Below are 255171 nucleotides of genomic sequence, written 5' to 3'. Positions count from 1 at the left end.
TAATATGGTGACGGTGTGTCAGTGAGAGAAGTGATCACTATAGTGATCCCCCACCCCCGGCAATCCCCCCCCCCAACCTCCCCCTCCCTTCCCAACACAGACACAGCTCTCACAAACTGTATACCATCGTGTGTCAGTGAGCGAAGTAGGCACTATAGTGAAAAAAACACCCCACCCCACCCCACCCCCACCCCAAAATAATGTGTCTGTGAGGGAAGTGAGCATTATAGTGACAGCCTACCCCAACACCCCCCCCCCTCCCCATCCCCCTTCCCAACACAGACACAGCTCTCACAAACTGTATACTATGGTGTGTCTGTGAGAGAAGTGAGCACTATACTCACAAACGTCATAATACGACCTGTCAGTGAGAGATGTTCCACTGTGGTGAAACCCTCCAACACAGATACAGCACTCACCAAAAGAGACAAGTATGGATCATACTAGTCTGTCATACATGCCCTGAGGCAAACTGTCCATATCCAAGAGAGCCCACGCACATTTAGAAACTGTGTCAAGTCTAGATTTCCAGAGCTTCAAGAACAGTCTAAGAGCTCCTTTTCATTATATTGTATTTGTTTTACTTTTTCCCGTAAAATATGTTCAATTCAGAGAATAGTTGAAGGACACCCTCCACACAGCACATGAACAACTTGGACACCGTTCATGCTGTGACAATTATCAGCCATACAAATTAGATCTACAACACGCCAAAATAACGGAAGACCTCGTTCAGACTCCTATATATGTATAGCGACATTAATTTATGTTAAATGCCTGGGTCTCTAACAAATTAGGCCATATAACGTTAATACAGACAGACACAGGTAACAACCCTACCTCAGCCCCGTACACCACAACTCCAAACGCAGCTGTGTATGTAATAAAATATACACCGAGAGGATTAATGAATAGAGGAACATTAGTTTATAATATATCTATCATATTTATTGAATAGATCTTCGATAATATCCTCTTGGTTGGAACAATGCTTTATGCATAAATACAACAATGGTAACAGAACAATGACAATGTAGGGATATAATACAAACAATTCAGCGTCCACACATTTTTACATCATGCACTATTATACAGCCTCGTAAATACATCAGCTCGTCACGGCCACTGTGTTTATTGCACACACAAACAGATTCGACATGCCAGTATTTTATTGTAAGTGATGTTTTACTGATATGATCAGACCATCTCTCCTAGGGAAGCCTATACCAAGGATACGTAAATTCATTTTGTATATTTTACTTCCATAGATGTACTTCAATTCTAAAAATCCACCTGTCGCCATATTCTATCCTGTTTTTCCTGCGTCAAAATTATGTTGTTTTGTTTTTGTTTTGGGGTTTTGTTTTGTTTTGTTTTAAAAGTATATACTGAATCAATAAAACATGCCATATTTGAGTGAGCAAGTGAATTCAACACCAATTCAAACATACATCAACAAGCATCCCAATACCAACACCAACATATATTGATTGTTTGTCGTTTAACGCCCTTCTCAGCAATATTTATATTTCAACTCTAGGACGGCAGTTGGCAAATAATCCAGTCTGATCAGACAACGCAGTGATTGCCATTCGGAGCATCAGTCTTGGAGTCTGATCACCCAGTATCGTCTGTCGCCTTGTCTGTATGACAAGCGACCGTTGCTGAAGACTCACAAGAATATAGTAACTCTGATCTTCTCGGGATAACATCAGGCTCGAAATTAACGTTCGAAATAAACGTCGGTCCTTAGACCTGAAGCCGACTGAAAACCACTTGGACCCACAGCTTTGTTTTCTGCAGGTCCCTATGGCCGACAGCTGTTTCATACCCAATAACTAAGAGTATTTTTTCCATATTAAAATATAGGGCCTACTCATTCTAATCAGGACTACACCTTTTGTGGTCATAGGTCCTTAGGACTTGCAGCTTAAGGAAAAACACTGTCTTAGACGAGGATAATAGGTGAGCATCCACACATTTCATGTGAGCTCGATTATTTTCGGTTGGAATATTTTCTGCTTTTATTGCATATCTTGTGAATCAAGAACACAAGCGAAAGGGAACTGGTTCCCATTTTCGGGGAACAGGGGAAATTATACAGTGAATATCTGACTTATCACATACCAGGCTTATCTTACAGGGAGATGACAAAGGCACAGATGACAGAACCATGTTGTTTCACAATGAATGGTGAGTGATTGAATGAGTGAATTTTACACCACACTAAGCAATATTCCAGCTATATGGCGGCGGTCTGTTAATAATCGAGTCTGAACAAGACAATCCAGTGATCAACAGCATGAGCATCGATCTGCGCAATTGGGAACCGATGACGTGTCAACCAAGTCAGCGAGGCTGACCACCCGATCCTGTTAGTCGCCTCTTACGTCAAGCAGAGTCGCCTTTTATAGCAAGCATGAGTTGCTGAAGGCCCATTCTACCCTGGACCCTTCCGAGACTGCTCTGCTTGTTATGTCCCCAATCCTTGCCAGCTCTGAACACTGGTGCAGAAAACATGACGTGCATGTGCCATATATTCAATATTATTTCACTCCTGTGAGTTATATATGGACCACAAACTTAACAAGTCTTCACAAAACAGACATTCCACGCGTCCACACGGTGTGGAATCAAACATCTTGACTTTTTCACCGAAGTGTGCTGATAGTACATGACTTCATTTGAAACGTGTATATATTTAAATATCCGAGATAAACGTGGTCCTAGAAGATATTTCAGACTGCACGTCAAGACTCCGTAGTAGCTCCCCTGTAGCAACACGCCATCTCAACCAGCAGTCTGTGGAAGTAAGTAAAACATAAATAGAGAGAAGTCCTGAATAATCCAAGTTCTGGCGTTTGTCTGTCAGAAATGTAGTAGATGCACCATGACGCCAAATCTGTTCATGTTCTTTCAAATTCTAAATGTTCAAACATGTTAATTAAATATTAAAGAGATACCGGCACATACCCAGCATCACACTCCCCTTCCCTCCCCCTCCCAACCCCTTTCTCCTACATGAAGATGTCACCATAGTTGTTTTCTTACTTGATTCCCCACGCCAACAAGAAAGCTCCGCACAGCACTCCCACCACAGGATCCAAGTACCAGTATTTGTCGGTGTTCTCCATAGCCAACAGGCTACATATGGTGCCGAAACTCACAGCAGAGCCAGTGAACGTTATCACACCTGTAAACAATTTTCACTGTCACTATTCAGCTCAAAGGTGTACAGTACGGAATGAAATGGACCAATCGCAATAGCGCGTGTATGCGTGCGCACAAAGTGCTGGTCCTGAGGGTAAAAGGTACCTCAATATAATATTGTTACCATAGTTACCCAACTCCGGACTCCGAGCTAACCAGTTCATGGTTTGGTCTCTCAGTGCCAGCCAGGATATCAACAAGTACCATCTGTTCGGGTCGTTTGGTGTGACACGGCCGAGGATCAAACCAGACACCGTTCTCCTGGACCGTCAGTCCAGTATACCGGCATGTGATACAGGAATTACAGTTCCACTGGTCAAATACCATACACGCGCTGGCGATATTGGCAAATGCGGTTTAACGTCGTACTTAAGAATATTTCGCTAATTTGAAGACGTGCATGCGCATTTATGTGTGTGGTACAAACTGCTTGTACTAGCCCATCCTCAATTATGAAAGCGCAGTCAGACACAGTATACGTACTCCGAGCCAGTCAGTCCTTGTTGTACCCATTAATGCATGACCCATAAAGAGCATGCATGTGTGATTGGTCTGGACCAGACGAACCAATGACTGATATAACGAGCATGTATGTGTGATCGGTCTGGACCAGACGAACCAATGACTGATATAAATAGCATGTATGTATAATCGATCTAAATTCTGGACCAGACGAACCAATGACTGATATAAAGAGCATGTATGTATAATCGGTCTAAATTCTGGACCAGACGAACCAATGACTGATATAAAGAGTATGTATGTGTGGTCGGTCCTAATCCCAGTCAGTACGTGTTACTTACTGTCGGTAATTAAAGTCTTGCTTTCCAGCTTGTACCCCAGGATGACCTTGATCATGGCGAGAGCGAAGGAGACAAGGGCGTTACAGATCGCCAGGCCGTACAAGATGTCGCTACTGGTTTCCTTCACCTCCATGGCAAGGGCATTGGCAGATTTGCCGATCAAACATGTGGCTGCTACCAGAAACAGGACTGATATGACGATACAAGCACTGGAAGAGAAACACGTGAGTGCTATATAAATGGTGGATATTCTACTCAGGAAAGACGAGAACACACTCGAATGTGCCACAGATGATTAGTGGTACTTGATTCAGCGTCACTGCTAAAAGTGTCATTGGTCCTTAACGTCAAAGGAAACCCCAAGTGACGGTCAGGCTCGTCGTAAAGGAGTTCAGTAAGACGCTCTAGTAAAAAAAACTCCTGTAGAGGAATTCAGTAAAACACTCCAGTAAAGGAATTTCGATAAAACACTCTTATAAAGGAATTGAGTAAAACAGTTTAGTGAAGGAATCCAGTAAAACACCCCATAAAGAAGTTCAGGAAGGTAAAACGCTTCAGTAAAGGAGTTCAGTAAAACACTCTGGTAATGTAAATTTTCGTAATTAAAACAGTGTGGTAAAGTACTTAATGAGAACACATAGTTCAGTAAAACACTTCAGGGATGGGCTTCAGTGAAACGAGCGAGTAAAATATTTCAGTAAAACACCCCAGTAAAGGAGTGAGTATGGTTTTACGCCGCTTTCAGCAATATTCCAGCAATGTCACGGCGGGGGACACCAGCGATGGGCTTCACACATTGTACCCGTATGGGGAATTGCACTCGGGCCTTCAGTGTGACGAGCGAACGCTTAACCACGAGGCTACCCACCGTCCCCTCCTGTAAAGTGGTTCAGAAAAACACTCGTAAAGGACTCGTGTGAAACCCTTTAGCAAAACACTTCAGTAAACACGTCAGTAAATCTCTCTAGTAACACTCCACAGGATAAAGCTTCAGTAAAACACTTCGACGTAATTTCGATGACATCTACGTGGTTGATGTATCAAGAACTGATTCGACATCTATACGGAGTCCTGGTTTCTCTGACGACTTGAGACCCTGGTACATGTGTCGGATATACTTACACCCGTTCTCGTTTCGCTGAATATACGGATCGGTCACTACCGTAAAACCTCCATAGGACGACCATGGAGGAAATCCCGTCCAAAAGAGCATCCAACTGGAAAACACAAATCACAAGGATATCAAATCAGTATTAGCATATAATGACAAGAATGGCTCCACGTGACAGGATGAAATCACAGAAGCAACAAACCAGCTCTTAACTATAAAACTGAGTAAGTGTTTTCCAAATTCCCCGAGAGACACAAGACAGTATTTCATTTAACAACATTATCATTGAGGACAGAGAAATTATTTGATTCATTTTTCTTCTCAGGTTGTGAATGACTAAATCAACGATTTGCTTTCAATAATTAGTAGTTGTTTCGGCTTATACAGCATTATTATATACAGATGAGTCTAATTGTTGTCTCCTGTCAAGCCGCAGCATGCGGACTTCGAAGACAATTGGTAAACCCAGTTAGCAGGAAGTTTAATCACATTATCTGAAGAACGTTTCTTTCAAAGTTGGCGGCAAATCAGTAATATCTATTTCTGCAAATTAGTACTGAGAACTGTGTTCTAGATTCAGCGTCTGGGGCAAAGCTGGTAATAGAATATAGAGAACACTACACCTACCCCATATCCAAACAGAGACTGACTCCCTTCAAGAGTACTGAACACTGAAGCAGAAGGTCATTGACATTACAGAGAACAAAGAATATTACTTTACAGGGAACATTACTTTACAGCGAATAAAGAACATCACTCTGCAGTGAGCAAGGAACATTACAGTGAACAAAGAACATTACTTTACAGTGAAGAAAGAACATTACAGTGAATAACGAACATTGCTGTACAGTGAACAAAGAACAATACAGTGGACGCTGTCTAAACCGGCACTCATTGGGACTGGATAAACAATCCGGTTAAGACAATGTGCCATGGATGGGACTGAGATTTTATGCCGGTGTTAATGGGATGTCTAAGTGATAGTGTGTCCTCAAATCAGAACCATCTTCCAGAATACACACAGTGGTGAGCACACACACACACTCACTCACTCACCTATAGCAATGATTCCCGTGGACAGAGCGAAGATAACGGAAGCCCAGGAGACAACAATAGCAGCAACACGGAGTCTGGTGGCAGTGTTGTAGGACACCCGGTGTTGGCGGTCTTTGGTCAGGTAATCTGTGGGGACATGGAGGCAGACAATACAACTCTACTACTACCACTGCTTCTGATCCTGCTACCACTCATCACAAGTCTTAGGAAGTAGCGTGTTTAGCAGAGATGATGCATTAAAAGTCTACTCACTGGTTTAAGCAGACACAACTGACTCCATTAGGTGAAGTAAAAACATATTCAATATCGAAAGAAATGCCCTCAGTAGTGTTATACGTTATTATCTGTATGCCAAGTTGGTTCCCATCCATTAAGCTACAGACTGTTAGTCAGGAACGACTTCAACTTGCAGGTATACATCCTCATGTATCATCCTCATGTATCATCCTCATGTATCATCCTCATGTATCATCCTCGTGTATCAACCCGTGAAGGTCACGGGGTAGAATAGGCCTACAGCAACCCATTATTGCCATGCTTGCCATGAAAGGCGACTATGCTTGTGGTAAGAGGCGACTAACGGGATCGGGTGGTCAGGCTCGCTGACTTGGTTGACATGTCGTCAGTTCCCAATTACGCAGATCGATGTTCATGCTGTTGATCACTGGTCCAGACTCGATTATTTATAGACCACCGCCATATAGCTGAAAGATTGCTGAGTGTGGCGTAAAACTAAACTCACTCACTCACTCCTCGTGTATCATTCTCATGTGTCATCCTCCTGCTCCTCATGCATATTCATCTGTCTCTTCATCAACTTACCTTCCTCACTGTACGTTGCGTGTGATGCAGCCGAGTTGGAGGATGATGCCAGCTGCATCGGATGGAGTTCAACAACGTCAGCCTGAAAACAAGTGAGTGAGTTTAGTTTTATGCCTCTTTAGCTATATTAGCAATATCATGGCGAGGGACACCAAAATAGGCTTCACATTGTACCCATGTGGGGAATCGAACACGGGTCGCCGGCGTGACGGGCGAATGCTACTCTACCGCCCTGAAAGTAAAGAGAGAGCCATGACATCACAGTCCCGTACAGCGGGTTGTGTGTTTCACCACAATCATTTCTGAAAAAAATACAGAGAATCAGCTGGCAGAGTTTAGTCAGTACGTATACATGCACTCAGACAGGTGGGAACGTACACCAGACAACCCATTTACATACAGGTGACAGGAGATGAGATATAATGTTGTTTACGATTTGTAGCATGTGTCGTAGAGGTACCTCGCAGAATCATTTACAAACAGTTTCATTAACACACTGTCGCTGCAGGTGTACACTTCTGTATCCATCAAAACACTTCTCTATTCTCACTAATATGACTACCAACGATTTAACGTGTTTTTACATCGTCTTCATGTTATAATGTTCAGTGGATAATACCATATTTCAAAACATAACTTCAAATTCTGAAGAAATATTCATTTTCATTTAAACACTTACCTCCTTTGTTGTTTGTTTATTTGTTTTAAACATATTTTATACATAATAAAAGAATTAGGTACAACGTATACAACTTAGAACACCTTCTCCGTAGTATTTACATTAAATTATTTACATTCATTATACAAGATGGACAGAGAGGAACAGGAAATTGGGAGAGAGTGGAACAATTGCAATAATTAAGAAAATCTTTTTGATTGACAAAACAATGTCTTGTGTTCTAGACTATAGATTCTCGCTACCTGTACACGGCCCTCTGTACATGACTGTGTTCTAGATACAGAGTTCAAAAACTACATAAATATGCCCTATATGAGATGCACAATACAACTTTAATACCTTCCATATATGGTATGCAGATTCGATATGTACAATATATGGCTTTGTCATGAATTATTCATGAGTACAGTTCACATCACTGACCCTTTGAAAAGCATACAGGGTTCAGGTTTAAGCATCGGCAATTAAATTACCAGATTTTCAGCACCGCCGGCCTCTCCACATTATGTTATTTATGCCATGTTTAAGCTTCGTATGAACGACATCTTCAGACAGTAACTGTACACACGTGTCTTGAACTGTGTCTTAAAACCACCAGTATACAATCCGTTTGGGTTCAAATGAGAACTATGAATTATTAAATATCTCGAAATACGGATAAGTGCACAAAACATAAAATAAATGGTCCTGAAACCTCCACCCAAAAGTATCTGAAATCTGACGTTTACTGATCCAACACGGAAAACGTTGTTTAAGAAACCATCATGTTATATTGTGTATATTTTACGCTTCATACCCAGGATGACAAACGACCGGTGAGGCAGTACCAGCACACATTCAGGTGCAACTCAACACTGCCAGGGGCCACAATTATACTAGAATTATTAACAAAACCAAACACAACGATTACTTCAGGAATCACAAAAATAACCAAAAGCTCCAAAATCAAGTACAATATATATAGTTGAACTCTACTTAGTGTTACCTCAGTTTATCTGAGGAAGAACAAATATTGGGGGACAGTTTGAAATCTTTCCAAATGTTGAGCCACCATTAGTACACAACTGGGTAAGAGGTCTGCCCGTACCCGTGCCCGCCCCCCTCAAACCCTATCAAAAGCCAAAATTACAAAATGACACGCATACCTTACCCTAAATATACATTCAGTAAACAAGGACAGGTATAAAAAAAACAATCAATGAACTTATTTAGTGTTGGAATACTACACCGAGGTAGGTGGAAATATTCTATGTCAAGAGAGGTGGGTACGGGCGGAACTCTTTCCCATTCCTGAGAAGGTATTCGTGCCAACGTGTCAGGTTAAGCAACGTAACAGATATCTCACCTTTTTAGCATATTGCAAAGTTTCATTGATGTAAAACTGTATGACTTCGGGCCCAAGAACAACCTCCATGTTTATACTGTCTGTTTTGCCTGTGTTGGACAAACGACAAGGATCGGACGTTCCCAGGTGCACGCGATGTCCGTGCTTTTGTTCATGATCGTCAAACATTGCACAGATTGCTCGTGCTCAGTTGCACAAATATTGGAACTTTTGTTTATGTCATCTGTAATACACTGCATGCATCTTTGTGGCGCTATTTACGAGCCTGAAATCGGGTCATGACAGCGTGAGAGAAGGAGTATGGATTTACAACCAAATATATTACAACAATATCACAGCCGGAAACACAAGAAATAGGATTCACACATTATAGCGATGTGGCGGATTCAACCCGGGTCTTCAGCGTGACGAGCGACCGCTTTAAGCACTGGGCTACCCCACCGCCCATGATGACACATACCCCATAACGGTACATAGTCTGTGCTGCTGACAACAGGTTGGTTTTCAAAACCTTCTCTAAGATCGTCACTGTCAATCAAGTCGACATAATGCAGTATGACTTTTTGGCAAGAATATGTTGTTACACTTCAAGAAGGAATTACATATTATTATCTTGGAGAAGAAATCAGATTCTGAAATACATCTAAGATTAATGAATTCGAAAGTAATGGGCAATGTATGTAAAACTTGCAATTTCAATTTCACACTTGGAACTCCTGGCTGTTCTACCAGCAAATGACAACAAAATAATGATCAAGCAACATTTTTATTAGGGGGTCCAAAATTGGATTTTGTTGCAATTATTAGATTTGACATTAATGAGCAAATAATCGTTCTCAAATGAAATCAGCTGTAGTGAATGTCATGGTTTAAATTAGAATGCGATGGTGTGAATGAGAGAGCAAGTGATGAGCAAGTCTTCTATTAAAGGTCACATGCAAAAGAAAAAAACATATTTTTAATTAAAACACAATTATCACTAATCTTATTCATGACATATAATGCGCATTGCTTATAGTGATAAAAAGACAAATATAAAAAATTCTAAGCGGGCAATGGCGAATCAAAAGCGCAATATTATGTACTTGGGCTTACTTCCCTCGAAAGCAAGCACCCGTGAGACCGAACCCGGACTGAGCGGGTGGGTGTGCACTCACGTGTAACGAAGACATTTCATTGATTCATTGGCCGATATGCAGAGGGCTCATATAGTGTATATATAGATGATGTGTTTGACTGGCATTTTTATTGTATATGACGCGATGTTTCGGTATGGAGTCATATACGGCTGTCAAACAAGAGTGATGGCGGTATTTTATGGGCTCACTTACCGCTGTCACGGAAGAGTGATGACGGCTTATTAAGAATCCATACAGAAACGTCGTATCACATACAACAGAAGAAGTTGTTGTCCGTAAAGAATGTATACAGAGATCTTGGGTTTTGTTAATGCATGCTCTTGCGTGGCTGGAAACTGTCGTTCGTCCAAGTACAAAGCAGAACTTGAAAGTGACAATCTGAGTTTGCAACGGTTTCCGTCCGATCCAGTCATCTGGGAAAAATGGATGCAGTTTGTTTGTAACCCACAGACATAATAACATGTCGTGTGTCCAAGTATCACACCTGCATGTCTGTGCATAATGTGACACAGACAGAGCCAATGTGCACGAGCCAAAAATCAATGTATTATGTTTATGGTGATCGATATGAAGTCAAAATTGCATGTGGTCAATGACTGAGGTTGTATATAGCATATTGTTATTAGCAGACAGTTAGGAAGACACACGGGTATCAATAGAAAACAGACATCGAGTTTTGTCACTGACAGAGACAGATTGTCAGAATCAACATATTCCATAGTACTTCTAAAGGTACATTTTCTTGAAATCTGCAATTATGGAAACCGTGTATTTTTGTTACCGTAGACCAAATATCATTGTAATCACAAGAAACATATCTTTTTCTCCAATTTCTACCGTAGCGATAATCCTTACACGTTTCACTTGCTGTGTTTTGACGAGTCGCCTTCCCGATTCAGCCACGCGAAACTAACCACTGCGCATTCGCCATGGGCGCAGCACAGCACAGCTGGTGAAACCACTTTTTCCCTCGCGCTGGGATGAAATTAGTGAATCGTTTAAACTCCGATTTCGCTATCTTTTTTGTCATCGCGTTATTTTTCAACTTTATACAACTTTTTCATTTTTGATAATTTCTTTCATATGTGCATGCCGAAAGGTATCAGAATCTGCAAAGTTGTGTTTTTCGTAGCATATGACCTTTAATGATTTTTTCAAGTTTTCATGTTACAGTTTTCTTGTAATTTTTTTTCATTCCTCTCTACTAATAGATTTAATTCTACACCCCTCTCCCCACCCCCCAACCTTTAAGTGGTCTAGTCACAGATTTCCGGTGTCTTCTGGATACTAGAGGTCACATAAGGGCGAGAGCACAGACTTCTTCCTTTATTAAATAGAGTGTGAACCAGATTTATCAATACTCTTTGATATGCAAATATATAATGCAATAAATAGGAAAAGGAAAATAATGCAGACTCTTTCAGTTTTGACTGTGACAACTGATACGCATATATTTAAGCTGTGAAACGTCAGATTGTATTATTTACCTGCATTGATGTACACGAGTAAGGTCAAACGTTTGAAAATGAAAGGAAATGAACAAGCTGTCAGTCGCCCTCTGCACGTGAAATAATTCTTTCTTAAAAATATTTAACGAAATACGTTGTATTATACTTTCAAATTTCATAAAGCTGGCAGGTACCACAACCTGTATCCCGCTGATGGATATTGAGAGCGTTGGGTAAACATTCATAAAGCCTAAAAGCTGCAATACCGGGATGACAGCTGAGATCAACATCAGATCTCTGACTTAACGTCACAGACGAGAAACCTGACAATTTCTACGCGTCTCCATATGCCCCTGTATCTCAATGTGATAAAAAAAACAGTAATTCACGACTTATATTTTTTTAGCTAACAGTGCAAGTGACCAAATCAATCAATCAATCAATCAGTCAAATTATACAAATCTCTGGTTTGAGCACTAATAGCCCCGCGAAGTGACATATCCGAAAGAAGCGCTTTCAAACTGTTATTCCCATTTGGTAGAGAATTACTCGCAAATCAAGGGAGGACACATGATATTCGCATAAAGGATTTGTGGCGGATTTATTGACATGCGGATTCTCAAAAACTCAAAGGATTTGCCTACATTTTCTTCTATCTCAGAAAGGGAACGAGTTTTGTTCTTTGAAAACATTTGATTTTTCAACATTGTCGGTATCAAACGTGAAAAAACGCATTCCTTGACCCATGGTGAACACAGATATACCTACATACATCAATCTGCAGAGGTTCAGGACAATTTGTCAAAAATGAAAGCAAATGTCATTTGAAGTTTTCCTATACGTGAAATGCTGGACTTTCTCGTTGATAACATCTTTGTAAAATGTTCGAGTAAAACACTTCGACACGAAGTAGACATCTCATTGCGCACCAATCCTAGCAGATCGATTGCATGGATTAAATCAAAACAAGCTTGAAGGTAATTAGGCCAAGAAGCCTACCTGAAGCTTTCGGTGCATCAGTTACTTAATGTCGTAATATCAAAAACCGCCATAACCATCATTGTTGGAAACAAGTGTGACCGCCTCAACTGTTTCCTATTTAGATCTCTGCATAAATATTTCAGAGTCTCTGAAAGGATCTCTACAAAGCTTTATGACTAACGGGATGATGTCAACTTTCAACTTTCAGCTTCCCTTTCATGTTGATCAATATTCCAACAGCTCCATCCATTGGTGTGTACATTTCACAACTTCTGAGATACAACAGAGCGTTCTGTTTTTACCAAAATTTCAAAGAGCACCATACCATTCTTGCTCAGAAACTGTAGGTCAAGGATACATTCAAGGCCTCAGTACAATAAATCTTTCAAAATATTTGTGGTAGGCATGTCTAGGCCGAAGTTTGAATTCCGATGGAATTCCCCATTTTGACTTGTACCCTACATTGGCTAACATAAGACCGCTGGTACACGTCGAGTGCTAACGGCGGGGCAGGATACGCTCCTCTTCTCGTGTATACCCAGGACACCTGGTATTTGATAGTGATTCATTGACACATACTAATGATATCGTAGGAAGTGCACAGTAGACACGGGGACATGTTTGAACGTATTTCTTGAACGACTTGCACAAATATATCTACGAATGTGCGTGTCTACACAGATATGCTTCAACATTAGCAGCTGAATTTTCTTATTTATCGATCACTTGATTGTCAGGTTTGTTTACCTGCCTCCGCCTACCAGGTGTACTGTGCTGTAGCTGTGTGACGTCAGCCTGTAAATAATTACTTTCAGGTAACCTCTTACACTAGTATTTTAGAAGTTGGGAAGTTCAACACGTATTTATGGCGAACAACTTATTGTATTTCGCGAGTTCGATTTTTCGATGCGAATTTTTATATGCTTGCCAAACAGGAATGAGGAGTGGCTGTATGTAGGTAAAGAAATATGCATAGTATTTTCTACATGGCACATCCAGACATGTCCTATAAGAGCAGAGATAGAGAGACGTGTACACATTACTAAAGGGGAACGTGGATAAACATTACTTATTGCATACAGGTGAGGTAACAGTTGACATGTATATTGGATAAAAGTTCAGGCGACCAGAAATTGCAGAAGTGCAAAAGCTACATACCACCTTGCAGGCGTGTCCGATCTTCCAGCCCTCTATCGTGATTGTGTCTTCAATAATAACTCATATCTTCACATGAAATCTATGCAATTGTGCAAAATTGCTTGCGATCGATATATCCACGTCCAGTGAACAAGGGACAGTACATCCTTAAGTGAAGCCTGGCGTCCCTCAATCACACGCGGGTTTTCATTACGGGCATTCCTCAGGTTTGTTACGATGAGGCCTTGCACCTGTGTTGTCTCAGCTGGTTCCACTACAAGGCATTGATCTAGAGTTGCGTGTGTGCGTGCGTGCGTGCGTGTGTCTACTTAAGTGTGCGTGTGTTTTTAGTTTCGAATTTGGTTGTTTTTAAAGGTGTGTGAGGAGGTTTTGCTTTATTTGTTTGGGGTTTGTGGTTTTTTAGTTTGTTCGGGGTTTTTTTAGTTGCCATTTGTTTTGTATTTTGTTTTGTTTAGTCATTTTCGGGGCGGGGATGGGATGTGTTGTTTGTGTGTATCTGTATGTGTATTTATGCGGTATGTCGTATTGTAAACGTGTGAATTAGTGTACGTTATTGCATGTGATTAAGTGCTTTAATGTATGTTTGTGTGTGAGTGTATCTTGGTGCATGTGTCCCTTCAGTTAGATGGCGGGGTGAATATACACACAAATATGGTATGTATATACTTACCGTTTTTGGGGTGGAGTGTGTATATATACATATGTCTGTGTGTTGTAATATAAGAGGGGGTTACTGTCATAAAGCTGTACAGCCAAGGACCTTTTCATCCCTATTTAGTTAAGAAAAGCAGATGTGACAGTTATGAAAGTCAAAAGTAAAGAAATTCTAAGTTTTCTAATTCTCACAAGCATGTGTTTGGACATACAGAGCAGAACAAGCAATAACATGCACGAAGCATTACAATTAATAGCTTCAAGTTCAAATGAAACAAGGCATGTTCGTGAGCAAGGACCATTTTACTTTTTCATCTGTTACCCGTATTATCCTTATCTCGGAGGGAAATCAAATCGGGACAGACTCACACATGTAAATATTTTGTTTGTGTAATGAACAAAGCTACGACATCATGCGACACCTGCACGCATTGGTCATCACACTTGGAGTTTCGGGCTGACAGGTTAAAACATAGTACACCTTCTCCACCGGTTGCCTCACCTCCATGGCAACGGTCTGTATGACTGCGAACACATAAATGTCGTGTGAATTTGATTCAAGACCCTGTAAACCACTTAAAATATTATCCATCTCGATTATGTGCTCTGACATACGCATCTCGAGATAATACCCATTAATTTGTGAATCTTCTGTCTGTAACAGTCGCTGTTCATATAACATAGCTATCGTGAACCTGGATGGACGAAGAGGATGGGGCAAGGTGGAGTGGGGTATGTTTTGGAAGGGCAGTAACTGTGACTGAACAGTTCACCCTTCTCGTAGCGCGTTACTTGTTCTGTGGCTGGATGTCTCCAGGTCAACAACCTCTCCTCGAGCAGGGCAGCAGTGCTGTCTCAAATGAACCCCGACGTTCATGTGTAGCTATTAGTCATTGTGACACTACGCGCAGATGCAATGGATTATTTCGCACGTGGCGGTATCTGAACATCTCTGATACAAAGACTTAAACTGATAGCCTCGGTATGGAGATAAATCTACCGTCATATTCGAGTATGACGATATACCGAGCCAGTCAGGCCTCCTATTCAGTGAGTTAAACCTTAACTTACAGACTCGGAACACAAACCCATCCATGAAAACTCCCGCAGGTCTAGATTATGCAGCAAGTCTAGATTATGTAGCAAGTCTAGGTTTGATAGTCTTAGGGCACCTTTTCATTATCTTTTCATTTAATTATGGACTGTTTTTTGGCTGCAAAATATGTTCATTTCAGATACTAGTTGTTAGTCTAAACTTTAAGGTACACTGGTGCATTTAAGTATGAGGCCCGTGTGTTTAGAAATGACACCTGTGGTATTAAAATCTTGGCTATTCTATACAAATGCCCAATAAAACGAGGGAAGGAGATATTACATGTGACAACTATTGACAAAACGCCCACAAGACAATGTGAATATAGTTTACGCATTTCAACGTTATGCAATGCATCGTCATCATGCAGTGTTAGTTTCAAGTGAAAACCTTCACATTATGAGCCTACATTAACAGCTTGGGATGAATCTGCAACATTCCTATAACTGTATGTAGTACCATTGTTCATCATGAGGTCCAGTGTAATGATACCGCCGACACAAACATGGAAACCGTTGAAATGATACTGAAGGTGTTATGACTATGGATTACGTAAAATTAATTTCAGGCGTGTAGATCAATATCTGGTGTGTCCACCGTGTCGGTCGATACATACACGGGGCTCTTTTAGCACACTGTCGCTCAATTGTTTTGTTCTGTCTCACTCAGGTCTGATTACAACACCTGCTTTCTGCCATGGTCGAGAAATTACACTAACTAATTTGCCAAACATTAGGACCACTTGATGTATGACACCCGTTTATCAGAATTGGTTAAACTGAACGCCGTCGTCCTTACCCGTAATAATCTGGACATATCCGTTTGAACACGGGTAATTTGAATCAAAACATTGCATTAACGATTTGTCAGCTATTTCAAATGTTTGTCATGTAACATACATGCACATGCACATGCACATGCAGACGCGGGGTTTTCATGCATGGGGACTCAATGGGGAATCCCCATTTGAAGCACATGCAGTGCTATGTACAACAGCGCCCTCGGTGTATATATCTCCCTGTTCACAGACATGTTAATATTTACATGTATGTGTACTCTCTGGTTTTATAAACAACAGCAGAATGAAAATAAATAAACTAACATTTACAGCAATATGAAGATTTTCACTGAACGCATATTCCAAGTGCACTTATCTACCCTGTACGTGTCAGCATATCTACATCATAACTTAATCATAATCTAACACCACATATTATAACTTTGATTGTCCAGTTACAGTTTGACTATGCTTGTCGCAAGAGGCGACTAAGGGGATCGGGTGGTCAGGCTCGCTGACTTGGTTGACACATGTCATCGGTTCCCAATGGAGCAGATTGACGCTCATGCTGTTGATCACTGGATGGGCTCGTCCAGACGTAAAATTAACTCACTCACTCACTCCAGTTGCAGTTACTGTTGCGTCAATATTTAGTGAGACGATTCACATATATAATAGATACAATAAGAACACATCTCCTACCTGGAGGCGTTATGTCAAAATTCTCTGCCACTGTCGTATTAAAGTGAAGTTCTTCATTGAACCTGACGTTCACGACTAATTAAAGCCGCTTTTTCCGTGAGTACCCGTTCACACGGATCCTAGTTAACCTGAAGATCAGTTCCATACATTGACTTTAACTTAAGACTATCTTAACGCAAAGAGAGATTCGACAATGTAGGCCCTCCAAACCCTCTATTCTAGAGACTGAAGAGGTAAATTAACTCCGAGACGGTGAAAACTTATCTCTACCTATTCCGATACAATAAAACCTCCTTAATGAACCATTCCCTTGGAATCCGTACGGTATAGTTACGATCGCCCCGGAATCGTCGTAACAGAGTGACGTCATTGGTACTACGTATACATGAACACGCTGTTCAGCTATACCTAATATTGTCCTAAAAGTGAGGTTTCCCTATTAACTTGAGCATGGCCGAGGAGTTTCAAAGAAGTTAAGAGGAACTGTTCTATAACTGAAACCAACTAAGGAAGTCCACACGACGTGTAAACATATTCGAAAAAAAGGATTGCAAACATGGATCATTTATTTCATTGTATAGTTAAAAAACGAAATGTTTTAAAGTTAGATGTACTCCATTGCAGTCTCCAGACAAGTTAGGAGACAAGTTTTCATTCGAATATTTTGCAAATGACAGTAACCGTTTCGCATTTATAATAACAAAACGCATGCAAATGATAGTCAAAAACATACCTTATACCTTTCAAACAAGTCAGCGCAAAATTCCAATCATTCTCTCTTGAAGAAGAAATACTTGGTATATACTGGTTTCCGGCCCTACGTGTTTTCAGCTGGATATATTACCATGAATTGCCCAAACGCATGTTCAGGGCCAGTGAACTTAGCCGCAAGGCCTCAATCCAGCCGAATTAATAACAGGCGTCATGCACGTGACTGCCTCGCGGTAGACGTTCTACAAAATGAACTTTTCCCGTTCCTATTCCTGCTCTGAATTTGTTCCTTCGGGACATATATATTTCTATATGTGGGAATTATAATATCTTGTTTTGAATATTCGTATTTGATGTTCTAATATAACCATGACGACATGGAGGTTACTGGGGACAGTTTTCCTGCTACACAAGTATTGTGTTGTGTACTCGCCATTACTGTCCACCAGCAACATAATACGGTCTCCAGGACTGGGGGTTATGCTTTCATGTTTATATCCATTTCTGAAATGGTATGATGTATTGCTGCACGAAAAGAACATGGTTTCAAAAAACCCTAAATCTAGTATAACTGTTTGTTATTGTTCCATGGCAACATATATTTGACTACCATTGGCATAAAACAGTGAAACCTCGCTTTTCCGGACCCGCGATGTTTGGAAACCTTCCATACCGGACCATAATTACAAAATACGGAATAATAAGTATGTAACGATTCATTCATACGGAAATTCGGTTTCTGGGTCCGGATTGTGTATTTCAGGTATAAATGTACCGGATACACAGTGATACATTATTATATGAATTTTGGGACAGTGGCTACGTTTTTCGTTCAGTGACAGTGAGTAAGGTTTTACGCCATTTTTAACAATATTCCAGCAATATCCTGACGGTGGACACCTTTATACATTGTACCCATGTGAGGAATCGAACCCTGGTCTTCGGCGTGACGAGCAAACGCTTTAACCACTACACCACCGTACAATTAGAACCTAGTATCCACCATCACAAGGACGGAGGATCCCAGTGGTGACGTAGTCTTGGGATTATATAACCGAGTGTAATTGGTTATAAAGGGTAAATTCAGGATTTGCGTCTTCCGCTTCCTCCGTACCAACTTTGATTCTTTACGAAATATGATCAAGTTCTAATGTAGATATTTCCAAGTGATGAATAATAACTCGATGTTTAACTTTTGTCTCCAGGTTTGATTGTATATCGTTTAACGCCGCACTCAGCAATATTCTAGCTATAATCAACCCCGGACCAGAAAATCCAGTGATTGACGCCATAAGCATAGGTCCACACAGTTGGGATAGGCTGACCTGTATCAATTCAGACGGGAGACTGTTATGACACAGCTTACGTGAGGTACGTTTAACCGTATCCTCATCCAACAGCGATATTCAGTTAATCAATCGATTTTCATGGACAATGCGGAGTCACTGCTCCCGCCATTCTGGCCCTTCTGTTAATTAAGGAATGAGGAAAAGCTTCATTATTTTGCGATGCAGCACGCATACAATTGCTGTTCCTGTCGTATCGATACGCGTGAGATGGGTTTGAGACTACGCACGAAATATTAGTTTCACTTACATATGCCAGATACGAATGGTTGATGAAGCTGGCAACAGCCGTTTCGCAGCTTTGCTAATATGCACATTAGTAAGTGTTTAAAACTAAACTCCTGCAGAATATGTTATCTGTTGAAATCGATCTCATTAACGAAACACTCTCCAACGTTTTATGTTTTTTCTTTTTGTTTTTTTTTTCAATAAACTGAAAGTAATGAGAGTCATGGTACGTGGGACAGTCTGATATATCTGATCACGTGAACAAACAACCTTACGTACATGAATAACGCCGATGTTTTATTTATTTATTTTTTATTTATTTATTTATTATTGGTACAAGTCATATATAGATGATATTAGTAATCCCGTCGATTTGACTGTAAACATAATATAACTGTGTGTAGTAAGTAACCTCATTAAACTCAATGTGAAATATAACGATATAGGTTGTCAATGAGATAAGTAATTTTGATAAACTCACTGTAAAACATACAGTTGAGAGAAGTAATTCTGATAAACTCATAGAAATACAAATAGTTGATATAAGTGATTCCGATGAACTCATTGCAGAACATATAATTGAGATAAGTAATTCTGACAGACTCACTGTAAAACATATAACTGAGATAAGTAATTCTTATAAACTCACTGTAAAACATATAGTTGAGATAAGTAATTCAGATAAACTCATTGTAGAACATAGTTGAGATAAGTAAATTTGACAACCTCAATGTAAAACATATAGTTGAGATAAGTAATTCCGTTAAACTGACACTCAAACATGCTGTCGAGATACGTTATTCAGTTTAACTTACTGTTTAGTCTCCTTGCACATTCAGTTTGACAACTTGAGGCTAACTTGAGGCAGCGTTCAAGTAACGATTCCACGTTGCAAGATTCACTGTTCTTCCAGCTAACAATACAAATGTTCACCTGTTACGTGTCTCCTGCACTATGGCCGGCTGAACACAGCCACGACGCAGTCTGACACACGTCTGGAGATACGTTAACGAGACTTGTACAGAGGAGAGAACGACCGACGACGGCCTGGTGAGAGGTCACTGACAACACTCATCCCCATAAACGTCAAGCGCGATATCCCCTGGAACAGGCCCTATATGTGTAGGCAGGACTTGAGTCTTGATGATCTCCGTTTTCTTCAAAACGTACATGATCAAAAACATGGTCGACGTCGAAGCCAGATTTCCTGGAACCTGACAAACACCAAGCCGGATCCCACAACGGTCTGAACCGTCTCCTGCCATTTCAACATCCAAACATCTACAGATGCATCATAAAGATGATCGAGACTGCAAACTAAGCCAGTGTCGAACAACTCTAGTAGTAAGCTGCTTGTAGAGAACTGGGAGATAGCGCCAGACGTCTGGGTGACAATCTGATACTGGGAACAAAGACACCAGTCCAGTTCCTGTATCTCATTGATCAGATGCTACACTTAGTGAGATCATGTAGAGTACCTCTGTATGTCAGTGTTTAAAGATAATATAATCTGCTGCTCAATGATCTTCCAACTGTTCCTACTACAGCAAGCCCGACATCCAAAGCGCCGCAATTATTTGTGAAGTGTTTGGCTCCTTTGGACGAGTCTGCCCTGAGGATTCAGGAGTGAGTGGGTCTTCAGCAACCCATGCTTGCCACAAAAGCTGACTATGCTTTTCTTAAGTTGCGACTTACGGGGTCGGGTGGTCAGGCTGGATGACTTGGTTGACACATGTCATCGGTTCCCACTTGCATAGATCGATGTCTGGTGTAGACTCGATTATTACCACCGCTGAAGACCTATTCATCCCGGAACTGACAATATTTGATGTTTGTCCACATTTGGCATGTTGACAACCCGCCCTGAAACACCTTGAATACACCAGACTGTGAACCCCGTTTCTACTCCCCCGCCCTTCTGTGTTATATAGGATAAAATTATCTCCCTATTTGGGGTGATATTACTTGAGAACTAAGACGTTGTTTAGAAAATGGTTATGCCATCCACTACGTGTGATCAATTGAGCGCAAAAACGTCATTATCGTGTAACCGTTTCCATGGTGTGAACGTGATCATTGCTGTACACAGCATTGTTGTATGGGTTCACAACGTTCAGTCGGTAAATAGCAAATTTCAATCTCGATATCGACAGACAAATATTAACCTTTGATGCCAGACGTCGTCTTTGGTCGATCAAAGGCGACAACTGGTGGTCAAGGCCGTTTCATCAGAAATACCGTGTTACAAAATCCTGGTCAAAGTGCCCTCAAAAGTGGACACGTCCTTCACAGAGCTACATCTGTTGATATCCCACAACTAACGCATCATCAATTTACTGCAAGACGGTGTTTGTGTGAAGAGCGGCAGCGCTCGACCAATCGTCGCTGAGCAAACGTTATGTTTTCGAATGGATTAACGTTTACTTTGGACTTTCTGGGCAGGCGATGCAGCACTGGCTGTAGTAATGGCAGTAATATATCACGTTCATGATCAGAACATAACAAAAGAGATAGACTGTTTGAATGTCACAGCTGAGTGACTGGTCGATACATGCAAGATGAGTGATGGAGGTCTTCTCACACCGTGCCACTTGTCTTGCAGCTGTCTGTACTCATACACCGGAGCTGTTTGCTTCTGCTTCTCAAGGTCTATACAAGATCTTCCTGCTTCAACTATTGCTACTACAAAAGACCCATCCTGTACAGTTATTGCTACTACAGCAGATCCTTCTGCTATAACTATTGCTACAACAACATATCCTTCTGCTACAACTATTTCTACTACACTAGACCCATCTGCTACAATTATTGCTACTACAATAGACCCATCTTGTACAACTATTGCTACTACAACAGATCCTTCTGCTACAACTATTGCTACTACAATAGACCCATCTTGTACAACTATTGCTACTACAACAGATCCTTCTGCTACAACTATTGCTACTACAACAGATCATTCTGCCACCACTATTGCTGCCACTGCAGATCATTCTGTTACAACTATTGCTACTACAACAGATCATTCTGCCACCACTATTGCTGCCACTGCAGATCATTCTGTTACAACTATTGCTACTACAACAGATCATTCTGCCACCACTATTGCTGCCACTGCAGATCATTCTGTTACAACTATTGCTACTACAACAGATCATTCTGCCACCACTATTGCTGCCACTGCAGATCATTCTGCTACAACTATTGTTACTATTGCAGATCGCCAGCTACAAGCGTCCAAGCTGACTCAGCTCCAGCTACTTCTGCAACTGCTACTTCAACTACGATAGCTCCAGGAAACACACATCCTTCAGCACATTGCAGAAATTATGAAGAAAAGTAATAACTTAGACTGACCATTTCGACTCCTCAGTTTGGACGGCCGATGGCACTGGCTGACAGGGACCCGTATGATGACAGCAACTTAGTGACTTCTGAAATGATTCCCGTGTCCACAGGTGCCGGGCAGTTACTGTTAAATTGTGCTAAAATATGTTTCATTAAGTTGCATTTATTCCGCGTCAAGCCTATTTGTACGTTATATTCTGTCATCGTGTGCTTAGAGAATGTATATATGCGGACAAATAAGCATTATGTTGATAGATAGTTTTTACTTACTCTATGCACATTGAATATTGGCACATATCTACGTTAACAGCGGGTTTGGTGCCGTATTTAGTACAATATTTCTGTCCTTGTTTCCAAATATTATAGTGGACTGCAATATTTCTGCTGAGTCAAGCGTGGTCGAGGGTATTACTCATGATATCACCCATTAGTGAGTTGTTGATCTGCTTTTGAATAAACGTTCGTCTTTCTGTGAAAATTAAGAAGTAGGTGATAGTTAGAAACCTCAGATGTTTCCTTGCAATGCTGCTTATTGTCGCACTTAACAACATTCCACGACAGAATATAAAGAGCAAAATCAAAACCCTATTAGAGCCTCGAATGTTGTGACCAAGATTACTCGAGGCTTTACTATAGTCTGTCTCACAGTCCCTGAACCACTACATTTGTCACACTATTATTTTCCCTACAGCCTAGCCCTCTCTGCAGTGCTAAGACTCTACACAAAACAAGTCTATATTGCCCCAGGATCTGAATCTGTGGTCAGCCTCAGGGTCCTTTTCAATTTAAATAGCTTTGATTGGTACAATCAAAATGACAGATTCAGAGACTATTAGTTTAACTTTATTACTAAATAGTTTTACTTGGGTTTTACAATTACGCAGCTTTACAGAGGCCTTCAAACTAGTAGCCAAGACTAGTAACTCCACTCGTTAAACCATTTCACCGGTCTGTTTAGTCTTCTCTTACCACCATGCAGGTCACCAGTCTATTTGGTCTCCCCTTACAACCATGCAGGTCACAGTCTATTTAGTCTTTTCTTACCACCATGCAGGTCACCAGTCTATTTAGTCTTCTCTTACCACCATGCAGGTCACCAGTCTATTTAGTCTCCTCTTACAACCATGCAAGTCACCAGTCTATTTAGTCTCCTCTTACAACCATGTAGGTCACCAGTCTATTTAGTCTCCCCTTACAACCATGCAAGTCACTAGTCTCTTTAGTCTTGTTTTACAACCATGCAGGTCACCAGTCTCTTTAGTCTTCTCTTACAACCATGCACATCACCAGTCTCTTTAGTCTTCTCTTACAACCATGGAAGTCTCCAGTCTACTTATTCTCCTCTTACAACATGCAAGTCTCCAGTCTATTTATTCTCCTGTCACAACCATGCACGTCACCAGTCTATTTTATCTCTTCTTGTCACTGAGGGTACAAAGTAGTACAAAGCAGAAGGGAAGGGATGTAACGAAGTGAACTCACTATTTCCAGGATGAATTCCAGAAAGTTTTGCCCCTGTAAAACTAGACACGTATTACTTGTCAGTATATTTACTCACAAAGATATACACCTCGAAAATAGAAGCCATGTTTTGCGAGCTAGAGTCTGAATTTGTACCGCTAGCTTACTGAATTTCCTGATTTTCATATCATGTATGCAACCAACAGACACTAATACCATGAATCGGTGACACCTGTTTGCGTACTAATCGCCATTCTTTCCGAGACACGGTCATAATGGGTTTACTTGCATTTATGCATCACAAACAGCCATAGCTATGACTTACCCCGCACGGAATATAGCTAGATTCTGTAGACTTTGGTTGATGTATGTGTAGAATATAATGTTCAGTGTTTAAATGGCATTACAAGTTATTATATATAATTTTGAAATTATTTCTTTACATTATGGTTAACGACATTAAACTTTACATATCTTAACTCAAATTAAAATGTCTCTTGCACGACCCGGGGAATAAAAAGGTAGTTTCTTCCATGCCCAATTGTTTGCATGTGATTTACCAATGGATGAGTACCTAAATAAGTGAATGACTGAGTGAGTGAGTGAGTTTAGCATTTCGCCGCACTCAGCAATATTCCAGCTATATGGAGGCCGTCTGTAAATAATCGAGTCTGGGCCAGACAATCCATTGATCAACAGCATGAGCCTCGATATGCACAATATTGGGAACCGATGACATGTATCAACCCCGTCAGCGCCTAACCACCTGATCCCGTTAGTTACCTCTTACGACAAGCCTTATATGGCAAGCATGGGTTGCTGAAGGTCTGTTCTACCCCTTACCTTAAGAATGCGTGAGTGAGTATGTTTTCCACAAGACAATGACGTAGACTTCTCAGGAAGTTTACGGACGCTGGAGTAGCCTAGTGGTTAAAGCGTTCAAGACCAAGGTTCGATTCCCCGCATTAGTACAATTAATGTGTGAAGTTCATTTCTGTAGTCCTTCGTCGTGATATTTCATGAATATCGCTAAAAGCGGCGTAAAATGAAACCTTCTCACTCATGAAGTGAACTGCCTGATGGTGACCCTTCATCAGTGATGTGGGGCCATGGTAATGCTACACACCAACTGACCTCGCCGCTGTTGTCATCACACATTGCCTATGGCCAGTCCATGAATACATCCATGACACTGAAAACCACACGTCTATGAATCTCCATATCAGTACTTCCGAAGCTGCGGCTGATGTCATATTTTACAGCAGTGCTGTACATGTATTTGCGTATCGCCATAACGTCCACAAGATTTATTTCAGAAAGTCGACAGGAAACTATACACAAATGTGAAGGTATTTTGCTTTAATTTAAATGGCTGCCTTTTGACGTTTGATGCGTGTGTCCCAGATGAACATGACAAATATCAACATGTGCATCTGTGTATTGTCAATGAAATTACTGAAATAAAATTATTGCCTCACAATTATAATAGGAAACAGTTTTAAAGTGAAACAGATGGCAGAACTTGTCACTATAATGAAGGATGGGAAGTCGGGTTAGCGTTGTGGTTAAAGCGTCTGACTGTCTATCTGATGAGCGAGTTCGATTCTACGTATGAGGAAAGTAAGGTCTATTAAGATCCCGGTCGTCACATTGATGGAGAGTTGCTAACAGCGGCGTAAAATCCAATTCAATCACAGACGAAATCCCAAGCAGCGCTGACCGTCGACGTTTTAAAGGTCAAACTGAGCAACAATGGATCATGACCCTATGAATACTGCGCTGAAACCATGGATCATCACCCTGTGAATACTGCACTGAAACCATGGATCATGACCCTGTGAATACTGCGCTGAAACCATGGATCATGACCCTATGAATACTGCGCTGAAACCATGGATCATGACCCTATGAATACTGCACTGAAACCATGGATCATGACCCTATGAATACTGCACTGAAACAATGGATCACGACCCTGTGAATACTGCGCTGAAACAATGGATCATGACATTGTGAATACTGCGCTGAAACCATGGACCACGACCCTGTGAATACTGCACTGAAACAATGGATCACGACATTGTGAATACTGCGCTGAAACCATGGATCACGACCCTGTGAATACTGCCCTGAAACCATGGATCACGACCCTGTGAATACTGCGCTGAAACCATGGATCATGACGCTGTGAATACTGCACTGAAACCATGGATCACGACCCTGTGAATACTGTGCTGAAACCATGGATCATGACCCTATGAATACTGCACTGAAACCATGGATCATGCCCCTATGAATACTGCGCTGAAACCATGGATCATGACCCTATGAATACTGCGCTGAAACCATGGATCATGACCCTGTGAATACTGCGCTGAAACCATGGATCACGACCCTGTGAATACTGCACTGAAACAATGGATCATGACATTGTGAATACTGCACTGAAACCATGGATCACGACCCTATGAATACTGCGCTGAAACCATGGATCATGGCCCTGTGAATACTGCGCTGAAACCATGGATCACGACCCTGTGAATACTGCGCTGAAACCATGGATCACGACCCTGTGAATACTGCGCTGAAACAATGGATCATGACATTGTGAATACTGCACTGAAACCATGGATCACGACCCTGTGAATACTGCGCTGAAACCATGGATCATACCCCTGTGAATACTGCACTGAAACCATGGATCATGACCCTATGAATACTGCGCTGAAACCATGGATCATGACCCTGTGAATACTACGCTGAAACCATGGATCACGACCCTGTGAATACTGCGCTGAAACAATGGATCATGACATTGTGAATACTGCGCTGAAACCATGGATCACGACCCTGTGAATACTGCACTGAAACCATGGATCACGACCCTGTGAATACTGCCCTGAAACAATGGATCATGACATTGTGAATACTGCGCTGAAACCATGGATCACGACCCTGTGAATACTGCACTGAAACCATGGATCACGACCCTGTGAATACTGCACTGAAACCATGGATCATGACCCTATGAATACTGCACTGAAACCATGGATCATGACCCTGTGAATACTGCGCTGAAACCATGGATCATGACCCTATGAATGCTGCGCTGAAACCATGGATCATGACCCTGTGAATACTGCACTGAAACCATGGATCACGACCCTGTGAATACTGCGCTGAAACAATGGATCACGACCCTGTGAATACTGCGCTGAAACAATGGATCACGACCCTTTGAATACTGCACTGAAACCATGGATCACGACCCTGTGAATACTGCGCTGAAACAATGGATCATGACATTGTGAATACTGCACTGAAACCATGGATCACGACCCTGTGAATACTGCACTGAAACCATGGATCACGACCCTGTGAATACTGCACTGAAACCATGGATCACGACCCTGTGAATACTGCCCTGAAACCATGGATCACGACCCTGTGAATACTGCACTGAAACCATGGATCACGACCCTGTGAATACTGCCCTGAAACCATGGATCACGACCCTGTGAATACTGCACTGAAACCATGGATCACGACCCTGTGAATACTGCGCTGAAACCGTGGATCATGACCCTATGAATGCTGCGCTGAAACCATGGATCGTGACCCTGTGAATACTGCACTGAAACCATGGATCACGACCCTGTGAATACTGCGCTGAAACAATGGATCACGACCCTGTGAATACTGCGCTGAAACAATGGATCACGACCCTTTGAATACTGCACTGAAACCATGGATCACGACCCTGTGAATACTGCGCTGAAACAATGGATCATGACATTGTGAATACTGCACTGAAACCATGGATCACGACCCTGTGAATACTGCACTGAAACCATGGATCACGACCCTGTGAATACTGCACTGAAACCATGGATCACGACCCTGTGAATACTGCCCTGAAACCATGGATCACGACCCTGTGAATACTGCACTGAAACCATGGATCACGACCCTGTGAATACTGCCCTGAAACCGTGGATCATGACGCTGTGAATGCTACACTGAAACCAAGGATCATAACCATCGTATTACTGGGTTAGAACCATGGATCATAATCATGTTAACACTAGTCAGTTTTCACATGACACATTGTATTGGTATCCAGAATTGGCATATCATGGTTAGCAAACCCGAGACAGGGCAACCAGGAACAGGGCAACGTCAAGATGACCACGCGTGATGACGCCATGGTAAGGCCTATACCCGCGTACTTTAGGTTTGCACAGTAGATTGCAGCAGTGACGAATACGACAGCCTTGGGGTGACGTAGCGCAGGCGTCCCTTGTAACCGTGGAATGTCCTTGGTCCATGAACATAAACGTCAAAGACAGCGCAGCAGATCCGTGGAAAGCCAGGAGTGTTGTTTACAGAAGAAAGCATTCCATATTGATGGTTATCGGGTTATGATAGGCATCAGGCCACATTCAGGAAGTGTAGCCAGGGAGACACGACGTGACAATACAATAGTGAACGCCTGGACAATTGAATCATCAGCGGAAGACATACGCTGCTGAGAATGCATGGTATCGGTCGTTCAACTCAAAACTGTTCATGACAATATCTGCTTAACGTTTCCGTGTTTATCACCGGTTATTGTGGTCCAGTGGCACTTCATCTGTTGTGCTATGATGTAGTTGATATCGTGTATTATACCAATATCAGATATACATCACATCGGAACACCATGTCCTGCATCGTTTATAGCAGTTGACTGTTGATCACACTTCCAGTTGATATTTAGCCGGCTGTGAATATTTTATGTCTGTTTCTATTACCTGTGCTTGGATACAAGAAAATGCCATTATCATGTTTGTGTCTTAGTTCGCTACCCAGAGGTCAGACGCATCGAGATAGACGCTAGACGCTAGTTTGCTACACAATAATTCAGCATGATTGTCCGTATGCTCTTGCAGTGATTAGATACACAAGTTACTGATGCTTGTATTCAATATTCTACTATCCTTAACGATGTCACAAATGATATGATTATACACATTGTTAACAGGTGGCGCCAGTGCATTCTTGATTCTTGCAAATGTGTTTTGTTCAGTTATAAGTGACCTCGGCATTACATATTTGTTATTTCTTTTTTACCTCTCTTCATTTTGAACAAAGGATCGTGTATGTAAATGAGCTTATTCATCGTATGAAAACATCGCAAACAAGCTCCAACGTTTACTTTTCCACACTGACGTAAAATATATTTCATGACGTGAAAAAGAAGCTGAAAAGTAAGAAAAAGGTAAACATCAGCACAACCTTGCCACAAAAGACGTTTTGTTTCATAAGGCAGAAATATACAGAAAGTGTTAAGTTAATAGATGAAATACGCCTATTAAACGATGATCTTAAGAATACAAGCACAAGCAAAAGTCATTGTTTAATCATAACATCTAAAGCACAATGGACAGAAAAAGGAAAATAAGTTGCATTGGTTCTTCCTAGGACTTCAGTCAAGAAACTTCCTCCATAAATAACGTAATCATCAATTGTAGAAATGCCTAGGAAACAGGTTGACAATGAGAAAGAGGCCCAGGGAAAAGGGTGCATTAACTTATGCTGAAGTTCTAACCGGTTGGAAATGTCGAACAATGAGTCCGGGCCCGGGTGGATTACTGCCGAGTTTCTGAAATCATTTGGAATGACCTAGCAATGTCCACCCTTACACCCCCATGTGAATGATAAATTGTCGGTAACTCTTCGGGTAAATACAGGATGGACATCGATCTGCGCAATTGGGAACCGATGACACGTGTCAACCAAGTCATCGCACCTGACCATTCGATCCTGTTTATTAGATGGGTATGCTTATTAAGCACGTTCACAAAGATTTTATGTTCCCTTAAGTATATTGGCTAATGTATGATATAATTGAATGCACCGACACATGATACACAATTAGACGACCTCTAATATTCGTTGATTTTAGTTTGCCACAGCTGTGTGGGTCATTATTCATAAATCATTCAGTATATTTAATTTTTGACGAGTCTAAAGGTGATTTATTAATAACTCAGTCCCTAGTTTTGATACATGGATTTGGCTTCAAAGCTTTAATATTTCAAGAGGTTGTCATCAGGGTGACCTACTCTCTCCTTATCTGTCATACTATATGCTCAGTCATTAGAAATTTAGGAATAAACATCGATAACATGGAATACGTCTGAACGCAGTTTGCAAATTATGCAACGTTACACTTTAGATGGGTTCCAAACGAAGTTTATAGACAGTTTTGCAAGTGGTAAAGGGTTTTTTTGACAAATTTTCCCCAATTTCTATTTTTGCAAAACTGTAATTATATGGAATGGCTAAAACAGCGTGGCTGTGTCTTAAATGGAAACTGAAACTGAATGGACCAGAGCTGGTTTGAACTATTTAATGTTTACTCGCCCTAGATTAGATGATAGATCTTAACTCAAAATGTGAGACCATCTGTTCTGTCCTATCCCATCAACCTTTTAGCTCTTGGCAGAAACACTATTCTATGCTACAACCAAAAAGTATGGGAACACCTTAAAATTTGATAGTTACTTAATAGACTGTATAGACTTAAACTTGGTTAGGTCATTTATGCCCTAAGGTAAATGCAACTTTTTGTGTGCTGACTGTACTGTCAGCTTTTAAAACTTCTTCAGATAAAAACCATTGAAGACTTGCACAGTGAGTGATTTAGATCCATGTAGGTGATTAAGCCAGATTAAATATACCAACTAACAGACCAACTAATGTACACTAAAAAGATGGAGACATCAATGTTGCTCAAATCTAGCAGTCCCTGAAGTTGCAGTGATAAGGGCATTTTACAGCCTTTTTCTGTGAATCTAAAGAAATTTGGTTCTGCAATGACGTTTGAATTTGACTGCTAAACTCCAGTGAATGTCATTATGCCACTTATACGAAATACCTACTGGAGGTAGTCTAAACACTTTGAAAGCATCAACATTCGTTTAAAACCCAAACATATCTGGTATAATATAAATATCCAAATTAGAAATGTAATAATCTATGACCCAAATTGGAGCGAAATATAGAAGCTATAGTATAAACAGACCAAGAAAACCGTCACGTTATTTAAACTTTCTGAATATATAAGAATTAAAAATACAGTCACTAATTCTACTCATCTCTAAAAGATGAGTTTGAACTGTTTTGGAGAGGTATTATTACCTTACAACATTACATTACCGCCTAACTTCGTGTCTTAGCCCTTTCTAAAACACGGGAACATGCTGTATAACTGACTTGAGGATATCGCAAAACGCGACGTAAAACCATACCTACGCCAATACGGCATACTCACTCACTCTCACTCTCTCACTCACTCTCACACTTACTCTCACACTCACACTCACCCTCACACTCACACTCACACTCACACTCACACTCACACTCACACTCTCACTCTCACTCTCACTATCACACTCACTCTCTCACTCACTCTCACCCACATTCACGCGTTTGTGAAGTGTTCCTACCTTTAACAATTTGTTCGATGCATTGGCCAAGTGCAATCCGTTGATATACCAACACTAGCTAGTCACAAACTGCAGTGTGTACTTAACCCGAACTATATTAACTGCTAATATGTTCTATGTATGAATGCGCATACAGATACAATTTATGTCAGTATTAGTTGTGGGGAGGCAGATGGTTGTTTTTGCTGCATGTTGTGTATACAATAGGAAACAACGACAATGCGGTTATATTAAAATCTCAGCAGGGTCTACTTTTCAATAACAATATTTTCGCTGACATGTCATTGAGGACTATATAACTTATCTGGACATATGCGTACACGTGATCTCATTGAATATATTGAAAAAAAGCCTTAACATGTCTGTTGCTTTGCAAAGACCGATTTACAAAGCAGTTTTGATTTGCATTCATCTTTATACACATGTACTCCATTGAAGGTGACAGAAATAGTAGGTGAGTTGAACTCTATAAACACTAAACCCGACAAACTAGTGGTTGATATGATGGTGCACTCCCCTCATTATTCCGACAGAGTTGACCTGGTCACCGACCATACAACCACCTCCAAGAGTCGTTACAGCAACTGCAGGGAGGCTGTGCGTATGCTCCGGTTGAATGTTCACATGGCCCAGTGGATAGAGAGTCTGCCTGGAAACGGTTCGATCCCCAAACATCATGACAAGTCACTCATTCAATGAATGAAAGTGGTGTTTCAGCTCGGAGGTTAAAACCCATGGTTACAGCGGATTAGATCACTAAGAAATGCTAGTAATTTTCAAGCTGCCAGACTTTTAACTGACAGACTGCCACGACACACAATTCCTAACAAGACTTTAACAGAGATGGCTGCAAGGCGATACAGAAAACGAAATGCAGTGTACATGTATTGGATTATGGGTTCTAGATTGGACTACACATACCTAAGCCGGTTTGGACAGAGTTTTTAGAGTTATTATTGCTTGTTGGGATCGGAAAGCCGTGCCGGAATAAGGGAGAGACAGGTACCGGATTAGACACACTATTAATGATAATACAGAGATAGCTGTCAAAACCGGCTAGTTGCCAACGCCGGCACAAGATCTCAGTCCCATTCGCGGCTTCTACATAATCAGCTCTACAATCCGGCACATTATCTAAACCTGATTATTTCCTCAGTCTCAGTGAATGGAGTTTTAGTCAGTTTCCATTGTATCGTTGTAAAATACGCGAACAAAATTTTACTCAGGTTTTCACAGTGTGTCGGTGTTGGCAGCTTTCCTTCTGTCAACCAGGAAAATGGAATGTGGACAGTTTGTACCTCCCGACCACGGCATTCATATTATTCAGGTGGGTTCATCACTGGCACCTGTTTCAAGTATGATTGTGTAACCATATTCTTCATATCATCGACCACTGGTTTCAATCCTCCATTTTCAATATCACTGGTCACATTGTTGAAGTGACACCTGTCTCATGTATGATTGTGTACCTTAGTCTTCATGCCGTCGACCACGGGTTTCAATGCCGCATTCCGAATATCACTTGTCACATTGCTGAAGTGCAAACGAAATTCAAATTATCTCCACTTCTAAAGGATATCTGCACTTTGTAATGCATCGCAAAAACTGAATTGAAACAAACTTTATGGTTGATATTGAAACCACTATTTATAACATCTGCTGCTGATCACATTGTCTCTCCACAGATCCCAGTATATAGATGGGTTTATCATAAGTATGCTACTGACATTTGACCATAGTATGTTAGAACCTTATTCATAATAAACCCAGTATACAAATATATAAGTTTGTCAGTCAGTGTCCATCGGATTACTGTACAAAAGAGAAAATTATCAACGCCATCGATCGAGTTGACTGCACGCAATCTGGAGTTCTTTGATCAACGAGTGAGGGCTTTAAACAGCATAGACCATAGCGTTCGTAACACGGCGTACAGAATGATGTGGGTGTCCAGCACAAGGTGAGGAAAATTTGACCACTTTGAGATACTGTTAGCAGACCAAGGATCATACCGGTTCCGGCAAAAGACCCGTTGTGACCAATGTAGCATCTAAGGTCCTCAGATTCGTCCATAATTTAAAACAGTGTGTCTGATTACCTCACTCATGTTTCTCATCATCAAACACGGACTATGAGTGCAATACATATTGATTGTATACGGGGTGTAGTATGGGCATTGTTCATTGACGTCATACGGGGGTGGGCATTATGTATTGACGTTAAATGCAGTGGACATTGTGTATTGACGTTACACGGGGTGGACATTGTTTATTGGCATTATGTGAGTTGGAAAATTGTGTATTGACGTTGGAAGAGATGGACACTGTATACTGGTGCTAAACTGGGTGGACATTGTGTATTGACTTTAAACTGGATGAACACTGTGTATTGACGTTATAGTGAGTGGCCATTTCGTATTGACGTTAACCGGGGTGGACACTGTTTATTGGCGTTATACGGGGTGGACACTATGTACTGACTTTAAACGGGGTGGACATTGTTTATTGGAGTTATACGGTGTTGACATTATGTATTGATGTAAAAGGGGGTGGTCATGGTGTACTGACGTTATACGGGGTGGTCGTTGTGTAACAAACGAGTTTTACCATTCAGCTAAGGCCTCAAACATACATGACATCTTCTAATGAAAAGACATATATATTGCAGAAATGTCATGTGCTGTGAACACCTTTCACGCCATACTTCATAGTACAAAGCAGATGTTGTCAGCATCCACGAGAGTTTAATCAAACTGAATGACTGTGCAGGAGTAAGGATTACAATGTTTGCACAATACCTCAGTACTTACTCAGGCAGTCGGCACCTGCAGTGTAATGAAATACACACCGACAACGTGGCCCTAACTGTGCAGATATAGCATCTATTACCTTCAGCTCTCATGCAAGTTCTGATGGGGCGCTGACGATGGTGTGGATGTTGGTGTTGATAGTGGTACTGATGGTGGTGTTGACAGGAACGTTGATGTCGGAGTTGATGGTGGGATACTGGCAGTGCTACAGATGGTGGTACTGATGATGGTACTGGTAGTGGTACTGGTGGGATACTGATAGTGGTGCAACTGGTGGTACTGGCTAGATACTAATGTTGGTACTGGTGGGTTACTGATTCTGGTATAGATAGTGGTACTGGTGGGTGACTAATAGAGGTGCAAATGGCGGTACTGGTGGGTGACTGATAGAGGTACAGATGGTGGTACAGTTAGGATACTAATAGTGGTACAGATGGTGCTGCTGGTGGGATAGTGATGGAGGCACTGGTGGTGGTACTGGTGACTGATAGTGGTACTGGTGGTAGTACTGGTGGGTTCCTGATAGGAGGGTGGGATACTAATAGTGGTACTGATGGTAGTACTGGTGGGATACTGATAGTGGTGCAGATAGTGGTACTGGTGAGTTACTGATAGTGGCACTAATGGGATACTAATAGTGGTACAGATGGTGGTGCTGGTGGGATACTGATGGTGGTACAACTGGTGGAACTGGCTAGATGCTAATGGTGGCACTGGTGAGTTACAGATACTGGTATAGATAGTGGCACTTGTGGGTGACTGATAGTGGTACTGGTGGGATACTGATAGTTGTACAGATGGTGGTACTGATGATGGTACTGGTATAGGTACTGCTGGGATACTGATGTGATACAATTGGTGGCACTGGCTAGATACTAATGTTGGTACTGGTGGGTTACTCATTCGGGTACAGATAGTGGTACTTGTGGGTGACTGATAGTGGTACTGGTGGAATACTGATAGTGGCACAAATCGTAGTACTGATGATGGTACCGGTAGGATACTGGTGGTGGTACTGATGATGGTACCGGTAGGATACTGGTGTGGTACTGATGATGGTACCGGTAGGATACTGGTGGTGGTACTGATGATGGTACCGGTAGGATACTGGTGTGGTACTGATGATGGTACCGGTAGGATACTGGTGGTGGTACTGATGATGGTACCGGTAGGATACTGGTGTGGTACTGATGATGGTACCGGTAGGATACTGGTGTGGTACTGATGATGGTACCGGTAGGATACTGGTGGTGGTACAGATGATGGTACCGGTAGGATACTGGTGTGGTACTGATGATGGTACCGGTAGGATACTGGTGGTGGTACTGATGATGGTACCGGTAGGATACTGGTGTGGTACTGATGATGGTACCGGTAGGATACTGGTGTGGTACTGATGATGGTACCGGTAGGATACTGGTGTGGTACTGATGATGGTACCGGTAGGATACTGGTGGTGGTACTGATGATGGTACCGGTAGGATACTGGTGGTGGTACTGATGATGGTACCGGTAGGATACTGGTGGTGGTACTGATGATGGTACCGGTAGGATACTGGTGTGGTACTGATGATGGTACCGGTAGGATACTGGTGTGGTACTGATGATGGTACTGGTAGGATACTGGTGTGGTACTGATGATGGTACCGGTAGGATACTGGTGTGGTACTGATGATGGTACCGGTAGGATACTGGTGTGGTACAGATGATGGTACCGGTAGGATACTGGTGGTGGTACTGATGATGGTACCGGTAGGATACTGGTGTGGTACTGATGATGGTACCGGTAGGATACTGGTGTGGTACTGATGATGGTACCGGTAGGATACTGGTGTGGTACTGATGATGGTACCGGTAGGATACTGGTGGTGGTACTGATGATGGTACCGGTAGGATACTGGTGTGGTACTGATGATGGTACCGGTAGGATACTGGTGTGGTACTGATGATGGTACCGGTAGGATACTGGTGTGGTACTGATGATGGTACCGGTAGGATACTGGTGGTGGTACTGATGATGGTACCGGTAGGATACTGGTGTGGTACTGATGATGGTACCGGTAGGATACTGGTGTGGTACTGATGATGGTACCGGTAGGATACTGGTGTGGTACTGATGATGGTACCGGTAGGATACTGGTGGTGGTACTGATGATGGTACCGGTAGGATACTGGTGGTGGTACTGATAATGTACTTATATAGGTACTGTGGGATACTGGTGGTGGTACTGATAATGGTACTGGTATAGGTACTGTGGGATACTGATGGTGGTACAATTGGTGGTACTGGCTAGATACTAATGTTGGTACTGGTGGGTTACTTATTCTGGTATAGATAGTGGTAATTGTGGGTGACTGATAGTGGTACTGATGGTGGTACTGATAGTGGCACTGGTGGGATGCTGATGGTGGTACTGGTGATGGTACTGGTAGTGGTACTGGCGTGATACTGATAGTGGTACAGATGGTAGTACTGATGATGGTACTGGTTGGATACTGATGGTAGTACTGATGATGGTACTGGTAGGATACTGGTGTGGTACTGATGATGGTACCGGTAGGATACTGGTGTGGTACTGATGATGGTACCGGTAGGATACTGGTGTGGTACTGATGATGGTACCGGTAGGATACTGGTGTGGTACTGATGATGGTACCGGTAGGATACTGGTGGTGGTACTGATGATGGTACCGGTAGGATACTGGTGTGGTACTGATGATGGTACCGGTAGGATACTGGTGTGGTACTGATGATGGTACCGGTAGGATACTGGTGTGGTACTGATGATGGTACCGGTAGGATACTGGTGGTGGTACTGATGATGGTACCGGTAGGATACTGGTGGTGGTACTGATAATGTACTGATATAGGTACTGTGGGATACTGGTGGTGGTACTGATAATGGTACTGGTATAGGTACTGTGGGATACTGATGGTGGTACAATTGGTGGTACTGGCTAGATACTAATGTTGGTACTGGTGGGTTACTTATTCTGGTATAGATAGTGGTACTTGTGGGTGACTGATGGTGGTACAGATGGTGGTACTGATGATAGTACTGGTGGGATGCTGATGGTGGTACTGGTGATGGTACTGGTAGTGGTACTGGCGTGATACTGATAGTGGTACAGATGGTAGTACTGATGATGGTACTGGTTGGATACTGATGGTGGTACTGATGATAGTACTGGTTGGATACTGATGGTGGTACTGATGATGGTACTGGTTGGATACTGATGGTGGTACTGATGATAGTACTGGTAGGATACTGATGGTAGTACTGATGATGGTACTGGTTGGATACTGATGGTAGTACTGATGATAGTACTGGTTGGATACTGATGGTGGTACTGATGATAGTACTGGTAGGATACTGATGGTAGTATTGATGATGGTACTGGTTGGATACTGATGTTGGTACTGATAGCGGTACTGGTGGGGTACTAAGGTCTGATCCGCAGCTGTTCATTAGCTTATTCATTAGTTTCCACTCACCCATCAGTGTATCATTAGGCGTGTGCTATAATATTCTGCGTAAGATGGATTCACGTGAAATGTCTGGTTTCAGTGTCTATCTTAGGACTCATTGATGAACGCGAGAGCGCTTTAACAGCGAGAATCCACATTCTTTATGCATCCTTATTTAAAGGTCACATGCAACGTAAAACACAAGTTTGCAGATTCTGGTACCTCTCTGTATGCACTTACCGAAACAAATCATAAAAAATGCCAATTCAACCTATAAAGTTGAAAAAAACGCGATGAAAAAAAAGCCCGCGAAATCGGAGTTCAAACGTTTCACTAAATTCCCCCCAGCGCTGGGGTGAAAACTGGTTTCAACAGCTGTGCTGTGCTGCGCTGCGTCCATGACGCATGCGCAGTGAATAGGTTCGCGGAGCATGAAACAGCATGCATGCCCAGCGTCTGAGGTCGTGAGCAGTAGTCTAATCTTGGATGTGTACACAAACAAGTAATTAATCTACTCGTTACGTAAAACAACTTGCTAATTGTGGTAAGCAGTCTCTGTCACAGAGAAAGCTCAATGTCGGGTTTATTCACACCTATATGTCTGTCTGCCTGTCTGCTAAAGACAACATGCAATACACAGCTTCAGTCATTGACCACGTGCAATTTGAACTTAACACCTATCAGACTATACGACTTAAAGAAAATAAGTTGATTTATGACTCGTGCACCCGAGTCCCGTGTCTGCCACATTATGTAATTAGGCACGTGTGATACACATGACGTTTTTATGTCTGTGGGTTTCAAACAAACTACATTCATTTTTTTCGGATGACTGGATCTGACGGAAACTGGTGCAAACTCTTGTCAGTTTCAAGTCCTGCTTTGTACTTGGACGAATGACAGATTCCAGCCACGCAGTAGTTTACTATCTCTACTGACATGATTTTTTATTGGATCGAGCGCAAATTCAGAGAACATGTATTTTCCAAACCCAACATCTCTATATACATTCTTCATGGATAACGGCTTCTTTTCGTGTATATGATTTTGTTTGACAACAGTAAATGAATCCATACTGAAACGACGCATCAAGTACACAAAAAGAAGTTGTTATCCATAAAGAATCTTACTTTCTTGTGACTAAAATGCCCATCAAACAGATCATCTTTCTGTACACACAATGAACCCTCAGCATATCAGCAAATGAAACAGCCAATCGGAAGCCGTCGTTACACTTGAATGCATATCCACCCGCTATGACTGGGTTCGGTCTCCCGAGGGCTTCGTTTCGGGGGAAATAAGCTAAAGTACAAAATATTGCACTTTTGAACCGCGATTATACGCTTATAATTGTGTTTATTTGTTTTTTAAAAGCAGCAATGTATATTATATGTCACGAATAAGTGATAAATGTGTTTTAATTATGTTTGATTTTTTGGTTGCATGTGACCTTTAACTTAACAGTAAAAGGTATAGAAACCCATAAACGTTTCTAGATTGGAAACCACATTAAGACACGTAGATTAGTGTGCCTCGAAACGGAACTAAAACCATTGTTACCGCCGTGTCCTTGGTAGTTTCTGAGACAGCGCTGGACAGGACGTCATAGTAACCAGATTAATCACTCACTAACTAATGAAGAACTCTTTCGTTGTTTGAAGGAAGAATTCAATGGCTACATGAACCCCTACACCTGCAATTGCATCCAAGAGATAAACATGTTTTGAATAATTCAAGGATGGACTTTGTCTGTCAGCACATTGGTAGTCTCAGGTACATAGCCTGTCATTTGGGTGTTATTTGCAGGATGATGTCAAATAACACAAAAAAACACAACCTCATTAACACAAATAGGACTGATATTGGTCACTTACCGTATGCAGACAGCAGAGGTCATTCCAAGTTAACTAAACATAAAGCTACTCTCTGAAGATGCCCGGCGCCACTCATGCATCTACAGAATCAACTGTCCACATACATTCCTGTGAGTTGTTCACACTGTCCTACAGGACACAGTATCTTTGTTCAATGTTAGATCTACTGACTTCTGTGGTGATTCTATGTTAGAACATCCTTCCGTTTCACTGACATGCCTTCAGTGGTTTATTCGATTGGATACACATTGAATTGTCAGTACTTTCAGTGGAAAATATGTTCAAAGTTTAGAAAGAAATGTTGCAAAATACAGATATCTGAGAGTTTTAAGTTATAAACTTGTTATTTAGTATATTTTTAAGTTAATGTTAGAAGCATTAAATAAAAAGTCATATATAGCTTATAACGCATTTTAAAATATTTGAGTCTCTGGTCGTGAATATGTTCGCTTTATTACATCTACATCATATAAAAGGGTAAACGTTCTGTGAGAAGCTCCTTGTGACGCTTTGAACAATAGTCCTGTTACCTTACAGAGGGTACGCTTCGTGTGGGAGTGAAGCCTGGAGTAATTCGGATCTTTCATGTTAGCCACTGTACCGAAACCTGCCACCTTTCTATGATAGTGTGTGAATGAATAAATAGATCATTCTTCGTGATTTCAAAATTTACATATATCGCTAGCTATTTTTGACCAGTATATTTTGACAGAACTGGAATTTTCAGTGTTTTATATTTATCCTCAAGGAGTCCTGAAGTTAAGTACAGGAGGGAAATGCGTAAGGCTGTAACGATACATCGAACTATCGATGCATTGCAGTGGTTGAGTCTCCGGCAGCAACTGATCAATGGTAGAAATGAAAAACTGTCGATCTGTGAAATGACTGAAAAAGAGACAATTAAAGGAGAGAAACAACACTATTGCAGTAGTACTGCAGTGGTATTGCTATAGTCGGTCAAAATAGACTATCGCTGTCGCAATAGTTGTCTCCCCATTAACAGTCACAAGTTCGTGTTGTGTGTGTACTAGATTCTATAAAAAACTATAGATCATGTACCTCAGTTTTGAATATTTCTGCAGTGTGGTGGGTTGTTGAAAATGGCCTCTCACTTCTCCAGCAATCGCGCCGTTTACCGCTACATCTAACGATCCAACCGAAAACGCCAAACATACAATCTGTCGAACCTCAATATGATTTCGCGTACAGGTCTCGCATACAAGATATTGATTTCCACAAACCAGCTGTTTAACTCGCTATCTATACCCATGTTCATTAGTATCTACCATGTTTCTCTATCCCTCGCACAACACGGTAAGTGGTTTGTTATAATTGTGGCAGTGATACCCAACATAAACGTATCTTATTCCCTTTGTTATTAACGGTTTCTATTGCGATGCTATTGTCATGCCAATTTGTTTATCTAGAGTGATTCCCTTGACATATTTAATTACGGTTGCTTGATAAACGGGAATACTTGTACGTCATACTTTTTGGCGTTATCATATCAGATTTAGAGAGTCACGTTTCCATGAACCAAAAACACTTCAAGCCACGCCCACTAGCGGTCTGATGTTCCTGATTGGTTGAATCGGCCCGTAATGAAATGGGTTGCATTATTACACTAGACGGGGTCTCTAATTTAGTGTAAATGATGAAACGAGTAGTCTGTGAAGTTATTATCGCTGAGTTATCTATTGAAAAGAATTGTTACTGACGCTTGTGGAGAATAAACTATCGGTTTTCAGGTGATGTGAAACGGAGTTTTACTTCGTACTTATGTTAAGAATATGACGTCATTTGACGACATTCATGCGTGTGTATGTGCGCCCTGCCTATACTAGCCCAGACTTAAACTGGTTTTATAGTGAAGGTCTATTGAGATACATTTTCTCAGTTAAGCATGAATACCACCGAGACACTGACTCCTAGCCGGCCAGTCCTTGTTGTACTCATTAATGCCGAGAGCCAGATAGGGACCAACCAGAATCGTTTTTGGTATGACGCGGCTGGAGATCGTACCCGCGACCTTCCGCTCACGGGCTGATGTTCTAACCACCACACCGCGGAGACGACTGGTAGAGAGAGAGAGGGGGGGGGGGGGGGGAAGAGAGAGAGAGAGAGAGAGAGAGAGAGAGAAAGAGAGAGAGAGAGAGAGCGTGTGCCCGTGCTTCCGTCCATTAGGACGCACCCATCACCTTGTCCAGCCATATGACGTGCCCCCTTATCCGTCATGCATGCGTCCCCACAGGAATTCGGCAAGAAGTAACGCAAGCGTACACACACACGAAAGGATGTCACTATGGTAACTGCAGACATTTGGCAGGTGAATGCCACCTTATCCATAGCCACACTCAATCTGATCGTTGCAACATACCTTATTTCATGTAGTAAGCGTCAGTCTCTAACTAGCGTCGGGTCTCTAATATGCGCGGGATGCTTTCTATATAAACGTATTCTCCCTTGATAGAAACAGATATTTTAAAGAATGTTCCCTAACTTTGACTTAACGCTCTCTAACAAATAATTACGGTACAGCCAGTAAACACGATAAGCGCCGCTTCTCCAATAAGCGCCATGTTTGGAACTCCGCTGCAAAATAAGCGCCCTCGCGTTTATTAGAGGAAACGTGTTATGGATGACACTTTCTCAGTAAAGTACAGATTGTAGAACTTGTGGGAAGATGAGCCCTGTCGGACAATGGAACTCACAGTCTCAGAGTCAGTCACCTAATCACTAGCGCACAAATTCGGCGATCTAACCCACTCAGCCACCGCGGCTTCAACAAGGCCTACTTCATATGGCCAAATTTCTTTAATTAAAATGAGTTGTCTCCCTTTAATGCATATGAACCGACATTTACATTACTTGCTCTGCCCCAAAACAGGTGTTTTCACACATATAAAAATATTTCTATTTAGAATTGGACCTATTACATCTAAATTATTCATCCACACAACTTTAAAATATTTGTGGAAAAATGTTTCCAGAAGTTATTTTGATATAACGTACGTAATTTTGAGTTTATAAAAATTAAGGCACAGCTATTTCAGAACAAGAAGTTGCATGAATCGCAAGATTCATCTCAGTTTTGAGCTTGCAGTCTTGAAACTAATAGGCCATGGTCCTATTCCAAAAACTTTTAAGACCTTTACATTGTTTCTCACACGAATCCGTTCTAATAAGGTATAGATTACAGAAATAACATACGTAAACTTAAATTCTAAATAGTGTTATCATCAAACGGTGTTGTGTGAATCTGTTCCCGAAGAAATTGATCACTTCACCGTGCATTGAGCACAATGTAACAAGGAACACCTATTTCTGTTTTTAATTTCCAATAGTAAATGGTGATACAACAGAACTAAGCATGTGCGGAAATGAACTTTACAAATGATAAAGTCTGAACACTCTTCTAGAGATTTATCCATACATCCAATATGATATCGTAACTCATAAGTAATCACCTCCGTTACTACTCAGGTTACTTCTGAGTACAGATGCATATACGTAAAAAGAAACCGCTAAACTACTACACTGAGGCGGCAAATCTTGGGAAGTGTAGCTTCAAAATGTTACTAAAACGTTAACCATTCGTTAACTGGTCAACCTGAAGAAATAACGTCGTGATTGTGACCGGTAGCAGTTAAAAAGCGTTCGCTACCTCCACGCGTTTCTGTATCTTGTATGGTCTTGGTCGTCGACGCTTTGATGAAAGTTCCAATAATCTGTTTTGTTTGCGCATCACTTGTTGCCAAGAGTCAAGACCCTTGTGGTTAGAGGCTGAGAAGAAGTGCTTGGTTATGCTGTCATTGAGCTTCTCGAGACCCTGCTGACTGAAACGAACAATACCGTCATGTAATCTCAAGAGCTCAGGAACATGGTATCTCAGATTGTGCATGTAGGGTGTTACATCTCTACATTGAAACGTCTTGCCGAAGTTATTGCACCACATTTCAGTCTTTGTGGCTACATCATCCGGGTCGGGAGAAGCGGTTTTCAGTAAACAGTTAATTTCACGAAATCCCTCCCAGACTAACTGAACGTCTCTAGCCCGACAACTGTCTGCTATCAGATCTTGCGCCTGGAACTTCTCGAGGAAGGTTAATTTTTCTGGTCCTTGTAGATCTCTGAACTGTAATTTCTTTGTGTCCCTATTAATCGATACTTCGAATGGTATGCCAACACTACGTAAGAGGTTCTCCAGGCCTGCCATATGCTTCAACTTGTTCCTGTCGACAGAGCTAAACGTACTCTGTTCTCTGATATTGTCCAAGGTTCGCAATTCTGCGACAAGTAAGTTGAACAGTTTGTCTGTTACACGTAAAAATAAATGGAGGTGGTCAATGACGACCATCGTTGGAGGAATCGATGAAAATAAAGGATCATTTGTGATTGAGAAATTGTTGTTGTTTCTCCTACTACGAATGCTCCGGTCACGCTCGTAAGATACTCGTGCACCACAACTGGGGTTCACCATAGACCAGCTCAAGGAAAGGTCCTTCATCTCCGTCTAACTGCATTTACAGTACACACACGCATGTGTTGCAGCAATGGAAGATATTCCCACAGCAGTTAAAAGAAACTTGTAATCACCCCCTAGGCAAATCGAAATACAAACTCTCCGTTCCTTGAAAAGTACAAACGAATTCTGAAGTTCATTGATTTCCTCAATCAAATCTGCTAGCGTTGATTTCATATCAGAGTAGGATTCCTTGATGCGTGATATACATAGAGGATACGTTGTCTGATTGGAGTATCCTGCATTCACAATGTTGAAACCAAAGTTAAATATTCGAATCTTGTTCCCGACTCTAGTACCATCCCCAGATATCTTAAGTTGAACAGTTTCACCTAAACCTTCAGAATGTGAAGATAGAACTCGCTGGAGAGAGTCACGCAGAGACTGTTGGATCCCATTACCGTCAGGTGTAGGAGTAATGTTGTAGGAGGAGTTCATTCTTGCGACAACATCGGCGACAGTGTAGCTTCTTGGTAGTGTGGGGAATAACATAGAGATCTCGTGGTAAGCCTTTTGCGAAATCCTGAATGCATCTAATATGTAAATGAGAGTTGCCAAAACATCAGTATCACTATCGGATCCATTCATATGTTCATTGGGTGTCTGAGTGGCGTTGCTATTTTTGCAACTATTCTGTTTTTTAACTTTCTCTGACAACGTGTTAGAAGAGTCCTTAAGGACGTTATTTGTTGTCTTCCGGTATCTTGTTTCCGTGTACAAAGTTTAATTTTTTGCTCAGTAAAATGTAACTTTCTTTTCAGTCTATCAATATTTTCATTTTGAGTTTGAACATACTGTGCAAACTTTTGTTCAACTTTCTGTATGTATTCCTCCTGTTCTTGGATGACAGACTGTAATTTCTCTGTGTGCTTTACTGACACGTGTCTGCTGACCTCAACACACCAGGAAAACTTGCATTGTGATAACCTCTCCTTGAATTTAGAAAACTGAAGACCCCCCTTTATTCGTGCCGTCAATCCAGCTTTTCGTAAACGAAATAGTTCAGCTCTAAGTCTTTTTAAATCTTGGCCTGAAGGCCTGAAAGAAACACACAAATTATCTTCAAGGTCACATACAAACATCCTAACTAAATCAACTGTCAATGCCTTTGACCAGTATTTCTCATTACAGAGAATCTCAAAAAGTGTTAGCTTTGACACAATAACCATTGTGACTCAAGGCTACTTATTCCTACATCCATTCACTATTCAGAAGTACGTCAAAGTGCGATCTGTTGCCTGCAACTTTGACGAAAGACAAGCACAAGACTTGGGGTCTTGGGATAAAAACCTTCTCTACGTGGTCAGGAAAAACGATATAATCTGTGAGCGGTTTCGGTGTTTTTTCGTAAAAACGGACGGTTTCAGTTTTAATGTACATGTTGTCCCCATTTTCATTCAGTATCCGATAGTCCCACCCTACCCCCATCAAACGATTGAAGTCAGATCGCCACCGGATAGTGTAAATAGTTTTGGATCTGGTCTGCTTGTATGGTCGTCCATTGGTAGCTAGGAGGTTGAAATCCTCATCTGAGATTTGAAACGTGACTCTTACTTTTGAGTCTTGTCGAACTGTAGACACAAGTGTTTCCTTTAGCTCTATCTGTAGATTCCGCAGAAAACCCGGATCTGTGAAGAAAAACGGGCACGCGCATAGATCCTTTTTCTTTTTTATCTCATCATACTTGGAATCCCAGCCGATGTAATGAACCCGGTATATGTCGGATGATATAGGTGTGACCTGTGCAGGGTACCATCCCTCCTGCCAGCTCCTCGGGGTGGAGGACTTGGGGTAACGTCGTGAGCGTGCTTGACTTGATCGATCACTGCAGTGTAAACACTTGTTTCTAACTGGATACTCAAAATAGTTTAGGCATTAATTATTTCAGTGATGGTATATGAATATATCTGTGTTTTGTTTTGGTTACATTAAGAAAGCATTTATATAGTAACGGAACGTTTAGCACAGAGAATAAATTTTAATTTCACCGGTACTTCGTCGTAGACGTTACTTTAGCCAACTTTTTAAAGCATTGTCATTTACTATATTTAGATTTAATCTACCATACATACTCACTAACGTGAACTGTCATCGTCGTCAAGACTCGACATCTTAGAAGTGCGTGTGCTTGACATATTTCACTTATAATGATGGTTGTGTTGACGTGACGTACGCGCCTTTTGTCAACCGGTGAACAGGGAAACGTGGTGTTGAAAGGGGAATAACTCTAGGCAGCTCTTGCCGTTTCAAGCGATATATTTCGCCATATGCTCCACAAGTATTGTGTATTCAGAATCGTTGTTGTTTCATAAGAATATGTGTGTATAACTATACAAAATAATCAGGGTTCGTACAATAAGTAATGTATACAGTTTTATGCAGTGGTTATATTCAACACTTTCAACAAAATCCTCACACCTGCGTAAAACCAGACATAACGAAACAACACAAGACATGCTAGCGAGCGTTTGTCGTGATTGTCATGTTACATAAGAAAATGATGAAAGCGTTGCTTTGTAATAATCATGGATATAGCATGTTACTGATCCTTTAAAGAGTTAGTCAGTTGAGTTTTACCCCGCTTTTAGCAACATTCCAACAATATCAAGGCGGGGTGAACCAGAAATTGGCTTCACACATCGTACCCATATGGGGAATCGAACATGTATCTTCGGCGTGACGAGCGAACGCTTTAACCACTGAGCTACCCCACCGCCCAGTCGGTTTAAGAAGTGGATCAAGTGCTACCTATTGAAGATATCAACGTAATATTTGGTTCATCTCATGATAAACCGTGAACATCCGGGTTTGAATTAGTCTTCAGCAACCCACGTTTGTCGTAAACAACAAACAAACAACCCGTGCACCTGCCAGTCAAGGCGATCGACACGCTCTAGCAGAGAGATGGTGATATAATAGGGCGGGGACGGGGAACCCGGATACCGTGGACGGGTGGGTAATGAGTTGCACCCGGGTACCCTTCTCAGTACCCGGACCTGTTATGATCACGTGGCTAACAAATTAAACGGTAAAATATGCTGTTCCTTCATGACTAAAAGGTTGTATCGTCCTTGAAGATGTAGATATAATTGTGTAGTCATCTGTTTGGAACATAATGGTTAAGATAAGGAAACACTCGAAATTGTAGCCGCGGAGCTCAGAAATAAACTGACGGGCAAAAGAAACTATACCAATACAAATTTGTCTCTGGGAAAATATAACAAGAAGAAACGTAAATTTCCAATTTGTTACGAGACTTATTGGAGCTTGTTGAAATGATGATATCAGATCAGAGGAGTCATTATCAGACACAATTCAATGTCAGTAACGGGTATCTCCTCCATATGCATCGATGCATGCTTGAACACGACGTCTGACAGACGTCGGGTTACGTGAACGAATTTGTCTGTCTAGGTGATCCCACAAGTGTTCAATCGGCGAGATGTCAGGGGATCGAACTGGCCATGGCAGAATATTCACGTTATTATGCTGGAGAACGTCCTGTACAATCCTGGCAGTATGGGGCCTGGCGCTATCTTGCTGTAACATGACACGCCGAGGTTGTTGTAAGAATGGCAGCACAACAGGACGCAAAACCTGATCAATGTAACGCTAGAGTGTTATGTTTGCATCGAAAACTACCAGCTGTGTCGTCAAATCTCTGCACATGCCACCCTAGACCATAACCTTCCCACCACCAAAAGGAATCGTCTCTTGAATGCAGCAGGGTGCTGTTCTCTCATCCAACGACGGTAGACTCGAACCCGACCATCTGCACGGAATAACTGAAAACGGCCTTCATCAGTAAACAAAATTCGTTCCTAAGTCCAGTTCTGCCAATGCTGCACAGTGCGGGCCCCCATTAGTCTGTCACGTCGATGACGAGGGGTTCAAGGTCATCCCACGGAATGGTCGATAAGCATGAATACCATAATGTCTCAGTCGCCTGGTAACTGCTCTTCGACTGACCACACGATTCAACGACGTTGCTGCTGATGACGTCACAATAATGAAGCGATTACGAAGATGCAATAAACGCTGGTACCGGTCGTCATAGTCGGGGAAACTTGTGTTCTGCCGTTCCTTGGCCTGTCACCAGTGCTACCTGTTTGCCTCAGTCTTGTCTACAGCCTTGTTATTGTTGTCCGAGTGCAACCAAAGAGTCTTGCCACATGAGCATGCCTGGCTCCCAGTTGGAGCATACCAATCGCCCTCTCGTGCCGTTCTGCAGTTAGTCTCGGCATCTCAGTTGATGTAATCTTTTTGTTTATGGTCTTGGAATACTGACTGCAGGATTTTTATACCCATTACTATTTCGATAATGTAATGCTTGTGCATTGTATTTTTCATCATTAAAACTGATTTTCGCAGGAACCAGTATATTTTCACATAACTCGTTCTTAGTTGTTGCGTGTTGTGTTTTTGTGATATGTTTATGTATTCTGAAAACAAAATTCAGTTAAAATATTCAAAATATTGGAATCCGAAATATAGTATAGTTTCTTTGGCCCGTCAGTTTATATTGCCATTTCGTACAAATCTGATAATTAGCATAACGAGTACGCGGGTAGGGTAGGGTAATAGGGGGTGGGGTACCTGGGTAAAAAATTTGGACCTGTCCTGCCCTGTGATACAACTCGATGAACAATGGCAGTACTGAGTTGGACTACTCTTGTTTTAAAACGGGAGACGCAGGGAGCGGCCGACGTGAAAAGGTCCCCAGTCCATCTTTCGTAACAATGTTTAGCTTCTAAATATGGTTTTCAGTGTTATTCGGTTTGTTTTCCACTTATTTATCTAATTTGTAACAGATATAAATTAATTGAAATACATTCTAGTACTTATTTCTAACGTTGCCAAGAAGTTAGCGAATACAAGGTGTTGCTTACGGTGAAATATACTATTTTAGAACAGTAGAGGATATTTCATTTTCGAGTACACCACTAGCCAAGAAACATATCCATACAGAAGAAACATTTCCAAAGGAATGGAATAAATTGTCACATTTTCCATTAACTATTCTCCATCGCCTATTTCCTCCCTGACGTCATCATTTGCATTTTATGAATCTTGTAAATGCAATATTTCCTACTTTTTAATGGTATACATGTAATCTGCACCCCCGGGTCATAAACCAACACACCGGGTCAGCTGTTATCCTCTGTGACTGATTGATTAGGTATTAACGTCATCTTTAGCAACACTCCAGCAGTAGAATCCAGGGACACCGTGATGGCGAAGGTAATTAATAGCTCTTACTGGCGGACAGAACCAATACAAGGGGTAGATGTAGACTGACTGAGTGTGTGAGTTTAGTTTTACGCCGCACTCAGCAATATTCGAACTATACGGCGGCTATCTGTAAATAATCGAGTCTGGACCAGACAATCCGTGATCAACAACATGAGCATCGATCTGCGCACTTGGGATCCGATGACATGTGCCAACCAAGTCAGCGAGCCTGACCACCCGATGCCGTTAGTCGCCTCTTACAAGCATAAACGCATTTTGTGGCAAGCATGGGTTGCTGAATGCCTATTCTACCCTGGACCTTCACGGGTAATCTACCCCGGACCTTCACGCGTCGGTAGCTGTAGAGGTGATACGACACCAAGATAGATTTCCGTAGTTTAAGGGACCACTAAACTCAGTTTTTTGGTACTCTTTTTATCACTGCATATGAAAGACTTTTGGTTAGTCGTAAACGAAACACCATTTTTAAAAAAAAACAAACAAAAAAAACAACTTATGGTTAATTAATACCAAGCGCTTAAAAGTTGCTAAAAAGCCGTCTGCTTCTCTCTCGCCCGCAAACGAAACCGCAGACAGGTTGCGTAACTCTGTCGCCAGAGCCCTACAGTGACGTCATAGAAGAAACGATTTCCATTTAAATGTATAGAAAATGTGTAGGAAGCTCGTCATTTTGCTGATTTCTCGACGTCACCAAAGACATGCCGAATTGTTGTGTTGCCGTCAATTGTTCCCTGGGGTCGGGTGATGGTGTCACTATGCACAGATTTCCACCAGATTCCGTAGTTTGTGCTTAAATTGGTTGTTAGTGTCTGCGAAGTGAGCTTTGTGGAAGCCTGTGGTATATACTAAATCGGATGGTTCGCCCCCTACCACGCTTCCAGGATAGAAAATGGAGTTCAAGTCTCATCGAGTTTATAAAATCAAGACTGCTTACTACACATTGCTGACCAAAGGATTTTGCACGGATATAACGCTTTCTTCCTCGGAAAGTGACAATATTATCGTAAGTAATATTATATTGACCCCTTATATTGACCGATTCCAAGAGTGAAATTGTTATGTTATAAGCAATGTCATATAAAATCCTAATGTCTATCAAGAAAATACTTATTTTACTACCAGTAGAAAGTAAATTTTGGTTTTGTAAGTCGGTGAAAACAAACTTAAATAGCATTCATCCTCAGACAGGGCGCGGCCATTTTTGAAAATCGTGAAGTCACGGGCTAAAGTCCGTTAGAATTATTGAGATTATGATTTGTTCTCATCAAGTTAGAAAATCAAAACTACTTTTTACTGGTAGTTAAATATGCTTTTGAATCATGGTCAAAAGGATTTTGCATGACACAACTTTTAACATAAGGACTTCTTCCAAGGAAGCAAGATGGGGGTCGAAGTGACATTTATATTGCAAGAAATGTTATGTTGACCTCCACCTCACTTCCAAGAGTGAAATCGTTATGTTATAAGCAATGTCATGCGAATCCTATTGTCCATCAATAAAATACATATGTTACTACCAGTAGAAAGTAATTGTCCTTTTGTAAGTCGGTGAAAACAAACTTAAATAGCATTCATCCCAAGACAGTCAAATCCATTTGAATTAATGAGATTATGTATGGTTTGTTCTCATCAAGTTAGAAAATCAAAACTACATAAACGTGTATTTGAATAATTACCAAAAGGAGTTAGCATGACACACCCTGAAACATAACCTACTGGTAAACACATATAAGATGATCCACGACCTGACAAATGACCCCAATTTGCATACTTGGGAACGCCCCACAGAACGATCCACTTGAAACAAGAGGGAGACAGGTTGTCTGATAAATATAGAGTTCATTTTCCCCGTGCGTTTCACACATGAATTGTTATAGCACACTCGATTTGGGAACAGGTACAATCCCAACGAATTGAATCAACACAATATACTGAGCAAATATGTTTAGGACCACCGATCCATTTCACGAAGCAAATGACATTTTCCTGGGTTTTTTTTACAAAATTGTTGGATATCTAAAATGCTTGTCAGTGCCCCAATCATCTATTTGTCTTCGTCTTAACTATTGGTTAGCGTGGAATATCAGTATCTTATGCCTGAAATTGCAGTCTTATCATTCGAAGGAATATGCAGTGTTGATTTCATGTCACGGTTAGCATGTATTGCACGTGCATAATCGTCAAGCTACCTGAAGCAGTCAAGTGTACTCGCCTAATTCATTGTACCGCCTCTCTTGTCACAAATGCGTTTAGTGCGCAGGATCATCTAATATGTGTCTAGCAGTAACCGAGGTCGGGGTCGAAGTGAAAATACTGCGCGATAAATTTCTTCACTTGCTAAATTTACTTGGTTTGTAACGTTCAATCACTAGTGTGTAGACACTTGTCAGTATACGTCTTTATACTTGGTTTCATAATCCTAATTCCTTTATAATCATACTTGTATGCATTTTGAAACTGAATAAAAAGAAGCGATCTGCGAATGTATAACTGGAATGTAATATGTAGACATTTCATAGTTTTCCTATATGAATCATAATTCGCACGCACGCCCTAGTGTATGTCGTCTGCATCTTTACACTTAACGACGAAAACAATGATTCTGTTGAAAGTTACGACAACTTATTAAAACTGAAAATATTAAATATTAAAATTAAAGTTATAGGAGCAATGTCAGGCTATTACCTTCTTCGAGGAATGTATCCATCAATATCCACAAAAACAAGTGATATATAATTCCACAACACCGCCCAGTTCCTCTCACGTCTCCTATGATAGATAGATGACTTGGACACCCACCTCACCATAGACAGCATCACCAACCTCGCCCGTAGCTGCTTTGACACCTCTTACTTCACATTTAATGGTAAGATATACAAGCAGATCTACGGTCTCCCCATGGGCTCACCTCTTTCTCCTCTCAGTACAGAAATCCTCATGACCTCCTTCGAGGAAGCAGCCCTCTACCACAGCTCCGTTCCAGCCCCTCTGTTGGTACCGCAATGTCGACGACACCTTCACCACCATCGCCAATGACAACGACCCAACTAACTCCTCAACCACCTCAACAACCAACATCCAAGAATCAAGTTCACCATGGAGACTGAGACCAACCAACACCTGCCCTTCCTTGATGTATCCCCCCACACCACAGACGATGGACTTAGAACCTCAGTATACCGCAAGCCGACGTACACCGACCAGTACATCCACCACAACTCCTGCCACCATCCTCAGATCAAGCAAGCTATCATCGCCACCCTTGTCAGACGTGCCAAAGCCGGGCCCTCTGCCATCCTGATGCCCTAAACAATGAACTGGACCACCTCAGAAAGACATTCACCACACTCAACGGTTACCCTCCCCAGCTCGTCACAGCCACCATCAACAAGACCCTCAAGGACCGAGAACCCCGCCTCAAGCCTTCTCCATCATCCATCAGAGTAACCATACCATACCTTGGCCCCATCAGTCATCAAATATCACGCCTCATCAAGAACAGAGACAGCATCGATGTCACCTTCTCCAGTGGCACGACCATCAAGACCTACCGAAAAGCCAACGGTAAAGGACCCAGCTGTGAACACCCTAATCCGAGAGGATGCATCTACCAGATCCCTTGCAACTGTGGCGACCTAAACATTGGAGAAACGCTGAGACCAATCAACACCAGAATGAAGGAACACCAGACCTCCGTCAGCAAACTCGACCAGAAATCGGCCATCTCTAAACACATTCTCAAGAACCCTGGACATTCAATTCGATGGGAGGACTCTAGGATACTATCTACCAACAACAACAACTGGCGAAAAAGGAAACTGCAAGAGGCCATCGAGATCCGGAGACAGAAACCAGCAATCAACCGTGACCAAGGAGTATACCTACCAAGTGCCTGGGACTTATTGATAAAATAATCTCATCTGTATGTGTACATTCTATCTATGTAATTCATGTACAGCCAATCTACCCGTGTACATCCTTATCTACTTGTGTTTGTACATCATCAACCCTCATGTAAACATGCTCATCAACCCTCATGTAAATCATGTAGATCATCCTTAATCCCCAATCATGTGTTATGTAAACATCATCCAATCATGCGTAATGTATCACCACTGGCTTCCGTCTTTATCCCCAATCATGTACATCGTCCTTATCCCCTATCTGTGTTATGTAAACATATCCTATCATCTGTACTGTATTACCATAGGCTTCCATCATTGTTATCATAACTGTCGGGTTCCTATCAGTGCTTGTTTATACTGGCTTCCAGCTTTCGTTACTTCATTCCACTTGTTACTTTGTTATTGTTTTACCTGTACATATAAATATAGCTCTGTACCCCATTCTCAATCACCTGATGAAGGAGTGAGCATTAACTCCGAAACGTTGTGTTCTCATATAAAGAAGTTGATATCCATAAACATCTTCAATTCTTATGTATTTCACTTCTAAATGCCCTTCAAAGACTTGGTATATAATTCATCTGCAGATTTCCCAAATAATGTGTCTTTTAACAGTCTAATATACGAAAACGTGATGTATCGTTTCAGGTTTTTCACATTGCCGTGTAGTTTCATTAGTTACCCAACATATTACACCTGGCAACTATTTGCATAATGTGCAAGACCCTCAAGGTATTTAGTTAGCCAATAATGAGCAATCAATCAATGTATTGGCGGTTAATCCTTTGAAAGAAGGGTGTTGTTTTACACAGACACAGGCACAGACACGACAGAGTGTATTCAGTATAGATTAGTAAATGTACATACATAAACACTACCTTTTGACAAATCCCCCATATAAATTCCCATAAAACAAATTATTCAATCAGTGTGTTATCGGTTAATCTTTTGATCGATCCAGACAAAAGAAATGCCAAATTGGGGCCTTTGCCGGGTAATCTAAGTGGCGTTACCCCTAATTTTACCTGTTATAAATTCATTAACTGAGCATCAAGTGAATGATGACAAATAACGTGTAGGTTTATACCACCTAACAAGGATTACAACCTAGCGACACCAAGCGATTTTGACAGAATCGTCTATGAAAACAACTCGAAAACTAGGCAAAGCAGGAGACAAATCTAAATGATAGTTGATTATGAGAACATATAGCTTTCATTTTTCTCAACAGCTTTCGTGATTTCAGGTTTGTACAAACCTGTAAACGAAATAGTTTAACCCCTGAAATGTAAGTGAATACTGCCCAGACCCTCATTTCTATACCCACTATTACGTCACGGAGACGCGCCGCTCTGATTGGTTGAAATTTCGCTTGCGGCTGAGAATTGTACACTATTGACAAAAAGGTCTATTTACGGTAATTAAGGATTGAAATGAGCAGTTTTAATGACGGAGTTTCATTTATAACGATGTCAGCAAGTGATTTTGCATTTGTACCCTATCAGAGTATATGTGACCTTTAACAAGCATGTTTTGGTGTATAGACCGTATCATCTTCAAGATCTTGGTTTGTGTTCAGCTGCTTGCACTCGGAAAAGGAACTGAGTAACCTCGTGACTTCAAGGCTATACTGTACATATGTGTAATGGTTGTTAACGCTCTGGTTGTTTTAAGGGAAAACTACATTAGTGTGGATGTTTATGGGAAACAGTTCTGTGTAATGTGTAATTAAAATAACATGAGGATGTGACGATACACAAGTTTCATGAATCACGAGACCGTTGTCACCATTTGATACTATAACGACACCTATTTTCGTGGCATTATTGCGTAAATTAGTTACATGTTGAATATTATTATTTTCCATGATTATCCATAAAAGATCAACATTTTCATTATCAGAGATTTAAAGGTTCTAATTTTCCATATTTGTGCATGTAAAATAATCGTTAATTACTGTCATAACATCAATAAACATGATATAATTGCAAAATGTAAACGATGCATAAGCATCTTTCAAAACTAAATATCGACAGAGTTTTGAATGAATCGATAAGTGTATCATCTTGGAACAGGTATCGATGCATTTATTATCGTGGTATCCCGACATAGAAATTACTCATCGGATGTAACGGCAGAACTTACATACTAACTTCTTTCAGTGGCGTCTCAGAAGTTGGAAGTAAAATATTGACTTACCGGATGCCAGCTCACGGAAGGAAACAAGTTGTTATCCATAACGTTTGTCAATATTCAACAAACACACTCTCAGCTAGTCTGTCGTACAGACCCTGAAGCATATATATCCAAGAAAGCCCATGCAAGTCTAGAAAATGTGGCACGTCTAGATTTCCTTAGCTTCTGAAAATGAAGAAAGTCTCAGGGCTCCATTTCATTATATTATTTATTTTCACTATGCATGTTTTTTTTCAGCAAAATATGTTCATTTCTGAGACTAGCTGTTAGTCTAACTCTCAGCCTATTGCTGTTTGATTTTTTTAATGTGTGAATGGTTTGTGAAACATAAACATATTTTACAGGTGCTTCAAAGGATTTTAATGTCTGGCGTCTTTACCTGACTATGCGTTAGATGCTGTTACCCGCATTGGAATCGTAATCAAATCAGCCCAGCAAATCCTGGCACTGTCAAGGACCGCCGAAGATCTATCAACCAGTGAGTAAGACCGTGAAATGACGTGGGGTAGCCTAGTGGTAAAAGCGTTCGCTCATCACGCCTAGGACCCGGGATCGATTCCCCATGTGGGTACAATGCGTTAAGCCTATTTCTGAAGTCCCTAGCCGTGATATTGCTGGAATATTGCTAAAAGCGGCGTAAAACCGAACTCACGCACTCGTTCACAGTCATCTGTTATTACATATGTTTTGAAAGTAGGTTTCTACCGTAGGTTCAAAGAAGGTGTCTATCGAGTTTTATATCATTAATGTTTGTGTAAAACAATTTCGCAGTTTCTTAAGAAGATTTCGTTGCTCAAACAACAAATTGATGATTGAGTACGATAGGCAATTAAAAAAAGGGAGGATCGCCTTCGCCCACTTTCTCTCTCTCTCTGCCTGTCTCTCAGACTCTCTCCGTCTCTCTCTCGCTCTCTCTCTGTCTCTCTTTCTCTCTCTCTGTCTCCGTCTCTCCTCTCTGTCTCTGTCTCTATCTCCGTCTCTCGCTCTCTGCCTGTCTCTGTCGCTCTCTCCGTCACTCTCTCGCTCGCTCTCCGTCTCTGTCTCTCTTTCTCTGTCTCTCTGTGTGTCTCTCTCCGCCTCTCCCTGTCTCTGTGTCTGCGTCTGTCTCTCTCTCTCTCTCTCTGTGTGTGTGTGTGTGTGTGTGTGTGTGTGTGTGTGTGTCTCCTTCACATATCAATGTAAGATAAAAAGCATGACATGTTCTACATTTGAATTCATTTCAGTTCAGTTTAATGTTCTCAATGCCATGTGACCATTATCACATACATGAATGATGTACTATAACATTGCACCCCGCCTCCTCCGTGTTATTGGATGTTGTTAAATTTCTATACTAACTTTCGAGTAAGTATGAACATGTTTGACAGCCATTAAGACTGAACTGCATTTAGGCACACACACAGCCGACTGTGTCGGATAGCCTGAAGTGTTGTTACATGGTATTACAAGCTGGCATATTATAACAGACTCGATCTCTCACAACCGTGTGTATCAAGTGTTACGTTTTACTAAACTTTGATCTAAAACGTTAGTTTGTGGTTCTTTGTACAACTAAAATTTGCTTATATTGGGGCTGAGACTGAATGAATTTGGAATTATATTTGTTCTTCAATAAACACGTTCGTGCTGAAAACACTCAGACTGTAAGTTATGGATAATCTACAACCTGTTAGAGTTTCCCTGGTTACAATGTATACACGATAGATTTATTGCTTTAACTCAGCAATAATTCCAGGCAAGTGGCGGTCTGTCACGAATCACCTGATTAGCTGAAGTCTAACCCTATAGTTGAAAATGTCTGAAGTCATGCTGTCAATCCAAATGACGAACATGCTTCCATCTACGCCTCTCAGCGGGAACAGGACAACTCGTCAGTCAAGCAGCACTGAACAACAGCTCGTATAACGCTGAATCACCATCCTGCATGCCTCTACAGTTGTGTGGATCGTAAACATGTTATAGAATATTGAGCAGTCAAGTAGCACTAGATAGCCGAGGAATACATTTCGTTCTGGAATGGAAAGGGGTAGGGATGGACACCATCGGATGTGTACATGCAAGGGCGGGGGTGTCACTTACATATATATTGAACAGTATACGGTGCCTTGAAACGGTCCCTTGTAACTGCTGCATTGTGAGCATGTATGTACATTGTTTTTTGCTCCAGGATTACCCATAATAACGAAAATGTATACCAGGCGTGGCCCGATTCTCTTAACACGGCCACCTAAATATAAGCAATTTCGTAATTGCAGGCATCTATGGCCCCCTTGAAGCGTAATTTCGAAACCCCCTTGCGAAGAAGAAGCACATGACGTTTGATCATATCCGGAAGTTCCCGAACAGGAGATCGCATCTGTTCGGGATATTCCGGAGATGAATGTATGCGGAAAGTGACGGTGTATTGGCATTCGTAACTACTCGGGTAGACGAGTAGTTACGAATGGGTGTATTGGGAATAAAATCGTCGGAATGTCACGAAGTATTGACCCTGACGTCACGAGGTCATTGGCATTCAAAATGGCGGAAAATACCAAGACAGCAACGCAGGACGCCGTCCCTGTCCAACTTGATGACGAGAAGGCTGCTCAAGAAGGACAGTTTATCGGGGCAACGCTAGAGTTAAATGGAGAGGACCCTGCACCCAAAGCGAGTGATCCCGATGCTGATGTCGACTTCGCTGGACCTGGGTTTTCGCGTAATCGCCCCGGAAGCACAATCGGTCGCCAGTCGATCAGATCAACATCCAGTCGCACTTCGCTGAAGCCAGGTGTTGTCAAGTCTGATATGTCGGCCAAGACATTCTTCAGTTATAAGGTGTGAATGTGTATTGTGTGGTTGCAAGGTTTATTAACAATCATTGATCAAGTCGAGACGCTTGTAGGTTTGTAGATGTCTACTAAAAAAGTGGAATCGCAGACGACCAATGTTGACATTTAAGATTGATATCCGACCTATAAAAAGAAATTGCGCACAGGTGTATCACCACACTATCATTATTATAAATCCAGGATATGTGTCAGGAAAGCATGAACTTCTCATTCTTGATGTTATAAGTTGAGGGTATATCTCTGTTACCATTCTTTCCCTTCCTTGGTCTTCATTGAATTTTGGCGAACATATTCTGATACTGATAGCAGCTCCGTATACTTCAAGCATGGCTTTAAATCGACTCAGCTAAGTTTACATGTTACCACATGACTGAATTTGTGAACATTTGCAGTATATACCTGCAAAACAATGACATGTTACCTAGCTGCAACGTGTACAGGGTTCCATGGGCATTCCAGTTTGTATTTAGAAGCTGCTCTCGGTGATCTATCATCCGTACTCAGTGTGTCATGAAATATTTATAAGCCTAGGAGCATTGAGAATGTTCAGTGTTTGTCCTCAGTCAATAGCTTACAGCAAGCACCTGTTTTTAAAACATCTTAATTTTCAGCCTGTATGTTTTGGTTCCAAATTTCCTTGTGTCATGGAAGTTTGATCACTTAACTGTCACTGAATTTTCAAGTAACTTGACACAAAGTATTTTCCGCTCCAAACAAAGGAAAGCAGTGTTTCCAGAGGATCAAAGCTGCAGATACCGTAAGTTATCGTTACGTATCACAAGAATTGCCATTCAAAAGTGGTGATTGATGTTTCACGTCGATCAAACTTGTGTCCCTTGATGATAATTCATGGTATCACCTAACAAATTGTTAAATGATTACACGATAAGTAGTATAGGGAATGATAGTTCTGGACCACTTTACATATAGGGTGTGCTAAAGCTAAGCAAAGCTAAGCAAAGCTAAGCAAATTGTAAAGTAAAGTGGTCCAGAACTATCATTCCCTATACTACTCGATACCATTTAGAAAGTGGTCAAATGCAACATGTGTCATATTTGGGATTTCACTTTCTTAGTAAAGTACGAATTCTAGTACTTTTTTTCGGTTGAGTCTCATCCGGGTTCGAACCCGCACCCTCAGAGTCAGACACCTAATCGCCAGCACACAAAGTCAGCCGCCTAGCCTGCTCAGTGTGGAAGTCGCGGTGGCTGAGTAGGCTAGGCGGCTGACTTTGTGTGCTGGCGATTAGGTGCCTGACTCTGAGGGTGCGGGTTCGAACCCGGATGGGACTCAACCGAAAAAAAGTACTAGAATTTGTACTTTACTAAGAAAGTGAAATCCCAAATATGACATATGTTGAAATTGTTAAATGTAGGGACTCCAACATGTCCAGTGCAGGTAATTCTACAATACTCATGAAATCAATGTTTGGTACCTGGAGCCTGTTACAATGTATTTCACTATTTGATTGCGCTAAATGGTGCTAAAGTCAGAAAATATGAAATACCTTTTCTGCTGCCTACCATGATGTGTGTTTTCATCCATTTGAGCAATTTTGGACTTATACCTTATGGCATTTTCTTGATGAGTACACTTACACTGCATCTGTATGTTGGGCAAACTATACTTGTAAATAGCTTTGAACATATAAACATCGTGTGGACGTCCAGTTCAGATAAAGACAATGTTTACTACTCTGATTATGTTTTGTTTATGTTTGAAAATAGAAAATTTGAATTTTGAGTGATGTAATTAATTTTTTTTTTTTTGAATGTGAACAAAACAAAAGGAATGATAATTAATTTATGGAAAGAAAAATTTTAAAACTCACCAGTAAATATATATGACAAGGACATTGAAGTAGTTAAGGAATACAAATATCTCAGCACTAATTTAGTCTAAAAATTATCACAGAATTCTAACACTAGCAGTATATACAAAAAATGCAAGTAGGGATTACATTTTCTATGGAGATTGAAACACTTCAACATGTTCAAGTTAGACCAAACCATTATTTTCTTTAGAAGTTATATCCAGTCTGTTCCAACTTTTAATTTTCTATGCTGGTATGGGAACCTGCCTGTTCAAAACAAAAATAAATTGCTCCAAATTCTTAATACTTCATCAAAAAAATAATTGGTAAGTATCAGCTATTTTTATGAGCATCAAATTATAAAAAAAGACAAACAAGATTCTAAGAGACCCAACTCATGTTCTACTTTCAGAATATTGCATGTAGACTGTGTGTGCCGAACAAACAGGGCACACTGTTCTTTTATACTTCAAGTACATGTGAAATAAATAGGAAAATGGATTGCATGTAATTTTCGAAATTGCTGTTCTTTTGATGCTGTTGTTGTGTAAAGATGTTTTTTATGTTTATTTTAATGTGACTGTGAGTATTATCTTATTTTATCTTATCGTATCTTATCCTTTAAGGCACTCTTTGGTCACTTTATCATGGAGCCACAGTGTCCACTGTCCATATGAAAAGAATTCAGACCTATTGGCTGCTCAAAACATACTGCTTCCATTTGTTTACAGCCTTGGATTATTCAGAAAACAAAGAGAAATGGAAGGCATACTGTTTGTGTCGGAGAGTTTCAATTAACTTGATTAATCTGAAAGGCCTTTGCCTTCACTATGAATCATTATAGAACTAACTACATTATGCGTATTTCTTGTTTCAGGGCAACTATTTTGACTCTGCGATCCAAGAACATTGTCGACAAGTAATCAAACCCGAGCTGGATGGAGAGCTTCTTGGCTGCTGGCTCCTTACAGAGTAAGAATAACTTCAAATGATGTCGAATCTTAACCAGGGCTAATTTCCACAGACAGGGATGGCAATTTCCCACTCTTCACAGATTTCTGCCAATTTTATTTCAAACTGATTAATTCAAACTCATTATTCAATGTCACAGTGTTAACTTAAGTTTTCAGCTGAAAGTGAAATAGATATTCCTGTTGCCACCCTGATATAGATCAATCTTAGGACAGAGATCATAGTATCTTCCATAGTAACATGGACTAGACAGTCATAGCATAAGATCATTTTGTTGAAATGGACGTTTAGTCAAGTTTAAGATGTGTGTCAAAAGTCAAAATGTCTTCATCCAGATTTAATCAGGGATGGCAATTTTCCCTGCTTCCACAGATTTAAATGCAACTTTGGACCCTGTCCAAGTCAATTATCTCTAGGGCCACAGAAACACTTTGAAGTTGTTCTTGTCAAAACTGACAGAAGCAGTTTTCTCTTCACATTCAATATTAATTTGTTCAGTTTGTTTAACTGTCAGTCTTCAGCATGTTGAACACAGATATAATGGTAGCATGGTAGACAGTAACAGCCTGTACGTCAAGATCCTTACAATTTTCAGCGCACAATGGAAAGAAAAAATGTGGATTATTTCCTTGTAGTTAGTTCTCTTTATTTTGTGCAGGTTTGAGATGGATGAATGTTTTGTCCTGTGGTTTTATTTAATATATATATGAGGGTGTTTTCTGTCTTCGCACTTGCTAATCTCGTTGATGCCAGTTCATACGTCTGTGAGTCAGTGTGACACAATATCACATTATGAAGATCTAACAACACAACAGTCATGCCAGGTGAAACCAGAGCATACTTTCACCTCCCAGTGAGATCTCGTACTTCATTTGGCTTCCAAGAATGTTAAATTTGATAACACCAAGATTCATATCAGTGAGTGTATGCACTGATGCTTGACACACTGCAGGTCGGGATTTCATTACTTTGGTTAAAAAAAAAAGCACTTAAAGTTCGAGGATATATTCCAGTCAACCAGATCTGCTGGTCTGATTTGAATTCAAGAACAATATTATTACTTGTGATAATGATAGTGAAAAGCTCAGTGATAAGTTGAAATAAATATTGTCACTGGAAAGAAGTCTTCATTTTGTACTATTTTGAATTAATCAATGCGGGTACGAGTCATATATGCTATTTGTTGGGCCCAAATTAAGTTAAGATAAACAAGTGACAAGTCCATGAGCAATATTTTTGAAAAAACAATTTCTTGTGATCTTCACTGTTATTGATATTGAGAGAACATGACATGACATCTTACATAGCACTTTTTTTCAACACAATAATGATATCACAACTTATCAAGTAATGGTGAAGATCATGATTAGAATTGGTTGTCAGTAACCATGGTACAGTCTGGAATAGTCCTGAGTTAAGAGTATTAAAGAACAAACAAGCAACCTGTATTGAAATAATTGTTGAGTTCCAAGTGTTCATGTGCCTAACTGGTCTTGCGTGTTTGCTCCCAAGCCAAGAAATGTCAATACTTTGAGATGTCATTAAAAATTTTATTGTATAATGAAGAAGTTCACAAATGAATGCAAATCAGTATATAGCAGTACAAAATAATGTGACTGTACAGATTCAAAGGCAGTGTAATACAAGAGCACTGATTAACACAGATTGTTGCATTAAAGACAATAATAACATTTGATTCAGTGCTCTGTAACAGTAAGCCAGCTAGAAGGAAAGGGTTAACAATATAGGGCAAGCTCCCCTACAACCCCCTTCCCACCACTACGAAATCTTTTTTCATCTCAATGAAAATATTAATCAGTATGTTTCCTTTGTTTTGATTGTGCCTCATTATTGTCCTCAAGAGTTTTGTGGTCAGACTTTTTATTACCTTTAATTATTGATCGATTACTGTGCTTCAATTATCAGTCTGCATAGTGTGAGTGATAACCAGCACTATCAGTAAGTCAGGAACATGGTGAATAGCGGGCTAGAACTAGAACGTTAAGAGGAATCAGCTGTCTTGTTTTGGGCTACACAACTTTAATCTGGTGACATGTTAAATATGAATCATGTTTTCAGGAACATTGTGCGTCTGTGGAATAAATTGTTTCAGTTTTCGCAAGTTAATGCCATATTTTCTTTCACGCTGTTCTTTGTTTTGTTATGAAGAATCAACCACTGGGATTTGGAACATGAGAAGATTATGATGCTGACTGAGAGCTCCCTACTTGTATGCAAGTACAACTTCATCACACAAAAGCTGCTGGAGTTCAAACGCATTATGCTTCACTGTGTCGACACCATCTGCATCGGCGACTTCAAGTACCCGGAGCATTCACTCATGCCGTGAGTTTCTGTCTGTAGTAGAGGTACCAGAGGTAGTGAGTGAACACAGTTTTATGCCACTGTTAGCAATATTCCAGCAATATCATGGCTTGAGACACCAGAATTTGGCTTCACACATCAAGTACGAGATGAAGCAACTTGTCTCCAAATCTATGCTTACTGTTAAACATGTATGGGCCTGGAAATGGCTAAACATTTCTATACCTTGGTTTCAAGGAGACACTTGACGATTAAGTACTGGTCAGTCATAAATGTGATGGGGTGGTGCTCATTGTATCCATCACAGGTCCAGAATTGATTATAGTTTGAATCTTGGAAACAGCTGGCTGTTCTGCTACAAGTAACTTAATATCAGATGAGACTTGGTTTAAATGTTGACTGGTTGACGACATGGATTGCCATAGCTAATATGCCTAGAATGGGGACATCATGATGATGGCTGACGACACCGGCTATCATAGATAAAATGCCTAGAATAGGGACCCATTTTCATGATGATGATGATGATGATGTTGCTTCAGTGACCGACAACATGGTGGCATCCAGCTGAGATGGAACCGGGGACAGGAATTGACTTTTGGCCAGAAGTGGAATCCATTTGCTACAGACATTCCTTGGACAACATTCTGCCACCACCCCATTCTCTACAACCGCAAGGAGAATGAAACAACAACCTACAACTGTGACGACTTCTATGAGAGTCTTGTTCAAGCGGTCAGCAAGGCGTACCAGGTCAAACGTCCAAATGAGAAGATCACCATTGTTGAAGGGCCCATTCTCATTGAGAGCTACGCAAGTGTGGCGTCAGTGATCTACAACCAGAGTGGACTTGGCTTCTTCAGAGATCGGAATGGAGTCAGTTTCTGAAAAGCACAGTTATGACTTTTAAAGTAATAAAAACTAATTGGTCTCAAAATAATTCCGAGAAACTGTCTGCACTTTAAGTGTCAACTCTCCTGCATGCATATTTAGGAAAAGCTCATTGCAGATTCAAGAACCCACTGTGATTTTATGTGCATGTATTTTTATATCTTTGATGTTTGAAATATGCATATATTGTAATATGACAAAGTTACATCTTACAGATATATTAATGTTGTGTTTTAAGATTTGGTGTCTGTTATATGTACATAATTCATATCGGTCTCCATCCCTTGTGAAAAGTAATGCATATTGAGTTCTGTCAATGAGAAATCATGTGTCTTTCTATTTGTTTAGTTAGTACTTGATTGGTTTCTAGCACAATGACTCTTTGTTATTCTCAATGTTTGAAAGATTTCTGTCACATGTAATGCTGATAGAAGAATGCTCTGTCCATGTATGAAAGTGTCGAGAGAGTTATGTTTGAAGCAAACTCATTGAGATTCAGTTTTAATCATCGATAGATTTGGATGCCATGAAAGAATTCAGTCACTGGTGTCTAGGCACTTGAAGCACAATCCTCTTCCTCAGCATATTCAGAAATACTTGCGGGAACCGGGAGTCAAGGGATGTAAGGATGAGTTATGGAGTTATGAGTTAGCAGGATGTGCAGCTGTAGTTGTGACGCTCTGGGGGGGTCTTACGACCCCAAAAAACACAATGTAAATTTATTCTATCATAATTGCAGAAAAAGGAATATAAAACCTCAGGCAGAATCTAAAGTAAATTTTTCTATTCATGTGTACTTGATACCAGTAGGTCTTTCTCAGTTGAAGATCTGGTGTTAATTTTACAAATGTTTATCATATAAAATAGTGTTCCCTGGCATTGGTCAACAGTAACTCTCCAAGTTCAGGATATATCTGGGCAGTTTGAAACGCATTCTTGAAACGCATTCTTTCACCAAGTGAGGATTAGTTTTGCTGAGATTAATGAGCACCACAGTTCAAAGGAGTCGACACCTGACTTGTAATCTGGCCTTGGTTTGAGTCTGTGTTTGCATGACTGGAAAAAAGGGGAGATAAGACTTACTTTCATGTTTTGGTCATCTTTGGACTTTCTCCATAAAGCAGTTTTTATCACAGTTCACACCGGTGGTTGTGTTTCACTCAACCTTGTGTTCAGTGTGTCACAAGAAGGTCCCAAATACTCTATAGCTTGTCAGTAAAACTGTTGGTTTCTGTACGTAACGTTTTTTGAAAATGCACAGCTGTAACAGTATCTAATGCCACTAACATCGCCAGGTTTCTCTAGTGGTGCAAGTATCTGTTTGTATCTGTGACAAAAATGATGCGACATGTAATGTGTAAACTATAAAAGAGATGGTGACTGCATGTTTTTTTTCAATACCTCGGTAATTCTAATGTCTGGCAAAGCATACTCCAAGGTCTTAATCCCACAGAAAAGTCAACAAGATATTTTGAGGAAGATTTGACCGTGTTTGAGAAGTTATGGAACTATTTTTTCCATGTTTCATGTTTTTTACAGTGTGTTTTCTTTGGAATGCAGTTGCAGATAATACAGAGGATGAGTTTTGTGTGAGTCTGGGATAATTCCGAAGTCCAAATGTTACAGTGTTATTGCTTTGAACGGCAGGGTACATTGTTACTTGTTTCTCTGTGTAGCATCAGGCAGGAAGTGCTGAAGTCTTCATCACAAAATCTGTGATAACCTATATCACCATGCTTCTTGGTTGAATACCAGGCTATAATCAACGTCTGGCTGTTTTAAGTCTGCATGTTGTCTAGTACTAACCTAACTAAGGCCAGACCATTTTTTTCTTGTTTATGGATTTTTGTCCACAGAATGTCTAAAGGCAAGAGGGAAATAAAATAAAAGCACCAGTCAAAATAATATTAAAAGTATTTTACTTTTGACTATTTATTAAGTGTATATGAGGCAAAATACAGTCTGAAGAAATTTCTTGTAAGTTTACATTTTTGGCCAAAAGAAACATTAGGGTTATATTTTTTTAGGTAGGGGGAACTTCATTATTTTTATATGTTCTTATTCTTGGAGAAATATGACCAGTGGATCCGTGAAACAAGAAATAGAATTGGTCAGCCAAAGACAGAATTTCTTTTCCTTCTGAGACTGAAGTCACAGCAATCTCACATGAGTTTAACTTAGATATTCATTGAAACTGTGAATCTGAGACATGTTTAAATAACGTGTACAAAACTTTGTTTCTGTGAGAAACGTTTTTCGTTTCCTTAGACAGTAGGCCAGTCTTAAGACTTAATTATTTAAACAAATATCCCCATTGCTTCAGTCATGAGAGAAGCATTTGCAGCTTGACATTCAAGTCACACAATGAAACTGTTGTCCTGTAAGTCCAGTGTATTTATCATGAGAGGTTTAAAGACATAAGCTGGTTGATCACAGATGGCTGCTCACTAGTTAGGACAGTAATTGTGTTATCCAGATTTTCATTTGATGATCACGGATGGCTTTTCACTAGTTAGACTTAAACTGTCTTATCCTGATTTTCATCTGATCATCACGGTGGCTTCTCACTAGTCAAGACCTTAACCACGTTATCCAGATTTTCATCAAACAAAATGTCCGCAACAGTTCAAACATGACATTCAGAAATCACCTGAGGTGATGACCACAGACTAGTAATTTAGATGCACATTTTATGCACTGTGTACTATGTATGCATTTTACTTGACAAACTCCATGACTTAGTTATTGTCATGTATGTGAACTATTTTTCAAGATATTACAAAGGATGAATTTAAGTAGACTGGCGATTCCTTGATGCCTATATTCCTGCATCTGTCCTCACCTCAATGCCTTATGCAGAATCCAAGTGCTAGAACACTGCATGTAGTAATAAATATTGTTAACCTGGGTGTCGTTCAAACTTCTCTACACTAATCTACTAGGTTGTCCCTTGTATATCATCAAGTGTTGAACACAATGGATTGGTTTTAGAACTCATGTTTCTTAGAAACGAGGAAGTACAAAATAGACAAACTTTATGGATAAGAACCTCTTTATGATTGGAGTATGACGTTTTGATACAGATTCGCTTGATAATGGTTCAAGAATCTGACTCAAAACGTTACACTCTCATAATAAAGATATTGTTATCTATAAAGTTACTGTTTAGAATTCTTGTTATCACCTAAGGCATAGCTCCGTGCATTCTGTAAAATATGAAAATATTTATATACATTTTAAAAATATTTTTTAAAACTTGGGGAAAAAAGGTTATTTTATAAGCTGACATATTTTTTTTTTACTTGTGGAAATTAGTTGATCTTTGATGCCAACTTTCATCTTCAAAATTGATACAACTGTCCCTCACTGTTAACTGTGCCAAAATGACAGGTATGTGGAAACAAGATTTTCAGATATAGATGAAAGTGGTTTGCGCTTAAAAATTAGATCTGGACCTAGCCAGCAGGATTGCTCAAATGGGTCAAACTGGTGCCATGACAGTATGGCTTGATGCCGCAGTGTTTGTATGAGTTTAATTGTTTTAGCAGCAGGTGTTTTCTGATGTGCTGTATTAAGATTTATTTATGTTTCAGTGTTAAGATTTAGTTGTGTATGTTCTAAATCCCTAGTACATGTAGTGCTTCTTGTGGTGTAACTACACTGTCATTATTGTTATTTATACTTTCTTTTTATGTATATTTATATATATGTATATTAATTGCATAATCAGATCGCACCTTATTCAAATGGCTACTACTAATTTCAGTGTTGACAGGCACAAATTGTTAAGTAGTGTGGTTTGAGTTTTGGGGAGTTATACCCATTTCATTCAAAATGTATCAGATGCACAATTTTATTTGTTTTTATTGTTTTAAGTCAGGCCAGTAGCTTCAACTGGCTTTTATATTTTTCATTCATTCAAATCGATTGGTACTGCACTTTGTTTTGGGTTGGTGATAAGACTAAATTAAAATCATATTTTGCGATCAATATAAGCCAAATTTGTCTGAAAAGAATTCATGAGCTGAAAGAAGCAGTACCTCAAATCTGGTAACTCACTATATTTACTGAACGATTGTGCATCCTTTCACAAATAGGTTTGTATTTTTTTGTTTTGACACTTAATCAAACATCGTCATATTGCTGCATCATCACCATAACCCAGCACACTGAAGTTAAAAGTTTCAGGCTATGTCCTGCTGTTAGGAGGCTTGTCACCTAAAGCTGTGTCTCGAGTTGTGTATGGATTTTCCCCCAGCAGCTGGGAAGCAGAGTTATTGAAGGTATTTGCTTTGACTGTTAGTCATTTCTGGATCAATGTAGAATTGTGTAATGTTGCAGGGGATGATTTGGCATGTACATTTGTACACTCACTGGAAACCTGCTTTCACTCAGGTACCCAGTCTTGTCTCCATGTATTTACTCTTGCTAGTTCTGACAAGTAAATTCTGTGATACAAAATTGTTTTTGTTGTTTGTATTATATGGCAAAACTTCGTCCAGGTGGCCCTGTGGGTGTCGACTGAGTGCTGGATTCAGATGAAAGTGAAGAAACTTGTACCCTTCAGTATCAAGTGGCTTACGCTTGAGGACATGACCTCCTGATAAGTGTGAATTGGCATGGCTCCCATGGCCGAAAGCTATGATTACACAATGCCATTTAGAAAGTGGTCAAATGCAACATATGTCATATTTGGGATTTCACTTTCTCAGTAAGTGCTGGCGATTAGGTGCCTGACTCTGAGGATGCGGGTTCGAATCCCAGATGAGACTCAACCAAAAAAGTACCAGAATTTGTACTTTACAGAGAAAGTGAAATCCCAAATGTGACATATGTTACCTATTTCTTCCCTTCAAAGAACAGACTTGTCAGAGAAAAAACACACGTCCACATGACGTGGTGACTAGAAAGAGAATCACATGATCATCTGAGCAGAGATGCAGCAGAGATAATTGAAAGGTGTCAATATCATGGAGGGGGAGGAGGTTAGGTGGTCAGAGGCCCATTAAGATTTAATTCAACATAGCTCATAGCACATTTCCATACATGGCCGTAGAGGAAGAAGAGAGCTGCATAACATGAGGTAGGGTTTGTTTAAAACTTGAAATTATTTCAGGTAGTTAGTGCTGGCACGCACAAGAAAAACGTGACCATGTCCTGCGGTTTGCAGAGGCATCGGTAGGATTGTTGGATGTCTGATAATGAAGAGAAGGTCTGCTGAAAATTTAATGTTTCTTTTAATGCTGATCGGTAACTATACACCTTATATACTCAGGCTGAACTTAGGGATTCAAACAGAAAAAGTCTGCTTAGCCTGATTGGCAGGACAGCATCAGATGTGTCTTCTTAAATGTGTCTTTTGTTAGTTATAACACTGAAATTATGATGTTTCAAAATGAACTCTTGCCACATAATCTGGCCTAGTCATACTAGAGCAGTGACATTGCACTTGTCTCATCCCACTCTCAAAAATTGAGAATAATTCCCCTTGAAGGTCCATCAGCGTTTTTCACTCACTCACAGCAACCTCACAAGAAAGTTGACATCTGCTCATGCAAACTTTAGTAAGAAATACTGTTTTACTTTTGAATTACTTTATGAAAGTGGCCAAAATGCAATTAACTGATTTTGAAATTTCTTAATCCTTCTTAGACCTACTGCAAAGACCTTTCCTGATCCTTCTAACGGATAACAGAGTGTTTGGGCAATTCTTTAATTTTTTTGTTTCATTGGACAAATGTATGTTAAGTTTTAAGTAGAAAGTTTTAAGAACCAAGTTGTAATGTAATTGTAATGAGTGAGACATTTCAGCATAGGTGCTGAAACCATTATCAAGCAGTGATTTGTTTCCTTTATCTTAAAACTTCTTAAAAGCTTTTCAAAGAATGTGATTATCCACCTGAAACCCTTATCAAAAGTGTATGAATACTACCCTGATATAATGAATGTTATTTGCGACGTCAGTTACATGAGACTTGACCTGATTAAATGTACTCAACATATCCAATGTGACTCAGAGTGAATGAAATTTTATGCCACATTCCAGCAATATCATGACAGAACCCAGGTCTTCAGCATGACAAGGGAACACTCTAACCACTAGGCTACCCCACTACCCCAGTGTGATTTAGAAAACTACATGTCACAAGCTATAACAAACTTGGTCTAGGGTGCATGAATAGGATGCAAGTATCTGTCAGAGCAGTTGTACAGTGGTCAAAGCATCCTTATCAACATCAGGCTGGCAACAATCCATTCATTAGTCAAGGCAAGTTTACTCCTAAAACCATCAATAATTATATGGCAAGACTTTCTGAGCAGCAGCATGAATTAAAGAACAAGTGTGGGTATGAGATACATTTATAACACAAGCATAATGAAATTCAGAACAAATAACACACAATACAAGATATACAAAACAGAACAAAGGTGATGAAGTACGAAACAAGTGCATGTATATATACTCCTTGATTTGTACAATCTGATGTACTAGACATAAAAGGGGCTATCAAAAAGTTTTGGTACTTCAGATATGTGCATGATAAAAAAAGTACCGAAGTTGAAGCCAATGATTGTGTTTAAGTGTATGACATGCCAAAGAAGAAGAGTTCCCTACAGGTGCTGTGGATATAGTTTCCCCAAAGGGATGGATGGACGAGGCACTTGTAAACAAATGGAAGATGTGTGGTCTACGAGACCCGGTGCATTGATGAACTGTAACTCATCACTTGTTTGTGACATGTGTAGAGCCCATTTGTGCCCTTCTGTGAAGAAGTTGGACAAAAAGAAAATGCACCAGGCAGTTACTCCAGGTGGTTGCATGTCACTGCTCCAACGACTGGATGTTTCGCTTAATAAACCATTCAAGATGAATGTCAGGAAAAGTGGTTCGATTGGATGATTAACAGAGAACACTTTTCCACAAAATCAAATGCAATGAGGAGGACTCTGCTAAGGGAAGTGGTGAGGTGGGTGAAGAAATCAGCCTTGAAATCCCAACTAGCATTTTCGTAAATTATTCCTTGAAATGTGAAATTTCGAATGCATTTGACAGTTCCGAGGATGATACCTTTTTCAAGGAGTTCCTGATGACTGACCACAGAAATGAAGACGAGGATGTCCTTGTGTGCGGCAATCTACAGGATTAATATGACGACTCAACCAATGAGTCAGCGTGGAACTGGAAGGAACTGGCTGGCAAGGACAGCGACAAATGAATTTGTGAACAAAACGTCATCGCTTGATATTACAGACTATGTCTTCTGTATAACAAACTGCTCCTTTATGTTATGTTATTATTATGATTGGACACAAAAGTCGATTTGTGAATTGAATGTCATCACTTGATATTACAGACTATAATTTCTGTATAATGAATTGCTTTTGTACGTTATATGTAATTGTGAATGGACACCAACGACAATAATTACAATACATATTGTTATTTATGTGTACATGCTTCATTACATATAACTGATTCTCAATGGACACAGAAATAATATGTTTTAAATAAAAAAAATGGCTTATTTCCCGTTGGTACTTTTTCTGTTGGGTTCGCATTTCTATACTCACCAATTTGACAAAAAGGCATCTTGTTGTTGATGCATGCAGTGATCGTTGAGATAATGATTTTGACACTGATTTTGAGGGTCAAGTTGGGGGGTCAGCTTATCTATGGGGTCGGCTTATACACAGCAATATACGGTAATACTGACGTGCAAAGAGGGGTACACTTACTGCTGCCAATCGCTATTCAATGAGCTTTGGCAGGTGGCTGTCGTGGACCAAAAACTTTACAACTGCTCTGTACTCAAGCTTAGCTGTTTCTGCCGTTTCAATTGGGGTACATGTGATTAGATGTCACGTGACTGGAACCTGGGGACGTGCATGTCTAGAATACATTTATGTGAATGATGTAGACCATTCTTGAATAAAATACAATTATCTTCACCATGCACATATCAGAAGGCAAAGCTTTTTGACAGCCCCTCGTACAAATGGATTTTTACAATATAATATAATACAATACAATGATATAATACATATACTGGTTAGGGTAGTATAGACAAAACAGTAGTGTTATATATACACTGGTAATATCACATTGTATGCCAATGCAAGAGGAGACAACTCCATCATCCATCTGTCTGATTTTTGTTGGCGTTGGTTATGAAGCACACACACATCTGTTCCTTGCCCATCAGCAGCAGGGCCTTGCCCTCCTTATGCCACTGTAAGGAGCTCACTTGAAACGAGGCTGAAACAACACAGAAGCATTCGTGACCACCTTGTGTTATCCCGGGACAAGCCGACTCAGAAGGATTTCATATTCAAATTAACATCAGAACTACTTCAAACAGGAACGATAACTCTATTCCTGTTTGATTCCAGTGACACTTAATATCACTGGAGTATTCATACATTGTATTTCTGGTTTTGTTTTTGCTGATTTATTTGAAAGAATTAAACCTCCTTGATACAACTAGAAAAACATCTCTGTTAAAGACACATTCTGACATAATTATTACCAGATCTTCACTTTATGTTTCCAATTATATTTCTGAAAAGGCTTTAATAATCACAAAAGGGATTTGTGTTATTAAACGTGGAACTACAATTAATAATAAATAACTACATTAAATTCAAAGCAGTACTCAATAATGGCTTCAAAATATCTGTGATACTGAACATCAATGTATCCTTGCCATCATACCTTTAAAGAAGAATTTTAAATGAATTTGCTGAGAAATATATGAATGACCACAAAAAGTAAGACTAAATAATCCCAGAGATGTGAAATATATGCCCAGTGCTAAAGATTAAAGTTGATTAGTTATGTAATGTTACAGTTTAAAAACTTGTATCGAATAATTATTACATGGCCTCAAGTCCTCAAACTGTTGGAAGCACATGCACAATCACCACAACAAGCTCACAAGATTGTCAGAAATAGGCTCAGCTGGATCAGTGAGAGCTGGTATGTCAACAAAAACATGTATTTGAATCTCTCACCGTCAAGTGCAGTGTGGCTTCATTGTCAAAAACTTCACATTAGACAGCACATTTGTGGTAGCTACTTTCTTTGTACTGTCAGTACATATTTTTCATGACTTTTATATAAACAATAACCTTATGCCATACACATTTTATGTAGTTGGGATTATTTTAATGAAAGCACAATAACAATTACACACATTCTGACTGGTTTGTCATATTTTCACACAAAGCAAGCATAGAGAGGGGGACCAGTCTTCTTGTGAGTTTATTGAAAGAGGAGAGTGGTGACGAATGAACACAGAAGCTAACATTTCAGTACACAATCCCTTATGGCTTAGGCCAGATGTGGTAAAATATTTAAGGAGAAATCTACTGGCTTACACAAATATGACACAAACAAGGTATAACACTTATTTTGAGGTCAATAATTAACTTTTTCACCTGTAATGGTTTAAAAATGTTTATAAGAAAAGTATAGGCTGAAATGAATTTAATTCCTATATAGTTATGTCCACATGTTCAACTTTATGAATGTACACAGAACAAGTCTGTCTGAAAACTTCTACAGACATGCATCTACTGGTCATATCTACCTACCTTCAGCAGGAATCTCCACAGACAAGCATCTACTGGTCGTGTATACCTAACTTACAGCAGCATTCTCCACAGACATGCATCTACTGGCCGTGTCTACCTACCTTCAGCAGGAATCTCCACAGACAGGCATCTACTGGCCGTGTCTACCTACCTTCTGCAGGAATCTCCACAGACATGCATCTACTGGTCGTGTCTACCTACCTTCTGCAGGAATCTCCACAGACAGGCAGCCACTGGCCGACCACATGTAGAGTTTGTTGGTTGACGTACACAGAGCCAGTCTTGTTTGACTGCTGTCCCACTGCACACCTGTAAGGACAATGATATCTACAATATACAGGTACACAAGAAGAGGGAGTTTGTGGCAATGCTGCCTTTAACAGTATTTCAGTTCAAAAAGTTGCTTTAGAATGATCTCCCTTGTTCATCATACCATGTTCAAACTGTCAGTTAAAGAAAAAGGTTTTTAAAAAAGACCAACAGATTTCCACAAACAAGTGTCCACCAAAACCAACAGCACTAACAAGGTTTCCATAAGACAAACAGGTTTCAGCCAACACTAACAAAGCTTCTACAATATGAACAATTTTCAGCCAACACTAACCAGGCTTCTACCATATCAACAGGTTTCAACCAACACTAACCAGGATTCTACCATATCAACAGGCTTCAACCAACACTAACCAGGCTTCTACCATATCAACAGGTTTCTACCAACACTAACTAGACTTCTACCATATCGACAGGTTTCAGCCAACACTAACCAGGCTTCTACCATAACAATTTTCAACCATCACTAACCAGACTTCTACCATAACAATTTTCAACTAACACTAACCAGACTTATACCAAATCAACAGGTTTCAACCAACACTAACCAGACTTCAACCATAACAATTTTCAACGAACACTAACCAGACTTCTACCACATCAACAGGTTTCAATCAACACTAACCAGGATTCTACCATATCAACAGGTTTCGACCAACACTAACCAGACTTCTACCATAACAATTTTCTACCAACACTAACCAGGCTTCTACCATATCAACAGGCTTCAACCAACACTAACCAGGCTTCTACCATAACAATTTTCAACCAACACTAACCAGTCTTCTACTATATGATCAGGTTTCAACCAACACGTTTCAACCAACAGGTTGTCCGGATATCAGCATGCTCTTACATTTAATGGGTGCTGCTTGAACCAAGACTGCTGACAATGAGAGTTTCTGCACATCCCAGATCCACAATGCATTGGGCATGTTGTCTGGAAACAGAACAGGGTACATGTCAAAGTTGCTTGGTGGTGTAAGAGGAGCTTGACTTGTCAGTCTTTCAGTCTGAGCTTACATGTGTACATAATATTTGTTTGTTTGTGTGCTGTTTATCATAACACTCAATATTCCAGGGATGGCAATAGGAATATCAGTTTTCAGTTGAAATTTAATATTGTGTCACGGAATGGCGGATTTGAATTGATCAGTTTCAGATAAAACTGGTGGAAAATTGTCATCCCTGATATTCGAGCTATATGATATCCTCCTTTCAAATAACAGATAATTAAATAACACATACAGTCGAACCCCATTGTCTCGAACTCGGTTGAGACGAATTCTCGGATGTGTCGAACTGACATCTCGGTCCCTGCCGATTTCCTTATATTTATCATTATTTTTACCCTGATGTGTCGAACAAGATTTGTCGAATTCCCGGTTGTGTCGAACTCATTCTAGGGTCCCCAAAGGCTCTAACAAGTACAAATTTACCCTTTTGTCTCGAACTGTCAAAGCTGGTTGTTGCAACTGACAGTAACGATTAACACTTACCAACTGAACTTTACTCAAACAATTAACCATAATTACGTTGCTACCAGTGACACGTTGATCACGGACCGACAGGATATATCTAAACAAACAATGGCGCATGTTGTTGTCATGTGACAGTCTATGTTAGCGGTCATGTGATTTCCTTGAAAATACAAAAGGAGAAGAGAGGAAAACGGAGTTGGATTACCTAAATTGATGTTTTGGTTTTGGTTTAGTATTTAAGGTGTAGGATCAATGTTTTTAACCAGTACGGTTAGTAACATGGCAGTGCAATTCAGTGAAGGACCCGATCAGCCCAGGGGGATAACTGGATCGCATGTTACACCTAAAAAGCGAAAATTATCTGTGAAGACAATAGAGACAAAATACGAGGCTGTCATAGCTGTGGAGTCGGGTGGAAAATCCAAACCAGAAATTGCAATTGAATTTGGCATACCCAGAAATACACTTTCTACATGGATTAAAAATGCTGATAAAATCAAAGAGGCATTGGTACATTAAGAAATGTTTTGAGCAATTCTGCTGTGATGCCATGCCCGAACGCCAAACAGACTGTAATTTCGGATTTTTTTAAGAGATAAATTCCCCACATGTACACATATGTACATTATTATTTCGTTTGTATGAACTATACAACTTTTATACTGACTGAAAATGAATTAGTGCTGTCAACTAAATGGGATCGCTTGTCAGTTTGTTAAATTATTCTTGTTCTTATCTTTTTGTATGCATATATATTTGCCATGACGAATAAAGTGATTGAATTGATTTACATTTGTATATGTTGTAATTTAAAGATCAATACTACCGTGAACGTTTATTGCAAAGATATATTGTTCGTATGTGTATCCTACTGCAAAATAACAATGTGTTAAGCACCGTGGTCGTGTTGGTTCTTGGTCTTTTCAATGGTGACAGATGTGTCAAACACTCGGATAAGTCAAACTTTCCCCTTGGACCCGACGAGTTCGACACAACAGGGTTTGACTGTAATTCAGTGAACTACACTGTTCGGTAGAGTCTCATGAAATAAACCAGGCCGGTGAGTCTGGACCACCCAATCCAGTGATTCGTATATTCCTCGGTGAACCACTCTGTCAGGTTCAGTCTCATGAAATAGAGAAGGTCAGTGAGTCTGGATCAAACAATACAGTGCTTCATACATTGCTCAGTGAACCACAGTGTCAAGTACTGTGTCATGAAATACACCAAGTTGGGGACTCTGGCCACTCCTTTCAACCTGCATTGATGGCTGGGGTCTAGATGTGACTAGGAATCCTCACACAGGTTACATGGAAACTTACCATTTTTAGTATACATGTATTTACAATCGTGGCTGAATGCTACACTTCCCACACCCAGTTTTGGATTGGCCTTGTTTGTGGCTGGTTTTACAACAGGTATTTTGGCTGGTGTTACCTCGACCTCATCTGAAAACAAAACCACAAAATACATGCAACTGACATTAATAGATAACAGGCATGGCTAGCATATTTTGCAAGTCCATGAAATGTTATACAGGATTGGTCCTCAGTGTGTGATGAGGGCACTAGCACCTGTACTCTTCCAGAGCATGAATACAGAAATCTGTGACAACAATGTGGTGATTCCTACAAGATCACATCAAGATGGACGAAGATGGACCATATTACCTGAACCAGAGACCATATACTGACCATACGGTCTGTGCCTAAACACATTTGGAGTAAGTGAGTTTAGTTTTACGCCGTACTCAGCAATACTCCAGCTATATGGCAGCAGTCTGTAAACAATTGAGTCTGGACCAGACAATCCAGTGATTAACAACATAACCATCGATCTGCGCAATTTGGAACCGATGACATGAGTCAGCAAGCCTGACCACCCGATCCCATTTGTCGCCTATAAGCATAGTCACCTTTCATGGCAAGCATGGGTTGCTGAAGGCCTATTCTACCCCAGGCCTTCATGGGTCTCAAGATGATGGATTAACAGGGAGTCAGACAACACTCACATTTACTCTGTGCAGTGAACAGTGTTGTAGTAGGAGCAGGTAGTTCTGTGGAGGGAATGGGGGCACGTGTCTCCACCTCTTTATACACAACCTGTAAATACAACAGTGAAAATACCAGGGGTGACTATTGAGGAAGAAACAAATACAGTACACACTGTCCAGCTTGGACTCTGTCTTTCTTGGATTGCTGTATAAATCAGACTAAACATAGAGTCCAGACGTAATCCTTCTTTGTCATAATGACAAAAGTTCTGTATCTTGGATTCTCATTATTTCAGATTTTGGACCAAAGTGTCAGCCCAAAAAAGTAGTTACATGTAAAACCATTGCTTTATAATCTGGACTGACTGTTTGGCCAAATCTACGTAGCCAATAAACCTTGAAGAGAAAAAAACGTTGATTGGTTTATAATATTGGCCGATTCTCAATTTTCACACACCCAATAATTAATGTATGTATCACTTTAACTGTGGGAATACTGATCTAAATTCATATTTAAATCATCAGCAATGTTACATTAAAATATCTTCCGATCATCACAACATCCGTTCTCCAAGCAGTTAACCGTGAAATAATGCCTTCAGGCATCGATATAGGAAATTTCTGTGTAACTCGGACTGCTGCCTAATTTGGACTTTTTAGTCGGTCCCAAACCAGTATGAATTAGACAGCGTGCACTAGACAGTCAAATCCCAAGGAGTCGAAACGCTGGGGACCAAGTAATAAATTCAATTTATCAAAGTATTTGAGACATAGGTATGTCTATGATGGTAGAAAAATGGTCGGGACTCACAAGTACTTTGAGTTATGCATAATATTCGAGATGTCAGCATTTCGACTCGTCGGGATTTGACTGTACTGCAACAGCAATTGTTAATACTACTGCAATAGTCTCACAATGGTACAGGGTACATTAGTCTGATTTTAGTACAGGATACATTAGTCTGATCATAGTACAGGATACATTAGTCTGATCATAGTACAGATACATTAGTCTGATCATAGTACAGATACATTAGTCTGATCATAGTACAGGATACATTAGTCTGATTATAGTACAGGATACATTAGTCTGATCATAGTACAGATACATTAGTCTGATCATAGTACAGGATACATTAGTCTGATCATAGTACAGGATATAGTACAGGATACATTAGCCTGATCATAGTACAGGATACATTAGTCTGATCATAGTACAGGATACATTAGTCTGATTATAGTACAGGATACATTAGTCTGATTATAGTACAGGATATAGTACAGGATACATTAGTCTGATCATAGTACAGGATACATTAGTCTGATCATAGTACAGGATACATTAGTCTGATCATAGTACAGGATACATTAGTCTGATTATAGTACAGGATACATTAGTCTGATTATAGTACAGGATATAGTACAGGATACATTAGTCTGATCATAGTACAGGATATAGTACAGGATACATTAGTCTGATCATAGTACAGGATATAGTACAGGATATAGTACAGGATACATTAGTCTGATTATAGTACAGGATATAGTACAGGATACATTAGTCTGATCATAGTACAGGGTACATTAGTCTGATCATAGTACAGGATACATTAGTCTGATCATAGTACAGGATATAGTACAGGATATAGTACAGGATACATTAGTCTGATCATAGTACAGGATACATTAGTCTGATCATAGTACAGGATACATTAGTCTGATCATAGTACAGGATACATTAGTCTGATTATAGTACAGGATACATTAGTCTGATTATAGTACAGGATATAGTACAGGATACATTAGTCTGATCATAGTACAGGATATAGTACAGGATACATTAGTCTGATCATAGTACAGGATATAGTACAGGATATAGTACAGGATACATTAGTCTGATTATAGTACAGGATATAGTACAGGATACTTTAGTCTGATCATAGTACAGGGTACATTAGTCTGATCATAGTACAGGATACATTAGTCTGATCATAGTACAGGATACATTAGTCTGATCATAGTACAGGATACATTAGTCTGATTATAGTACAGGATACATTAGTCTGATTATAGTACAGGATATAGTACAGGATACATTAGTCTGATCATAGTACAGGATACATTAGTCTGATCATAGTACAGGATACATTAGTCTGATCATAGTACAGGATACATTAGTCTCATCATAGTACAGGATACATTAGTCTGATCATAGTACAGGATACATTAGTCTGATTATAGTACAGGATACATTAGTCTGATCATAGTACAGGATACATTAGTCTGATTATAGTACAGGATACATTAGTCTGATTATAGTACAGGATATAGTACAGGATACATTAGTCTGATCATAGTACAGGATACATTAGTCTGATCATAGTTCAGGATACATTAGTCTGATCATAGTACAGGATACATTAGTCTGATCATAGTACAGGATACATTAGTCTGATCATAGTACAGGATACATTAGTCTGATCATAGTTCAGCATATATTAGTCTGATCATAGTACAGGATACATTAGTCTGATCATAGTACAGGATACATTAGTCTGATTATAGTACAGGATACATTAGTCTGATCATAGTACAGGATACATTAGTCTGATTATAGTACAGGATACATTAGTCTGATTATAGTACAGGATATAGTACAGGATACATTAGTCTGATCATAGTACAGGATACATTAGTCTGATCATAGTACAGGATACATTAGTCTGATCATAGTTCAGGATACATTAGTCTGATCATAGTACAGGATACATTAGTCTGATTATAGTACAGGATACATTAGTCTGATCATAGTACAGGATACATTAGTCTGATTATAGTACAGGATACATTAGTCTGATCATAGTACAGGATACATTAGTCTGATCATAGTACAGGATACATTAGTCTGATTATAGTACAGGATACATTAGTCTGATCATAGTACAGGATACATTAGTCTGATTATAGTACAGGATACATTAGTCTGATCATAGTACAGGATACATTAGTCTGATCATAGTTCAGCATATATTAGTCTAATTATAGTACAAGGTACATTTGTCTCATGAGGTTCAAGATACACATTCTGCATCTACTTTCAGTAACACTAAGACTTACAACATTGTTGTTCTCCACTGTGGAGGGATGAGTGAACTCTGCCACCTTCTTCCAGGTGATGTGATTAAGAATTCGCACCTGCAAACACAAGCACATCCTTCTCTCAAGCAAAACTAAAAAGAAGTCATGTTTCTAAAACCATCCCAGGCCACATCCCGGCCTCTCCAGAGATCAACAGATCAGTAAACACAAACAAGTTTTCTTACAACTTTGGAAAGCATGAAATTCTCCTGCAATGGACATTTTCAACAAAACTGCTCTTCTGTGGAAATGGGAGAAAATTATCAGTCTTCACAGTTACCTCCCTTGAGTCAAAAAGAGATCTTTTGATGCTACATTGTGTATGAAAGAGTGAGTTTGGTTTTACTCCACTTTTAGCAATATTCCAGCAACATCATGGCAGGGAACACTAAAAATGGGGCTCACACACTGCACCAATCAGTGGTTTAAAAATTCCATTGCCCGATGCCTGGGACAAGTCAGTTTTCATTTCGGGCAATCAGATAATGGTGTCTTACTTGTCCGTGGACTACTAGATAATTTCCACTTAAGGTTTCAAACTGCAAGCAGTCTTGGATTTCATTTCATATCTGCTCAATATGAAGCGATTAAAGTTAGCAATAATAATAAAGTAGAGCTAGTTAAGCGAGAGAAATTAAAACTCTTTGATCAATAGTGAATGAGTGAGTTTAGTTTTACGCCGTACTCAGAAATATTCCAGCTATATGGCAGCAGTCTGTAAATAATTGAGTCTGGACCAGACAATCCAGTGATTAACAACATAACCATCGATCTGCGCAATTTGGAACCGATGACATGTGTCAACCAAATCAGCAAGTCTGACCACCTGATCTCGTTAGTCGCCTCTTACGACAAGCATAGTCGCCTTTTATGGCAAGCATGGGTTGCTGAAGGTCTATTCTACCCCAAGATCTTCATGGGTCTCTTTGATCAATAGTCTAGTAAACATTAACATCATGCATGGTGTCATAAAATCAGGGAAAGTGGAAACTTAGTCAAGACAAGTTACTTTTTTGAAGTCATTTGCCCTGTGGAAAGTGGCTGTTCAAAATATTTTTGAACCCCTGCCATTGTAGATAATCAAACCCAGGCCTTTGGGGTGAGGACCCAATCTTTTAACCAGTAGGCTACCCCACTTCATTCCAAGAACAGTGAATTGCAGCAATGAAGAGACTCATTTTCTGCATTGCTTCCAGCTTGTGCCCTGAAAGGAATGGCCAACAATTTATTTGTTTGCACCATTATATATACCTAGTATAATTTTAGGAACTGAAATTTAGAGGAAATTGGTGATACTTGATGAGCAAACATTACATTTCTTTAAATCCCAGATGCAAACCAACCCCCTCACCATGGTCATACATATGTGAACATATACTCCATATTTGAATACCATCTATAACAAGAAAATGTTTTTACACGTAAAGACAGATGTTTCCCCTTCCCCCAATTCAGTGTTGAAACCCAAACAATTCATTTGATTCTTGAGTATGAAAATACATATTATTGAGAGTATGTTATTATGTTTGTAAAGTTTTCATTTAATATTTTTATATCTAACTGACAATAATTCCTTATGAACAACTTCACAGTTATATGAAACAAAACATTCAGAAATCTAAATGATCCTATTTCGAAATGCATGTAAGGATCTGTAGCTCGTAAACAAGCTTTACGCTTCAAAATGACAAAGTCCAAATTGTTGCCATGAAAACTGAAAAAAATTCATTTGAAAAAAAACCACCTCAAATCGCCAAAGGCACATCTACATGATATGGATAGGCAGAGTACCAAAGTTGGATAAGATAGTTCGAGTACAGTGAGAGTTATGTTCTGGAACCAATGGGAACACTGATGCCAACAGTGACAGAAACTCAACCAAAATCAATATGTCATCCGACCCTACAGTATCATCATGAAACATGTCGTATTTGGGATTACAGTTTCTTAGTAAAGTACTAATTCTGGAACATTTTTGGTTGAGCCCCATAAGGGATAAGAACCCGCACCCTCAAAGTCAGGCACCTAATCGCCAGTACACAAAGTCAGCCGCCATGACTTGTGTAATCAGGTCATTGTGAATGTCAGATTTGGTCAAATGATCCAGAGTTATCACATATATGTTTTGCATGTATACCTCAAGTTACGTGTCCCCCAAAAATCTATTTTTCGTGACAACATTTGAGATAACTGTCTGCATGTGTTATCAATATTCAAGACGTAATGCCTTCCTAGATGCCACTCGACCAGTGATCAGCGTATTAAGTAAAACTACATGTCATTATCACAATCAGATCCCCCGAAATGCACTCAGAGAACTCATTAACATCTATCACTGGTTATCACCACACACTTTGACATGCCAGGAAGCTGGTTCTAATCCACGTTGGTCAGGTATTATGTTTCTGTGTTTGTCAGCACCATACCAATGCTGTTGGGTGCTATCAAACCTGTTCATGTCAGCATTCATCCCACACTATACAAACATGTTGTGGTAAAAATGGAATATTGTTCATACAGGAATTAAACAGAATTCAATAAAGAAATAGCTTGTACATACAAAATAACCAGCCATTCAATGAGCATGTTCAAGGATGGACTTTAGCATTACACAAGGAGCTTAATCTTTTCTTTGGAAGTTGGAATGGTTTAAATTCTCAAAACATGCTTGAGATGATATGGTGAGATTGTGTAAAGTTGATGATGGGTAGGTGAGATAGTGGTGAGAAATAACATCTTACATTTGGAATTACACATTCTTGGTAAAGTACAGATTCTAGTATATTTTGGGTTGAGTCCCATCCAAGGTTTGACCACCCCACAGTCGTGCAGGCACCAGATCACAACCTTGCAAAGTCAGACATCTGACCCACCTTCCACTTGTTACTACAAGAACAGAGATGCCAAAATCAAGGATCAAACTTAGTACTTTGACCGTAAAATTGGTAGTCAAGTAGATACTTAAAATCATCATGGACTCAGAAAAAGATATGACATTAATCAAGTGAAGCTTTAATATCGCATACCTTCAAAAGCACATTTCCAAATTATCAGTGTTACGTTTCTTCTTGTCGTCTCTTTTTGAAAAAAATATGCATTTAATCAACAATAATGTATGTTTATGTCTATCCAAATTCAAATTCATTTTCTTCAAAGTTTGCTAAATTTCTAGTGCAATTGTCTTGATGCAGTTTAAGGCTAAAATTGACAGTCACTATGATAAAATTGTTGACGTTGGCATCTCTGCAAGAATCTGTACTTTACTGAAAGCTCTGCCATATATTGTTGGAGTACTGCTAAAAGCTGCAAAAACTAAACTCACTAAATAGTCACAGTATCCTAAATATACGCTGACCACTTTCTAAATGGCATTGTGTATTCATGTTGGTGAGGGTTTCGGTGAAGTTTCGGTGAGGTTTCAGTGAGATGTTGGTGAGGTTTCGGTGAGATGTGCCTGATGAGTTGATGCCAAGCAGTAGTGATAGTGGTATCAACCAGTGATCCAAATGGCAGCAGAAAATGACTTGTCGAATATGCCAGTTTTAGCAAAACTCCACCAAAACTACAGAGAAGAACACCAAGAATGTCCTTTACATACTGCATTTCTGTCTAGAATCAAGCTTACACAGGATAACATTTATCAACTAGGTCAGCCTTCTGCACCATTTACAATAAATACAAAGAGATGCTTGATTGTGAAAAACCCTAAACATTTCATGAACATTTCTTGTCACATGTTTAAGAAAACAATCTTTTCTTTAGAAGCAGATAAATACTTAAGCATTATGGGTACAGAAACACATATAAGTAGCAATTAAACAAGACTAATTGTCAACAACATCAATTGACCATAGACCACACAAGGACTTGATGCAGACAAATATCTGATGAGCTGACATCTCTTGCTACACACTTCTATCCAAGCTCGCATACACATCAACTACTTAATGTCTGTGAAGCTATTCAAGCCTGTTCCTTCAAACAGATTCTGTCATAATGCCAGGTGTTCTATATTCAACAATGGACACACTTGAACACATCATCACATTCTATCACAGCCTTACTCATTGCATAAGTCATGATTTTTTTTTTTCACAAATTCAAGCATGGACTAACATTTGCCATTTGTTTACTACAGTATCCAAGAGACCTGACTATTCATGGATGTGACAAAAACAACCCCAAATCACTAGTGTCAAACATTTATTCTCAAATTCATGTTTAGCTGTTCAAATGCTTCCAAATACCGGGTATGATTATAATCGCTAAAAGTGCCGCACTTATCTTCATCAAAGAAACTTTACACAGCTTATTCAGACTGGCCTATTCACAAAGTCATCCAAATGCAACTAACGGTATTTCTCAATAAATCTGCCCACAATACAACTTAAAGTGATTCTGTCTAAATGTGCAGGGTTTCCCTCTATTAAACACGCCTGACCCGCCGGCCAACAAGCCTTTTCAAATTACACAAAACCCCCAACTGATCCTTCAAATGTTTGGATGGTTGGAGGCATTGCCTTGGCAACCTGGCTGAAAGTAGTCCCGGCACAACTAGGCCTAAGGCTCCACACAAAAGGCTCCCAGCATCCATCACAAGCGTTTCAGTTCAATCAAGCCCAGCTACCAATACAGGCACTTGTCAATATTTATAGCCCTGATGGGGTCCTAAAAGGGATATTGTTTACATGTTCCCTGAGGCACTGTAAGGGTAATCAGTGTGAGAAATACCTGTCTGCCCTTTAGCCTTACCCAGTTACACCTCAGTCAGGCTGGTTCAGCTTGCCATCTGATGCTAAATGTTTATTTTTTTCAAGTTCTACTTTTGTAAACACCTGCAGGACTAAGCACTTTTGGTCATATCAGACAAGTCTGTAGGCACATTTTAAATGACTAATTTGGGTCAAGAAGGGAGTTAAATAACGATTATCACTGGTTTCAAAATTATTTCCTGGTTAACAAGTGTGCAGGTTTTACCAATATGAGAATTACTTTACATGTTTCAGGGGTCATATACCCCAGGTGAAAACATAACAAGAATAATCGCTGCAATCAGCACATGACCTGCAGAACTATGGACGATTATGGAAGAAAAGGGAAAATGTGTCATTTCAAAAGCTTTCCTCATGTGTTCGAAAGTTTGCGTATTTTTTGGTTGTTTGGTTTGCAGCAATGTCTCAGCCATACAACGGCAATCTGTAAATAGCCGGGGCTGCAATGAATGCACTGGAGGCTATAACGATATGTTTCACAAATACAGGGAATACCTATACAAATATCCATTCACAAATACTTTATTTAATATCAATGAATTAAAATAACAAATACGTCATTTAACTGTCTATGTTGAATTTAGATCTCCACTATGCTATTTGTAGTCCAAAAAAGCAATACAGTGCAACAATGTTGCTTATGGTCTATTGACAATACCATAAGGAAATTGACCCAATTTATGCTATGCATGACATGTATACATTCCCTGTTTCTTATTTCACTTTGATAAACAAGAGTCATCAGAAGATGACATATCCCCCGGCCCCCATTTGTTTGAAAGGACAAATAATCTGAGAGTTACTCATTGTTTTTGAGACTAAGCTTGAATTGTTTCCATGAAATTCATGAAAACTATAAATGTCATACATCTGTAACCAGCAAAGTCACTATTTCAAGATCTGTCTCATATATCTGCCAAGATCAGTTGAAAGATATGAAATGGTTTTCGAGTTGTGCTCTGGGAATGAAGTCCACACCTTCATTTTGAGACTAAGTCCGAAACGTTTCCATGGAAACCAAGAAAATAATAAATCACAACAACCTTTAAAACCCAAAAGGCAACACTTTGGGGGTTGCCAAACATATCTAGAAAGTTTTACTAACAGATATTAAGAAGTTTTTGAGTTCTGCTCTGGAAATGAAACACACCTCTCACTTTTCAGACTAGGTCCAAAACATTTGAAGGGGAAGAAAATAATAAATCACAAGATGCTGTACATAGCAAAAGGCACCACTATAGGTTCTGACTGATATTTCTACCAAGTTATGCAGAAAAATATTGAATGGTTTTTTAGTTCTGCTACGGAAATGAAGCCCATCCCTCCATTTTGAGACTAAGTCTGAAACGTTTTCATGGAAACCGAGAAAATAATAAATCACAAAAACCTGTAGAGAGCAGAGGCACCACTTTGGGGTCTGTAAAACATATCTGCCTAGTTTTACGGACTGATATTAAGAAGTTTTTGAGTTCTGCTCCGGATACGAAACACACCTCTCACTTTTCAGACTAGGTCCGAAACGTTTCCATGGAAACCAAGAAAATAATACATCACAAGATCCTGTACATAACAAAAGGTATCACTTCAGGTTCTGAGGTTCACGTTCATTACATGCCAAGGGGATAACAAAAGATATGTCCAAAACACAAAATACACACTTACAAAATAATCACAAATGTTCAAATCTGGTAAACATGTCCAACCACAGCATTCATGAAGGAATACAGTCTGAAGTAATGGGTAAATTGTAGCAGGACCATAGAGAGCCAAGTCTGCACCAGACATTCCAACGATTTATATAACCAGTAAAATTACAGCCAAGCAACAAAGATGTCTGATTTACATCACAGTGTTCATGAATAGCAGCGTCTGACCCTCTGACAAATCTGGCAGATTCGCCAGTGGTCAGAGAGAAATCACCAACACGCTGACCCCAGTGTCTGACAGAATATTTCACAATGTCTCTGTTTGAAGTTGTTATCTGTGGCATGTGAAACTTGTTTGCTGTTTAGAAATCTTACGTTTGTTATCATATAATTTCAATGCCAATTATAAGAAATGTCAAATCTGAAATGTTTGTTTAACTTTATTCTGAGGGTCCTGTGAGTTACATGAATGAAGAAGCTAAAATAAATATAACTGCAATATAGTACCAATACATTTTACTTAAAGCAGTCCCAAAAGCCAGGTGTAGACTGGTAGAGATACACTGAATGTGTGTCCTTTTCCTAGTTCACTTAATGAAGTATACTGTTTGTCGCCACACGAGTGAGCGAGTGAGTGAGTGAGTGAGTGAGTGAGTAAGTGAGTGAGTGAGTGAGTGAGTTAGTGAGTGAGTGAGTGGGTGAGTGGGTGAGTTTAGTTTCACGCCGCACTCAGCAATATTCCAGCCATATGGTGGCAGTCTATAAATAATCGAGTATGGACCAGACAATCCAGTGATCAACAACATGAGCATCAATTTGCGCAACTGGGAACCATTGACATGTGTCAACCAAGTCAGAGAGCCTGACCACCCGATCCCGTTAGTCGCCTCTTACAACAAACATAGTCAAAACTTATGGCTGAAGTTGGTTCTTATGGCTGTGTTGCTGAAGGCCTATTCTACCCTGGGACCTTCATGGGTCTTGTTGCCGCATGAATAATAGCCACCTTGAGAATAATTACAGGGATATAGATCTCCACATACACATGTAGAGATATACAAACTTACAGATGTACATGTACTTACATAAACGCATTTACAGATATACTTACATATACAGATTTACATATATACCGGCACTCATATATACAAATTTACAGATATACCCACTTACATTTACACATTTACAAATATACCCACTTATACATACACATTTACAGATATACCACTATACAAACATTTACACACACAGATACAAACATTTACACACATACAAAGATTTACAAAGAAGCACATATTTACACAGCCACAGAGATATGTGCGGACACCTCCACAAGATGTCTGAACAAGTTTCTTCTTTAGCGCACAGCCATTTATCACAAAAGATATCATCAGCCCTCTTTGAATGCAGGCCTTAACAAGTCTCACAATCGCAATAAAAGTCCTGAACATAAGCTATTTTAAATTAGTTTTTTAAAGTTTTCTACTTTTGACAGGTGTTTACAAAAACACTGAATACAGTGATTACAGTGTTTCAATGCAAATGTCGTGAAGCATGACGGGAGCGGGTTACACCACAGTCGGCCTTTCACAGATGAATTCTTCTCCATCACTGCCTAATACCACCAGAACAGATTCATTCTAATACACAGATCATAAATTCAATACCATGAGCTTAAACAGACTCTTGTACATACTGATCTATCTCTATCAATATCGCTATTCAACCAAGTTTTATTTAGTGGATGAAACTTATTACTGTTCTTCCAAATCTTATTCTTGATTGTATCTAAGAATTGTTTCCTGAGTAAATTTCAGTATAAACAGGCATGGAATCAGATCAAACTATATTTACTTGTAAACTATATTTATTTGTAAGCATAATGTCATATTTTTCAATATATACGACTCAAAGCCACAGAAATATTTTGTGTGATGCAAGTTGAAAAGTGCACTATGCCACTAAAAATAAGCTTATAACATTCAACATATGTTAGAAATATATACTCATGGAAACAAATAAGGCTACACATGAAAGTATTAGTGATCCTTTATGATTTTCCAGGTTTCATCGCATGGTATTTATTGCACTGTGAGGGAAAATCTGGAAAAAAATAAAGGAACACTTGTGGCAATAGTCATTTCTAAAATGTCCTCACAAACCACATAAACATAACCTATACATAACGATCTGCGCCATGTGTATGCATCACAATTTTAATCATATGTGTGTATTACAACCTGTGCCGTATGTATCACAATCTGTGTCATATGTATGTACAGTCTGTGCCATATGTATGTATCACAATCTGGATCATATGTGTGTATTACAACCTGTGCTGTATGTATGTACAGTCTGTGCCATATGTATGTATTACAATCTGTCATATGTATGTATTACAGCCTGCGTCGTATGTGTGTATCACAATCTGTGTGATATGTATGTACACCAACCTGTGCCATATGTATGTAATACAGTCTGTGTCATATGTATGTATGTATAAACACCTGTGTCGTATGCACCCTGAGTCATATATATCCGTATAACCATCTGTGCCATTTTTACACGTAACCACCTGCACCCGAGTCATATATATACGTATAACCGTCTGTGCCATATGTACGCATAACCACCTGCACCCGAGTCATATATATACATATAACCATCTGTGCCATATGTACGCATAACCACCTGCACCCGAGTCATATATATACGTATAACCGTCTGTGCCATATGTACGCATAACCACCTGCACCCGAGTCATATATATACGTATAACCATCTGTGCCATATGTACGCATAACCACCTGCCCCTTATGTAAGCATCACAGTCTGTGTCATAAGTATGTATAACAACCTGTCCCATATGTAAGCATCACAGTGTGTGCTATGTGTATGTATAACATATACATGTGGCACAGAGTCCAGTATTTATGTCCCCACTCTGGGTCCCAGCCTGCAATAAGACACGCCAGCCACAGCAGGTGATACTGTATTGATAAAGGACCTGTCATTAAATAACGCCTGATAGAAATCGGACACGAGAACACATCTCACAAAAGCTCATATTCACTCCCTGATGACATCTTTTATCAAGCCTGTATATTTTTGCATGAATTTCCCGTTATTTCAAAGCTCCTGTCTAATGGTACCGTCTCATGTTGTGTACAGCGAGCTTGTAATTCTATCAGCCATGCAATTCTTGTCCTGGATTAACGTATATTCCTTAAGTATGAAAAGCTTCTGAAAATGAGAAGCACAATTTCCAGTACAAGCCCTGTATAATACAATACCACCAACCTCTAATCTGCCCACTGAATACCATCAACAGGGTACTGAACAAAAGCAGATAGAGACCACAGTTTTACAAAAGAAAAAAACATTTCCCGTTTTCACAGACTGGAATAAAAAACTTGAACAATAAAGAGTATGGATTGAGACATCAGCGGTGGACTGAACAGTTTGAGCTAGGCACACGGTCTAAGTGACTTCTCACCAGTTTAACGTGGGCACATGGAAAATAATGGCTTTCTGAAGCACACACCCAAAATATATGCTGAACTCAAGCAGAGGTAGTCACAGAGTGGAACTACATGGGCGACACTGCATTCAGCAATATACCATGTAGGCAACGATTGTCTGGACCAGACAATCCAGTGGTAGATATTATGACCATCAATCTGTGCAGGTGGGACGTGATGACACATATGATGTCAGTGACAAAAATTATGTCTGGTGCGATTCTGTATTTCGACTTATACCACACAATCACCAAATGTTTCAGAGAAAAATTGACTAGACACTGCACATGTTTATAGTGGGTGCCACTGGTGAGGTAGGATACGCTAAGCATTTCCTGAACACCTGGTATCATCAATATTTAGTAGAGATTTTGAACACATGCTCTGTCACTGTATCGCATGGTGACAATCACTGGATTGTCTGGTCCACAATCAATTTGTTAGCAAACAACATCAAACAGATGCAATATTTCAGAAACAAACAGATACTTATGAACTTATGACAGTCACAATTGTACAATTGACTCCATTTTTTCTCATGACTGAGTCAGTCAGTTTAGTTTTACCCAGCACTCAGCAATATTCCAGCTATATGACAGCAGTCTGTATTTAATCGAGTCTGAGCCACACAATCCAGAGAGCATCGATCTGGGGAAGTGGGAACCGATGACATGTGTCAACCAGGTCAGCAGGCCTGACCACCCGATCTCATCAGTTGCCTCTTACAAGCATAGTTGCCTTTTATGACAAGTGTGGGTTGCTGGAGGCCTATTCTACCTGGGACCCTCACAGGTCCTTTTTCTCATGGATGTAGATAGGGTTTTGTCACATTTACATATCAGCAAAGTCATGGCAGCTGGCCACTCAATCCAGGATTTTAAACTAAGAAACCTCTGGAGAAACATAAATTATTAATTTACAGTAAGGATTGTTCATGAATTAATTATTTTTATTTATTAAATATAGTAATTAAACATTATGCAGGTAGTTTCTATGTACAACAAAGTATTGTAGATCATCCACTCGATTTAACCTGCATAAAGAAATACTACTCGCCTTGACCAAGTCAAAACATCAGTAATATCTGCATCAACATGTTTCTTTGTATATGTCACAGAAATTGGCTGCACTCCACAACATAACCTTAGCACTGAGAATCTCAGGTGGAACAGGTTTTGATGAAGAGTTAAGTCATCAGAAGTTCATCCATTTACAGGTCAATCCCAACCAAATCCCCAATAAGATATTCTCACAACACCTTGCACAACTCAGATTCATAAACACCTTGCACAACTCAGATTCATAAACACCTTGCACAACTCAGATTCATAAACACCTTGCCCAATTCATGTTAATAAACACCTAGCACAATTCATCTTCACAAACACCTTGCCCAATTCATGTTAATAAACACCTTGCCCAATTCATGTTAATAAACACCTAGCACAATTCATGTTAATAAACACCTAGCACAATTCATCTTCACAAACACCTTGCCCAATTCATGTTAATAAACACCTTGCCCAATTCATGTTAATAAACACCTTGCCCAATTCATGTTAATAAACACCTAGCACAATTCATGTTCACAAACACCTTGCCCAATTCATGTTCACAAACACCTTGCCCAATTCATGTTAATAAACACCTAGCACAATTCATGTTCACAAACACCTTGCCCAATTCATGTTCACAAACACCTTGCCCAATTCATGTTAATAAACACCTAGCACAATTCATGTTAATAAACACCTAGCACAATTCATCTTCACAAACACCTTGCCCAATTCATGTTAATAAACACCTTGCCCAATTCATGTTCACAAACACCTAGCACAATTCATCTTCACAAACACCTTGCCCAATTCATGTTAATAAACACCTTGCCCAATTCATGTTCACAAACACCTAGCACAATTCATCTTCACAAACACCTTGCCCAATTCATGTTAATAAACACCTTGCCCAATTCATGTTAATAAACACCTAGCACAATTCATGTTCACAAACACCTTGCCCAATTCATGTTAATAAACACCTAGCACAATTCATGTTCACAAACACCTAGCACAATTCATCTTCACAAACACCTTGCCCAATTCATGTTCACAAACACCTTGCCCAATTCATGTTAATAAACACCTTGCCCAATTCATGTTAATAAACACCTAGCACAATTCATGTTCACAAACACCTTGCCCAATTCATGTTCACAAACACCTTGCCCAATTCATGTTAATAAACACCTAGCACAATTCATGTTAATAAACACCTAGCACAATTCATCTTCACAAACACCTTGCCCAATTCATGTTAATAAACACCTTGCCCAATTCATGTTCACAAACACCTAGCACAATTCATCTTCACAAACACCTTGCCCAATTCATGTTAATAAACACCTTGCCCAATTCATGTTCACAAACACCTAGCACAATTCATCTTCACAAACACCTTGCCCAATTCATGTTCACAAACACCTAGCACAATTCATCTTCACAAACACCTTGCCCAATTCATGTTAATAAACACCTAGCACAATTCATGTTCACAAACACCTTGCCCAATTCATGTTAATAAACACCTAGCACAATTCATGTTAATAAACACCTAGCACAATTCATGTTAATAAACACCTTGCCCAATTCATGTTAATAAACACCTAGCACAATTCATGTTCACAAACACCTAGCACAATTCATCTTCACAAACACCTTGCCCAATTCATGTTAATAAACACCTTGCCCAATTCATGTTCACAAACACCTAGCACAATTCATCTTCACAAACACCTTGCCCAATTCATGTTAATAAACACCTTGCCCAATTCATGTTAATAAACACCTAGCACAATTCATGTTAATAAACACCTTGCCCAATTCATGTTAATAAACACCTAGCACAATTCATCTTCACAAACACCTTGCCCAATTCATGTTAATAAACACCTAGCACAATTCATGTTCACAAACACCTAGCACAATTCATGTTCACAAACACCTTGCCCAATTCATGTTAATAAACACCTAGCACAATTCATGTTCACAAACACCTTGCCCAATTCATGTTCACAAACACCTTGCCCAATTCATGTTAATAAACACCTAGCACAATTCATGTTAATAAACACCTAGCACAATTCATCTTCACAAACACCTTGCCCAATTCATGTTAATAAACACCTTGCCCAATTCATGTTCACAAACACCTAGCACAATTCATCTTCACAAACACCTTGCCCAATTCATGTTAATAAACACCTTGCCCAATTCATGTTCACAAACACCTAGCACAATTCATCTTCACAAACACCTTGCCCAATTCATGTTAATAAACACCTTGCCCAATTCATGTTAATAAACACCTAGCACAATTCATGTTAATAAACACCTTGCCCAATTCATGTTAATAAACACCTAGCACAATTCATGTTCACAAACACCTTGCCCAATTCATGTTAATAAACACCTAGCACAATTCATGTTCACAAACACCTAGCACAATTCATCTTCACAAACACCTTGCCCAATTCATGTTCACAAACACCTTGCCCAATTCATGTTAATAAACACCTTGCCCAATTCATGTTAATAAACACCTAGCACAATTCATGTTCACAAACACCTTGCCCAATTCATGTTCACAAACACCTTGCCCAATTCATGTTAATAAACACCTAGCACAATTCATGTTAATAAACACCTAGCACAATTCATCTTCACAAACACCTTGCCCAATTCATGTTAATAAACACCTTGCCCAATTCATGTTCACAAACACCTAGCACAATTCATCTTCACAAACACCTTGCCCAATTCATGTTAATAAACACCTTGCCCAATTCATGTTAATAAACACCTAGCACAATTCATGTTCACAAACACCTAGCACAATTCATGTTCACAAACACCTTGCCCAATTCATGTTAATAAACACCTAGCACAATTCATGTTAATAAACACCTAGCACAATTCATGTTAATAAACACCTTGCCCAATTCATGTTAATAAACACCTAGCACAATTCATGTTCACAAACACCTAGCACAATTCATGTTCACAAACACCTTGCCCAATTCATGTTAATAAACACCTTGCCCAATTCATGTTCACAAACACCTAGCACAATTCATCTTCACAAACACCTTGCCCAATTCATGTTAATAAACACCTTGCCCAATTCATGTTAATAAACACCTAGCACAATTCATGTTAATAAACACCTTGCCCAATTCATGTTAATAAACACCTAGCACAATTCATCTTCACAAACACCTTGCCCAATTCATGTTCACAAACACCTAGCACAATTCATCTTCACAAACACCTTGCCCAATTCATGTTAATAAACACCTAGCACAATTCATGTTCACAAACACCTTGCCCAATTCATGTTAATAAACACCTAGCACAATTCATGTTAATAAACACCTAGCACAATTCATGTTAATAAACACCTTGCCCAATTCATGTTAATAAACACCTAGCACAATTCATGTTCACAAACACCTAGCACAATTCATCTTCACAAACACCTTGCCCAATTCATGTTAATAAACACCTTGCCCAATTCATGTTCACAAACACCTAGCACAATTCATCTTCACAAACACCTTGCCCAATTCATGTTAATAAACACCTTGCCCAATTCATGTTAATAAACACCTAGCACAATTCATGTTAATAAACACCTTGCCCAATTCATGTTAATAAACACCTAGCACAATTCATCTTCACAAACACCTTGCCCAATTCATGTTAATAAACACCTAGCACAATTCATGTTCACAAACACCTAGCACAATTCATCTTCACAAACACCTAGCACAATTCATGTTCACAAACACATCCTGTAAGTATACACTCATCAAATAAAGGAGTGACGTATTCGCCGACGACGCAATACCTGTTGTTTACCCAAAGAATGACAGAACCATTGATCATGCGGCCCCCTGTACAATAACTTCCTTGATTCCAATCACTCAAGCTTGCTGTTAACCCTGTTGATCACAATGGCCTGCATTTCCAGGAGAATGCACACGGTCTATAGGGTCAGCCATGGTCAACTGGCCAACTGAGGGGTTAAGTAGCTGTGCGCGGCGAGACACCACAGCAGTCAATCTAAATGGAGCTTCTCCAGGACAACAAAGGGTTTGTTAGGGAGTGCTTATGCTCAGTTAGGAAAGAGTTCCAGGTGATCGAAACATTGATGAACCAGTGGCAAGAATACCCTTCATGAAGAACATACGTTACTTCCAGGTGTTCACTACATCAAGTGAGATTGACATTGATAGAGTGAGTGAGTGAAGGAGTGAAGGAGTGAGTGAGTGAGTGAGTGAGTGAGTGAGTGAAGGAGTGAGTGAGTGAAGGAGTGAGTGAGTTTGACATTGCCAGAATGAGTGAGTGAGACTGATGGCTAGAGTGAGATTGACATTGAGTGAGTGAGTGAGTCAGTCAGTCAGTGAGATTGACAGTGCTAGTGAGACACTGACAGTGCTCGTGTGAGTGCCATTGACATTGCTAGAAAGACCAAGTGAGTGAATGAGATTGACATTACTAGAGTAAGTGAGATTGACATCGCTAGAGTGAGTGAGTGAGTGAGAGAGATTGGCATTGCTTGCTAAAGTAAGATTGACATTGCCAGGGTCAATGAATGAAAGAGATTGACATTGCTATGGCGAGTGAACGAGATTGACATTGCAAAGGTGAGACATTGCAAAAGTGAAATTAGGAAAATATTTAGATAACATAGCACAGTGATGGTCTTAGAATCATTTACAGGTATATATATCTAAAACATATCAATCTAAGCATTGTCCCAACATTGAATTTATGTGATGGTGACACATTGGGGTTTGTCGTGTGGTGAGAATTCTGGTCGCTATGGTGAGATTTGATTGGTCAAAATCACCACATGCGTGTAATCATTGAAGGGTAGAAACACATTTCAAGACTTTGCCTTGACGACTTGTAAACTGTCACGTAACCCAACTGCCACATGAATAATGAAAGAACAGCTTACTTATATCACTCTTTCGTCTTGTCATAGTCACATTCCATTAATTCCATTCACTACTTCATTAAATGTACTACAATACTGAAAAAATAGAACATACTCCTGAAGTTGATAAGTTATCTGGAGCCAGGAATGTCCTCTAGGTCCAAGGGTCTGGTTACCCATCGATCTGACATACAGTCCAAGTATCTGTCTAGTGACCCATCCCCCGATGTGCTCCCCCAACCTCTCACTCTGAGTTACAAATCTTATCTGCATTAGATTACAAGAGACACTCAACGAGAGACAATTAGAACCCACATCCTTCAGTGGGGCCACGCTAACATAGCAGTCACTAGTTGAATGGATTTTACTTGGATTGTACACTGATGAAGCAGTGCATTCAAACACACAGGTAAGAAACTGTACATATATTGTTGTCAATATGTCTTTCATAGATGTAGTTGTAGTTTGTCTGCATCTCATCCTGGAGGAAGTGGACTTGTTTCTCAGGCATCCCAACAAACGTCGTCCATAACAGTTCAGTAGAGGTCAGCTTCAAGTGCCTTGCGGTCAAACTTTTCTTGTCTTGACTCTAAGTTCAATGTCAGACCCTGGTCAAGTTTCAATTTATCAGTTCAATGTTCAATTTATCAGTTCAATGTCAAGATTCTAACTCCCAGCTCTTGAGATTCCCTCACCTCACCCCAGTGTCAAGTCTCTTAAACTCCCTTAAATCCCTAACCCCCACGCAGCCTCTGAAACTCACATCAACACCCCTACCCTCTATCCAGATGCATAAACTTACACCAACACCCCTACCCTCTATCCAGATGCATAAACTTACACCAACACCCCTACCCTCTATCCAGATGCATAAACTTGCACCAACACCCCTACCCTCTATCCAGATGCATAAACTTGCACCAACACCCCTACCCACTATCCAGATGCATAAACTTACACCAACACCCCTACCCACTATCCAGATGCATAAACTTACACCAACACCCCTACCCACTATCCAGATGCATAAACTTGCACCAACACCCCTACCCACTATCCAGATGCATAAACTTGCACCAACACCCCTACCCACTATCCAGATGCATAAACTTGCACCAACACCCCTACCCACTATCCAGATGCATAAACTCGCACCAACACCCCTACCCACTATCCAGATGCATAAACTTGCACCAACACCCCTACCCACTATCCAGATGCATAAACTCACACCAACACCCCTACCCACTATCCAGATGCATAAACTCACACAAACACCCCTACCCACTATCCAGATGCATAAACTTGCACCAACACCCCTACCCACTATCCAGATGCATAAACTTGCACCAACACCCCTAACCACTATCCAGATGCATAAACTTACACCAACACCCCTACCCACTATCCAGATGCATAAACTTACACCAACACCCCTACCCACTATCCAGATGCATAAACTTGCACCAACACCCCTACCCACTATCCAGATGCATAAACTTACACCAACACCCCTACCCAGATGCACAAACTTACAACATCCCTACCCCTACCCAGTAGCAGAAACTTCCACCAATACACCAACCACCCACCCAGAAGCAGAAACTTACACCAGTACATCTACCACTACCCAGATGCACAAACTTACACCAACACCCCTAACCCAGCCTCTGATACTCCCAGCACAATCCACCTACCCCACCTCCCAGATTTCCTCTCTAACAAACGCTCCCACCAGCTTCTTAGCGAAACACTTCCACCTGGTGATAAATGGAATAGCACCATTAATCATCACCACAGATTCATTCTCTTCAATCTTTGCCAGTAAGCCAACATCTCAACATGCTTCATGTACAATACAGTCCCACTGAACATCAATCACCACCATGTACAGTGTATTACCATGATGTCACTTCACATCTCCCTTCTTCAACAATCAGACTTCAGGCTGAGCCTACAATTAACACAAGGGAACCCCTCAATATACTGACTTCCATGTGGCAATCACTAGTATCAGCAGCACCGCCCTTGTCCTTGTCCCAATACATACAGTTAACCCTTATTCCTACCTATGGTGCTGCCTCAAGTTAACCCTTATTTTCATGCAGAAACAGTCAACCCTTATCCTTATACATATCAACACAACTTAACCCTTATCTTTATGTTAATACCTCAGGTTAACCCTTATCCTCAAGTCAATACCTACAATTAACTTTTATCGATGTCAATGCTTATGGTAACTCTTGTCTTTTAATAATGTCAAAAGCAATAGTTAACACTTATCCTTTTCTCAGTGCCAACCGTTAACCCTATTCCTTGTGTCAATATCTAATTCACCTTTATCCCTTTATCCACATCCAAAAAAAACTATGCCCTCATACTGCACCACCAACACTCTGTCCCACTAAGACCAAAACCCCCAACCCACCGCACCCCAAAAAAACTACCCCCTCATACTGCACCACCAACACTCCACCCCACTAAGACTACCCCCATCACACTGCACCACCAACTCTCCACCTCGTAAGACTACCCCCATCACAATGCACCACCAACACTCTGTAACACTACGACTACCCCCTTACCTTGCTCCACCAACACTCCACTCCACTACAACTACCCCCTCACCCTGCTCCACCAACACTCCACTCAAATACAACTACCCCCTCACCCTGCTCCACCAACACTCCACTCAAATACAACTACCCCCTCACCCTGCTCCACCGACACTCCACTCCACTACAACTACCCCCTCACCCTGCTCCACCAACACTTCACCCAACTAAGACTACCCCTACACTACTTTACCAATACCTCCACCCCCTTCACAAAGACTACGCCCCTCACACTACTCCATGAACATCCCCATTCCCCTCACAAAGGCTACCCCAGTCACATTACTTCACCAACACCCCCAACCCCCCTTCACACTCTCCTCATCAGCTGTCCACATGGAGATCACTCACTCCTCCAAACAGTTACTCCTCAAGATCCTGTGATCCACCTCCTGATGACAGCTGAGGCTCGTCACCTCCAATACAGAGATACATGATCCACTTTTTGAGCATGCATGAATAGCTCGCTAGAAAGTCGTCCTATCTGCTCGAGCGACTGAGCTACCCATACCCCAAGCCTCAGCCACCAGGACAAGATGCCACGGTGAGTACTCGTACATTACCCCATGTACATTACAACAGTTATCACACCTCTCACTCTCACTACCACCTGTTGACAAGCATATTAAGGGCTATGTACATAAAGTGACACCAGTCAATATCTCCTCCTGTATGATATTGACATATATTCACGACTTGACATTCCAGTACAGCTTGCTATACCCTTTACATTAAAGGCACATGTCTATTTGTACATGCTGTTTACCAGAAATTAGTGGGTAGAGGGACCAGGTCAAAATAACCCATAACCTACTGACCAGTCCAGGCATGCCTGTGAATGAAGCCCCTATCACCATGGCAACTGATGGACAAACACTGATATGTGTGCCCTAAATGCTGAGGGTGTTGAGATTGAGTGGGGTCAGCACCATCAATGTAAGGACATCCCGTTAGGAACTTCCCTGTAAGGAGATAACTGTTTTTGTTCTTTATCACCTGAGATAAACCCTACATTGGGAAGTGTGATTTTCAGAGTATCAACAACTTTTGAAGTATTTGAAATATTTTCATACAATGTTGCCTCCAAAGTTGACTTATAGATAACCTTGACCTCACATTAAAGAAAATTAGGACGTCAAAAGTCTCATGTACATGGTGATATTCTGAGTCAAAATTAACCTTGTTTGGTGAACTTATATTTTACAATGCCAATGCCCGGATTTTCTACCACTGTTTATAAGAACTTAATGATAATACTGATACAGTAAACAGTAAACACGTGTTTGGGTCAGCTAAGTGTATAAAAATCGATTTTACTTTTCACTTTCAACGGTTTCCTTTCAACATGGCAATGGTCAGTTCTTCTATAACTTAATTACTGCATTTAAATCATGTCAAGCTATGAAAGCATGACACAATCACTCAAGAAATTATTTTGGCATGCTGAGTTAACCCTTTTCAATTGTTATCAATGTACAGTTGTTCAAATCAAAGAAATATTCCTGTTTATTAGCACCAGGCTGGCTCCATGCAGCATTAAAATTTCAGTTCATGCTTTTATATCAGTATCCTGTATGATGGACTTGTATCTAATTGTAAAGGCCAGTGAAGAGAAAAGGGGTTTTTAAGCTAAGCTCCAAATCGCTTCATAGCATTGTTACATTAAAATCTTGAAATAGCTCCAAAGTTTAGAAACAAAAGAATTTTAAAAAGTATGTTTTCAACGAGATATTATTGATAATACAATATTATTGAACTGAATGTGACACATTAAGGCAGCTCCTAAAATACCAACCTAATCATTATAAAAATAATAAAAATATAATAATCTAAAAATGATAATGAAGTTTTATTTTTCATTTATTTTTGTTGTTTCAGTGAGTATGCCTCCGCTCATTGTACACCAAATCTTACAACTGAGCACAATATTTCTCAAAATATTTTTCAAATTTCAAACAGTTATACCTGCAATATACGCCTACATACTGCGACAAATGAATAGCTGTCAAAACACATTAGTATCTTCAAAGATAAAATCATAGGCATAAGTAATTTGAATAAACTTTTCAGATACATATTTATCATATCAAATATACCTTCTGCCCTAGGGCCCTCATAGCTGATGGCCTGAACTTGGATTTTACTGCATATTTTACCATAACAAAAGTTACCGCTATCTTCCTAGGTGGTGAGATATTCTCTTCGAACAATACCTAGTTTTTGAAGTAACGGCATGCAGCATGGGTACACAAACAGACATCTGATCTCAAGCAGTGTTCTCCCGTTATAAGTTATTATCTTCCTCCGACCATGGAGTCTCCAATGTACCAGGATCGGGTTACGCCGGACAATACCGATAAAACCACTTTTAACAGTCACAATGTTCAAGCTGCATAGCCAGCCAGTGGCCGTAACACCAACATTCATTTCCAGGGAGTACGATGTGAAATCGGAAACCTCTTCTTACTTAGCCTGAGTACTCATTTTGACACAGTGTATTACCGTTAGGGTCACATGACCTCACACTAGCATCGTGTTTAAATGCAGCATACCAGTCTCCTGAACCATAGCTGAGGCTTATGTGTCAAGCTCACAGAAAATTCAAATATTTGAACATTTTTCTTTCAAGGACATACAGTCTGAGACAAACATTGCTTTGTATGTCAGTAAGAGTCACAGGAAAATTTACATGTTTTTTCTCATAAACCTGGTGTAAAACCTTCGGATGGATATAAAACTGAAGACCTGATATGTCTTCAAACTTAACACAGTATTATTATTTGTAATTTCAGTTTAATGTGTGACAACAGGCCCAATGACGCATCTTTGGATGAAAAAAATGTGAAAAACATATCTGAGAAACTTGCCAATAAGATTGAAGACATTCTCCACAGACAATGATGGGTTTTGAACAGTCATCTCCACATCCATTCATCAACAAAATGTCAAAGATGAGAAAATTCAACATGAACACCAACACCAATATCGCTGTTTTTGAGACACTATGAATTTGACACATCAGAAGGGTGGTTTTCTTCATGCAAGTCATGAAGTGTTCACAGATTGTCAGAAGATTATGTTGGGAATAAAGTGAGCATGGGTACCCGTCAGGCCTCCTCTAGGGTATTTGCACATAGGAATGTCCTAAATCTTCTAACATAACAGCTAGGACACTGTAGGCCTCTCTAAGGGTATTTGACTCATGCAGATCCGGGTCAAATAGACCTTCAACAACCCATGCTTGCCATAAAAGGCAACTCTGCTTGTTGACTTGATTGACACAGGTCATCGGTTCCCACTTGCATAGATCGATGCTCATGCCCTTGATCATTGGATTATCTGGTCCAGACTTGATTATTTACAGACTGTCACCATATAGCTGGAATATTGCTGAATGTGGGGTAAAACCTCGCTCGCTCACTCGGTCACTCCTTCACTCACTAACTTACTAAAGGATATTTTAGTCAAGGCATGTCCTAAATCTTCTAACATCAGGGTTAGAACCCTTTGGGCCTCCCCTAGGGTATTTTAATAAAACAACGTCCTAAATCTTCTAACATCAGGGTTAGAACCCTTTAGGCATTCCCTAGGATATTTCAATAAAACGACATCCTAAATCTTCTAACATCAGGATTAGAACCCTTTAGGCCTCCTGTAGGGTATTTTAATAAAACGACGTCCTAAATCTTCTAACATCAACATGAGGATGTGTCCTCACAGGGTTAGGACCTCTGGACTCTCAGACTTCAATCCAAACAGAGAGACCACAGATAGAAAGTTGTGTCAGACTGTTTGAAGTGTTCCAGAGTTCAGATAGATACCTTTGATTATTCCCTCCGATGTTCGATTCAAAATAAATTAAGTAAGTCTGCCTTTCAGCTTAAATAAGTTTCACCTGTCATGACATGGAAGAAGTTTACTTCTTGAAATCACAGTGACAATACTGACCTTTTCATCATAGCTGCCTATGGCAAGGAACTGACTGGAAGGAGACCATGCAATGTTTTTGATGCCAAGAGCAAAGTCATAGGCTGTGTAGGTTGCTAGGCAACGCCCATCCAAGGAATAGATCAGCATCTTGTACTGGAATTTACAAACATAATGTCATCTGCAGGTTTTTAGCAAATTGTTCAAATTTTTAACACTTCAACAAAGACTTGTCAGAGTTATAGCAACATAATTGCATTATCGGACAGGACATCTAAGCATGAAAAATATGTGAAAACAGCTCAGTGACCTTGACCTCTGAATCCATGACTCCAGGATGAACATTTTGGGTCTTCAGATTCTTACCAGAATGGTCAGGGATATAATTAACCTTTAACAGAGATGCCAACAGTGAATCAAATGAAAGCCGAGTCATGCCTTGCCCAAAGCAATTCTCAAGCCCTGAAGGTGTGAGTTGGGGGTGAGCATGAGATGGGGATCGGGACCCTTTTGACGGTGGGTGTCTAGGGGGGCCTCCCCTACAAAAATAGATTTAGTCTGCTAGAAATACGCAATTTCTGGGCATACTTAACCAGATAATACCTAACTCAAATGATCATGTTCAAATGGCTATTTACTAAAATTCTTTCAAACATTCTAAATTTATAAACATATTTGTATTTTCTAAAAATCAGAGTTTTTACAGACAAATCAGAGAGTAGATTTTATGCTTGAAAATCTGAGTAACTCCTCCAAAATCAGAGTGGTTGGCATCTCTGCTTTAACACTGACAACATATCAGGTGTGAGAAATGAGCTATGAAAATGAATGTGCCATAACTTAACATACTGCAAATTCATGGATAGGTTTTAATTGTAGTGCATGAGTTTCAACCATCACCATTACTAATATTCACTGGCCATGTTTCATATTAGGTCTGACTGAAGATGCAGAAAAATAAGTCTGATGACGATCAGCCACTTTCCCAAAGTCAGGCAGCAGGGTTTGCTGGGAAATTCAATAACAAGAAAAGAGCATCTCACTAGCCATATCCTTCATTATTCCTCTGAGCATTTCAAATTTCTTGTGTCTCTTTTCCAGACTATCACACAATCGCCTTTCTACCACATAATTCACGTCTACCAGTCTCTTCCTTGAATACCACACTATTCCCTTCTACCACTGCAAATGAACACAAAGTACTGTGACTAAGTCTCCCAGTCCACCCAGCTGTGAATGGGTACCTCGAAAGGATGGGAAGGCCACACTAACTTGTTGTACTAATCGCTACAAGAGTTGTATGATCCCCTGGGTTGAGATTAATAATATGATGTGCCATTTCAGTCTGACATCCAGTGATCGAGGGAAATTCAAAGTGCCTTTGAGAAGATGAGCTGGATGTTGTCACTATACAATAATATCACCCCACTACTTCACTATCGCCCCAACTACTACACTATCCACCAACCACCACATTATCACACTATCCCCTATCACACTATCCTCCAGTACCATACTATCCCCCTAATACCATACTATCCCCTCACTATCACACTATCCCCAACTACCACAGTATCCCGCACTACCACACTATCTCCATGCTAACACTATCCCCCACTACCATACTATACCCAACTACCACACTATCCCCCTAACTACCACACTGTCCACCGACAACCATACGATCCCCACACTACCACACCATGTCCATATTACCACACTATCCCCACACTACCACACTATGCCCTGAAAATACCACACTATCCCCACTATACCCCGAATACCACAATATCCCCGACTTCCACACTATCCCAACACTACCACACTAAGTCCATACTACCACACTATGCCCCACAAATACCACACTAACCCCACTATACCCCGAATACCACAGTATCCCTGACTTCCACACTAATCCCTCCACTACCACACTATCCCCCGACCACCACACTATCCCCCCCCCGACCACCACACTATCTTGCCAACTATCACACTATCCCTTCAACTACTACACTATCCATATATTGATGTTCCTATAGAATCTGTAATGACCTCCTCCCTTGTGTCTCTGACACGAGATAACACTTCTGCCCGGGGATCAGATTAAATGTACCCTGGTATATCTACAGAACAATACAGGCAGATTTCACATGACCTCTGACCCTATCTATATCTACCCGATTCTATAGTTGATAGTCATGTTCTGAGATCTTCCTTTATCAGAAACTTAAAATTCTCAACCACTCCACTGAGAGGACAAGGCAAACTTGGAAAAAAACATTTCTCTCTAAAGTTTGATAGGGAGAAATACTTTAGAGATGTGACACATGAGATAATGCCAGACAGGGTACCTCCTACCAACTGTTGCCATGGTTTGGTCTCCACAGCTTCCATGATGTAGGGATGTAAATGCTTATATCACTATGTCATATCAGACAACATTCTTATAAGAAATACTTTGCACACATCGGATACCAGTTCTTGGGAATATCAATTTGAAATGATTAAGTACAACACAGCATTAGTTCATTATTAGATCTACACTCTCACTGATGCTCTCAAATGTCTGAGAAAATTGTCAAAGGTAACTGAAAACACCAGATAAATGGACCTAAACTGAACAAATAGCAATATGCTTAATGAATACATTTTCTCCATGATCAGCCAACAGAAACAGAAAACACAGTAATCAGTGTCTGTCAACAACTTTTATGGAAGTATGAACCATTCCTAATATCCCGACATATGTGATACCAACGTCTAATTATGCTACTACAAAAATCACTGATGCAAGTTCATCTCGCGATACAGTTTTCAAAATCTGTTCAACAGTCACCAGTGCAATATGACAATACTTACTATTCATGAACTGCTTTGCAATTATATTTTTCAATTAACTTCTACTTGATATCTCAGTACAACTCACCAAATACAAGCATTCACTAATAGCAGTGTTCACTGGTTGCCATAATAGAGAAAAGTCACATCAAAATTATTGACAAGCATAATTATATTCAAACAACTATAAACAATGACTACTGATGGCAAACAATGACAACTGGTTTTGAAAGTATTTCTCTTATAGTGATGAGTGAATCAGTGCATGTAGCCTTGAACGCTACTTTCTTGAGTCACTTGCTGACATCAGGCTGCTGAGATCAAAGGAGTGTAATAGAGGAATCTGCCTTTTCATTCTAGAACGTAGATCCTCTGGCCATCATTTTTCGAGAATAGCAAAAAATTACATTACTTTGACTGCGAGTTTCTTAAGTTTTATTTTTCCTACTGCAATTAAATTCCCTGAGGATATAAATCCGTAAAAAAAACAAATAAAATTGGTACGGTCTGAAGCAAAAAACACCACAAAAGTATTACTGACACTGGTGCCAATCATTCACCACACAGAGCACCTACTTTATTTTTCTACACAGTTGAACCAGTGATATCCTGTCTCTCATTTATTCTGAGCTGCAATGTTTGGGTAGTCCAAACAAGTATGATATTTGGTATATTTGTTTGTTGCTTAACACAACTTTCTAAATGTTTTACTGCACAATGTCTCTAATCAGTGTGGATCACACAATCCAGTGATCCACAATATCCAACTACTAACTTCATCTCAGTTTCTCTTGGATCGTCATCAGCAAGTATATTTCTTATTTAGTCAGTGCAGGGACCACATTGTGTCTGTTAATTTACTTCTACTGTATCGGCTCACTGTAGACATCTTGAAACATCTATGATCAAAAAGCAATGAATTGATGGGCGTATTTCAAAAATTCACAAAATCTGTAATAAATAGTTTTTCAATCACATACCTCCATTAAGAAAACCTAAATTTCAAAAATATCAAAAGTTTGACTTGGTTCTGTTTTAACATGTTGTTACAGCATACAGCGTCTTTCCAGATGAGGACACAAATGACTTGGCTGACATAAAAGATTTTCCAGAAACACTAATTTCATCTTTTTTTCAGATAACCATCCTCTCCCCAGACACGCCACAAACTTTTCCTCATCAATTAAAGCAGACACTGCTCACCGAAAATTACCCCACACAGCTGAATGAATTATTTTGCAAAGGCAAATGTGAATAGTTGGAATTATAACACAAGACATCTTGGAGGGCTAGCGGAACCAACTTCCCCCCAAACTGACGCTGAAGAAGATTACAGAAGCAGTGAAGCACAACCAATGTGCAGCTCACTGAACCAGCACCAGTACAACAACAACCTACAGCTTTAACACTCTCCGACTTAGCCCTTGAAAGTTGGGGGAGAGACCTGGATGACCGCAGGGGCTCATCTGACCAGTGACTAACACACTTATCCTTAATTACAGGTGCTGACCCTATCCACACACAAAGCAGGATTTCTTCTCCGTCCATCTCACCTGGTTGCCATAGCAACCACAAAGTTTGACAGCTGATGTTTTGAAACCACTGGACTTATCCTTTATACCATCCGTCCTTCTATCATCACTGCCCGATGTACAAGATGGCCACATATACGTTTAACCCTGGATGCAGGTGAGTCTCAGCAGTGTGTGGTTTTGTTTACACAAGTCAACAACAGGAAGAGCAGCTACCTGTAATACTGTAAGAGCACCTGTGGAGGTGGGGGTTTGCTATGCTAGGAGGGGATATCTACGTGGTACAGTGATCGTGGGATGGTTTGAGGGGGGTGGGGGGGGTGGGTGGTGGTGTGTGTGTTGGGGAAGAGAGGTGTGTGTAGGGGGGATGGGATGTGGGGGGGGGGGGGTGAATGTGGGTAGGTTCAAAGGGTCTTATTGGGGTGTGTCATGAGGGTGGGGATCAAGGTAGCATTATTGGGTCATTTTAATGGGGTGGAGTGTGGGTTATAGAGGTGTGTCATGTGGGTGGGGTGTGTCATGTGTGGTGGTAGCATTATTGGGATGTGTCATGTGGAATGGAGGTAGCATTATCTGAGTGGGTCATGTGGGCGGTGTGGTGGTAGCATTATTGGGGTGTGTCATGTCAGGAGTAGAGGTAGCATTATTTCAGTGTTATGTGGGTGTGGTGGCAGTAGCACTATTCGGGGTGTCATGTGGGCGGTGTGGTGGCGGTGAGGCGGTGTGTCATGTCAGGAGTAGAGGTAGCATTATTTCAGTGTTATGTGGGTGTGGTGGCAGTAGCACTATTCGGGGTGTCATGTGGGCGGTGTGGTGGCGGTGTGGAGGTGTGTCATGTCAGGAGTAGAGGTAGCATTATTTCAGTGTTATGTGGGTGTGGTGGCAGTAGCACTATTCGGGGTGTCATGTGGGCGGTGTGGTGGCGGTGTGGCGGTGTGTCATGTCAGGAGTAGAGGTAGCATTATTTCGGTGTTATGTGGGTGTGGTGGCAGTAGCACTATTCGGGGTGTCATATGGGCGGTGTGGTGGCGGTGTGGCGGGGTGTCATGTCAGGAGTAGAGGTAGCATTATTTCAGTGTTATGTGGGTGTGGTGGCAGTAGCACTAATCGGGGTGTCATGTGGAATGGAAGTACCATTACTGGGATGCATCATGAGGGTGCGGTGGAGGTAGCATTATTCGGGTATGTCATGGGTGGGGTGGAGGAAGCATTATTGGGGTATGTCATGGGTGGGGTGGAGGTAGCATTATTGGGGTATGTTATGGGTGGGGTGGAGGTAGCATTATTGGGGTATGTCATGGGTGGGGTGGAGGTAGCATTATTGGGGTATGTCATGGGTGGGTTGGAGGTAGCATTATTGGGGTGTATCATGGGTGGGATGGAGGTTTCATTATTTGGGATGTCACATCAGAGGTGGAGGTAGCATTGTTCAGAGTGTCATGCGAGAGATAAAGGCAGCATTACTGGGGCATGTCATTCGGGTAAGATAGTATGTTGGAGCCTGAATGTCAGTGTGGGTTCTAATCCCGAATGGGACTACCCCTTCAGACACAGCAACAAAGAACCTGTCCCATCTCAGAAAAATGACATCCTAATTTGGTGATGACCTTGTTTAGCTGGGTCAACAAGTGTAATACTGCTCAATCTGGTGCTTGTGTGGTGCATGTAATTAAATCTTTCACAAATTTGTGAACGATTCTCTGATACTATCTAATACCCCTTAAAAGCAGTTAACAAAGTCATCGTTAACGGCATAGTACAGTAATCAACACATCTGTGCTGGATGTTGTGACACAAATGGTTGAAACCTAATCCAATCACAACCCATCAGTCATACCTACACAGACAACATAATTAACAAATCTGTGACTGACAGCTTGACACTGTCTAGTTAACTAAGGCATTAATTAGTTCAACAGTTCATTACATGATCAGGATTAGTTAGCTAGTTGTCAGGCATATATAACCTCATGTGACCTCTACCTATTCAGGGACCAACAACTGGTAATAAACTTTCACAGCTCACATAAACATACAAAATAACGGCTTTGTAGAGTTCAAAACAGAGGATTTAACACTAAAAATTAAGTATCACAGTGATCCAAATATCACTTTTAGTTTCTTCATGCACACTTTAATGATGACACAACCTATTACAGGTCCAAACACTCTCAAAGAACATGCATATCAGTTACAATGTCAGGAGCAAAAAATCTGCAGTTGACAATCTTGGTTCATCAAAGTCAAATGCATACAGCAATACACTAAGTGTTAAAGGCAAAGGTCACCAAGCGTACAATAGGTGCCACGTGAAATACCCCGACTGAGACTGCCACGGTGGAAATATCATAGAACATTTACAACCTGAAAACAGAGCACTCGTCTTTGATGTTATACTCTCGGGGAAGCATGCTCTATGTATGTGGTTCATGTCTGCTCAGGCAACCAAAGCTGTCAAGCTGAGATAGATCATCCACATCCAACTGGTGTTGTCATTGCAGATCACTCCACAAACATAAATAACTATTGAGACAGCATGTGCCAGCACTTTACCCTTGAAATCTACATAACAATATATACTAAAAAACTGTGAAAACACATAGCCGAGTTTGAAACGAATAAGAACAAAACAAGACATGAGATGAAATCAATTGTTACGATTTTGTTAAAAACCCATAGAAAACAACATTCAGTACACTGAAGAAGAAATGCAATGGTGTCAACTGGACACACACAGCATCATTCAAACTAAGGTGCCCACATATCAACAGTCAGTATCTTGTGTGGCCTCCATCAGCCCTGGCACAAGCATGGATACGCTGAGGAATATCGTCACAGAGACAAATGCCATAGGAATTTTCCTCCATTCTTCTTGCCAGGCCAAAGTCAAATCTGCAACGGTGGCTGGCGGTATTGGACAGTTGTACACTCGGTTTCCCAGTTCATCCCTGATGTGCTCAATGAGGTTTACGTCTGGTGAATATGTGGGGAGGTCCATCACATTGATGGACTGCTTGCTGAAGGAAGGCTTGTGTCACTCTTGCATCATGGGGACATGCATTGTCATGCTGGAAAATCAACTGACGTCAACATTGCTGATGACGGCGCAGAAAAGGAACAACTTTGGCCCGTAGAATTTCATCCACATAGTGCTGTGCTGTGAGATTGCCATGAAGGTCACACCTGAAACCTGCATTTATTGCTCCCTAAACCATTACAATGCAACCATCAAATCGATCTTGCTGTCTGACACATTTGCATTTGCACACAACGTTCACCACGTCGCTGATAAATCCGTTCTCTTCCATCAACAAAGGACACACAGTACCTTGATTCATCGGATAACATAATTCCACAGAAGAAAACCTGTGGTTGACCATACCAAGAGTGCTAACTGGCCGCGGACTTGGCGGTGTCAGGGTGGTAAGGGCATCGGGACCGTAACCCAGCTCGTCCCAGACGTCGTCAGACTGTAATGGGGTGGATGCATCTCCTATGTCAGCTGGAAGTTGACCTGGTCTAGGCCGGTCTGCAAGATTTCGTGTTTGCTGATGTCTGCTCACAAGGCAGCTGATGGTTGACTGGTTGACATGGAGAAACCTGGCAACAGCAGTCCCTGCTCGAGCAGTCCAGAGCACGTTCTCGTTCTTGTAATTTCAGCCGTTGCATTGTCTCATATTACTGCTCTCGACTGACTGCCTTGCATTAAAAGCAAGATACCTCATGCAATGCACATGCATTTCTTTTTCCACAATCACACTACATTTTCAACGTAACGAGTAAAAGTGTTTTAGTGACTCAGCCTGTTTCCATTAACATGGAGTCAAAAACTCGTCTTTCTACAGGGTTGGATACCTCATTTTCAGTTGGAATATTTTTTAAATTAATATCCTAAAACATCCTTTTTTGCGTTTTCAAGGTTCTTCAATATATTTGAAAATTTTTAATATAATGATAATGAGAAGTGTGTAAAAAGTTCAGTTGTCTGTTTCTACTTGGAACCAAATATATTAACTAAGGCCAAGACATAAAATCATTTAAATGGCAATAATTTCTAAATTGTCAATGCAAAAATTAACAAATGTTCAAACCACAGGATAACTTGGTGCTGTAACACAAAGAGGTGCTTCTTGACAATTTGCTAGAACATGGTCAGGGTGTTTCCCTGAAGCATCAATACATATTCAAGCTGAACAGCTTTGTGATAGTGACTCTGGAGTACTTGGCAAGTACTCAGCCTTCCCACTGGGGCTGTGATTAGGTGTCACAACCCCTACCGCTACCCCAAGGGGCATTTGACATGAGGCAGGCATTTCATGTCTATACATTGCCAAGATAATGTGATACTTCCCCCTTGTTACCTACAGGAAATAACGCCCATCTCCCACCCTACCCCCATTACACAACTTCCATGTCTCATCCTAACCCCCATACACCACCCCACCCCCCATCCCTGTTTCCCTCCACAACCAAAATAAACCACCCCCTATCTCCCATCCTCATCCCCCCATCCAACACACCACCCCTATCTCCCACCCCTGGGGCCACACAATGTAATCACTTCATGTCTGTACATTGCAAGCATAACCTGATACATCTCCCAATATGTTACCTCAACTAGGTCAGAGTCTAGATGTAGAGCAACTCGCACTCACCAGGGACAATTAACACCCCTAAACACTGTGTCTTTAGTTACACAGTCACCTGCTGTAATGACCAGTTATACAGCATACCTTTCTACAGTCAATTAGCAGCGTGAAACAAAGCACTTTTATGTAATACCAAACCTAGTGTTTGAGCAACTATTAAGTAACTCTTTTCATAATTTCTGAACTTTGATGACATTAACAGCTTTTATTTGTCCAATATAACCGAAATGGATTTAGCTGAAAACAAATGGTCTTGTCTCACTTTGAGAACATTCTCAAAATCTCTTTTGAAGATTGGCACAGTCACAACACTAAGTCTTAAGACAAAAAGCTTGCTTGCATTGAACATGCTCTGTCTAATTTTCGTTACACTCCTACACTGGGTCTACCAAAATCAAGTAGGTTGCATCAGGTAACCTTAGAGCGACCCATGACTGTCCAATCAAATGCGAGACAGCTAAATGAAATTAGCCAGTCACACAACGGATGCTGTTTAGGGTTTGGTGGGACTTACAAAATACCCTGTTCATTGACAATGATGTCTCAACAAATGAAAATCTGCATATAACACTGATATTTGCCCTGCAGCGAGCTCCATGTGCATCATCCGGAAGCGTTCATTGGGTAAAATAGCAGTCAGAATCGTTCGGGTACAAACATTTATGTGGGTTAAAGTTCCACAGGTATGTGCAAATGTCGCGATTCGGTAAGCTGTGCTCTGATTGGTCAATGTCAAAGGTCACCTGATGCGACCTCCTCCTAGGTTTTGTTAGACCCACCGTAGGAGCGTAACAAATAACAGTGGAGCTAAGTTTACTTAGACTGTGAACATGTTGTACATGTGGGGACTTGGACCAAACACACTATTCAAGGGGTTTTTACTAAAAAGCGTTAAACAGACTTAAACACTGACCTGCAGTTGGTGGCAGGCTAACACATCACCCTTAGGACTACATAATTTATGTTGTGGTAGTACAGTGAAACAAAAATTGTAATTAACTGAAACAGGTACATTCTGAAATGTTAATATTCAAATGAGATGTGACATCCCTCCATAGAGAGTTGTTTTCCGTATACCCCATGAATAATCACAGCTTTGTCTAAACCATGAAGAATGTGAAGGATGTTAACAGTCAGCTTTCCACATATGATTCAACTTCATATCATTACCACCAGAGTTTGAGTATGTTCATATCAGCCAAAGAATGCCCACACAGATAATGGCAGTACTTCAAACTGCATGTATATCAGAAATTATAAATTTTCACAAAAACATATTGCAGCATTTAACATACCAGCATGCCTGACTGCCCAGGACAGTTTATTTTCAAAGCAGTCTGACAGATTCTCAAATTCACCTGCCTGACAGTCATGTTAAAAATTTGACGGGTATACATGCATTAATAGTTTTTGTTGGCAGATAAGTTTTAATCAGGGCTGACAAGGTTTACATCTAACCGGCCCTGTGGTCTGGTTTAAATGTTTGGGAGTTTCATACCCCGCATTATGTCCCATTCTAGACTATTGACGGTCCATGTTTTACACCCTCTGACATCAGATAAACTTCTCTAAAAATCTCATCCCTGATAACCAGACGAAACCGCCCATCCATTCTCCCCACCCCATAAAAGTGCACTGTAAATGAGTAAGAGGGATTTTGTCCATGTTTATGTCAAGGACAGGGTGATTATGTCCATGTTTATGTCAAGGATAGGGTGATTATGTCCATGTTTATGTCAAGGACAGGGTGATTATGTCCATGTTTATGTCAAGGACAGGGTGATTATGTCCATGTTTATGTCAAGGACAGGGTGATTATGTCCATGTTTATGTCAAGGACAGGGTGATTATGTCCATGTTTATGTCAAGGATAGGGTGATTATGTCCATGTTTATGTCAAGGACAGGGTGATTATGTCCATGTTTATGTCAAGGACAGGGTGATTATGTCCATGATAAGGAAATTCCCTTGATACACACTTCTTATAATCTATTTATATATAACCATGTTTCAGCTAGACTATTCACACTTCTTGTTTCCCTTTATCACTGAATGTCAATCTCAACGGCACATTGTGTTATCAATCTATACTCCCTGGAGAGCATACAGCTGTAGAAACCATTAGGGGCATCAAGTTAACATGCCTTTTCCATCCTTACGAGGTACCCTTTCACAGCTGGATGGACTGGGACACTCCTTACGAGGTACCCCTTTCACAGCTGGGTGGACTGGGGTACATAGTTACAGTACTTTGTCAAAGTTAACTGCATGCTGCTGTACCCGCAACTCGGTGCAGTAAAGTGATGGTCAGATCTATACAGAGGGCTATATCTTCAAGTAAAACACTATGACTCTGAGATAAATAAGGGTGTATTAGGGGAATTCACCTGACAAAAGGGCAAAGGAGAAGTCAAGAAACATTGTGAATACAATAAAGAAGAAGTTGACATCAACAATATTAGGGCTGCACCGATTCACCCAAACTTTGATTCGATTTTTGATATTGGACCCTTGATTCAATCATTTTCAATTCACTTTATCAATACATATAAAAAACTCAGATTTCATTTATCTCTTGGTTATTTTTATAAGCATGAAATCCATCAACTTGGCGATGTCTACTAACAACAATTCATAATGGACAATTGGTCCAGTGTCAACTGATTAAGTTTTGACAAATTTCAGCACGTGAAACTGCTTGAGCTGGGAGTCAAAATTGCGTTCTCACATTGTGGAAATGACCTAAATAGGTATTCAAATTAACAATGATGATCATAAAAAATTTAACCAAGACATCAGATTGAATTTGCGATGAATCAACCAAATCGTTGCAGCCATACATAATTTTTCATCTCATACCATAAATCTGAGACAGAACTATAACTTACGCTGACAGGAGACTCCCACACCCCCAGCACACGGCCATCTGGTGACCACTTCAACCCCGCCAGATCTTCTGTGTCCGTATCAAAATGCTGCAATGTACAACATGATTCACTGATTAATGACAAAATATTTCAAAATATTCTACACTACACAAAGAGAAATATTTTACTCTGACCATATTTGTAATCACTCACTACAGATCTAATCTTATTTTGTAGATATGTTGTGTTTATAAAAGGTTGTAAGATTGGTTAAGAACTGTGATAATTTGATGTAAGGCACCTGAAGAAAAATATATGGAACTTGTGCATTTTAACAGACAACAATGTCCCTTTCTGTTCTTCTGAACACAAACAATAATATTATTTGTTTGGTTTGGGTGTAATTCATGACATTTTCATGACAAATATTGACCTTAGACCTCTTCAAGCCCTTGGAGACATAAACAGTCAAGGTGTTCTTTCCCTTCCTTTGTTGGCATATTTCAGTACAGTTCAGAACAGTTCAGTATTTTCATCACTAAAAATCTTTTGCAGGCACCCGAGGAAGAATGTTTAACATCATTCCTCATTTGTGAAATTCTACATCCTTAGAACAAGTGATAAAAACATTTCAGGGAAAACAAGTTAAAAAGCAAGTGTCAAAATGACAAATCCCTCCAGCCCCTACAAATTTGAATTAACAAATCATCTGACAGCTACATAAAATCCAACATAATTTGTTTGGACAAAGTCAAAATAATTTCCATGGAAACCAAGAAAAATAAAATGACCAAAAATCTGCCAATAACAAAAGGCATTGATATATCTACCAAGTACTGCTGAAATATATTGAATGGTTTCAAGTTGTGCTCCAGAAACAAATCCCACACTTCCTTTTTGAAGTTAAGCCTAAAATGTATGCTTGGAAATCTAAAAAAAATAAATGACAAAAATCTGAAATAGCAAAAGGTACCACTTCAGGTTCTGTTTAATATATGTACCAATTTTTGTTGAAAAATATTGAACGGTTATTGAGTTATGCTCTGGAATAAAAATCATTACAGACAAATGGACGGACGGACGGACGAGACACTGAAGATATTTCCTCCATTTATATGCATAATAGATCTTCCATATACATGTGGTGTCCAGCTCACCTTGACCAACTCCCATGTGCTGCAGGCAAAGATACTGATGTAGTCCTTGCAGTCCCGTCTCTCGGCCAGTGCCATATATTTCCCGCCATAACTGAAGTCCACACCTGAATCATACAGGAGCAGAGAGTGAGTTTAGTTTTATATTGCTCACAGCAATATTCCAGCTATATGGCGGCCGTCTGTAAATAATTGAGACTGGACCAGACAAACCAGTGATCAACAGCATGAGCAATGATCTACACAACTGGGAACCAATGACGTGTCAGCCAAGTCAGCAAGTCTGACCACCCCATCCCATCGCCTCTTATGACAAGCATGGGTCGCTGAGGGCCAATATTCTTACCCAGACCTTCATGGGTAAATCATACAGTGCACAAACACTACCTTTCTGTCAAAGCAGCCGTGGAACACAGATGCAGATGAAATATAACATAAGGATATTGAATAGCTATTACCGACTTCTCTACAATGAAAATCTGAACAAGCCTACCTTTTTCACACTGTTTGGGGTATCGGATGTATGACACGGACTTGGTAACAAGAGACCACACAGTGATCCGAAGCTACAAAACAAACACAACTTTTCTACATTCATTCACTTGACTTGCAGCTTTGAAAGAAAATAATTTATAACATTCTAAAAGGCACTTAATCAACACAAACTCATGTCTGACAGACATGAACCCCAAGTGTGTATAGTTAGGATTATGACAAGCTAACATAAACAGTTAATGTAAGCATGCTAGTCTGTCATTACTGAAACTCATACAGTACTAGTGATATTTTCTTGTGGACTGTCACCATTGGGTATACAGTAACTCTCTAGCAGATTATTTCAGCTGATTTAATTAAACAGAAATATATTAATACCATGAATAACTTCTATATCATCTGAAAACAACTCTTGCATATGTCACGACATTGTGTTCCTTCTGAACATTATATGCATATTTGGGACTACACTTTCTCATTGAGTTGAGACTCATCTGGCATTCAAACCCACAATCTCTTCTGAAATTTTTCATTATAAAACAGAAAATCTACCATGTGTATAAATCATTTATTAAATGGAAACCCTGCTACTAAACTGACTTACACTGGTTGGAATATATGCACAAATAGCAACTAAACAATCTGGTACAAGCATAGATATTGACTATGATAAAAAATTCAACTGACACTAATCTATCAAAAGATTTAGTATTTTTTATAAAATCTCAACTAAGGAAAAATTATACAATGCATCTCCTTCAAACAGCTCTATAAATCATATCAATATGACTAGTATGGCAATTCATGCCACAATGTGTTGGGGTAGCCATGTCATGTCACGCACGTGTCACATCGCACTCCATGTCAGTTAGTCATATAGCATTCCCTGGAAAGGGACTGATTTTCAAGGAAGGGGGAGGGGCACAGTTGTAAAACATGGTCCTCGTCATGGGGAGGGGCACTATTGTAATACATGGCGATCTTCATGTCACATGTCATTGGACAAATGGCATCCAAGTCATCATTTGTTACCATACAGACACTAAAATGAGATCCCTTTGGAATAAGTCGTCTTTTGAAAGGTTTTTCTGTTTTCATTTTCACTTTCCTGGAAAATTGATCAGGAAAAAGGTTTTAATCTGCCAAGCAAAAAGGTAGAACACCTCATAGAAATATCATCAGCCCTTCATTACTTCACTACTTTCAGAGTAGGAGACTATGTTAATTTGAAACAGCACTGATATTTGACTTGAAAGTATAACAATGAGCTGCAGCTTTAGAACAATAAATCTGTTGTAATTCAAACACCAAAGTGCTTATGTCACACCGAGCTGACCAGTCCTTGTTCCATCCCACACATGCAAAACATCAGGCAGGGTAACAATAAGTATCTGGGGATAGACCTACCTCAGGAATATAATATTATTTTTAACACATGTACAGTTTTACTGGAAGATTTATGGTAATAACACCTATCATAAGGAAATAGAAACACACTCATGCTTGACTGCAACAATTCCCTTCCAAAGCTATTGACACCTGAAGTTAAAGTTGGGGTAGCAGAAAAACGGAAGTAACTTAATGATTGTATATCATTAAAAATGATCATTCTGATTTCCATGGCCAATGATTATATAGAAGTACTTTCCATGGCCAGTGATTATATAGAAGTACTTTCCATGGCCAGTGATTATTTAGAAGTACTTTCCATGGCCAATGATTATACAGAAGCACTTTCCATGGCCAATGATTATTTAGAAGTACTTTCCATGGCCAATGATTACATAGAAGTACTTTCCATGGCCAATGATTATATAGAAGCACTTTCCATGGCCAATGATTATATAGAAGTACTTCCCATGGCCAATGATTATACAGAAGCACTTTCCATGGCCAATGATTACATAGAAGTACTTTCCATGGCCAATGATTATATAGAAGCACTTTCCATGGCCAATGATTATATAGAAGTACTTCCCATGGCCAATGATTATACAGAAGTACTTTCCATGGCCAATGATTATACAGAAGTACTTTCCATGGCCAATGATTATATAGAAGTACTTTCCATGGCCAATGATTATATAGAAGTACTTTCCATGGCCAATGATTATATAGAAGCACTTTCCACGGCCAATGATTACATAGAAGTACTTTCCATGGCCAATGATTATATAGAAGTACTTTCCATGGCCAATGATTATATAGAAGTACTTCCCATGGCCAATGATTATACAGAAGCACTTTCCATGGCCAATGATTATTTAGAAGTACTTTCCATGGCCAATGATTACATAGAAGTACTTTCCATGGCCAATGATTATATAGAAGCACTTTCCATGGCCAATGATTATATAGAAGTACTTCCCATGGCCAATGATTATATAGAAGTACTTTCCATGGCCAATGATTACATAGAAGTACTTCCCATGGCCAACGATTCTATGAACATATCTCCAGTGACCAGTAATTATCTGGAAGAATGAACAGAGATGTTTCTGGTTTACATCTTCCTTTGCATTCTGAAGTACTCAAGAACAAAATCTATATGTTCATCAAATAGCATCTTCTAAAATGCCAAAGAGCATTTATCTAGAAGTACTTTCCATGGCCAATGATTATATATGGAAGCCTTTTCAATGGCCTTGTTTTCCATGGTCAATCTAAAGTGTAATCTAGCATGTGGTCTATTAATTACTCACGTTAAAATCTGCTGTTGTGAGTATATGTCGACCATCAGGGCTCCATCGTACGACACTCAGCCCTGCAGAACCCTCATCAATCTTGCAGTTCCATTCTGGCTGTTCCATAGACCATACCTGAAACATTACATGATGTTTAAGATTATAGCACAATGGAACAAGCATGCATGTTTGTTTTTCTGTGGGTTGTGATGTGCAGTTTACCATGGATAACCCGATCAGCCACTGGACACAGACTCCAAAATTACCATTCCATTTTTTGCTGGTTCAGAAAATATTAGGGTACAAAACATAGCACCTGCTGACACAATGCTGACAGGCATGAAAGTCTGGGAGGAGAGTAAAGAGTGAGTGAGTGTGTTAAGTTTCATCCCCCACTAAGAAGTATTCCAGCTATATGGCGGTGGTCTGTATATAATCGAGTCTAGACCAGACAATCCAGTGATCGACAGCAGGAGCACTGACCTGCGAAATTTTGAACCAATGACATGTGTCAACCAAGTCAGAGAGCCTGACCACCCGATCCCCTTAGTCGCCTCTTACGACAAGCATAGTCGACTTTTATGGCATGCATGGGTTGGTGAAGGCCTATTCTACCCCAGGACCTTCTGAGGTCCAATTAAGAACTATACAAGAACATGTTTCATTGATCTTTCACAACAAACATTTTATAATAATCCATCAACTATTGATAATAAATTTACTATAATTAACGATTATTATTACATACATTTTCCATCAAATTCACAGAAAGAGACTATAGGGTGTTTACATATGATTGTGTATGGAGGAAAAAGAAATTGAGGAACATTTGTCACAATTTCTATTCCAAACATTTCTACATAGTATTTGATCAGTGGTCGTATATATAAACATCAGTTGTTCATAAACATATATGTATGTCTTGTGTAGTACTCATAGGAAATATAAATAATATATGAAGTAATCTCATGCTCACCTGCACAATGCCTCTTTTAAACATTCCACAGAGAATGAAATCTGAATCGGTAGACCACTGATAAAAGAAAAGCAAATGGATGTATTAGTAAATACCTTCAGAAGAATGGTTTATAACAAAATTACACACACAAAAATAAAAACATTCGCATAATGACAAACTATCATTGTTTTAATTATCAATTATCATTGTTCTACCTCGATGCACTGGATGCTGTCAAGACAGGAATAGAGATGTTGTATTTGTAATGTCTCAACATCTCGAACCACAAGCCTGTAATCTGTTGCTGATGCCTGTAATGAAACAAGAGTTATTGCCCTTTAAAGCTCCCAGGCCATTCCTCATGAATCAAGAGTTCATTCAGTAAAATTCTCTTATATAACAAACATGTGTAGAAAGTGATAAAAGCACAGGATATTCATGATATTAAACAGATGCTGACCCACTTCACTCATAATGATAACAAACATTATCATGAATAATTTGTTTGGAGTTTCAAGCTTGAGTATGATCTATATTCTGCAGGTTTTCATTAATTTGATTTATTTGATGACATCAAATCAACTTTTAACATCACACTGTGCAAAGTAATGTTGCGGTGTTTGTTCTCTTGTTTTCATCCAAAAAGAAAAAAATAAGTGTTGATGGATCGAGTCCCTGTGACTGAACCTTCATTACCGATTATACTGATCTCCAGTTTCCTTTAAAACGTGAAAATATGTTACCCGATCATGTTCTTCTTATATACTTACAGGTTTGTCTTAGACTACAAATGAAAAAACGGCCGTACAAATGTTTGTTGATATCACGAACTTACAAGAACATGACTTGAGAGCCGAGAGTTTACTAAAAATATATAGCGTATTCTTCTTACCAAGAATTTGCCATCCGGCGAAAATTTGCACAGATGATGTGATTGTCTAAACAGCTCGGAAAAGTTCATGTCTAGCGTCCTCAAGTGACCAGAAATCGCCGTATATTCTTCAATGCAATCGAACGAAGTCTTGCAAGTGACAACATGTGGGAGCCGCCATTTTGAAAAGGGCGCCAAACACCTCTCGCCGTAATCTGAATCACAAGGTGATTATCGTGTTAGTGCAAATTAATGTCACTTTATTAAAACAACATAATTAAAATGTGATAAGAGATTAACGGATTAGTTAAGTTTGTTGTAAACATATCGTCTCTTCAAACAAAAGACCAAAGCGTGCACAGTCTAAAAGACCCATTAACGGCGCGCACCTGTTTCTCCGCGAGTAATGAAAATAGTCCATTGTTTCGTTAATTAGAATATCTATTGTTGTACAAAAAGTTATTACATCAAAATGTAAGACAACAATACGTTCAGGATGCTTACAAAAGCAAAGTGATGTGCTGAAACGCTTTATTCTACGTCAGCCAATACGGAAACATTGGCGTAGTAATATTTGTTGAGACTATTAGCATTGAAAGCATTTCTCGATCAGCACGTGGGTTATGACTAGCGGTAAATTCAGGAACAACTTGTTGACCGATTATTTGGAGATCTATTGGCATTTACTGTGTGTGATGTGATTGCACTTTTACAAACAGCTTGCACAACCAAATCTACATCTTCGTAAGTATTCTTACTTATCGTTCACGTTTCATCGATTTATTTGATGGAAACCCTCAAAGATTTTTACTAAACATGGCGTCCATTTTCTCCGAGTGTTGTACGATGTCATGTTTGTGATTTCCATACAATTTGTTGTCACTTCGAACATCTGGTTTCAAGTGTGCACGATCAACTGTTAGCCGCTCTAAGGTGACATAATTACATGAAGGTTCATCCTCCGGTGTACCAGTGTAATGCTTTGACGTTAGCACGTGCATACAATGTTTACAAAACATGCACTCTGCATGAGGTATTTCATATTTTTCAAACGAAGTAGATGTGCATACCGGCCTGTCTCCAGACTTACTCATGATTTATTGTGTAGATTTTGAGTAATTAATTTAATCTCTAAATCTTTAATACTTACATAATGGTGCAAGTTATCAATGCTGAAAAATACTCTGAGGTGGGGGACTCATATCTGACAATTCTCATTTTGACGAGTGTAGGAATTCCTAACATGACTTTGGTTGCATGTAGAAGATATCAATGAGGGGTTTATGTTGTTGTCGTTGTTGAATTTGGAAGATTTTGCATTTTCTAACAAAATAGAGTAGTTGAATGTTTATGCAACATAGACAGATTAACAGGATATTTACAGAACTCATGATTAGTGACTAAATCCATATAGTTATTATATCAATTGTTTTTATTAATATTATCAGGTGATAATCAAGGATTGATCAATATTTATTCATTAATATAAAAAGAACTTACAAGTTACATTTTCATTTTCCAAGTCTCAAAATTCTCCACAGATCTGCTGTTAATTGTGTTCTTTCAAGATTATAAGATTTTTTCATGGGCTTTTTGTCACTGCTGACCAGTTAGTATTCCTATTATTTTCATACTATTACTTTTCTTCTGCAATACTGGTCCCACTGTTTGCTGTACATAGGTAATACACCTGCAAACTATTACAAAAAATGCCACTTAGCAATCCATTGCATCTATTTATTTTAATATGATGAATTTCTGATTCACACAATAAATAGTCCAACCTTTGAAACCACCACGAGCAGCTCAGATCTGACTGTTAGCAAACTCTGCATTTTTAGATACACCCACCCCTTTCCAGGTATACTACTGATCATGAATGAAGCATAAGTGGTGACCTACATTCCTGTGTGTATGTGCAGGCTTTGCCTTCTTCCTGAACAGTGTGAGCTTTGGAAGGTGTACAAGGTGTGAATGGTTTCAAGGTCCTTCAAAGTTTTGTGCATATGTCTTTACAGGATTTTGCGTATCCCAACATAACTGCATAGAGCAGTAGGGTGTATTTCACAGCCGCGAAAACCTGTTTCTCCGCTAAATTGATATGATTGTTTGAAACATTTATAGATTCCAAATGGTTGCATAATACTGAGATTATGCCTAATGGTAGTTCTGGTGTAATGTGTACACAGGTAGTTGCTATTCAACACAATTAATATGCAATTAATATGATTATGATGCAAAACACATCAAATGTTGGTTTAATGTGTCATAACAACTCAATATTAATGAATTTGACTCCTTAAACTAGATAATATTATTCTTGATTCTGAATACAAAATTACAACTGGTTATAATCCACTGTGAACAAGTGAAATATCTTTGACATATTTTAATCTTTATACCTTAGTCAGAAGGTTACAATTCTGACTGAGGCGTTTCATCCTTCTCACTTGTGCTTACATAATTGAAAACCTGTCTGGAAAGTCATCTCTACCATTTTCAATAATGTATTTTTTGCTACTTGTTTAGCAAATAATATCACAAGTCAGCCTCAAATATTGTGAACACCAAACAGTGTGATGAATAAGGATGTTGCAAAAAAATGCCCAGTTCAAACCATAAAATGTGCGACGTCCATATAGCTTTCTTCATTTTGTTTGAAGTTAGTTGGGCAAGTGTTTTTGTCTTATGGGGAAGGCCAAGTATAACTTGTGACCTTTGAAATCTTGGCCTCTGTGACAGCTGTGCACAATGACAACTGATCCTTATTAAGTGATATGTAAAACTAAAGCTGTTTCTTGAGCAAGAAATAGAGAGAAACTTGTTTGTCGTGCTTGAATTCATACGTTGAACTTGGGAAAGTTAAGCCAGACAAAGCCACTAAATGAAGCACTTTGTATCATTTGTAGCTGGCCTTAGTTGTATGTTGGCCTGTATGTATTAATGCACTGTTCTATATATACAGAAACCTGTAATGATAGGCACACGATGTGGTCAACTTGTTATTTTAAATTACTGCATATATAATAATATATATAATAATGAACGTTGATGTTAGAGCATAGCAGCAGAAATCTGAATCATTGTATGGAATAGTCACACAACTGATCAAGTTCAGATTTTTTGCCAAAACAGACAAAATGTTCATCACCTTTGCATTGTATATTACACATGTTTATTTTACAAAATAAGAATTGATGCAGATTGTTTGCATTCAGAAATGTGTTTCTGTCTAAATCATTGAGATTATTTAACTATTCCATTCATGTTTCAAACCGGCTAAGAATACAGATATTGTTCAGTATTTCACTGCTTGATTTTCTTCTCTTCTACTCATGACAGAAGATTCATAAATTTGTTGGAAATAAAGGTAACTATGATGAAAGTCATCCTCAGAATTTTATTTCTAAAGATCCTCTTGACTCATAAATAGATGCTGATAAATCTATGAAGATGTGAGGTGTTCTGTAATGATTAATACTCTTCATCTTCCTGCGACCCAACAGTTAAGATTGTGATATGATTTGGGAGCAGTGAAGCGTTGGACGTTAATCATTGCTCATTTATATTGCATATGATAACGCATTGTCTGTGTGTTTTGTCGCTGTATCTGTACATGAAGGTATTGAACTGTTCACAGGGTAGTATTCCAAATAAGTGGTGAAGGCTTGCTCTAATTAAACCATTCACAGGTGTCCGCAGAGGTGAAAGATTCTGTCATTAGATCAATAGGATGGATATGAATTGAATTTTCATGATTTTATTTTCTGACAAGTGACCATGTTGAGGTATGGTTATGTTGTTTTGATAAAAGCAAGCACCACTGTAGACTGCTTTGAACTGAAGTTTTCAGAAAATGTAGTTGTCTGAAAAGTGATCCTGTATGACAGATTTTGACATATTATAGAGCACACATACCTACATGCAAGCATGTACCGAACACAGGATGCTCTCCCATCAGTTAGTATAAATTTAAGCATAAAGGAAACTGTCCCAGACATCAGGATTGAGCTCATATCTGTTGTTTTCTTTACATAGAAACTGCTTGTTTCATTTTCACTTCTCGTGTCAGGAAGTAACTGACATTCAGACACTAAATTTCACATTTTTAATAAACATCGACAGGACAGAATAACTGAGTAAGGAAATTTGAGGAATTCAAATCCATCACCTTGTACTCAGTCATTTATTGCAGTGTTTGTGCCATGCCTACTTTTACAAGTGGTTAACAAAGGTACTATTGTGTGAAGCCAATTTCTGGTGTCCCTGGCCAAGATATTGATGGAATAGTGCTAAAAGCAGCATGAAACTAAACTCACTCACTCACTCACTCATAACTTGTTGTGTGCTCCAGTGTGAATGCCAGTAGTTCACACTGTGCCCTGTTGTTTAAGGTACCATTGAGTTACTTCCCTTATATTTGCCAGGACACTGTATGCATTCATTCAAAACCCTGTACACCCCAAATACTTTTCTAGATAAGCACCCTAATCATATTCATGAATATTGACTTTGTAGCATGATTTTGAGTGATTTTATCAATTTTATTACCAGACCACAAGTTTTAACTGATTTTATTTTCAGATATGGTAAAATAGTCGTACCCATGTCGCAGCTCTCGGCAACAAGTACTCCGCCAAATCCGCCCATGTCACAAGATACATTTGATTACTTATGGAACACATTAGGAGAATGTACAGAAAATGGGTGAGTACATCAAGGGAAGCGATCTCTTTGTGTTGGACTGACAAGTAAAGCATTCAGTGAGGTCTGCAGACCTATATTTGGAACCAATCAACATTATCTGTCCAGATCCGCGGTGGAAGTATATGCAAAGATTGTGAGATGTGATTACTTGTGTTTGTTGGAAAAGGGAAATATGAACCAAAGGGCAATCATCTATACTGTGACAGTTTCCCCGGTATTCCATGTTAGGATTGGCATCCAGTAGACTGTGAAGATTGTATGGGCTGGTTTAATGTCTGGTGGTCAGACATAATATTTTGGTTGCTGGTGCGTGCGCAACAAAACCGAAATGTCACTTGAACAGCCTCAGTGTTAGGTTGCCTTCATTCAATTTTTTTTGGGATAAACAAAATTTAGTACTTGGGCTCATTTATTTCTTATCTAGATTTGCAGTAAATGAATTAATATGAGATCTTACTTGAGGGATTACCTTTAGAAATTACATCAGTAAAGTCCCCCTCATTACTTTGAAGTTTCATTTTCAAAAGTAAAAAAAAATATTTCATAGATTCTTTTGAAATATTTTTATAAAAATTTGAAAGACTTACAAAACCAAAGTCAAATTTTCCATGACTTGAGAAATGTAAGTGTGACCTGACCTCACTTGTGAACTAAGAAAGGTATCTCACTTTTTGCATAACAGATTCATTATTATATTATGATGCAACATTTCTAATACTGTAGTCGAGCAAGTGTTGCTTCACATCAGTATAAGAATCTATTCAGAAACATCTCATCATTATATAATTAAGTTGTTATATAATAAGGTATCATACCCTTGTTATTATCCATCAACTTCTAAAATGCCGATCAACCAGATAGTCTCTTTTGAAGGTTCCTAATGTCCATTTCCTTTGTGCACACTTAACTTTAATGTAAAACCTCTGAAAGATCTTGGATGAGCTGAGGCCAAGTTCCTTGCAGTGCAGATTTGTGAATATATAGGAAAGTTGTAGTCTTGCGACCAGACATCTCTCAGGTATATTGAAGTCTTCAGACTCAGTTGCTGATCACTACCCATCCTGAACATTGCCAAAAGTCAAATAGGACATTTTGAAAGTCATGTTCCTCATCCATGTCTCAGCTGCCTGTATATAAAAGTTCATTCATATCAGATAATCCCCCATTCCCCCTATTGGAACTTGCACAAAAGTGGTGTTATGCTTTTGACCTGTTCCAGTGTTTGCTTGTCGCCCCCAGAAGATAGTCTGATTGTCCATATGATCAGAGAATAGCTCTAGCACAGATGTAATTCCAACTTGATATTTATTTGCAGGGATATGTTAGATCAAACACTTGCTATAATGTATTTATTTGTCAGCATTTTTTCCAGGGAGTACACACACATTTCATCAAAAGATCTCGACTATCAATATCATGACAATGAAGATGAAACCGCCACATTCCAAGTCGAGCGCTTCCAGATACAAAACCATGCAGCAGACGCTTCCATCAATGAACTGGTCAGTAAAGTAGGTGCCATTTTCATCTCTCTTTCTCTCACTCTCTCTCTCTCTCTCGGCACCCATACCAACACAGACAGGGCTGCAGCCCATCTTGGAACAATCAGCAGCAACTTTTGAATCTTTCTTTCCAAGTTGGCTTACAAATGAAAAACAGTAATGTAAATTTGAGTTGACAGTTTGTAATCAAGTTAACAGTGTTTTCTCCTTTGAATCTTTGTTACCTTGGTTGATAATCATGGGTTGTCATGACAAACGTTAGTAATCATGGGTTGTCATGACAAACGTTAGTAATCATGGGTTGTCATGATCTAGGTCAGTATTCATTGGTTGTCATGACATATGTCAGTAGTCATGAATTGACATGACATAGGTCAGTAATCATGGATTGACATGACATAGGTCAGTAGTCATGGGTTGTCATGTCACATGTCAGTAATCTGGGGATTGTCATGACATTGGTCAGTAATCGGGGGGGTTGTCATGTCACATGTCAGTAATCGTGGGTTGTCATGACATTGGTCAGTAATCAGGGGGGGGGTTGTCATGACATAATTCAGTAATCTGGGGATTGTCATGACATTGGTCAGTAATCAGGGGGGGTTGTCATGACATAATTCAGTAATCTGGGGATTGTCATGACATTGGTCAGTAATCAGGGTGGGGGTGGGGAAGGGGTTGTCATGATTTAGATGAGTCGTTTTGGGTTGGACTGACCATGGTTAGTAGTCGGGGGTTGACTTGACCTAAATGTTGTTGCTGGTGGTTGATATGACCTAGTTTGATGGCCATGACTTGAGCTGCTGTATGGTGTCAAATAGTGATATCTCAGGATATACTGGTGTGTCAATATTCTCAGACAATAAAGCCCATAGAGATAGAGTTAGTATTGGATTTCAGCAAGCCAAATTTGTACTTTGAGGCCACTAACGAGACTCACTGACTTGGCTGACACGCGTCATCATATCTCATTTGAGTCGATCAAAGTTCAAAATGCCAAACAGTGGATTGTTTGGTCCAGACTTGATTATTTACAGACAGCAATCATAAAACTGAAAACTGCTGTGTACGGAGTGACACCACAAGCAAATATGCAATACAATATGGAGAGCACACATACCTGATTCATAAATTAATTCTTTGTCTATTCATATGTTATCGCTGTATCTTCATAGTCATATTTTGAGGATGTATATTTTCTTAATTTTTATGATATATCTGTTCATATTTTGAGGCAGTGGGGTAGCCTTGTGGTTAAAGCGTTTACTCATAAAGGCCTGTGTCTGTTTCCCCACATGGGGACAATGTGTGAAGCCCATTACGGGTGATACAGGTGTAATATTGCTACAAAAAGCGTAAAACCATACTCACTAACTGTTTATATTTTAGTGCCTTATCTGTCCATATTTTTAATGTATCTATTTCCAATTAATAATCATTTCACTGAAGATCAGCCTGTTGAACTAAGATGATATAATCAATGATGGTGTCGTGACATTGTTCCCTTATATCCATGCCTGCAGTGGGTGGCCTGCTTCAGAAAGTATTGAAATGTTATTTATCACCGTCAGTACATTAATCAAATTAATGTAGTTGTCTAATGGACATGAATCTCTTCATAGTTAAGAAACAGCATTATACAGTATAAGGCATTTGTGAAATTAGCTGTTGAAGTAATACTAATTCCAAATCTTGCAAAACTTTAAACACCAACATATTATCAGCCATGAACGATGTAGTGGATCACTGCTCACATTCAGAATAAGCCTGACACATTCTCATCAGTTGTTAAATTTTGAGGATTTCCATTTGATAGTGTGTAGAATGACTCTGAAGCCATGTATGATTTTATTCTATCCAGTAACCTCAGTTACAGATAGTCAGTCCAGAACAAAACTAGTTCAGGTGAAAAGATGCTTGTAGAAGAGCAACATCATCAACATGATCTTGGCTGTAATAAACTTGATGTATGTACACAGGTGTGTTGTTATGTAGATCAGTGGTAGTTACAACCTAGACAAGCACCTGTACGTAACTGACACATTCCGTATTACAACACACCTGTTGACCTACTTACACCCCTGACAGGTCATCAGCAGCTTTGTGAGTAATGCTGACCTCCACAGTAGTTTGAAATATCTACCTTGGCTTATCAATGTGCAAATAAACCATTAGCCTGACTTAGCTCCATTTCGCCATTAAGTTCGCTATTTTATTAGAAGTTGAGTTAACAAGTAGGTCATGCTGAACTTGTCGGGCTGTGACATATTAATGAAAGGTTGTTCATGAAGCATGTATTCACGGTTCTATTGAACAGATAATACACCCTCCATTGTGGACCCTGACAAGAATATGTCAGTAGTCCATCTGTATATTGCTAAGAAAACAATATTCAGAGCTGTCATTGATTGGAAAGTTTAGTATCTCTGTCTTGACTGACAAAATATGTCAGTAACCAGACTGACAAAATATGTCAGTAACCAAATTGAGTATTCTCCATGTGAACACACCCAAAGTCTGTATCTATCACTAGACAATAACTGCATTTCGTTATCTTTGATGCTGTATCTTTACCTGGACAGATGCTTTGAATTTTTTTAATTGGAATTTTCTGCCTTCTTATTTGCCATCATGTCAAAAGAAATCTGAACAAATTTTAAGAATTTCTGGGACAGTGAGTTTGCTATTCTTTGATTTTGAGTAAGTGTCATTGATGAAATGGGGATAAACCATTTCCACATAGTGTTTGAAATCTGTTCCTCTTCTAGGACATTTTCCAGATAATTATGTTAAAGAATGTGGTAAATAAAACAAGCATATATATGGACATGGAATTATGCTGCACTTTTATCTGTCCCAAGTACGTGATGTATCTATCACATTTCCGTGTGTGTGCCCTGCGTTAAATTGAAGATGTGTGTGTTGTATTTTTCTTAATACGTTTAGCATGCTCTTGGATGAGCATTGTTGGCGTGAAAATATCCATGTAGGTTATACATAACACCAATCATGGTTTCAGTTTTTAAACAGAAAAGGATCGTTTGAGTATTGAGTGAAGCACACTTAATATCTTTGGTGATGGTATTTGTCTCAAGTCAACAGATTTTATTGTTATGGGTTTTTAAGCCGTTTGTCTCAGGTTATTTAGAGATCTCTCAAGGCAGACATTGGCAACAAGTAATATTTAAAACATCAGCTGTTATGCGACAAGTGTGAAACTGGCCCATTACTATATGTGTTTGGGATAATCCATCTCATCCATCTCATGTCTTGATTAACATTACAAAGTAATACACTTGCTATGATAATTGTTTACCTATTTCACTAATCAATACAATTATTACAGAGTTGACACACCTGGAGAGTGTTATAGTTGTGATCAACTAATTGTTGTAATTTCTGTCACAGCCACCCTATGCAGGTCTAAAGTCAATTAACTGGTTTGAGTACTGATAAGTATTGAAAGATCATTTTCAGAGACAAGCTACCTGTACTCCAGCAAGGTGAGGAGTGAAAGAAAGAAACTTCACGACTCATACTTGCATTGTCACTTACAGCTTGTAATTTGTATCTTGTGTTGATTTTCCACTTAAAAATTTGGATAAGTCATGGGAGTATAACCTAGCATCTAACAGGGAGCCTGGGTTATCCGGGGTAATGTCATGCATGCTATGACTGGTGGGTCGTAGCATAAGCATTCACCTTGTTAATGGAATTTGGTCAATATAAATGCACATATTATTATTATTTGAAAATGATATTGTCTTGCCAATTCTTTAAATGGAAAGAAATCCAAACACTTTTTAATAAGTTCATCAGAAGTATCAAAAGTTTTGACTTCATTGTAAGGCTAACAAACATTTTCTCAAACAAACCGTGACAGCAATGATATCTTACATTGTGGACGAAAATCTTACACTTCCTGTAGTAATATAAGTATAATTTATGTCATACAATTTTAATAGTAGAGCTGTAACATCAGATCGAAGTGGATTGAATGGCTTGAAATGGTTGAGTCTCTGATAACAATTAATGGATGGTAGAAACGAAAAACTATTGATGTGATGTGTGACTATAGTGTAGTTTGTGACTTCATTGATAAATAATCAGTGCAAAATGCAGGATGTATCATTGAGTTCATGTTTTATCTGTTTACTTGATCGAGGTTTCCAAGTTTCGTGTCAGTTATTTTTGAGACTGAAACTACCTTTACTTTGCTTTTGTTTCATATAAACTATACATTCATTTGGGAAATGACTTCAAATGAGACAATTCAGTTAGAGAAGAAATCATATTGATCTTTACTTAAATTGAAATGAAAGATTGTCTGGAGTGTCCAAGCACTTGAGTAATATAACCAAATGTTTTATGATGTTTTACGATGGTAGTTAAACTGAAAAACTGAAATCAGTAAAGTGAAGCTGACTGTATCATTTCGATTATCAACTGGTGGAGAAAAGCCGTTCAGGAATTGTAAATTTACAAGCCATGGCCCACAAAACTTCAGACATAACTGTTTTCTTAAAGGGCATCCATTACAGAGAATATAGTTTAAAATGATTATGACAAAGTTGTTTTTCATAAATGTGTACATATTCGTATTTCACCTTTTTCTTCAAATCAACTTTTGCTGAATGTAATTTATTGGTCAATATCAGTCTGCCACATTTACCAACCGATGAAGTGCAGAAGGGGATGAGTGAAAATTGATAAAGTTATCAAGTTTTTGTGTCAATCAATGGAGCCCAGTATATGGAGGAGAACAAAGGGCCTCTCGTCCCTGGTTTCCAATTATGTTATTGTTCCCCAATCAATGCAAGGACGGAAAGTATCACATTACTTCTCAGTGTCTACAAGAAGGGTGTGTTATCGTGGGAATAGGTATCTCAAAAGACCTCCAAGTTGCAAAACATGACTTTGTAGACTTTAATTATGCATCCTTAGGGTGGCTGTGTTGGTGTATTTTCTGTTTTTTTCTCTATATTATACTGAGTGTTATTTATTGTATATCTTGTGTGATTACACTGATGGTTGGGGAGTTAAGTATGATGAAGTTGTTGGTATAAGTGTGATCTAAATCTATGACCTGTTTGTGATTTTCCTGGTAGGGTGGGGAGATTGCAGTGTGCATGCGTGCGTGGCAGGGGAGGGGGAGTGTATTCTCTAATGAATAGATGCTTACTCAGTGGCGATATGTTTACAATGAAATATTAAGTTGAACAGTCCTTTGCTGCAAGGATTAATCTAAACTGGCCAAGGAGACCCTCTATTGTGTGTGTGATATAGTTTACAGCATGATGACAACTTTTGTCATGGTTTAGTAGAGGTAACCTGTGTTTCTGTGATAACTGGATGATTAAATTCTTAACCTAGTTTCTCTGAAGGCAACCCTTAAAAAATGCCAATTTTATTAAAATGAGAATTAATCACAGTTTGTCAGCCACAAGTACTTTTATCGAATCTTTGTTATATTCTGTTGTTTGTCAGTAGTTTAGCTTTATCCAGTGTTAAACAAGTGTTGTGTTTATATACCTGTTACCAGTCAGAAATATGCCAATCTTAACATGTCACCTCAATGCATGTCCCTACAGGTGAAACAAACAACATGTGGTTGGCAAGATGCTACACTGTAAACACCATGAAAAGATTACTGGGTGAGAATGAACAGGTGCATGAAGTACTTCCTGAATTCATTGAAATACTAGTGAACCAACCCAACTGTTAGGAATGAGAAAGTTGTGGTGGAGAAAACTTATCCCTTTGTTTAGATGAGTTTATTTTCTAAACCTTGTTTTGCGTGCCTGAGTAATCTCAACCAAATCACCTTAATTGATCCCAGTCATTTTACACACACTATTGTCTCCAAACTATCTGACTGGTAATTCTCTCCCTTCCCCCAACTCAATCCTGCTAAAAATAAAACCACGCATACAATGCTTCCCTGGAGTTGCCATGGCGACACTGAATACCATCACAGTCCCAGCCCTTTGATCAAGTGAACTGCGATATTATTTGCTGTCCCAGATCCAGCATTGTGTAGCAAGCCAGCCGTGAGGTCACTGATTATCATAATAAATCCTACTGCACTTACCTATGTCGGAGCATGTAGGGACATGCTAGCACTTGGTAGCTGGCTGGGCAAGATTAGGCTTGTCACTGAAATACGCGCACAGAAATTCTACCATTACTGGCCTATGACATAGTGTGATGAAGTAAATATAACAAATTCTACAACTGATTTGAGCTGCTATCCTGAGGATTTGGTCATCCTATTCCGTCCAGAATGATAAAAGTGGAGCGTACTGGGTTCACCACATATCGGGTGAGTGTTAAAACCAGAGCCAATCACACTGTCAGAGTGTATTCACGTAGTAACAAGACTGAAACTGTAACCACTCTGCTAGCTGTCCTGGCTGTTCCACTACACACCTTGTTGTAGTGAGATACCTGTAAACTACACAATCACAGCCTCGATGTTGTTAATGACTAAAGTCAATTTTCTATCGTGAACATGCCTGGAAAACTTGCTGAAATTGATTAATTCCTCACATGTATTTGTTGAATATAAATATTTCACAGTATGTGTTGTGAAGTGAGTATGCCAGGGTTGGAAGACTCACAGTGAAATGTTCTCATCAGTTCTGTTTGCCTATTGTTTTTAGACAGCCAGTATTGATTGATTGTCAGTATGTTGGTTTGAAATTCTACATGGAAAATACTTACCTTGAATTAGCTGTCACATTATCAGTCGTTTCCTGTGGATATTTATTTATGAAAGACTGAAAATCTTATACTATCACTCAGTGTAGGAACATGTTAGTCAAGCCCATCTGTTGTCGGAGTGGAACATAATGTTTTATTCTTTTCTTTAAACAAATGATTAATGTTTGAAAATCTAAACAAAATATCATGTTAAGAGATACACCCATGGTTACAGAGCTTGGTATCCGAGAATAACTGTGATATTGTAAAAATAAACTAGTTGGTGTGTTAAGCACAGCCACTTCTTGTCTTTGTAGTACTGTTGACAACAAAGTTGGCCTTGATAAATGTTTCAGTACAGTCACAAACCACTTGGTATTTTAGCACTAGTTGAAGTCATTGTCTGGCGTGATCATAACGAGGCCTGTTCCAGCAGGTAGAACTAGCTTCCGTATCTAAAGAATCAATTTTCCCAGGCCAGTCTCCAGGCATCTACCTGGAATCATTAGGAAAAGCCGATGGCTAAATATAGCTCAATACCTGCATCGCCTGCAAAGAACCACTTCATCAATTGTTGTTATCACAAGTGCTCCCTTTGGAAACATTTTGAATAATTGATTGGAGTTTCTTTTCACAGGAGTCTACTGTTTTCAGGGCTAGCCACATAATAAGGAGTCATGATATCTGTGTGGGTATGGTGCTTATAGTCTGGGTATTGTGCAGGTAACAATAGGTCCCCTGGCAATAGAACCTGCATGGAGTAAGCCCTTGATCACTTCAACAAGGGACTTTATGCAATTACTAAAGACTTATAGTATTAGTGCAGTTATGGTGTGTTATGGCCATGTGCGACAGATGAACGAATGTAGGTCTGCTTCCTGCAAGTTGTCAATACAGAGGGTGGCAGTCGTAGGGAGGGGAAAACATGTACGATTGCTGTATGTGTAACCAGCAAGTCTTTAATAGAGGGATTAATGTAATTGGGCCTGTTTGGCAAGTTTCTAATCAAAGTGGATAATGTTTCAGATTAGGTTGGAGAACTGCCTGATTGTGACACTTAAATTATATATAAACTAGAATGTGAATCCACAGTAACTTTGAAGACATTTAGGTTATAAATGAAGCATCCCTCATTATCTGCCACATTCACATTGTGAAAAGTTTAAATCACAAAAATTGTGAATTGGTTAAAATAGCCCCTTAAAAACTGTCATTGAAAATTACCCAAAAATTGCAAAGGGTTGTTTAAGAAGTCGCTGGGGTTATGTTGTCCTGGTAGATTGACTGTTGGCAAATATGCCCAGTTACTGGATGTTGATACAGTATTCGTGTAAATCGAGATATGGCAGCTGTCATAAACCTGAATGTAAAGGAGTAAACAGCATATTTCAGTACCATACTGTGTGTGTCATCAGTGTTAAACATATACATTTCATCATGAAATCAGCACTATATTTAGACCACTACCAGTGTGTCTTGTGAGGTCATACTGGGACTACACTAGTGTCCCAGTTGTTGATCGGTCTACTGCGGGACAACTCCAGGCAATCCTGAACAGGGAGAGTGTTTTTATGGGTAAATCTGTGTAATTATTGCATCTGCTCCAATGTTAGGTCTGATGATCCATGGACTGTTATTGGAGGACTATTCGAAGACCATTATTAGAAACAAGTAAAGAGATAAGGGCAGGTGGGGAGGGTTAGGGTGACACAGGTGTATTGTGGGTTGCTTGCTGTGACATGCTCAATAGATTATTATGTGAGCATCTCTGATGATAACCTAATTGAGGCACCCATTGTGTTCATTGAAGCCTACCATGTAAGTCAGATCAGTGGATGAATGCATGCATTTGTAACGATGGTGATTGATTTGTTATGTGTGATTTGTCTGTACAGATATTTCAGAATTTTTGTTATGAAAAATTAATAATTGTTCAGTCATTGAAAAATTATTTTTCCTTCTTCTGATTGACTTTAACATGAACAAGCTCAATTGGACAGCAAGCCATGTAGTGGAGTTCACCTCTGTTATGCTAGGCATGCTGTTAATACAGGTACTCAGCCTGGGCGTGTTGTCAGCTTACCATAGTACATTTCCTTACACTAAATTCTGCTGAAAAAAGGATGCAAGGGCCACCATATACGCGTTTGTTTTACCTGATCTGTTAGGTAGGGTTATTGTTATTCCAAGATAGCGCTGTAAATTTGTGTTTTTGTTTCAGTTAAACCCTGTCATTGTTCAAACAACCACTAATGTTGTTGCGTTCTTTCAGTTGAACCCTATCATCGCTCAAACAACCACTGCCTCTGGGATGAGCCCAGACTCTCAAACGCAAATCATCGGCAGCTCTGCATCAAGCCCCTATCATGATGGAGTAAGTCCCAGTCCTGTTGTTCATGTAAAGAGATAATCATTATGTTAGTGATTACGTGATGAAGCTTCAGGGAAATGTCAATAAAATGACAATAAAGAGTCGCCTCATCCTAGTCTTTCTTGGGAGTCAAGTTTTGCATGTTCACATGTTTGATCAAACTTTTTGATTGTTTTGTCACTGTGGTCACAGCAAGTACTTATTTTTGTTGTTCCTTTGTTTTGTAGGTTGTCACGTCACCACCACCATATTCACCTCACACAAACATGCAGTCCCCATCTCCCACAGTGCCATCAAAGTAAGTATGAGGAGGGGCACCTGTCTGTTTGGGCAAGCCAGGTAGTGGGTGCAAGCTGTGCCTGTATCTCCTGTCTGTCACGGCACCTGTCTGCTTGGGCAAGCCAGGTAGTGGGTGCAAGCTGTGCCTGCATCTCCTGTCTGTCACGGCACCTGTCTGCTTGGGCAAGCCAGGTAGTGGGTGCAAGCTGTGCCTGTATCTCCTGTCTGTCACGGCACCTGTCTGCTTGGGCAAGCCAGGTAGTGGGTGCAAGCTGTGCCTGCATCTCCTGTCTGTCACGGCACCTGTCTGCTTGGGCAAGCCAGGTAGTGGGTGCAAGCTGTGCCTGTTTCATGAATCTTCAGAAATCTGTCTTGCATTACAGAGAATGAAAGCATGATAATGTGTTGTAAATGTTTAAGTTTCTTCAAGTATTTACACATACCAAGGGAATGTTACCCACAACACAGTCCAGCCAGGTGAATCTGCCAATTTTTCAGTTACATCTGTAACTGTCGCGGGTCACATTGTGAGACCACCAGTCAGTGTGTATGTGTTGGGGATCACATAGTGGAGCCACTACCTGACCTGCAAGTGTCAAGTATCACATAGTGGAGCCACCACCTGACCTATAATTGTTGGGGATCACACAGTTGAGTCACTGCCCAAACTCTCACCTGATTGATACCAGAATTTCAAGGCTTGAGTTTTGTTGGCACCCTGCCAGGATGAGTGTGTGATTGTAACACAGTGTGTGCAATCTGGACAACATATACCAACACACATGCCTTGTGGTGAAGTGGCTCACCCTTTCACACAGCATGTAGGTGATATGATAAAATATAGGGTTACATTGTCGTCTGTCAAACTTGAAATACAGTTGACATACTTGTACATAGAACAATATCAGATTGTTTCAGTTGTTTTCTGCACTGACTCCTTTCCCCAACAAACTTTGTAACACTTGTCTTGTCTTTTCCAGTACCAACTATCCTGGGGACTTCAACTTTGAAATCAGTTTTGCTCAACCATCCAAAGAAACAAAATCCACAACATGGACAGTGAGTATCGACAAGGCATGAAGTTGGAGTTTGCAACTTTCTATTTATGTGCAAGCCAGAATATACCTGTGTGAATACATAGACCTCTACATAAAATACTTGCATTTTTTAACCTGTAGCGTATGCTCGGAACAAAACGTGTGCACCAGCATCAGCCATAAAAAGGTTTGACAGTGTAATTTCAGTGCTGTGTATGATGATGAGAGTCTAAACACTTTGTCCAGATGACCAACAAATTGATAATCTCTTCCCATCTAATTTTCTCTTCTTCTCTTTTTCCTCCTTTCCGTACCTTTTCTCTCAGAAGACACAAAAGGTCCAAACCCTGTTGCATGTTTTGCATATTGACCAGTTGCGTCAGAAGTCCTAGAGTACGAAACACTTTGTTTGAAGTTATGGTTGAATTTTTTCCAGTACTCTGAATCACTGAAGAAGCTATATGTGAGAATGGCCACCACGTGTCCAGTTCGATTTCGGGCGCAGAGGACACCTCCAGCAGGAAGCATAATCCGTGCAATGCCCATTTTCATGAAGCCAGAACACGTCCAAGAGGTGGTAAAACGCTGTCCCAATCACGCCACATCGAAGGAGCATAACGAAAGTCACCCTGCTCCCACCCACCTGGTGCGCTGTGAACACAAACTCGCCAGATACCATGAAGACAGTTACACAAGTCGCCAGAGCGTCATCATCCCCCACGAAATCCCACAGGCAGGTTCTGAGTGGGTGACCAACCTCTTCCAGTTCATGTGCTTGGGGTCCTGTGTAGGTGGTCCCAACAGACGACCCATACAGATTGTGTTTACTCTAGAGCATGAGGGCAAGGTTCTGGGCAGACGGGCAGTCGAGGTCAGGATCTGTGCCTGTCCAGGGAGGGATCGAAAAGCGGACGAAAAGGCAGCATTGCCACCAACCTGTAAACAGTCCCCCAAGAAGGGTGAGTCAAGTGAGGACTGTCACTCTTTAAAGGTTTATGAATCCATGGAGAATCGAGTTGCGACTCTGGAGTTGAAAACTGGAAATATGTCATGCAATATGTGTGGTTGTTTTAAATATACTCAGTATTATTCCTGGCAGCAGCATGTAGACCAGACAGTACATTGATTGATACTGAGAGCATACTCCAGGTTCCAAATACACCCAATTAACCAAATCAAGAGGACTTAAACCAGATTGGAGGAGCTGCCTTCAATGACCAGATTAGGTTGCTGGGGACATTGTAACCCTTTATCCCGCATGACCATCAGTCTGAGGTGGCATGAGTTAAATGAAAGTGTAGTAAACTGGCAGTCATATCATGTAGGATTCAAATGTTATCAGTAGCTTCTGATTATTTGCAAGTACTGAAATTTTGTTTCAGGTTCACATGTAAACTGTTACGCCATCTTCACTCTTTTAGTTTGTAATCGCATCTGTGTATTATCTGTAAGTGTGTGATGGATGTGATGTTCTCCATTTTGCAGTGCCCCAGCTGACAAAACTTACAGTTGGAACAGAAATAACCGTAGCCCAGGGGAAGAAGCGGAAGTTGCAAGAGGACGATGCGTACTCGTTAACTGTAAGCACCACTTGCATCAGACATACAAACATTGTTAGGATACTGCAAAAGCTTAAACAATCTTTAATTTTCATACTTCTGACTTTGTATTTCTGAATTGTGCTTGTTTTAATCTAGGCGTTATGTTACAGGTTCGAGGGAGGGAAAATTATGAGATTCTGTGCAAGATTCGGGACAGCTTAGAATTGTCATCAATGGTGCCACAACAACAAGTTGAGCTGTACCGGAAACAGCAGGGAGAAATCCAGAGACAGTATGTATCATTCCCTCTCTCCAAGGGCTGATGTATGGGAGGGAAACAGAATGTACTGTTCCCACCTTCCAGGGGCTGATGTAGGGAGGGAAACAGAATGTACCATTCCCTCTTTCCGGGGGCTGATGTAGGGAGGGAAACAGAATGTACCATTATCATTCCCTCTTTCCAGGTTCTGATGTAGGGAGGGAAACAGAATGTACTGTTTCATCTTTCTGAGGGCAGATGTAGGGAAGGACACAGTCTGTATCATTCAGTCTTGCCATGTTACACTGAGTAACAAATGTTGATGCAAATAAGTCTGACGCACAAACATAACACGCTTTTGGAAAGCACGCACGCACGCACACACGCATGCTCACATATGAATCCTTGTTTTGGATGAACAATGATTTTTGTATATTTGATACGGACATTGACTTGTTCCTGGTAATGTAAGATGGCGCTTCATGGTAGCTAGCATACCTTGCGGTGGTTGCACGTGAGTACATTGAGGAAAGTTTTTTCAACATTGAATCAAGTTTTGCAGGTTTTCAAATAATCTGGTCCTGGAGAATGGCGATCAAACTTTGTCCTGCTCGAAGCATTTCTCATTATTGAAGCTTTCCTCGGTGATCACCGGCAGCCACCTGTTACCATAGCGATAGTCACATGACACTAATGAGAGGTTCTAATTGGCTACAGGTGGCTGTCGATGGTCTTGCCTCAGGAAAATAAAAACAAGCACACCCTCAAGAAGAAGAAATTGCTCCATAAACCTGGGAGGATGATTAAGATCAAACGTTGATCACCATTCTCCACAGATTCTTAGCTTACCTGTCAGACTGAATGACTCTGGAATAGAGCAATAACTCTTTCGTAGGGCTGGCTGAAATTAATGGTAATCGGAAACATGGGGGTGGGGGGTTAATTTTCTCAAATAATTTTCAAATTTAGGACTTCATTCATGATCTACTTTTTAAACTATGTTCAAGATAATGATTTGTTGATAGTCCATGCTAAAACATGTCACCATGTCTGTAATATTTCTTGAAAATTGATGGATATTCAGTTAAGGATCTATGTTGATAGTCAGCTCTACTCTCATGACTTACAAAGCGTATATTACATCCAAGATACGACAATAGATGCTAAAAGAAGCCTGGTCCAGGATTCCCACGCTGTTTGATTGATGTTCAATAACATGACAGTTTTGTCTCTGTTTCATTTGTCCAAAGTACCGAAGTCGTCCAAAATTGAACAATGAAGATTGTTGTTGTATTGAAGGATCTGGGTTTCTCACACTGCGTTGTGAAGGTGATAAGTTGAAGTACAACTCTGTGTGATAACCGTGCTCGAGTAGTTGGTTCATGTTAAAAACATGTTGATGGATCGTATGTATTTATACAAAGACTAATGTTCTTCCAAACATTCATTGACTCCCAAGTCTGTTAGCCAGTATTTTCCTCTCACTAATCATACCTATGTATATTTTGTAAGGGCATCATTAATCCCCAGATGACTCATCTGTTGCTATGACGTTTGCATCTTTCTGTTGTCTACTACTGCCTAGCATTAACATGTCACATCTTAGATACAGCATCACTTCATGTCATTTGTGGGAGATTTTGGCAGAGATCATTGTTATTTTCATAATTTTTAAGTCATACCCTTGATGGTTAATTGTTGTTGCCGTCATTCATGGTCACATGAGGAAGAGTGCTATGTATAGAGTCACTATGCACAGATCATGTTAGTATTTGTGTGTATCAGTGGTTGTTTCCGTGTTTAGTCGCAGATTGACAAGTCAAAACATTCCGTCCAGTTTTGCAATGCCATATGTTTACTAGTTGTATTTTGTTGTGGATTTCAGAGATTTCTCAACTTGATATTACTCTGTAGAAATATATAGACGATGAATGTCATCTACAGACTTATTTAACAATTTATTAATCTGATAATGATGTGTTGTTACTATTTATTATTAATTATTGCCTTGATAAGTTAATTAATTATCTTCCTTATGGAATGTATGTATTTACAGTCCTCAAAAGGGATTGCTTGTATATCCTGATCAAGTGCTTCATCATGATCTGATTGATTTAACTTCTATTTATTTTCATTAGATTTTTTAGTGGGAATTATACTCATTTTAGATATCTCGATTTGTGCATAAAAGTCTTCACTTATTTATTTCCACTCTGTAGACAAGTTCAGATTTTGCATCCATGAAGTGCAAGTGTTTGTTTCGTATTTCATCTATGTGATTGTCATTGTCTAAACGGGTTCACATATCAAATCCAAACTTTATTTCTGGCGTCCGTTCCTGTAATTTAGGCAGTACTGAAATTATTATTCATTACGCCGATATTCCACGTAGTTCCACATTCTCATCAAACCACTGAGTAAGAAGTATTTACACTATAAGTGCAAGGTGGTTCAGTCAAATTTAAAAGATTTTCAATTTTTTGAAATCTTGTTCACTTTGTTTTGGATTGTAAACCTATCTAGTTTTATTGCTAGATCTCATTTTATACCATGATATCTTTGTAGTCTGTGATAAATTTCTTTTATGTATCATTTTATATATTTATTTGAGAAAAGTCTGAAGTTTTACCTTCACTCTGAAAATAGTCACTGTCATATGATAGTACATTCCGTCCTGTGACACTACAACATTCTAGCAACCTGAACAGAAGGGTTGGGGACCAAGGGGAGGTAACTGCCCTGACTTCTCTCCAGTGATTGACAGCCATGTCCGACATTGTTTTATGAAAGTTACTGAGAATGGCTGGCTCCTACTTGAGACCTGACCCACAGTAACGTGAGGGATATATCAGTAATTTCAAGAGTATATTTTTTAGGTTCTTACTGACAGCAGGTGCTTGTAGCCGAACATTTCCGTCCATGAAAATCTGTTGCTCCACAGGTCTTATCCAATAACTGCACTGTAGTTCAGTTACCATTTTTTGTCTGTTTTTTTTATTGTTTAAAACGAAGTCAGTTTCTTTCCTATTAATGTCAATATTGTCACCAAAAAGTGTCCCTAGTTGAAAACTCAGAATTCAGACTTAAGGCATTTGTTGAAAGAAATGATATTTTGAATTGTGGCTGAACTATTCTTCAGACTGACATTCACTCACTCTGTTCGCTTTCCTTTTGGGTAAAACCCTGTAATGAGTATTCCTGAGTATATCTCATAACTCAGGATCTATCAAAGCCTTCGTCCAGGCCTCCATTGTCTGCACCAGTTGTCGGTAAAAAGTACCAAAGTATAATTAAGAAGTATTGAAAGTTCAAGTTTTATCTTTGGGCCGACTTATCTCGTGATCAAAAGCCACCAAGTTGGAAGAATTTTGAAAGCCTCATTTTACATAAATAAATGAATTGTTCATAATGAACAATGAAGAAAATATGAATTTAAGTAACATCAACCATCCCTATTTGAAGAAACTTTTTTTCGGACTTAGCTGGTCAAGGGCTCATAGTTCAGAATCCTAGATAAAGGCCAGAGAATTTGATCCCTGCAAAGCCTATTTGGACATTGGATCTTGACAGATCTAAGCCACTGAGGCTGTATCATATGAAAGTCAAATAGTTGATGTACTGGCTTGAGGCTTTTCTTTACTCAGTACATGAAGTGCAGATGGTTACGTTATTCTATGCATTGGATGAGAGTTGTGAGGTACTGTGTGAGATTTAGTACTCGCGACATTTTGTCAGAGGTGCGGATCATGGGACTTTACTCCACCATCCTGCCATAATAGTTTGTTGTTATCTAATATTAATCATTGATGTAATACCTTTTGATCACGCTAGTGTGTATGTAGATTATTTATAACAAAATTCACTGCCAATAAAATTCATACCAGAACTTGCTGATTTGTCTTCTTGGACGTGTGGCCCAGTGATGTGTTTTGTCATGATTCACAGAGTGGCTGCTGTGAGATGTGCCAGAAATAGGAATGCCCTGGATACATTATGAAGGGAAAATAATATGTTTTACAAATATATAGTTACATATGCAAATATTTAGGCAAGAATACCTTGTTTGATTTCAAGAAATTAAACATTTAGGTCATATCTTAAATGAAACGAAAAACAACACTACATCTCAGATAGCATTCAGACGTTGACGAAACATTTACCAACGGCCAGTGTCAGCACTACTCTGAATGCTATGTGGGATTGTGAACAAAGCAGCATGTAAATATGAATATATATGTTATATTTGAGATTACACTTTCATGGTAAAGTGAAAAAGTACTTGAATACATACCAGTGTTTGCAACACTATAATTTGTCAGTTCACCATCCATGCCTGCTGATGTCTGCTTGGTTTATACAGGCCCATTTTGTTAAAATCAAACCAATAAAAAAAAACCCCAAAATACGCTATACTATACAGTTTTACACTGTTTCTACAAAATCAATTAGCGAAGACTATGGTGCAGAGATAAATTTGTATTTTGGTAAAGACTGGAGTTGCCATTGAATCATGGATAGTTCTCGAATGTTGATGAATAAAAGTATGGGAAGGATTCAGGTTAAAAAAAATCAACAGATAATTCACTGAAGGCCATAAGGACCTGCAAATATTTGAAACTGCCAGCTTGATAAAATAGTAACACAATAACAACTGATGCTGGGCCTCAGGGCTGGCAGTTACTTAAATGTTGATATGTACTTTACTAAAAAAAGTGTAATCCCAAACATTACATGTTACAAAGCAGCATATAACCTAATGATGACATCATAATGAACCCTAGTTAACTTGTGCTGATGCAAGGCTTGAATAGATTCCATGTGTATATCTCACTCACTTCTTAACTCAAGAGTCCAGCAACCACAAATAACGAATTGAGTTCATGAAGGAATATGAGTCCTCCCTGCCTTACCTGGACAGGGTGTAGAAGCTCTACTAAATTACTGTGTTAAACCACGTTCAGTTGCTTGGGGTAGTTGTAGCATGTACCAGTAGCTCTGCTATATACATGGGGTGTAATTCCACATTGAGTTGTTTAGGGTAGTTGTAGGACGTCATTAGCTTTGCTTTATACATGGGGTGTAATACCACATCGAGTTGTTTAGGGTAGTTGTAGGACGTCATTAGCTTTGCTTTATACATGGGGTGTAATACCACATTGAGTTGCTTGGGCTTTGTAGGATGTGTCAGTCATTCCTGCCTTGCCTAGACAGGCAGCAGTAGCTCTGATATGTACCTGGAGTGTCAAACCATGTTCAGTTCAAGGATATGTCAAAATATGCATCAGAAATTAACTGGATGTCATGTACATATGAAGTCAGCAGGTGCCCCCATTGAGAAAGCATCTCAGTTTGACATTTAATACAATTTAACATTGGATTAGGGTATGCAGTTCAATATGTTTTAGTTCTTTTTCTGTATTTTATATAAAGGCTTTAAAGGATTCAGGGAATGGATATTAACATCTTGGCGTTAATGGTGACCAGGCACTGATGATGATGTGTAAGAGGTTTCATATCGCCATGACTCAAGGTGAACCCCAAATGGTGGCTTCATGATAAGTAGATAGAACCCACAAAATGTACAATACTCAAATTACTTTCATTTCAAAACTACAGCCCATGTTAGTTCATGTCCTTCATACTTCATACTTATCAAGGAACCTCACACCACATGTACAATATCAGTTGTAGGCCTAGGGATCTGTAGGATCTGTGATGTGTAATGAAGAGGCAGCTGTGAATGACCCTTGATCTGTCATCCTATCAGTGCTAGTGGACTTTACTGAGGTTGTAGATATTGTATTTAGTGCCCTTTTGTGTCCGTCCACGACATGGACCAACGTGTCACAGCATACTCTTCCTGCCATCCTATTCATGTAAGGTTTGTTTTCAGACCCAGCCAACCACACGTCATCTCTATCCCCAGCAACGAACGCATCGCTCAGCCAGCCGAGACACCGCATCAAGCCAGCCTCCCATTCAGCCCCGACTCCAGTAACGTGAGCAGCTCTCAGACCAACCAGGTGAATGGAGACACGCTGCCAGCAGCACTGGAGGCCGTCATTAACCAGGCTGCTGTCAAGGAGGAGGTTGTGGGCAACGGACAGACCCTGGTGGACAACTCTGTGGCCTCGTTAGTATATGTTTCCTTATGATATGCTACTTGTAGCTCATGTTATGCCCAACATTTATGTGTCCTGGTTTCAAGACATTTGTGGTGACGAGTGGTCCGGTGTCTAGAGCTCAGGGGCCCCTTTCACAAAACTCTCGTGAGCCTAAGGTCTCGTAACTTCTCTCGTAGCATTCCTACTTCCTATTTTACAGTACAGGAGGTACGATGCTACGAGGAAAGTTACGAGACCTTAGGCTTACGAGAGTTTTGTGAAACGGGTCCCTGGTCACAAATCAGTTAAGGACTATCGAGCTGGGGCAGTCAGACTCACAGACTTGGTTGACACATCATCTCTTCCCATTGCACATGTCGATGCTCATGTTATTGATCACTGAATTTTTCCTGTTTTCATGGACAATTTGCTTCCTTTTCAGATGGTTGACATCTATTGGTCTCTCTGCTTACATCGACAATTTCCACGAAAAGAACTTCCTGAATATGTTCCAGCTCGATGAATTCTCTCTTGAGGTAAAATAGTTTAACACTACCTAACCTTGAAGATCACATATACTCTAGGAGGTTACAAATACATAAGTCATTCATTGACATCATTGTAAATGAAGCCCCATCATTAAAACTACTAATTTCGACATTTAATTACCTTAAATTGATCTTTTTGACAACAGTACATAATTTTCTCCCACGAACACAATTTCAACCAATCAGAAATTAGTCATGAAATATGAGGTATGTTGTAGTATTCATGTACAATTTCGGGGATAGATTATCTACTATATAGGTTTGTCTCAACCTGCAATAGTGACAATTGTTTTGAAATTTGAAACCTCTCATGCTTGCACAGTCTAATGCCATTTAATCTAGTCACCTGACTTGCATATTTTCCGAGATACAACATATTTTCATACTTGATTCTCTCAAAATCACTTGTTGTCATAATGGTTATAAATCGTTCTTGTAGTTCTGTCATGTGCAGTGTTCTGCTAAATCATTTTTGGCCATTGTTCAAAAACATATTTAACTACAAGTTGGAAGTAGCTTTGATTAATTTGATGAAAACAAACCAGATTCTATTTGATTCTCAAAGCGACTGTATACCATGATGCAACGATTTTAAAAAATGGTGGCGCCCTGTTGCAAACATCCGCTAGTCTGAAAATAAATGCTATTTAGGATGATTGTACGGGGGTACATAGTGCCTACTTGTAAATGGTACCAACTTGATGGTAAGCCTTGACTGATACCGGTGTTCATAACATCATCCTCTGGTTTATGGAGTCCAGATTTTATTGTTACGCTAGACTGCCATATGGTTGGAATAGCGTTGAATTTTACATGGAACACTACACAAATCCTGCTCATTGTTTCAGTGTTTTCATGAAACAGATCATTTAATAACAACAAAGTATCTCTAAGCGCCCAACAAATGCTTTAAGTGGTCTTTCATTAATAACCTATGGCTCAACCACTCCATTTGAGTCTGGCTATTAATAAGAACACCATTTTGCTATTTACAGGATCTATCAGCGATGAAGATTGGAACAAGCCATCGCAACAAGATCTGGAAGTCGCTGGTGGAATACAAGCAGGCAAATGCCTACACGTCTGAAGTCTCCCAGTCTCTCGCACGCAATGCCAGTAGCACATCCACGATCAGCCTCTCATCCCAACCAAGCATCTCACAGAACAGTGCATACTGTCCGGGGTACTACGAAGTCACGCGCTACACATTCAAACACACAATATCACTCACCAAGGACGATGTCAAGAAGTTGAGAACGGAAAAGCCAGAATGAAAACACATGTGGCTTTCACACAAACAGTTCTAAAGGTGCAAAAAAATTTATAAAGTGCATTTACCTTTCATTATGGCGAATCGATCATGTTATCACTGCTGATATAGACCTCTTCCAGTTTGTGTGGCAATCGTTGAACGAAGTGTGCTTATCATTAAATATCACATTTATACATTCCAGTTTATTCCTGTGTTGATGTTTTCAGTGTGTTTTTACCCAGTCATCTTATGAAGATGGACTCAACTATTCAAAGTGTGTTACGCATCGGACAAATCCTGTAGTTTACTTTCTAATAATTGTTACTATGTTTTGCATTGATACTGAAATTTGTGTTATGAAAAAATGAAATTATAGTTAATTTGACTTGCTTTCCAATAATAAAGTGGAGGGCAATGAGCTTTTGGGCCAATCCATATGTACAGTACACAATTATCTGAAACTCAGGTAGATCACTACCAGTGTGACAATTTTGTGTTCATCAGGCAGTGTCTTTTGCCTCTAATGTTTGACCTAAGTATTGTTGAAACATGCCAGACCAATGTTAACAGTACATACTATGGCTATATGTATAAGGATTATTTTGTCGAAGAGGAAGTCGATGTTATTTCTGGAGGTCAGTAGGCAGAACTCTTTGTAGCACTTGATGAATGGTTACAATGAAATGGTTGAATAAATTTAGTCATGGTAGAAACCTCAGGTTTGTCTGGCGTCTTCTAAATCCACTGTAGGATGGCATTGTTCAGGGGAGGTAACTCCAACTCAAATCCAAATGTCTAGCGCTCCGTCCATTTTGTAATGGCTGTTAATTTATGTTGGTAAGATTTTTCTGTTATGTTGTCTTGAAGACATATATTTCTTTATAGAGAACAGCATTGTATAGTAGCTCAAAAGGAGACTTTTCGTACTTTCAAACTCAATGTTGGTTTTAGGGACAAACTGCCTGTTAGCAGAGCAGGATTTGCAAAATGTTGAAACAAATAAGTGTGGAAGGTCCCTAACATCAATATTGAACTAGTTCATGCGCCTTAACATTCCATTGCCTGCACTCTCAAAGGAGGGCAGTCGGATAGCCTAGTAGTAAAGGCGTTTGCTCGTCACGCCGCAGACCGGGGTTCAATACCTCACATGGATACAATGTGTGAAGCCCATTTCTGGTGTCCCCTGCCGTGATGCTGCTGGAATATTGCTAAAAGCTGCGTAAACCACTCATTCATTCATTCATTCACACTCAAGGGGCATACCAAATCTATGATAATTTGAGGTACTGTTTATCAAGGCAATAATCCACTTTAATATGAAACCAAAACATATCTTTCCTGTTGCTTTGATTGTCTTAAAGTCTTCTATGGTTTGGAACCTAACAAAATCCAAATATGTCACATAATTTTTGTGATTCAGAGAGTAAACAAATATGGTATGTTTCTGATGTAAATACGTGGGTGTCCTGAAGTTGCACCCTGTCATACTCATTGTTTAGAGAACAAACACTTGTTAATACTATCTTCAGTAAGACTAATATGCAAGGAAAAATTCCAAAACAGGTATTTTGGAAAATAACCATGTATATTTATGCTTGTAAATGTAGTCTGGCAGGTTTCAAATGGTTTTATTTTTGTCATGAGTTTGGAGCTTATTTAATACTAGCCACCACTGAAGTATTGTTTTGTAAGCATAGATTAAATAAAATAATAGCCGAAAGGACAGGATCTATGTTGCGTTTAATGGCATACCTAGTGCATTAATGTATTCAGATATGTTTGAAATTTGTAGATAATTTGTCCTTGTGACTGGCTGTTTTAAGTTTGCTATTCAAGAGAAATGGTTTGATGTGCTGCTTAATTTGTTTTTTCTTTGTTTTTCAATTTTGATAATGGCATATTGTCACTGATAGATTTTTTTAACAATTTTGATGTATTTATCAAGTGTTGGTTCAGAAAGGTCACATTTTCATGTCATGTTCATGTGGGTTTGTGCATAATTTGAGCGGAAAGCTCGGTGTTGAAAAGTGTTCATAGAGAAGATGGTTGAAGTCAGCCTTCTCAGCTGTTCATGACAGTAGTTGAAAGGAAAACAGTATATGCATAATGACTATATTCAATGTGTGAGATGTTCATTTTTTTTGTTAATTGGATTTCATAAAGATAGATTTCCAACGGTGCGATACTTAAATTTTGTTGTTCATTATTCCTTAGTAGTTTCCAATCATGCGTGTGTTCATCACAGGTTAAATGTGTCATTTGTGAAAAGATAGTTAATAGTAAAATGTTTCATAGTAACATATGCCTGCATTGGTGCATTTTTAAAAGTGATACATTGAAATCAATTAAATCTTTTGAAGGGGTAGGGGGACATGTTTTCAAAACAATTTTAGAATGTGCAATGTCAAGAATTTCGAAGGCAAGACATGTTGCTGTGTGTGATTTGTTCTGGGGTTGTTCTGTTTACTGTGTACAGAAAATGTAGTATTTTACAGAGCCTGTTAAAGCAGTGTTTCAAGTGCTGAAAGGGAGGCAACTCCAGAATGGTGGTCACTGGTTTTCATGAGTTAGCTCCCCTTACGTGAAAGGTGATTTTCATGACCTCAGATGTTTTATAATATTCATTGAAGTCAAACTGAAAGAGAACAATTTCTTGTTCTTTAGAACTTTGTTTAAGAACTGTTTGCTGTCAGGTTTTTGTAGTAGTGGTGGATTCCCAATGATATCTGTAATCAGTGAGTGAGGCAGCATCCCCCCAATAAGATCCCCCAACTCTGCTTCTCATCTTCCCCCAAAGATCTGCTGCTGTACAATTAGAATGTTTCTAAAAGTGGTTCATTCTGCAACCTATTTGAAATGGTGGGCATTTATTGAGATATTCATTTCCCATCTCAAAATATCTTTCCACTTTCAGCATCACATGTAAGGGGAGATAACCATGGTGGTTTGTTTGATAAACTGAGTGCCATGTATATAGTGTTGGAACTGATGAAAGCTGGAGCATCCTGTACATCATTAGAATACATCTATTTAATATTTTCTACATTATTTATGAGTGATGTGTTTACTTAGTGACATCTCAACAATAATGGTTTGCTTGGCCTGCCAACACAAGGGGTATTTATTTAGAATGAACCGTTTGATAGACAAACTGGATTTTTATATTTCCAGTTTGTGTCACAATGCAGCATGAAAAAGAAAGTTTGTTTGGGTTTAATTTTTCGGGGAGGTGGGGGGATGTTTGTTGGGTTTTTTTCTTATGAAAGGGCTGCTTCAAGATCCATTTATTGATAAATTTATAATATTGTTAAAGTCAAGACTTTTGTGAGATATGGTTTTGTAGGTAGATTATGATTTTCATTTAGGGTTTGCAGTGCAACTGCAGAAATACAAGGCCTTTGTTAATGCTCACATCACCCCTTTTGTTGGCACACTGTTGTTCATCTGATGCAAGCCTGTTGGGTACTTGCATGTTGCCATTGTAATGCTGACATTTCCTAGTTGGCATAAAAGGTGTTGAGGAAGTGTAATCAAAATGTCCTTAGCATATTTAACAGTTCAGGTTCTGAGGACTTTAAGACTGATGACAGGAGACAAGGTTTTGTCCAAGGGCTTGCATCTCACATTTAACGTGAAGTAAATATGTCATCAAATATAACATTTCTCTCAGACATTGGGGAATGCTTGATCTGGATCCTCCAGGTTTCTAAAAAAAAAATATTGAATCTGAATTGCATTCTATCGATGCAAGGATGTGAGAGATCAAAATATGTTACTGCCATTTGTGAACAAATTGCTTGCATAGTATTCGTTCAATATTCTTGAAGTTGAACACTTGTCACAGGCTCATCAGTATTAACTGCCAAATTCATTGTTTCATGTAAGACATTTGTAATTGTGTACAATCATCAACAGTAGTTGCATCACACAAATTTGCATTTACTTTCCCAGTTTAGGAATCACTCCTGTTGAAACTGCCAGCAATTTTTCATTCTCTGTTTGGGAAGAAAGGTCTCGTGTTTGTTAATTTGATGACATATTTCTGTTCAAATTGTTGACTATATCTCACTGTATGTGTGGCTTATCATCTTAAGGAAATGTGTTCAAATGTGAAATCTGACACCACCATATATTTCACTATCCACCAAGCTTGTATTTAACAACTTCATACCATTATTTTAGAATAAAATTCATTTCAAAGAAAACCTGTTTTCATTTCATTTTGGTGAAATGTTTACATAGGTGAACCAGTCACATATTATTAGATGTTTGCATCCTAGAATGGCTGAACCCCACACCATTCTTGGAGTGCTGTGGGATTCATGGAAATGTTCAAGATTTAAGACCAGTATCCATTCACATTTTGATGAAAATAAAACCATGTTGAGTGTTGACCAAACCTCTCTAGGGAGGCTATGCAGTGTTGCAAACGTTAATACATGAACGCAGAGAAGTGAGTCCCCATCTGTTTTGACAATACACTGTCCAGAGTTTTATCCCTTAGGCTAAACAGGATTTGCTGGTTACAGCTGTGGATCTGGTAAGTGAAACTGCAGCAAGATCTGCATTGTCACAGAACTCAGAGGGTAGTGGTGTGCACCACCTCACCCTAAAGTGGCCAGATCAGGTTCCCAAACATGAGTTGCCAAACTCTGGCATTCCAGGAGCCTAGGATCATCTGTCCAATTTGAACAGTTGGTTTTGTTTTTAGGTTTGTCAGCATCCTACACATGTTGGTTTCACCAAAGCGGTAAACATATATGACCTACATTACTTCCTTTTGTCATCTCATAAGGCTGACAAGTCTTTCAACCGAACTCGTACCCTGAAACAAGAGTCACTCGTTGACCTGAATCATACTAGTTGCCTAAGATGGGTGCTCACTATATTCACCACTGGCTGACTTACTCCATTACAGCTATGCGGGAGAATACCAATTATACAGAGATCATTATTCACTGACAAAAAACGTTCTGAGTGAGAGTCGGGGGTATGGGCTTCATAGCCCATCATTCGACCCCAATCAGTCCTGACGTCGATCGCTAAATAGCCTTAGCGCGTTGCTACTTTGTTTTGTTAGAGGTCTGAACACCTTGTTACCAAATACGGTCGAAATGTCACTCACTTTTACCAGGCGTTTCTCAAAATAGGCATGAATAATTCTTTCTGGAGAGTAGGATGTACAACTGGCGTGACAGATGTGACACTTTTATGTCCGACCTGAAACCTCAGCAGTGACATATGTAGGTTTGAAACATCTCGGCCGAAGCCACTGAATAGTTTCAGCACCGTCAGCTGATATTCGTCTTCAGTACAAAGTGTTATGGCTTAGTTCTGCCGACAGGTAGCTTGTCTACAGGCAAGGGTTGAATGTAAAAATAACGTCTCACCAGGTACCTGGGTCTGCCCTTGCTATGAATGAGTTGGGTTTTATGCCGCCTTTAGCAATATTCCAGCAATATCACTTTGGGGAACACCATAAATGGGCTTCACGCATTGTACCCATGTCTAGATTCTTATCTGGGTTTTCCTCATGACGAGCAAGAGTGAGTGAAATTAGTTTTACGCCGCACACAGCAATATTCCAGCTATATGAGGGCGGTCTGAAAGTTGGGCCAGACAATGCAGTCACCTTTTACGACAAGCATGTGTAAGATCTTAAGAACATTTCTGATCCGGATCTTCACGAGTCACGTGACGAGCAAACGCGTCAACCACCAGGAATGTTCCTGTGAACCACAGAGGCGTGTCATGCCTATAAACAACGTTAGAAAGATATACAAGTATATAGGCTGTACCCTATGACTATATAAATGGAATATTATAAACAGCGTTAGAAAGCCATATAGGTATAGGGTTCAACCCTGTTACTATATAAAAAGGAAGGTTCCCTACAGGTAGCAATAGGGGAGAGCCTACATACCTATATCTTTCTTACGTTGTTTATAAGCGGGACACGCCCCTGTGCTGTGAACCGCTTGTACATAATATATCACGATCCCTTTCTATTAAATCAGGACTACTCTTCTAACCCCTCATAACCTATTTTTGAGATAAAGCAGTTAGTAACAAAAAACGTGCAATTTACAATGCAGAGTTCCGTCTCTTGAATACAGTCAATCCTTGAATGCTTACAAGGTTGTCAGAACCAAACGTCCAAGACTTGCCTCATGTCGCCATTTCTCCTGCATTAAGCTGACATTAGGCTGACATTACGCAGGTGTCAAACCCAGCATACTCATTCCTGACCACTCGCCCCCCTCCCTAACCCCCTAAGAACTGTTCGGCTTGTCCCCTAATAACTCTAGTTGGTCACAAAGGGAATGTGTCAAGAAGGTCACTCACTAATAACAATAACGTAACAATTTTGCAATTGTTATTATATTTCAAGGAGATCCTGTTTTTAAAATTATCATTTTATGTAAATATATAAACCATCAAAAATACCGCCAGTGATAACAGGGTACCCGTGAGGATACCATATGGGGTCCCTAGCAACTGCACCCTCTCCTTGACACCCACAGTTGCCGGGGGAAGATGCAGCAATCTAACCGCGTCGTTAGAGGGACGCAATTGATTGGATGGTCGGTGTCAAGGTAGATTGCATGTCAACGGCTGTAGGTAGTTTGTGTATTGGTATGTTATTCTACCTGGATTGTCGAGGCTGAGTCAGGAGTAAGCGAGAAGTGACGGTAAAGTCGGCTGACTCACGACCCCCGGGCGACGGTGAAACACTCACAGATCTGACATATGTACATAGATATGAAATGAATGTTCTGTGTAACGCCACGTAACTCCTGATGTCCTCACCCAAGACTGATGTGTGACAACATGAAAGTCAGGTGTTATATAATACACCTATCATGCACAATCCATATCGGGACATGTGGCGAGTTGTAGGGGACGTGTCGGTCTGAAATTAACAAGTCGCGTCGTAAAACTAGATGTATCCGTAGTTCGACTGAAACATTTTTGGAGAAAACATTTTTCAGCTTCACAAATAGTTAGTTATTAAGTGAGTGATTATTGATTTACGCCGCTTTTAGCAATATGTCAGCAATATCACGGCATGGAAGGCCAGAAATGTAAAGTGTATGCTTTACTATGATTGTTATTATAATTGTCCCAGTACTTTACGGACGCTCTTAGGGGGGTAAAGGTGATCCACTGGTAAAGCGTTCGCTCGTTACGACTAAGACGCGGTTCGATACGGGTACAATATGTGAGACCTATTTCTGGTGCCCCCCGCCGTGGTATTACTGCATGAATATTGCTAAAAGCGGCGTAAAATTAAACTCACCTACTGATGCTCGTAAGATGCAACTGGTTTATACTCTCGCTCATTGACCCACCACCAACCTTCTCTTTTCTGGCGTGTAAATCATATTTGTTGTTATATCTACCGCATTCTACGCTTGATATTGATGCATATTCATGTCGAAGTTCGAAAAACAGGCCAAGCTATTAAATCATGGCCTCCGAACACAGTATATTGCGAATGGTCCTTCTGTCGGAAAACGGATTTGTTTAGACACGTATCACTTGAAGAGTTTCCTTAATGTAGCTGGGTCATGTGACTGGGTCATGTGACGAGTTTCAGCCATTGGGACGAATAGTTTTGTGAAACGGGCCCCTGAGCCGTTATTCTCGAAACGTTCGTAGCCCTATGAATTCCTAACTTTGGTCGTTGCTAATGTGTTCAGAATGGCCTTAAGAAGTTCGAGAACGTTTCGAGAAAAGCTAGTCAGGATTAGAATTTGTATATCTCTTGTGGCATGTTATGGGATGATTGTACCACCAGAACAGGATAAGCGGTGTTTAGAGTTTAATTACATCGTATGTGCGGCTCTACAAACGTATGATGCAATCATTTCTCAAGTGTGTTATAAACTATTCCGACTCTGACAGGTAACGAGTTTATGGACTTCGACTTAAGAGGATTTCTTAATAACGCAATAAGATATCCCAAATCCACTTTGTAACTGCTGGTTTGTGTGTCGAGTCAGAAATATTTGAAACAGTCTTATATTATACTGTAGAACTAGGCTTCATCTTAATTAATGTACAAGCGTCCTTGTCTCATCATCACCTCTTACGCCTGTTTTGGAATAATTCAGATCGACTTTTGAATTAACATTCACCGCGATTGCATCCAATGACTACATGTCTGTCCGTTAAATGATGTTTCTCTTCATCATACCAGCTTCTAAATGCCACTTTGAGATGTTGCAAGTCCGACTATACAAGGTGTCATGAAGACAATACCTTTCTTTGCAAATGCTTCTGTTTTTCTTATATCGTAAAACATTTTCTGCAGCGACGACCATGTTAATTTTGTTGTTAGGTCAAGGTCACATGTATGGATGTCACCCGATGAAGGAGCAAGCATACGCTCCGAAGCGTCATGGTCATCAAAACAAGAACCTTTCATCCATATCTTGCATTTCCTATGTAATCCACTTCTAAATGCCCTTTCAAAGATTAGGTCATATTGGTATTAATTCGGAAGAGTCGAAACACAGAAAAGTCGAATCATCTATCGCCCAGGCATTCGATACAACATGGTATGAATGGAGGTCTGAAATTGGCTATTGTGAAATTCACGACTCACGAAAATATATACCTGAATAAGACAAAAAATCAAATGTGAGCAAAAACCGTCTGAAACCTGAACGCCGCGACACTTGGTTCCTGACCTATAACCGCAGGTGTTACTTTCAACTAATATTGTGTTCAGCACGACCGCTTGTTTGCCATTCAATCCCAAACCTTTGTGTTTACCGTTCATTCTTGCAGTATACAACCTACAGAAAAACGACACTGTTTTATCCACAAAGGGCAGAGCCTCTGCTCTTGTTGCTCTAGGTCAAGATTCTTGTGTAATGAATATATCAAAGTGCCTGTTGTTTAATGACCTGGGTCAACCTAGTGTGCTAATATGCACACCCACTTCAGAAATACACTCACCGAGGTCCTATCCGGGGCGTCACTTTGTATGCACGGAATAATTTTTCATTTCACTGGGAATAGATCACCTCTTATGCACGTTAAAGATGTGTTTACGGAATAATTTGCTAAAAAATATTTTTATAATTTTTATCACAAGCGCAACAACGCCCTGTGCAACATGGACGGAACCTGTGCTTGTCGTATACGGCAACTGACGGGAACTGGTTGGCGACTCGCTGACTTTGGTGATAGATGTGTATGATGTAAATCACTGGAATGTGTGACTCGATTATTTACCGACCGCTGTCATATAACTGAGCGCTCGATTATCCAGTGAAATATGTTTCTAGCCCGAAATGGTAGGCACCAAACTACATCTGTCTCCTCTAAGCAGCTTTAAACTCTCCCGTTACAGGCGATCATTTGCATCGTCAACATGTGGCTCTGCTAGACGAGGTAGATATTGCAACCCACCGTGATGAAAGATTGCAACCACGTGCGGTCAGCCTCTATGCCAGTAACCTGTCGCATGGAAAACATTCACATACCACCATCCCTGTCCCTACAGCACGAATGCACACGCACACTCACGTGTACATGAACATGCACGTAGTCTCTCTCTCTCTCTCACACACACACACCACACACACACACACACACACACACACACACACACACACACACACACACACACACACACACACACACACACACAAATACACGTCTCTGCCCCTTATTAATATCGATTTACTGTTTCACTTAAGCTCTAGATTCCTCCATGAATCCTCCAGAATCTTGTATGATGCAATTTTTTAAACGTCAATCATATCAGTGTATTTGACATAAACGATAATTTACGACCACTCATATTGAAAACATAACAGCCACAGCTGATATATGACGCCCTCAACAAACCCGGCATGGAGTGACTCCTTTAGACGTTATTGACGCCGAAATAACAGCATCCACGAGTGATATGATCATTAAACCATGTGGCATAAGTGTAGCCAAATCTGGTAACAATATTGTAACAGCAGAGCTCTTATATTTGATATATAACGTATGCGGGAGGTCTAGATGCACGTTAATGCAGATGAATGCTCAACGGCTGTTCAGAGAACTATGGTTGACGATGTATTATAAAATGTACCTTCTCAAGTTTTACTTAATCGGCATAGAAATATTTCAGTATTTCTGGCTGCATGTTGTTTTGACCAAACCCGATACGTTGTCAGGGGCAATGTTATATTATATATGTATGTGTATATGTACATTTATATAGAGAGGAGTTACGATTAGGGATACGTTGTAAGGTCAATGTAATATTACATTTATATAGAGTAAGTTAATGTTAGGATTATTTTGTTATTTATATTATATGTACACGTACATAGAGATAAAAACACGATCCAGGTAAACTGTACCAGGTAAGTTTTTCTGCAATAGTCCCATGTTTTTCATGCCTGATAGTGTGTATCTGCCCGAGGCAAGATGTCAGCCAGCGTACATCCATGTGTAGTTTGGCCTGATTATACCAGTGGACATCTTGTCAATGAAGACAGGAGGTGATTAAGACTCCACATTAGATATCTTGAGTATGCCAATAACGATAAAGTGTCAATAGGCCATTGGTGCAGAACACTAAAATACAATCCGCGAAATGAATATCTTAAAGACCAGCTATGCAGCTCGTGCATTATCGGTACACATAAGACAATGGCTACCACGCCCTTCCTCTAGACTAATGCATAGTCCCTGAATATGGTGCAATCTTGATAGAAACAAATAATTCCCTTTAAATTGAAAGGATCCACAATACGATGGGACATTGAGAATCTGAAAGTCAGGAAGCCTAGACTTGCTTCATCAACGTTTTTTTAACATTTCGGAAGGGGCTAGGAAGTTGTGTAACTTGTGCCAGAGATATACCGATATATGGTCTCTGGTTGTGCTGTTCACGAACTTAAGACATAATACTCCTTCTGCGGGTGTATGTGGTGATCGATGGCCTCTCATGGTAATGACTAAGGGAGATTAACCGATATCTGAATATGAGTGTATATGAAAGGCTGACCTTCTAAAAATATATGTCCTTTTCATGTGCTCCTCCAGAAGTTATTGTCATATTGACTTCACTCAAGGGCGAATATATTTCTCTTATTTCATGTACATTAGAATATTCTCATTAACCGCAAATCCGTGAAATTTATTTACAGTGTGGAGAAGGTTGACTTCTTTAAACTGTTGTATGCCAGTATTTAATTTACTCACCGTAAATTACTCACTCACTCACTCACTCAGAAGCGTGCAGATCCATACAGTGATGCAACAAGGTAAATAACTACGAGGAATTATTAAAATATCTCCATTAGTTCCTCAACCAAAATGTAGATTACTGGTATGTAATTATTGTTGATCCCAAATATACAGATGTATGTTTGATATGACATACATCGCGCAGGTTGTGTGACGCCACACTCGTCAGTGAAGTAATGGAGCTCTATGACCAGAGAGGCCCCAGTGGTACGTCACCAGTTTCAGCATATGTGTGTGTGTGTGTGTGTGTGTGTGTGTGTGTGTGTGTGTGACAGAGAGAGAGTGAGTGAAAAATAACCCGTTAGACAGAGGGATGCCAAATATCAAATCATGAGACACTGAAACCAGATGTTTATAAGCCAAAATACACTTTTCGTTCTCTACCAACGAATAATGGCAGCAATAATACAGGATACAACTCACTGTATCCTGCAACTCCAGGAACATGTTGTTCAGCGTTACATACGTATAACCCATTAATTCAAAAGCTATAGTTACTCTACAGCCGTGGTTACCAAAAACAACCTTGACCTCTACAGCCATGATCACCAACAACACGGGAAACTACACCCGATCTGCCTTAGTTACCAAAAACAAACCAAAAGCCCCAAGACGTAAATCTTCCAACTAAACATCTTGAGTTACCATGTTTACCTTTGATCCAGACCTGGACCGTGTTCCCTTCAATGCTTCAACACTGGCACCAAGTAAACCACGGAACCAAATGCCCGATGTTTGACCCAAACCAATGCAGCTATTGGAGAATACACCCAATATAAAATGTTCCCACAACAGAGTCGAATCTATCCCACTAGCACCCGTCTGTCAGTCACTACCGGGAGTGGTCCCCGGGGGTCTACGGAAAGATGAACGCACGTATCGGGTCTAGCGGGATAATCATCGAATGTTAATCTGTAGAAACAGACCAAGAGCCATCAGTCCGAAACTGAAGCCACATCACATGTCATCATTAAGTCATCAGATTTTGGAAAATTCCACCACACATCCACCGTAAACCTTTCGAAAGCTGTCCCGAGGTCTTGAATGTTGTACATTTGAACAAATGTCGCGTAAACCATTTGAAATCATGAAAAATGAACACGCTCCACTTTACCTAATAGATGGACCCCAAATGCTGGACACGGATGACGTGTGTCTTGTATTGTGGGAAGGTTTCAGTTACTCTGGGTATTTATGTTTGGATGTAACTATGAAAACTATCAGTTGACTTCACTGATGTCCTGTACTCTCCTATAACACACGTGTGTAAATGAGGGTAAGTGACGTGGCTTTGAACCATTGTTGTACGTCATCATGTTGTTGTACGTCATCACGTTGTTGTACGTCATCACGTTGTTGGAGATCATCATGTCATCGCATAACGAAAGCTTCAGAACCCGTTTTTGGCCAAATCTCCTTGCCTTCAATTGGAAATCCAATCAAAAAACAGAAACAGGTCGGTAAGAACGGGAACAAAACTGGTGCCCGTGGGATGCCTGCATCCTCCACGCCTGTCTTAAAGCCTCAAATTTCACACAAATGTTGAGGGTTTTTTTATAATGAAAAAGTTCAGCAATTCACAAATGTTTTCACGTCAGATGGCATTTAATTTTATTTTTGCTAAATTTCCCCGAACTTTTGAATACTGATATTAACAATATCGATAGTTTAAACGTTCTTGAACAAAAGTCTCCCGGCTCGAGGAATGAACCTTTCCTGTGAGTTTGTTGTGTGGAATAGAGTGGTGTATAATGTTCTGACGTCACTGAACTTGATTCTTTTCAGATTGCCATACACTTAAGTAATACTTTGAGTCCACAAGGTGCTGAGTAACTTCCTCTAGACTAAACTGTGTGAAAGTCGCCCTAGTCTGCCAAACTGACTCTGAAACAAAACTGTCCAACATAACCCGTGCAAGTCTACAATATGTCACTAGTCAAGAAAGTGTCTGTGCTCCTTCTTATTATAATTTGTTTTCGATTATAAGTTTACGAACCTCCTTTTCTGTAAGAAATGTTCATTTCAATGACTAGATGTTAGTCGAAGCAAGTCAGTAAGGGTTAAGCTTCCTTTGTGACCTAGAAATACCACTCTCTTGGTACGGGTTGTCATGGAGCTTTGGGTTCCAGAAGAATATACACATCTGCGGGTTACAGGGACACGTCGACAGTTCTCTCGTTGTTTCTCCAACAACACGTTTTGAATGTCCAGACCTTGAATGTTGCAACCCCGCATGGCCATAACCATATGTTCTGTGTGACGTAAGCTGTTTGATAATAGCGACAAAGCAGAAAACAACATTATAGATTAAACTATTATTATAGTACAGTACAGTGAAGTAGGTGGTATCCAGGAATTGTGCGAATATTACTAAAAACGGCGTGGAACTAAACTCACTCACTCACTCACTCACTCACTCACTCACTTTGAAACATGGCTTTGGCAGCTGTCCTCTTCAGTCAGCATATTAACATGAGACGTTATGAGATATGTCACCAACTCTTGAAGTGTTTTTTATCAACATCCAGATGAAGAAACGAAAAAAACATCCATGGTAACCTGGCAACCCAAACCGCGTTTTAACGGATAGTCCCTCACCTGATCGACTTCGAGTACGGAACATTTAGCAACAAAATTGAACACGGTTGCAGAGTCAACATCCAGGTGAAGAAACGAAAAAAAAACATCCATGGTAACCTGGCAACCCAAACCACGTTTTAACGGATAGTCCCTCACCTGATCGACTTCGAGTACGGAACATTTAGCAACAAAATTGAACACGGTTGCAGAGTCAACATCCAGGTGAAGAAACGGTTGCAGATGACATCATTTTGGAAAACAGAACCACAAATTCTATATCAGGAGCGCATTAGAGACGTGTCAGTATATATGCACACAGTTAAAGACAATATTCAGTAAAACTGCCCAATACTTACCTTAATCTAGTAAAAACAACCAAACAGTTAAACGAATACAAAAATCTCCCCAAACATTCAATGTAATTTAGAGAGAGTCACCATGAACTCTTGTCTTATAAAGACAGTGTAACTCTATCACATTATGCTGAAATTCTAAATCTGCTATACAAATACTACGAATAGTTACAGCACATATTTTTAAAACCTTATAAATAACACTTGTGTAAGACAACAGCTCTTGAAATGTATGTACCTACATTCAATGTATGTATACCGAAGGGAGGTAACTTGTGTGGTAGGTACATAAGCGAAACTCACCTTGAGGCAAAATGCCTGAAGCATTTACCATCCGTTAAGACAATGCTTGATGTATGCGTGTATGACATCTCTAATGTAGGTAGATAGAATATCAGATGGGAAAGCTCATATACATATTGGCGACAACTGTGATCGAGGCGGAGATACCACCGACGGAGACACTGAGTCCCACGCAAAGAAACTGTGTCGGAACGATCCGAATTGTGTCACGATATTCTGCTGCAGGATAACACATTGTGTCACTTGTTTCGCTGAGCGTGGTAAGTACTTTCACATTTATATATTTATTGTTGCACATATTTTACCTTAAAATGTTTCAATATTGTTTTGAAGGTGTTAATTGTAAATAAGTAAATAGTCGTTGTCCCGCTATGGTAAGACAAAAGCTATAGCACAACCGGTTTAAGTAAAGTATAGGTATATATATCACAGATCCTGCATACGTTTGCTGGGATGGAACTCGTTCTGAGAATACGTGTAGAGGCATTGGAAATCGAGTGTATTCCGTTCCTCTTTAGTTCATCAGGTCAGTCATGTCCCCTTGTGTCTATTTTCTTTTTAATCATCGATTTACTATGAAAAGAATTATATGATGATAATGGACGTGCGTGTGTAACTTTTGCCGCCTGACTTTTCAGACATTCTTGAGCCATATAACAAGTATAATGTTCTAGTTCAGCGTGTAGATACCGCAGACATGTTGCTGGTTAACATTACTGTCGATCTGCGGTCAATATTCCTATTTTATAGGGAGTTAAGGTACAGGCCATGAAGTGTCAACTATCTCCAGTCAGTTGGCGTCAGTTTTACCAGCCCGACCCAAAGAAGAATCATGTAACAATCCTGTTTCGTGCCTGCATACATTCTGGAGCGTATAAATGATTGCGATAATTAGAAATTAACATGGTCTTCACATAACAAGCAAACTTCGGCAAACAAGTCAAAATTTGGATGCTTAACGCAATACACTCCTTCAAACGATTGAAAATGAAAAAATACGGATGATGAAATGACGGCCACTGTTCTATGCCACAAGCTGGTGTATGTAGTTATCTAAATATCATGGGCAGTTGACCTTCTGGAAGACTTGATGGCTCAGGTTGATGTGGGATGGAGAGGATGGTGTAGGATGGAGAGGCTGGTGTAGTATGATGGAGTGGTTGGCGTGGGATGGAGAGGATGGCGTGGGATGGAGAGGTTGGTGTGGGATGGAGAGGATGGTGTGGGATGGAGAGGTTGATGTGGGATGGAGAGGATGGTGTTGGATGGAGAGGTTGGTATGGGGTGGAGAGGATGGTTTGGGATGGAGAGGCTTGTGTGGGATGGAGAGGATGGTGTGAGATGGAGAGGATGGTTTGGGATGGAGAGGCTGGTGTAGTAGGATGGAGTGGTTGGCGTGGGATGGAGAGGCTGAGGCTTATGTGTGATGGAGAGGATGGTTTGGGATGGAGAGGCTGGTGTAGTAGGATGGAGTGGTTGGCGTGGGATGGAGAGGATGGCGTGGGATGGAGAGGGTGGTGTGGGATGGAGAGGTTGATGTGGGATGGAGAGGATGGTGTTGGATGGAGAGGTGGGTATGGGGTGGAGAGGATGGTTTGGGATGGAGAGGCTTGTGTGGGATGGAGAGGATGGTGTGAGATGGAGAGGCTGGCGTGGGATGGAGAGGTTGGTGTGGGATGGAGAGGATGGTTTGAGATGGAGAGGCTGGTGTAGTAGGATGGAGTGGTTGGCGTGGGATGGAGAGGATGGCGTGGGATGGAGAGGGTGGTGTAGTAGGATGGAGAGGTTGGTGTGAGATGGAGAGGCTGGCGTGGGATGGAGAGGTTGGCGTGGGATGGAGAGGTTGGTGTGAGATGGAGAGGATGGTGTTGGATGGAGAGGTTGGTATGGGGTGGAGAGGATGGTTTGGGATGGAGAGGCTTGTGTGGGATGGCGAGGTTGGTGTGAGATGGAGAGGCTGGCGTGGGATGGAGAGGTTGGTTTGGGATGGAGAGGTTGATGTGGGATGGAGAGGATGGTGTGGGATGGAGAGGTTGGTGTGAGATGGAGAGGCTGGCGTGGGATGGAGAGGTTGATGTGGGATGAAGAGGATGGTGTGGGATGGAGAGGTTGGTATGGGGTGGAGAGGATGGTTTGGGATGGAGAGGCTTGTGTGGGATGGAGAGGTTGGTGTGAGATGGAGAGGCTGGTGTGGGATGGAGAGGCTGGCGTGGGATGGAGAGGTTGATGTGGGATGGAGAGGATGGTTTAGGGTGGAGAGGTTGGTGTGGGATGGAGAGGATGGTTTGGGATGGAGAGGCTGGTGTGAGATGGAGAGGTTGGTTTGGGATGGAGAGGCCTGTGTCGGATGGAGAGACTGGTGTGGGATGGAGAGGTTGGTGTGGGGTGGAGAGGATGGTTTGGGATGGAGAGGCTTGTGTGAGTTGGGGAGCCTGGCGTGGGATGGAGAGGCTGGTGTGGCTCTGTGGCTGCTGAATGTTTGCTGATGCAGAATACACATGATAATGTAATCTGAGCACCAGAGGCCCTCTGCTATTATTCAGTCAGCTGTTGTGTTTAGATGGGTGTAACCTAATATTGACTTCTACCTGTAAGCTGTGTTTGTAACAATGCACCGGTTATGTATGTGGAGAATTGCTGTATTAGTAGGTGCTGTTGTGTATTAGTAGGAGAGGTTGTAGAGTAGTGGGTGAGGTTTAGTCGGTGAGGTTGTGTATCCCTGTTTGAGGTTGTGCAGTAGTGGGTAAGGTTGTGTAGCAGTAGGTGAGGTTGTGTAGTAGTGGGCGAGGTGTTGTAGTGGGTGAGGTTGTGTAGTAGTCGGTGAGGTTGCGTAGTAGTGGGTTCGGTTGTTTAGTAGTGGGTTCGGTTGTGTAGTAGTGGGTTCGGTTGTGTAGTAGTGGGTTCGGTTGTGTAGTAGGTGAGGCTGTGTTGTAGTGGGAGGGGTTGTGTAGTGGGTCAGGTTGTGTAGTAGTGGGAGAGGTTGTGTAGTAATTGAGGTTATATTGTAGTAGGAAATGTTGTGTAGTGAGATGAGATTGTGTAGTAGTGGGTGATGTGTAGTAGGTGAGGTTGTGTAGTAATGGGTGAGGCTGTGTAGTAGGTGAGGTTGTGTAGTAGTGGATGAGGTTGTGTAGTAAGTGAGGTTGTGTTGTACTGGGTTCGGTTGTGTAGTAGGTGAGGTTGGTAGTAGTAGTGGGTGAGGTTGTCTAGTAGTGGGTGACGTGTAGTAGGTGAGGTTGTGTTGTAACGGGTGAGGTGTAGTAGTAGGTAAGGTTGTTTCGTAGTGAGTGATGTTGTGTAGTGGTGGTATTGGGTGAGGTTGTGTATTCTTGGATGAGGCTGTGTATTGGTGAGTGAGGTTGTGTATTAGTGGGTGGAGTTGAGTAATATGTTATTTTTTATGAGGCAAACCAGTGCATGAAGCAATGAGCACCAACATCTAGGAACGATGGCCGACCACGAGATAAGCCTTAATCTTCTCTGGGTGACTGTTGAAACACCGCCAACATACACTGGTGTATAATTGAAATAGCACATACTTATCCGTGAGTAACATGCTAATACATGTTGTTATACGCCGTAGTATCACAGCAGCATGTACATATTCATATCTGGTTCAGGTTAAAACAATGGTTGATATACTGAACACTCGATCCAGACAACAGATAGTTCCGGACCCATTTAAACTCTGCCACAGTGGGAGTGAAGTCAGCTCTTGACATTCTTCCCAAGACGGAATCGGTTGTCAACTGATTCACGTACTCACTCACTCACTCTTCCCAAGACTCACAACTGAACCGTAGAGGCGTATGCATAGGCATTGAATGTGCATTGATTTCTCAGCTGCCTGGTAAGTTAGAAGTAGCCTGTCGGGTACCCCTTCAATGCTGAGTGAAAATTCTGTCAACTGTGTAATGAGCCTCTACAGTTTTGTCAGCAGCGAAGACTTCGACGCCCTCGCCGGAATCAAACTGTCTAGCATAGTCACCCATCCAACTTCACTCCGCCGATAGTATGATCTTTACATCCCAAATCAACCCATCATACCCCCAGGGTCAAGCGTGATGGATGACGTCAAGTCGATATACTGGAAGCTTCAACGTAGGCGTCAAGAGAGCCCGAGGGGAAGATATCATCTTGTCAATAACATTGTACGTGGTGCTGAAAATAATAAAGATGCTATGATACTCGGCTACAAGGTGACCCCATTGTGAGACATGTCAGTCAAGTTGTGTAACGCGATCAGCTGATGATTCCGTGCTAAAACGTCATTTCACGCTCAGTGACTGTCACTGTTGTTTATTTCACCTACATTAAGGCAGCATGTGAGATCAATACGATTAGATCTCTCTTGACTTAGTGTCGTAAGAACCAGTCATTAAACTGATAACGAAAAAATGATAGATTTTGATATTCACTTGACAGATGAGTAATTAAATGTATATCTACCATCTGAACACGTGTATCAACAATGAAATCATATGGATTGTTTGATGGACGTCAAAGAGTGAGTGAGTGACAAAGAGTGAGTGAGTATAGTTTTACCTGCTTTAGCAATACTCCTACAACAGCACGACTGGGGACACCAGAACTGGACTTCTTCATACACTGTACCCATGTGGAGAATCGAACCCCGGTCATCGGCGTGACAAGCGAACACTTCAACCACAATACCCCATTGCCCCGGATGACAAAAAAACAACGCAAGTTAATGGTACTCGATTTCTTTATTGTACTCTATTATAAAAAGAACTGTTTTGTCTATAATGGCTTTTTCTGCTTTGTCGTTATAAACAAGTTACTTACGTCACACAAAACATAGGGTTATGGCCATGCGGGGTTGCAACATTCCAGGTCTGAATATTCAAAACGTGTCGTGGAAGATACGAGGAGAGCGCTAGACGCTTCTGTGACACAAATGATACCCGATACTGGTAATATGTTCCCAGGTATTTTCATACTGAACAACTGATCAAAGGAACACTCCACTAGTTGCGTGGATATGTACGCTATAAAATACTATCAACAACAATTGACTTCTGTGTTTTTATGATACCAGTGACGCAGGATACGGTCACGGTACGAAGAGCACTTGGTATCACCACTATTTGAAAGTTATTCAAAACAACTTTCTCATAATATACTCGGAATCGCAGAGTGGACATGTAGCAGAGAACACCATGATCGCTGAAGGGGCTGTATTGTCTTAAAGTTTACGTTGATATTTTACATATCAATACTGCTTTTGTTTAAGAAATCAGAGGGTTCCACATAACCATAAGGAATCTGTGTCTGACATATGCATATGATGTTCACTAAAGATAACACGAATGCAACCGTTACGTGAAATGATAAATCACACTTGTCAAAAGCGTTTTCCAAGTGACATCTAATAAAGCCGCCATATTGTTTTCACCGAGTACTCGGCTACTGTTTCCGTCAGGGCGACCATATTCAAGGATACAGTAAAGGTTACCGACAAATCCTGGTGATAAACATATTCTCTATATAGTACTACATCTGAATGTTAACATCTGAATGCTACTTCCAAATATCAGTAATGTTTAGCAATATTTATCGTGATGCAACACATTTAACCTATGAAACAATAAACGAAAGTGTTAGTTGAAAAAATGATGTCACTGTTAGTGGTTATATTTTCATTTAGATATTTATACTATTGGAAACACAGAGAGCATACTGGGTGAGAAGTATCATGGATCTTGCCCGGTGTAGTAATAAGTGGTCAGGGTTAATTATGTGGACCAGTGAGGACTTATGAAAAAAAGTTCCGCTATTCGTGTTCTCCACATTCCACTATCTATTCACACCATATTTTATACCAAACTCTCAGGGCGTGCTGGAAAACTGCTCGCGCTGGGAACATGTTAGAGTCACCTCCCACTGACCTTGTCGCGCGACTTGTAGAAAACTGTCACGTCTCGCGACGTTGTCAACGTTGTCGACACAACTTGGCGCCCTGTAATTCATGCTTGCGAGTCAGTCTTCATTGTATTTCGCCAGACATGTAGTTTATTCTCATGCATGAAATTATATCTGTGTTCATACATTGTGTATCTGTGGAAGGATTGAGATGGGGCGAGTGAGTGAGTGAGTGAGTGAGTGAGTGAGAGAGTGAGTGAGTTAAGATTTAAAGTCACATCGGCAGTATCACAGCCATACCGTGACTATGTCAAGTTATAGATTCATAATAACCAAAGGTAATTTAGAAACACAAGCTTTCAACGAAGGGCAGTAAAATAAGCAGTTTATCACAGATGGAAATAAAAAGCCAGTAAATTAAATCTAAAACATTTTAACTCCACGAGACAATATAAAAACAAGCTATAGTGCCAACAACTGAAAGTGAATCACCATACAAGGGACCGTGGGGACTAACTGTACCTTTGCTTCTTGCATGGGCCCTAGCTGAATTCACACCATCCCTACAGCTGCAAATAATTTAGAACAATCAAGCCATACAATTAAATTTTACATATTCTTCGATTAATAAAGTGATAAGATTAAATTTACTTTGAATGTTTTGGACTTGCGTTACCTTCTCAGGAGGACAATAATTTGTACATTACTTTAACCACCTTTCAGGCTACAGACACTCGCAGTTACTAATTACAGAATAGCTGGAGGGATAGGTGAGTGGGTGAACGGGTGGAAGTTTGGGTAGATTTGAATACAGATGGATATGTGGGTACATAGGAACGCTAGGTGAGTGTACAGGTAGATGGGTGTAGATAGATATAGACAGACAGGCATAGATATCGATAGATCGGTGACGTAGGCGGGTAAATGCAGAGGACGTCAATGGGATAGATGCAGAAAGACACAGTGAGTGAATTTAGTTTTACGCCGTTTTAGCAGTATTCCAGCAATATCACGGCGGGGACACCAGAAACCAGTGTGATGCATCGGTGTTGCGTGACGAGCGAACGCTTTAACCACTAGGCTATTCCACTGCCCCTCAGACACAGTGATGAAGATAAAGACATGCCGGTCAGACATCAAAACACACCCAGCCTCTGGAAATAGACAGGTGTTGTATAGTGCGCTATATTCTGCCAACCAACCACCCGTGGGAGCTGTGCGGTGACACTTATGACTGATGTATCAACATACCTGTGATTGATCCACATATAATGTGCAATGCTTTCTTGGTACACCTGTACATTCCAGGTGATTCACACAGGTAGGGTGATGGGGAAGGTGGGGTGGGGGTTGGAGGTGTGGGAATGTGCTATCACGATCATATAAGTCATCAATGTCGTTGTTGCATTAGGCTGCATAGGGGACAAGGAGTTCACTCTAGCTTCAAGTACGCCACAAAGTAGATAATTCGCTTACACACGTCATCGACATGCGTCACATACACCATTTAAAATTATAATTCGATTTCACTTGCTGCATTAAGTGACCTTGCTTCACAACTTCTCTCTGCTTTAACCAGCTCCCTCGGCTACACAGGGTACAGGCTACACAAGTCACGTGACTGATGTAGATGTTCGCGATTACATCTGTAAATGTCACATGATGATACAACAAGCATGTTCACCTGTCACGACCCGCTCGTCATAGGTCCAAATACATTCCATCAATACAGGCTGTGTCCAGTACTGTATCGTATAACCTTTTACATGTTGGTTATGTTGTCTCCTATAAATGTCACTGGTCGCGGTTGTCGACGCAGCTGTTGTGCAGGACGTACGTCGTCCATGTTGCAAATTTTATGATTTAATGGTATAATAAGCAAATCAGTCATGCCACGCTTTTCATAATTCCGAAACTACCGGGTACCCACATGAACACCATGTATGACCTTTTACGTAGTCAACATACCTGATTTATGTTAGTAATCTCACTGAGCATACACCTGTTGAAGTATCGATCATTTGAAGATTACTAGTTATAAGATGCGTTTCTTAAAAAAAATTAATTGTGAATTTCCAGCAGTTACAATATAATTACAATCTATACAGTGAGATTATCAGTATATAAGTATATATCTAATATTTCTGAGCACTGAGTGACACGGGTGTGTGTGTGTTCTGTACATTGTCTCCGGCTGCTGAATATTCAGACGCGGCAAACTGCACGCGCTCACCCCTACTAAAATGACAAGTGATAAGCTTAAGAAGTAATTACTCTATATATTTTCGAGCTGTGATTTCCAGTGAGTCGTCCACAATATCCTGCTTCTCATATATACTTAAACAATCGTAAACCTCGTCATCATGATCATTTTATATACTCACCGAATCCAAATAGTATATTGTTGACATTAAGCATCACAAGGCGAGATAGAAAACAAAATAGCTTATACAACACATAAACAGAAATATGTTTTGTTTAGGGTTAAGTGCACCGCTACTGAACTGACTAAACACAACATGGCCATTACACAGTGAAGAATCGTTATAACGGACATCGATTAATCTGGAAACCCTCATTATCAGATATTGTTTTCCAAATGATTTGTTTGTGTGATGATAGGCATTTTTATTAATGTTTTAAACCGAAAAAGGCATTAAATCGTGTTGGTTTTGTTTTTAAGTTTGAGGGTGGAGGGGTGTTATTAATATTTTTTCTGATTTTACAAATCTACAGTACACATTTGCATTAACATATGAGATCTAATAAGAACGAATACTGACTAAGCATATTTCTGTTTATGAGTCTACATTTGCGGTCTGGCTGTGGTGCAGTGTGGTACAGGTATTGTAGGTTAAGACGTTGAATTGAGTCGTGATGTGATTTTGTTACAGAAATTTCTAGTTCTGCCTGGGTCATTCTGCACTGGTCATTCTGGCTTAAATACTCACGCAACAGCTTAGGGCTTAAATACTATCACACAGCAATTTAAGTACTTACAAACAGCGTCTTTTGTCTCATACCAACATTTACGACTTATAAATCATTATTTATACTGGTTTATATGCTAACATAAACGCCTCTATATCAACTGTCTGGCTGAACACACACTGATCATGACCGGTGTACAACGATAGACACAAGCGAAGTGGGAATTTGGTGTGGCACGCGCTTAACGTGTTTGTGTTTGAAAATTTGAGTGCATTTCTAGCTGAGATCACATTAATTATAACATCAAAAGGAGAATTAATAACGACTCGGAATATTTTCTGCATAATGAAATTAAACTCTGGTTTTCGAATGACGAAACAACCCATCCGCGGATACAAAGCAGGCTCTCGCGCTATAACGAGGGTTGTCAGTGGTATGACAATACTGTATAAAGGGAAACACCCACCACGTTGCGTCAGATGTTTCAAGACGCCCTCTTATGACTTTGCTGTTAAGTCACTTCCGGTGAGATCACTGTAGATCATTTTGCAACGGATTTTGTGATACATACGTTTCTCCACCAGCTGTCACCATAGCCCACGGAACGATGAATAAACCATGTGAAATATTAAATTACCATTTAATATCAAATGCAATTAATAATCTTGCATAAATATGATAAGGCTATGTGACAGTAAACCAAAACAGGATCTGGTGGATAACAATCTCGGTAATCATCGTTTTAAAGTTTTATACCATAAATGTATTCATAGGGAATCGCCGATTTAATCATTTAGGTGTTTAGTTAAATCACGAATAAAACTTAAATTCATGAAAGGACAAAGTTTAGTAAATCAAGTGTTAGAATCGGCGCACATCTGAGATTTGAACCCACTATCGAAATATCCTGTTTGGGCAAAGGGGCGCAACTACCTTCAAACTGGCTCCATCCATCACCCAAAATTGTAACATTTCATGTATTTAAATGTGTGTATAATGTATAGTTAATGTAGCCCTCTGTCTTTGATTTCACATGAGTGTCCTGACAAGACTTGTCAACTATAAACCTAAAGGGATTCGAACCCCCGCTTTCGGCTTGACGACCTAATGGTTTAACTACTAAACTACCCCACCGCCCATCAGACTTAGAACATAAACGTATTTCAAGATTTTCCGTAGTTGTTCAGTATTTGTAGCCCTACATTTCTTTTGATCCACTAAATAATTTAGATATTTCGGACCGAAATTCAGAAATATTGATATGGCAATTCATTTACATACTGCTTGCCAGCTATTCCGATAAACCGTGAACAAACTAATTTAATGATATTGTGAAAGTGGTGTTTTTCGTTTTGACAAACTGAAACGACCAACAATCACCGAAAAATAATTCCTTTATTGTAACTGCACAGTGAATTATTCAACTGGAACTTCAAAAATTCATTGTGTGTGTAGTGTGTGTGTGTGTGTGTGTGTGTGTGTGTGAGTTTGGGGGGGGGGGGGACATGTGGCTGCCTAGTTGTTAAAGCGTTCGCTCGTCACACCGATGACTCGGGTTTCCCACATGGGTACAAAATGTGTGAAGCCCATTTCTGGTGGACCCCGCCGTGATATTGCTGTAATATTGCTGAATATTGCAAAACGAGAATAATAAAGAGAGAAAATTTGTCGATGCCGATGAGTTTCGAAAACCTGATAATTTCCCTCGAGCTTCTGCGCGGCCACTTTCAGCAACAGAGAATACATCTGTAGTCCAGCTTGGTTGTGTACATGAAAACTGTTGAGGATTTTGAAAGTTGTTTTGCAGGGTTGCACAATCCCATTCCATCCCTCTTTGTCCTGAAATTTATTTGATTACTATTGAAACTCTCGTGAGAACGGGTGAAAATGAACTGTGCACCTCAATTTCTCTACATGCTGCATCCGCGCCTGCGTGATCTATTTCAGACGGACTATGATAGCAATGAAATACAAATCAGGTCATGACAGTACATCATTCTGTTTATGCATCATTAATTATAGTATCTAGTTCACGTAGGTTGAAATGTTCCGGGGCGTTGATAGGTCAGAGGTTAAGTTTTATACGACATCACATGACCTTGTACTCCCAGCCCGCCATCACACCTATCACAAGTGTCAATATCTTCACGACTGCCTCAAAGTTACTGACCTGTAAAATCGGTTTTATTTACACTTGTGATGGCAGAGATAGTTGTCGTTAAGCCTTATGCATGTCATGACCGACATTAAGTAAATCAGTTACAGCACACCTTGATGTGACGCCACACAACTGTTTACCGCTGAAGGATATATAATATTAAAAGAATGAAGGAGATATTCCATTCTGCCAAAATACCACTAGTCAAGACCAATGCATATGACAAAAAGTAACACATATCCACATAGATGAAACATTTACAAAGGTATGGAATAAATTGTCATATTTCGCTCCAATTTCTCTTCATTATCTGTTTCCTCCATGGCTTCGTCATTTGCATTTGGTCAATCTTGTAAACCCAATATCCCCTACCTTTCTTAAAGGTATACATTGGCAGGCCGGCTCCGTCTTCTAAACTGTCATGTTCACCTGTTCTGTTACCTTGTCATGTTAAACTGGATATTCATGTTTGCGTTACAGTGTTAACATATACCCTCAGGGTCAATTAATGAGAAATTTTAGGTTTTGTTTTTCTCATTTATTATATTTAATCATTGCCAGGGGTTAGTTCGTCTAACTCAGACCTGCGCTCTCTACCTGTGTCAGCATCCGATGTCCGTGATATTGCTGAAATATTGCTAAAAGCGGCGTAAAATTAAACTCACTCACTCATTATAACTGAGCTAGATAATTACGGGAAAGTCTGCGGTGCGTATTTTTCAGAATCTCTACAGCTTTGATTTTTTTAATGTTCTTTGTTGTCTCTCTTGTTCGGCTTTGTTCGTTTTGGTTCGCAAACACCGGCATCACTGGTTCAAGACGTACATGTTTGTGCCACCAGCAGGTCTGACGCGTTCACTCCTGCTGTCCAGCCAACTGCGGAGCGTGCACGGTGTGCATTTACAACTGCTCCGACGATTGTTGTCTGTCAGTCGTGACTGAACTAAGTCAGACTATCAATAAACAAACCCGCGACCTAATATTGTGAGTTTGGATGTTGATTATATGTTGTGCGCTGTGGTAAATAAACACGTAGTCTATATACAGCCTTGATAAACAACCCTGGAACTGACTGAAACAACAACAAGAATAATGATGATGATGATGATGATGATGATGATGGTGATGATGATGATGATGGTGATGATGATGACGATGACGATGACGACGACGATGACGAAATAATAATAGTAATTACAATAACAATAGTAATAAGACGAATCGATAAACCACACAGGCCATATCTGCTACATTTCACTTTAATCTGTAAAAATGCAATAGAAGCAACATTGATTGATTATGTCCGCGTTAACTAACGGACGTGTAACTTTCAAATCTGAGTGAATCATCAAGAGAATTTCGAACAAACTTTTTTCCTGTGCTGTCTCCGTTCGAATCCTCTAACTGTTATGCTGCTTCTGGTGAGACATTCACACCACTGCCCTTTGTTAGCTAATTTACATTGAGCGAAAATGTTGACAAACAAGTCCTTCAGCTTGGCTGTGATTGATGTGAACTTGGTCATGTGAAATCAGCACTTGTCAATCAGTCCTTGAGGTGTTAATTACGTCAAGACAGTGATATATTTGACAGTGCACACAGTTTAAACAGGCAGTTTGCCGTCACAATTAGAGAAGGACGGTAGCCGGTCACTGTATGTATATAAATATGTTTTGTATGCTTCATTGCCCAAGGGTGTTTCAAAAGATGATTTATGATTTTCGATAAAAAGTGTGATGTCGTTCAGGATTTCTAAGGAATGCATCATAATTCTTTTAAATGAACAGGGTATTTCTCAATTTCTATTTTATTAAAATTATTTTATTGGCGGAGCACATATAGAAATATATTTATTTCAACTGGGTTATATTTCGTGTAAGAAACAACATAATGACGGGTACGTATATCTTTTATTTATGTGTATTTAAGCCGGAGAACGTTTCCAGTTTTGAAGATTCTCATAATTATGTAGCATGTACTTTACTTTCAGCGATGTACTTTTAGCCAATCAATTGCGCTTATTGGATTACCGACAGAGGGCGCTTCAAAGATGGCGGAACGTCAGAAGTTTGGCTACGAACAAACCTTGGTAAGTGGGATTACGTGTTGAGTCTGCTCTCGCCGGGAACAGATAGTATTAGAATTTCACTCAAGAAGACATACCGAGTCAACTTGAACAAAATTACAGAATGTGATCCTTAAGTGTAATACTTGTCTGACATTGTCATGTCGTTGACAGCAACGTGTTGTCTATCAGCTGAGACTCACGAAATGACCAGATCGTACCCTTATTTCGTGTCATGAAGTGTAAACGATGCTGAAACGTGTTAATGCATGACAGGTTTTTTCATACTGCGATTGATTAGGCTATTTATGTTTGTATTATGTTTTGATCGCAAGTGTTTTGTCTTAATTTCACACCCATGCTCAAATGGACTAGAGTAAAATAAACACAAGGCAAAGTAGAGCGAAAGCAAATAGGCATTCTGACCATAAACATTTACTACCCTTAAATGTAATAACTTCTACCAAAGCCTGAAACGTATCAAGGATGGTCATAGATAGAGAGAAATGGACAGTTAAGACGTAAAATGAAGGAGGTATATTTAATAGGAATATAGTACAGAAATATAGTACAGAATTTAAGGATTAAAATTGTGGTATCAATATACTATCATTGTACAAAATAGGTGCAAGTGTAATGCACCATACAATGCAGTCTGTATGTGTTGTTAAAATCAATTTACAAATGCAATTATTAATCTACAATTATCATAATAAAATATTACTGTGTTTTTATTTTATTTGTTAAAATTGATTTCAGCAGTGTCATTTAGTTGGAGTGTTTGAATTAAATGTGTGCTGAGGACTCCTTAACTTTCATACTAAACTGGAACACTGTCTTTAGTGAAGAATTAGCTTTAATAAATAGTTAACATATTTGGAGGTATAATTAAGATTACAAATTTGTACATTTGTGTAAACCAAAGTATAAAATCAGTTACTCATGGCTCTTTGAAATAGTGACACAGAAAGCACCACAGATTCCATTATCAGCCAATCAGGAAATGTTAGTATCAGTGTATGAAACTCCTATAAATGGACAGGAAATCCACAGTGCTGATAACTAAAAAATGTTAACATGAAACCAGCCCTGTATTAAAAATAGGAAATTGAGATATGGTGTTGAAATAACGTAATTAATGAATTACTTGTAGTGAGGTAAACTTAAGCATGTGCAAAAGTAAATTTAATAAAATCATAACTTGGTGGTCACTGTTGATTCATTTAGTGTCACTGCCATCTGAATCAGAAAGCAGAAAAGTACTACATTATTCATTGGCTGAAAGCATACTTGAGACCAGTCACATTTAGTGTTCGATAAGTGAGTAGGTTGATCTGTGGAACTTACAGTTTGGTTGATCATGAACAATACAGACATCATCTACCTACCACAATTGTAAAATATTTTCGAAATATTTCCCTTTGTTAATGACATGGTCAAATATTAACCCTTGGAAAATGTATTGACGCACAGGTCCGGCTATGAAATAGAAGTTGTAAGCCCGCCATGAAATTAGCAAGCAGCGGGCCATCGGGCAGACGCTGGTATATACCCTGTTAGTATGTTAGTGGGTATGGTCTGATAGTTTTCTGTATATAGGAACATAAGTGTAAAAACAGTATTTACTGAGCCAAGCAGGTGTCACAAATAACTTACAGTTTATTTATTATATAGTAACACTCATTATGATCCAGTGAGAAGGATTAGACTTAGGTCAGTTGGATGAAGTCTGGCCCCTTGAATGTCCCATGCCCTCTTTGTCTGCTCGCTCAGTTTAATTAATGTACCGAGAAAACAGAAGTTTAATGAAGGCAAACACTTGGACTCACTGAACCCCACGGCAGCATTATTATGTGATAAATAGACTTCGACACATTACTCTCGCATGTCTAAAGTTATCACCTTGAACATTTGATGAATCTCGACAGATAATTGGAAGTTATGTTTGATTTAGGCAGTAATTGCTGGTCAAATTTGCATTAAGATGGATACATGTCGATCAGCATAAGTAGCGCTTGTTTGATATTTCCAGACACACACATTTTATTTGCAAATGAAACAGAGAGAGAGAGAGAGAGAAAGACAGACAGACAGACAAACAGACACAGACAGACAGGCAGACAGACAGACACATGCACGCACGCATGCACAGACACACCTGTAGACAGACACACAGACACACCTGTAGACAGACACAGACACACACACATTCTCGTGACAAAAACACACAGACAGACACAGAGAGAGAGAGAGACATTCACATACACACACACACACATACACATACACACACATACAATTGCAGAAGAAAGGCTGGAGTTAGTCTTCAGAAAAATGGCTGCTGAAACTGCACATGATAAGAGGGCATATCAAGATACAGTTCATAATGAAATATTTAGTTCTGGGTAATAGTTATATTTCTTTTATTGTTTTATATCAGGTCTCTATTTTTTGTATGTGTGACATCCATTTCTGGTGTCCCCACTGTAACATTGCTGGAAGATTGTTAAAAGTGGCGTAAAACTTACACTCACTGTGTATGTGTGCATCAATTAGATGTTTTGATAGGGAACAAAATTATTTTGGATTAACATGCATATGTTTACTGGAGGATGTATCACAAGCACTTAAACTCAAGATTCAAGGTCATCAGTTAGCTCAATGTTTTGGTACATATGTTTTTCAAAATGGCTAAATGTAACTACAACAGACTGCCCCAGGTTAATTAGGTAATGACAGTTTTTATGCCCACGCCATAATATGGCTAGGGGCATATGAGGTTACCCTTAGTGTCCACCCTTACATCTGTCTGTATGAAACAGGGAATGTACTCTATCCACTTCTCAAAAACTACTTTATTGAATTCAACAAACTTATTCTTGGGACTCTTATGGTGTGCATCTCATATTTTGGTTTTGTATTTTATTGGGTTGTATTTGTAAGTTGAGAGACATTTAAACTCAGGTACATTTTGCTGAATGTCTCTATGATGATAGTGCAATAGGGGATGAAGAGGGTGTACGTTATCTATTTCTCCTCAAAAGCTACTTTATGGAGTTCATTTAGATTACACCTGCGCTTAATAGGGGCTCTAAGGATGTGCTCCACATATTTTAATCCTGTACTTTATTTATTTTTTCAATTTAATGCTTTTTGAACTTACATAGATTTCATTGAAATTCTATCTGAATACAGTGTTATTGGGGTTGAAGTCTATCCACTTGTCCACTAAAGCTGCTCAACAGAATTGATTGAGCTTCTATGTGTGTTTCAATGAGACTCTAAGTCTAAAGGTGTGCATCTCATACCTTTTTCATCTTGTTTCTTAATTCTGCACTTCCACAGATGTTTGAACTTAGCTGAATTTGGTTCTATTCATCCTGTTTGTCCCATACAACAGGGGGTGTACTTTATCCACTTCCCCTCAAAAACCACTGCACAAAACTCAGTTAGCTTACATGTCTGTTATAGAGAATCTGAAGATCTGCATCTCATATTTTGTTTTTGTATTTTATAGGTTTTTTGTATGTTTAGAGATATTTGAACTGAGATAAATTTTGTGGAATTTCTCTCTGATTATAGTGAAAAAAGGGATTAAGTCTATCCACTTGTCCACAATAACTGTTCAACAGAATTGATTAAGCTTATTCATGTGTTTCATTGGGACTTGAGAGGTTAGCATCTCATAGTTGTATAGGTGTTTACTGAACCTGTTTGGTAGAATTTATTCACCAGAGCACACTCAATGTGGGGAACACTTCCTACAGCAGCTGGGGCATCTGTGTCCCTGGACACAATTTTACCTTGGCTGGATTGGATGTAACCATAGCAACCAGAATTATGTCATATAGAGAAATATAACTTCATAAGGCACCGATTATGTTAACTAGGCATCGTCAACTGTTACCTGACTTGAGAACTATGTTATTTACCAGCATGGTACACATTTGTTCACAAATCGATTGATATGTATGTATTCCTGGAACATTTCACAGTTTAGTTCTCTATCCCTGGAACATTCAACAGTTCAGTTCTGTATCCCTAGAACATTCAACTGTTCAGTGATGTTGTTTATATGTTATTTACCAGCATGTTACACATTTGTTCACAAATCGATTGATATGTATGTATTCCTTGAACATTTCACAGTTTAGTTCTCTATCCCTGGAACATTCAACAGTTCAGTTCTGTATCGCTGGAACATTCCACAGTTCAGTTCTGTATCCCTAGAACATTCAGCTGTTCAGTGATGTTGTTTACGTGTTATTTATCAGCATGGTACACATTTGTTCACAAATCGATTGATATGTGTGTATCCCCAGAACATTGAACAGTTTAGTTCTGTATCTTTGAAACATTCAGCATTCCAGTGATGTTGTTTACATGTCACTAGAATGCTCCACATCACTTACATGTACACATTTGTACACATTGATTGATATGTCTGTATTCATGGAACACCTGTGTTTTATCATGTTCTGCTACAATTGATTTCCAAACTTTATATCCAGGGAAAAGAAGTATTTTCTTCTTAATTGCACCACCAGGCTTTCTTAAAGCTGCTTACGTGTGTCCTGTGGAATTTAAGTTTGCCAACAAGAACAATACTTTATATCAATCTTTGATCTTTATGAATGTCATGTCACCATGCTTATGACATTGATTGACAATCACAAGATTATGACATTGACTGACTATAAAAAAAGTCTTTTCAGTTTGTGAATCTAGTAAAGCTGTGATGATGTATCATAGCATCGATAATTATTATACTTTATCGGATGATGAATATATCAATACTATTTTTCAAATCGTGATATGTAGTGTTGACCTTAAAATTGTTAATTGCCACTAGAAATTGATGGTTATATGTCAAAATATACACTGTTTCTTGCTCTCAAAATATACGTTTTTAAGGAAAATAACTGAAGATAGTTTTTTGTGATATGCATCGTATCAAATCATATACTTCCAAGATATCGAATGGTATTGTGAAATTTCTGTACCATCACACCTCAAGTATCTAGGCTAGTGAAAGCAGCCACTAAAATGACACACACTTGTGCATTAGGGACTGTTCATAATTCATGGCTGGGGGGTATGATGAAGATTTTTATGGAGTTTCTGTGCAATGTGAACAAAATTAATGTACAAAGTAAGTGCCCTCCCTCCCCTGTGCTTGTCATGTGTCATGTACAAAATCAATGAACAACCAAGCATGAGTTGCAAGAGTGTAACCAGTTCCCAACACTAATGCATTTTCACATTTACAATCTTCCTCTTTCTCTCTCTCATACACAGACAGAGAGACTTCCCCTGTGCTCATCAATATTTGATTGCCCGAAATGATGTTGATGACTCATGTGTGCAGGAAATGGATTAATTTTATGAAACTAAAAGCTTTCCTATCTCAGTACTTCATTATTGTTTAGGGCTGGTTGGGTAGCCTAGTGGTTAAAACATTCGCTTGTCATGCCAAACACCCAGGTCTGATTCCTCACATGGGTACAATGAGTAAAGTCCATTTCTGGTGTCCCCCGCAATGATATTGCGAGAATGTTGCTGAAAGCACATAAAACTAAAGCTAGCTCACCTACTTACCCACTATTGGTTATGACGGTGTCCTGTGCTGTTTTGTAGTGACAGTTTATTGAATTTGAAACACAACAGTCTTACACCTGCTTCCCCTAAACATCAGTGAGTGAGTGAGAGAGTTTGGTTTTACGCCGTTTTTAGCAATATTCCAGCGATATCATGGTATTGGACACCAGAAAATGGGCCTCACACATTGTACCCATGTGGGGAATCGAACTTGGGTCCTCATCGTGACGAGTGAACGCTTTAACCACTAGGCCCCCCTAAACATCAGGAGACAGAGCATTTACATCTTGTAGCAATTCAGGGGCAATTTAATTGGAAAACAGAAAGATTGAACAGCCTGGAGCACAGACTCTGATGACTACACCAACAGTGATTGAATAATTCTTACGGTTCATGTCATGACATTCTACGAAATAAGATAGAATGATCTTATCAGGCAGAGAACAGATTTGTTTTGTGATGATGTTCTGTTATCTATCAGGGGTTGAAAAATCCCATCGCCTGATGCCTGGAACAAGTCAGTTTTCATTTCGGGCAGTCAAATAATGGTACCTTACTTGTCTATGGGCTACTAGATAATTTCCACTTATGATTTCATTTCATATCCGCTCAGAATGTGGCTATTATGTTTCGAAACAATCATAAAGTAGGGTTATCTTTCTTTGCTATTGATCACTTTTCAATAAATAGTGTAGTAAACATTGACATCAAATACCATGTTGATTTGTTCTGTAGTAATTTCATCCCCCTGATTATGTCATAAAAATCAGGCCAAGTGAAAAGAAGTCAGGACAAGTTACCTTCTTCAACTAAGTCTTATAAGTTATAAAGAAAATTTGGAACCCATGTCTATTCTGTCATCTATACCCAAACTCCAGCGCTGATTATAATCAAACATTTAGCAGCAGGTGCTACCTGGTGATATCTGGTGCAAGAATTTTATTACTTAAGGGTGCAGTCGGGTTAATTTCCTTAAATGGATTCATTTGCAGGATCTTACACTCACTACAGCTCTATTACACAGAGGTTCACCATGGTTATAAAAAATGTTTGCCTTGAAAATATCTTGGCCTTTCAATTTATTTTGAGAAGAACTTGTGGGATGTTCCTGACTTGCATTCCGGAGTGATGAGAAGGCAGTCTAGGAGTCCACCCTGAGTGTTGACTTGCCCACTTCTCTTTTCATGTAACAAAATGTGGGGGTTGGGTGCAGTTGCCATGGTTACAGTGTATACAGGTACTGTATTGAGTGATATTTAGTGATAGGAAGGATGAGAAAAATATGCTTTTGTCATGAAGCTATAAATGTTCACATGTTAAGGTTTGTTGATTACTTTCGGATATTTTAGTAAAATTAAAAAAATATTTTGATTAGACATATGTTTGGAGGACACCCACGACATAAAGCAGAGCATTGTGCATTAAAATGTGATCATCCTTATACTGTTGACTGACTTTGAGGAATGTCACAAACTCAGTGGAGTATAGTACTGATGTTCCTGCATTTTATCAAGGCAGCCAAAACACAGTACATTGCCTCAATGGTGTGTGTCTGTACAAACTGATGCACACTGTACATTGCCTCAATGTTGTGTGTGTACAAACTGATGCACACTGTACATTGCCTCAGTGTTGTGTGTCTGTACGAACTGATGTACACTGTACATTGCCTCAATGTTATGTGTCTGTACAAACTGATGTACACTGTACATTGCCTCAATGTTGTGTGTCTGTACAAACTGATGTACACTGTACATTGCCTCAATGTTGTGTGTGTACAAACTGATGTACACTGTACATTGCCTCAGTGTTGAGTCTGTACAAACTGATGTACACTACATTGCCTCAGTGTTGAGTCTGTACAAGCTGATGTACACTGTACATTGCCTCAGTGTTGAGTCTGTACAAGCTGATGTACACTGTGCATTGCCTCAGTGTTGTGTCTGTACAAACTGATGTACACTGTACATTGCCTCAGTGTTGAGTCTGTACAAGCTGATGTACACTGTACATTGCCTAGTGTTGAGTCTGTACAAGCTGATGTACACTGTACATTGCCTCAATTTTGTGTGTCTGTACAAACTGATGTACACATATATATGCCCATATAGTGAGTACATTTTGAAAATACAAATGAAGCGTAGAATGCAAAATACCACTACAGTGAAGATGTTTGTAGACATGGTTGAACTCTTGACGACGCACTTTACCATGTTGGAACTGACCTCACTAAACTGTGAAAGTCTTTTTTTGCTCAGCCATGTATTGATACAAGCATAGAGAAATACAAGGATCATCAGGTCACATGTCTAATTGTATGACATTAATTGTATGAAGGCCTCATACTGTCAAGTCCAGCCCACGAGTATCATGCTCTCTCTATCTGTGTGTGTGTGTGTGTGTGTGTGTGTGTGTGTGTGTGTGTGTGTCTCTGTGTGTTTGTGTGTTTTGTGTGTATGTGTGTGTTTTGCATCATGTCTTGTGTTTCATGTCTTGTGTGTATTGCATGTCTGTGTCATTCTTATAGCATATGTGTATCATGTATATATTTATGCTGTGTTTGTATTCCATGTACAATGGGTATGTGCATTTCATGTTTATATTACGTGTATTCTGTTTATCACAAATCTCAAAAAAAATACACAGATTAAATCACCATTGTCTGATGTTTTGCACTGGCACCCAAATTAGTTTTAGGAAACCCAGACATGTAAATGGTGTGCCTAAAAACAACGTTCTATACCCTTGTGATTGCATGTGTCAGATATTTGTGTGTGTGGTGTGTACATGAGTACAATTTACAGAATACAACAGTGAGTGGCTGACACGACATGGCATGGCTGCAGGTAAACAAGCAGGAGATAACAATGTTAGTCAATATACATTTTGAATTGAGGTTCTGTATCATAACACTTGTATTGACTTACTGTCATAATAATAGTCAGACAACAACTGCAACATTTTAGGAGTGACATATGGCATATCTAATCAGGTGATGTACGTCAGTTCACTGGCAGCTCCGTTAAGTGTTTCAGTAGCACTAATGTTTTTGTCATGATTGTGGTTTTATCATCAATTACGGTAAATTGGCACAGTGTGGCCATCAGCCTGTATACACATGACTGATCTTGATAGTTGAATTAATGTACTCAACATAACAGATTCAAAATGTAATGTCCGATATACCTGAATATGTTGTAAAGGCAATATGTAAAAACAACATTAACTTTGTACTTTGGTACAGATTAGTTACCATGGTTTCAGTGATGTCTTTTCACTGTTCTGAACAATTATCTGTGTGTATGAAGCTCTTATTCCCAGAGACAAATGTAGCCTTGAAGATGGATGTGCATTGTACATTATAAAATATGGTGCTTGTAGTGTATTTTTGATAGGACAGATGTTTACGACAAACTATATTTTTAAATGTCACGATTATTGTGTTTTTGAAAAAACAAAACAAGACTGGCCCCAAGAGATGTGCTATGTATATTCACTTTTATCAGGGTGTATTCTGTGTACTTATGTGTGTACCTTGTGTGTATTGTACTCTGTATCTTGTATGTATTGTACTCTGTGTGTATCTTGTGTGTATTGCATTCTATGTGTATTTTGTGTGTATTATGTATATATTGTATAGTCAACTTACAGTCTAAATAAACCTAGGCACAGTATTATTCGTAACCCTGCTATACTGAGTCTAAAAAACCCTAGTAGAAAGTCAGGTCAGTTAACCTTGAGTGACCTATGACAGTCCAATCAGATGCGAGACAGAAGAATGGACTTAACAAATCAGACAACAGCTACTGTTTAGGGTTCAGTGGGACTTACAAAATTCCCCAGTCACTGACATTGATCTCTCTACAAATGTAAAGCCGCATAAACCACAGATATTTGACCTGTAGTATATATGCTTAGGGCTTTCTGATCACATTAGTTACCATTAGCTAATATTTCTTCAAGCTGTCATCCTTGAATATTGATGAAAACACTATCTTTTACAACTCACTGTTGTCCCTTGTGCATCATTCAGAAGTGATCATGTGTAGAATAGCGTTCAGAATCGTTCAGGTACAAACTTTTCGAGGTAAAAGTTCAAAAGGTATCAACTTCTGTGATTTGGTAAGTTCTCATTGGTCAGTTCAATAGTTTGCTGACATAACCTTCTACTGGGCTTTGTTAAACTCAGTGTAGCAGTTTAATGAATAGTACCAAGCCTAAGTTTACACAGACTGCATATGATTCTGTCTAAACTGTCTATTCCAAATGACCAAGCTGTACCATTTCATTATTGGGTTATGTCGATCACAATGTGCGTTCCTTCTGCCTTCAGCTGTATGGGAGATACACAAGAGAACTCGGTTCATTTGCCAAATTCACAGCAAAGAGGTTGAAGAAAGAAGCGAAGTTACAAAGAGAGGAAGAAAAACCACCCTCAGGAATATGGATTTACTTGAGTAAGATGTACAATGTTGTGAACAGTTGAATCAACTTGAATGTAAGATACACAATGTTTTAACATGCTAAAGATCAAGCTGTAGTTTCTGTTGTTATACAGTGTTGTTAAAAGTGGACTAAGAACACATGCAACATTACTAACAGTTGCATGTAATCTATACTGTGTTGTTAAAAGTTGAATTATCTTGTACAATGTTGTGAACAGTTGAATGTAAGATTATATAAATAGAATTTTCATATGTTTAAGATATTCATCTCATTCTGTAGTTGCTGAGTACCATGACATGTTTGCCCAAACTAGGAGTACATGTAGAAAATATTCCTCTTTCTATATGCTGCCTACTGTTCACCTTTCAGGACGTTGTTCTGTTGTAAAAGACTTCATATTCAAAAAGATAGGCGAGGACTGGCTGTTCTTGGCCCTACTTGGTGTTCTCATGGCGTTCCTCAGTTTCTCTATGGATTACGTCATAGAAAAGTGCCAAGAAGGTGTGTATGGCCTCATTTTGACTGTAAATACAGTTTGATGTATGTTAAATGCTTCATGAGAATGCAAATGATGGACACTACTTATGGTATGCTACAGTAATAATGACTGTGCTGTCCAAGTCTGTTTTGAAATATGTAAACATTATGTTCAGAGCTTCCCATGATGTTTGGAGCCTCCCCGGATGTTTGGAGCCTCCCATGGTGTTTGGAGCCTCCCATGATGTTTGGAGCCTCCCATGATGTTTGGAGCCCCCATGATCTTTGGAGCCTCTCGTGACCTTTGGAGCCTCCCCTGATGTTTGGAGCCTCCCATGATGATTTGAGCCTCCCATGATCTTTGGAGCCTCCCATGATGATTGGAGCCTCCCCCTGATGTATGGAGCCTCCTATGATCTTTGGAGCCTCCCATGATGTTTGGAGCTTCCCATGATGATTGGAGCCTCCCATGATGTTTGGAGTCTCCCATGATCTTTGGAACCTCCCATGATGATTGGGCTTCCCATGATGTTTGTTCTGTGTATGTTTCAGCCAAGTTCTGGCTGTACAAGGAGCTGGAGTTTTCCATCGCACTGCAGTACTTCGCCTGGATCTCCTACTCTGTGCTTTTTATTTTATTTGCCACTGGCTTCACACACCTTGTCTCACCACAAGCTGTGGGTAAGGAAATCCTTTACTATCTGTTTTCAACATATCACTGTAATATGAGATTGCAAAACAGAGATAGGTATATCCAGTCCAGCGTGTTTTGGTGGTTTATGTGTGACCACCTTGTGTTGTCCTGGTTTTCATTCTTCCATAACAACTTTTTTGCACCTGTTAAAGATGTTTTCATAATGGGATGGCTTGTGTTCTGTGTTGTGTGAAATGATGCATTTGTTGTGAATGTGTTGTTTTCTTGTTAAAGGACTGATACTTTTGTATTTGAAATGCATTGATTTGTTTTCTTGTGAAATGCCTTGTTTCATGTTTGTGAAATTCTTTGTTCTGTTTTGTGTAAAATGCCGTGTCCCCTGCTGCAACTGTGTATTCAGCAGTGTCCAACTTATTGTTAACAGGATATCTCATGAACTCTCATAACATCAAGAAACATGTTATAACTGAAATGTGTAAATGGTACATAAACATATTTAAACCAATACTTTAAAAGCTAAAATCGATGCACTTTGAATGTATCAATAACTTTATCGTCTTAGAAAAAGTATCAATGCATTCATGTTTCATAGCAACCCGTCTTTGTTTTGTGAGTGCCTTGCTGTGTGTAGACGTGAAATGTCTTGATATGCTATTTGTTTTAAAACTGTATTTTCTGGCTGCAGGCTCTGGTATTCCTGAGATGAAGACTATATTGAGAGGAGTGGTACTTAAAGAATACCTCACATTTCGAACACTGATTGCCAAAGTTATAGGCCTGTGTTCATCTCTTGGCAGTACTCTGCCACTGGGGAAGGAGGTGAGTATATTGGAGACGATCTGTAGGTTAAAGTTTGCATGCAATGCAAAACACAACTTTGCAGATTCTGATACATTTTGATATGGACTTGCAGTTACAAATGATCAAAAATGCCAATTCATCTTATAAAGCTGAAAAATATGCACTAACACTAATAGTTGCATAGATTTATACTCCTGCTGTTGTTCACTGGATTGTCTGGTCCAGACTTGATTATTTACAGACCACTGCTATATAGCTGAAATATTGCTGAGTGTGGCATAAAACTAAACTCACTCACTCACTGATGTTGCTGAAATAGTAAGACCTCACTCGCTCGCTCATTTATGCATGCACAAGAATGAAAAACTTTCAGATATATTCATCATTTGAACTGCTCAGGTAAAGACAGATATCCTTGCTCTGAAAAAAACTCAAGGTTATCAAGTCAGACTACCATCTCCCATGTGACATGAAGTATCACAGAGAGACCAGAACATGACTCTGTGTCCTTATTAGAAAAGACATCATCCAAAGCTGGTTGGTTTCAGACTGCTGTGTGAGACAGCTACCACCAAGTCCTCCACACTGATGTGGAGTGATACAAGGCGCATAAAATCTAAGCTGTGATATCAAATCTGGCTACATGGAACTCAGAATCAATGTTAAATATTTGACAAAGTATCCACCCCACGGTTATTAATTAAAAGATGATAAATGTCTGTCTGTTTCAGGGTCCCTTCGTACACATAGCCAGTATCGTGGCCACTCTGCTCAGTAAAATGATTCTCTCCTTCCGAGGGATATTTGAGGTAATTGGAACGTGGATATTGGAACAAGGAATGATAAACTGGCAAATACAGATTATGTTGGATTACGTTATAAATCTTTCTGCTGCACTTTGTGTTTATGAATGAATAAAGATTCACAATATTTTGTGATTATATGAATTCATTTTGAGCTTTTAAGATATAGATGATACAGTGGAAACTGTCAAAACCGGCATCTGTTCAATCCGATTTTCAACACTGGCATAAAATCTTAGGCCCATTTGTGGCTTGTACATTTATCATTAGCTCTACAATCCAGCACATTGTCTAAACCGGATTATGTATTCAGTCCCAATGAGTGTTGGTTTAGACCATAATGTAATGTTTTCTGTGGAGAGATTTAACTTTGTGTTGACAGTGTCAACTTCTTGCTCAGGTTGATGTAGGTATTTTGTGTTTGACTACTAAGACAGAAGGAGATGACGTGCTCCTTGAGTGTCTGTGCTTGCAGTGTTCATGTATGTTCATATGTGCAGAATGAATCTCGGCGGTCAGAGATGTTGGCAGCTGCGTGTGCAGTTGGTGTGGCAGGAACCTTCGCTGCTCCCATCGGAGGTAAGTTTTATGAAGTGAGTTGAAGTAAAGATGGAGCTGACGCACAGACAGTGACATTGCTCAGCGAGCCTGTGGTTTACCCTTAACCAGCACCATGTGTGGTAGACCATTAGACTCATCGACTCATCGACTCATCACAGCTTTCTGAAGCCAAGCCACCTATGAACATTTTGGTTAGGATTGATCTTAAGCAACCTATGGCAGTCGTAGGACAACTAACAGGATCGGATGGTCAGGCTTGCTGACTTTTTGACATGTCATCTTTACTACTTGCATACATTGATGCTCATGTAGTTGATCACTAGATTGTCTGATCCAGACTTGATTTTTTTACAGTCACCATACAGTTGGAATATTGCTGACTGCATCTCAAAACGAAACTCACTGACAGGCTGAGTTGAATTTCTAACAGTGTCATACAGACTTTAGTTGAATCAATATTTATAAAATTGCTGTTTCTTAAACAATAGATACTTTAATATTAATTTCAGCATTGTTACAAGAAATTGAGTGCTGAATTGTCTGAGACTTATTGAGTTATTTTCGACCATGCTGATTTGCCTGCCTCAAAATCCTAGACTAATCCCCGAGACATTTGTTGATAAGTACTCTCTTAAGATATTCCTTTTGACATTACACATCAAGAGTACATTTTAGAACTGTTTTGACAGGTGTGCTGTTCAGTATTGAAGTAACAGCCACCTACTTCGCTGTGAGGAACTACTGGCGAGGATTCTTCTCAGCTGTGTGTGGAGCTCTGGTGTTCCGACTGCTAGCTCTGTGGTTCAAAGATGAAGGTGAGGGATATATCTACATGGTTACAACTGACACTATACTCTATGAAACCCTTCTGACCCCTTCTCTTCCCCTCCCTCTCTTGACTTTCAAATCAACTAAATGTAATGCCCTCTTTTAATCAACTTAACATGAAATACAGTCTTAATCAACAAAATCTGTAATCCTGTTTAAACATTATGTGAAATATACTTAGAAACAATGAAGTTTAAACTTTTTATCATGTAAATGTTAAGTGTCTATTTCTGTTTCTACTTGATGAACACTATTTTTGTTGTAAATCTATCACTTGGAGAGCACTGCTCATTACCAACCTGTCACTAGAGCCTAAAACTGAAGCTCTAATTTCTATTGATCATGCAGTTGAACTAAGCACAGAATCTCTTTCATCATGTGCGACGGTGGGGTAGCCTAGTGATTGAAGGGTTGCTCGTCATGCCGGAGACCCGGGTTTGATTCCCCACATAGGTACAATGTGTGAAGCCCAATTTCTGGTGTCCCTCACAATGATATTGTTGGTATATTTCTAGAAGCAGCGTAAACCTAAACTCACTCTCTCACTCAATTTCATCATGAAACTGCAACTTTTGCCATTTCTGCGAAGCAGTTGTATTCGTGCAATCAGACACTGTGTCCAAGAACATCAGTTCTTACCTTCAGAACACTCTCTAGGTCTCATACACTATCTCAGCTTTGTCCTCCTTCATCAGTGTAAGGATGGAATCCCTCAGGTACAGATTGTCCTGCAGTTGTTTCGTTTGATATCATTTATTGGATAATCTTTAAACGTTTACTAAAAAGATTTATTTTTTACCTTTCAGAAACAATTACTGCTGTTTTTAGGACTAGTTTACGTACAGAATTTCCCTTTGATGCTTTGGAGTTGATTGCTTTTGCTGCTATAGGGTAGGTAGCCATCATGGTGGACGCATTTCACATTGTTTACACAGGTCACTTGATGTCAGTCTACAAGACAAGTACACAGAATGTCCATTTCTCCGGTTATTAATTCATTAACAAACTCATAGATTACAGAATGGAATCGCAGAATTGTGAAACAAACTAACACTGTGTATGTAGACCATATTTAATTGGGACCATTTTCAAATGTTGGTTATAAGGTCACCTGAAGCGTATCGTTATATATCATGGAGTTTGAGCATGGACAGTATGTATTTTGTTTGTTGTTTAATGCCACACTCAGCAATATTCCAGCCATATAGCAATCCAGTGGTCAGTAGCATGAGCATATATCCACAGAACTGAGACATCAAGTGTCATCCATGTCAGCAACCCATTCTGATTAGTCGCCTCTAATGACAGGCATTGTTGTAATAAACCAGTTCTTACCTGGATCCTCATATTCTTCGTCTTTATTTCAGGATTGCCTGTGGCTTTGGAGGCGCATTGTTTATTTTAATGCACAGAAAGATAATCTTATTGATGAGAAGACATAAGAGAATATCTTTATTTTTACAGAAAAAGTAAGTGGTTGTCAGTGTTTGTGTTGAGACATTACTAGAAGTACTATTTCTCTTTTGATTTGAATTGTAGTATTGTCATTATTTTTAGCGGAAACTTGAAATGTTGCATTTCTGCATAATGTGTCTTGGTACACCAGTGTCTGTGCAGCACATGTTTTGGAACACCTGTGTGAGTGCATCACATGTACTAGGACACCTATGTCTGTTCATCACATGTTTTGGAACACCTGTGTCTTTGCATCACATTATAGGACACCTGCATCTGCATCATGTGTTGTGGGATGCCTGTGTCTGCTGCACGTGTTCTGAGACACCTGTCTGTGCATCATGTGTTCAGGGACACCTGTCTGTGGATCCTGTGTTCTGGACACCTGTGTCTGCCTTGAGAGATGAAGCTTGTTGCTTCAATCACTTGTACAAGCAGCCACACATGCATATATGTCATCACATGTGAGAACTATTCTTAAGTGAGATGTTAGACACAATTTCACCTTACCTCTATTGTAGCTAATACACAGCTCCAGGCCAGCAAGTCGAACCATTGTAAATGTCATGTTACACATGTCCAGATCAAATATTGATCTTTTTACATTTTACTTCCCTTGAGGCTGTGTGTTATTTATACAGCTGTTGTCATGGTTACGAACAGCTGTCATTGTACTGAGTGATGAAGTAGATACAGCCAGGGGCACTTGGACACTTTGCGGCAGGGAGGGCATGAATGATAACATGTTCACACTCAAGGTTCTATATGAAACCTACCGATTTGGCTACATGATTAAAAGGCCCTATGGTCGTGTCAGTTTTTCTGTGTTGTGTCTGTAGTGGTGACTCATCTGTTGTTGTCATTTGTTGACATCTGTAAACAGTTAATAGTTCACATATGTGGTCCACAATGTGGGGATTGGCTTTCTTTGTAGCACTCAAGTTTGCATGTGATTTAAGTTAACATTAATGTTTACTTCCCAAAATCATTATGTCAACAGGACATCGAATCAAACTTGTTTGACATGTTTCTATTCAGTCTGTTGCTTCAGCTCAAGTCAAATCACAAAGACTAACCTTGATTTTGACCATTAATTGAATCCACCTTTGTGGGATGTGACATGGCCATGTAGCATGTGATGATGATGATGATGATGATGAGTGTCATTTCTAGATTTTTCGGCATCATCCTCAGTTGTTAATATCTTTCACCAGTTGAGATTCAAAGCTCAAAATGAAGTACTGGTACTTGATTTTTTAAGCTCTCTGAGTGCTAAGATGGTCGTAAGTGCCATACACTGTAATTTAATTTTTTTCTGGTGCCTTATTGTCCACCAAAAATAGAATTTTTTACGATAGAATCCAATCTTGGTGTGTATGTCGTGTCAAGGGGTATTTTTTGTGTGCCATGACACCTGATTCCTTTATCCACAGTCGATTTATCTACCCGGGGCTGGTGGCTCTGGTGATCTCATCTCTGACATTCCCTCCTGGACTCGGCCAGTTCTTCGCTGGACACGTGAGTACTTGCCATTCATGAAATACCTGATTGTCTTCATTTCATAAGTTCAGTGTGGCGTTTTTCTTTGTGATAATCGTTTTTTGAGTGTAACAAGATAACACTGATAACACTTTCAAAGCCTGTTGCAGTGTTCCTGGGCTGTATAATATATATATGCCAATCAAAGTGTGTAAAATTCCTCAAGTGAACATACAGAACATGTGGATCAATTGTCTTGTGCTTCAAATGTTCCAGTTTGAAGTGTACATATTACTAAGATCCATAGATTTCAGTGTTGTCACAACCCCTAGTGTACAGTACACAACCCTGTGCACACAAAAGAACCCTCGAATCCATTAGTAAATTACCAGATGGTGGCAACATGTATACATGCAAACATGTGCAGAAACTTGGACAAGGTACTGTTACTATGTGTTCCAGTCCACCCAGCTGTGAATGAGTACCTTGTAAGGATGGGAAAGCCAAATTTACTCATTGCGCCTAGTAAGAGAAAGAGTTGTATGCTCCCCAGGGAGTTGAGATTGAAAATATGATGTGCTGTTGTGATGGACATCCAACGATCAAAGGAAATCAAAGTGTCTTAGGCAGTTGAACTGGATATCGGCATTGTGCAAATGTTAGTATAATATTAATATGATTTAATACTATCTTGGTCCAGCAAACTCGTCTGTGTTCATGTAAAAATATATCTGCTGATTGAGATTACCTGTCTTGGTTAATATGTGCTTATATCTACCGAGCAGCTGACAAATCGTCAAGCCATCAATGAGCTGTTTAGCAACATCACCTGGACAACAGGGCAGGCCGAGGACTTGGACGATGAAGCCATTCTGCAGCACTGGCGCCATCCACAGACCAACATATACGTCACTCTGGTGCTCTTCATCATCATGACAGTGAGTACGGACATCACCATGTAAAGCATGACACCTCAGTAGGGAAGTGAAATGTCATGACTGAAGATCCACGGAATATTGTGGTGCCAGGAATGATTCACTTGGATCAGAGCCAGTCATATGTTACAAGTCTCACTTCCCCAAACGGTTCATGAATATCCCTGTGGAAATGTCGTGGTCAACCAGTTATTTTATGAGAGAACAGGCATCTGGTGGTCAGACACTGACTTGGCTCATTATATGTCATTGTGACCCACCCATGGACTGTTGTTCATGCTTTCAGCCACTGAGTTTCCTGTTTCAGACTTGAATCACCATTAAATATTGATAACTATTCTACCTCACTGATAAAGCTGCTACATCTGTGATAAAGCTGATTGATATCAATCAGATGTTCTGCTGTTTTCTAGGATCTCTTTATATCCTCAGCTACCATTTCCATGATTGAATTGTATTTCATCTTGAAGACACAAGCCAGGGCCCTTTTTCACAAATCAATGGTAGCGATACGACTGTCATGAGTTAATGTCTCGGTATAGGAAGTATAACAGCGGCAGCGCTACGATACATTATGATTACGCCAGACCTTGGTGTAACATTGCTAAACCTGTCCTGATCTGCTTTCAGTTCCAGATGGGTGTGTTTTCAAACACCCTCCCCATTCCTGCAGGAATATTTGTGCCAGTCTTCACTGTAGGTAAGTGAAAAATGTGTCACACAAAGACATAATCATTCCTCTAAGACTGACACATGCTTTCAGAATTTGCCTTGACTCCTCTCTTAGGTCAAAGAGAGAGTGCAATGACTGTGTTCAGTATTTGCTTGCATTGGTAACTTTCACTGTGTTTGATAATCTGAGCGGTAATATCTTTGTGTTTGTCTTATGATATCTCTATGTATTTTCTGGATTTTATCTCCACTTTCTGTGATCTAGGTGCTGCATTTGGTCGTCTGGTAGGTGAAAGCATGGCTGCCTGGTTTCCAGGAGGTATCAAGTCAGGAGATGTGCTGAGGAAAATAGTACCTGGAGGTTACGCTGTTGTAGGTAGGTAAATAGTACCCGAAGGTTACACTGTTCAAGGTAGGTATATAGTACCTGGAGGTTACGCTGTTTTAGGTAGGTAAATAGTACCCGAAGGTTACGCTGTTTTAGGTAGGTAAATAGTACCTGGAGGTTACACTGTTGTAGGTAGGTAAATAGTACCCGAAGGTTACACTGTTCAAGGTAGGTAAATAGTACCTGGAGGTTACACTGTTTTAGGTAGGTAAATAGTACCTGGAGGTTACACTGTTTTAGGTAGGTAAATAGTACCCAGAGGTGACGTTGCTGTATCTTGGTAAGTAGTACCTGGAGGTTACACTCATGTTGGTAGGTAAATAGTACCCGGAGGTTACACTGTTGTAGGTAGGTAAATAGTACCTGGAGGTTACGCTGTTTCAGGTAGGTAAATTGTACCTGGAGGTTAGGCTGTTGCAGGTAGGTAAATAGTAACCAGAGGTGACGTTGTATCTTGTTAAATAGTACCCACGGGTTATGTTGATGTATCTAGGTAAATAGTACCTGGAGGTTATGTTGTATTTAGGTAAATAGTACCCGGAGGTTACGTTGTAGGTAGGTACATAGTATGCTGTTGTTGGTAGGGAGAGAGAGAGAGAGAGAGAGAGAGGGAGGCTGTTGATAACACTGATACATCAACTGACCAATCGTAGACGCATGATTGCCAACAGTCATTTGGTTCATCAACAAACAGGGATAGACCAACTTAAGCTGTACTTGTTCGTCATTTACTTCCAGATGGGATTTCATAAGTATGGGAACTGTGCAGTATGTAATGCAAGATAGGAAAATTAACAAACATCATACTGTGGTCATGTAATATTTGTTTGACATTACTTATGGAACTTGCCATAAACTTTGATCACATATTTTCAGTTCTTTTCATTTTCACAATTCATTTGTTTCAGGGGCCGCATCGCTGTCGGGCAGTGTGACCCGGACAATCTCTACAGCTGTGATAGTGTTTGAGCTGACCGGACAGATCAGCCACGTCCTGCCTGCAGTGGTGAGTGTCGTAATTCCATGCTTGTTGTAAGAGGAGACTAATGGGATAGGGTGGTCAGGTTCACTGACTTACTTGATTCATGTCATTGTGTCCCAATTATGTAGATTGATGCTCATGCTGTTGATCACTGGATTATCTGGTCCAGTCACTGCCATATAGCTGCAGTATAGCACTGTGTGGGATAAACTTACACTCGCTCACTCTGAAGCACACGTAGTAGTGATGTCATTTAATTGTGTTGTCATGGTAACCAGCCCCGTACAATTTCATTGTAGAGATATTTGTTGTTGGTTTGGTCAATTTAGGATGATAAATGTTACCCTGATCACAGCAGATGAAATGTTCCACCATGACATGTGACTTTTCTGTGATCAAACTCATCAGGACATACTGTGAATAAAACTCATTACCAACTCAAATATTTGAAAATGGTTGTAATGTCCCCAATAAGAAATTCACAATTCTTATTACAATACCTGGAAGTCTTTAGTATCCCCCCAAAAAATGTAGAGCAACTTGTGAAAGCGCTGTACGTATTATGGCTATTTGTTCCTAATGGAGATGGGTTCAGCCCTGTAGACTTCCGCCAGCTGTGTTGAAGAATCTGTAACCCTGTGTGTTGTCGTTTAGTTGTCAGTGCTGATAGCCAATGCTGTGGCCAACCTATTTGAGCCGTCCTTCTACGACAGCATCATCCGACTGAAGAGACTGCCGTACCTGCCAGACATCGTGTCCAGCAAGTCAAGGTATGGAGGAATATCCATGACTTTTCCACATGGACACATTGAGGCTTCCTGGTTGGGTAACATCTTCAGATCCTCAAACAAATCTTTAGTGTCTGTGGTTGTTTCATGTTCACAGGGGCGGTGGGGTAGCCTAGTGGTTAAAGCGTTCGTTCGCTCGCCACGCCAAAGACCCGGGTTCAATTCCCCGCATGAGTACAATATGTGAACCCCATTTTCTGGTGTCCCCCACCGTGATATTGCTGGAATATTGCTAAAAAGCGGTGTAAAACTGTACTCACTCACTAACTCACTCATGTTCACAGACAACATTGTCACGAATCTGATGAGTATTTTGTGGTCAACATTGCTGATATTATGTTGCTTTGATTATGCACAGTTCAATACTGAGGTTTATAATTAACAGGAGTTGGCTAGTCTGTGACTCATGTAAGTCTGTAAAGACTTGTAATCTTTCCTTGTAAGCTCAGGGCCATTTGGTTCCAAAAACTGTGGTTTAAGGCTAGTAAGATGAAAGGTAAGATTCCCAAAGTCTGCTAAAGTAAGAGAACACTCTCTGCTCATAACCTTTGTGAATGCATGGATCTTGCCACATTTTTGCCTCACCCATATTTTAATATTTCCATCAGTGGTGATACATCTCACAGTAAATGTCCTCTTAAAACAAACTTCTCCAATTATCAGTAGTTGCTTATCTCTGCACAGATGAAGCAAATGTAATGAAGTATCCCAGTCATCTGAGGTAGGCAATTAGCTGTCAAGAGTTGCACCGCTTGAGCATGCCAGGAACCTATGATTGTGTGTTTGAATCCTGGTTTGCCCAAAATGTTTCTGACTGAACCTACCCATGGTGGTGGACTTAACCAAGTTGGATAAATCAGAGACCTGCATCAGACTTAACTCTTGCATAAAGCTGACCCACCATGATATTATGGCACGCTCCCACATCCTGCATCTCTTTTCAGCACCTGGAATGTGTTTGTGGAAGACTTTATGGTCAAGGACATTAGCTACATTGCCTTCAACTCCACCTATGGTGATCTCCATCGACTTATGTCAACCACATTCTTCAGGTGCTACCCACTTGTAGATTCCGCAGGTGAGTTGAGTATCTTTTCGACAACAGAACCTTCAGATACTCCCCCAATGAGTTATGTAACTCCTCTAACAGAGACCGGGTGTTTCACAAACCTGCCAGAGACTCACCATATATATCACCTCATGCTCAGCTTATGTACCTACTCTTTGACAAACCCTTACCATTTAATGTACATACCACCTCCACAACAGACCCTTCACAGACTCACCATTTAAGCTTATATGACTACTGTATGATAGACCCTTCACAGACTCACCATTGAAGTTATATTCCTTGTCTATGACAAATCCTTCAGAGACCCCATTTAAGTTATATTCCTCGTCTACAACAGACCCTTCACAGACTCGCCATTAGAGTTATATTCCTTGTCTACCACCATCCTTTCAGAGACTCACCATTTAAGTTATATTCCTCGTCTACTACAAATCCTTCAGAGACTCACCATTTTAGTTATATCCCTCCTCTACAACAGACCCTTCACAGACTCACCAAATGTCAAGTTGTACCCCTACTCTACCTAAATATTAGAAAGTAGTTATGCTGTAATTATGCTCCAAGTACCTAACCTCTCCCCCTCCTCCTCCTCCAGACTCCATGGTGCTCCTTGGCTCAATACAGCGCTATGAGCTTGAGCGGATGCTATTACTCCACCTCAGCTACGACCAGACGTACACTACCGACCCTTTGGACGACCTGGAGTCTGGCCGCTCCACACCTTCAATGGCCTCCCTGGCAGTCGTACCAGATGCAGACCTCCCACCTCGACCTCGGTTTGTAGTGACCAAGGTGGATGACCCTCCACCAGTGCCTCCATCAAACGGAAACGACATCCAGATGAACATGCTGAAAGTGGTGAGTAGTTGGCACTCCTTTGCTTGGTGATGTATGTTGGGTTAATGTTGAACATCTCCCAAGGCTAGAAGGACTTGTGATGTTTTTAGTGGATCATGTTATCAGAGTTAGAGGCCTACCATGTGCACAGTTAGTTGTAGAAACCTGCTTTCAATCTCCACTACAATGGAAGCTGTCAAAACCAGCATCTGTCCAATCCGGCAAGTTGTCAACTCCAGCATATAATCTCAGTCTAACCTGTGGTTTGTGGGGGGAGTCATTCACATTGTACATGCTTTTCTGTAAATCATCATCAACCACCCTAGCTTTCTTGTATGATAATTATAGTGCAAGACCCATGTCTTGGGATTTGGCCCTGATTAGAGCAGGATTTGTGATGCAAGAATCACGTTTAAAGTTGTACACATAACTTCATACAACGAATAATAGATCTGTCATCTTGACATCCCAATCTGTCAAATATACCTTCTAATGTACTTCAGTCATAATTGTTTACCTATTCAATCATTTATCACTAGAACTGCTGTGGTATTTTCCTTGTCAGCCTTCCAACGACTCCCTCAACGTGAACAGCGCTGACAACTATAACACCTACCAAGGTCCTCTCCGCTCCATTCTGAAGAAGTCATCCTCGTCTCAAGAATTACCGCGGAGAGCCAGCACGGGGGATCTCAAAGGTGAGATTGTCTTGCCTTGTTTCCACTCTCCATTACAATGGGATTTCACAGAACAGAACTTGACCTCTGCATGTAGCTGTTTGACTGTCAACCGTTTGTACATTTCAGGTGATGTTAACAAATTTTACAGAAAACTTGCCAATCAAAGAAAAGAAAGTATTGTTGAAGACAGACCGTTTACAATACAAGTAAGTAAAAAGTAGAATTTGTTTAATAACATTATGTACATCATGATGACGGGGACTAGAGAGTTCACATGACAGACATCCACAGATCCAGTACAAGGGCGTAATACATGCCCACTTCATCATGGGTTGTAATGATCTTAGATATCAAACTTCATACCACCTTAACACACATCCCTTCACCTAGTGTATGAAGTGACTGACGGGATCGGGTGGTCAGGCTTGCTGACTTAGTTGACACATGTCATTGGTTCCTAATTGTGCAGATTGATGCTCATGCTGTTGATCACTGGATTGTCTGGGCCAGACTCAATTATTTACAGACTACCGCCATATAGCTGGAATATTGCTGAGTGCGGTATGAAACTTAACTCGCATACTTCACCTTGGGTGGAGAGGTAGCCTACTGGTTAAAATATTCGCTCAGCATGCTGAAGACCCAAGTTCATTTAACCACATGGTTACAATGGGTGGAGCCCAATGCTAGTGTCCCACAAAGTGATATTGCTAAAAGTGACAAAAAGTCAAACTCACTCGTTTCACTCTACAACAGTTGATGCAAACAACCACCAAACTGTTGGTGGAACATTAAGGATTAATTAGTCCTATGACGGTTTGTCAGAGTTGCCTCCCTTAGCTGCCTGGATCTCCCGAATTTGAATTGTAATCTCAAGTTCTTTCTCGTTACAATGTGCTCTGTAGATCACTGTGAACCTGTTGATTTGTTGTCTGCACATCAGCAGGAAACAGTTTCTGTGAAGAACAACTATACCTTTGTGTCTGAATGATTTGAATTTATTTACAGAAAGGCAGTCTTCACAGCCTATGCAAGAAGGTCAAGCTGGTAAGTAGGACTTGGTGGTTTTACATGTTGATAAAGGCTGCCATGATCCTCCTTCTTCCATGCTACAAACTTATGTTTTGACTTGACCAAGCTGTTTAGTTAGCAAAACATTAGTGAACTATGACTGTTACAATGTGGACTGGATTCACAGCATTAATGTTAGTGTCTTATGTTTTTGATAATCCATTCTCATCACTAGTTGTTGCTTGCTAGTACTTGATATTGTAACGTCAGTTTGGGATCAAACAGTTGACATGCTGCCTGCTTGTTAATGATATTTTTGACCTCAGTTTTTGATAATACATTCTTACCACCATTTGCTGCTAGCTAGTTGTAGTCATCATTCATCCTACAGTTGAGATGTAATGTTTTTAACCTTGTGTTTGATAATCCAGATGCTTGTACACCCTACTGCATGCTTTTGTGGTTGTATTTTGTTTTGTTTTTTATTCACCTTTAGCCCCCAGAGCCAATGAAGGTGAAAAACCTGCCCCAAGAAGAGGTGAGATTATTCTACAGCAAGGATGACCTCCGTCTGCTTGTCTAAGAGACGTCAGTACTAGTTTAGGGGCTGAAGAATGAAAGTCTATAGATTACAGTCCTACCAGTGTTTACCATAAAGAGTTCTTGAAGTCTCACACTTACAACAGATCGTAAATTCCTCCGAATGTCATTAAGCGATGCACATAAATGAAAAATGTTCGTCAACGGCTATAACATTGGGTACAAGACATTTCAGAGTATATTCCTACCACTGAAGGAAAGCTTGGGTGCAGATAGAATTGCTTACTGAAATAGACAGTCTGTACACTACTGTGAGCGTCAATGATGCAGCAGACATACTTTGTTGGAGAGTCACAACAGATTGCAGTGTTTGTCAGACGTTATTTTCGGAAGATCATTTTTTAAAACTAGACATGATGTTTAATGACCATATATCGACATGTAGCATGTCCATGTAGGACAAGTTGTTCATCCTTGGAACTAGAATGATTTGAAGAGATTGTGGCCTTGATACTAAAACAGTATTAATGTTTCTATCCAGTATGATGATCACGTTATCGACAAGGTATTTTGAACTATGATCTGTGTGAAGCAGTGTTTTAGTCTCTATCATCACATCTCTCAGGCACTGGGGTAGCCCTCTGGTCAAAGCACTGCTTGGCACACCTAAGGTCTGAGTTTCATTCCTCATGTGGGTACATTGTGTGAAGCCCATATTTGATGGTTCAGTGCATGCTCAAATTTGTATCATGCCTACTCAATTGTTCTTCAAGGGTGTGTGTGGTACATTGGGGAAATAACTTGTAATTTGGCTAAGAGTATTTGGTGTTCAGGCTCAAGGACATGGTTGATGGATGACATGTCCCAAGTGCTTGGAAGGATGCTCATTATGTCAATCACTAGGTTGTCTCACCCACATTATAAAGCAACAAACAAAATCTCAGCTATTTCCGAGATATATTGTTTATTTATTTGCAGCAAGAGGCATGGGAACAGTCACAGTTACTTCAAGGCATACAGTGGGAAGGTGTACAAATAGACCCCGCCCCCTTCCAGCTGGTTGAGAGGACCTCCCTGCATAAGGTAAGAGAAGTACTTCAAGGCAAGGCATACAGTTAGAGGGTGTACAAATAGACCCTGCCCCCTTCCAGCTGGTAGAGAGGACCTCCCTGCATAAGGTAAGAGAAGTACTTCAAGGCAAGGCATACAGTTAGAGGGTGTACAGATAGACCCAGCCCCCTTCCAGCTTGTTGAGAGGACCTCCCCGCACAAGGTAAGAGAAGTACTTCAAGGCAAGGCATACAGTGGGAGGGTGTACAAATAGACCCCGCCCTCTTCCAGCTGGTTGAGAAGACCTCCCTGCATAAGGTAAGAGACGTACTTCAAGGCAAGGCATACAGTGGGAGGGTGTACAAATAGACCCCACCCCCTTCCAGCTGGTTGAGAGGACTTCCCTGCATACGGTAAGAGAAATACTTCATGGTAAGGAATACAGTGGGAGGGTGTACAGATAGTCCCCGCCCCCTTCCAGCTGGTAGAGAGGACCTCCCTGCATAAGGCATACAAATGGAACCAGCCCTCTTTTAGCTGGTAGAAATGTATCTCTTTGAACTCTAAGGCTTTACAACTGTAAGTTTCAAGCCATACCATCTAACATCCTGTGTTTCAGGTGCACTCCCTGTTTTCTCTGCTGGGACTGAACCATGCATATGTGACCAACACCGGCAAGCTGGTTGGTGTGGTCGGACTCAAACAGGTGAGATTAACTGGAGACTTTGATGTCATCACAGCCATTAGAGAAAACATTGTCATACAGTGCAGTAGTGAAAATGTCATTTTGATGTCTGCAGAGCTTGGGTGAGAGATGAGAAGGCTTGGCGGTGAGCTGAAGGGATTGTCGTTTCTTGACTCACACAGAACTTCAACCTCCAGTTTTTAACTTGGAATGTCCTACTACTTTGAGATGCACCCCAGCATGGTGATAAAAATTTGGCTGACACCTTGTAGAACATGCAGGACTATCCAGCATGCTCTTGTAACCAGGACAACCAGCTGTACTCCATGAACCGGTTTTGGTTTCTATTTGTGGAGTATGGATACTGTTTAGGTCCCAGATACTTACCTGTACTGTAATTCTGTCACAGGTTCATTTTAGTAAAGTGAACGATACCTTGGAGACTCGTCTGTAGTACTCTTGCTGACGAACAGCTTAGTTAATGATGATGAAAACTTGTTGGTAACACTGCAAGCTGTATTCTCTAGCATCAGATACTAACTTCTGTCTGTCAGTTGTTTGAGTGTCGTCATTTGAGGACATAGTGTCAGCAGTGTATGTATTTGTTGTTGTAGTTGCGAGTTGCGGTCCAAGGCCACCTGGATGCCCAGGCTGAGAACAAGGATGCAGAGCAGAGTGATGAGGAGCTTGATGACCCAGCTGAGCTGGAGGTGGAACATCCAGGTCCTGAAGAACCCTACACTCTGGTCACTAACGAGCAGGACAGTATCGAGAAGACAGTGTAGGGAGCTGGTTGGGGCATGTACACAGTGATTACTTGTGATAGGGATCGGACCTGATGGGGCTGCTGCTGCTGCAGCTTGGCCAGAATCTGCCTACTGTGTCAATCTCATCATACTTAATCCATTAACATCTGAAGACACTACTTAATGTTCTACAAAAGTTGTTTGTCTTTCAAAGGTAGAAACTGACACTGGACAGGTGAAAAGTATTTGAAAACAAAGTCATCATGACTTTTGTGTTGGAAGAAGCTGCTGAAACAAGTCTTCAAGGTCCATCTTGTCCAGTATTTACTTTTGGGACCAAAATGTCTGACCTGACACACAAATGGATAGTTTAACCATGGTCTCACTGTGCCTCAAAGCCAGAAGCTCGCAATATTGGTGAGTTTGTGCAGCTTTGCATACATTGCAAATGTATGTAGACATGTGACAATAGTTGTCTTGGTTAGTGATGTCTCTGATTATGATCACCTCATAGGCTCAAGTCGACGTTCTACAGACTGTAACTGATGGATGCCATGTCGCTGCACGCCATGCAATGGGACAAGGCCACAGTGACTGTTTCTCAGCTTCACAACACAGAGCTGTGTCACTCACTGCCATGATCACCGTAGCAATTATGATACTGCAAGGTATTCATATATTTTTGGAAGTCATTTTGAGAGTGGTTTAATCACAAATAGATGGGTGTTTTTTATTCAATTATAGTCAAGCAGTCATGGTCTTTGAAAAGTGTCTTTGGGAGTTTGAAATGGTCCTAGTGTCATTGGGACTGTGTGTCTCTGTGATTCAGTGTATTCAAATTGCAGGTGTAGTATTTGCTGCAGTTAGCTGCCGTCTCTCTCCAAGGCCTGGCAAACATAACCAGGCCATTTCTTTCCTGCACAATCAAAATGGAGGCAGTGTACATTATGCAGCAGTATGGAGTGATGTCAAATTACAGTAAGGAGTATGTTTTTGTCAAATGTCAGAATGGATGACAAGGAAGCTATTTTGTAGCCTACAATGTGCCATGGACTGAAACTGTACTTAAGATGCCCTCATTTTTGAAGAAAAAGAAAGGCACAGATTATAAAATATCTTCATCAATGAGATTTTCTTTCCCTGTGAATCATGATTAGTTAACAGTGTTAGCTCACACAGCAGTGTGCCATCTACATTGCCTTGTGGAGGTGCTGAAATATTCTGTAACTCTGGGATACAAAGGAAATCAATCTAGTCATACTTTGATCGTGAATTGTTTATCAATATATACCATTCAAGATAAGTTAAGGAACAAGCAGTGGTAATCATTGCAACACAACCGTCCAGTTGTGGATGCTCCTGAACTTGTTTTGAGTAATATGTTGTAGGACGTTAAGCATGTACATGTATGTAAATACTGTTGAATTTTGAATGCAGAATCTCCTTGTATCGAGTAATAATGTGTATAAACAATCATGCTTATGGAAATATATTGCTTTGTACATATACATATGTATATATACACTGCTTTAGGATATGCTTACAACATCTTCAAGAAGTGATAGATGAAGCACAGAACTGAATCATGTTGAACAGGGATCTGTTTCATCTGCAAGCCTGAGATTTCAATACTTTATGATGACAATGAATGTTTGTTGATTATTCATGCATGAAGTAATAACATCAGATGGGAAGGAAATCACATTCAAAACAGCCAGGGCCACAAATGGTTGTGCTGAAGGTCACCCAAATCAGTATGCACATTACATTGTTTATGTTTATCACTCACTCACTCACAGCACAATGTATCAATGCATTTGTAATTGATATGACCTTTTTAAGTCAATTATGTGTCTTTAATCTCACATTCTGAGAAGCTGTTGAGATTTCATTCGAACACCTGTCCTTGATCATGTGACCATGTTGAATTAATTATAGTCACATGTGGGTTGGGGAAATAAAACTGTCGTGCCAACATCTGTCTAATGCTGCAGGCAGCCAGGAATTAGGGTGTGGAAAATTCAGTTGATTTAGTTCAGTTAATTTAGCAATTCAGTGTCAGTCACATTTCTTTTCATGTATCTTTTATATCTTTCATAGTCGGCTGATTCCAACTGGTCACAACATGTCATAATGAACGAATTATAAACTATATGTCACAGTGCTGAATCAGCATTTTGTTTTCAGAGACTTCTAAGTTGTGTAACCATCTCCAGATAACCATGAAAACTTGTTATTCAACTTGTCCCGGTAAATTAGACACAAGAACTGGTTTGTTAATCAAGAAAAGAGTACATTCCAGTAAGAATGTTAGTGTGGAAATTAATGGGCTTTACTTTAAATGTCAAGTCAGAGTTTCAACATTTGCAAATCTCTTACTATGTTAGAATGTACAATCAACGATAACTTACAACGAATCCCAAGGAAATGTCCACTGGAAAATACATTTTCCACTTAGCAATGTGTCATGTCTACCATATTACAAGATGCTGCTTGTTCTTTATGTGTCAGTCACAGGACAAAGTATACCTAGCTCATTTACAACTGTTTTCTATCAATTTTGATTTTAGGTGACAGACTTAAGTCACTGCAAGATATGTTTGTTGTGGCAGCCTAACATGAGTAGTACAAAACCACATATCCTGCAACTGACGTTGGTTAGGTCATAGACAGACGTGCTGTAACCAAGAAAATCAGACTACATCATCTTGTTTTGTTCATTTCATTGTACACTTTCATCATCATCCAGTCGTTTTGGCAATATGGGGGAAATTGTATTTTGTATTAAACTTTATCAAGCCTTATTTTACAATACAAAGGTAGTCATCACAATGTGTGTAATTGTCAAGTCATGTATTTGTTATCTGGTTTTATAAAAGGAGTATGTTGTTTTAGCTTGTATTCATTGGGGCATTTCCTCATCATTACTGAATACTTCACCAGTCAACATTTTTAAATATTGAGAAAAAGAATAATTTTTGTTGAGTTCTGCCACTTATGGATTTGTGTCAGTTCTGCTGAGATTTGTTGAAGGTGAGGGTTACTTGCTTAGTATTGCTTTAGGAGATACTTTCCTTTCGTCAGAGTCAGTCAGATGCATAATCAGAGATTTATTAATGATGAAACTGCACTGTCTGAATGCAACATCAGAATAGTTTAAAAACTTAAGAAGCATGAATATATTGTCCACACCTTATTCTGAAAGCAAAACTTTTCGTGACAAAAGACATGCATGGTTAAAGTTTTGGATGTGTTGAACAATATGTTTAAGTCTTTACATTGATAAGGTCAGTCAGTTGAATTCAGGTCCACACTTCGCTAGGAAAAAGTGGTCTGTAAATAACAATGAAATGTTTTTAAAAAAAGAGAAAAAGAAACTACATTAGCATATATTCAGATAAACCCACCAACCCATACATATGTATGCCCCGTAGAATGAAAAACTATTCTGAAGAAAGAAAACATCTGAAAGATTTGCATGATCATTTTGGACATTTCAAACTTATTTCTTTCGGGAAGGAATTGTGGCTACATTTGTCAAGTCGTAGACATGCAAAAACAATTTCTTATTTTTGGTACATCAGGGAGGAAACATGAATTTGTCGGCCATGTTGTTTCTTTCATAATCTCTCCTCAAACCAGATGTCTTCAAGTATCTATGCAACGCTTAGTACAGGTGCTATCAGGTCAGTTTCCATGGAAACACTAATAATGTGACCATGTTTGTTAGACCAAGTTATACATTCCTGTCAGTTGTTTCTTGGGTGTTAATTTATTTCTTGCTCATGTAGTTTGTACATTTTAACACTATTTTGTATGATTTATTGTTGTGTATTTTTAAGAAAATACTTTGTAATATTTACAACAGTTGTGTGAACTGTGTGTTCAGGTGTATTAAGGCTGCATAAAAAACTTAAATGTTTCTCTGGCACATTTTTTTCAAAAGTGACAAGGGCGGTAGGACTTTAACTTTATGTACACAAAAAGGTGAAGAGGGAGGAACACGTTTTTTTTATCTCAGAAATACAGCTTGGAAAGTTTATGAGCAATTGTTAATGAGTTGTAGATTCAGTCACACTCGTTCTTACAGACGCTCATTCTCATAATATACAAATGGATGACTGGGACACAGCAAAGGCAAAATTATTTCTTTATAATGGCAATAGAATTGTTACAGGCACAAACAAAAGTGACACGCCCATGCCCGAGAAGCATTTCATGTTTTTATTTAGCCTAATGTTTCTTCAGTGCAGAATGTTTCTTAAGGTCAGACAGAATGAATGTGAACAAAACAAGTGTATATGTTTACCTGGGCTGGGGCTGGTACAGATTTTCTAGACAGGTACCCCACCCCTCTTACCCTACCTAGATGCCCATCATGTTCATTCTTGACATCAAATTTGTAAGAAATGGCAATATGTTCTTCAGTTTGGGTGCTATTATATCGAGTTTTTCAATATGTCAGCTATGCATCTTCTTCAAAACAAGTGACTGTAAATTATGCCTAATTCTTCAAAGACAATGGAGCCTATTATCAGGAAAGAATAACATTTTACATTGTTCAGTCTATTAGTCACATGATAATAGCCAGGACTGGTACCCGGGTCCAACTGATTACCCACCTGTCCTGGGTACCCGGGTTACCCACCCCAGCCCTAGTCTTTACATGTTATATCATAGTGTAAAAGACCTCAGGCCTTCCACAAAACAATATCATCTGTTGTGTATAAGGTTTGTTAGGGAAATAGTTTCTTACATTTCTTGACTCTTTTTGAAGTGATGGCATCAAGGGAGATAAGCAATACTGGTCTATGGTGTGTGGTAATGGACTACAGGGCCAGAGAGGTAAGAGTCTCACAGCTACCACAAAGGGCTATGTTAATGAGATTGTATTTATGTATAAAGGGGAAGCATTTGGACAAGGATTTACATTATGAGATTGGGATATGCTTATGAATGTACAGAATGAAGCTATTTTGCACATATAACTGAAATCTTTGTAATGATTATTTGTTGTAGAATACTCATTGTTTACATATCATTGACCCAAGGGAGTGAACTCTGTCAGGACGCACTCAACACTTACACAGAAACCTTTATATTAAAGATATTTTCATTAGCCTTAGTGTTTGTTGTTTAAAAGAGTGTTGAGTGGAGTGAGCGAGCGAGTTTAGTTTTACACCGCACTCAGCAATAATCCAGCTATATGGCGGTGGTCTGTAAATGATTGAGTCTGGACCAGACAATCCAGTGATCAACAGCAGGAGCATCAATCTGTGCAATTGGAAACCAATGAAGTGTCAACCAAGTCAGCGAGTCTGACCACCTGGGCCCGATTTCTCGAAAGAAACTTCAGTTTTATCTCAAACCTCAAACTGAGTTTGACAATTTGAAACAGCTGAATTTTTATCAACTGTATTTTTTAGACTAAAAAAGTCCAGACAACTAAAGAAATCTGTTCCTGCATGCTCCTGCATGCTCCTGCATGTTCCTGCATGTTCCTGCATTTTCTCAAATTTGAGCAAAAACTTGAACTTAGGTCAAAACTCAGACTTAAGTTTGTTTCGGGAAATCTGGGCCTGATCCCATAAGTTGCCTTTTATGGCAAGCATGAGTTGCTGAAGGCCTGTTCTACCCCAGACCTTCATGATCTGTTGTGTGGATGGATGATTGCTGATGATATACTAGGTCCATAAAGAAACTTTGAACACAGGATGTTCATTCAGAACTGGAATACACAACAAAATGTCAAAAGAACATGAACTGAATCCATTAAAGGGTCACATGACAAAGTCAATAACGGGCACGACCACCCTTTGGCTGAAGCACAGCAGTACAGTGAGGACTCATAGAGGCAACCAAAGGCATGAAGTCCCCTAAAATGGCCTGCCATCAAAATCTTGCGCCAAGTCTTGTTATCTTGAGGATGTGGAACTCTGTGTAGACCGCTCTGCTTTTCCTTCCCCACATGCTCTATTGGGGAGAAATACGGTGAATTTGCTTGAAAGCGCAGCGCCATGACATTGTTCTGGTGGAGAAAATCCATTGCAACCCCAGCCGGGCGAGGACGAGCGTTATCTTGTTGAAATGTCCATTGTGGTCAATGACGTTGAAGAAAGGGAACTGCCACAAGCCTCAGAATCTGACCCCTGCAGCAAGCACCGATGAGATTGCCCTGAACAATCACTAGAGGGCTTCTGTGGCGTTCTGTTATCTCACATTCAAAACGATACCTGTCCGCAATAGAGTTGCGTGCATAACGTCGCCGGTAAACATGGCGCTCCAAGTATTACTATGGGAAATATTGAACCTCCTTTCATCTGTAAACACAACATTCCTCCGCCATATTCGAGGCTCGTAAACGTGATCCCGACACCATTTTTGACGGCTGTCACGATGATGTTGTGTCAGAATAGGTCTTATAACAGGGCGTCATGGTCGAATCCCAAACTGACGTAAACGATTCCTGGTAGTGTTGTGATGGATACGGCGCAGTCTGGAATGGTCAGGAACGTGGTCACTGCCGTCTGGAAACTGTGCCGGAGATGAGTCACCCGAATCCATCTGTCCTGTATTGGCGTCGTTATTCGGGGACGTCTGGAACGTGGGTGGTCGGCGACATCATTAGTGTTTCCATAACGCCTGACCAATGCAGAAATTGTGTTGCGATGGCATTAGAAATATGCTGCCACCTGTTGTCAGCGAGTCTGATCCTGTCAGTCGCCTCTTACAACAAACATGGGTTACTGAAGGCCAATTCTAAACCGCATCTCTACGGGTGACCAGTGACCGTATCAGCATCGAGGCTTATACCGGGGTTCCGGCATTGACAGTGAATACAAGTAATGTACCCAAATGACAACGTTCAAGGCCGTCTGTACATGTAGACACTGTGGAAGCTGGTATAAGTGATACCTATATTTATGCTCCATATGTTTCTGATATTCTGTGAGTATACCAGCACAAAGATCAATATATGTAGCGGAAGGGGATCGCCTTGGCAACAGCCTCCAGGACCAACATTTTCGAGGCTCTCTTAGCGCTAAGACAATCGTAAGTGACGTACATTAACTATCTTAGGGCTAAGAGAACTTCGAAAATCTAGGCTCCTCTCAGTTGTATACGGCTGGTATTTGAAAGTGATAAAGCAATTAGAATTTCCGATTATTTAAATTCACAAGTTCAACTGATGGATTGATTTTCCTTAATGGGCGATATATTTCTTTAGCAAGTTATGTCTGGTATGATCACTAACCTGCTTTGCATAAAGGTTTCATATCGAGCATTTCACTTCCTGAATATAGCGTTGTTTCTCAGTCACAAGTACAACTAAGATCAAGAACACACTAGTTCGGTAAATAATAGTACTAGTGCCTGTTTAATACGCACTGCTATAAGTCTCATCACCAGTGTTTGGTTTTATCTTAGTGATTTCCATAACGCCTTTTCAGTCTGTGTACCCCGTACATTAAAATATACTGATACGGCCAACTTGGAGTATGATATTTTGAGATTCCAGAAAGTTATCGGACAGAACTTGTTTCACTGGCTCCGAGTGTCACCTTGTATACATGTATCGCCTGCCATTTAACATTTATCCCGCCAAAGACTGACTGGATCAGTTTAATCTTTCATCTATTTTCGTAAAATCTACATCTTTAAGAAACAACATTGAACGTGTTCTCTTTAGGAATCAGATTTTCGCCTTTTGTTATGTCTTGTCGCTCAAACTTCAGCGAGCGATGCTTGTAACCAACTGATTTGTGGCCTTGGGTCGAACTATGGTCAAAACGGACTACAACTTGTGGCCCGTTCGATTTCGTAATAACAGAGGTTCAATGTATCTCTACATAATCCATCGGAGTACCTAAATTCTACCCAATGTGAATTACACATATGCAGAGTCGTGCAGAAAGTATTCGTACAGTTGACGTAATTTCCATAACACTTACATGATAATTCAGTGTAGCATAAATACTTTTCACGAAATTTAATTTTCGTAAGATTCAAATCAAATTTTGTACATTTGTGAGGAGTTATCTTACAGTCACACTATTTCTGTTTAATTTTCCGTTGCTTTTCTATCAAACGGCTACAATATAATCAACATATGTACATTGCCCTGAATGCCTTCAACATGGCGGCCTATGGGATTGTGCATTGTAGAACATACGTGTTAATAAATGTCTTTAGTTAAATAGTGGTCGGAAAACTGAACTGAAATTATGTGCACAACGCAGAGATGAGTTCACATTTGCCTGTAAAATTTTACAAAGATCCATCCTGACATCCTGAACCTACTTCGTGAAAAGTATTTATGCTTCACTGAAATAACACGTCTATGGAAATTACGTTATACGGAAAAATACGTGTCCGAATATAACCGGCAGGAGACTGTAGCGCAGTATTGCAGCAAAGAAAAGCTCCACTACTACACTGAAACACCACATACATATTGTGACGTGGTATCTGAATGCAAGCAGAGGTCGGCTGACACAGGTAGGTTCACGTAGAACCATTGTTCTTTATGATAGACGAGAATTCAACGAGTACTATAGAAAACGGAAGTTTGTAAATCTGGGCGTACTGTACGTACGAGTGTATATCCACGGATCAACGGATTTTGAATAATTCGATGGAGTACTCACTTTGTTCGTTGTTATCCACCAAAGTCCATAAAATCGGCAGAAACGACATGCTGGACCCAAGTAACAGCTACCCACTGTCTAGAACGTGATTCAGGTGCGTGCTGCGCACGGAATGCACGTGTGTGTTTATTTGTACATGCAAGCTAACTAAAGACGGGATTCCATGTGCGCGAAATGAGTACTGCATATACAATACTAAAATGGTGATAGCAGTTTCCACGCACGCGTAAATCGTGACTCGTGATTGGTAATGCGAAGACCGTGGATTTGCTGACGCTCGAAAAGTGTCCGAATACGCATCACGCAACTATACGGAGGCCGCAAGTAGTAATTCCCAATGGATTTTCCCAATACCGCGTGGTTTACGTTGCAAGAAAGACTTGATTTAAAGGTCACATGCAACCAAGAAATCAAACATAATTAAACACATTTATCACTTATTCACGACATATAATGTACATTGCTGATTTAAAAAAAAACAAATAAACAAAAAGTAGTATAGGGAATAGGGGTTTTGGCTCACTTTCAAGAAAAGTCTCTACAAAGCCTTATTTACTAAATAAGGCTTTGGTTGGGCCCTTAGCTCTTGCTACTATTACCCCTACTACAAAAAGGTTGGGTGTCTATGAAACAGTTTACCGTGTATTGGTTGGAGGTAACACTGTGCCGTACGGTACGATCAATAATTCTTCTCTTACAAACCCCCTACCCGGCCCATCCCTCAAGTAGTACAAGTTAGGTTCGTCGGCTTTCATATCCACTTTATCTATGTTGTAAGTTTTGACTGACCATATAGGATCGGTGGCCCGCTTACGGCTATCACCCTCGTGTTCCCCCGGCTGGTATAGATACCTCACTAGGGCCCTATCTGGTATCTGTTTCTCCTTCCCACGCAATGGAGCGGCCGACTCTGCAACTATTGATTTTAGTTTGATAGCGTCTGCCGGTTTCTTACCGGTGAGACGGGTGACTTCATGGTTGATTGCCGACACCACCTTGGGTAACCTCGTGACCCATTCAGTCGATCGTTTTCCAGGGGTGACCATCTCCCTAGCATACTGATAGCCGAACAAGCGCTCAGCCAAAGTCCTATTAAATCTCTCAACTATGGCTTGGCTGCGATGGGCTCCGGCCGTGCCACGCCTGACCTTTGTATCGTGTTTGGCTAGCAGTTGTGACACGGCACCCATGAACTCCCGTCCGGGGTCAACTTGCAGCTCTGTTGGCCACGTCAGCGGGCTGCGTTTGTATATGCGTTCGAATCCTCTGGCTACCTGGGCCGAATCTTTCGTGGTCAAGGGTTCGGCTTCCTTGTAACGACTGGCTACGTCCACTACGGTTAAGGCATACTTGTACCTCTTGTCGTGGGGTAGGAACAGTAGGTCTGCCTGGTGAACGCTATTAGGTATGTTAATACCGAACCTCCTTCTAGGCACGTAGCGTGGTGCCGGCAAATAGATCTGCCACAGGGCTTGTTTTTCAAGCCACGCTTTGGCTTCCTCCGGGGGTACTCGCGCTATTTTAGCTAGCTTATCTACTGCGCTAGCTCCTTTCCAGTACCCACGCGGGCTGTAGTAAATAGCCTCAAATTTTCTCATGTCCATACGCGTATGTTTTTATCCCATCAATAGCTATCCAACGTTTCGTGTCCATAGGCGACAGGGACGTCTTGTTTATAGTCAGTCCGTATATCTTATGCCCATCACTTCTAAGTGTGTTCATTTTATGCCTAAAGGTACGGGTCTTGAACAGGGCTTCCTTGAATCTGGCGTGTTTGATGTGTTGTTTCACCACATACTTCTTAACCCCCTTAGCCTTCCGGATCTCACTATTGTCGGCTTTCAGTATGGAGTACATCTTAGGTCTCAAACCTATGTACTCGGCTATGGGCGTGCCAGCACACTCGTCCTTCATCTTACCTAGGACCTTTTTATTTACCGTACTGTGTATGGCATGGGTCTTAGGGTAGTCGCTGGTGTCGTATAAATCGAGGTGTTTTTTCATGTCCTCGTACACGTCCTCGGTTCGAATCTCCATCAGCAGGGAATCCGTGTCAGTGTACAGCACTTCACACCTGTCACCGTACTGTTTCTTGAGCTCGTTGTAGTAAAAGTCGTACATCAGGTGTTTGGATAAATCGAGGATGCTCATCCCCACGTAAACAGGCCGGTTGAATTTTATGTGGCTTTTCTTCATGTGTAGGGCAACCAGGTTGTCTGTGAATATCTTACTACGGTTGAATGCCGGACTGGCTATCAATCTCCTGAGCTTGTCTTCCTCACTCGACCGAACCAGCTTCACGGTCACGCGTTTCCTCAGGTTCTCCATAGTCTTACCAAACACCAAGTTGTTCATGAGCTTGTAGAGATTTTTCTCAAAATCACTGGTGGCTTTTTTTCGTAGGTCTGTGTTCATTCTGATGTAGGGCTCCATCCATGGGCTCTGGTCGAACATGAGCACCCTGTGTATTTTGGTCAGCCTCATACCCAACGACAGGTACAGCTGTAGGTTGCGATAGTGAACGATGTACTTGGTCTTATTCATTAAGTTAGGCACGAGTTTTTCAACGTCTGTCACACGCCCACCTAACAAGTTATGTTGGTACTCAGACATCCAGTCTGGGTTAACCCTCATACGTTCGGGGGCCAGGGGGTAGCTGTTGTGTGATGTGTGTAATTCCTTGGTATACTCTAAATCAACCTCGAGGATATACCCTTTGTTCGAATCTGGTGCAACCCCCATAACATCAACGTGGGGTACCCATTCGAATCCCCCTGTAGGTAGATACTGACTCATGGCCCAGCCGTACAGGTTATTTGCGTCGAGGTAGAGAATGTGATTGGTTGGCTTGTTAGGATCGTAACCTTTCACGTATTGATTATTTGCTTTCGCGTATCGTTTGGATGCCATGGAAATCCCACCTCGCAAGCCTTTCTCAATGAATAGGTGCATGTCGTAATCTGTGAGCAATTCCAAATTAACTCCGGTCTTTTTAAGCAAGGCGTCCCACGACAGACCTGGGCTGGTGTAATACCATGCGGGGTCGAGTTTATACTGCTTGAAACACGTCCGCCTAAACGTTTCAAACACGTCGGCTAACAGCAGTACATCTGTCCTCAAGTACAGGTCGTGATAATCACCCAGGTTCTTACAACCCAGTTTATTCCATACGTTAGTCGCGTGCGAGTAATCATCTCGTGAGACGGACGCCTCATTCAGCTTGCTATAAAAGCAGTCAATAGGGGGTAGTCTGGTCTCGGTGAACTTGGCCCAACTATCCATGTACTCATAGGGGTACACACCCTTCCTCATAAGCAGGGATCTAGTCTCGGCGTCTGTGTATCGATCGGTGATAGGGAAGGTATTGTTGGCCTTGACCAGACTGTCGAGTGACGACAGGAGGAACTGAAACAAGTCAATGAACCTAAGTCCGTTTAAGCTGAAGGAGATGTATCTCTCCATGTTGTTGGGGATGCACGTTATATTACCATCGATTTTCGCGATGGCCTGCATGATCAAGTGTGAGTCGTACCCTCTCAAGTTGTGAAAGACAACGGGGATGTTTATTGTCTTAGGGTTGATTTTAAGCTTGAGGTTGCACGCGTTGTGAGCGGCGCCTCTATACTTACCAGTTATGTGACAGTGATCTCTCACCGAATCACCGTTAAGTGGTGATTCACACACGTGACAGTTAGTGCTACTAGCGTGGGCTAGCCTGTCGACTCGGGTCAGACGCATGGGAGCGATTTTATACAATGTATTCCTAATAATTTTTTCTTCCTCCTGCAAACACTTTAGAAACCTTTCAGCCGCGTCAGGCCCCCTATATACTACCGGAGCTTTCGTTTCCCCGTCACAACGGACGACAATGTATCCAAACGAACAGGCTTTATGCTCTTGTGTCTTGTGGGTGAAGCTACCACTGGGAGCCTCGCCGGCGGCAGCCACTAAGGCTTCGAAGTCGGCGTATATGATATAAGGCACAGACATTTGGTTCTTGTGGTTACAGAATTTTAGGATATTATCACCTTCCTTAGGCATGTCGACTCGTATGGCCGTCTGCCCCACACCTTGACAATCATCCCGGTGGGATTCTAATAAATCAGCTCGGGTGAAGCCATGTAGACATCGTTCACAGAAGTGGGTCTTTCCTTTGTATGCTGATTGGTCATACAACAGCCTGCTAAAGTGTTTTATCCATGTGTAGTGATACTTGTCACCTCGCTGGATCATGAATATATTGATAACTTGGCGATCCTTCACCGGGCTGACCCTGTGTACTATTGTTGTGTTACCTTCGTGCCCAAAAACATTTATAGCCAGATTATTCTGTTTTTCTACTTTAGTGATCTGGGATATGGGGGTGGGTTCATCTATACCATCCCAATTGAGCCCATCATCTTGGGGATAGCTAGAAAGCCTATCTGAATTAGCGCCAGCTGGAAATAAGGCTGACCTGATAGCTAACCTCAGGCAATCGTTTCCTCTATTCTTAACGTTTACTATAGCATGTTTGTTCCTATAGTAGGGGGGCAAGGCTAGGTATGACCCGCCTCTGAACGGCACGTAGTTAGCTATGTCTAGATAGACATTATCGATTTTATCTACAGCCCACCCGGACCCCAAGTGTGTGTAGCGTTCTAGGTATTCTCGTATCTGCTGAAAACTGGTATCGATTGATGTATCAATGGTCTCTGTATGTGTGACGACCTCTTGTTGACCTCGGAAGTAAGGCTGAACATACTCAGTGGCCCCTGTGGGGCCCCCAACCTGCTTATCGAGCGACATTTTCACTGTGATCTGAAACTTGATACTTCCTAGGTTATTTAGTTCCTGGTTGACCTTATCAGCTATCAGAGGCTTGATATCTGTAATGTCTATGTTTCTATCAACGTGCATGCGCCAACCTCTCAAATAGTTACCTACAGCGCGCTCAGTGCGCACGAACTGCAGGTCAATAGCTCTATTCTGTCGTAATAATTCTACAAGCTGTGGTTTTCTCATATGGGAATACCCGCCTAAACCCAAATCGTGTGCCTTGGCTTTCAGTTGTTTTACAGTGGGAGGTTTTGCTACGGGAGCATGTGATAACAATGCGGTTAACCCGGCTCTCCCCAGGTTTGAATAACCCGTGTATCCAAGCTGTTTTGCTTGAGCTTTTAATTGTGTTACCGTAGGAGGGGCTTCTAAACCTAGTAATCTCAACAATGCTGACTTCCGCATTCGAGAATACCCGATCACACCTCTCTGTTTTGCGACCCTCTTCAGCTCGCGTACAGTATACATAGTGTTTACACCTAAGAGAACCAATGTCTAATTGCTTCACAGTAAAGGGAGATAACCCTTTCACGCACTGGAGTCTATCTTGAGCAGTCGCCTACGTTCTTTTATGTAGCCTTTTTTATTCTCGTAGATGAGTTGATGTCTGACTACGTTCGCTCCGTGAGCTTTACATAGACAGTAGTGCCCTTTAACCCCGATACCACACACAGAACACGTGTAGTTAGGACTTCCCATATGGAAACAACAGAACCCCTGATTCCTGCATTTCCTACCACAGGCCTCGGTCTTCCCCATAAGTATGTATTCGCATCGGTATGGAGCGGGTCTCATGTTTACTTATATAGGTATTTTAATTTAATTGCTTCGCAACCAACGCAGTAGCTGCTATACCCAACACTATGAAGCCCAGTTCACGATTCATTTGTCCCTTGGATGGTGTGTAGTACTGAGCGAGTGTGGGTTTATTGAGCGGTTCCAATTGTTTACCAGTTAGTAGGTAGTATTCTTTCATTGCTTCATCAACATCGTTGAATGTTTGAACGGCATGGTTTTCATGCTGGAGTTGTTCATTAATAAAATCGATCCTCTGGAGACGTTTTTTAGCGTACTCGGCCTGTGCTCTTTGTAATTTCTCAGTAGCGAGATCGTGCCGCTTCCTTTCTTCCTGTATTTCAGCCGCGTGATCATCTCGTAGTTTCGAGAAGAGGAAATTACTCCCGGAAAATGCCAGGGCATTCACTAACGCCCCACCGACCATCATAGCTATCGTGGCCATCCCTATATTTATTTCATTATATTATCAGGTATTATTCCTTGTTTTACTAGGATGTCTTTTGTGGCCATCGCCATACCAAGGTTCATTATGAGCATACCCATATCCTGCAGGTTGAAATCTAGCTTGATAGTTGGTTGTTTAAGCACCATTTTAGTCAACCGAGCGTACCCTACGGCTAGACTGGCGACCACTGTGGCGTGGTATGCGTCGTTGACGAACGTTTTCCCCTCAGACATTATGTATATGATATAAAATATTAAAATTATAACATGATATGCGGGTCTACCGTGGGGGTGGGGGGCTCACTGTTGGGTGGGGGCTCACTGTGGGAGGGTACCCCCACGTATAACCACGAGATAGCCAAGGCAGCAGTTACACCTACAGCCAACAACAGTCGGGGGTTGGTCACTTTATGTTGGTTACACCACCGTTTTTTACCGGCAGCTACTCTCTTAGGATTCTTCTGCCTGGTTACTGTTGAAGGGGTTTCCACCGTCACCTCGGGGCTCACTGTTGGGGGTGGGGTCTCCTCCACTGTTGGGGGTACCTCCACCGGGGTTTCCTGTGCAGCATCCATCTATACTATTATTATTATTTTTTCTCTCAAATTGACAATGTTTTGCTGTGATAATCGCCGCCGTCACTGGAGCCAACAACATACCATATTTGTGGTACAGCCCGCAGCTGATAGAGCTCACGGCGTGTTCGATAAAAGGGTCTTTCTCGAGGTCTTCCCACAGGTAAAGTCGGCGCTCTGGTGGAATGGGAAGGAAGTGTGATACAATACCGGTGTATATCTGGGTCATAGCCGATCCTATTGTCTTTGTCATTTCTGCTCCGAGCCGGGACTCGTATCTAGCGTACAGCTTATCGATTTCTTCGGCTGACATTTTGTGAATTTTATCCGGAGTGTAGTCTCCAAAGTAATGTTTGGCTTTGCCACCAACAGCCAACGCCACCAGTTTCTCTCGCTTGGGGGAATCCCCCACAGTGGGGCCTGCCGGCGGCGTGGGGGAGACCCCCAACTGTTCGAGCAATTCCTCACACTCCATCTTATAATATAACAAGTAAGATTTAGTTTTAACTATATAATACCCGATGCAGACAAAACACAGAGAAATGAAGGTTAAGTTGCACACGACAAATACTTCAAATATCATAGCTATATGCTTAGCTTTGCTTAGCTTTGCTTAGCTTTGCTTAGCTTTGCTTAGCATACTATATATGCTACTGGTTGGTCGGTCTTGAGCACGAGCTTAGCGTGTTTAGTTTCAGCGAGCTGTTTCTTCACCCGTTCCCGTTCTAATTTGCTCATCACATCGTTCTCTCTCAAACACTCCTCGAACGAATCCCTGTCCTTGCAGTGAAATAAGGCCACCCATCGCGTCTGCTCCCTGAGGTCTTTCAACACCGAGTTGAACTTCTGCGTTAGCACCCAGACGCTGTGATTTGCATGCCGGCCGGAGAAGGCCAGGTACGATAGCATGTCTCTCTTTTTTGTTATCTCGCGATTAGCGCTGCAGTCGTCCAGTATGAACAGCGTCGGTTCCCCTTTAAATTTCTCGTGAAGAGCTTTCAACCAGTCCTGCAGGCGTGTTCCAGGGTCGATTTTGTGTACGTCCGGGTCCGTCATCACCCAAGGTCGTGCGTACGTTTTATTCATGCTCAGAGTAGGGCACATGATAACGATGTTATCGAACACATCCTTGTAGTAACCCTCCAACATATCCAACACGAAAACGGTCTTCCCACAGCCAGTCTGCCCGCACACTATGGCGCAGTGTGGGTCAGTGGGTAGTTGGGGCAGTTTATTGTTGGGGTACCCCCCATCAGTAGATGGCTTGCACGAATCTCCCATTGTCTATATTAAGTTGCGCGTCCATAATAACGTACAGATATAATTTCAACTTACCAGCGGGTTGAGCCTTCTTAGTAATCTGGATGGTTATCCCTTCGCTGCCGTTATCTATACGGCGCCCGCTACCGTGCAGTTTATCATCATCCGTGGATCGCATGTCCAACCATAGGGCGTACTTGGTGGTCAGGTATTCACCAATCTGCACGGAGCCGAGGTCCAGGTCCTTTGTTATGTAGTCCCCCACTGGTAGCTTTTTTATCTCATCCCACTGCTGGTGTGGCCTCATACCATGACTGAACAGCTGGTTGGGCACGCCCTCGATGGTCACTTCCACCTTTTCAATCTCGGGGTTGAAAAACTTCTCGCTGTCCCTCCGGAATGGATCGTAATACTCCACGGGGCCGACCAGGATACCTTTCATTGATCGCGCCGGCACGTTCAGGTTGATATTCCACACAGTGTCGCTCTTATCTCGCACGACTGATCTATGCCTCAGTACGCGATCGTACAGGATAGCCATCTTCCCAGAGTACTGGCTTCGAACCTGCCTGGCCAGCTCCGGGCTAGTGACCATGTCGAACTCCAGAGAGATGTTGTCTATGGCATAACTGGCCTCATCACCGTTCGGCGTACTCACTACTTTGCTATAGTCGTTAAACGTGAGCTCGTATTCGAGCCTATCACCCAGCGCGGCCTGGTAAAACGGCGCGTGTCCCGTGAGCAACTCGAAGTCGAGCGGCACGCAGAATCGATTCCCGTATGCTCGAGCGATGGCCTTTTCACCGTCCGATAGCTTGTCTTGCTGGTCTTGCGTGAAGACATACCCTATGCGCGCCCGGGTTGATTTGCTGATACCCTGGTACACATCATTGACTCGTTCTCCCTCGCTTTTCCAGAGATCCCTGTAGCAGTGAAACACGTCGCTGTCGTCGATGCTCAGCACCTCGTTACCGCTGATCTTGACGGTAGTTTTCTTGATGATGGCTCGACCCACGTTCCGCACTAGCTCGCGTTTGTCGTTGTCAGAGGTCAACGTGATATTGAACGCCAGTCGAACAGTGCCTGGTACAATGAGGTCATTCTCACCAAGGTTTGGAAATCTAACCAGCAGAGTTTGATTCTGGTCTATCTTGCTGGGATTGTTGGTGATGGTCACCGACTGGCGCACGGCTCTGGCCCCTAATGGCTCTCTCAATCTTCTGAAAGGATCTAATTTTCTGCCGTACATTGTTATATATAAATAAAATATATTTAAATACTAATGGATGAAGACATAGATATGACGGAGATGCCGGGCGCTAGTGCCCAGGCATCTGATGAGCAGGAGACCTCATTTACTAGTTCACCATTGAACCAAGAACTTTTAGCAACAACGGTAGATGATTATTACGAAAGTTTAAGAAGTGATAAATACTACGTTGATCCACAGGGCCGATACCTTGATAATTTTTTTATTGATACAAAGGGTGTTCTACGCCTTAAGGCTAAACCAGAGGTTGACCTCTTTAACAAGCGCAATAAAAAACCACTGGCCTTGTCAACTCTAGCCAGCCGCCATGGTGTCGAATTTATCCGTGAACATCTAAACATGAATGATTACGTTGGTGCAATACCTAAGGCCGTTGTTGAAGATCTGCAAGCTACCAGATCCCACCTCACCACTAGAGATGAAATGACACCACAGCGTGCTACAGAAGCCTCGGACAGCATAGAAAAACTGTTGAGCACCTACTGGGACAAACCGTTACCGGGGTTTGACTTTCCGGTAAGGGAACTGCACGGCTTAGACGAAGCCGTGAAACGCGTGCGTGGAGAACTCGTGAACAACATGGGGAAACTGAACGAAATCGACGAGCACATCGCTAAGGAAAAAACCAAACTCAACGAAACTGAAAACGATGATATGAAGCGTCGTATCAATGAACGACTACGTGATTTAGAAGACGAGAGACGTACACGATTGGAAGCCGCTTCCTCGAATCGTGAACAGCTTCGATCCCAGATCAGTCGCATTCGGGAAACAATCGATAGAATACTGAACGAGGATACAACTTTAGCCAACAGGATTCGGATATTGTTCCGGGAGCAAGGGATCACCATCGCCAGCATTCTGACTGCATTGGGTTTCATCATATCAACCCTGGTGGTGTCACTGGTGGGGGGAACCCCCACACCTGGCGGCGGGGGAACTCCCACAGGCGGCGGGGTTAAAGACTGGATAAAAAAACTCGGGGAAGGCTTAGCTAAACTGGCTGGTAAAGCCGCCGAAGCCCTTCCCGGCATCCTGGGTAGCATCGTCTCGTGGTTGTTGAGCGCTCTGTCTAAAACTGCCATATGGCTCAGTCAAAACCTGTGGGCAGCCATCGTCGCCGTGGCGGGTCTGGTGTACGTAGCGGCTAAAAAATCTTTAACCAAATAAGTCCCAAAGCTACCCCACCAACCACCAGGGCCGTTTTATTATCAATATGCTGCTGATAGGAGGCCTGAATATGGGGGGCCACCTCCTGTGGTGTTGGTTGAACTTTAGGCTCCGGGGGTGGCGTCACTATACCCTTTTCACGTGGTGGGATGTGTGGGATATAGGCGGTGTTAATATCGGGGTTGATACCCAACTTTTGATCCTTCGTGGCTATGACTATTTTGTTGTTATAACCCACCACTTTTTTTACTCTCAGTTGCATATCACTCGGAGCCATGTACAGCCCCACGCCGAACACGTAATTGACTTTTGATCTGGCGTATTCTAACACGTTTTGGTAACGGTCGATGGCCCGCGGGAGATCAACTGGAGAATTGATAGCATCCTCAACGTTGGAAACGAACTGTTTCTGAGCGTCGTAAGCAGTTCCCTTACCGAGGATGTTGGAACGCGTCATAGACTGCGCACCCAACAGCGCCCACACGTACGTTCGAATCGAGTCGTTCAACCTGACTACCCCGGCACGAGTGAATCCTTTCGACGTGTCCAGCATGAACATTTTCCACCCGTCTGCGGTTGACTGCTCCACTTTCTGGACTGTGAAAGCAACACCACCTTTAAAGTTCATACGATCATCCCTCCATTCATTACTCGACAAAGCAAAGTCCTGGCGTAGTATATCTCGTTTCAGTAAATCATCACTGACTTCTTTCACTGATCGCGCGCCATCATAAGGAATACCCAACCCGTGGTTCGGCCCCGGCAAACGCCAATCCGTCTTCGGGTTTATTTCGAATTCATTGCAAATATGTTCGTAGGCCCGTCTATCGTACGGGTTGTTTGTTGCGCCCCACGCTTTGTCCTGTGGGAGGGGGGCGCTGATCTCTTTAAGGATACGTCTGACCTGGTAGTACACGTGGAACTTGAACACAGACTGACTCAGCGGTCCACGCCGAGTGTCGGCCAATGTCACACCACACCCCGTTGTAGCGCACCACACGGCAAAGTTGAATTGATTCTGCCAGAACTGCATAGGGTTGTTGAACCAAGCGTGGACTGCCTCAATGTTAGTCACCGAAAGCTTATACTTATCGAACACATCTAAAAGCTGGGCATTGAAATACAACTCAGGAGCAACCACGATCTTCATGGGGGAGAAATCTACATCCAGTTTAGGGTAAAACACACCAGGGGAATACATTTTAAAACTATTATATAATGAGCATATATACTCTAACATGTACATAACACTTCCAGGAATAACGAGCGGTGAGGCCGTTCAGCTGATGCACGCGATCGATAACACGTCAGGTCAACTCGAAGTCGCACTCTGCGATATCACCTACCTACCGCAATGGACTAACATCAACATCAGCAACAATAAGCTGTTCGTCAGTGGAACTCGCAGTCAGATAACTGACGGCTACTACAGCATTTGCTCTCTAAACGACGAGGTCTTCAAACCCCTGGGAGCCAAACTCAAGATGAACGACTCAAACGGTACAGTGGTGTTAATCAACAACGGAAGAAACCCCTTAAGGCTAGGCCGACCATTAGCGAGGATACTCGGTATGTCTCCTGACGAGATAAAACCAACAACAACCGTCACAGGCACGAAGTTACCCGACCTAGTACCGTACCGAGAGCTGTACATTCATCTCGATCAGGTGAGCACAACGTATAACATTCAAGGAGGTCACCCTTCCACTATACTGAGAGCAGTGCCGGTGAAAACTGAGAAATACAACGACGGTAGAACCGAGTCGTTTTCACCACGGCAGTATAAGAGATTAACCCAGGGCAACATACCTGAGCTGACAATATCGGTGTTAGATATAAATCATAATCCTGTAAATATAGGATACCTCAGCTTAACGCTTCATGTAAAATGACCAGCGCACAAGGGCCCGGAGTGAAAAAATGCGTCAATATCGGGATCTCCGACCTCGGAGACACGCGCGGTTTCGACGCTCCCGGAGTAGATGGTAAATCGTACGCCTTGCAACTGAAAAACAACATTTACAAACGCGTTGAAATCCCCTCCGGTGGAACCCTAAGTGATATGATAGATACCACAAGAGCAACAGTCAACACTAAGTACGCCCTTGTCAACACCGGTGATAATAATTGGATAATATACCCATCGTTCGGTGGTAAACTGTTCGACTTAGACGATGTTGAGAGCACTACCGTCGTCCAAAACAAACCATATATGCTCGTCTTCACCGAAGATAACAAGTGGGTGTTGTTACCCGATAACGACGACTGGTTTCTTAATATTAGACTCGTCTCCCCTTACGTGTTTACGGATAACAAAGACAACCACCTAAACAAAGTCGTGAACAATGGAACCCTGCTCGTGGCTTATGTCCCAACTCAGAGACGTAGCGTAGTCGTCAGCCCAGTCAACACTATGGCAGCCCACATGCTATCGAGTAAACCGGCCATACAAAACGTGACATTGCAGTTGGTGTCTGAATTCGAAGGCGTGGTCAAGATACTAGAGAGTCTACCGGCAAACTCAACACTGATCATCAAAGTCTACCTAGGGGAACCATCGGTGAATGATGTCGAGATCGTGAAGGGGATCAAACTCGGGTGGGTGAAACGACACCAGTATCAAGTTTGCAACGTTTATGTGCGGGTGGGTGTCGGCTCCAACACCAGTCTGCAGGGGGTCAACGTGATCGTGGAAAACAAGATATCACTAATCAATATCTTCCTGCCTGACAACATACACTTCATGGGTATGAAGTTCACCCCTGAATTATTATCAGAAAACCAGTTGGAAATTATATCGTAAATAGTATAATAATGACCAGTCATCATCCCAACACTACACTTAATGACCTAGGAGACACGGAGGGATTCGATCAGCCTGGTGAGGAAGATGAATTATACATCCTACACTTCAAAGACAACGTGTACAGACGGGTGCCGTTACCAGATTTAAAAGAGCCCAAATGGCTGATCAACTTAACACTCACCTCACCTTATATCACATTAACTGAATTGGGGCGTATCTCTAAGATTAGGAATAACGGTATCTGGCCCGGGGATTTCATTCCGGAGAGGGGATTAAGAAGAACTTACAAAAATGGGTTAACATCTTCATTCGAAAATAAATTAACATTTAGTAATCCTGAAATAATATTCCCCCCTTTCACACTCATCATAGAAGTCTTCTTTGATTATTCAGACAATGGAGACCCCCCAATAGTACACCAAATTTTACCCGAGGTGTTAATGAGCTGGTTTAGCATACACAAAGGCAAATATTGCCGTATTGTTATACAACAGGATACCACGGGTCCTATAAACCACTTGATAAGCCTCCTGGTTTTTTTTATTACAACAGAAAAATCTATTAGCCTCTCACCTATTACCCTGACTAATAGTCTAGAACTTGTAGACTTTAAATTCATTGATAGATTTTTAACTGAAACCCAATTAAAACATCTTTCAAAATATACATTATAGGATGGGTCTGTACCCAGTCGTAGAGGAAGTAGCGAAGACCCTGGAAACCGTAGATGGGTTCCGCTTGAGGCAGTTATGTGATGTGAAACGTCAACTAGAACAAGACCGTGACACGCGGAAAGCTCTATGTAAAAAGTACAATAGAGCTTTCAATATCGTGGACGGGGCTGACACTACCCTTATGGCAACCAGCATGGGACTAGGGGCGGCAGGCGTTGGGTTGTTGGCTACCATCGTGGCTGCACCTATAGTGCTAGGTATTGAAATAACGGCAGGGGTGGCAGGGTTGGCAGGATTGGCGCTTAAGTTAGTATCACGCAGACTTAATCGTAAGGCATTGAAACACGACGAGATCAGGGTTCTGGCCGAAGCAAAGCTGAACACAGTGAGTGAGCGTATTTCCACGGCACTCTCTGACAGTAAGATCTCAGAAGAGGAGTTTCGTTCAATCCTCTCTGAACTCAAAAAATATAACGGAATGAAACAAGATATTCGATCCAAGTCTCGTAAGTCTGCTATCAGCGAGGACGAGAAAAAAAAGTACATAGAACAGGGGATACAAAAAGCCCAGCAAGCCTTTATTATGAACACCAAAGAGATCGTAGGCGGTTCACGTTAAACTGTTTCATCGATATAAACATGACATAGGCCGCCAACTTTTTATAGTGTGAGGTATCTATACCAGCCGGGGGAACACGAGGGCGATAGCCGTAAGCGGGCCACCGATCCTATATGGTCAGTCAAAACTTACAACATAGATAAAGTGGATATGAAAGCCGACGAACCTAACTTATACTACTTGAGGGATGGGCCGGGTAGGGGGTTTGTAAGAGAAGAATTATTGATCGTACCGTACGGCACAGTGTTACCTCCAACCAATACACGGTAAACTGTTTCATAGACACCCAACCTTTTTGTAGTAGGGGTAATAGTAGCAAGAGCTAAGGGCCCAACCAAAGCCTTATTTAGTAAATAAGGCTTTGTAGAGACTTTTCTTGAAAGTGAGCCAAAACCCCTATTCCCTATACTACTCAAAATTATAAGCGTACAATCGCGATTCAAAAGTGCAATATTTTGTACTTGGGCTTACTTCCCCCGAAACGAAGCCCTGGGGAGACCGAACCCAGTCGTAGCGGGTGGCTATGCACTCAAGTGTAACGACGGCTTCCGATTGGCTGTTTCATTTGCTGATATGCTGAGGGTTCATTGTGTACAGAAAGATGATCTGTTAGATGGGCATTTTAGAAGTATGGTGAGTCACAAGAAAGTAAGATTCTTTATGCATAACAACTTCTTTTTGTGTACTTGATGCGTCGTTTCAGTATGGATTCATATACTGTTGTCAAACAAAAAATCATATAGACCTACACTAAAAGAAGTTGTTATCCATGAAGAAGGTATATAGAGATGTTAGGTTTTGAAAATACATGTTGTCTGAATTTCCAATCAAAAATCCTTTCAGTAGAGATGGTAAACTACTGCGTGGCTGGAATCTGTCATTCGTCCAAGTACAAAGCAGGACTTGGAACTGACAAGAGTTTGCACCAGTTTCCGTCAGATCAGAGACCATATAATAGTCTATTATATGGTCTCTGGTGAGATCCACTCGTCCGAAAAAAATAAATGAATGTAGTTTGTTTGCAACCCACAGACATAAAAACATGTCATGTGTATCACACCTGCCTAATTACATAATGTGGCAGAGACGGGACTCGGGTGCACGAGTCATAAATCAATTTATTCTCTTTAGGTGGTGGTCAATGACTGAAGCTGTGTATTGCATGTTGTCTTTAGCAGACAGGCAGGCAGACATATAGGTGTGAATAAACCAGACACTGAGCTTGCTCTGAGACAGAGACTGCTTACCACAATCAACAAGTTTGTTTGTTTTGACGTAACGAGTAGATTATTTACTTGGTTGTGTACACAAACAAGATTAGACTACTGCTCACAACCTCAGACTCTGGGCACGCATACTGTTTCAAGCTCCGCGAACCTATTCACTGCCTATGCGTTATGGACGCAGCGCAGCACAGCTGCTGAAACCAGTTTTTCCCCCAGCGCTGGGGGGAATTTAGTGAAACGTTTGAACTCCGATTTCGCGGGCTTTTTTTCATCGCATTTTTTTCAACTTTATAGGTTGAATTGGCATTTTCTTATGATTTGTTTCGGTAAGTGCATACCGAAAGGCACCAGAATCGGCAAAATTGAGTTTTACGTTGCATGTGACTTTAACGCATCACACTGCTTGATACACGCTCACATGGAACTGGACACTACGAACTACGTATCACGCAGTTGCGCAGACAATACGTACACATGGAAACCTAGGTTTTTTTTGTCGGGAAATAGTTTCACATTTTTTTTTAAATATGTCAACACAAAATGTACGAGTTAATTGCTAACCCTGTTTCATGTAAAGTGATGTAAATTGAATGAAAATAACTCAATACTTGGTTATTCGCTTTGTCGGTGTTTAATGATACCGAATTCACTGACAAATCCCATTTACTGTGATATCGCGACAACACCTTAAATAGGGTGGTTTAAGAAGTCAATAGATAATTTATTATATGCCATCAGTCGTAGTGGGCGAGTTGGCTGAGGCGCCAGACTAAGGATCCAGTGAGTTTTATGATGTCCAGTCGAGACTGGGTGCGAAAACCAGTGGCTCATTTTTGTGCGCAGGCTCTTTTGGTGTTGTCACAACCCCCAAGTGAGCAGTACACAATCCTGTGGTCTTAAGAGAACCCACAAATCATTTGGCAGACGGTGGCCACGTGAATACCTGCATACATGAATAACTGCAAATACCCAGTTGCAAGTACAACAATTTGCAGTAAACTTGGACAAAGTACTGTGACTTGGAGCCCCAGTCCAGTCAGCTGTGAAGAGCTACCTCGTATGGATAGGGGAAAGCCACAATAGCTCATCCCCCTAGAGGCTGCAAGAGTGTATGTCCCCAGTGAGTTGCAATTGATAATACGATGTTGTGATGGGCATCCAATGATCGGGGAAAAATAAATCAAGTACCCTGAACATGTACTAGTTGCATGGATATGTGCGCTATATAAGTATATATATCCTATAATAATTAAAACAATAATAACACAAGACACTGATGGCCCTTTGAAGACACTGTGTGGTTGAAGGGATACAAATGAGTTCACTAACAAGATACTCATCCTTCAGATCTGAGGATTCTGGCACAGACAAGGGACATAACTCTACACACAGTCCCCATAGTTAATTAAGATCACAGCATTCCTGCAGACAGAAGGACCTTGACACCAGATGTCCACAATCAGGTCGTCAATGCAGCTTATAACATAAAATAACAAAGTAATATGTTGTCCAGGAAAATATTTATTATCATCTCACTACTGCATACAATAAATATCTGTCATGTCCTTGTATAATAGACTCTATTTTCTCCCAATACAACCATGTTGTCCAATCAGCTGTTACTATCTCCTACTGTGATGTTCTGGAATATGTTGCAACTGACTCGCAACCAGCAACAAATCATTCTTGGCAAGAGAAATGTTTAAACTGAAACTAAGAATATTTGTGGAAAAACACAGGTACTCATGAAACAATTTTTCAGTTTAACAGCTGCTGAAGAGTTACTTTCTATACAGCATCCATGTATTCTACTGATACTCATTCACTGACTTGACAAAAAGGAAACAAGATTTAACTAAATTTTCTTTCTTCATATTTTGAAATATTGTATTGGAAGTATCAGAAAACCATGTCATTTTATACACTACTCAAAGAACTCAAAGATCACCAGTTCCTCCATATAAATAAATATGCCATGCTATCACAGCTTCACTCAAGAAAGTAATAAGAAAGGTGTTCCTTCACTTTTCTTGAGTAGTATATGTACATATTTTTATTGGAACAACAGATTACTACAGAGAGGATGCAACATTTACACCACCGCCGACACAGAAATACATGGAGGATGAGCAGCAACTGATTAGGCTAAATAAAAAAGTTAAATGTTTCTCGAGCATCGGCGAGTCACTTTTATTTGTGCGTGTAACAACTTTTTCTTTCCATGTAAAAACAATAATGTTGACTTGGCTGTGTCCCGATCATCCATTAGTCCACTATATGAACGAGTGTTAGTAAGAACGAGTGTGACTGAACCTACAACTCATAAACACAATCTGAAATTTCCATGCTGTATTTCTCAGAGAAAAAAATAAAATTGTGTTGGTCCCTAGTCACTTATTTTCTATATAACTGAAAAAGGTCCTACCCCCTTGTCACTTTTGAAAAAAATGAGCCCGAAAAACATTTAATTTTTTTATACAGCCTTATACATCCAGGAATATCGGATACATCAGACGTACATCACGGACAGGCAACTCTCATCACCAAGTCATCATCAGTCAATATCCACACACAACTGAATTGATGTTAACACTACAGTTTTGAGGCTTGGCATTACATTGTGTACAAAAACATAACTATTTTTATCAGTATAGGTAGTATTCCATGTAGAGACAGATACATGTGTTTCTCTTATGGCTATTTACTACCACTAAACTACATTTTTCTACATTTCCTATCTCCCACACATCCATCTGGTACGGAAATTAAAAATGGAAAAAAACAATATGGAAATCCATGTTTTGGAAAGAAACACTTTTTTATGCCCATCAGCTTGATCAGCTTTGTTCACTATCCTGTTCTTTAACTGAAACACAACATTAATTTCTGGAAAACACCAAATTTGGTTACCCCATCTATAATGGTTGCTTAGAAAATCTGTCCCCCATCTTCTCAGAGGGGCAGACAGAATTCACACCAATTTCCCCCTCCCACTTCACTTTTATCATGTGTTGTAAACTTCAAGATGACATATCATGACTTACACAGTTAGTAAGAAACAGGTTACTTACTTACCTACTTATTTCAACTATGCTTGTCGCAAGAGGGACAAACGGAATCGGGTGGTCACACTCGCTGACTTGGTTGACACATGTCATCAGTTCCTAATTACACAGATTGATGCTGTTGACCAATGGATTGTCTGGTCCAGACACCAGTTATTTACAGATCGCTGCCATATAGCTGGAATATTGCTGAGTGCGGCGTAAAACTGAACTCACTTGCTCCCTCCCTCATTCACTTCACTGTTGGGATAAGAAACAGAAATTTTGACGTCCAAATTCAGGGTGGATGATGTTTCTTACAGGGAGAAGCAGACAGTCCTAAAATAACTTGAGATAATTGAGAGTGAATCTGGCAAACAGATTGATGCTCATGCTGTTGAGCACTGGATTGGCTGGTCCAGACTCGATTGTTGACTGAATGACCATTAACTTACAGCCTGCAGATATGATGACACACCACAGTGGACACCAGAGTGTGTCAGACTTTGAGGACAAGTATCCTCTTGTACCTACACAACATTGTGTCCAACAAATATATCTCACACATGTCAAGACTCGCTATTCATTTCCCCAGACTGGAAGATATCACATGGGTGAGATCACACAACATATCATAGGATATCATTACACTGGTACATATGATACTATAAAACTCTCGATAATATTCTTTACACATACGCATGTATACATAATTCAATAAAGACAAAGTCAAATGAGGATATTCATACGTGTATATTTATGACAGAAATTAAATAAAAATTAGTTTAATTTTAAATAATTAGTCAAAAAATATACAAACAAATAAAAATTCCAGCAGGATTTAAATGCCCATCACATAAGTGGTATTGCGTTCAATTTGTGAATCTCCACTTGATTCGCTTCTTCACAATTCAATCAATAGCATCATAATATACTCATGGACAGAAATAAGGGAAAACCTGAAAGCACAATTGTTCCTTTATTCCTCTCTAGATTTTAACCCACAATGCAATGCAAAGCTTGTGAAGAAATCTGGAAAAGAATAAAAGAACACTTGTACTGTCAGGTGTTCCCTATTTGTTTCCTTGAGTATATATGTCCACTAATGAAGGTAAGACTACATGACTACGACTACTCTAGTTGTTTTGTGTAAAACTAACAATCATAAAGAGTCGAGGTATCAGCATCAGCACCAAATATATTCCGCTGTTCTTGTAACATGGAAGCTGCAGAAAAGTTGTTTGGTATTTTCCAGTCAAATATTTCGAACATTTACATCTGCTCAGTCTCATAATCAATGATTTACACCTAATGTCTGTGGTAAGATCTGATGACCTTCCTACTCAGCTGATCATCATCGATGCTTCCAAATGAGAGCCATTATCGTAAGATAATTATTAGTAAGTGAATTGAGACTGACATATAGGATTTCTGTATCTCATGAACAAGCATATCCGCACCATGTGGGGCAAACTATCATGGCGAAAGGGTGTACAGAAGTAATCTCTGCTAAGATAAACAATTGCACATGGAGTTCGTAAAATATAATATGGCCCAAATATGCTTAGAAAGCTGACAAGTGATTGGCTCAAAATCAGATTTAGACTGAGCATTCCTCGTTCGCTGAGGGCCTCATGATGGGACCATACTACAGTTCATTTGGGTACAAATGAGAACAATGGATGATAAAATAACTCAAAGTATGGATTAGTGCACAAAACATAAATAAGACCCAAGGTCCTAAAACCGCTCTTACCAACAGGATCTGAAATCTGAAGTCTTATGACCAATCATGGAAAAAGTTGTTTCAGAAGACATTGTGCAATATTGTTCCACTTTCATGCTTCACAAGGCTAATATGCAACAGTGCCAGCACACACTTTAGTGCAACTTTAGCACAAACCGGGAATAGTTGTCAATATGCAGTACTCAGCTGTTCCACCAGCTGCTAATCACCCCTTGGCGTGAGGCCTGAAAATAGCACGATTTAGCATGATGATTTCTTTTTCCATGATTGATGATGAAACATCAGATTTCAGATCCTGTTGCGTACAGAGGTTTCAGAATCTTGGGTCTTATTTATGGTATGAGTACAGATCCCTACTTCAAGTTTTTAAATCATTCATCATTCTCATTTGAACCCAAATGGACTGTTGAAGTGTTCTCAGACCTTCATTGAAATAAATATGTCAGTGTAAAGTACCTGATCTCAGTAAGCTCGAAATATGCCATTTTCTTCAAAATGCTGAACATATTACATCTACCACTGTGCTGACAATCTTCAGTACCATTAGAAACTATTCACAACTTATTTAAGTGAAAACCAGGTGAATTATGACATGAGATGAGATAACACAACGTTCTTGAATAACAACATACAGAACAACAAGTACAGAACAATCAAATGAAACTCTTTCCATAAACAAATCAGACAAAGTCCTCAGCTGTTCATGCTGTAGGATAATCTATACATATCTGACAGAAAGAATGAATAATTCTGCATGCTTCTGAGAAATGCCCTTCTTTCTAATTCCCCAATCATATTATATTGTGGATTGGGACAGGGATAATTTTATTGAATAAAATCTGTTCAAAACACAAAAAGTGGCCAAAAATATCTCTTGTTTGGTTTCACAAAAATATGGTAATATATGTACATTTTTATTGGCCATTGAAAGATTTTAAAACTCAGAAATCTGTACAGGAAAACAAAGCCCTATGGATAGTCAACTTCTTTATCGCAATGGATGTGATATGATGATCACTTGCTTGATAACAGTAATAGTACCTACACAGAAACATCACATCCAATGCAATAAAGAAGTTGACTATCTATAGTACATGGTTTTCCTTCATCTATACAACTTCAAAAATGCCTTTCAAAGAAGGAAATCATATTCTGTCCAGAACATATAAGCCCTGCCTCAAAGAGTGCGAAAAGCCATGTTCAATATAATCTCCTCTCCTGGTCATTCTCAACCCTGTATTATTGAAACTGAAACCTGAACAGAAAAGAAATACCCTGTCAGATATTTTGGTCTGATACTCTTCCAAAAGTACGTCTCATCCAAAAAATAATTTATACCTGTTCAACTAACAAAGTCACTGAAGCTGACAACCCTGATGGACACACTGGATGATGTTTGCATACATTCTAGTGATGTGTACTAGCATCAGATCATCAACTATCCACATCACACATTATGTCCTGATAAACTAAAACTTGTTGGGTTCCTTTTCATGAATAGTGTGATGACTGTTTTAATGTTATTTTATCACCTACATCACACTTTGGGATATATGTCAACAAATGACTAAAACAAACACTTTTCACAAATCAAAAGAAAAAACAGATGTTTGGCAATTCCTCACAGAACATGTATATTTTAGCTCAAATTGATATTTGTGTTCACGCATCACATGACTTATGAACGCTAGAAAGGGGCCACACACGTTGTACCCATGTGGGGAATCAGCGAGACAAGCAGATGCTATAACCACCTGGCAACCCAACCGCCTTTCAGGGGAAGTAACTGATCTCTGAGGTCCTCATGTCTTGACCTGCTGGGACTGTGGAGCTGATCTAAAGGGTCCTCATGTCTAGACTTGCTGGGACTGTGGAGCTGATCTCCGAGGTCCTCATGTCTAGACTGGCTGGGACTGTGGAGCTGATCTCCGAGGTCCTCATGTCTGGACCTGCTGGGACCATGGAGCTGATCTCCGATGACAGATCTGACTCAGATCAGAATGCTCATATCAAGAAAAAAGGGAACAAAGGTATAACCATTGTGGAAAATTTAAAAATAAAAACATCAGATGTGAGTCACAATTCTTAGATTTTACTTCAACAAATCTCTTCTGACTAACATAAAAATATATACATCTGTGTGAAACAAATGTCAAATTGTTTAGTTGGATAAAACATGGCATTTCAGTTTGAAGTTTAGTATACATCAATATCTTTCTCTGATCTGTTGTTGAGAGATGCTATATATACTACTCAAAACAAAGTGCAACAAGTTTCAATACGTTTTGTTTCTACCTGTCAGTCAAAGCAATAGTTCAAAAAGTATTGAGGACTTCCTGGTATCTTGTCACAATCACCAGCCATTTTTCGTATAACCCTGTTGCCAATGTCAATAAATGGTCTACTTCACACTGTTCCCTTATTTCTTCCCTTGAGTATATATAATTCTAATGTGATGAGGATGATTATGTGGGACACTTCCACGCTGAGAGGTCAAGAGAATCCAGACGCTTCACTGTGCCCTTCTTCCATATAAGCCAGATGAAGCCGATGATGATACATGCCACAGACTCGATGTAGTACCCGTCCATGGTGGTGGTGCATGTGCCGTCAGCTGCGTGACATTCCTGGAAGAGGGGAAAGGACTTAAGAATGTCAGGGAATGAAGCAGTCTCAATAATTAGGAGACACTGAAGCAACTGACACAGGATCTGCTGAGCTAGTGGCTGACAGTTTAATACACTGGTGATATGCACAAGAATGGTTCAGAAAATATAATCAGGGTGGACTCCTATGGCTCATTTATCACTGAGGCTGAAAAATGTGATGACAGGATTGTGGCATGTCTAACAAGGGATATCATTGAGAACACAGAATGCTAGGTGACCTTGGAGATGACAGACATAATGTCTGAGAAAGGTGAGAGACTGGAAGGGTTAGTATCCGTGTCCCTCTGAGATGACAAATTTACTGCCACAGAGAGAGGTGTGACTTGAAGGGTGAGTACATGTGTCCCTTGGAGATGACAGACTTACTGTTGGGAAGAGGGGAGGGTGAGTACCTGTGTCCTTTAGAGATGACAGACTACTGTCGGGGAGAGATTGGATGGGTAAGTACCTGTGTCCTTCAGAGATGACAGACTTGGTCTCAGGAAGAGAGGAGAGACTGGATGGGTGAGTACCTGTATCCCTCAGAGATGACAGACTTAATGCCAGGGAGAAGGGAGAGACTGGGAGGGAGAGTACTGCCACAGAGAGAGGTGTGACTTGAAGGGTGAGTACATGTGTCCCTTGGAGATGACAGACTTACTGTTGGGAAGAGGGGAGGGTGAGTACCTGTGTCCTTTAGAGATGACAGACTTACTGTCGGGAAGAGGGGAGGGACTGGATGGATGAACTCCAGGACGCTACATACCGCTTTGAGAGTCTTGCTGTTGCAAGTGTCAATGCTGTCTGCTGTGCATTTCGTCCAGGTGAGGTAGTCAACCATCCATAGTGCAACAGTTGCAGGCCAGTTACCACCTGAAACATTGTCTCATATATACCCACTGCCTCCTGAAACATTGTTTCATATATACCCACTGCCTCCCGAAACATCGTCTCATATATATACTCCCTGCCTCCTGAAACATTGTCTCATACATACCCACTGCCTCCTGAAACACTGCCCCATATATAGCCCTGCCTCCTAAAACACTGCCCCATACATACCCACTGCCTCCTAAAACACTGCCTCATATATACCCACTGCCTCCTGAAACATTGTCTCATATATACCCACTGCCTCCTGAAACATTGTCTCATATATACCCGCTGCCTCTTGAAACACTGCCCCATATATATCCACTGCCTCCTGAAACACTGCCCCATACATACCCACTGCCTCCTGAAACACTGCCCCATATATACAACTGCCTTCTAAAACACTGTCCCATATATACCCATTGCCTCCTAAAACACTGCCCCGCATACCCACTGCCTCCTGAAACACTGTCTCATATATACCCGCTGCCTCCTGAAACACTGCCCCATATATACCACTGCCTTCTAAAACACTGTCCCATATATACCCACTGCCTCCTAAAACACTGCCCCCATATATCCACTGCCTCCTGAAACACTATAAGTGGTACACTGGTCCCTCGGGGTCTATGGGCTCATGTACCCTTGAGGTTTGCTTATGTTCCCCTAGCTGCAGGGCTAACCACTGCCTCCTAAAACACTGTCCCATATATTCCCACTGCTTCCTAAAACACTGCCCCATATATACCCATTGCTTTGCAAAAATATCATCATGGCACTTGCAACAACTCACCCAAGTTAGCCAGAGTGTTGAGGAGAGTCATGTAGGTGCCACCTATCGCTGGGTCACTGACCTTAGCAGCAAAGGCCATGACTGCCACAAACATGCTGTACACAAATACCTGCAAGTACAGGATCAATTAAACAAGCTAATTGAAACCTGACTGAATTTGTTCTTTTAACATTGCAAAATGTTTAAGGGTTATATAATCTTGTGAAAATGACACCCAATATTGTTATCGACAAAAAACGTAGCTAAACGTCATGCTAAGTAACGTACATGTTAATTTATTCAAATGTACCTGAACATTATTTGGTCATTTTGTGTGATCAATGTTTTATTATAACAAATCCACTGAAAACAACTGATACCTGGGTCCACTGGGTCCAGAAAGAACTCCAGCAACCATGTCAACATTGATAGTGACTACTATAGGTGCTGACAAAGGCAGCAGTGCCACATTAAGGAATCCAGCCACGGACTGCACCAAGCAGTCAACCACAGATTAGCCCCAATGTGCTAGCACTAATGGCTGTTCTGATCCTGTTGTTGGCACCCTTCCATTTTATCCCACACAGCCTGGATAAAAAGTCAACCATGACAGTATGATGGTCACATCATGGCAGAACAGGGCCTAGATTTTCGAAGCTCTCATGCCACTAAGATAGTCGTAAGTTAATGTTAATGCATGGCACTTACGACTATCCTAGTACTAAGAGAGCTCCAAAAATCTAGGCCCAGAAATCTAAATGTCTGTCACTATGTGGACAATATGTGGTTGGCACTGCAACATACCTGATGTGTGGCGTAGCTGCCGAGGGTGATGACATACCAGTACCATGGGAACTCCCCTGGCACTGTCTGAGCCACTGTCGCCCAGTACACCAACACACAGTACACCAAGCCCAGGATTAATCTGTAACAAATAAAACTGGATTAATCACAACCCAAATTAACCTGTGACAAACATACTTGGATTAAGCTTTAACACAACTCAGGATTAACCTATAACTCAACTCAGGATCAATCTCCGACACAATTCAGGATTAACCTGCAACATACAACTCGGGGTTAACCTGCAACACACCAGTCAGGATTAACCTATCACACAACTCAGGATCCAACTTCGACACACCTCGGTATCAACTTGCAACACACAGAACTCAGGATTAACCTTTAACACATCTCAGGATTAACCAACAAGTCACTACCCAGGATTAAACTACAACACACAACTAAGGATTAACCTACAGCACACACCTCAGATTTAACCTATAACACAACCGAGGCTCAACCTGTGACACAACTCATGATTAACCTATAATAACAACTCAGGATTAACCTACAACATACCACAAGAAACACAAAAAACCATAGAATGAATGATTTCCATATATTGAGGCTGCACTTAATGCAGGTACAATACTGACAGTAATACTACTAGTACAGCCAATATTTGGATTGTGTAACCTGATTAATTTGCTTCAATCAATCCATCCTTTTCACTTCATGTCATAAAACACATGAAATTATAGACAGAAATTCTCACCTGAAAGGTATGGCTCGGAGGAAGACATCCATGGGACGTGGTCCTGTTGTGTACTTGCTGATGCCAAGGGCCAAGAGGATCTGCAAAGGCACCATTGGAACGGCAAACAATGCCAGCCTCTCTTTGGGGAGTCCCGCCTCGATCAGCTTCAGACTCGTGAGGGAATCTGCAGCGGCAAATCCAATCTAAAAGGAAAACAGTACGGGACACATTCATCTCCAGAGAAAACTCATAATGGATCCCATTCGTTTAAACAGACCTGATAAATGGGCTTGTACTATTATTACTAATATTATCACCATCAAAGAGACACAATAACTAGCAATATTAAAGAAATACCATGGCAGGAGAGCTCTGAAATAGGCTTCACACATTGTGTGCTTGGAATCGAACCCAGGTCTTCACTGTGATGACAGAACACTTTCAACACAAGGCTACCCAAAGGCCATGTCTCTCATTGAAGAGAACACTGCACATAGCATACCACAAACCCCAGACCCAGGAAGTGTTTTTGGATTCAGTACCTCCACCTTAGTTACCTGCCCCAGCTTCCATCAAACCTGCTTCTGACCTTGAACACTGTCAGGTCATCAGGTCAGGTCATTAGGTCATCTGTTATGATGGTATGTTGCAGGTATTTCCATGAGTAACATCACTAAATGGAGCCACTAGATACCCCATGGATCAGTTCTCCTCAGAATAAGGAAACCAAGGAATAACTCTCCCATAAATCTACACAGAGTTCCCATAAAAAAAATGACTACACAAAACAAAATATACATGAAGTTTGCCCAAAATGACCTTGACCCAATTTTGACTGACCTTGCATGTAAGGAGGATGACACAATAGGACAAGACAGCAGGTCGTTTGATGACCTTCCCAAGGATCTTGTAGGTCTCCACAATGCCCTGGTCCGGGTCAAGCGAGAGGTCAAGCTTTTCTTTCTTCATTACCCAGACCAGAGTTGTCGTGATGAAAAACACCACACCCCAGAAGGAAAGGAAACCTACAATAGTATGTACATATCTCATTAGTCCAGAAAGCTAGCTTATCACAAGAAGTAAAACAACCACAAAGTCAACGCTTCTTAAGATATGTCAGTTCGCACAGAGGGACGGACAGACAGAGCCTAATACTATATCCCCCACTTCATGCTAAACGGATGGCAGGGGATAATGAAGCTGATCTGCCATAATCCCATCCATTGTTTTGTAACAGACACTGATGTAGATACACAGCTCCCACCAGAGCTGACAGACTCACATTACTCATATTCAGAACACCAAATACCATGAATACTTACTTGGCAATATTGATTTTAATTTTTATTTTCTGATTTCTCAGTGTCAGTCTTCTGGGAAAAGCATTCATATACATACGTTTTGTACTGGTTTTACTATGAACTTCCTGAGAACGTGATTAGTCACTGTGAGTGTGACCTTCCTGGGAGAGTGACTTACAACTGTGACCCTCATCAGAGTGTGACAACCCCCTGTGACCTACCTGGGAGACTGGAGAGTGACTTATCACTGTGATCCTCATCAGAGTGTGACAACCCACTGTGACCTACCTGGGAGAGTGATTTATCATTGTGACTCTCATCAGAATGTGACAACCCCCTGTGACCTTCCTGGGAGAGTGATTTATCACTGTGACTCTCATCAGAGTGTGACACCCCCTGTGACCTACCTGGGAGAGTGATTTATCACTGTGACTCTCATCAGAGTGTGACAACCCCCTGTGACCTTCCTGGGAGAGTGATGTATCACTGTGACCCTCATCAGGGTGTGACAACCTCCTGTGACCTACCTGGGAGAGCGATTTATCACTGTGACTCTCATCAGAGTGTGACAACCCCCTGTGACCTTCCTGGGAGAGTGATTTATCACTGTGACCCTCATCAGGGTGTGACAACCTCCTGTGACCTACCTGGGAGAGTGACTTGTCAGTGTGACCCTCATAAGAGTGTGACAACCCCCTGTGACCTTCCTGGGAGAGTGACTTATCACTGTGACCCTCATGAGAGCGTGACAACCCCCTGTGACCTACCTGAGAGCGTAACAACTCCCTCAGACTGTGGCACGGACCGCAGGTAATTATTACAGAACTCTGGAGACTCCAGCGCCAGGAAGAGGACATTGCCCATGAAGTAGCCAGCAGTCTGACCGACGGAGTTGCAAGTACTTGCCCAGCCTACATTACGCCTGAAAATACATCACCTACAAATTTACTACCTACTTACATTATTTTAGTAAATTCAACCATTCTTGAAAGACTTCACCAAAATCATCAGTGACACAAAATCACACACCCCTCAACCTCCCACTCACCAAAACATACATCACCCTGACTCCTAACACAACCCCCAACTAACTCCAACTAACCCCATACCCCACTTCCAGCTCAAACACACCCCTCACACACCAAAACAAGCCCGGATTACACATAATTGTGTATAAAAAGGTTGGGCAAGCCCTCAATAATACCTAGGTATAAAGATGTCCAACTATTGGGCTTACGTTACACACACAAAAAAATGGCTTGCTACTTGCTTGAATATTGATAAGAAATACATCAATCTTGCCAGCGCCTTTTCACAGTCTACTAACAATATAGCTTCCCCTATAGTAGAACTATACATTAACCATTGTCTCAGTCAAGTCTTAACAAAGCTGTCAGATTCTCCAAAACACTTGAAGATCTGACACACATACCTATCTTCCTAATCAAGTAATAGTCTCACCTGGACAACATCGTCAGTGCCCAGCCATCCACAGCGATGTCTTGCGTGGCAGCCAGGAAGTTCAACATGAAGAATATCACCGTCAGCGTCATCACACTCACTTGAGCGTTCTCATCGCCATCGCCAAGAATGTCCTTGATATGCCTTGACAACACAATCATAAACACCCCAATCAGGTACTGGGTGGGCACCAGCCAAGTCTTCCGTCGCCCAAACTGAAGCCAGTATATGGAGTCCACCAATGGTGCCCACAGCAGTTTAACACTAAAAGGCCAATATACAAAACTAAACAGGGCTTGTTCCTTGTAACTGACACTCCTGCTCTGTAACAACATAGGAATGCTACCTGCCAAGCCTAAAGGAATGCCTTGAAGAATGTATAGAAATGTCAACAGTGCTATACTGCCATAGTCCCCTTTTAAACTGCTGCCTTCTTTTGATGTTTTATCGTCATCATCCAAGTCTGGCTGATCGACAGAGGTTGCGATGGGAACATGTGGTCCAATAAAGTCACTTTCAGGGTCCACCCCATCTATAAGATGTCGTCCTTTCCGAGAACGAGCATTTCCTTCGTTGACAGCCATGTTGGCTGCAATCTCTGGCATAAGAATATAGTCGTCAAGAAACAACTTGAGCTTTCTTGCAAGCGGAATCAGCATAAATGTCTGTCGGAACACATCAGTCTGAAAAATAAAACTTTGTAAGTTTTTGTTGTTTTATGCAAAAGAGTGAGTGAATGTGTGTTTAGTTTAATGCCACACTCAGAAATATTCCAGTTATATATATAGGTGGCGGTCTGTAAAAATCAAGCCTAGACCAGACAATCCAGTGATCAACAGCATGAGCATCAACCTGCGCAATTGTGAACCGATGATGTGCCAATCAAGTCAGCGAGCCTGACTACCCGATCCTGTTAGTCGCCTCTGACAACAAGCAGAGTTGCCTTTTATGGCATGCATGGGTTGCTGAAGGCCTATTCTACCCTGGACCTTCACGGGTCTTGAGCAAAAGAATAGTTAAAGAGACATATTGTTCAAATTCATCTTCTTTAAGTGGAATTTAGAAGATGGCATGGTGAAGAGGAACACTTTGTGAATAGACTTCTCCTTTATTGTAATAGATACAATGTTTCTGTATAGATCCTAACAATGTTATCAAGCAACTGTCTTCGCTGCACTCTTTAACTGCCAATATTGTGCAAGAGAAAATGAATTTGAAGTAGCAAACATTACATCCACTGATACAGACATTAGAAAACTTCATGAGACGAGTTCACAAGACTCGGAGTGGTGGAGAAGCATAAAACATTGGCTCATCATGGCAAAGACCCGGGTTCGATTCCATACATGGGTACACATTAACACAATATGTGAAGCCCATTTCTGGTTCCCACTCTGTGATACTGCTGGAATAAAGCTAAAAGCAGAGTAAAACCACACACACTCACTCACTCAAATCACTGAAAACCACACTACTTTTTCTTACTTTCATCACCTGTCAAATCTTGTCATTAAATACAAACATGCCTATGAAACATAGTTAAAACGTTTTCAACTTTGAAAGTGTTGAGTGATAACTATTTTTTGCAGGTACTATTTCATAACACTGTACTGAAAGATCACATCCACTTCCAAAAGTATGGAACATGTTCATCATAAAACCTGCAGTTTTATAACATCAGTTTGTTATGCTACACTGTACTCAACAATAGTCCAGCAATGACAATGACAAGTACATGACTGTCTGGAACAGACAATCCAGTGATTGCTCTCATCTAAGCCAGAATCCTCGTCACAATCGACATAAGGCGTTGGGCATCTATTCTGAGGCATCCCAACTAGGTTCATGCAGTAGGATCTAACAGAAATGCTAATGATGTACTTTAGAGTTTCAACCCTCAAGTCATTAGTCATAAAATAAAATCTTGCAAGCAACTGACAATGTTCATTGTGACTAAGTAACGACGAGAAAGGAGTTCAATACCTGAGAGCAACCTACATGAGACTATAAATGATATTCATGCAGATGGTACGACACATACATAACATATTCGAATCGATTCTGTATTTACAGTTTAATGAAACTGTCCGTGCATCACCAGATACCGTTCTGCGGAAAGTGTTCCGCCCGTACCCCCACTCTCTTTTCAGTAAGAAATGCAGTCCGGGGATTTATTCCCTGATGTAATATTTCAAAAAGGGGCGCTGGTATAAATTTTTTTGGGGTTAATATCCCATGATTTAATGCTTTTTGAGTAAAATATACATGCTGTTGTCATTCTCATGCGAGACCCTAGCTGGGTGTGATACACATTCCCGGTGTAAGGGAAAGACAAAATTAGAAGCAATGTCGTCATCCTCTAGTTTAGATATTCCCCCTAACGTAGTACGAGATCCTGAGCCCTCTTCTTCACCAGATCCACTGTTGGATTTCTTTCCTCCCTTATCGGATGGTGACATCGACCCAGGTCAGAGAGCGATTGACGACTTGAACGAGGACTCACCAGGCTCATCAAGCGTCAGTGACCCATCAACTGAGCGACGAACCAGTGACAGTAAGCCCGGCAATTGTTCAGTGTCCAGCACAGGTGTATCTTTTTTACTTACTCAAAATATTAACACCAGCAGTAATAGTACGAACACTGCTCCCGTATCTCCTGCAAATCCTAGTACGTCGTCTCCTCCCATTCAAGCACGCCCTACACGCATTATTAAAAGTCCCGTTCACTAAACCATCTGAAACAAGCCGCCCCAGTAAGTGCAGTGTAACTGCTGCAGACCCCTTCCGGTCTGTCTCACCTCCACGCTCTCCCATATCTTCACCTGTCGATGCAGTGTCTCACCCCACACCCCTTCGTAACGTCTCGCCAGCATCTCGTCCAGTACCTTGGGTTGTTACACGTTCTGGACAATGCTAAACACCCCCCTCCCATGAATCTTTTCTGTCTACTTTCACATTTAGGTAGCACTGAGAGCAATGTTTCTTTTTGCCGGCGGTACGGGGTGTTACCAACCCAAGCAACTTGTCCTAACTGCCAGCAAGTACTAACTCGCACTTACGCAGTTAATCGCAAGGGTAAGGTTCCTGACCATCGTTTCTATTGTAATCACAAAGGATGTTAAAAAAGTAACAAAAATCAAGTTCCAACAAGGAGGGGTACGTGGTTCTCTGGCTCGAATTTGTCACTGAGAAAAAACGTTTTGCGCACCTACTGCTTTGCTCATAAAATGTCACATGCAGACACAATCAGAGAAACGAGTATTGATTGTAATGGTGTTGGGAAAGTCCTAGAAACCCCAAGACAAACACATATCGGACTATTTCATGGATTGCAGAGAGGTATGCTCTGCGATGGTTGAAAAGAATGGTTTGGACAGAATGGCTGAGGTTGGCTTGACAGTGGAAAGTGACGCAAGTAAATTTGGGAAACGTAAGTATCATAGAGGTAGGATGGTAGAGGGTCAGAGGGTTTTGGGTGGTATTTGTAAGGAGACTAGACATTTCTTTCTTGGTCCTGTAGAGACGCGCAACCAACGGACATGACTTGATGTTATTTGTAAGGAAGTGGTGGAGGGGGGGGGGGGGGCAGTCATATTGTTACGGACTGTTGGACTGTCTGACCTGGGATACACCCGTAGTACAGTCAACCATTTAGAGAACTTTTAAGGTAAGTGCGCACGCGCGCAGTATAGTATATGTGCGAGAATGATTTGCAAATAATCCGCCATTTCCAGTAAAGATTATTTGTATTTAGTGCCAAATCCTACCAACGGTGTCTGTACAAACCTGATTGAAAACAGGTGGTGGTGCATCAAAAGGCAACTACCGACAACACACACTCGGCGACACTACTTTGCTCTACATGTAGCCGAGTATATATGTCGCTGTAGTGCTGAGAAACATTGCAGAGGACATTGGCTCTGTTTACTCACGAGGCCAATAGAGGTACGTTGTACTGATCAGTTTTGTATGGAAAATAGCTTACATATGGCGATGTTGAATACGGGAACGGCAGTTATTGCAAGTCATATATTGTTTTTCATGCCTTACACACATTATTGATGGTATAACTAGTGATTAATTTGAGTGACAGTTCGTAAGTTAATGTTTTGGGAGGGGGATACGGGCGGAACTCTTACCAGGCTAGCCCCTGTCACTCAACATTTAATTCAAGATGAATGAAAAAACATAATGTGAAATGTTATCTTTGTTTATTGTGTTCACCTTGTACACAGATGAGCAAAACAGTTCGGTCGAAATGTGACGAAACGGAAACAGTATAAACAGAAATAAAACAGCTGTTGATGAATACCAAAAACCATTCTACAAAGCAATAACGTCTACATTATCACATGAAACAGTCGCAATAAAAACATATGTCAGTGATGGTGATTTGATCATCAGTACAACAGCGGCATATGGCGATGACTTGCAATCCTCGTGTTCACACACGCTCAGCATATGTGACTGGTAATTTCATTTATGAAACATGTCCTACCTTAATGCACGTTCCATCTCAATACAATATTGTTCGTAAGTGATCCGAGTTTCCAAAACACACTAATCATGCAATTACAGCATAGGAATACTTACGAATGTTTATAACCGGTCTTCTAAACGTGGCAGACGTCCAGCGGCTGAAACCCCGGAAGTAAACATGCCAGCAGAATTAAGCTCCTTTCTGCGTCAGTTGAGCGACACCGCAGAGAAGTTTTAGGTCCACAAGGCGGGTAATGTAAAAAAGGTTAAGTTGGGTTTTTTTGGGGTTTTTTTTATTTTTATTTTTTTTGGTTTTTAGGTTTATATATATATATATATATATATATATATCGAAACGAATTCTGGTTTAACTTAAGAGTTTGATCTCAAGTACGTGCAAAATCTGCTAGATCTGGTTTAGTATTGGTTGCGAAAATTGTAAACATCGTGGAAGATGTAGCACGTGGATTTGACACGTTTTACACTTTATTTATTTTTTTTTTTTTTGAGTGGCGTCTGGAAACTGGTATAATGAACAGGAACGATTTTTAGGCAAAGGCATCGCTTTTACTGCAATAGATGCGACGTTTTGTTGTAGATGCATTCAGAAGAAGAAACGTTATTTCTCTGACACATTTCCAGTATGTAGGAATGTTACACCACAATCCGAGCAAGTGTCCATCCGCCTTCTGTCCACACTGTGTCTTGGTTTTATTTGGTTTACGTAGGCCCTATTCCTTAAGACGATAACAACCAAACCCCAATCTCCTTACAAAGACCTTGATTGACAAAAGACAGTACTAAAAGGAAAATATCTGTTTATGAATCATTCAAGTTATAGTTATAGTAACATTAATTATACGATAAACAAAGTTTAAGGTTAATGCTTTAACTTCGGTTTGTAAAAGATTTATAAACTTCATCATGTTTGGAAATGTCAAACACTTATAGTCTGGCAGAAAATGTTTCAGGACGGTGTTTGGTAACTTTACTTGAAAACTGTAAGTGCTATCCGTTTCCAATTTGGTATGAGGCTTTATAATTCTTCTACCACTGAGGATTTTGATTGTCATAATTTATCACTCGATAATAAGAACGTTGTCTATAAGAGCTGTCATTATTTCAAGTCACAACACCACCTCACGTGTCAAGGGTGTTGAGCTACTTACCGGAACAGCGACCCGGTCATGCAAATAGGCAGGTCATGTGTCAGACCTTACGTTATGCTCGGCAGATCATGTCACGTGACTAAAAGCACGAGCATTGCACGAACTGCACACACATCTACACATAGAGAAAAGTATTTCAAACGGACCCAATATGCCTTGGATCTCTCAAAGGGCGTGTTGAGTATGTGTCGGTACGTGTCAAAATGAGCATGTGTCGGTACAGCGATTGAAACAAATCCTTGCTCAAGACCACCAGTTTGATGTCTCTCGTTATACTATTTGCAAATTGTTGCTGAAATTTGGTTACAAATATGAAAGTGTTCAGGGGATAAAAACTTGCCATGTGTGAACGGCATGACATCGTAAAATCAAGAATAAATTACTTGAGAACAATTAGAAAAAACGCGCTGATGGCTACGAACCGGTGTATCTAGACGAGGCATGGGTAAATGCCTCCCCTACAGCATCTTACCAATGCCTGCATCCTGACAGACAGGATCTTGTATTACAGCACAAACCACCACCTTCCTATGCCATCGACAGTTCTACGACTACCGCCATACCATTGCGATTTGAATCCGACTGAACTGACAGGCGGGGAAATCAAGGGGAATGTATCACGCTACAACACGACATTCAGGTTATCTGACATTGAAAAAAATTGTTTACAAGGCAATAGGGGAGGTTGATATCAGTCGGTGGGAAACCTGTGTCAAACATTTATTTTTTAGTTGAAAATGAGTACTAGAAACTACATGGTATTAGAGAAGAGACCATCCAATCAATCTTAACTGAATCAGATACTTGTACAGATACATTTAAGTGATCAACCCCCAAAATACAAATCAAAGACCCACTTCAGTAATGTGTACATGCATAGTTTCACAGAAGTGTGATTAATGGACTGTGAATAATGTCTAGAAAATAAACCTGTCCCCTAACTACTTCCAAGCTCAATCAGCTCAATTTTCATGTAAACTAAACAATCAAAATTCTCCGATATTTACATGTGCATGAAAAGACATCGCAATAGCAATTTGAAAGCATCATATAAATTATGTGACATATTTGACTTTGAGATGACCCCTTCTGCCTTACACCGGTATTGACACCGTTAACGAATGCAAAATGCACGTGCTTTAAGTCACGTGACACGATCTGCCGAGCATGATGTAAGAATGTGACATGTGACCTGCCTATTTGCATGACCGGGTCGCTGTTCCGGTAAGTAGCTCAACACCCTTGACACGTGAGGTGGTGGTTAGTGGTTAAAGCGTTCGTTCGTCACACCAAAGGCCCAGGTTCGATTCCCCATATGGGTATAGTGTGTGAAGCCCATTTTCTGATGTCCCCCGCCTTGATATTGCTGGTATATTGCTTAAAAGTGGCGTACAACTAAACTCACCCACTCACTCACTCACTATCTGTGTGTGTGTGTCCCTTGTCAGTGTCCTGATCCTCTGCAGGGGGAGTTTACACCATTCGTCATGTAAAGCAGCTTCAAAATGAGTCAGGTTCTGTACAGGAGAATACTCTTATTGAACACGACGGACTGTGTAGTTCTGTTTTCAGTATTCTTTATTTCTGTGTTTCACATCGCCCGACCTTCTGCATTTTGGCCGTCGACCCGAAATTTATACAAGTATATATATTCGCCGACTCAAACCCAGAACTTTCAGTGGGTTTCTTCCTGTGTTAAGCCATATCTCAGTCTTTGAAAATACATGACTTTGATAGAAACAAATAATTTCATTTACATTTGAAAGGAAGCCAGTTATTCCAACCCTAACCCTAAGTCCGAGGTAATCTGGACAGGCTTCACTTAAGAATGATGCACTGCAGAAATGTACTGAACAGGGGGATCAAGTAGGTGTGGTTCTGGGACTGTGAGACACACTATTCTTGTGTCGATGCTGATATGAAGGTTGTGGGTAAAGGGCAAGTGAAAATGCTCAAGAACATTGTTTAATGACCGAGGTGTCTTCGTAATTCAATCTATTTTGATATTGTCCGCTTGTTGGATTTCAGTACAGTGTGTGTTATGGATTCAAAATCGGCAGATTTAACAAGTGATTTTGTTGTGTTGCTATTCCCGAATACCAAAGAAAATAAAATAATTATATTTCGAAGACAGGTCTTGTCTTCTTTTTCTAGATGCAGATATCCCAAATCTACTCCAGAAGTGCTGCATCCGCGTTACAGATGTTAATTGTCTTTATGGCGTAGACATATGAGCATGTTTTATGCTTTTGTGTTTGAAACTGACGGACCCAGGTTTAGATCACGGTGACAATGTGTAACGCATGAGTGAGTGACTTTAGTTTTACGCCGCACTAAGCAGTACTTCAGTTGTATGGCAGATGTCTGTAAATAATCGAGTCTGGACCAGACAAGCCAGTGACCAACAGCACGAATATCGATCTGCGCAATTGGGATTGGATGACACGTGTCAACTAAATCAGCGAGCCTGACCGCCCGATCCCTTTAGTCGCCTCTTACGACAAGAATGGGTTGCTGAAGGCCAATATTTTAACCTGGATCTTCACGGGTATGACACACAGGAAATAACTGATGGCCTCATATGTGTTGAGGGTACTTTGCGTTATAGCAACTTGTCTGTAATCTTACGTTATAAAATCACATGCATATCTATATAGATTAACTTGACGCGGCCTTGTCCCTGTGTTTTTGACCTTTAGTCATAATTTCTGGACAAGTGCCCGAGTTACGGAAAATGCAGGAGGAGCACGAGCATTTCGATTAAATACTTTCATCTTTTCTCTTTCATTTATCACCCGGGCAGCTACAGAAATTGAGGCTTTGTCTCTATCCAGAGTTGCGGCCCTTGGTGATACCAGAATCCTTAGACTGGGTGCAGTTCCGGGTCTCAGTTATGTTTCTCTGTGTGTCCTCACCAGATCGGTGCTGACTGCATCAAACTGTTTGATGTCTTAAACCCAACACAGCCGAAATATGGCTTTGTAGAGGTTACCAAATACTCACTCATTCACTCTTTAGTATTCAGCGTCATTCGCGTTTCCACGGTAACATCTAGAATCCATTCTGGCACATCGATATAGGCATGAAGTATGTGCACTGTCTTATATACAACGACCCATTGTGCCTGTTAACGATAAAGGGACAGTGGGGTAGCCCTGAGGGTAAAGTGTCCGCTCGTCGTCGACTGTCAACATGGGTACAATGAAGCCAATATCTGGTGTCCATCGCCGTGATTTTGCTGGCCCGGTGCTAAAAGCGGCGTAAAACCACACTCACTCACGTACTGTTTATGATATAACACAAGCTCAAATTCACACTGGATATTATTCAAGTCGTTTTACATTGATATTCATCAACAATAGCATGTTGAATGCAGAGCAGTATCTTTCGTCTAACACAGAAGATTCTATTGGCGGTAAGTATACGGAGTCAGGTAATACGAGGTATTATGTGAAATGAGCCGTGACCGGATCCAGTGGAACTAACCAAGGTTGATCTGGAACAGACAATCAAACATTAACAAAGTGCAGTAAGAATGAGCATACATCGAGCAATCAGTAGTTCGAGATAAAAGATGAGTTGACAAACACCACCCTGTAGATGTAGCACGAGTGTCTATATAACTACACATAGTCGATACTACACTGCAGTGTTAATAAAAGGTCAAAGTGTTGATATAATACCACAGAGTCGATAGAGCACAACAGTGTCGATAGCACAGTGTCTATATAACATCCCAGTGTCTATATAACATCCCAGTGTTGATGTAACACAACAGTGTCAACATTACACCACAGTATTGCTATAACACCACAGTGTCGATACAACAACACGGTATCGATATAACACCACAGTGTCGATATAACACCTTAGTGTCGATATAACAACACAGCGTTGGTACAACAACATGGTATAGATATGACACTAGTGTTGATATACAGTAACGCGTTGACACCGTGTATGAAACACAGAAAATCAATGAATACTTCGCTCTCTCGAACCCAGAATTTAGAAGCCGACTGGCTGGTTCACCGACACGGTCATCTATTTCGAGTTGACGGATCTTCAAACACAAGAGTTTCATATGGAAAGTGTGATCTGATGGTGTTTTCATTTTAGAAATTCAAATATCAGATCTTGTTCTCACGAGGTAGTGATCTTGAGAACTGTGATCTCGTGGTACGAGATTCAAGCTTCACGACATCACCCCAGCAGCTCAAGCAATCTGTTCCAGTTGTCTCAATAACCGTGAAGTACTGATGAATAACAACAGAAACCCCTGTATGGATTTCCACAGCCGCGATGCTCCAGTAGAGAGCAAGAAATGAGTGTTTACATCGTGTAAAGTAGCGCCTTAACGCTGACAAAGTGAATAAACTGTTGCGATACATTCTTCGTAACCCGCATGAGACTAAGCCTAAAGCAGTACTAGTTTTGTACTTTATGGGTCTGAGTTCCCGATATGTACTTAAAAGCGTAATCTCAAAAACCAGTTCTTACATTTGACCATATTCTATCAGGCATTGTGTAAGACTGGAATCGACTAAGAATATTAAGGTCTCTGTTGTACTACGATGCATGCTTTTCGTTGGACCGGTTACAGTAAATATATTAACCAAGTACAGTAAATAATTTATTTCCAGGAAATATTTTGATTGGTTAACTCCATTCATTCCTCCTCATATTCCTCCGCACAAAACCTACAGACATGAACATTTGAAATCACGGTTTCGACAAACACTATGTAAAACTTACCACCTATTTATCTTCTACGTCTAAGTCCACGGTGACCAAACGTATGAGCTGGGACGTGAGGGGTGTTGTGACTTCTCACGGCGTCGCCCCGCGCAGGGATTGCTGATCCAACACCGGTCTTCTCCGGAGCAGCAGCGAATCCTCCCAAATTGTGGGTTCCTATGCCATGGTCCCTGTTTCCGATGGTGGGAAGGAGAGACATAGACGGGTTGGTATTGGGTTGGTTTTGTGCGTTTCCCTCGGAGACATCTGAAGAAACTTCGACTTCGTCATCGCTGCTATTGGCGACGTGATCTTTCTGATGACGATGGTTGCCGTTGTGGTGTCTCTGCTTCTGTTCTCTCTCGAAATCAACGAAGTAGGCCAAGATTGCTCGCAGGATGGTTGTCAGTTTGGCATCATCATTCATGGCCACATACCTTTCAATGAATTCATCTACAAACTTCATCGCGGCATTTGCATTGTGTGAGGATACTGATAACTCGCCTTGGAACTCGTCCTCGAAGTGGACAGCTGGTTGGGTGTCGCTCGCTCTGGCCTCGAGAAATACCAACATGTTGGCAAGGTCGGCGAGAGCTTGGGTCTGTTTGTGTGAGTGAAGAGTCTGTACCAGCTTCAGTGCATGTTCCTTGACAGACTCAAGAGTGGTAAGGCCTTCTTCGTCTGATTCTGGATCCTCCCTCTGGTGTCCATGGTGACCGGTAAACGAATGAAGGATTTGGGCGATGATTTTCAACTCATGATCTCTTTTAGATTTGTCAGCATTGTTTTCGATTTCTCCAAATACTTTGTTTACAAGAGCTGTGACAGATTCAAAGGTTGCCGGAGGACCATCACCATGGTGACGATGACGCTTATGCTTGGTATGTAGAGGGTCAAAAGAGAATTGTTCCTCAAACTTCTTCAGAAGATGCTCCATCTCTGCGAGAGATGTTTGTATTTCCTTCTCGCCATGTTCAGCCAGGAGTCTGTCGACCATTCCCAGAGCAAATCCTCGGGCATATTCAAGAGTAGGTTCTTCAAGGTAGCTGCCGTGCAACTTGTGAAACTCTGAATATTCGAAGCCATGCAGATAGTGGAGAATGAGCTTCAATGCCCTTTCAGCGTGTGTATCATTGGCCGCTTCCAGTTTATTAAATACCGTGTTGATGTGGGCTTTGATAGCCCCAGAAGGAATGAATGCAGTCTCGCCGTTTTCGAAAACTTGTTCCGCTTCGAGGTTGTCCAGGAAAACTAAAAACCTTTCGATCTGCCGTGGATTCATGTTTTCGAGAAAACTTCTGACGTGCGACCTAACAGATTCTGGAGTCAATTCGAAGTCATCTTGCTGAATGAAAGATTCGGTACTCTCTTGCTGGTCAGTGCTTGCTTTGTGTCCATGGTGCCCATGATGGCCTTGGTGGTGTTGTGCATCTGCATGCGTCGTTGTGATGCCGTCAGTGTGCTCACGCCGGTGTCCGTGAGGGCGATCCTGCGCTGCCCCGTGATCCTCATGGTGACTTGAGCCGCGCCCTCCATTACCATGATTATGTGTATCTGCATTGTGTTGTATTCCGCCATGGTTGCCTTTTGCGCCGTGATCACGGTGATGCTGACCGTGAGCTCCGTGAAGACGATGATGATGATTCTTAGACGTGACCTCGCCATTTTCTATTTGCTTAGCAAACTTTCTGAGATGTGATTCCATTTTCTCTCCCCCGAATCTTGTTACAAGATCTTTCCTGATGTCCTCCTCGGTAATTCCTTCCACGTTCCCAGAGTCCCGAAGTTCCTTATAGAGGAACTCCAGAACGGCTTCGGTCCAACTTCCACCGTCCTTGTCTGCCTTTGAGTCGGCATACTTGATGGCGTCCACTAGGAAGTCTCTCACGACCCTTTGAACTTCTTCGGCCGCCACTGAACTGTATGGAATTCCCGTTGTAGTGGTGAACGATGACGTATGACGCTTTTTGCGGAGTTCAGGAGTTATGGAGTGTTCATCTCGCTTAAATCGGTATTTAGGCATTTCCGGTGACGAATCACGCCTGGTTTTGTGTTTAGGCATATCTGGTGATGAATCGCGCCTGGTTCGGTGTTTAGGCATTTCCGGTGATGAATCACGCCTGTGTCGGAGTGCATGACGACGCTGTGTGTGGACATGACGTGACCGTGTTGCGTCTGGCAACGACAACAGACACAACAACGTGGCTGTTAACGTCAGCAACGACAAAGCACCTTTCATTTTCTGAAACAAACATTGCGTGGGCATGAACACAACTTTCCTATTCTGACGGAACCAAAACTCACAGGAAATGATCAGGAAGTCCGGTATTGAAAAGTAAATGACCAATGGGGGTTGTGGGTTGTAGGGTGAGTGGATGCGGGGAGGGGTGGGTGGAGATGGGTGGTCAGGTATTATAAACAGGGCTCAACGACGCTTCAAACTGAACCTGTGTTCCAAACAATGCTGTATAAGAGAAATGCCAGTACCGTAGAGAAGACCTGAATAAATAGTTCCTGAAAGTCCACGTCTACATGCCCTGCAAACGCCGTCTACTGATATTAAAGGGCGGTGAGGTAGCCAGATTATTAGAGCGTTTGTTCCTCACGACGAAGAGTCAGGTTTGATTCCCGACATGGGTACAATGACTGAAGCTCATTTCTGGTGTCCCCCGCCGTGGCATTGCTCAAACATTTCTAAAAGTGCGGTAAAACTAAACCTACAACTAAACCTCTTAGTTTGTAGTTTGTAGTTCTTAAACGTTTGTATGTTGTCATCAGAAAGGATGTTACTATTTCGGCATGATGTGTCAATATGAAACGAGGAGGAAGAAAAAGAACCCTTTGCGGCAAACTTCAAAATACATTCTTGAAAAGGATAACGAATGGCTGACGGTCCTTTGCTTGTTATATATACACTTCTGGCATGAGCGTCGATCGACGCATCTGGGGTATAATGACATGTGTCAACCACGTCCACGAGTCTGACCACCGTTAGTCACCTCTTACGACAGCAGAGGACCAATTCTATCTGGGTTTCTAACGGGTCTTTGAACTTATATATATGTATGTATATATGTATATATAATAGATACATCATATGCACATGTTAGCAAGATTGTTGGATTAATGACGCGTTAAAAAGACAATGAAGGTTACTGGACTCGATATAGCATTATTGACAATCTAATTACTGTCTGGGTTTAGTTTTACCCCGCTTTTAGCAATATTCCAGCAATATCATAGCGGTGGACACCAGAAAATGTTGGGCATTGAACCTGTGCCTTCGGTGTGACGAACAAACGCTTTAACCGCTTAGCTATCCAGCCGCCCCTGTCTGGCACGGCCAAGTACACAATCAGATCACAATGCAGGGAAATGGAAAATGTTTCACTTCAGGTGAAAATAAAATTATGAGTAAGCTATGGATCGTTTATCCAACTGTTATGCTTCATTTCATATTCGTCTGTTCTCCTCACAGTTGTACCCATGGTCATTCGATGTTCATTCTGGAAATATCTAACCCTCCCCACTGTATTATACTTAGTCATGAAATCCGGATTTTTGTTATGTAGAACATCAGTATCCTACCCTAGACACAGAAACAGGCACACAATAAAAAAATGAAAATGTGAAATTGAAGAACTCTTCACACCCATGCCAGACACTATACAACACTCTCGAAACTTTGAAATTTCATCTGAATAATTTTTATACAAAAATCTTTCTATACTAATAGAAGTGGTCCTGAATCTTTTTGAAAGTATTAGTGGGTAGTTACTCACCAATGCTACAGAAGTGGAACTGTTCTGTTGTGTGTGGTGTACTGAAATGGTTTTGTACTGGACTTTCAGGCTGATTTTTAATCTGCCCCAAACGAGGCTTCTACCCACGATTCCAGGCTCAAATGACAAGTGTAGTCACGTGGAAATACATCGATGTTATAGATCTAGAAGTCGATCTGATATCTGATCGTCCTCGCGATGAGCTATTGATAGCTATTATGCGCACGAAAAGCAGGTCGTAGTTATCCTATGAATTCCTTTCCCTCTTGCCTATGGTCACTCAGCAGAAAATGGGTACCCGGTGGTATGACTTACTCGACTATTCACCTGAAAACGACTATTCACATGTAGCTTTGATTTATCCGGAGTAGTAATGATGAGACTGTGCGCTGTATTCTCATTATTATTCTCATTAGTATCCCAGTGGGGGGAGCTTAATGGTTCCGTTTATTTGTTGCATAACAACTAAGCAATATGCCAGCTATATGG

The 255171-nt window shown here is 40.5% G+C and overlaps 7 protein-coding genes across 20 annotated transcripts; 3 read left to right on the top strand and 4 right to left on the bottom strand.

Moving 5' to 3' along the window:
- Positions 1–926: 926 nt before the first annotated feature.
- LOC137268888 (transmembrane protein 163a-like) lies at positions 927–40916 on the bottom strand. Of its 8 annotated transcripts, none has more exons than XM_067803481.1 (8): positions 40778–40916; positions 7003–7084; positions 6181–6306; positions 5752–5795; positions 5136–5230; positions 4014–4222; positions 3052–3193; positions 927–2802 (listed from the first exon to the last, which is right to left on the bottom strand). In XM_067803481.1, the coding sequence occupies exons 1-8, from the start codon at positions 40889–40891 to the stop codon at positions 2751–2753; spliced, it is 864 nt and encodes a 287-aa protein (XP_067659582.1). In that variant the 5' UTR covers positions 40892–40916; the 3' UTR covers positions 927–2750. The 8 variants fall into 8 exon arrangements, with proteins under 8 accessions (XP_067659582.1, XP_067659586.1, XP_067659588.1 ...); XM_067803485.1 differs by lacking the exon at positions 40778–40916 and adding an exon at positions 39719–39949; XM_067803487.1 differs by lacking the exon at positions 40778–40916 and adding an exon at positions 31567–31637.
- A 17180-nt stretch (positions 40917–58096) lies between these two features.
- Positions 58097–68888, top strand: LOC137268120 (tumor protein p63-regulated gene 1-like protein). Its single transcript, XM_067802644.1, has 4 exons — positions 58097–58411; positions 61117–61211; positions 63381–63557; positions 64079–68888. Exons 1-4 carry the CDS (start codon positions 58115–58117, stop codon positions 64422–64424), a joined length of 915 nt encoding a protein of 304 aa, XP_067658745.1. The 5' UTR covers positions 58097–58114; the 3' UTR covers positions 64425–68888.
- A 1883-nt stretch (positions 68889–70771) lies between these two features.
- LOC137268887 (WD repeat-containing protein WRAP73-like) lies at positions 70772–121881 on the bottom strand. The gene is made up of 14 exons (XM_067803480.1): positions 121514–121881; positions 120837–120932; positions 120640–120696; positions 119682–119798; positions 116978–117050; positions 116488–116591; positions 115352–115438; positions 103466–103600; positions 80943–81020; positions 77844–77934; positions 77155–77280; positions 75208–75291; positions 74223–74330; positions 70772–72684 (listed from the first exon to the last, which is right to left on the bottom strand). Exons 1-14 carry the CDS (start codon positions 121580–121582, stop codon positions 72563–72565), a joined length of 1347 nt encoding a protein of 448 aa, XP_067659581.1. The 5' UTR covers positions 121583–121881; the 3' UTR covers positions 70772–72562.
- Positions 97227–151999, top strand: LOC137268885 (cellular tumor antigen p53-like). 7 transcript variants are annotated; one of them, XM_067803474.1, is made up of 13 exons: positions 97227–97311; positions 107785–107971; positions 126077–126199; positions 127572–127710; positions 136676–136777; positions 137002–137072; positions 138034–138112; positions 138527–139049; positions 139576–139670; positions 139802–139923; positions 145784–146023; positions 146437–146530; positions 147538–151999. In XM_067803474.1, exons 2-13 carry the CDS (start codon positions 107931–107933, stop codon positions 147814–147816), a joined length of 1908 nt encoding a protein of 635 aa, XP_067659575.1. In that variant the 5' UTR covers positions 97227–97311; positions 107785–107930; the 3' UTR covers positions 147817–151999. The 7 variants fall into 7 exon arrangements, with proteins under 7 accessions (XP_067659575.1, XP_067659576.1, XP_067659574.1 ...); XM_067803475.1 differs by having other exon boundaries at positions 97263–97311; positions 127572–127701; XM_067803473.1 differs by lacking the exon at positions 97227–97311 and adding an exon at positions 99797–100061.
- Positions 152000–162278: 10279 nt separating this feature from the next.
- On the top strand, positions 162279–206198 carry LOC137268028 (chloride channel protein 2-like). The gene is made up of 26 exons (XM_067802526.1): positions 162279–162555; positions 175258–175356; positions 185264–185387; positions 185746–185877; positions 186406–186534; positions 187194–187327; positions 188041–188118; positions 188613–188691; positions 189363–189488; positions 190308–190392; positions 190869–190970; positions 192390–192474; positions 193221–193373; positions 194001–194070; positions 194308–194418; positions 195339–195436; positions 196067–196182; positions 197145–197278; positions 197868–198130; positions 198675–198807; positions 198916–198995; positions 199798–199836; positions 200297–200338; positions 201319–201423; positions 202010–202096; positions 202690–206198. Exons 2-26 carry the CDS (start codon positions 175318–175320, stop codon positions 202858–202860), a joined length of 2715 nt encoding a protein of 904 aa, XP_067658627.1. The 5' UTR covers positions 162279–162555; positions 175258–175317; the 3' UTR covers positions 202861–206198.
- Positions 206199–233992: 27794 nt separating this feature from the next.
- On the bottom strand, positions 233993–245196 carry LOC137268241 (acetyl-coenzyme A transporter 1-like). Its single transcript, XM_067802778.1, has 9 exons — positions 245109–245196; positions 240516–241198; positions 239822–239976; positions 238594–238778; positions 237772–237956; positions 237018–237138; positions 236235–236343; positions 235335–235441; positions 233993–234547 (listed from the first exon to the last, which is right to left on the bottom strand). Exons 2-9 carry the CDS (start codon positions 241172–241174, stop codon positions 234386–234388), a joined length of 1683 nt encoding a protein of 560 aa, XP_067658879.1. The 5' UTR covers positions 241175–241198; positions 245109–245196; the 3' UTR covers positions 233993–234385.
- Positions 245197–250925: 5729 nt separating this feature from the next.
- On the bottom strand, positions 250926–253139 carry LOC137268784 (uncharacterized). Its single transcript, XM_067803359.1, has 2 exons — positions 253021–253139; positions 250926–252942 (listed from the first exon to the last, which is right to left on the bottom strand). The coding sequence occupies exons 1-2, from the start codon at positions 253137–253139 to the stop codon at positions 250926–250928; spliced, it is 2136 nt and encodes a 711-aa protein (XP_067659460.1).
- Between the last annotated feature and the right edge of the window lie 2032 nt (positions 253140–255171).

This window comes from Haliotis asinina, chromosome 16 (assembly GCF_037392515.1).
Source record: "Haliotis asinina isolate JCU_RB_2024 chromosome 16, JCU_Hal_asi_v2, whole genome shotgun sequence".
Lineage (NCBI taxonomy): Eukaryota > Metazoa > Mollusca > Gastropoda > Lepetellida > Haliotidae > Haliotis > Haliotis asinina.
The sequence above is the reverse complement of the archived record's forward strand: the minus strand, read 5'-3'. Positions and strand labels throughout refer to the sequence as shown.

Excerpts from the sequence above, each read along its gene's own strand:
- LOC137268888 (XM_067803481.1), bottom strand. The coding sequence starts at position 40,891 with ATGTTTGGCGTTTTCGGTTGGATCGTTAGATGTAGCGGTAAACGGCGC. Across the intron at positions 5,231-5,751 it reads AGTCTCTGTTTGGATATGGG|TTGGATGCTCTTTTGGACGG; the intron begins GTAGGTGTAGTG and ends TGTGTTTTCCAG. Across the intron at positions 4,223-5,135 it reads TCAGCGAAACGAGAACGGGT|TGCTTGTATCGTCATATCAG; the intron begins GTAAGTATATCC and ends TTTCTCTTCCAG.
- LOC137268120 (XM_067802644.1), top strand. The coding sequence starts at position 58,115 with ATGGCGGAAAATACCAAGACAGCAACGCAGGACGCCGTCCCTGTCCAA. Across the intron at positions 58,412-61,116 it reads AGACATTCTTCAGTTATAAG|GGCAACTATTTTGACTCTGC; the intron begins GTGTGAATGTGT and ends TTCTTGTTTCAG. Across the intron at positions 63,558-64,078 it reads CCGGAGCATTCACTCATGCC|TGACCGACAACATGGTGGCA; the intron begins GTGAGTTTCTGT and ends ATGTTGCTTCAG.
- LOC137268885 (XM_067803474.1), top strand. The coding sequence starts at position 107,931 with ATGTACAAGATGGCCACATATACGTTTAACCCTGGATGCAG. Across the intron at positions 139,050-139,575 it reads TAAACAGTCCCCCAAGAAGG|TGCCCCAGCTGACAAAACTT; the intron begins GTGAGTCAAGTG and ends TCCATTTTGCAG. Across the intron at positions 146,531-147,537 it reads TCGATGAATTCTCTCTTGAG|GATCTATCAGCGATGAAGAT; the intron begins GTAAAATAGTTT and ends TGCTATTTACAG.
- LOC137268887 (XM_067803480.1), bottom strand. The coding sequence starts at position 121,582 with ATGAACTTTTCCGAGCTGTTTAGACAATCACATCATCTGTGCAAATTT. Across the intron at positions 120,697-120,836 it reads ACAGCATCCAGTGCATCGAG|TGGTCTACCGATTCAGATTT; the intron begins GTAGAACAATGA and ends TTCTTTTATCAG. Across the intron at positions 117,051-119,681 it reads TCACAACAGCAGATTTTAAC|CTTCGGATCACTGTGTGGTC; the intron begins GTGAGTAATTAA and ends TTTGTTTTGTAG.
- LOC137268028 (XM_067802526.1), top strand. The coding sequence starts at position 175,318 with ATGGCGGAACGTCAGAAGTTTGGCTACGAACAAACCTTG. Across the intron at positions 189,489-190,307 it reads TCTGTGGTTCAAAGATGAAG|AAACAATTACTGCTGTTTTT; the intron begins GTGAGGGATATA and ends TTTACCTTTCAG. Across the intron at positions 193,374-194,000 it reads TGCTCTTCATCATCATGACA|TTCCAGATGGGTGTGTTTTC; the intron begins GTGAGTACGGAC and ends ATCTGCTTTCAG.
- LOC137268241 (XM_067802778.1), bottom strand. The coding sequence starts at position 241,174 with ATGCTGATTCCGCTTGCAAGAAAGCTCAAGTTGTTTCTTGACGACTAT. Across the intron at positions 238,779-239,821 it reads GGGAGTTGTTACGCTCTCAG|GTTTCCTTTCCTTCTGGGGT; the intron begins GTAGGTCACAGG and ends ATACTATTGTAG. Across the intron at positions 237,957-238,593 it reads TCATCCTCCTTACATGCAAG|ATTGGATTTGCCGCTGCAGA; the intron begins GTCAGTCAAAAT and ends TTTTCCTTTTAG.
- LOC137268784 (XM_067803359.1), bottom strand. The coding sequence starts at position 253,139 with ATGAAAGGTGCTTTGTCGTTGCTGACGTTAACAGCCACGTTGTTGTGT. Across the intron at positions 252,943-253,020 it reads CGTCATGCACTCCGACACAG|GCGTGATTCGTCACCGGAAA; the intron begins GCGTGATTCATC and ends ACACAAAACCAG.